The sequence below is a fragment of the Coffea arabica genome, chromosome 6e (genome assembly GCF_036785885.1).
Source record: "Coffea arabica cultivar ET-39 chromosome 6e, Coffea Arabica ET-39 HiFi, whole genome shotgun sequence".
Taxonomy (NCBI): domain Eukaryota; kingdom Viridiplantae; phylum Streptophyta; class Magnoliopsida; order Gentianales; family Rubiaceae; genus Coffea; species Coffea arabica.
In genome coordinates this window covers 60321409-60609766 of record NC_092321.1, presented here as the reverse complement: position 1 = coordinate 60609766, position 288358 = coordinate 60321409, and the positions used below count along the sequence as shown (strand labels likewise).

The following is a 288358-nucleotide window of genomic DNA, read 5'->3' as shown; positions in this document are numbered from 1 at the left end:
TCTCCTTCCAAGATTTGATTTCTTCACATTTTTTTCCTTTTCCTTGTTTTTTGGTTACATTTTTTAATTATCTAAAATTTTGTATATTTTTTTAGGAGAAAAGATATATCATGTGATACTTCCACCAAGATAAATCTCTAGGTACTCTTCTACCTTTGTTTTTCTCTGTTTCTTTCTCCCTCCCCCCTCCTCACGTTTTACAATTACTTTATAGTCTATTCAATTTAATTGAAGGATCCAATAAGATTTTGTATATATTTAAACTAATACTAATTTTTGTTTATTTTTTAATTACTCAAGTGTTGTAGTATCAATTGGGTTGGCATCATAATTGAGGCTTTCAGTCTAGAGTGTGACTTGACAAAAAATTGTTAGAAAATTCAATTTTGATTAGGAAGATGTTTTTGCAATAAAAAAATGGTTTAGTTCTAATTTGTATATGTAGATATGGAAATGTAGCAATTCATATTTTTATCTAACCTTACTATTTATATTCTGGAGCTTTAGAATAATGTTGTCACCTTTAGGCAGGATTTAAATAGATGAACTAGCTTCTTCTATCAAAAAGAAAGAAAAATGTGAAAGTTTATAGTAAGCTATATTGATGTTGAGAATTGTGTCATGTCTTAGTGGCTTTCTAAACTTTTTCTCATTATTAAAGTACTGGAAGCATTATGACTACTTTTGGTTTAGTTACAACTAAAACTATGCTACTATTAATACAGCAATGCACATAGAGTGTATTAATTCTCTTTCCTTTTTGGATATCATCATAATAGTGGTTCAAAAATCTTTATTCAAATCACAGTAAATAGGGGGGTTGACTTCATAGATGGAATTTCTCTTCACAACAAATTTTGAGGGAAATTTTATTTATACTCCATATTTTGTTAATTGTATTCCTACAATAAATAAAAGCTATATGATAAAAATAATAGTGGAAGTGTTATTAATAAAAGTGAGAGTTCAAATAACATTTGTCAATTTTAATTGTTTTTATACTCAATTTTGCTCCTATATTTCTATTCATTCATCATGTGCCAAAATAATTTGATGTTATGTGTTCGACTAAATTTCTAGGGGCCCAAGCTGTGACCTCTAGTTATGGTTTACAAGGTGACATATTTTTTCAAAATATTTGATGTAATGAAAATGAGACTTTTTTTGGTATTGGTGTGTGTGGGGGGGGGGGGGGGGGGGAGTGGAAGGGAGGTGTCTTATCTCCTGATTTCTACAAGATTATCTTGTAGCAGACAAAAAGAACGGTCAAAATTTTTCTTGGGGAGCCTTCAAAGCTTGAATCAGTAAAAAAAAAAAAAAAATTTTTTTTTGAAGAGGAAGAGAGACAAGGATTCGGGGCTAGAACAATTACCAATGAAATCGTCTAGAAGTGTTTTGTGCATTTGAACAAAATGTAAAAGCATTTGTTCATGATGCAAATCAATTTGAACATAATATAAATTTAGTTATTTTTTATGAATCTCACGCACGACATTAAAATCAATGCACAACTTGTAATTCGAGTCGTACAATTTTTTCTTGATTAATCAAGACCTTGAAATGTTCAGGAATAGTTGCTACTACAGCCGTTCCTGTTCCTGCTCCAAATTTGGGGTGGTTGTTGGGGGGGGGGAATGCCTTGAACCTTGTTCCCCCAAAAATTTATGAAATGAAATACTCCCCCCTCAAAAAATAAACGGGATGTACATGTTGGTTAACAGGATTTGAGAAGACATTAACAAGGTTGCATAACTAACTAAAACCCTAAATTAAAGCACTTATACATAGCAATTTGATGCATCAAGTTAGTTTAACGATTTTGGCATGGATATATATCATCACTTTCCTCGTACTGCTATCTGTCCTTCTTTTTTTTTTTTTTTCAATTCTTTTGTTTGGGAATCTTGGCAAGGCATCTCCAACCAACAGGCAAACCTCCAAAACCTTTTGTCTCAATTGACTAAACTATATCTCATCAATCACAAATGAAAACAAAATCATCCCATTCGGTATTGGCACGGAAAAGGACTAATAATTTCAGTTGGGTCTCTTCACACCTAGTTTACACTGAGAAAATCTGATCTGATTCCTCTGGACATAATTCTCGAATGAACTCTTTCCTCTTAATAGGTCCACTATACAGTGTTTCCTCAAGTGATCATCGACTTTATTGTTTGTTAATTGTTGGTGGTGTTGTTATTCGCTTATTTATTTTTGGCTGGATCAACATGGTGGAATCTTTTTAGGTTATATATATATATGTCACCTTATTGTATCTATTCTAAGAATGAAACCCGATAATCTTTTCAAATCCTAGAAGACACACAAAAGCTAAAACACCAACAATTTGTAGGACAAAAGCACCAAAAGAATCAATGAAACCTACAATGATAATGTAAGTGGGACTCTAATAATGTTGGGGAGAGGCTAAATCTACAGAGAAACCAAGAAAGAAACAATTCAAACCAATTTCAACTAGTTTTTCAACAGACAAAGAACTAGAAAAAAAATTAACCAAAATCCTCAACCGACTGAGGCAAGCAATCTGCCAAGAAAATCCCATGTGACACACTCACAGCTAACTTAATTTGGAATACCTATACCTAAACCTAAAGAGAAAACACTTCGACATACAAGCAAGATAAATTAATTGATTTTTTTTTTTTACTAACGCAGTGGGTATCCGAGCCTTCGGCCCGACTAATCCCACTGCGAACCTGCAGAGCCCGCCCAAGGATGCAGATCACGATAGACCCCGGGACTTAAAACCTGGTGGGCATGCATAAAGAGGAACAACCGCACCGCCCGAGCTACCTCGAGGGGCTGATAAATTAATTGATTAAGCTTAGTTTAATTTATCCCAACAGCAGTGCCCCTATCAATGAGTATTCCTAGTTTTGTTTGATATGTATTGTAGTACTTGGATTGTAATACTTATCTAACGTTTCTGGAAAAAAAAAAGATTGTAATGCGTTGGATTAATCTTTTGCACCAATTTGATGTTAAATATTTGTACAAATACATATAGAATATAAATGAATTTTGGCAAACAATGGATAATAAATTCGTATTGTAGTAGTTGGATTATAATACTTATCTAACATTTCTAGAAAAAAAAAGATTGTAATATGTTGGATTAATCTTTTGCACCAATTTGATGTTAAATATTTGTACAAATACAGATAGAATATAAATGAATTTTGGCAAACAATGCATAATAAATTCGGACATTTTTTTTTGATAATTCTTTTTAAGTTTTATCTTTTCACCAGGGAAGGGGTGAGATTTAAGAAGTGGGGAAAGAACGAGAGAATTTGAACTCAAGATTAATGATTGAATACTTTATTTGGAATTGACATTAGTCTTAATTAGTCAATTCAAAGCAAGTTGCTCTGAAGTTCCATTTTTTTTTAAAAATCTTTTCAAGTAGCGAAGAGGTTGGATTTAAAAAACGGAAGATTTGAACTCAAAATTTTTTAATTCTTGGAGTTTTAATCTTAGCCACTAGATCCTGAAGTTACACTTGTTTGACAATAATTTGGATGAATGATTTTTTTCACTTTTGAATCCCAACTTAAAGTAATTTTTTTCTAATTGCACACTATTTCTAAGTTTCATTATCTACCAAATGAAAGGCTTGTTCAGCAAAACCTTCTAATTCTCCCTCAATCATATTCCTAGATTACATCTAATATAGAAAAGAAAGAAACAGATCGCTACACGTACATTGAATGGACCCTATGATTACTTAGTCTCATTTTATGGCAGAAGGAAAGAAAAGCCTCAAGTAATTAACTATCTCACATCAGTTGTTTCTTTGTCAATCTTTTAAATAGAAAGAAAATTGTTTTCAATCATAGTCAGGAGCTAAAAGGACTTGTCGATAAACCACTTGTCTAAATATACTTTAACCCGGATTATTGTAAAATATACTTACTTTTGCTTTCAAAATGTCGTTATATATATATATATATAGATATGTCATTTCGAACATAACAACTCAAACATGCATGTCGAGGTCCAGAACATGTCTACCAATGAAAGCAAATGATAACTTAACTAAAATTCGTAATATTCATCTCATAACTACAGGTTAATTAAGCATCTTAATTTCTACATCTTCGACTATTTAATTATTGATATGTGTATTTATTTTTGGACAAGAGAAGGAAGAGGGGGACTCCATAGCAACTATATATTAGGAACATATAAGAGTTCATTTGGTTCTCATTGGGATTTCATGCAGGCATCCTATTCTGTAAGTCTCTCTGTCTCTCTTTCCCTTTCTTGTCTAGTAGTCTTCTTTTATTGCTAAGAGCATTGTTTCTTAGCCATAAAACAGTTTTTTGTACTTTAAATTATAGCCATACAAAGACATATATTTGGCCTGTGTGATTATATAGCAGGATGTAAATGATGGTAATTTGAGTTTATTTTTCTTGATTTTAGTCCACTAATAAAGCATAACTTTGACAATTTTAACCACGAAATTAAATTTCCATAATTTTCCCAAAATCCTTCTGGTGCCACATGATTTTGGGTTTCTGTCAAACTGAGGTAATTTCTATCGAAAAGTTGCATTTGACCCACATACATCTATACATATATATATATATATATATATATATGTATTCCTGATTTTTGCTAGTAATTAGTTTATAAGAAGGGTAATTATCTTTCTCTTTGCCACGCCATTTCTTCCTTTCCATCTTTAATATATCCATGCAAAATTTGGTAAAACCCCAGAGCTTATTATGACGTCTCAAGCTGACTACCACATATCACCTTAGTTGTGTGAGTGGGGAAAGAAAGAAAGAAATTTCAATTGAGCTACATGGATTACATATCCACCTTTTCTTGTCAATTAGATTTCGTATTCAGCAATTGAGAGTTCAAATCATGACTTAAGATAAATTCCAGAATGCAACATGGATCAATCTATGAATTTGTGAGGAGATTTTCAGTATCCAGGACTTCAAAAAGAAAAATCTGTAAATTAGCCAATGAGAAAATCTAATGTTGTCAAATGTAACGTTTTGCTGTGAAACTAAGCATTAGAAAACTAGCCGATCGAGAAAGTAAGGCGAAGGAAGGCAATGTGGAAGCTTAAATTGTCTGAAGCAGATGAAGATGATCCAATTTGGCTTACAAGCTCAAACAATCATGTCGGTAGAGAAATTTGGAAGTTCGATCCAAATCTTGGAACCCTTCAAGAACGAGCTGAAATTGAAAAGGTCAGAGAAGAATTTCGTAGGAAGCGTTTTGAGATCAAACACAGCTCTGATCTCCTAATGAGAATCCAGGTAAAAGAACCAGTCAATGATTTGTACTTTGTAACTTAACCAGCTGGAAGGTATTTTATTTCATGTACTCTTTCTTTTCGACTCTGGCTCTCAAAATCTTGAAGAAATTTTTCCTTGTGGAGTTCATTCACATAGAGCCAAAATCTTGAAGAGAATCTTCCATATAGGCTTCAAATTGTTTGCTGTTTTTAAAGTTCAGCAGATTCTTTTATAATTACACATACTTCAAAAAAAGCAACTATTTTGATATATAGGACAACGATACTTACACTCCTAGATCATGTTTACTTAGTATTTTCTTTCTTGTTAGCAAGAATTGATCTTGATGGTGTATGATACTTCCAATTACATTGATATTTCGAGTTAATCTTGAAGAGATTCTTTCATATAGAGTCCAAATAGAGCCAAAATCTTGAAGAGATTCTTTCATGTAGAGTTCAAATTGTTCGTTATTTTCGAAGTTTGATAGATTCTTTTATTATGCATACTTAAAAAAAAAGGAAAGAAACTATCTTAATACATATGACAAACGATGCTTACTTATACTCCTAGATCATGCTCATACTAATCAGCAATAAAAGAAATCGAATTTGTAATTCAAAGTACAATAATAAAATCTTAATTAAGAGACAGGAGGACATTACTGTAACTAGGTAAAATGGCAAATTACCAAAAATTATACTTCATAATTCAAGAGGAATGTCTGTTGTATATATGTTTGATAATCCCCAAGGAGTAAGATTACTGTTTTCTTAGCATACTACTATTTAAGAGTTTGTTTTGTAGTTTGCCAAGGAGAATCCGTGTGAAATGAATTTACCACAAGTAAAAATAGCAAGTGAAGAAGAAATTACCGAGGAAGCAGTGGTAACTACCTTGAGAAGGGCACTAAGGTTTTACTCAAATCTCCAGGCAGAGGATGGGCACTGGCCTGGTGATTATGGTGGTCCTCTATTTCTTTTGCCAGGCTTGGTGAGGCATTTTTTTTTATTTTCTTTTTTTTGAACCATAATTAAGAGCTAAATGAGCTAGTTATCGAGTTTTCCTATGAGCTAAATGATAATTATTGGTCAATGGTTCAAAATATTATTTGGGTTTCTTTTGGATTTTTGTATAAAGATGTATACGTCTGAATGCGTTAAGATCTAAACCTATTAAATTTAAGTGCTGAATTGGACTAATAAACATAACGTTAATGACCTTCGCATCGATGCACTTGTTATAATTATGTATTAGGCTTCTAACGAATCTATTATCGTCTTGTCCCTATAAAACAATTTTCCATCAATTATATGACCCAATTGCCTGAGAAAATCATCTTGATTTGCAGATTATAGGTTTGTACATCATGGGAGCCATAAATACAGTTTTATCAGAAGAACACCAAAAGGAAATACGTCGATATCTGTACAATCATCAGGTTGGCACAATACTCTTTTTATAACAATTAGTATTTTGTTTTCACTTAGGTTGGTGCAACATTTCTTCTCATCGATCCACATTTCGAGCTAGATTCTTAATTAATATACAAAAGGACAAAAAACTTGGAATATTGGATTATAAGGTATCTTATCTTTTTACGTGGGCACTAGACATGCAATCATTTGATTATTAAACTAAATAAAACAAGTCATCAAATAAAAAAAATACTACATTGATATAAGGGATAATTTCAGAAACCTCCCTTGAGATTTTTAACAATTTCATCTAGCTCCCTCGAGATTCTAAAAATTACACATACTTCCCTTGTCATTTAAAATAACAATACTACCCTTATATATTTTAATGAAATTCCCTTGTTTGGTATGTTTATATTTAGAATGAGTTTTAAACTTATTTTTTTAAATCTTTTTCTTTCTTATTCCTTTTTTTAATTTTTTGCCAATAAAATTGGAGAACTACCACTATTACCTCTAATTCCTATTGTAACCAAATATCGAATTAGTGATTTTTTTTTTGATGAATTAACTTTATGTGCAATTCCATATTTTTGTTGATCTTTATTTTCTATTTTTTGATATTAAAATTAATAATAAATCAAAAGGAAATGACCCAAAATCACTACTAAATTATGATAATTCCACTACTTGAAAAATTCATAAACGCTATGAATTATTTCAACAGTTTCTTTTCTATCTTATAAATTTAAATTCATATTAAAATACCATCAAAAGTATTCTATCATAGTGATAAAATTATTAAAATAGTAGGTATGGACTTGAAAAATTTGATACCTTTTCTTATAATTATACTAGATAATCTTATAATTGTATAGGAAAATAAGTTAAAACTCATTACACAATGGCATTTTTGGGTATTCATTTAAAAATTTGACCAAGTCAATATTATTATAAGGTTTTGCTACTAAAACTATCAAATCAAAAGAGGTAGGTGTAATTTTTCAAATCTCAAGGAAGTTCAGTGAAATTGTTAGAAACCTCAGGAGAGGTTTCTGAAATTATCCCTTGATATAGTAGTGCATGATTGGATGGATTAAAACTTCATTGAATAACAGAAAATGGACAAATGCTTTTGCCTCCTTTTTTTTCCCCTCTTTTGTGGGAATGGTAAAAAGAATTGAAAGAGAATGCCTTTCACAGAGTTTTATTGTAAACCTAAAAGTTTACACCGAAGAGCTCATTAGTCATTCTTCTAGCCTTAATGGATTGCATTCTCTTGTAGTATTCTTTTTTTTAAATTCATTTATTATCACATTCCTTGATAAACCTTTTTTTGGGTATAATATCTATAAAGCATCTTTAAACCTTATATTATTTCCTCAATTTTTTATTATCACATTCTTTAATAAATTTTTTTTTGTACAATTTAGTAAAGCCTCTTTATTTCTTGATTTATATTTTCTTTTTTTTTTTGAAAAGAAAGATAAGATAGACAAAATAAAGGTATCTTAGAATACCTCTTCACTGAGGTTTACCTGGGATTAAGGGTTAGTGATTTAATTCTGATTTCTTCTGTTGAAAGAAAAAGAAAGTATGGAGAAGTTTCTGAGTGTCATGGGGGTTAGTACACCTTTAGTAGCAGTGGCCTTACTGGCCTTTCCAAAAATCCCACATCGATCATTGGGGGGGTTTGTGGTTAGATTATTAGTTCCCTGGGTGGCCTCAAGAGTTGCCGGCTTTTGAGGTTTACCTGGGATTAAGGGTTAGTGATTTAATTCTGATTTCTTCTGTTGAAAGAATACCTCTTCACACATCATAAACACACAACATCACCACTGGCAGGTGGTGTACGAGGTAGAAAATAGCGTTTTTAAGCACTATAATTAATAATAGCATAATAATATTTACATGTCCTGAATGTTTTTTAGGCCAAATGACAAAGAAGGAAGAGAAAATAATTAAACTAAGCAAATTTTTAAAATAGTCCTTAAATCTTTATCTTAATCCTTAAACCTCCAAATAAAACCAATTTCTCAAAAAAAAAAAAAATTAGCATTTTAGTACCTAAGTATAAGTCTAATTTTTTTCAAATGCATATAACAACAATCAACTTGACTTAAGTTCAAGACCTGTACGAAGATGACTTTTTCCTCCAGAATGCGAGTAGAAATGGCATATTTATCATCAGACTGCTTATTACTGAAAAGAACCATTTGCAAAGAACATACTAAAGAGATGCTCAATCTCCACTTTACAGTAACTTTTTTTTTTTTGGTTCGAACTGATTGATTGATCAAGTATTTCACAACATTTGATCTTGGTTTGATTTTGTACCCTTGGTAATCAGTTTTGCTCCCTTGTGGATTCTCCCTGCAACCTCTTGCTCTGATTATCAGAGACACACTTATTTAATTAATTAAGTGGATGAAACAAAAACCAACAAAATAATTTGTTTTGATTGAAAAATATTTGAATATTTACTTTGAGTAAATATATATTATCATTGTTGAATGCATGAAATTTTGATTAGTTATCATGCATCAGGATGACGGTGCACATATTATTAATCATTTTTCTTTTAGATATTATTTATCGCATTATGTTTTTTGACGTGATATATGATATATGATATCAAAAGGTGGTTGAAAAAAGTAATTAATTTTTTTTCTATTTTGTAGTTTATTATGAACAAGTGTTCATCTGTATGTGCAGAAAGAAGATGGGGGGTGGGGTTTACATATAGAAGGTCATAGCACCATGTTTGCTACTGCCTTAAATTATGTCTCTTTGAGGCTGCTTGGACAAGCAGAAGATGGTGGAGATGGATCCATGGAGAAAGCAGGAAACTGGATTATCGATCATGGTGGAGTCACTTTCATCCCATCATGGGGAAAATTATGGCTTAGTGTAAGAATCCTTAACTGTTTTCCAAGTTTTCAACATTTACAAGTGTGAATGTTGCAATGCTATCACAAGTCACTAATAAGAAGTGTTTTAAGTGTGTTTGAATTGGAAATTTTTGGGGTTTTTTGTTTTTTTTGCGCATTTTGTACTCTTGCACTAGCACAGTTTTTGTGACACGATGTTTGTTTAAAAAGATAAAAAGTTTATTAAAATGTATTTTTTAGGAATCATATGAAAAAGAATTTCGAAGTAATCTCACCTTTTAGACAAAATTCACTAGAATTACTTATATGTTTTCACCAATTAGCTAATTGAACACGAGACAAGTATATTGAATTACTAAAAATAGTTAGTTGAAGTGTTTGGTGGTAAGGTGTTTTTATCTTTCTAATTTAGGTACTTGGGGCTTATGACTGGAGTGGCAACAATCCTTTACCCCCAGAACTGTGGCTTCTTCCTTACTTTCTTCCAATACATCCAGGTCTGCTTGCTGTTCTCCTCATGATCTTCTTGTTCTGTACGTGCATTTTCATTTAGTTAATATTTCAAACAAGCAAACAAGTCATGAAATTCTTTGGCAACCAAGTTTTTCTACAACTTCTACAGTGATCTACAGTAAAGTTTTATACAAACACCCAAAAAACTCACCTTCCAAACAGGCCCAATATTTCACAGTTTAAAACTCATTATCAGGAATGTTACATCCAAAGCTGAGATGAATTGCAATTATACCAGCTTCGTTCTTTAACATTTTTAGATATATTTGCGAATTGGTAATATATCAACTGGTAAATAATTTATATTAAAGATGGATGTATTGCCTTTTTTTTTCAGTCATTTTATATGCTTTCATCTGACGTTGTTCTTGCCTCTCCCACTCATTCTTAGTTATCAAAGTACTTTGTTTTCTTTGTGAAAATGAATATTTCAACCAATTATTGATTTAACATGTCTTTTGTTTAACTTTATCATTTTCTGATGAGTTCTAAATCCTAATAATCTTGATAAGATATGTTTTCCAAGAGAGGTCATTTGTGGAAAAGGCAGAATCCTGCCAATCAAGTATTTCAGCAGTTGGAATCCACAAGAAACCTGAATGTACTGCTCTTGCAGGTCGTATGTGGTGCCATTGTCGCATGGTGTACCTGCCTATGTCATATTTATATGGGAGGAGGTATGTTGGAAGGGTTGATGGCACTGTTCTATCACTCAGAAGAGAGCTCTATGCGCAACCTTACCATCAGATTGACTGGAATTTGGCCAGAAATCAATGTGCAAAGGTATGACATGATATCAATTTGATAGAACTTTTAAAAACCAAAGGAGAGGAATTGGATGTTGGCAATGATATAGTGTCCATATACATTCATCGAATGCTTGCCAACGAGCCCTTCTTGAACCTGATAACTGGATAAATCTTTAACTAGTTTCAGTATCAGATTTCACTCAGATAACTTAGATGCCATATGTTGGATAGCTATGTTATGGACCAGTGTGTCTAGTTTCCTGTTTCAGTTTGTTGCTGGCCAATCCCCATTAGCCCCTCATAGTCATAGTATAACTTTGTACTGAATCCTGAGTTCATTGTGAGAGTTTGAAAGTTAAGAGATCAGATGGTTGAATTTAAAGCATAAGAAACTAAGTTAATTGAGATGCGTGGGGATCATGAGGTATGAAATTATTGCAGCTCAAAACACGTGGGAGCATGGGACAAGAAGAGTGATACTGGTCCAAGTTATCACGCCGCAAAGCTACACTTTGCCCCATTGGCTAAGAAGGAATGATCTTGCTGTAGAAAAGAAAGGAAAAAGGGTTTCCCATAGAAAAGCAATCAGAAATGCCTTACCAACTCCTGTTAGGTTACATCCATTTCAAGAAGAAATCTATCCAAATGAACTCTTGAATCTTTTAAACAAAGAAGTCAGCTATCACATTTGTATGTGTGATCGAGTTGAGTCTTGCAATTATCCAGTTATCCTTACACTTCTATTGAACAAGAAGCTTATTTGGGTGAAGTCCAACCATCTTGATATCATACTAAATGAAAATTGCAGGAAGATCTGTACTACCCACATCCATTAATTCAGGACATTCTCTGGGGTGGTCTACACAAGGTTGCAGAACCTCTTCTGATGAATTGGCCTCTCTCTAAGCTGAGGCATAGAGCTTTAAGTATTGTAATGCAACATATTCATTATGAGGATGAAAACACTCACTATGTTTGCATTGGACCTGTTAACAAGGTATTTACTTCTGTTTAATCATCAATTTGCACTTCGAGTTCATTCAATCCATGGATTGTCTCATAAGTCAACTATCTAGTTACTGTAAATTAATTCAAATAGGAGACAAAGATCGTACTTGGCTTTCAATATATGACTATATAATCAGGCTTAGCTAAGAAAACAGCTTGAGCTAATTCCCAACATGGTTTTCATTAGCATCGACAACTTTAGGGAACTGCTGAGCATCGCTTACATTGCATATGCCAGAACTTGGCTTTGTTGGGCTGGTCATGTGCAAATGATACTTAGTTTGAACTAAATTCTTCTTGGCAGCAAGATATCATTATTGATAAGCTTCAAGATGTACTTATACAATGGGAAGGTCTTATATATCTCCTTTGAGTTTTAACAGGTGCTAAACATGGTCTGCTGTTGGGTAGAGGATCCAAACTCCAATGCAATCAAATCCCACCTTGCAAGAATAAAGGATTACCTCTGGGTGGCAGAAGATGGCATGAAAATGAAGGTTTTGACACATTATTTTTTTACTATTTGAATTTTCCAAGTTTTCTGTTCTTATTGCAGATAATCTGTATATAAAACTGCGACGGCTTTTCTTTCCAGAAAATTTTCAGGCATTTTGTTTCCAAGCATACTACCAGCTTTTAATGCTGTGCAAACAATTGAATGACAGGGATATAATGGATCTCAGTTGTGGGATGCAGCTTTGGCAGTTCATGCAATAATTGCAACCAACCTTCAGGACGAATATGGGTTAATGCTTAAAAAGGCGCACAAATTTATTAAAGCTTCTCAGGTACGTAACTTGGGTGAAAATATAAGACATCTATACGATTTCTTTGGCTATGTATTTGTTCACTAAATTAGTTTGGCCTCAAAATTTGTTCAAGATTGGGAAAGACAGTTCTGGAAATCCTGTTTCGTGGTACCGCCACATTTCAAAAGGTGCATGGCCCTTCTCCACTCCAGACAATGGCTGGCCGGTATCAGATACCACTGCAGAAGGCCTGAAGGTTAGATTCTGTTTATTCTCAGAATCCCATTTTTATCTTGCAAGATATTCTATTTGATTTCAACTGCAAAAGTAGGCATGCTTATTTGAGTGGTTCTACTTCCACTGACCTTACTTGCAGTAAGATCATTTAGTAATGACCGAACAACTGGGAATTATAACTCTTTCCTCTACATATGAGTTTCACCTGCAGCTGAAGCATGTCCATAACTAAAACGTTTTCTGCTTATTTTGATTCTATTGAAAGTTTGCTGTTATCAAAATACAAAACAAAATTGTAACCTTGGGCTTACCAAGTCTAGAATTTCAGAGGCTGGTTATCCAGTTTTTTAACACATTGAAAGAAGATGAAACTCAATACTGAGGGATGGAGAGCTAACATGCATGTTTGATATGTCATCTTTTCTCAAACTTATATACCTTTTGTTACAAGAGTATAATCTCCAACTCACATGCAGGCTGCTCTATTGCTGTCGCGTATGTCATATGATGTTGCTGGAGTAGCAATTGAACAAGAAAAGCTATATGACGCGGTTAATGTGCTTCTCTCCTACCAGGTATTATGTCTCTCTTCAGTCATCTATTACAGTCCATTGAGCTTTAATGCGCATTCTTTTTGTTTGATAGGAGGAAAACTCAAAAACACTTGGAACGTGAAATGGCCAGTTAATTCTGTGCTAGGTGTAAGATAGAATATGATTTTTGGAAATATACAAGCAAATCTAGATGTTATAACTGCAGGAGTGCGATAAGAGTGTACAAGTCTCAAGACAATTGTTCAAAAAGCTCTCTCACCTATTCATAGTCAGTGCACATATTGAAGTGCATTCTTAAAATGTACGAGGACTATGAATTCGATTCGAATGTGATTCAAACTCCATTTCCGTCATTTGCCCCTGAATATTAATTTTACAATCTCTTTCACGACTGCTATTCATCCTATTAAGAATGAAGCAAGATGATATAGTATTAGTTCTTACCTAGAAAAAATGTGACTAATCTGTCTCACAAACACTTCTGAATGGCAGAATACTAGTGGAGGTTTTGCTTCCTATGAGCTCACAAGATCCTATGCGTGGTTGGAGGTACTTAAGATGCAACTTGTAGTGCTTGTTACTTAATAATGGTTTTGCATTTGATTCAAGTGCTGCTTTTACCATGTTTGCCTTGTAGATGATCAACCCAGCAGAAACATTCGGAGATATCGTCATTGATTACCAGTAAGATTAGCCACATATACTTGGTATTCATGATCTTTCATGACATAACTTTTCTAAACTGAAGAAATTACTGTCTTGATGCGTCAAAGAGAACAAAATTAATGAAATCTGTGATAGAAGCAGATGCTTAAACAGGACCATGTTACAAACAAAGCATATTCATTTGTTATGAAGCAGAAACTTTTCTTCACTTCTGAGCTGAAAGTTTCTTGATATAGGTATGTAGAGTGCAGTTCAGCAGCAATTCAGGCTCTCAAGTTTTTCACGAAAATATATCCAGGATATCGTAGTAAAGAAATAGAAGCATGTATTCAGAAGGCAATGAATTTCATCGAAAGCATACAACTTTCTGATGGCTCATGGTAATTCTTTTCTTCCATTCAGATGTCGCAACTTCTTTGAAAGCTTGCAGTTCAATGCCTAGTAATATATGCAGCAAGCTCCAAGTAAAACTGTGAAAACCAGACGAGGGAAAATCAACATGCTGGCAATATGGATAATTGAACTCTGCTACTGCATGCAATTATTGTTAGCCTATGTTGAATCCGCAAAGCACATTGTTTAATTTTTAACATTCTTTAAGTGCATGACTCAAATTTAAATGCAGGTATGGATCTTGGGGAATCTGCTTCACCTACGGTACATGGTTTGGCATAACAGGCTTATTGGCAGGAGGAAGGACCTATGAGAATTCTGAGAGTATTAGAAAAGCTTGTGATTTTTTACTATCCAAGCAACTTCGCCTTGGTGGTTGGGGAGAGAGCTATCTTTCTAGTCAAAACAAGGTAAATGATTAACAGTAATTTTCACTTTAACATATCTATAAGTTTATTACAGTACAAGTGGTACAAAAGCAAAATTTGAAGGAATACCTCTATGTAAAAAGAATATATATCAGTGTCTTTGATTAGTGACAGAAGGTGCTAAAAAACTCACTACTTATTTTTACCTTCTACCGCAGCAATAGGGGTACCAGGAATCTAGGCTTTGGATTAAGCCATAGCTTTACACATTAAGAACATAACATGGGAGAAAAGGTTTTTGTATTTCTGCTAATACACCAGTTAATAGCTCGAAACAAGCATCGTTGTGAAGTTAGTAGGGATGTCATGGACGTGAGTTCGATTCATTTCTGCTAGATCTTTCTTCATCAAACCTTTGATGTTTCGAATATGTAGGAAGAATTGACAGAAAGGATCTTGTTATAATGTGTTTCATATCTCTGATTAGGTATATACAGAAATTGAAGGGAATAAATCACACATCGTAAGCACATCATGGGCAATGTTGGGTCTTATTGAAGCTGAGCAGGTACCTATCTCATTCATTTGTGAATCAAATTTTGAAGAATTTACAGTACATTGATTTCACAATCTAATTCTAAGTCACCGGTTTTTCTGTCATTAACATGCAATGGACTAGGCCAAAAGAGATCCAATACCTCTGCACCGTGCTGCAAAAGTGTTGATTAACTCACAATTGGAAACTGGAGACTTTCCACAACAGGTATAATGCATCAGAGTTTACATTTGCAAGGATAAAGGAAAGAACACACGCTCATTAGAGTGCTCCAAAGCACAATAATTTGACTACTATAAATCTACAGAAGTATAATTTGCTCATTTACGATTTTTGACAGGAAATTATAGGAGTGTTCAATAGAAACTGCATGATAAGCTACTCAGCCTACAGAAACATCTTTCCCATATGGGCACTAGGAATATACCTCAACAAAGTATTGCAACCTGGGAGGTGATCATGTTAACTCTAGATCTGAGCAACCAGAAGAGTCTCATTATGAAAGAAGAAAATGTACATTATAAATAAACTTGACAATGAGGTATCTTAGTTGTCAACGTGAAAATCCTATCAATGACATGGTGGAACTGAGCTGTAAATTTTATGCTGACACAGTTCTTTCTGCAAATAGATCTGTTTCATGATGGAAGAATAAGTGCTTAATGAAGAGTTGATTACATACTTCTTGTCATCTTTCTTTGCAAGGTCATAAATGAACTGATGTAAACAGCTCAAGTAATAGATAGGATTAAGCAAGAACTCTTTTCATTTTATCTCAAAGATTCAAGTATATGAAGTTTTAAGGACCCCAAAAAAAAAAAAAATGCTCCCAGTTGAGACACAGCATCCATAGAGCTTATAATATGCAGAAACCGGAATGAGCAAAGCTAACCAGCTTGAATAATGCGAGTTGGCCACCTGTCTGGTTGGGATTTATGTCCAATATTAGCTCGTGTAGTAGTGCACCTGTCTGGTTTAGAGGTGGATTTTTGCCCTCCACTCTCCAGTAACGCTTATGGTATTTAATTAGAGAGAGTAGATTAGTGCAACTGCTGTTTGACAAAATCATTATGAAAAAAAATAAATAAAGTGAGCTAAGCTTAATCAGTTCACTAGGAAGGGCAGGAAGCCATGAACTCACAAGAATCAAAGTTCCTGCAAATTCTTTCTAGAAAATAGCTTTTCGTTACTGCACCTTTCTAATTACAAGACAATCAATGAGAATGGGAAGAAAATTCCAAGGGGAATTTTTATTTTTTTCACAGATTCGCTAGATACAAAGAAACAGAGAACACAAATTCACAACCAACCAACCAAAGGAAACAAACATCTTTAGTCGGTTAGCCTGGAATTTCCCTGGCTTAGCGCATGTTGACATGCAAACAACTGTCCCAAGATCTCCTATTTTATGACTTATTCTGCTCAATTTGCTCCTGAATAAAATGATATTTGTTTCTTTAAATTGCAAAAAAACATATTTTCAAGCATCATTGGACAGAACGGTTAGATACAACAGCAATGAAGCTAGTTACATTCACAAATAGCAACAGAAGTTCAACAACTTTTGAAAAACTGTACGTCTCTTACAAGCTGAAAAATATAGGGAAGCAAAGAAGTAGGAGAAGAAAGAGAGGAGAAAACTTAAAGAGTTGTTGATATGCTTGTTCATCTTATGATTGCTAGACATATGTTTATGCCACACGCGTGGCAGTTGACAAAAGAAATTGTTCTTTCCTATGATCATTTGGTCCTTTTCATTTTAACGTTCCATGATTGTGGGAAAAATTGGCATTTGGAAAAAATATTAAAAACCCTTACTTTTGTCTTTTTTTTTTTTTTTTTTGTCGAAACATTAGTTTTATATTTCATCACAAAAGCTTTACAGTAATTGGACAAAGGTCCAAACAAAAGAGACAACTGTCCCATGATGATGCTTGATGCGTTAGCATCTAAGATTGCGATTGACCCATTCTTCATCAAACCAGCTATTAAGAGCATGCAAGCTCAGTTTAATACTATCTAATTTCCCTGTATTAGCTAATGAAAAGGAGCACAGATGAAACAGGCTGCTAATGGACTGAATATCCTCTATTAGTGTTGCCAACCGTCAGCTACTATGTCTTGAGTCCACAATGTATCCCTTCAGTTTGCTGTTGTCCAGCTCCACCTCTATGTTTCTCCAACCTTGATTGGCGGCATTCATTAGAGCTAGTTTAACAGCTTCCGCTTGATCTTGCAGTGAATCTCCTGACATTCTTTCTCTAAGTGCCCAAACTGCATGTAGTTGGCCTGAGTAGTCTGTAGCTGTAATTCCAATTCCCACTGTAGACTGACTTTTATCTATTTGGGTATGGATCTTTAGTAGCATTCTCATGCACCCAGCTTCGTGATTTTGTTCAGCCCGTTGTTGTACTCCTGTTTCCTACATGATCCTTCTCTCATTCCTCCCTCTGTTAGCCTCTTCAAATTCCATCCACTCCATAGAAGCCTTTTCAATTATCCCATGAGGTTCCTTATCCTTATGATTGAACTCCCTATCGTTTCTGCCTTTCCATATTTGCCAGAGAATGTTGACTATGAGATTGATATGCTCATCATTCCCTCTGATCATTTGAGCTTTTATCACAGCAGACCACCACTTTTGGAAGTTATCTGTTAGGTGCACTAAACCATCCCACTGATCTGGAGCCATCTCCCATATTTCCTTAGCTTTCGTACATTGAAGCAACATATGTTCTAAGGTTTCCACACTTTCTCCATAGCCTCCACACATGGGATTTCCTTTGTTTGTTCTACTGAATATTAGCTCTCTGACTGGGAGAGCATCATGGAGACATTTCCAGATGAATACCTTCAGTTTTTGCTTCACATTCTGTTTCCACAGTGCTTCCCAGACAATAGTGGAGGTACCTTTGTAGCTTGGACCAGCCTCCTCTCCTGCATTTCCATCTTCCTGTTCCCTTTCCTTCATCCATCTCTTGTATCCAGATTGTACCGTATACTAACCATTTTGAGCATGTATCCAATAGTAGCTATCTTCTCTTCTTGTCACACTTATTGGTATGCTCATAATACTTTCAGCATCTTGAAGGCAGAATGTCTTAAAGATGAGAACTCTATTCCACCTGCTATTGGTGATCAATTCTGAGACCTGTTTTAGTTGGCATTCTTGTGGCTTAGCAGTTGTTGGTTTTCCATCTGGCCTGTTTGGGATCCAATTATCTTCCCAGATTCTTGTTCCTCTGCCATTACAGCTGAAATACTTTTCCAGATCCAAGAGGCATTATTGGGGACCTTACAATTGAAAAGAGACTGCTTGGAATAGTATTTCTCATTCAACACCTTACTGACAAGCAAGTTTGGTTGAGTAATCAGCTTCCAAACTTGTTTTGCCAATAAGGCTTTATTGAACATTTGCAGGTCTTTGAATCCCAATCCCCCAGCCTCTTTATCCTTTGTCATCTTCTTCCACCCAATCCAGTGCATCTTTTCCTTTCCCTCTGCCTCCCCCCACCAATAATTAGCCATTTTGGAACTAATCTCTCTACATAGCTTGGAGTTCAGTCTAAAGCAAGACATGGTATATATAGGCATAGCCATTGCCACTGCTTTGAGCATTATTTCCTTTCCTGCCTGACTCAATAATTTGTTCTTTTACCCTTGCAGTTTCTTGTCAATAGAATTCCTGATAAATCCAAACACTTACTCTTTTGATCTGGTTATGATCATAGGCAGGCCTAGGTATTTACCCTGGCTAACTTGCTGCATTGATCCCATGACCTGACAGATTTCTTCCCTCACTGTTTGGCTCGTGTTCTTGCTAAAGAAGACTGCTGATTTGTTCATGTTAATGAGCTGTCCTGTTGCCTCTTCGTACACCTTTAGGATCTTTCTAAGTTTATCAGCTTCTTGAGTACATGCTCTGCAAAACACTAGAGAATTGTCTACAAAGAACAAGTGTGTAATTGCTGGAGCCCCTCTATTAATTTTTACCCCTGTCAGCTCCTTTCCCTGCTTTGCTTTTTGTAGGAGATTTGAGAATCCCTCTGAACACAATATGAATAGATAGGGAGAGAGGGGATCACCTTGCCTTATGCCTCTGGTAGGGGTAATGTACTCCTTGTGTTCACCATTGATGTTGAAAGAGTATGTAACAGAACTAATGTAAGATAATATCCAACCTATCCAAGTGGAGCAAAATCTCATTTTTTCCATTATGGCCTTCAAGAATTTCCATTCCACCCTGTCATACGCTTTAGACATATCCAGTTTCACAGCCATGAATCCAACTCTACCATGCCTTCTATTTTTGAGAAAATGCATTAACTCATGAGACAGGATGACATTATCTAGTATTTGCCTACCTGGAACAAATGCTGATTGATTTTTGTTGATACATTGACTGAGGAAAGGCTTTAACCTGTTGACGAGAATTTTGGCTATAGCTTTATAGACCACTTGGCATAGGTTAATAGGTCTATATTGCTTAATTTCAGTGGGACAATCAACTTTAAGGATCAAAGAAATGACTGTATGGTTAATGGCTTTGAGCATGACACTGTGATAGAGAAAAACACTTTGTCGCCTTATCTCTTTAAATCCTGATAGAATTTCAATTCTTTATTTTTCTCCAATCTCATTAATTGCCTTCTCAAGATTGACAAAAAGGGGAAAGCCTCTATTGCTACTTCACAAAAACTAGGCTCCTACCTGTTGAATTGGAGAAAACTTCTTTGCATGACACTATAAAAAAGTTAATTTGAAAATTATTTTTAAAAATCAACACGATTCATAATACGTTTTATCATTTGTGTTAGTTATACAAAAAATGTCGAATGAAATTTTGATTTATAATATGATTCATCATTTGTGTTATAGTTATACAAAAAATATCATATGAAATTAACCAACTTTTGTCATCTGAATTATCAAATTTATTATGATTTTGAGTCATTTTTCACTGTTCAAATATTTGTACAAATTGAATGCCAAAGAAATTAAAAAAAAAGTAGTGGCCTGATCAAATGAATTTTTAAATTATAATAATTTAGATATAAATAAATGAAAAGATCAATGGAGATCAATCCAATCGCAAAAATCCTAGCCTTCTTTTTCCGGTATACCTTCCATTCCACTGCACCCAAAGTTAGGCCTCAGATAATTGGACATAGTTTGCCATGAATATATGCCTCATATTTTGGATCAAGAAAACATCAGAGATGCTTAATTTCACCTGCACTCTCTAACCTTTCCATTAAAACTAGGCCACAGAAAAGTACAAAAATTGTCCTGATTCTTGTTAATAGGTTACCAGCAAAGTAGTATACAGGCTTCATATCTCGTCTCATTGATTCTTGTCTTGAACATGATTCTCCTTCTAGGTGTATATGTTCTTGCAAAGCTAGAGCCCTATTCGATCCAAAGATTTTGAGGAAACGGAAAGTAGTCTTGTATGCAATAGTAAATCCATACCCATTGTGAATTGCCCTTCACAGTACGTCAGAGAATTTTGAAGTACAAAAGCCAGATTCGACAGATCAAATTTTACACACAAGCTTTCATCTAAATGTGTTGCAATTTCCAAGCTCTCCACCTTCTTAACAGTACTAACATATTCTAAAGGGTAGGCATTATCGGCCAAGAATCACAAAAATTCTAGAGGCTTGAATGAATGTACCAATTATGGATGTGTTCTGAACATTATTGACCTTCGTCCATTGGCTCACTTTGATTATGCATTTGAGATCTCAGTTCACTGCCATCTCGCCTTGACTCCTCGCCTTCTGCTACTCTAGTAACAGAATCTTCAAGTGCCTCTAGGAAAGATGGAACAGTGAAGTTGTCTGCAACAAAGGGCAGTGAATAAGTTTCAAAAAGGCAGAGAGAGATGGCAAGAACTGCACATCAATAGGCCTGAGCATAATGCGGTTTAACTTCACACCACTAGACTTATCTAACATCAATACATAGTAACTTTATTACTGCTGGAATTCCAAAGCTACAAAGTTAGGATTTAAGTACAAAGACATGCCAAAAAGAAAAGGATAAAATACCAAAAAACTCCTTATAGTTTGCTAAATGTTCAATTTAACTCCCTCTGGTTTGAAAACCTACACTATAACTCCCTATGGTTTCAACTAAATTGAAAATTGGACGGAAAACATCCAATCTAACGGTTATATGTGATATGTCAATATTGCCCCTATATAAATGAACTCCCTATGATTTGTCGAATGTTCAATTTAACTCCCTCTGGTTTGAAAAATTACATTATGATTCCCTATGATTTTGACTAAATTGAAAATTGAATAGAAAGCATCTCACATATGGTAGGAGCAATATTGATATTTCATACATAACCGTTAGATTTGATGATTTCTGTCCAATTTTCAATTTAGTCGAAATCACAGGGAGTTATGGTGTAGATTTCCAAATCAAAGGGAATTAAATTGAACATTTGTCAAACCACAGGCAGTTTTTTGGTATTTTACCCGAAAGAAAATCCGTTAGGCAACAATACTCTTCACAGAATGGAAGCTTTCACGCTGCAAAAGCCGAAGCAGGAGCTGCAACTATATTAAGAAAATAAAAGCTGGTTCTTATGTCTGATAAGAGTAATGGAAAAAAAAACGCTGTCAAAATTTCTCACTAGTCAAGTCTTAATTTGCAAAACTTTTTTTGACATTTGACACGTGACATGACACTGCAAAGGAAACAATTTTCTAGAAGAGAATGTTAATTTAATCATCAAAAAGAATTCGTTATTTGAAATTCTGACCAGCAAAAATCAGAAAAGAGATTCCAACAAGTGGTGTACAACATAAGACACTTTCTCAGTGTTCGTATAGAATGCCTGTGCTTTCATTCAATAACTTCATCCTAATTGGCTAGTTCAGCTTTTGTCATTTAGAAAAATGTTAACAAGTGCTATTGATGAGAAATAACACAGATTGCTTACATTTAGTTGCATCAATGCCAAATTGAGAAAGGTCTACCTGGCCAGTTCGAAGAACCTACAGTGAGCAAGGGGAAGAATTAAAGTCCATCTAAATATCCAAAAAATATCGAAGGGAACAAATGGAGGCCCAAGCAAAGAAAATAAGTAAAAGAACAATTCCTCTTACATAAGTAAACGAATCTACTTGCTGGCGGAAAGGAGCGCTCTGAAGCAACTCCATTAAATCCTCTGCTGTCCAGGTGCCCTGCAAGGTCATAGTTAGTTTCATAGATAAACCATTGATTGGATTAAATATTGACAGCGGATGCCATATTGACAAACCTCAGGTAAATAAGATGCTAGTTGTTGTTCAAGTGGTAGGTCATTTATCAGCGGGAAAATGAATTCAGGCTTCAAAATATCTCCCAATCCCAAGCCTAGAAGAAAAATGAGTTAGAAGACAGGTTCATGGCAATCAAACAAATAAAAGGGATAAAAAACTCTAACTAGATTCATGATATTTAAAAGACCTTTTTAGAATTTTCTTATCTTTTTCTCTATAAAGCCCTGAAACTAAAATGAAATACAGTACAAAGCAAGAGTAAAAGACAACTATTCCCATTTGCCATAGATCCCAATCTACTAATAGAAATTACAGTCTTAAACTAATGATACAACTATTGCAATAGGCAGTTTTAAAAAAACTTGCTTTACATATGAGACTAAGGGTTTGTTTAATAACATTAAAAAGTGCTAAAACTGAACTTTTTCAGACATCCAGATGTTTTGAGGGTTTGATAAATAAAAATCCATCTGCTGAACTTGTTATGCAATGCTGAAGTTGTGTGTATTTTTTTCAGCACAATAATCCTAACTGAGTGCTTAATTTTGATAAGAATTAATAGAATTACTTCAACTATCTTATCTTATCTACCAAATCTACCCTTGTTTGGTAATTATGTTTAAAATTCTTATCTAATTAAACAACTCGCCATTCTCTATCCAAGGGTTTTCTATTTCTCTTTTCTCCCTTTTTAATGACTTTCACACCATCTACATACTTCTCATATAATATATTTCATCTTTCATATTAATTTGATTTAAAAATAAATATTGTCATTTTCATACCTAACAATTTTAAGCTAATTAAATCATAGGTTCTATTTCTTTTTTGGATGAAAAGATATAAGGGCAAAATTGTCAAATTAACTTATTAAGCATTCAGTTATAAATGTTTATGCAACAGTATAAATAGATTTAACATTAAAATTCAGACATTTATATATTTCTTTTTAGTGCTTAAAATTCAGCAAATTAATTGTTTCAATATTCAAATTTCAGAATTCAGACTTCAGAATTCAGATTCAGTTTTATCAAACGAAACCTAAGGGTGCATTTGATAAAACTGAAGTCTAAAATCTAAAATCTGAATCCATTAACTTATTGAATTGTTAAATATTAAATTTAATACATTTGATTGAATATCACATTCAGTGATAAGTGAATAGTTTTATCATTTAATTTTGGAAGCAAGTTTTGCTTAGAAAATTCAATGCCACTTAATTAATTCAAATGTTCAATTTTTGATTATCAAACGATTTGAATATGTTAAGATCTGAATCCATTAAGTTTAAGGATGTGTTTAATAAAATTGAAGTTTAAAATTTAAAATCTGAAATCTGAATTCATTAAGTTATTGAATTGTTAAACATTAAATCTAATACATTTGAGTGCATATCACATTCAGTGATAAGTAAATAGCTTATTACTTAATTTTGGGAACAAGTTTTATTTAGGAAATTCCGTGCCACTTAATTAATTCAGATACTCAATATTTGGTTATCAAACAGTCTGAATATATTAAGATCTGAATCCATTAAGATTAAGTTTAAATGCTGAATTGATTTATCAAACAAAGCCTAAGTACTGAACTGACTTATCAAACAGGGCATAAATCTCTTTAAAGCTAAAAGACCAAACAAAATGAAAATGAAAAAACAAGAAAACCCTTTTTTGCTCCAAAAAACTTTTTTGCTCAAAAAAACAAGAAACAGCAAAAGCACTTTTTTGCTCCAAAAATTTGAAATTTGAAAAAGCAAACTTTGAGAAATCTAACAGAAACAGCAAAATGATTTCAAACAACTCGTGTAGCATAAAAGCCCTTTTCCAAGACTCGGCAAAAATCCATGAACCAGACATGAATGCTTTACATGCTAACATTTCAATTACACATAACTTCAATGGAGCAAAACTTCCAAAATCTATTCCACCGTATCACAGTTACCAAGTGCATTATTGATCCTTTGGTCTTTTAACAGATCATTAACACATACAGATACATAATTAGCATAGGAAAAACAAACAAGTTCTTACCTGCATCTGGATCTCCAGCTTCACCTATGTATCAACCATCAGAGGAGCATTACACAAGAGTTAATACTAATAAAAAGCAGAAGTTCCATGCCAAAAGAACTGCACAAAAGCAGGAGAGTATCACCTGCAGACCCTATGTTACTCAATATTCTCTGTAAATCAGCCAACTTTACTGGTCCCGATGAGGTTACATCACCACTTGCTTCTGCGCCCATGCTTGGCCCAACCAAATTTCCAGCCCTACCAAGAATATCACAATAATCATGAGCCAATAGCAAATCCAAAATGCATATTGGAATGTGACAAAAAAATTATAGCTATCAAAATTAACATAAAAGTACATGGAAAGTACACATTAGATTGCAAGATGACAGGAAAAAGTAATGTTTCATCAGGTGTAATAACATTAGATTTCATGTATCCCAAGAAAAATTTTTAACATTGCTCCTTGTTAATTAATAACTTTACAAATAAATGCCAAAATAATAGTAGTACTAATAAAGGAGACCAAAAATTTCTAAGCAGACAAGAATTCTTCTTTGTAGATCATCATATCTTGGCCTCACAAGAATTACAAAATAGTCCATTTTGTGTAGGAAAATGGTAATTTTTCTGTGTACTCTTTACACAGGTGAGCATTTGTGCAGCGACAATGCAGCTTGATGAACCAAGACTCTTTTATGGATGTATATATTTAACACATCACTTCATAACAGGATCACTAACATACACAGAAGTGCAGAAATAAAGAATAAGGATACACTTGTTTTAGTGTTCACACAATTAGAACGAATTTCTGATTTCTACTCACTAAATTGATACAGATAATGAGGTTATAGTCAAAATGAAAAGCATTAGGTGTCTCAACAATCAATCCAATGAGTCCATGTTTTCTCACTCCTAGACTTTTCTCATGTTGCTTCAACTAACGAACTGCTTCAAAAAACAGACAGGGCATCAACCCCATGCTAACCTATAAGATGAACATTTTAGTGCTTGTAACAAAACAAGAACAGTAGAAATTCTCCTAGCAATCGAAATTCAAACAGATTTTTGTCATGTTCCTCAACTTCAAGAAGTTACTTGAAGAACACACTTCATCTTGATGCAAAGAAGAACTCAAAGTACTTTCTTCCAAAGCAATCTCTCAGCAACCAAAGCACTGATATAGACAAATAGTTGAATTAAACAACCACCCCAGGTGCCTTGACCTCCATCTGAACCGTTGCATGAAGTAAATCAGCAATCCTGCCTTTTGTCCTTTATGACTGGGGCTCCAGAAAGTGTAACAAGAAGAAATCTTCCTTAAATTAGCAGACTTATGACTACTCCAAACACCACCACATTCTACACTTTTCCATTTGGGTGGGGTTTTTTTTTTTGTTGGGGGGGGAGGGGGGGGGGGAACCCCTCAAAATCAAGTTTACAGGTAAAACACACAATGGTCCAATTTCTCTCATCTTTCTTGTTAGTATCAATATTCAAAGATACTAATCTTTTTTATACAAAAAGATATTTTATACACAAACCAAAACGTTAAATGGTCTTTTTTGATGCCAGCATTACCTAGATGAAATATCTTCCTCTTCAGCCATGTCTTCAGACGGTTGGGGAACTGAAGCATCAGGTTCCTCCTCACCAGGAAAATCTGAAGATATAAATTCAAATTTCCACCCAGGTCATGCTAGAAATGTAATAATAAACAGGCAACAACTACGGTCACCCAAGAGATGTCAAACAATTTAAAAAGCCAAACCAAAAGAAAAGGATGGAGGAGCACTTTGAATGGATTAAGGTTAATTAACATAGTTAAAATAACATAAGTGTAATGATAAAGTCTAATATTTCAAGCACCATTCAACCCTTCAAATTCCTCGTACAGTTGCTCAACAAGCCAGAAGTAACTAGAAGAGAAAATGTTCCCATTTGCTAACCTATCCTGGAGATATGCACTGCTCTACTGGTGTACTCTATGAGGAAAACAAGTGGATCAACAAAGAGCAGGCATGGCTCAAGAAGAAAAGGTAAGACATAAAAGGCGCTCACTGAGTAGAACCAAAGTGATAGCTCATGGAAAGAGAGCAAATAAGATCATAAGAGACTTTGTAATTGAGGTTATTTGTTCAAAGAACACAAATAGTAAGGAATTGACGCAACCAGAAGAGCAGAAAGGTATTGCAAAGGATTGAAACTGAAGTCATAACTGACGAGTCATTAAGAAGAACACATACGGTGCATGAAACAGAGAAGCTGGCCGGACATGTGCCAAAATATTGATTCTCATCATGGTAAGTGTCAAGGAGATTTCGAAACAATTTGCGTCCAGCATGGAATTTGCAGTAAAAATAAACAAATATAAAGAATTCAGTACCTAATGGTTGATTGAGGTACAGATTCACTTGGCTACATAGTTGTGCATCATTGTCAGCTTTTGGCTCCTGGAACCAACAGCAAGCAATAAAAAAGATCAGGATACAAAAATATATACCTGACAACATCCCCCAAAAGCACAAAAAACTAACCTGCATCCAGAAGAATAACTTCCTATCATCTGTCTGAAATTTCAAAATATAGACCCTTCCTGATGATTGACTGACCTAGGTAGTCCAACAAAGGGTGAAGTAATATAATCAGGATCTTATCTCACACAAATCTGTTTAGAAACAATAAAACATCTAAAAGATATACCTTTTCAAAAACAGCTTCATCCGGAAAGACAATCTGATCCTATAATTATGACTGTTAAAGAATAAAGCTCCAGCAAATCACAAGTGTGCAAGGCTAGAAAAGAGCATTCAAGGGTATTGAGTGTTCAAACTCGTCATCTAGTATACATACAAAGAGGCTTGTTCAAGTAATGCTTCACATTTGATAAAGAAGGTGGTACTAAAGGGACTCAACTTGGCAAAGTGCAGACATTATCTAAACTTTGTCAAGCTCCAGACTTTGCATCACAGCTGGTACCATAGTAGTTGAGTCTCACTAAACATACATGACTAACCTTCATCGCCAAAAACCAAGTTTTCTACACATGCGCTAAAAGGAGAAAGAGTTGCATACATTTCCCAATTATTTCCAAGTATAAGGAACCTAGTGTGCCATTGTCACACCATATCTTACAAACTATACCAAGCCAAAGCCTGCTATATTCCCTTTGCATTTCATTGAGTTAAAACAACATCAAACCAGTTTCAACATTAATGACCGAGACAAAGAAAGCCATGTAAGACAAAGAAAGCCATGTAAGATGGCCCCAACACTGTTTTTTATGACTTAGGTCATAGCAACCCTATCAATAAAGGAAATGAAAAGCACAACCGTGATCAAAGAAAAGTTGAGCCACAAGATCACCAACAACAGTATTCTTCACAGTACAAAAAATTACAAAGGATACATCTTCAACAACATTGCTTGATCGATCAACCCATTGAAAGTGAATAAGTCCCTCGTCACGCTAAAACAGGGACATAAGAACAGAATCAGAAGGAAATCCACAACTTGAAATATTAACAAGTGTAAAATCAGCTCAAATCATAGGCTCACAAAAATGCAGACTTCATGGATCAATGCTATAAAATTCAACCAGACAAAAGAAAAGAGCAAGAGTAGTTTTAAGTCAGTTCCTCGATTCATACCCTTCCTATGCAAACAAGACCTTTACGTGAATCCGGAACAACCTGTGTTCCCTCCATACGCATTTTGCCAGCTCGAAATTGCAACAGAACATCCTGTACAAGAAGAAGAAAAGATATTTAAGTGCCAGTCAAATAAAATTACCTAGCATTCCCTCACTTTAGATAAATTGACAAGTCAGACATCAAGATACAACGAGTCCACAGCAATGAATAATTCTTGAACACGACAAATATCTCTCTCAAATCAACTCTACGAGCATAAAGGAGGACAAAATCAAGGCTTTAACTTCCCTTTTCTACATAAATCAACTATGGTCCTCTATTTTGCCTCATCTTTAAATTTTAACTTTTCCCTTCTGATGTGGCACTGAACTACAATGAAAAAGCCAAGACCAGAGATCCATCATCATCTTTCCTCAACTTTCTCCTTTTGTCCTTTATTTAGTCTTATCCTCGTTTTTCCTAATGCTATTTTCATATGCATGATCTTGCAAAATTAATAATCATTGCTCTTGGGCTTTTATATACAACATCATACTCATTGTCACAGCTTCTCTTTAAAGATTACTAGTTTAGGAAGGCAAAGTCTCGTTGGACAAGCAATCAAGCAGATCCCTCATTTTGACAGAATGCAAGCCCCACACACACGTGTAGCACCCAGAAAAAAAAAAGCACTGTTGATCACCGCAATAATAAATACTATTACAACTGCTAACAAGTAATACTATTCATACTAATGACATTTGAAACCTTGTCATCAGGCATTTGTGGAAAATCTACCAAAAATGCTTCCATTATATTTAATATATTGTGAAGCATGTATCGCCACACATCGATTCCCCCATATAGGCTACTTCAGATTCTGTACTCTAGAAGCAAAGAGGAATAGTCTCAGCAGATATGCAATCTAGCAGATTGCCCATTCAACAGAGTAAGCATCTGCACACGCACAGGCAATCAAACAACCAAAATTGAAACTCCGACAATGAGGCCGACAAAAAAAAATCTCTAGATAAGTGCCTAATACTTGAGGAGGCAGAGATTTAAAACCGAGAGTATTAACTTTCTTTTTGAGGAAAACGGAGCTCTGACCGAGAATCATTCATCTTTACCAGATTGGACAAAAAGGAACAAAGTTCTAATTTTTCCCGATTGAAATAACAGCATTGTCACAGTAAAATAGCAAGAATTGTGTTCCTTCTTCAAACTCGAATCAAATCATTAAAAAAATTCCCGAGTTGCCCAACAACATTCAGGCAGAACAAAAACGCATTTACTAAAAAAAAAAATTTAACCATGCACATGAATTCGAGCTGACCTGGAGGTGAGGAAAAACCTCTGTAGCTGAAGAACCCATGAATCTGCTAACCTCACGAGATTCTTTTTCTTCTAATACCTATGCCCACAAGAAAAAAAAGGCTAAAAAAAAACCCACCAAAAGAATTAATCAAGTATCACAGGAATATCAAATACTAATACTCAATAGCAAAAAAAAAAAAAAAAATTCAGGAAGAGGGCTAGTTTTTAGTTGCCTACAGCCCTCTTTAGGCAAAGAGAAGAAATATTCCAACAAGGGGTCGTCTAGAATAGAAGATTCAAGAAAGGTTATTCGAGCTGCCATGGATACCTGAGAATAAAGAGCTTTGATTGAGACGCAGGGGTTTGGGGGGTTTGAGGAAAGACAGAAGAGCGAGAAGGAATACGGAAAGAAGACCCCAAAGCGATGAGAGGAACAATCTGGACCAAACCTTAATAGGGATTTAAAATAAATCCCATCTGCCTAATCAAGCTTTTAAGTATATACTAATTAATAATAAATCCCAATTTCTTGGCTAATAAAGACATTTTGACATATAAGTATATACTAATTAATAATAAAAGCCAAAGTGTTGGCTAATAAAACATTTGAAGTTTTGGTCGATATGCATAAACTTTAGGAGTTATTACATAATCTGTTTATATACAATAATAAAGACAAAGAGACGGTAGTTGGGTTAAATATTTTATGTCATTTTTTGAACTTTTAATTTTGCTTCTAAAAGAATTAATTTTTACTCAAACTACCTAATCACATTTGCTAATACAATCGCCCTGATTCTCCCATAACTTCAATTGTAATTACCAAATTAATTATAACTGTATTAAAGAAAAAAATTACCAATAAATTGCAATTTTTTTCTTGAAGAATTTATATAGAATTTCATTTTGTAAAAATCAAAATTAATATATTCAAAAAAATTAATAATTATTTCTAAACTGTACAAATATTGAGTGTGTTTTCAATACTAGTTAACTAGCATTGTGACCCGTGCGCTATGTACAGATTTATATATTTCAATTCAAAACAATACTTATATGGGATAACTTCAGAAATCTCCTTTAAGGTTTCTAACAATTTCACTGAGCTTTCCTAAAGTTTGAAAAATTACATCTACCTTCTTTGATGCGATAGTTTTAGTAACAAAACCTTAAAATAATATTGACTTGGTCAAATTTTTAAATGAATATCCAGAAATGCCCTTGTGTAATGAGTTTTAATTTACTTTTCTATACAAATATAAGATTATCCAGTATAATTATAAGAAAAAAGTGCCAAATTTTTCATGTCCATACCTATTATTTGATAAACAACTATAATAACAAATTTATCACTATAATAGGATATTTTTTATGGTATTTTATTATGAATTTAGATTTATAAGATAGAAAAGAAAATGTTGAAATAATTTATTTAGAGTTTATGAATTTTTTGAGTGGTGGGATTATCATAATTTAGTAGTGATTTTGGATCTTTTTTATTTATTTTTAATTTTAATACCAAAAAAATAGAAAACAAAGATTAGTAAAAACATTAGATTGCATATAAAGTTAACTCATAAAAAAATCAATAGTTCGACATTTGGTTACAATAGAAACTAGAGATAATAGTGGTAGTTCTATAGTTTTATTGGCCAAAAAAAAGGAAAAAATGAAAAAATAATTTTAAAAGTCATTCTGAGTATAAGTATACAAAACAAGAGAATTTTATTAAAATAGTTAAGGGCAGTATTGTCATTTCAAATGACAAGGGAGCTATGTGTAATTTTTAAAATCTCGAGGGAGCTGAATGAAATTGTTAAAAACCTCAAGGGAGGTTTCTGAAATTATCCCTACTTATATATTATAGTATAGGATAAAGTATATGAAAAAGACAGAAAAAATTCAAAGAAGTGTATGTTTAACATATTTAAAAAACGTTTATTTTGTAAATATAAAATGGACTTTTTTATTTTTAATATCTTAAAAAAGTTGAAACCAAATTTTGTTAACCTATTGTTTGTCAATATATGATAACAATTTGAATAAAATAATTTAATTTATAACAATTTACATGACAGAGCAATTGTAAACTTATTTATCAATATATCATGTTATACCCATATATCAAAATTTTTAACATTAAAAATATAAGGTATAACCAATTCATTTTCCTCAATTTTAGAAAATTATTTCTCCCATCTTGCAATTCTAAAATTGTTGAGTGCTTATAGAATAATGTTCTTTCGTCAACTTTAATATAGATTTAACACAATCTTTGTTAGATGTGTTTTTAAAATTTTGAAAATTGTTAAATACTATCACCCTTTTTCATTCTCTTTTACCAGCTAACTAGCTATCTGTTGCTTTTTATGACTTTTAGATTTCTTACCACGGTACCATCCTTCCTGTCATATCCCCACAATCTCATCCTTTCTTCTCCCCTCTCTTCATCCAATCTTGTAATAGTTGACCTTTCTTTTTCGACTTTTCTTACCACTCTTTTAACTCCTCGTTATTGTCTTTCTCTCACCTATAGTTAGCGTCTAGCTTTTCATTGTTGCCATCCAATTTTCTATTATTTTCCCTTCACCATTCTCCCAAACCCTTTAAATCCATAATTTATTTTTTTAGGCTAGTAGTATTTTGTTTTTTGTTCAGTGATTTCATAATTTAATATTCACAAATGGTACCATAATTGATATTTTAAATCCATGACCAACGAATATTATTTTCTTTTTATTTTCTACAAAATTTGGCCTTTCAGTTAGGATTACTAAGTTGAAAGATAAAATATTGTTATTTACTTTTAGTAGGGTTGGTGATTTTTCCTCTTCATTTTCCCTCACATTAATAGATTTCAAATCAAATTCATATAATAAGTGGGCCACTTCTTACTTTTAAATTCAAAACACATGAAAGGATATATAATAATTTAAACAATTCAAAATTCTATTAAACAAAAAAATGAAGAGTTATAAACATTCTGATTTAACCATCCTAAAAATCCTTCCCACAATACATATAGATATAGATATAGATAAGAAGGGCAAATTATCGGTTTTGCCGCTGAACCTTTAGTTTAGATAAAATTTAATCCTCCAACTATTAATAGTCAACTTTTAGTCCTCCAACTTGTAAAATAGGGAACCCATGGTCCTTTTGGCTAGTTTATCAGGTTTTGTAACTGGAAGGTCAAATAAGAGGAATGGCAATATGCTTTGTAGAGGGCATTTTTTTCCACACAAAAACAAGCCAAAACCATATGAAGTACATTATCTTCCCTTTTCCTAACCCAACTAAACTAAGCCCTTGAACTAACCCTTTTTCCTTGCCCCTCTTCATCTTCTCTTGAGGATCTTTGTTAATGGAGAAGAGCATGAGACGATCTACACTCTCGAGCTTCAGAATAGCTGGGTATCATCGACATTGAAGCAACAATGGAATGGCAAATCAGGCTGCAAAATGAATACTTCGATCCGGTCCTTCTTTATTTCTCTTACTTTTGCCTTCAACCTAGCAGCTTTTGCCTTGGATCTTGATGCTGCAGCTTCAAATTCCTCTCTTTGCTTTTCTGTTGCATTGATCCTCTTGGAAGGCCAGGTATCAACTCAATAGAGTGGCGGCACATCTCCTCGTCAATCCAATCCCAATATCCACAGCTACCAACTTCTTGTGAGCAAACAGTGTACTTTCTTCTTGGGTTTATATCAGTTCACGAAGCAATCATCTTTGTGATTTTACCGCAGGGACAAATATGAAAGGAAGGGATGCAATATTTACGCATTCTTACTTGCTCTCAACAAACACTTCTCTCCCTTCCCTCTGCAATTCGTGTGTTGAGATCTATTAGGGATTTGGGTTGATGGGGAACATGATATACTTCGTTCATTTTTGCTTGTTTCTGTGTAGACAAAAAGACACTTCTATAAAGCATACTGCCATTCGCGTGATTTGTCTTTCCGGTTGCAAAACCGGATAAATTAGTCAAAAGAGCCACAAGTTCCCTATTTTACAAGTTGGAAAGCTAAAAGTTGACTATTAATAGTTAGAGGGTTAAGTTTTATCTAAACTAAAAGTTCAAGGGCCAAACGGATAATTTGCATTAATAATAAATAAGAATTGCCAATCTGAAGAGATAATAGCAACTCATTTAAATCTTGACTTAAAAAATAATAAAGAGAAGATTAAGCACAATTGAAGTTAGGTAAAATTAATAACTTGAGCATTATATTATTCAACTCAAATTCATTAGGTAAGTTTTTATTTTATTTGAAATCGAAACAATATAAGAATTTTGACCAAATGGTAAGATATGGAACTAAGATATTTCGCTAGAGTGTGATTTTTTTTTTTCACCATGAAACCTTTAAAATGAGGATATAGTTGATGTCTAAAAGATATATTTCACTGAATCAAACTGAAATATTTCTGGTTTCTGAGTCATCTGATTGCTGTTTGCATTAACTGCCTAGACAACCAAGATATTAGTAGATGCAACAAAGATCCAGAGAAAAGAGCCTTTTATTAGTTTACTGGACGGTAAGTAGTTGAAATATGGTCAACTGCAATGTAGGGCCTAGTTTTAGCAGCATCCCCAATGACATGAAAAACTCCCTTTCACCTTTAATTTCACAGAACACTTGTTCAACGATTATCAGAATCCACCATACAAAATGTACAAGGCATACCATTTCATGCACAATACCGATCAATCGAGAAACCACATATAATCCAAAGTCTTCCATCCTCTTGCCTGGGTAAGTCTCATTGCACCACTTAAGCCTATGCCATTTGCTCCTTTTGCCATTTACTTTCAACGAGTAGCTTTTTCAAACTTTACCATATTGTCCTAAATGCAAAAGAGAATTATGTATGACAATTTACTAATAGTTTTCTTCATTCCGTAAGAGGGCCTTTACCTTAAATAACCAGTTCCATTTGAATTCTTTAAGCATTCTTAGATATTAAAGTTGCCCTATGAGTTTTCAGCAATCTTCTGGTAACATGTATAGTGCCCATTCAGGCGTCCAATAATATTCATTGAATGATTATTCTCCAGGATGGCAGTTTGCTCTAGATGAATTTTCTTCTTCCGCTGATGCAAATTAGGTCAACAGCAGGTAAGAGACGAAACCAAGAAATAACCATCTTAGCCAACAGGTACAAAAGATTAGCTCTAAAAAGGTCAACATTAAGGTTTACAAATATTAATATGCTTTTCCATTACGAATTTTATTTTATGAGTACCTGCTTAAGCTACAAAAGTTACATCAAGCAGCAAAACCCTTGGATTATCACCTACATGTACAGGTTTTATGGTAACAAAATATTTCGTGGAATGATGAAATAGACAAAAAGAAAAACTAGTGTACCTGACGCATTTTTGTCAGTGAAAAAGCAACAGGATTATCCCCGTGGCAACATTGTAGCAGGCTTCTAAGAGAAATCACTGACAATACAGAAAAAGGATAAGTAATGTCACTTATAAACTACATCTTCCCAAGAAACAAGTTTAAATCTCCATCAAGGAGCAATTATCCAATAGTAGCCAAAGATAAATCAAAAGGTGCTGAACATGTGTGTATATATGGTTTTCTGTGACAATTTAACTAGACACCATAGTTCAGTTTCATGAATGCTCTTTTTTGCATGTGATCCACGTCAACTGATAAGAAAGTTGTATGAAGTAAGCATCCACAAAATTAAAAAAGAAAAAGAGTTGAGGGACTGGAAAAGGATGGGGAAATTGGACGTTAGAAAACCTAACAAGGTAAACCAGCTCGAAGTTGTGAACTATTTGGTTTCTTAGCCGCTAACTTGAGTAGTTGTTTCAGAAAGCTAATGTGCAGTGCCACTCCACAGCCTAAATCTCTTTCCTTTTTCCCACTCCTTTCAACTAACAAATGGAAGTAAACCAGTTCAGACGATTCATGAATCGGAAGCATAAAATTAACTACAGAAGCCAGATTAAAAAACACTTTCAAGCAAATTAAGAATTCATTTGCTGCAATTCTTGTCATTAAATGGTGTCTAGGCCTAAACATCTTTAACCAAAATAGAAAAGACGCAAGGAAAACAACCATATAATTAAAAAAAAAAAGAGAAGGAAAACTAACTGACTTGTTTTTCTTTTTTTTTGGTGCTTGTAAATGGAACTCCTCTTCTGCTTCCAATCTGTCACTTGATTTGTTTCACTGACCAGTTGACCTCCACTTCATGGAAGTGTAAATAACAAAGAAAATGCAACTTTAGTAAATAATGTTACTGTCTAATTACAAGAAGGAATGAACTATTCAATACAAAAGACAGCATACAGACTTTTACCTGAGAGACACAATCTTGATCAAGATTTGTCTCAGAAAATGAATAGTGCTACACAAGATAACTTTGATCAAGAATCTTTTTCACATTATATGACAAAAGCCATAATGGCTATCCTTTCCAAGAGGCAATTGTCCCCAGTTTGAGATTAGTAAAAACCATTACCTGCAATTCATTTTTCCTAATAGACTGTTGTATTGCAAAAGAACTTTGTGAGAAACAGAGCTTCTTGGGAAGGTTTTTCTGCTGAACCGGTTATTCCACAACTCAAACTTGCATTTGCTTGCAAGATGGTCCTGACTTTCAGCAATGAAGACATCAATTCCAACAACTGTATAGCTAGCTTCCATAAGACAAGAAAATTTCTCCACTGCTGCTACATGTAGTCTTGTTAGTTACCATACCTGAGGAAGAATAACTTTTTTTTCCCTCCTTGGCTTTTCTTCACCAAGACGCCTCTGTTCAAGGTCCAAGCTTTTATAGCATCATCATTCACGTTTCACATTTCAGATTTCAATAGTTGCAATACCCCATAAATTTCTGTTGAGCCAATATGTGTTCCATCCTGGCAATAGAAAACATGAATATGATTTCTCTCCTCAATCCAACTACAGCCTCCGCCTTTGTATAATCCTTTCTCTATCATCAACTTTCTAGTGTTAAGAACATCAAACCATCTACCAGCTGAAGCATAAACGTTTGATAGCATGACATAAACTTCAGACTTCTCCTCCACCATTTTTGAGAACTTTTTTGCTGCCTTTTCTGCCACAATTTTATCCCTGTATATTCTAGAACCATTTAATAAAGCTACCCAGGCATTAACTTCATGTTCACATGACATGCCCGTGATAAATTTTTCAGCCTCTGATAGGCATCCTGACCGAGAAAGCATGTCAACTACACAGGTGTAGTGCCTACCAGTTGGTTTAATGCCGTAAATCTTCTCCATTGAATTGAAATAATGCAGTCCTTTATCAACCAGCCCACAATGAGAACAAGAAAACAGAACTGCCAAAAGAATGAGCTCATTAGGTGCAAAGGATGAAGAATGTTCAAATTCATCAAACAGGGCAAGTGACTCTTCAGCAAAACCATTTTCGGCAAATGCCTGAATCATAGCTGCCCAAGATACTTCATTTTTCCTTGGCATTCTACTAAAAACTTGCTTAGAGCATTCAATATCTCCAGATTTTGAGTACATACTAATGAGTGCGGTGCCGACATAAATATCATACTGGAAACCATGTTTAACAATTTTTCCATGTAGAACCTTGCCTCTTTCTAACGAGGCTAAGCTTGAACAAGCACGTAGAACACTTGAGAAAGTGGATTTGTTTGGTGTTTCTCCAGACAAAAGCATCTCATTGAACAAGTCAGTAACTTTATCAAATTGTTCATTTTCTAAGTAACCCACAATCAGGCAGTTCCAGGAGACATTATTTTTACAAGGTATCAGGTCAAACAGTTTCCTAGCTTCTTCAAGCTGGCAATTTAAACTATAACCAGCAACCATGGAATTCCAACAAGCAACATTTTTCACCTTTGTCAAGTCAAAAACTCTGCGTCCATCTCCAGTTTCTTTGCATTTGCAATACAAGTCCACTAGTGAGCTACTAATGAAAACATCCGTCTCAATTCCAATTTTGATAACATGTCCATGGATATTCCTGCCTGCTTGCAAAGCTTCCAGGCTGGCCAAAGCACTAATAGCACAAGAAAAGCAAGATTTGTTTGGCTTAAACCCACTCTGAACCATTTCATGGAACAAGTTTACTGCATCTTCAGCATAACCATTCTGACTATACCTAGCAATCATGGCACTCCAAGAAATTTCATTCCTTTCTGGCATCTCATCAAAGATTCTACGAGCCTCTTCCAAACTATCCATCTCAACATACGCGTCCAAAATCGCAGTCCACGAAACAACGTCCCTCTCTTTCATGCCATCAAAAATTCTTCTAGCCAAGTTAATTTCTCCCACCTTCAAACTGAATGTAATCAATGAATTACACACAGGCAAACTCTCATCAAAACCAACCTTCACAACCAAAGCCAACGCACTCATTCCCAACCCAAAGTCAGCCGAATCTGCACAAGCTTTAAAAAAAGTAGTAAACGTAACATTATTAGGCATAACTCCAGAATCAAGCATCCTCAAGAAAAGCTTCATACCCTGCAAACCCAGACCATTTTGCACCAATCCACTTATCATCGCAGTCCAAGAAAATACATCCCGAAAAGGGTTCCTCTCGAAATACCAAAGTGCTTCATCCACTCTTCCATATCTCAGCAAACCAGAAACCAAAGCAGTCCGAGTAACCTCACCTCTCTGTGGCATTTCTTCAAACAACCGGCGCGCTTCATTCAAATTTCCCCACTCAACATTTGCAGCAATCAAACAGTTATATACAACTAAATTGAACCCGTTAAACTCCTTCAACATCTGATTTATTTCACCATATTTCCTACACTTTAAGTACATAACAAGCAATTTTACAGCTACATACTTCTCTGATGAAATTCCCTTTTTAATTAAATGGCCATGAAGTGCAGTTCCTTGAGTGATTAATCTTTGGTTTGAGATTTCCTTCAAGAGGTTAAGGTTTCTCTGCATGTAAGCTTTGAAGCTTTTTCTCGAGTTTATGGCGAAGACAGATTTGAAGGCCGTCTTCATTGTAGAAAGAAGTCGTTAAGTTGGTGGGAAGAAGAGGAGAATTCCCGCCAGAAATTAGTACTCCTTTTTGTATTTTAGGTGGCAAAGAAGCGATATGCCAATTAAACTATTTGCATCATTTACTCTTTTTTTTTTAAACAAATCTTGGGATGTTAGACCCAAATTTTATTAATTTTATTTGCATCAAAATTTGCATCATTTATTCGTGGCTATTATTTTATTAAAATTTTTTTTACTCACCAATGAACATTTACAATAGGTTTTTTTTTCTTAGTGGGGGAAGAGCAATTTGATAGTTTAAAGGAAAGGAATGTAAGTGAAAAATTTCGAATTCAAGTACTTCCATTCACACTAATCAAAATAATACTTCCTTCGTCCCAATTTGCCTTTTTTGGAAGAATGTGCAATTTATGTATAGTGATATTATTATCTTTAGTGATAAACAATCTTTTATTTGAAAAACAAAATTAATTTATGATTAAAATTTCACGGAAAAAATTGGATTGGCTTGTCTAAGATGATAATTAATTTAGGACAAGAAAAAGTGACTAAATTATATATTTTCTACTCATCCAATTAAACTTAATTTGTATTTTATTCATCCGCTGTTCTAATATAATTCACTCTCCGAATATGTTGATGTGAAATTTCCTATAAGAAGATGACGGGAATTGAATATATGAGAATTCAAATTCTATTAGTTTAAAAATGCGAGGGAGTAAAAAGTTTTTCTTCTTAATTCAAGGCAATACTTGTACAAATTATCAAGCAAAAAATTAAAAAAAGAAAAAGAAAACTCATAACTAATAAACCAAAACAGTTAAGATTAATAATATCGGACATATTGAACTATTATTGATCTAGACACTATCCCCTAAAATTGACAATTTTGTCACCCTAATATTACTTCTTACTATCAATTTGTGTGACATTATTCAACCAGTTAAAATGCATATCAATTTATATAACATTGTTTAATTAGTTAAAAAAGAATAAAATTATTAACTATTTTTAGCTGAAAAAAAATTCTATTATCCCTAACCTATGTTCGTAAAATTATTCAATAAGGACTACTCAAATCTTTCTCATTCGAAACTTAATGGTTTGGGGAACAAAATACAAATAGGTAATAGTTTAGGGTGCAAATTGCTCTTAACCCAAAATTTTATCTCAACGTTCGTAAAAACCTCAAATCAAGTCCCCCCCTTAAGTTGGTTGATTTTCAAGCATATTGTTGAAAAAGTCTTCTTCTGCAGTAATTATCATCCTCAACAACAATTTCAATCTTGTTGGAGATTGCAGCTCCAATTGGTAAGCCCTCTCTTTCTCTCTCTATCTCGATCAATCAATCTCTTTCTATCTTGCTGTTCAGTTTTCTCGAATTTCTCAATTTATCTCTGTTTTTTTCGGCCTATCATTTTAAGTATTGATAACATTAGTTGGGGTTTTCAATTGCAAATATTTCAGTTCTGATTTTGGAATTGATTTTGCAATTGTTTCGATCATATAAACAAATTATGTAATGATACCTGAGGCGTCTGCAGCTTGTAGAACTACAAAAAAGAGCTAGATAAAGACAGAAATGGCTGTAGTTTGTGGTGCAAAAGCATCTACTTGGGAAGGAATTGAGCGTTCGGAAAGGTATAATTCTGTTTCATTTGTTTTTGGATTTGAAAAGGGGCATGCTGTTTACTACCCTTGTATGTTGCTTTCTTGAATAACTGTTTTTGTATGTCTTTGATCGAATTTTGCAGTTACTTGGTGAGTTGTATGTTCGAGGAAGCGGCTTCGTTGGCTTCCTTAATTATCAGGAACTTGATGCGTGAGAATCATCAAAATGGAAATGTTGACAATGACAGTAATGAGAATGAATTGCATGACATGTTGGAGTCATCTGGTATGGTGTTTGTTCAGTCCATGAAGGAACTTGCAAGGTGACGTGCGATGTGAATTCTGAAATTTCTCCTGGGTTGTTTGTCTTATTATTGATCTTAATGATTATGCCATTGATTTACTCTTTGATCTCACAAATTAAATCCTCTGAAAATGCAACTTCTGGATTCAATTTAGTTTACGAATGATCTTAGGATTTGCTTTGAGCTAGAGGACTAATTATGAAGCAACGTTTCCTTTCTCGTAGTTCTACCTGGCAAGAAACTTGATGCATTTGAATCTCAGGCTATGAGGTCATTCTGGGTGTTGCGATTGACCTCTCTGATAGATTTGAAAAGGGATGTTTTCTTGTGGAGTGACAACTAGTGACAGGACAAAGTTAGGGGTGAAGGGCAAATGTAAGCATGCCTATGATGATTCAATTGATTCATCATGGCAGCGAAGAAAATTGTCAAGGCACTTGAGCTTGTCCTGAAAAGGAAAAAAACATTTTTTTTGATTAGGATCTGAAATTGCCTAATTGCTTTATAGACAATAATGAGTTTGGTTGTTAAATTTAGTACTAGAATACAGAACGCGATTAGAATCTAAAGAAACAGGAGTATTAGATGATCTAGGCAATGCAAAATGCTTGAGATATGGGATGGAATAGTGGGTTACCTATTTGGTAAAAGTATTGAGAAAGAATTTGGGTTTCAGTCATATTATTACCAGAAGTGCAATTTCTATTGGAGCTATTGTCTTTATTATCAGAAGTTGATGACTTTTAAAAGGAGAATTAGATACTTTAGAATATAATCTGGGCTTGCACAGTGCAAGAATGATATTGGTGTTGTACATTTCAAGCTATGGTTAACACTCATAATCTTGACCAAAACATATTGGGGATTTTTTTTTGTGTGTGGTTTTTTTTTGGGGGGGGAGGGGGGAGGATATTGATGCTTGTTGCACCTAGATTTCTAGTATTCTTTGACTGTCTTGGTAATTGTCATAATAGTATTGATAATTGAACTTATACAAAAAACAAGGCACTAGCTATTTAACATCTGGAAGTAATTTAAACTCTCATAATTGTAGGATAATTTTTTTTTTAACTTTGCAAATTTAGAGCCATTATTGCTTATTCTGATGCATCAGTTTAGCTGCCTGAACACTGTTTATGGAGGTGCATGAGTTATTTGTCTATACATCTGTTTGTTTTTGCTTTAAGGCAGTTTCCCTTCTGCCTGAATGCTGCTTACAGAGGTGCATGACTTATTTGTCCATACATCCTTTTTTTTTGGGGCTTTAAGGCAGTTTCTCTTCTGCCTGAATGCTGTTTATGGAGGTGCATGACTTATTTGTCCATGCATCTGTTTGTTTTTGCTTTAAGGCAGTTTCCCTTTGCCTGCGTTAGGGGAAAAGAAAACAAGAAATAAAAAGGAAACACTCTAATGACCAAAGTGTTTAGTTCATGCTGTATTCAATAGGATTTGTATTCTCATTAATAAATACTGAGTGTGTTTTTGGAAATTTCATGTAATTTGCAGGACCTTCGAAATTCTGAAGGAGCTCAAACATCTATTTGGTTCAGTAGCTGCCATCCCTGTGCAAGTTTTGGTTACTGGGTAACCTTTCTGACCTTCAGATGTTAGTTCGTTGCAAATTAGAGTTTCTACACAAATTTTTGAAAAATGAATGGCATAACTAGTTCCATTGAGATGTTAGACATTCACCACTATAGTTAACAGCATTATGCTTGCAGAATTGTAGCTTTCCTCTATGTTCCATGCTGCAAAATTTGTGGATCGTAATGCTGGTTTGTCCTTATAAATGTTTTAAAATTTTTTAAGCAATGGATTGTCTATTCATTGCTCATGACTTGAAGTTGTAGAATTATCTGATTACAACATGCCCTGAGAGTTATCTCTTTTTCAGAATTCTTATTTGCCAACAGATAATTTAGAGTTTTTTCTTTCTAAGGATTTTGATTGTTTAGGCATTCTATTGGGAGGCAAATTGCATATTGTTACTCCTTAATGCGCAACCTCTTTTCAACACTTAACATGTAATCAATGATAGCCCTAATTAAGCCTTTACCATTTGTGCTATTTATTTTTGGGTTGAGTTTGTTGCGCGTTGTAATCTACTTATTCTGTCAATATCTCCGGAGGAAGAATTCCTTGAGTTCTAGTGCAGATGTCTTTTACTCGAATAAAAACAGGAGATACACTTTTTGAACTACCTTGTTGTTTCTCTCTTCCATAGTCTGCTTTGCCTGTTTAGTTGAATAATGCCAACTTAGCCACCTTGGATAAGAGATTGAAATGGTGAATTTCTTCTTTATTTGTCAATTTGACCAAGTCAGTCTTTGTCTTGTCTCTAAGTTTATTAATTAGCCCATATGAAAGATCCCTCCCTTCATCTTCTTTGAATTTTCATGTGGTGATGCACTCGTTTCAAGAAAGCTATTTTGGAAAACTGAGTTATATTCAAACTACATGTTGTTTTTAGTGTTTGTTTTCAGATATCAGAAGGCACATCTTCTGATGTTGAAGGATATCTTAAGGAGTTCCTCAGCAAATGGATTTACAAGGATGAAGGGTATTATTTTTCGGTAGAAGCTGATGGTGAAGAACCTGACAGACGATTTTCTCTTGGTGTTGATGAGTACCTGGAAGTTGTTGACCTCTATGTGATGACATGTCTTGGGATGGTTTTGAGAGACATCGACTCTGCAATATCTTGGGTTGAGAAGGCTTCTCTACCTGAGGATAAGCGACAGGTATAGAAGTCTTGATATCTAAAACTGCTACGAGGATTCTGGTGTTTGATGGTTTGTATATTGTGTTTTTGATGTGAAGGGCTTCTGACATGACCTTGATGAATAGTTCTTTTATTTGCAGTAACTCCCTCCATTATTATTGCCAAGTATAGAGAATATTGCTTCTTACCCATTTTGCTTTCTCCTAGTTGGTCCTGGTCATTTCTCTGAAAAATTGTGTTGTTAGATCATTTTTTTCTGCAAGATTTTTCTTTCTTTGATGATCTGTTTACCTCCGATTATAAATATCCATTCGATATGTGCTTCATTTGTTGGGATTGGAAGCAATTATTAATCTGGCTGCATGTTGTTTGTGACATGTTTTGTAGACGTGCACTCATTCATCCTTGCATTGCATAATGTTTCACTGTTTTTACAGGAACTTTTGAGGCGACTGAACTCTATGAATGCTTCGAAGGCAACCAGTTCATCACAGGCTCCTGTCTCATCTCTGCATGCAGATAAACATGGAGTTGAATCAAAGAACTCTTCGAAGAATTTGGAACCTGGACACGTAGCCAGCAAAGAGAACTCTGTAAAAGAAACAATTCTGAAATTGTCTGGGCGGGGAGCACCATGCTTCTGGTGGTTCCAAAATACCACTGTGAAGTTTGGAAATTTTAGGTTGAATCTATCAAATGGAAACATCTTGCTGGGCTGCATTTTGTTGTTCATGTGCTATTTTCTAAAGAGGAAACAAGCTTCTTTAAAGAGGTACGATGTTCTTCTTTTTATGAAAATTTGGTTATGTATCTGTTGATATGACAGGAAAGAAGACTAATTTCTGCTGTTACAGGGTTCTCAGGAAGCAAGCGTTGTCTGTTAAAAAGGGTTTGGTGGACTTATGGCAACTTGCATTCTCTTATCAGGTGAACCCTCTAGCAGCTGTTCAACCTCTTCCTGCTGCAACTCGTGGGAGCCTGTAATGGGACGTTAGTAGTGAATACTCATAGGACGAAACATTTTTTGTCAGGAGAAATGGTAATGAAGCTCTTGGCTCATTCATCTGTAGATGCAAATGTTGTATCCCAGTTGCTGAAACAATTTTCAAACAACTGGTTCATAACTTTTCCTGACAATGTAAGAGATCAGATTTGTAGGCATGTTTCATGGTAAATTCTAATGTAGGTACGTAATGGGCCGCCAAGTTTGCTTCCTTTTCAATTTTGGTAAATCGAGGTTCATCTCTTTTGTAGTACTTCGAAAAAAAATATGTTGCAAACAAACGCCATAAGCTCAAATAAATTAAATATATTCAGTGGTAAATTTAAAACATAGTAAATTCTTTTCACCATTATACAAAATGTTAAATCTGAACATTTAGGATTGATATTGGAAGGAAAAAAAAAAGTTCTAATCTTGAATATTTCTTTTCATGCATATATTAGTTTGAAATCTTCGTTTTTCAATTCAAAGCTAATACTCACTAATAACGCACCATATGATAGAAATGAGTCTGTTTGGATTGGTGGTTTGGTTTACTTAGTTTACTGCAGCAAAATAATTTTTGAAATTTTTATTTGGACACGTCAGAGTACTCTACTTGAAATTTAGTTCGTGGATTAAGAAGGACAACATTCGTTGAGGGAACCCACAAATGTTTTAAAATATGGTGTAATTCCTCCATCACGTGAAATGGTCAGAAAAGTGGTATTCCTATTGGGATACGGGGCAGGAGCGGTCGTCAGGCCAACCGCTCCTGAACGGTCTCCTCACAAGGTCCAACAAATAGACCACAATAAGCCACGTCAGGAAGGCTTCAGTTGAGGAGAAACGGAAAAAACAAAAAGAAAAAGAATTGACGGACTGTTTCATGAAGCGCTGGTCCGTTACCGCCCAAATGAATCCTCAAAACGAAAAGTTAAGTCACACTCCCTCCAAAATAATTGCCCATATTCATTAATGCAAAATTCTACAAAATAGAGCAAGAAAGAAAAGCAAAAGGAAAACAACATTGCAGAATTATACAAGGGATAGCAAGAAGTAGTAGAAATAGAGTGGCTGCGAAGGAAAATCACGGCGAGGAGAAGCAATAAGTAGTGGCAGAAGGAGAGAGTTTAAGATTGGCACTCAAATATCAAAAGACTTGAGAAGGTGAACGGGAATTGTGGAGTACAAGATTGGGAGATCCGAAGAAGAGATAAAGCAGAAGAAACAGAAGTAAGAAAACATCAATGGTATCAGATAAATTGTGGATCAATTTGACTTGTAGTTATCTTTTGCTGTATACATCATTGTGAACAAATTGGCTGATTATACTTGTTATAGTTTTGGTTAAAGTAATTGTTTAATACAATGGAAAATAGCTAATACACTGGAACCTTCGGTTGCACATAATAGATATTATAATTACCAACACGGGGAAAGAAAGGTATTGAAAATTTTGCACACCAAGTGCTTGCAAAATTGCGTGCATGGGTTAGGGATTGTTATGGTTATTGTGCATGAAGTTGGTGTAGGTTTTATTACATAACAGTGGCTGAGTGGAGATTAAATATGATATGGGCTTCTAAGATGGTACATACTGTTGAGGGAGACATACAAAGTGAAGTGATTGGGAGTGCAACCACCTTTCGAAGGCAAATGTCACAACCTGTCGAAGAAAGTCAATCTACGGTGCAACCATCTTTGATTGGGAGTGCATCGATGTCACAGCTGCATGACCCAGAAACACCACATAGATTGTTGTCATATGGTCGAAAGAGAAAAAGTTGGTACTGCTGTATTATTCATAAGGTTGTAATTCAAGTAACATGACTGTAAAAGGTAGACACATACGTTAATTGTGTTTATACCATAATGATGATACCTATATAGAATATAATTTCATTTCTTAGTCATGATAAAAAACTTGTAGGAAGGGATGTCATAACATATCAATTTGTTTGCTGCATAAAGTACAAACTAGACAAACTTCATTTAAATCGATAATAATCACATGTGATTTCATTTAAAACTGTTTGAATAATAGCAGTTACAGTGTGTATGAAGATAGTTCCAAATTAGTGCTCGTTTTTTTATAGTGTGTTTGAAGAGTGTTACATGATAGTTATTGGGAAGTTACAGTGTGTTTGAAGAGTGTTACAAAATAATTTATTGGAAAGTTATAGTGTTTGAAAATTAATACAAAACTATTTAAAGACTGTCAGTTGCAGTGTGTTTGAAATTATGTTACAAAATAGTTATTGAAAAGTTACACTGTATTTGAAGAGTGTTACAAAACTGTTTGAAAACTGTTAGTTATAGTGTGTTTGAAAAGTATTACAAAATAGTTATTGGAAAGTTACGATGTGTTTGAAGAGTGTTACAAAATAGTTATTGTAGTGTTACAGTGTTTGAAAATTAATACAAAACTATTATTATAACTGTTAGTTACAGTGTGTTTAAAAAGTGTTACAAAATAGTTATTGGTAAGTTACAGTGTATTTGAAGACTGTTACAAAATAGTTAATGGAATGTTAAAGTGTGTTTGAAAATTAATACAGTGGTATTTGAAGACTGTTAGTTACAATGTATTTGAAAACTGTTACAAATTGATTTACAATTTGTTACACAACGATAGATATGAAATCATATGAAATGCATGTTCTTCGCTTTTTAGGAGACTTTGACATTGAGATAAAGTAAGTCTACACATGCAACAAATAAGAGCACCGTTCCGCGATCAGCCGAGTACATTCTACCAGCACATGTGACAATAAGCCTGTATGATAAAAATGTAGCTGCATACGAGATTGTAACATCGGAGCCTTGTAACATAATCACCTTGCTACTTCCAAATATTATGTTTATTGAGTTTAACGAAATTGTATGGTTATCTTAATACACGAACTTCATATTTCATAGTAGAACAACAACAACTCACTATGATGGTCAACACCAAAGTGCATATCTAGTTACAATTCGTGCGTTCTTACTTATAGTTTTGTTCGTTCTTATTACAACAATGAAAATTAATTAAGTGTTTGAGACAACCCTAACTGCAAATTACTAGAGCATTTAATAAAGTATCTAAGAAATTTAATGTGACGGGAGGGGAAGGAATTATTATTTGTGCTAAGAGCAATTGCACAAACAAGAGAAGAGGAAAGGTTCATCGGACGTTAACTAATTATAGTATCACTCGTTGTAACATCATAGAATATCATTAGTTGTAAAATTACTAGTTGTAATATCACTAGTTTTAACTGGAGAAGACAAAAAGCTGCCGATTGCTAATTCATTAGTTGTAATGAATTGTAACATACACCTAATTCATTGTAACTCAATCTGTACATCTCGTTATAATTATTTGTTGTATTTTAAATATTAGTTACCCCACTTTCAAATTAGTTGTTCCAACGAAGTATCATGTTCTTTTATGAAACGGTTACTTGGCATGTGGTCGTGTGGAACCAATCCGAGACACCAATTATAACTTCATTTCCGTACTAAAGGAGTAATACCCATTGAAATGCCTGTAATACTATCTGTAATATGCATTGTTAATACAATTGTAAACCACATGTCTAAGTTTTAATATAGACGAACATAACAAGGTGCCTGTACAAGCACTCAATTGTTTGGAACAATCAATTATTTTGTATTCATAAAAATTATAGATACACATCATTCATCAACTTGCAACTGAAAGGAGTTGACGTCAACAGTTAGTCGCAATCCCTAGGTGTTATTTCTTTCCTATAATGCGTAACCATGGCAAATCAGCCAATACATTTAATGAAACATACGGTTAATGATATACGCTATTGAAGTATCCAATTAACAAAACACCATAAATATGTGGGGTAATGATAAAAGCTTGCCACCTGGGGTGATGGTGAAAATACATGATATGCATCATTATCACAGTGTTTTAAAATTGCTGCACGCTCCGCATATATTGTATAATATAACTATTCAATTGTCAACAACTCATTAGCAATGCCTATATTGCTCAGTTACAAAGCTAAATTGGACTAGACATTATAACAAAAATGATGTTTCAGACCATTAAGATATCTGTGACGGAGTTATGGTTAGAAAATATAGAAAATTTAGAGTGCATCCATTCTATAGAGATACTTCCATGAGGCTCCTGATTAGCCAATCTGTGGACCTTCGGATAATACAAAACAATATGTCATTAAACTATTATATGTTAACTACAAAATATGCATGCTTCGACAACGTTCGGGTGCCCACCATTACAATTAAAGAAAAAATAGCCCTACGCTACGAAAAAAGAATCAAATTTTACCTACTAAATATATATATACCGTTGAACTTTCCTTGATTTCGAGAGCAACAACGTTTGGAGGGTCATTCACTGACTGGGTCATTGAATGCTTCTACGAGTTTTGTATGGACCAAATAATTGTATAAAATAGACAAAAAGGATATATCAGGAGGGATGTCAGCTATAACAAAATCATCACACAATGTAACATCATCATAACTAATTGTGCTGTAAGAAACATCCAAATAAAAGTTAAAGTCATGCCCATTTTATACTAACCGAAACTGAGTCAGTTGATGAATGGCATCCCATAAACATGTGTTCATAAAATGAAACCGATGTCGGCTCCGATTTTGAGACCTGTATTATTGACACGACAATAATGTTATTTTATAGTGAATGGTACTTATGGATTAGTTAACTGTATAACGATAACATTGTTGTAGCATAAATATTTACCATCCCATGTATATCCCACATTACTTATCCAAAATCTGTCTCCTTTCCCATAAGCTCATGGCTCTGTTTCAATGAAAATCTAGCATCCTTGCTTATTTCAGGTTGGAATCCTTGAACCCCACTCACTTTTCTTTGTGATAGCATCATGTGCGAACATTGAGTAATGTGCAACTCATGGTTATATTCTAAGACAAGGTCATGCACACGGTACTTCATTGTCCCTCTAAGCAACACGATAATCATTTCAGCTCCACACCCTATTTTCGTCGGCGTTCGTGTCCTCTTTGGCATCGCATCACTTTCGTATTTGCGCTTCACACCTTTCTTGCAACAACTATATCTCCTAGACGTGATCACGCCATCTTTGTCTTTATTCAGATAGTTTTTGCGTACACTAAAACTCATTTCAAAGGCATATTTGTTGTAAAATTTGTACGCATCCTCTTCACTGTTGAACTCCATTCCTAACTCAGGGATCTTATCTTCTGTCAATTTGCTGCAATCCATTACTTCTGCTTCTATCAATTATGCATCAAACACCATAATTGGCAACATTTCATGAATTGTATATACATAAACGACAAGATGAATGTATATTACCATTCAGAATGTGTCATGAATCACATATTACTCATATACCAAATCCTATTATTATGCTTATCAATACGATTAATGAATCACATCACCTTACTTTTACTCTAAGACAACGACAGTATCTATGTACTAATAGAACTCCATGTACACTAAGTTATACGGATTGCAATGTATTGGTCACACGATATAAGTCTATTTTAACTGTATGTACATCTACTCTGCAGATTATATTTAGGTTCTAAATTCTTTAGTTCAATGGACCTTATGTCATTCATTAATGACAACCGCCTAAGCCAACTGCGCATTTTTTACTATTTCTACATTTTAAGGACCAAACAAGTATTTTCTACTCATTATAATATATTTCTTACATCATGTAATTAACTTACAACACCAGGTACATTCTTTTATTATTCACATATATGTCTTTTCCTCTACATCATGTAATGAGCATGGACCAACTACATATTACTCATTTAACATACTATATTCAGTCACGTTACCTTGGTCTTAACCATATGCTTTATGTTTCACCAAATTCGGAGAGTGCAGTTGCTTCTGCTATTAAATTGCACGACAAAATCTGGCTTCATGAGATGATGGATTTCCTCTGTTTGCTTCTACCTTGCCGCCTGCCTTGCACACAATCAAAAAGGATACAACACTCTCATACCCAGCTTCAAAATGCATACAACACTCTCACTGCACTGTTTGCTTTCTTCCTTATTCACTCAACATCATACCCCAGCTTTCTCCACCCACTTTTCTGTCAATTGCTACCTTCAGCAAGATGCCTCCTCTCTTCCCTCAGCTTTGTTTTGTGCGACTCTCTACTTTTCTATTTGTTTTCTTTTTTATTCACTCAACACCATACCCCGGCTCGCTCCACCCACTTTTCTGTCAATTTATTGCCTTCAACAGGATGCCTCATCTCTTTCCTTAGTTTTGTTTTGTGCGGCTCTCCACTTTTCTATTTACTTTCTTCCTTATTCACTCAACACCATACCCCAGCTCTCTCCACCCACTTTTCTGTCAATTGCTACTTTTAGCAGGATGCCTCCTCTCTTCCCTCAGTTTTGTTTTGTGCGGCTAATTCAAATTTTCAACTTGATTTTCAAAATTGAAACTCTTCCGTTTGGTCTGTCATGTTCTCGTTTTGGCTAGACATTTTTTTTTGGAACGGCGTCGTTTTTAGGGCTTGTTGAAGGCTTCCTGACGTGGAATATTTCTCGCCTCACATTTGGATCTTGTGAGGAGACCGTTCAGAAGCGGTCGGCCTGCCCCGTATCCTAATATCCCTTCAAGGGCCAGACACCCATGCTTTGTCTAGACATATCCTTCCGTTGGGGTTTCTGTATTGATATTAACAAAACGAAAACCCATTCCATCGTTTAATTTTTTTTTCCCCACAACCTCCTTATACCTCGTTCTCCTCCTGTAAAACATTCACCCCACAAACACCCGAACAGGCTGCTGCGAACGAGTAAATTGGCAACAACAGGCAAAGTGGGTTGGCGGTCAAAATGAGTTGATTAAGCGCTGATTTTGTCAATGTGGGTTTCGACGAAGAAGCTATCATCTGGGTTTGCTGTGCGCCGGGCTCGACGGAGACAGAGAGCGAACGCAGAAATAAGAATTCCTTATTTGCAGCTCAGTTAAGGCCAAATTCCTAGCTATTAATTGACTGTTGGCAGGTATTTATCTTGGTGTTATCATTTCCTATCCGAAAATGGAAAATAATTTTCGATTCAATTATAATTTGACTAGGATTCTTAACACGCCTATATCCCATTCTTTTGCCAATCATTTTAGCGGTTGCTCAAATCAATGGGGGAGATTAATTCGCGGCAAAACTAATTGGTCAACCGTACTTTGTAGATCCAACTCTAATGTTTTTGGCTTAGCTGTCTGATATGAAGCAATTCTTGCAAAATATAAGATTAATATAGTTGTAACGAGAAGTCTTTCTTCGTTTGACAGCTTTTGTTTCTTTACTTTAGATCAATTAAATTATAGGATATTGGTAGTGAAATTGTATGTATAATTGCTGAAGTTGTTGTCAAAAAGGTGCCCAAATATAATGCACCATAAATTGGATCTAATAATTAACTTTGCCATATTCTAATAATAATGGTCAAATTTCATATTTGTAAATTAATTCCCCATCTATTTCTGTCCCCAACCAGAATTCATCCTCATGTGATGAGAAGTTTAATTATGAGACGTGCTTGGTGATTATTTAGCATTAGTATGTTGCCTAAAAGATATTGGTGGTGCCATATTTCCCCATTATATATGGCTTAGTACTATTTCATTTCTTTAATTATGAAATTGGCTTTGTTTCAAGATTCTTATTTGTACAGAAAAGGGATTTGAACAAAATTAATAAACTGGATCTTAAACTCAATTAGATTGCGTTTCATGTTCCCTGATGGATCTTTACATGTAAAAGTAAAGAGAATCTAGAATCCAATTGTTGCATGTTATAATTGGCAGATTGTGTTTTATTTTGGTTGTGCATGCTTTTGTGTTTATTTATTCTTGGTATAGACGTGATTTTTAACAATTTAAATTTCTAATTTGTTTACATTTGTCAGTGTTGCACCAATAAACATCATTCACTACTACCAGACTACTTATTTTTTTAACCCTTGCTGCTAGTACAACTTTTATTATGTCGTTGTCATTCACCCTAGACTTCCCCAGTTGTTTTTTCTTTCATTTCCTTCTTTTTTATTTGATTTTATGATGAATTCAATAAAAAATAGTAAAGAGATGAGAATTTCAAGAAGTTATAGCTGCTGGAATCTTAATCTGCTATGCTTGTTGATTCCTTTGTTCCTGATGTAATCCATTTATCATGATTCCAAAACCAGAAGAATTCTCTTTGACAAAAATATGGTAGCAAAACTTGGACAAAGGTGGAGCTTCCTTGTATCCCTTATGAAACTTTTTCATCAAACCACTACGTAACTTCTAAGTAAAATCCAGGAACCTTCATGCAACAACTGAGGCTCCAGTTTAATTAGTATAATCAAAGAATTGCAAGATGCAATGCAAATTAATCTACTGCAAACTAAATTTTCTACATGAGATCATGCAATCTTAGCATTCAAAGAAGGCTGCCATGTAGCTAGTAAATAAATCCAGTTCGTTTAGGAAATCCAATTATTAATGTATCATTAATGCTACTGTAGATACCTTTATTACAGGTCATGGAATATACTCTGGTAGCTTTGCCGCCTTACTCATATCTTCTTAGGTCACTAGATTCACAGAATTTATGAACTGCCTTAGGAATCAAAGCCCTTCTATGTCATACAGCCAGCTAAATTACTGGATTTCACACTCAACCTCAAAACAAGATTTTTAGAGAACATGAATTCTATTGGCGGCCATATTAAGAATTCTACAAGGACAAAATAGGCTTGCTGCTTTGTAATATCCACTGTATGCATAATTTGTATTTGAAACACAGTAGTAGCAAATCCACAATTATGGCGTTTGACATTCTCAAATATTACCTGCAAACTGAAACAGGAAATTGGCTGGCCGCCACAAATCAAATTTGCTGCCGCAGGATCTGGTTTGAGGTCTAGCTCGGCATGACTTGCTGTCGATTGTAGAGCACCAGTAAATGCCCAACAAGCGGAGGAGATCACTGTCTGGCCCTACTACTCCGGCCCGTCTTTCTGAAGCTTCATCCGTCCACTCCGTCACAGACTCGAACGACTACATCCAGTCCCTTGTCAACTACTTCAGAGTAAGTTTGGACTGTATCCATAACAATGGCCGTTGTTATTTGTCAGTCCATGCATCTGTCTCAAATAAAAACATTCCTTAATGAGAAGTTAATTTCCTGAGTACTTATATTTGGGGTGTAGACCAAATTTGCATGTCAATGCTAGTATATCGATAACTAAGGAAATGTGGTGTCTTTGCCTGAACTCTATGGCAGTGACACTATACCTGATTTGAGAAGTAGTTAGCATACTCGTGACATATTTTTGAAGCCTTTGATTCTTATCACTTAGTCCCAATTAAAAAACATCAAAGTAGTTTGGTGTCCTTAATTTCAGGGGTGCAAACGCTTGATAAACCAGATTTTGTGATTGCTGGGCATATGAACGAGTTCAGATTTGCAATTTCTTGGCTGCAAATGCTTGATAAACCAGATTTTATCCGGTTCAAAGTTGCCTAAATGTTGTAATCTGATTTTTCTTCCGTCAACCAGATTGTTATTAATGCTGACCGCCCTTTTGGTTTCTCATATAGATGCCATGAGACCACACCATTGGAACGGCCCATTGGGATGAAAACATGGAGATGCATTTCTGTATGACATACGTTGAATGGAAAAAGAGTGGAGAGTGGAATCCAAACATTGCATCAAATGCCAATTGGATGAAACTTGTTGCGCACCTGAATTCGACCTAGGGGAAGCAGTATGGTTGGATTGTGTACCATTCTAAATACGCGCGCTTGAAGAAAATTTGGCGTGCCTTTGCCAAGTTAAAGGGTCTGTGACAAACTTCCAAAACTGGTATTGGTTGGGACGAGAATAGGAGATGCCTCTTGGCTGAAGAGTCTCAATGGAACAATTTGCAAATGGTAACCTCTCCATTAACTATAATTCAGTTCCAGCCATTTAACTTTGCCATATCTAATTTCGTCCAGTTACGTACTTCGGAATGACTTTTCCTGTTTCTTGAGACTGTATTGTATATGTAAGACTGCATATAAGATTAATTGTTTATTCATATAAAGGCTTAACATCTTTTATATCAAACATTAGTTATAGTAAGACCTGTCCATGAATCTTTGGCATATCCATGGTCACCTAATCTGCCAATTGTTATTAATTTCTGCTCCATTTACTATATGCTGCTGGTTACAGCAGATGTGCACATTCAGGGGCTGGAATTTTTAGGTACATTTTACATTTTGTCTTCTGGAGGAGGGAAGTGCATAAATATTAATCTATTGACCGTAAAACATCCCTTGCTGTCTCTTGTTTCGGTTTGTCCTTGCACAAACCCTTTAGATCAGATGTGAATACTCTCATGTTTCACCTTCCTTTTCGTGCCTTTCAAGCAGGAGAATCGGGATTATAGGAACTTCAGATATTGCCAATGCGTCGACAAATATGCTATCCTGTTCGAGGTCTTAGAAGGAGAAACTGTCACAGGGAGTCAAGCTCAAGCCTCTTCAGTACCGCCTTCAATTTACAATCCACGCAAGCGAGTAGGGCACAATCGTGGGCAAATTTTCTCTTCGCCTTTTGGTGATGAAATGTACAACACCGGCCAGGATGCCGACTTCAACGAAGAAGCTCCAAATGTAGGGGTTAAGCGAGATTCGAGCAGTCAGGGAGCCACGACCTCGCTCCCAACTGAATCCCGGAGAAGCAAGTCAAGTAGAAGTACGGATAATCCATTCGTCGAGTGTGCCAACTCGCTCTCCACCCTAGCAAATTCTAAACTACATATCAAGGGTCGCCGAGAATCTAAAAAAGAGAAATTTGATATGGATATGGTAGCTCAGGTTATGGAATCGTTCGAATCGCTGGACAAAGGGAGGAAACTCACTGCAATTTTTCAACTCCAAGACAACAAGTGGCGAAAGACTTTCCTAAGTGACAGTCGCAATTTTCAAGAGTATTGGTTGAACTCTTTGGAGATTGCCCCTCAGAGGGGACCCAATGGAAAGTAGTCGAGACTTTAGATTTTAATGGGAGCTTCAGAGCAACTACTTTGGGAATATAGATTGCTCGGCCTATACAGTTATTTGAGTGAAAGTCCCATGTAATTGGGATTTGAGTTGGGACTTTTAGTTCCTTGTATGTGATTTTAAATCTACTACCTTGAATAAACTTGTTTGGATAATTTGTCGATGTTGAGTTTCTTATTTTGCAAATGTTTGGCCAGCCCTGTACTTTTAAAACTTTGGCTTGTTAATTCACTTGTTTGGAGAAATTGATAATAATAGATATATATTATGCTTAAACTTGCAGGATATTGGTAGCATTCTTTTATTTGTAATTTTTTTTCTTGCTATACGGATGTCAGTTTTGATTTGCATTTTAAAGTGTTGTGGCCTTATTTTACATTATGCAGGTCTAATGAAGGACAGGACGGTCCAACCATGTTAAAATTAGGAAATTGAGTTTACAAAAGTCTGGATACAAATAATAAGAAATTGTTCCAATTAGTAGATTGATTGCATAGTAGAAATAGTAGAAAGTCCAATGATGGGTACTTGGATTAGGAAATAGTAGAAATAGTAGAAATTAGTAGAAAGTAATAAAGTAGCTTTCTACATACCCAGACTTTCTATTTATTATGCCAAGTAGCTTCTGTACAAAAGTAATAAAAAATCCAGTAGAAATTAGTAGATTGATTGTGGCAATTCATGCATTCCCTTACAAAAGTGCATTCCCTTAAAAAATGCTAGATATACAACTATAGTAGAGAGTAAAGCAGTAGCCTGCTGCTATATAGTATCCATCATCGACCGACACATGCACCCTATATTCGTAACCTTTCAAATTGTCAAAGTATTGGGTGCTCAGACAGGTACCACGTGATTTGAAAAAATATCTGGTTTCAGATTTCTTTTTATGAGATTTGACCTCTCATACAGCCTTCTCAATGGACGTTATCGTAAGCATACAAATAAAATGCTCACAGGGTTGCGCACATGGAAAGGCAAAAACTGCTTACAGGTCATTCGTAATGGAATTCAAAGATGACTCATGGAAGCTAGTAATAATGGTAAGAACTCCTGACTATTATTCATGTGAACACCTCCAAAGACCCCATGAAAAAGAAAAATTGTCTTGCGAAGAGTCATGCCTTTAAAAGGATGCAAAAAATTTTTAAGTGCATTTTACATTTTGTCTTCTGGAGGAGGGAAGTGCATAAATATTAATCTATTGACCGTAAAACATCCCTTGTTGTCTCTTGTTTCGGTTTGTCCTTGCACAAACCCTTTAGATCAGATGTGAATACTCTCATATTTCACCTTCCTTTTCGTGCCTTTCAAGCAGGAGAATCGGGATTATAGAAATTTCAGATATTTCCAATGCGTCGACAAATATGCTATCCTGTTCGAGATCTTAGAAGGAGAAACTGCCACAGAGAGTCAAGCTCAAGCCTCTTCAGTACCGCCTTCAATTTACAATCCACGCAAGCGAGTTGGGCACAGTCGTGGGCAAATTTTCTCTTCGCCTTTTGGTGATGAAATGTACAACACCGGCCAGGATGCCGACTTCAACGAAGAAACTCCAAATGTAGGGGTTAAGCGAGATTCGAGCAGTCAAGGAGCCACGACCTCGCTCCCAACTGGATCCCGGAGAAGCAAGTCAAGTAGAAGTACGAATAATCCATTCGTCGAGTGTGCCAACTCGCTCTCCACCCTAACAAATTCTAAACTACATATCAAGGGTCACCGAGAATCTAAAAAAGAGAAATTTGATATGGATATGGCAGCTCAGGTCATGGAATCGTTCGAATCGCTGGACAAAGGGAGGAAGCTCACTGCAACTTTTCAACTCCAAGACAACAAGTGGCGGAAGACTTTCCTAAGTGACAATCGTGATTTTCAAGAGTATTGGTTGAACTCTTTGGAGATTGCCCCTCAGAGGGGACCCAATGGAAAGTAGTCGAGACTTTAAATTTTAATAGGAGCTTCGGAGCAACTACTTTGGGACGATAGACTGCTCGGCCTATACAGTTATTTGAGTGGAAGTCCCACGTAGTTGGGATTTGAGTTGGGACTTTTAGTTCCTTGTATGTGATTTTAAATCTACTACCTTGAATAAACTTGTTTGGATAATTTGTCGATGTTGAGTTTCTTATTCTGCAAATGTTTGGCCAGCCCTGTACTTTTAAAACTTTGGCTTGTTAATTCACTGGTTTGGAGAAATTGATAATAATAGATATATATTATGCTTAAACTTGCAGGATATTGGTAGCATTCTTTTATTTGCAATTTTTTTTCCTGCCATACGGATGTCAGTTTTGATTTGCATTTTAAAGTGTTGTGGACTTATTTTACATGATACAGGTCTAATGAAGGACAGGACGGTCCAACCATGTTAAAATTAGGAAATTGAGTTTTACAAAAGTCTGGATACAAATAATACGAAATTGTTCCAATTAGTAGATTGATTGCATAGTAGAAATAGTAGAAAGTCCAGCGATGGATACTTGGATTAGGAAATAGTAGAAATAGTAGAAATTAGTAGAAAGTAATAAAGTAGCTTTCTACATACCCAGACTTTCTATTTATTATGCGAGAAAATGACCTGTTTCATCCCTCACATTTCATAAAAATATTCTTTTCGTCCCTCACATTTAAAACGAAGCAAATTGGTCCTTCACATTTAAAAACCCAAGCTTTTACATCCTAGAAATGAACTCTCAGTTGTGAATCAAACCATCTAATAACTCAATTACAAATTTTGGGGATAGAATTGATAGATCACTTGCAAAAGCATATTTCCAATAAATAAATTAAAACAATTAAAAATTCTTAATTAAAACCCATTTGTTTTTTCAAAAGAACGAAATATTGCTAAAGCTCTCAAGCACTATACCCTTAGACATCTTCCTCAGTTTTGTTGCACTAAGGGTTTAGTGCTTGAGAGCCTTAGCACTATTTCGTTCTTTTGAAGAAACAAATGGGTTTTAATTAAGTTTTTTAATTGTTTTAATTTATTTGTTGGAAATATGTTTTTGCAAGTGATCTATCAATTTTATCCCCAAAATTTGTAACCGGGCTGTTAGATGGTTTGATTCACCACTGAGAGTTTATTTTTAGGATGTAAAAGCTTGGATTTTTAAATGTGAAGGACCAATTTGCTTCGTTTTAAATGTGAGGGACGAAAAGAATATTTTTACTAAATGTGAGGGATGAAACATGTCATTTTCCCTTATTATGCCAAGTAGCTTCTGTACAAAAGTAATAAAAAATCCAGTAGAAATTAGTAGATTGATTACGGCAATTCATGCATTCCCTTACAAAAGTACATTCCCTTAAAAAATGCTAGATATACAATTATAGTAGACAGTAAAGCAGTAGCCTGATGCTATATAGTATCCATCACCGACCAACACATGCACCCTATATTTTCGTAACCTTTCAAATTGTCAGAGTATTGGCGTGCTCAGACAGGTACCACGTGATTTGAAAAAATATCTGGTTTCAGATTTCTTTTTATGAGATTTGACCTCTCATACAGCCTTCTCAATGGACGTTATCGTAAGCATACAAATAAAATGCTCACAGGGTTGCGCACATGGAGAGGCAAAAATTGCTTACAGGTCATTCGTAATGGAATCCAAAGATGACTCATGGAAGCTAGTAATAATGGTAACAACTCCTGACTATTATTCATGTGAACACCTCCAAGGACCCTATGAAAAAGAAAAATTGTCTTGCGAAGAGTCATGCCTTTAAAAGGATGCAAAAAATTTGTATCAAAACACGAACATACAGATAGCATAAAAGGAAAGAGAGCATGTGAGCGCATTTAACCATACAGCTTTCATTTAAGAAATCTAGTAGGAGAAACCATCATTATATCTTTGTTTTGGTGGAAAAAATCCAAATGAGTGCATTTGGTGATGTCCAGGGGACGAGCTCGTCTTCGAACAAAGATGATCTTCTATTTGCTGTTGGTGCTGCGCTATTATTTGGACCACATGCAGAACCATATGGAGGTCCAATCCAGAAGATACCATGTAGGACATCTGCATTAACAGGAAGACACTGGGTTGAAAAATTGATGTCAGGCCACCATACCCGAATTATGGATGCAACAAGATTAAATGTTGATTCTTTTATGAGATTGTGCCAGTTTTTGGTCAAATGTGGATTTGTTCTCCAAAATCATCAGAAACGGGTTACAATAGAGGAGGCACTCGCCATGACATTGGTCATGATGAGCCACAACATGAGAATACGCATGATTGCTGATCGATTTAACCATTCGACGGAGACAGTGCATCGTAATATTCACGAAGTCATTCAGGGCCTATGCACATTTGCGCAATTCATCATTACTCCAAGACGGCAGGACGAAATTCATTCGAAAATTCTGAACGACAGGAGGTTTTATCCTTGGTTTGAAGTACAGTTAAATCACAATTGCTTTCGAATAAAAATCTCTTTCTTTTCAAATTTCATCTAACACCAGTGAATGCAGGTGTCGTTCCGCCTTCCAATAAGATGACACTTCACCATAGGAATTCATAACAGGGACATTAAAAGTAGCAAAAAATGTTGTACATTGAAGTTTTAGTTGCCAATTTTTAGTTTTTCCTTGTTTGGCGTTAACATAAATTTAGTGGATTATTTTTAGGCCATATTAATAGTGTACTTAGATCACGTGTCATTCATTTACTGGTTTATACCTCATCCATTTAAGAATTTCTTTTTGATGGACTGCGTCGGGACTATTGATGGGACACTTATACCTGCTTCTGTCTCAAGCGGACAACAAGTGGCATACACTAATAGACACGGTGTGCAATCACAAAATGTTTTAACTGTATGCGATAAAGATATACGATTTGTATATGTGTATGCCGGTTGAGAGGAAAGTGCACATGATACCCGAGTTTTGGATGGGGTTTTGACCGGTCCAAATCACTTCCATGTGCCTCCTCCAGATATAATTTGTAATCCTTCCATGCATATATGCTCGGAATTTAATTGTATCTTTTTATCCCAATTTTTAGAAAATCTAATTATTTATCTTTTCACTAGTACTGTGAACAGTTAAAAATTTGATTTTGTCCCTTATATTATTTGTTTTGCCTTTTTCAATTGAAAACCCTGGGCCATAATCATCTTTTATGTTTATCAAATCGTACGGACCTTGAATAATTTGAAAAATAGTCAAAAATTACAAAATGCAACTAATTCGATCGTATCTTCTAATTGTCATAGGAAAATATTATTTGGTTGACTCCACATATCGAAACTTGCCCGGTTTCTTACCACTATATAGGGGACGCCAAGCAGATGTAAGTGGTCGCAGAAAGGGGAGATTTGCAAGTGCGAAATAACTTTTTAATTACCGACACTCTGCACTACGGAATGTCATAGAGCGAAGTTTCGGTGTCCTTAAAAGGAGATTTGCCATTTTAAGGGGAGTCGTACCGAACTACATGATGACAACACAGATAAATGTAGTTATTGCTTGTTGTGCCATGCATAACTTTATTAGGGATCAACAGCCGAAGGATATGTACTTTGCTAACCCGGATGACGGAGATCCAGATATTCATGGTGCAATTCCTCCATATCCCGAGATACAGCCATTGCATTCTCCACCTGAAGTTGTTGAGCAATGGATTATCATGAGAGATACAATAGTGACACATATGTTCAATACCTATAGAAATACACGAAACCGTGCATGAAGCAGTCAAAGTTTTGATTTGCTATTCGCTACAGTCTCGTAGAGTTATTTGTAGTACTGTCATATTTGTGATGCCCAAATATATTTCTCGTTCTTAGTAATATAGTTGTTGCCTTTCGTTGTAATCGGAACATTAATGTCGTGTAATATTTATACCATGAGTCTTGAGTTTTTAGTGCTAGTCGCTTGACAAGCTGGAATAACAAACTTGGGGTTTATTCTGTCCTAAGATTTAACAACAAAATTGGTTGCGTTTTTAAAAAAACCAAAACCAATAATTTGTTATTAGTCATGTGAAAAAAGTTGTTGACGCTCTCGAGTATGTTATATGGAAGGAATACCGATAACTAATTCGCTTCCCATACACCCCAATTTATCAAGTGCCAGAAAACGAGTGAATAAGAATCCTTTTGATCAAACTGTGGGACCCGCGCATGATTTAGCAAAGGAAGTGAAATGTACCACCTTCCTGACAAAAGTCACGTAATCATTCCTCTATCATTACACCAATCCGCCGGAATTCAAATTGCAAACATCCAGCACAAAACCCTATTCAAATAAGGTAAATCATGCAATTCAAAATTTCAATCCAAATCATCCAAACTCTTCCTATCCAAATAGATCCAATCTATCTTTCCATTACATCAAGTTACGAAATTACCCACCTAACCCATAATGCACGATAATGTCCCCAGAAAGCCGGGAGTTCAATTCTTTTTACAAAATTCTTTTTGTGATTTTCATATTCAATTCCTTTATTGTGATAGTTAGATCCAAAGATGCACAATAGTGTACCCTTTTAGTCTATGTTTTCAGACTCAGACCGGACCGGCCGGTCGAACCGGGAATCGGCCAGGCATCCGGTCCGAGTTAATTAAGAAACTCGGGTATTAAAAACTCGGTCAACCGGATAATTTGATCAACCCCGATTTTTTTTTTATACCTTTTTCAGCCTTATGTTTTCAGTCAAAAGTTTGACTGACCGACTAAAAAAATCAGACGAAATTAACAAAACTCTTGGGTCAGCTCCTCTGCTTCTCTTTCCGTCGTTTTCTTTCTTTCTTCTTCAGCTCCAATAACCCTAAATCTAAAAGCCTCCACCGTTGTCACTTGAGATTTACCATGTAATGGACATGTTTGTCTGTTAACTGGAAAGCGCCTATGAAGGACTTGAGTTTCGACGTAGATTCTTGAAGACCTGAAATTTATGTATTTTACTTCAGTCGCTACTCAGGGGCAGATTCCTGCGGAATGAAAGGCTTGTTAAGAAAGAGAGACCACCTTCAGTGGCAGCTAGTGAATTAGTTCAGTTGAGGCAAAGACACACAGTTTCTGGTTTGAGGTGGGTAGTCCTTGTTCATCGGCTGCACGACCCAGATTCCATTTTTTTTCTTTTTCACTTTTCATAAATCTATTTCCTTTTTTTTTGGTGTAAAACTTTGTTGTTAACCTTTTTATCCTCTGCATGTATTACTTCGTTACTTGATTGTGGTTATTTTGTGAAAATTGTTGAGCTTAATTTAAATATTTAATGCTTATTTGACAACTAAATTCAATGTTTGATTATTTACCCAGTATTCTAGCCATTCATGATATTTAGCTAAAACCTTTGTTTGAAGTAGCTTATTTGATTAGTATTGTTTTTTGGGTTATACTAGTGAATATAAATAATTATTTCTTTTTGATGTCTAGTGTATATGTGGTTACTCAGTCAATGGCTTTGTATTCCTATTAAATCAAAACTTTTCAGACACCTTAATAAACTTCTTGCTGCCATCAGGTATCGCTATTTATGGGGCCACTTACATGAATTTGTCTGAATTGCAGAACAATCATTTACATAGGACATTTTATGTTGTCCTGCTCGTTGCCATATTTCTCCTCCTCCCTCCCTCGCCGGGTCAATTTTTTTTGAAAACTTGATATTCCAATGTGTTTAAACTCTGTTGGGGAAGGTTTTATATAACTTATCATTTTAATTGGAAAATTGAATCGAAGTTGAATTGTGACAATGTTGAAGACCATGTACTGTATTATCTTTTGGAGCTGTAAAATTGTTATTCAGGCTTTTGAATCTGTTATTATAGGTGAATTTGGTGAATTGTTTGATAAATTGGATATAAATTTAGATGATTGGGTTGTTTGGTTATTTTTTATAAATTTGATTTGCAGGTATATATATATATGACGTATATATGACGTCATCCGGGTCGACCCCCTATCGATCACGGTCGAACCCATTGACCCCTGACCCCTGACCTCGACCGAGTCGAGTCCCAGTCCGAGTCTGAAAACATAGCCTTTAGTCAATTGGGGTGCCTTCCATGGCCTAGAACTTTGAAATATCTTTCACATAACAAAAGCTATTCAATGCATACGACCTATAAATTTTCTTAGCAAAAATCAGAATATGTCACATTAAATACATGCTACATTAGGCAACAACTCACACAATAAAGGAAGAAAATATGAAAATCACAAAAAGCAAATCTTTATTTTATTTAAATTTGTAGTAATCTTTTAAGAAATATAGAAATTTCTCAAAGCACATCCTAATACATCATGATTTCATCATAGGTAAAAATGACATATAGTGTTTTCATTATCTCTAATTTTCCATGTTCAACAGTTCAAGTATAGGAAATGTCACCTTGATAAGCAATAGGAATTGAAGTTTGAATGACTCCAAGGTCTCTCATGGACTTCTACATCAGCTACAAATATGAAATTAAATAGTTGTTAAATGATTTCGTCGCACATTAATTTGGACAAAAATTTCTCAAAATATGATTAGAAGAAAAACAATACTTAAACCTTATGTACTCATGTTTGAACTTCTCATACTTTACAACTATTAAGTCCCAAGTGTTTAAAAAGATCTGAGATGTTGTAGTAGACCCTCTAAACATTTAAAAATTGAGAAGTTGTTCCCGGATTATAAGTTTACAAATTAATTTCATTAGTTATTATTTATTAAAAGGTTAGGATTTGTTAGAAATGAGGCAATTGCATTGAAGCAGTTGCCCCACTAAGATTTTATCTAGTTGCTATTAGCTTCAAACCTAAAATAAATTATATGTATCATTACAGCCTGAACCCAAATGAAATCAAATGTTGTGATCTCAATTTGCTGCAAGACCCCAACAAGAAAGATACACTTTTGATTAATGAAATTTACATCTCGTGCAATTCTTACAAATTAAAATTCTTACAATTAAGAAAACAAAAACAAAAAAAAAAGAAAAAATTATCATTGTAAAAAGAAAAAAAATATAAATATGCAATCATATGAAAAACAAATGGATAAAGGATGTGATAACTTACCAAACCACATGACCAACACCAATTTGTAGGCAGAAGGAAGAGTTAAGTTATGAGAAAAGCGATGCTGAAAGTTAGACAAATATTTAGTTTTCCCACTGCAATAACAATAAACTAATATCTTAAAAAAATGGAAACTCATTTAGATGATCCAACAAACAACAGATTAAAAACATACTATCAGAGTTTAGAAAAAAGACCTTATTTTTTTGTTTCTTATTGGTCAAGTGAGAGAACGCTGAATTCCAAATGATAAAATTTTTTCCCTTTGATGGGTACATTTTGAAGTCCAAGAACAGAGATTCATACATGAAAAAAAATGAGTGATTGATAAAGTTGCCTATTTGCTCAACGACTAATCACCTGAAAAGTTGTCTATTTGCTCAACGACTAATCACCAGAAAAAAAAGGCAAGCAGTAATCGTTCTTGGTGCATTATTTATGAAAAAAGAAAAAAGAGAATAAGCGAGGAAAGTGGTATTGGTGAGAGAGGAAAGAGGCTTAGTGCCATTAGTTATGGAAAAAAAAAGGAGAAAAAAAGATAAAAGAAAGCAAAACACTAGTGGCAAGAGGAAAGAGGAGATGAAATGGGGTTTGTGTGTTGTGTTGTGTTTGTGAGAAAAAAAAGATGTTTTAGCCTTTAGGCCCAAATGGCCAAACGAAGGAAGAAAAGGGAAGAAAAAATCATCCAAAATGAAGAAAAAGTGCCGTGTGTTAAAAGAAGGGGAAGTCACGTGCCAACCATTGAAGCTGCTACAGTAACAATCACTCTCTTTTATTAAAGGGAAAATAATTCAAAACGTCCCTCATATTTTGTAAAATTACTTTTTTCGTTCCTCACTTTTAAAAATGTAATTTTATATCCTTTAAAAATTCACATTGATCAAATTTGATCCCTACCTAAGTTTTCGACTGATTTTTGGCCGGAATTCATCACGTGTCTTGCATATGATCATTTTATATGGGCAAAATTGTCAAATCAAAATTTACGTAATCTATCTATAGTCCCTTATAGTTTACAAAATGAATTGTTTCGTCAATCACATTTCACAAAATAAATTTTTTCATCTCTCATATTTCACAAAATGAATTTTTTCATCCCTCATTCATCATGTGTACAAATAATTTTTTTTTAAATCCATGTATATATCTATTTGATTTCACCTGAACAATACGAATAGCATGTAATATATTTCTATTTGATTTCATTTAAACAAACTAATTGTAGTTGTACATATGTTATTCAATAGATATATATATGGGTTTAAATCTAAAAATTTTGTTTTAAATTGATATATAATATATATCTATTTGATTTCACCATGAACATGAGTAAAAAACTAACAATTTTTTTAAAACCCTATATATATCTATTTTAATTTCACCTGAACAGTACGTTCAAACGAAATCAAATAGAGATATATTACATGCTATTCGTATTGTTCAGCTGAAATCAAATAGATATATACATGAGTTTAAAAAAAAGTTATTCGTACACATGATAAATGATAGATAAAAAAATTTATTTTGTAAAATATGAGAGATGAAAAAATTCAGTTTGTGAAATGTGAGGGACTATGGATCGGATTATGTAAATTTTGATTTGATAATTTACCCTTCAAAAATGATCATGTGCAAGACATGTGGTGGATTTAAATAAAAAATTAGTCGGAAACCAAGATAGGGATCAAATTTGACTAATGTGAATTTGTAAGGGACGTAAAAGTACATTTTTAGAAGTGAAGGATGAAAAAAGTCATTTTGCAAAAAATGAATGGCATTTTGAACGATTTTTCCTTTATTATACTTGAGGGATTACTACTATGTTTGTTAAGTGTTGGCAGATTTCCTAAGAATTGTTTAGGGGGAAGATTGCTCATAAAAGCTGATGATCTGAATTGTTTTGAAGGTCTTAGAGTGAATGGAATGGAAAATTAACAAGGAGCCACAAGTAAGAGTCATTGAAAGATCGGATGTTGGAGAATCCCCGACTCCCAGGAAAACGCTTTAAGCTCTTTATTATATCCATATTAGAGAACAAGAGTAAGAATAGCAAAGGAAGTTGATCAATAATCAATAGTGTACCCCAAGCCTTTTTTGCCTTAATTTTTTTTTGGTCATCTTTTATATTTTTCTATTTTATCATTGTAACAAAAGGTATATAAACCTTTCACACCAACAGGTTCACATAATGTCATATAACATGAAATCAAATTCAAAATTTAAATCATGTACATATGGCATATATCTATAGTTGTTAGTGTAAAAAAATTACTACACTAACAATATATAAAAAGTTAATACTTTCTTAAAAGTATAATCACATAAAAAAAAAAGAGGCAGTCACATTTACATGCCTAATAAAACCTTCAATATATATTTTCGGGATAATTTCAAACACCTGAAGGTTGCTAACTGTTTTACCAGTCTCCCTCTAGATTTCATAAATTTCACTAACCTCTCTTGAGGTTAATTATCTTATAACATGTCAACCCAACCAACAATCAAAAAAATCATATCAAGAGAGAGAAGATAATATAATTCCACACATATCCCTCATTTATTACATTAGCTAGTTAATCTAGTATGAAAAGTGAATAATTATTTTTTCAAACTAAAACTTGAAGAAGTATAAGTGCAATTCAATGAAATTGCAAGGCAGGAATCAAAAGTAAGCAACACTTTAAAGACTTTTACAACGCTCTTTGCAATAGTTATTTCCATGAGACTGCATATAACAGCAGGAACATAGAATTTTAAAGGGAATGTTATTGGTTAACATTTAACAATTGAGGTTTAGTGAATTAAGTAGTGCTAGAATTTGCAAGAATTAGTTCAAGATTTGGAAAGACAAACTATGGCCTCTTCAAGTTTTAGAGGTGAATCATGGAATTCACCAACTACTTTCAACATCAATAATAGATTTTGCAAATGTAAACGCAAGGAAACAATTAAAAAATATGAGAGTGAAAAGAATCCACACAAGTTGCACTTTTATTGTTCAAAGTGCAGATTTTTTGAATGGTATGAAGATCCTACTGATGAAGAGATGAATAGCCAACAAAGAGAGGAAAAACTACATACTAGTTAGTGTGTTTGGATTGCTGAATTATTTCATATAATATTTCGTTTGCATCATAAATATATTTTCCAATCCACCTTTTTATATTTCCAACTACTTTTTTATCTCACATACATCACATTACAAAAAGTGTTACAGTAATTATTCCAAATAATATTTTAAATAATATTCTATCCAAACACACTCACTGAGTAATTAAAGGTAAGAATAAGTATAGTTGCTTAACTGAATAATTTATTGTTTCATAATTATGATTTTAATTATGCTCAATTGCAGAACAAGTACAATTGTCCAATTGAATAGCTTATGATTAAATTCAGTTAATAACAGTTAAAAATGATTTAACTAATAAGCCCGCTTAATTGCATAATAGTATTTAAAAAGTTGTGAGGCTAGTAAAGTCATTTCACTGTGACTAATGCAAACATCGAACTCTAAAATTCTGATAGGGGAGGTCATTGAAATTTAGGAAACCTGAAAGGAGGTTTCTGAATTTATCCCTATACTTTTACCTCTCTTTTTTACGAGGGCAAAGCATACCGAGTTTGTAGTTTGGGTGGGGTTCAGACTCACTCAGAGCACCAGTGCGACTAGGGGTGACAATTTTCGACACGATCTGAAAATATGACACGAATCTAACACGAAATTCATGGGTTTGGGTTGAGGTTTCGAGGGTTCGAGTCTGAATCGAGTCGAACCCGATGAACCCGAAAAGAAAACAGGGTCGAATTCGGGTCAATCCGTGGTGACTCGATATTACCCGATAACCTGTTTACGAATTAAAAATAATTTAATAAACATAAAAATAATTTTATCTAACTAAACTAAGTTATTCTTTTTTTCCAAAGGCATTAATCACTTAATCCTAAATGAATTTATTTAACTTGTGTGAAGTTGAAATTATTATATTTGGACAAATAATGTATTATATTATTTTTTATTTTTATACTGCTTTAATTTAATTTATATTTAGTTTGGGATAAAACACTTTTATGGTGTTTTAATTTATTTTAGATTTGGTTTGGAATTATTTATTTAAATTTTTATTACTTGATTATGTAATTAGTCTTGTGCGAAATTGATTTTATTACAAATTACAGTGATAAATTAATAAATTAAAATTAAGATCCGAAATTTTCGGGTTCATGTCAAATATCCTTACCCCGTTTCGAATTGACGGGTCAAGTTCGAGTCAGCGGGTTTTTTGTTATATCCTCATATATCTCAACCCGATCCACCAATTCGATTTGGACCCGATTGCCACCCTGTGCGGCCCATATCCTAAATCTGCGGGCATAAATGCGTCATTTGTCGGCGATGACGTCAGAATAAGCCGGTGACTGGGGGATTATGTTAGCTTATGCTATGAGCAGTAGTACCAGGTTGGGACGTATATCAACAATCCTAAGGATGGAGACTACTGAGAAGAACCCGCGCAAAGACTATTTTCAGTATGCCCACAATGATTCCTGCAAATTCTCCCGATGGACTTCTAAGTAAGTCCCCCGAAGACCCTTTATTTTCCATTTGAAATTTTCACTTTGATTTTTTAGTAGTTAATGTGTTTGACAGCTTTAAACTGCCATTGGATTGATAATGGAGCTATATTAGTCCAGTTCAGTGGTTAAATTGAAGGGTCTTTTTGGTTTTTTATCATAAAACGAGGTCTTGTCCTGGTTTCTTCATTTGATTATAAGAGAGTTTTTCTTTTCTTTGGTTTTTCAGTTTTTTAGTTAAAGAATTGAATGAACTCATGTTTGCTTGTGTTAGGGAATGTTACCAGTATATGTCTGCTAGGCCGTGGCAAAAAGTGAATGATTTTTATGCAGAAATGGTGCAGGGACGCGTATCATTGTCAGATTTGTTCAGAAAAGAGGTGGGCTTTTAGCAACATTTTAGATTTATTTGGTAGCCTTCATGCAGAGGAGGATTATGTGTTTGTTTTGCAATTAATATTCTTTTGTTGGTTTTTTTTTATATTGTTTGGTTTGGACTGAAAATTATTCTTGTCATCTGTTTGAGTAAATCTACAAAACAAAATATTTGGCAAAAAAAATTTTGGTTAAACTGGATCTCGCATATGTACATTGAGCTCCAGTTATCGTTTCATATATAATGTTTATATAATAGTCTTTTTTCTTGCTACTTGTGCTAGAGTTATGGTAGATAACTTTGGTGACTCACCACATTGCAAGCATGGGAGTGCTATTTGTTTATGAATCTTAAGGGATGCCATGGAGCAGGAGTGGCAGGCTACTCCTGGTCCAGTCCTCTTGATCGTTTGGGCAGATTAGAATGGCTTTCATCAGGTTCATGGGGTTCTTCTTGTCTTGCAAGTAGGTTAAGCTAAAGATAAAAAGTATGGCTTGGGACTTGGCTTGCACTTTTGAGTTAGATTTATATTACAACTTATGTATTCAGCCTCCTTGGTGGACTCCACCAAAATTCCTCCAGAACATGTTGTATCAGAATTTGGGTTAATATTTTATATTTTTGAGCTACTTATTCATCATAATTTTTTTGGTGCTGGACCTTTGATCTGAGGTCTTTGTGTTAGTCGAGGAAGAGGTTAGCTTGCATTTATTGTCATATGTGGGGCATGAGGGGTACCATTGGTTCAGTATGCTGGTCTTTCGTTGAATAGGGAGATGATGTAGTGTTTGTAAAAAACCCAGAGTTGTCCCAATTGGCTTGAAAGAGCAAAATGGGGTACTTGATATATAGGTGCGACCAGGGCCTATTGGCTGAAGCTTTTTTTTGGAGTTGGGTTTTCACTCAGATATGGGGACTCAGCATTGGATTTCTCTAGACTTTATCCTTCATAACATTGTTGGACGCCTTGTTAATGGTATACTATGAATGCTTGAGATTACACAAAAATGGATTGCTTCTTTTTAATTTTTATTGTTTTGATATCGACTTGGTTTAGGTTTCTTAGCAGTTTTTGCATCCCTCATAAAATCTTGTTAAAGTATTTTATGGCTGTTAAAACTTTTAGGCAACTTATGTTATTTAACCTTCTCTTGAGGCCAATCATGTTCTTGGTGTAGCAGTTTTTGATTATTTTGGCACATTTACTTTTTGCTAGTTATGTCATTAGAGTGAAAAAGTCATGGGCTTAGTCCTGATGCCTTGAAGTAATTGTCTCACTCAACTATATCACCTTATTATCCTGGAGGGTTAGAATGAAAAAAGAGGGAAGACTAAATGACTACTTCTCCTCTGAAACAAGGTGGATGTCAGGAGAGCCAACATTTCCCAAACTAGACACCCCTGTCCTTAACCTATGGGAAAGGGTTAAATAAATTACAGAACTTCTATTCTTAACAAGACACCAATCCCATTTACACACTTGCCCGTTGATAGCGGGCATAACAACTGCAGTCAGCTATCTGATTTCTATTTAAGAGGTTATCAGGTTTTTTAGTTTCTAGATGATTGATTTAATTTTCAGAACTACAAGGTTTTTGGTAGGCTTTAGATATTATGGTGCCTTAAATGTTTGTCTACTTTACCCCTTGTATTGCTCTGTTGTACTTATTAAAACGAAATTCTTGTAGTTGCTGCAGACATGTGCTGTGCATGATGATACTGAAATCATAGAGGATATCCATGAAAATGACATTGATAGTGCTCCAGCAAAAGATAGGACTGGGAGGTGGGCAAGAGTAACTTTCAAGGTACTCCTTTCATACCATGGGGGTTCGTTTCAAGGCTGGCAGAAGCAACCTGGTTTGAATACTGTACAAGGGTATGTTTCTTGCAATGGCTTCTGATTTTTGTGTTACAATTCCACATTGCTGATTATACATCTGATACATGATTAGTGACTAGGTGGAAGTGCTCAATAGACATGGCAGATGTCCCTTCATTTGGCGACATTAAATTCTTACCTTTTGATATTATTGCTCGCTTTATAATGTGTAAGAGCTAGTTTGTGGACTGTTATGCATTCCAATGCTACGGCCTTTCTTTTGATGGCTGATGACATGGCTACTGAGTTCTAGTATGATACACCCCCTCAAAATGTGTCTAGCCAACATGGGTAGCTGATAAAACACAAGAAGAACACTGAAGGGAGTAGGAAATCTTCAAGCTCTGTCCAGCTAGGATAAGTAGAAACATAGACAAATAGTAACACACTTCTCTTGATCTACGTATCTGGTTGAAGACTTGAAGTTGCCAATGAATGTGGATGAACTAAATCCTTGTATTTGAGATCTCATAGTGGATAACCTCCCTCCCTCCCCCCCTCCCCCCCCCTCTCTCTCTCTCTCTCTCTCTCATGCAGAGAGACACATTTCTCGCCATCATCATCTTGTTTTACTGGTTACATACAAATGGTTTTTTTATTCAACATTTTATCTATTAATTATTCAGGGTGATATGTTGCTATTTTACATGTCTTGATCTCTGCTATTTTTATCTTTGTTGGTTTGGTAATTTCTGAGCTCTGCTATCTATAGTATAATTGAAAGATCTCTTGGTAAGTTTGTCGACGAGAAGAAAACTCAGCTGCTAAATGAAAAGAACTTACCAATTGAAGGCTGTGTTGTAGTAGCTGGGCGCACTGACAAGGGAGTTACAGCATTTCAACAAGTTTGTTCTTTCTGTATGTCCTCTTTCAGAACACAATTCCCTCTGTCCATGTTGTGGTATAATTTTTTCTTTGCACTTCTGTCAAATCTCGCTTATTTTTTCCCTGATAAATTTACTTCTGTTGAAGAGGCTTACCTTTTGACTTCCCTGTGTTTTTGATCAATTTTGCACTTTAGAGGAGTGACCTTGTTGACGTTGGCTTATTGATTGTTGTTTGAATAATTAAATGCATCTAGCAGGTGAGCCATATCAGGCATATTTGTGTTTCTCTAAACTTTGAGAACAAAAATAGTTTTTTCTCATGGTATATGGAGTGAAAGAACAGTCTGACCTTATTCAATAGTTCCAGCTAATTAGTTATTCCCTTGTATTTTAGTTTTGTTATGTTGTTTGTTGAGTCTTATAAGAGATAAATAAGTATAATTCTATATAGTGTATGGGAGCTAGATACCTGGATTTTGAATTCTCTACTTGTTGAGCTTGAGCCATTAGAGAGGTGAATCTTTTATTATTTAAACACTCTAACATAGCCCTTTAAATTTGGGATGGATTGTTTTGATTAGGTCCACGCGTGCATAGAATCTTTAGTATTGGTAGTGAGGATCAAAGCTTTTGGGAGACTTCCTGCTCACATATGATGTTGAATTACTAAAATAAAAAGCTTTCCATGTGGAGAGAAAAAACATTTGGAATCCAAGAATAGTGATCATGTTTGTTACATTGTTTTTGGATGTTATACCTCATTATACCTCTGTCACTTGGAACTTAAAACATTTCTCGGTGGAAAAATTCTGCCTAAAAGTTTTACATGGCAAAAAAAAAAAAAGAGTAATTAACAATATAATAAGACTTCCCTCTTTCCCTACCACTCCCAGATTGAAAGAGATAGAGAAGAGAGTAAGAATACAGGATACCACCTCTTCTATTTGAAAAAGAGAAGGAAGTTTTGTCTGCTACCATTTTTTTTTATGGTTTTGACATTGAAGAAAGACAAAACTGCGAAGAAATCACACGCTTGCTTCTAAAAATATTCAAAGAAGTCGCAATTCGTTGTCAAAGTTGATCAGTGATGTTAGGTTTTGGTGTTTCTTGCAGTATCAGAAAGCAGAGATGAGAGTTTGTGTATATAAAATATAATTCTTGAGAATGGTAATTTTAAAAAAATCTAGGGATAGTTATTAACTCTCTTTTTCCTTCTGTTAATTGTGTTGCATGAAAATTTTAAATCAATCCCTTATAGAGGAAAAAAGTTTTTGATGAAGTTAGATGCGATGTAGTGAATTAATCCTATCTATATGTTTGTTTGATAAGCAATCAAGCTTCTGAATGGCCTCTCTGTATGTGTATTCTTGGCTTGATTATTTGTGTCCAAGAGTCTATTTGGATCATACAGTAAGCTGGGTTTTTGTTTTTTCTACATGATTAAATTTCTGAAAGTAGAAAGTTTGGATTTGTTCATTTTGGTGGCTACAAGCTATATCCTTATGTTTCTCATTGTCTGCTTGTACATACACCCAAAGACGAACACAGACATCTGCATTTATACTTATATGCAAAATAAATATTAATTGTATCTCCCTTTAATTTTTTGCTTCTTACCTCAACGGCTAATGTATAGTAGAATATTAGGATCTCATTCTCTATGTTCTTCAATGTCCAGATACTTGGCGAAAGGATGTGAAACCTCAAGACATTAAAAGCACCATTAATGATGCAGCACCAGGGAAGATCAATGCTATTTCTGTTACTGAGGTAATGCCGTACTGGTCATTATATATCAGTGATGACTGGATTATCGGATAATTCAGAAAGTTAATTAACAGTGCTGAATCGTTAAAGATTGTTTAACAATTAACAGTTCTGAATAGTTAAAGGGATATTTTTAACAACTACATTTTAAGTTGCGAGATTAATTTTTTCAAACAGCCAATGATTGGGAAAAATAAATAGAATTTTCTTCATCATATTGTAAGAAAAAAAAGATACTGATGAGGAGCTACTTGTCAAAGGTATCACGTGAATTTCATCCAAATTTCTCAGCCAAATGGAGGCGCTACTTGTATGTCTTTCCCTTCAATGATGGAAAAGAAGCTGAGCTCAGCAGTCAGGTTGAGAAGGATTTGAATGAACATGATTATGCCTTTACATTAGATAATGGACTTCATGATGACAAGGATCAAATCGAAGCTGGAAATAAGCCTACAAGGTTTGAAGTCAGCAAGGTTAACCAACTCTTAAGTCAATTAGAAGGGAAGTTGCTGTCCTACAAGATGTTTGCGCGAGACACTAAAGCCTCAAGGAACGTGTAAGTCAGAACTGTAGTCCTCTGTTGTTTGGTTCATGAATTTTTTGTTAATCATTGCTGTATGCCAATTGGACTTGGTATATCATCTATGCTGCAAAGTCAAAGCGTAATTGGCTGAATCAGATTGGCAGTTGTTGTGTAGATGTTGCCATCTGAACTGAAGTATTCTGAAATAGTTGAATTTTCGTTCTTAGCTTGGTGCTCACTGCCAACACAGAAGTCCTGAGTGGCAGTTAGTTAATAAGAGATGCTGAGATTGGCTGATCCTCTTGCAGAGCTATGTTGGTTATTGCTGGCTTCATTTTTGCAACTTTAACGATATTCACATACTCACATAGAAGATACTGGGTATCAGTATAACTTGTTCAATTTTGGTTTTGGGCAAGCAGTGAGCTGTAATTCTGAATAGTCTTCCTGGGAGATGCATCTGTTGGTTCTTAAAAGGCCTATATTTTGGCTAGTTTAGGATGCAACATCATCTTACATCCTCATCCCCAACCCTCTCCCCCCCCCCCCCCCCCACCACAACCCAAAAAAATAAACAAAACAAAGAACCCCCCCGAAGAAAAGGAAAATAGGTATATGCCGAAAGTTACAATTGATCATCTCTCTTGTGTCATTTTGTCCCCATCAACTCCTTATAGATCCAAAAATTTCCCATTGGTTTGGTGCAATTATTTGTTCTTTAGATAGACTGTTTGAATCCCTGTCCCTAATTTTCAATTGCTGACACATAATTCTTTTGAAAATTGTGTGTTCATAATCATATTCTTTTTACATTTGAAGAACTACATCTACAAATGTGTTTGTGGGTTCAAATTTTGATTTGCATGATTGTGAAAATAACATTTTCGATTTGACAGGCCTCATAAGGTTCATAGTTTCTGGATATGATGTGATTCAAATTAGAAGTTGCTACTACAGGGATATAGAATGTCATTTTTCACCCAACAAGTTGTATGCCATCTGCTTTTTCATTCTTCTATTCTTTTGTTGCTAGCTGTTATCTAGGCAATGTGAAGCCAGTAAACTTTGCTCTTTCTTTGTCAATTTTTTTGGGTAATTAGATGTTTTGGTGGCTGTAGTATAAGTGATTAAGACCTAAGATCTTTACTTGTACATTTTTTAGAACTAATAAATTCCAGCTGATGCTTGATTTAGGTTGCTTTCATTCTGAGCATTGTTAGATGGAAAATTTACCCCCCCCCCCCCTGAAAGCATTTTATCATAGAGCTTTGGCTTGTGCTTATCTTTATGTATATACCCATTTATATCAAACAGTAATGTATCACCTGCATTCAAGTGGATTTTGATCTTTAGAGTAAGCAATAACAATTCAAATTTACTGTTACAGAGCTTCTCTCTACTAGGTTTTGAATCAAGATTCAAGGCAGTTATGAAGTTTATCCTTACTTTATGTGGGGGAACTAGTTTTTATGCAATCTGACATATGGTGTAGCAGCTTCTTAATCTCCCTTTGCCTGTCTTCTATTGACATTGCAGTGGTCCCCCAACTGAGTGTTTTGTCTTCCATGCCCGAGCGACGGAAGCGATCTTACCATGTACACAGGTCAGCAAATTAACCTCTGTTCACTTGTTCTATCATCATTCTAAACTCTCCATCACAATTTTTATTCCATTTAAGGTAATGAAGTCCATTTTTGTAAACTTGGTTGCATGTTATGTTTTTTGAGAAACCAATGAACGTATGTATGTTCAGGATAATTGAACAATCTATCAATCGATAGGTAGATACGTAAAACTCGTGATGAACTTGAGCAAGATGAATATGGGAGGTTCACAGTTGGTACATACTTGAGGTTGCATTCAGTGGTTCATTATTATAACCATTTGAATAGTCCAACGAATACCAATAAAGTGGTATTTAGAGTGTGGCATAAGGTGTTTATTGACTTCTGGGATGTTTTTCAAAACATGAAATATGCTCAAGGATGATGCCTAGTCAGCAGATGGAGAAGTTAAGACGGTAGGTCTTACAGTGCCTCATCTAAGTAAAACGTGAGGAAACTGATGGATTGACAATTATAAAACTGAGAAGTAATTTACCCACCTTTTATACTTTACAAAATGATATTCATTTCAACAAACCCTAGGACACCCTAATACGGCAATTTAGAGTGCAATCCCCTATTGTAGGTTTGCTGTTGTGCATTTTATTTTGAGAACTCCAGCTTCTGATTGTTCTGCATTCTTTACCCTGGTTAGGATGTATAGTTGTGTATTGCGTACCTTGTAGATGCTACCACATTTCTTTTCTACTACCCCTGTACACATGCCTATTCTATATATCTAGGTAAAGCTTTTTGGCAACATTCTAAACAACTGAGAGATAGTTCGAGCAACATGGAGACTAGTTAATTACAGTTGCTATTTTTCCTGATGGCTTATGATTGTGTGATTGAGCAATCTGAATCTATATGTTGCTGCTGAAGGATTTATGTACTGACTATGTAAAAGACACTGTGATGATTGGAATGTGAATCTTTATTAGTTATTCTTTTGGTCTTTACACCTACCATTGAGCATGCAATTGCGTGGCAAGTTGGCTTATAACTATTGAGATTTTAAGATATTCCATAAATTTTACACTATTGATTTAGTTTGTTTTGCTGCTGCTGCTTCTTCTTCTTCTTCTCCCTCTGTCTCTCCCCAAAACTCAAGGCTGGAAGTGAAACGAAGATCATGTGCATAGAGTTGGTTGCTAATCGCTTCTTGCGCAAGGTAGTTGCTTTTTTACTCCTATCTTTTCGAAATCTTGTCTGAGGAAGTACTCTCACTTGATACTGTTTTATGTATGTAATAAACTTTTGGTCTCCAAATGAGTTAAACTAATGTTGCTGTTTTAGAACCTTTTCTTGAAGATTTCACACTCCTTAATATCTAAGTAATTTCAAAATATTTGGATTACCTGCCTGCATGGTTTTTTGTAGGAAAAAAAAGCTATTAGTTGTGTATCCGAATATGGTTTTAGCTTTTCCTACAAGTGACAGTAAATTCTTCTTGATGGATATTATTGGTGATCGTATACTTTAGATATGAAGTTAAAGGATTTATATACACCATATCTTTTAGGAGAGAATTCACCAATCTTTAGTCCCATTGGCGCCAAGCTGCTCTGCGGTTTTCCATTCATGAGCTGATATATTCGTTGACTAGCAAAGCTAGTGTGAATCTTGGCCATCCTGGACACAAAGCTCTTATAGCTGGCCTATTTGAATTGTCTTTGGGGCTTTCAGTCTTTGTGAGATTCTTATAATTGATCAATGGTGGCCTTTGCATTGATTTGCAGATGGTGCGAGTTCTTGTTGCTACAGCGGTGAGAGAGGCTGCCGCTGGTGCTGAAGAGGATGCACTACTGAAACTGATGGATGCCACATGCAGGCGAGCAACTGCTCCACCATCGCCTCCAGATGGCCTTTGCCTTGTTGATGTTGGGTATACAGATTTTGATAAAAAGATTTGTTTCATATCTTAAGGTCTTGTTGTGACCATTACTACAAAGACTCCATTCTTCATCTCTTCATTTGTAAATTTGGGAGAAGAGGATATTTGGAAGGCTAATCATAGGAGAGGTGTAAAAGCAAGGAAGAGAAAAAGAGTGGACTGTGGAAGGTATCCTCTTCCAGCTAATTGGCAAATCAAGATGGTCAATCTTATGGTCCTCATTTCAACTTCAGCCAAAACTTTTTGTTCTCACAAATGGAGCTACCAACAAAAAGAAGCAACTGTAACCCAAGTTAGCCAAAACTTGCCCTATATATGAAAACACATTGATTTGAGGTTTGCATGAGTACAAATATGTTGTAATGAATAATGATTGTAACTATTTGCCTCAATTTTAATTATTTGTTTTTCACTTCTTTAGTGCTACGTACTTTAATTGAAAGCCTCTGTTATTGTGTGCTTACTCTGTTGCAGAAATGTATTATAATATCAGGAAAAAGCAACAAAAATAGTAGAATGGAGAGACATGGGCAAATGCAAACAGGTCATATGTAAATCTTAATATTATTCGTCTAGGCAGCAATTCAAAGTGTCTTTGCCAAGCCTGGCATCTCAAATACGTATGCCAAAGCCATCTTTCTTGTTCTCATTTGGAAGTATGAAGCATGCAATTCTTCATACGAAGCAATTTAGAAAGTACATTGAAGCAAACCATCAAGGAAAGAGACCAAAAGGTTCAATTTATGGCTGCTTCTTTCAAGTAACCCCTCTAATTTGGTGTTCTATAAGAGAAAAAAAAAAAAAAAAATTCTGATGCTCTCAATAAATTTTTTAAAAAAAATTATGTATTTTTTTTTGTAATAAAAGGGACTATATATTGAAAAAACTTTAATTATAGGTACAAAACGAGGGAAGCAAATTTCCAAACACTTTCATAGCATACAAAATTCGTATCTTACTAAGCACCTAGTTTCGCCAATCTATCAGCACACTGATTAGTTTCTCAGTAAGTATATCTAAGTGTGACTTTCGATAAAGCAAAGATCAGGAACCTTGAAAAAAATTATGTGTTACCTCACTCCTAGCTAACTTTTTTATTCTTATAGCCCTCTACTCAAACTCTTAAACCATTTAAGACTTACTAATTACATGATATTTGTATTACTATATGCATCTGATTTTTTTTTCTTTTTTAAGTTTTATGAGATAATTCAATTTGAAATAGTAGTTTGGTTGGAGAATAAAGGCATGTTAGTCTTTGAACTGCAGAAAATTATGTACAAATCTGTGAATCTGATCCCAACTAACATTGAAAAGGGGGAAGCGACGGGGAGAACAAAGTGAAGAATAAAATTTATTCATGAACAAAGCTCAAAGGCAAACCGCAAATTTCTCATGCAAAGCTCTCCCATGTCACCATGCATGCAAAGAGAGGACATAGTCAACATGAACAATAACAACAAACGCCCTCTTTCCATTTTTGTCCATTCATGCGTTTTCACGGCTCCTCACTGCCTTTCACTATTCTTGGCACCTATCTCTCCCTCCCCCTCCCTGCCTTCCAGTCCTATGCCCATACATTTTTGCATGTCAACCTTCATTCCATTCTCCAGCTCCTTCTGCACACAAAGAAGACAATCTTTTGCTCAGGAGCCCTCCCTAAGGGCGCGCACACCACAAGTGCGCGTCACGATACAATTTTGCTCGCGCCATGGCTAAGATTTGCAAGTCCTCATGGTGTCTTCTCATACTAGCCATTGTTCTACAGCTTGTTCATACGTGCATCTGTTTGTCAGAGCCTGATTTGCTTATACAGTTCAAGGATTCCCTGAAAAATACTGGTGCATTGTCCAATTGGGACGCGAAAGTACCCTCATGCAAGGGTGATCAGCCGAATTGGAGTGGTGTACTTTGCGATAAAGGGAATGTTTGGGGATTGAAGCTTGAAAATATGGGGTTGAAGGGTGATATCAATGAGGATGCCCTTAGCCAGCTGAAGAGTTTGAGGACTCTCAGCTTCATGAATAATGATTTCGAAGGACCTCTCCCGGATATGAAGAAACTTGGTGCCTTGAAATCGTTTTATTTGTCGAATAACAAATTTTCAGGGGAGATTCCAGCCGATGCTTTTGTAGGCATGCTGTCAATTAAGAAGATTCATTTGAGTAACAATCAGCTTTCAGGGCCAATACCATCCTCCTTGGGAACATTGCCAAAGCTTATGGAGTTGACGCTTGATGGCAATCAGTTTTCAGGTCAAATTCCCGATTTTACTCAAGAAAGATTGATTAATGTGAATTTCTCCCACAACCACCTAGGGGGTCAAATTCCTGCCAGCCTGAGCAACCTCAAAGCAGCTTCATTTTCTGGTGAGTCTCTTTCTCAAAAATTGTTTTATGTTTATTTAATAGCACAACTGTTTTTCAATGATTTCTTATGTCTTTAATATGGTACCATGATGTTATAATATGATAGTCACGCCTCCTATTTCAGAAGGATGTTCAAAACTTGACGATGGTGGTAGACAATACCATAATAAAGTCCCAAAACAGGATACAAACATTGTCACAGCTACAATGAAGAATTTAATCCTTAAGGTTTATGGCATTACTACAATTCGACCAAGTGGTTAGCTTTGTCCCATGATGGAACTATAAACGTATATTTAAATATCCAAGTGAAATAATACCAGCAGGGCAACTGATATTAAGCTTATAATTGGTTATTTATCTTGAAAATCTTTCCACACCATATAACTATGATGATCTATTTTTTTTTCCTCTTGATTTCTAGGTCTTTTACTTTTTTCTTCTGTCTCACATTAAGAAAAAAAAGCCTCTACAGATTAGCGCGAGATACCTAAGATGAAATCTATCCATCAGTAAGTGGTATTGTCAGATTAACTTACAAGAGATTAAATTCTACTGATGAACAGATAATTCAGACCTTTGTGGTGCACCATTGGAACCATGTCCTGGTCCCCCAGAGCGAAAGCTATCTGTTGTAACTATAGTACTTGTTGCAATAGCTGTTGTGGTAGCTTTGGGAGCAATTGTTGCTGTTATAATCATCCTCAGCCGGCGCAAGAAAGCACCTCAACTGGGAGATGCACCAGCAGCTGCAGCAGCTCCACAAGGTCACAACAAACCTCCCTCTGAAGATTTGGACAGATTGGAAAAAGGGATGTCACCAGATCGCGGTTCAGAAGGCAAGAAGAGTGATCAGAATATCAAGCTTTCATTCTTAAGGGATGATGTTGGAAAATTCGACATGTCTGATCTACTCAAAGCCTCTGCTGAGGTATTAGGGAGTGGAATGTTTGGATCTACCTATAAAGCTGCCCTTAATACAGGACCAGTGATGGTTGTGAAGAGGTATAGGCAAATGAACAATGTTGGCAAAGAAGAATTCCATGAGCACATGAGAAGGTTAGGCAGATTGAGTCATCCGAATGTGCTTCCACTTGTGGCCTTCTACTATAGGAAAGAGGAGAAACTTATAGTTTCTACCTATGTTGAAAATGTCAGCCTGGCTGTTCAACTTCATGGTAAGTATACATAATTCAAATTTACTATGCATGATGCAACTTTTATTAGTTCTGAGTATGAAGATTGCTTTTCTCTGCAGTTTTTAGCCATAGTTGATCACTTATTTCTCCCTATATTAGACTTCTTTGGTTGGATCTAAAATACTTTCCTGAGAAGTGGTTTTACCTTTTCTGTTCCATCAATGACCAAAAATATGCATAACAATTTTGCCTTCCTAACTTTGAATTCCTCAGTCGGCGAGGAGTAATAGATATTAATGCAAGTAATTTCTGAAGAACCAAAAGTTAAAAAAAGGAAATCAAGCCACTCGTGTGCTGAGGTCTAAACAGCAGAAACTTGTATTTCCAGGTAACAAATCTCGTGGCCTGTCAAGCCCTGATTGGCGTACCAGATTGAAGATTGTCAAAGGTGTATCTAAAGGCCTTCTGTATCTCTACAATTCGCTCCCGAGCCTGATCGCACCCCACGGTCACCTCAAATCCTCCAATGTTATTCTTAACGAAAACAATGAGCCATTGCTCACCGACTACGGACTACTTCCAGTAGTCAACTTGGAACAAGCACGGGACCAAATGATAGCATACAAGTCACCTGAATTCAAGCAAAATGGCCGCATCACCAAGAAAACTGATGTCTGGAGCTTGGGTGTATTGATACTTGAACTTCTCACAGGAAAATTTCCATCAAACTTCTTGCAACAAGGTAAGGGAAGTGACACCGATTTGCCGACTTGGGTGCATTCTGTTGTCAAGGATGAGTGGACCGTTGAGGTTTTTGACAAAGATATGCAAGGAACTAAGCACTGTGAAGGTGAAATGATGAAGCTATTGAAGATAGCACTGATTCTTTGTGAGCCTGAAATTGACAACAGATGGGACATTAAGGAGGCAGTCGACAGGATTGAAGAGATAAAGGAAAGAGATGATGTTGATGATTTCCACTCTTCATATACCAGTGAAACAGACATGCGCTCATCAAGGGGGTTATCTGAGGACTTCATTAATGTTCCAATGAATGGTTAAGTGGGAAAGCTTTTTCTGTCATACAAAGGAAGTCTTGGACACAAATCGGATGATTTTTCGAGGTACAGTGGGAATGGAAGATTTGGCTTCACAAGGCAATGATGTTAACAAGAAGAATATACATTGAGGTGAAGTTCAATTGGAAGGCCTTTTTCAGAATGGAAAAATGGGCAGGAAAGTGCATTAGTTCTTGTCATGATGTATATAGTCTAGTACCGTTTTCAATATACTGTAAGCTTCTTGATAAAATGGGATTTATCTTAGAGCAATCGTTAACAGATTAATGCATGCCAATGAACAAGATTTTGAAGGTTTGTATATTCTAGAGTTGCTAGCATTTCCAATCTAGCTCCAGTTCGTTGATAATCATAGAGTAATTTGTTAACAAGAAGCTGACATTCTTTTTGTTGGGTACACTTGTTGTATCATGACAAGTTATGCATATTTATCTTTCTAAAGTTTTGGCTTATTGCTGTATACAATTTTTGGCTAATTGAGCATGATTTTCTTGCATTGTCTTAATGTAGCCAATTTATTGCACGAAAAACCAAAAAAAAAAAAGATAAAGAAAGGAAAAGGTGCAGCATATGCATCAAATTTTCTGCTTTTCCCTTTTCAATAAGCTAAAGAAAAAAAAAAGTCTAAATCTAATCACATTCCATTTTCTAAAATAAAATGAGATTATACATTTTTCTCTATGTTGATCAAAGGACTGCCTATGTTTAAGAAGGAACCACTTTCTTAATCTATATTTTTTTTTAACCATGCCATAGTACTTAAAGTTTGCAGTAAGAAATTATCAAAAATGTGAAAATTGTAAAGGATGGGAATGACAGTTATATCAGATTTGTCTCATTGAACAAATCTATCTTGGCAACAAAGAAATGTTCTAGTACTTTTATCATTTGATATAATGCCAAAACGCAAATGAAAAGATCGAAGATGCATTAGTTCCTACAAACACCACAATAACACAAGCATATAATCAGAGGCAAACTATGAATATCCACTTATCAAGTAAATTACAAAGTAGTAGAGCTAACGTTTTGACAACGCTAAAAAGAATTTAAAAAAAAAAAGATCATGAAAAATTCTGACACATATGTATTTTCTAGTTTTGGCATTGATTAGTTTAGGTTTCCATACTCTTTTTTTTTTTTTGATGATGATGAGGTTTCCAAACTTGGATCATTTATTTTGATCCCTTGAAATAAATAAGTAGCTAATTGAGTTCATCCTCCTACCATGGTATTTTGCCTTTTCTGTGTGAAATGAACATCAAGCTTCCTTGAAGGGAAAGACAAAGCATGTTTGGACCTAGAGGGGGTCGTATAGCAAGAAAATTGGAGAAACAATTAGTTGTATTTCCTTTCTGAGATAAGTAAATTAGTTGGCTATTTTTTCTAGGACAAGGGTGAAACCTTTTTCCCTCTGAAAATAGGCAATTAGTTAGGCATCTTGCCTGTCTTGTGTCCTTCAGAAAATGTTGCAATCTTTGTCTGTCTTTTACAACGCTTGGCCTTGGACCAGGCAAAGAAAACTCTGCAGAACTGGTCTTTTCACTACTACTTGTCTTTCTTTTCTTTTCTTTTTTCTGAAATATGGGTTGGATCATCTACCATTCCCTGGTCAACCGCTTCAAGGGGGGATAGGAATGAGAAATTCCTGGAATGTAGGATGACTTTCAAATGTCTTTGCTGTCATCTCTCAAAAAGAAAAAAGAATACCAGAAGCAAAACTAAATACTTTGAATTATCTCTTTTCATCTAGGAGACTTTGGGAGTCAAAAAGGAGTCTAAGATTTCCAAATCACTTGGAGCCTCTCCAAGATATAAAAAGAGGTTTTTCAAATGGTTTAGCCTTCGGTAATGCAAGAAACAAGGAGAGGAAAGTCTAGAAACTCATTTGACAAAAGCATAAAAGCAAGAATTCTTATAAAACTCAAAGGGTTTGGGTGTGTTCGAATTGATCCTAGCTACAGAACCAAAATGCCAATTCCTAGAGGAAATGCTGAAATGGTATGCGTGGCCATAGATAAAGACAAAGGAAGCCAATATGCTTTGAAATGGGCTGTTGATAATCTTGTGGGAAAAGGCAAATATGTTACATTGATTCATGTCAAACAAAAACAACCTTCCTCTGCTTCATGTAATTCTCTCTTTTTATCTTCTACTCTTCATATTGTGTTCCATATTGGTGTTTGTAATTCAGCATTAATTAGACGCTTACAATCAAAGTCCTGATTTATGTGTCTAATAATTGTCAATGCATATTAGTCTTTCTATGATGAATGCCCTGATGCTGATTTTGTTTGCACAATAACATTTGAAACAATTATTCTGGTATCTGTATGTGCTTGAATTCTCAATGCATGGACTTATTCGAAATAGAATCTCTATACAAATACCTACCCATCAGTCCATCATTGTTTTGTTATGCCAGCTTTTCACGTCCATATGGTGAGAATGCATCATGTCGTAAGGCTGCAATCCTAACTGCATAAAAGTACAATACAGTATCAGTTTCAAACAAATTTGTGAAACTGCAGAGAAACAATGTAAGAATAAGGCAAATAGCTCGAGAAAGTTAAGCTTATGGTCAATACTCCAAAGAAAACAAGCAATTCTCAACATTTAATTCTGACTGATAATCATGCAGTCCAAACTATGCTGTTGGACACAATGCTTAAAACTCAAAGATACCTGCTCTGCATGTATTAATAATGTCTGCAGCATGGTAACAGTTTCTGCTCGGGGGTTTACAGATACTGGACGAATATGCAAGCATACGTTTCATGCTTGTATGTTGTAAGATTTTTCGATATTCATCTTGGAAAATCTCATTAGGAATTCCAAAATTTTTATCATTGTTGCAGTGGTGAGCCACATTGCTCTTGCTGATGCTAATGATAGCATTCAAAGATCATATAAAGATGCTGATGGCCAATCCAAGGAGTTGTTCCTTCCCTTCCGCTGCTTCTGCACTCGCAAGGATGTAAGATCTGCTATATATTTTGAAGTTCTGAATTATGCTGGTTACTTATTTCTTTTCTTGACTTGCTACAAGAAGTGAAAAGAAAGAAAGAATAGGATTTCATCATGTACTGCAAAAAAAGAAGTAAATCATAGAATACCTACATAAGTTTAGAAAAGACCTAGTAATTGAACCCAAAAAGTGTCCAAGAGAGAAAGTTAACCATTCATTCTCAAGAATCATCGATTAAAAAGATTATGAAAAACCCACATCTAAGTTCCCTGATTCAACATATGATATCTTTCAGTCCATTCTTTAAACCCAAAACCCCTCTTGGATGCCTTTACCTGATCAACATAAATTTCCTTTTTATGTTTAGGTAGCAAGCTTTTAGAATTTGACTAGTTATCTTGCAACAGATACGAGTTAATGAAGTCATGATTGAGGATTTGGACATAGCAAAAGGCATATGTGACTATGTCAGGGCAAACTTCGTTGAGAATTTGGTGCTTAGTGCTCCATCAAAGAGTGCATTTGTTCGGTAAATTACTTCTTTGCCCCATTTATCTACTTTCTTACTATCCAAATAATTAAATTCAGAGATACATACAGATGTGAACACCTGTTTCTGTTTAAGATCAGCTATGCTGGAAACTTTTAAGAGAAGTAACTTTCTGCAAGATACTTGATCCTTCTTCCTTTCTTTTATTAACAATCACTTCAATTTTGGTTAGAGAGCCTCAAAATGCAGGTCTATTCCTAGAATCAAACCTATATCAAGAACCATAGATGCCATGATGAGCTTTTTATAACCATAAACACTCACACAATGCACATGCATGCAGACACGCAAAGGCAATACTTTTCATTTGTCAGAAAAGCCAGTTGAAAGCATTAGAACCCATATAGTTCACTCTTACCTTGTATCTGGTGCCTACACCACACACTGCAGAAATGTTCAAAGAAGGTGACTTCAGGGTTGGTACCAAAAGAAATTAAAAAGTTCCATTAATTCAATCTCACTCTACTTGTATGGTCTAACTGAATCAACCATTCTTCAAAACAATATGAAGATAGTAGAAATATTATCATCTAGCAACTACTCGACTAGCAGCATTAGTGTTGCTATTTCCCTTTTCCCCTGATGAAGCATAAGTGTGATGCTATTTTTGTACCTCGTTACTAACAAATCTTTGGACGCAGCAGATTCAAGACTAATGACGTCGCTTCCACTGTTTCCAAGGTGGCACCAGATTTTTGCAATGTTTATACCATCTCAAAAGGAAAACTCTCATCAGTAAGGGCTGCCTCCTGTCCAGTTCCAAATCCACCGCCTCGCCAAGGGCAAAATCAAGGCACGACAAATCCTGTCCTTTCTGATGCACGTCTGATGCATGGCAGTGGAGTAAGAGGTCTGGTTCTGCAATTTTGCCATGTCTAAATTATGGTTTTAGTACAGGTAGAGGAACTAAATGCATCACTCAACTTGAACAGGTTTTTCTCATGATAAATCACCGATTGCCCCACGAACTCTGGCTGAAGATATGGACTCAATCAAGTGAGTTGTGCATATATCAAGAAATGACTGCTTTTCACTTTCTACATAAGGAACAAACAGAATGACGGTATTAGGCATCTCACATTCAAAATCATTAAGATGTTTGGTCCTGCATTAGAATTCTTAAATCTGCATGGGTAAAAGTTGTGTGGAACCCACATTTCAACCAATACCTGCAAAAGAAATGCGATGAAAGTGAATAAACAAATCATTTGATTGATTTCCAGCAAATGAAGGCTAAGACATACAGTAACCGTACCTTACTACCCTTGCTCAGGTCACCATTTACTAGAGGCAAAACTCAGAATAGGTCATCTGGAGACTTCTCATTGCCAGATAGCGACATATCATTTATCAGTTCGGGCAGGTCCAGCATGGATCACTTGTTCCCTTTACCTGACATTCAGGACATGGCATTTCCCCCTCGTCTTTCAAATGGCTCTGAAACAGAGAATACATCGAATTTTGGTTCATCATTCTCAGGGCCAAGGACACCTGATACAAGCGGTTCTGGTACATTTCCATCCAGAACACACGAAAATGGCAGCATATCATGGTCGTCATCATCCAGCCAGAGTCAGGTATGCGCATTGATACCCAATACTGTTAATTCATCAACCGAAAATAAAGTAGTCTTGCGAAACCAAGTTAGTAGTGAATACTGTCTTATCAATCTCCAACAAAAAAATAAAATTCAAAGGACAAAAAGAAATTTATTTGTGTTACATGCATATTCTCCACCATACAGAAGTAGCATTAGTGACCCAATGAGATTTACAGATGAAGTTTCTGAGCCAATCTTACAAACAATGTAGTACAGGAGTAGAATTCAAGTTTGTGAAAGACTTGGCAGACAACAAAAACCACTTCAAGCTTTAAGCATGATTTAAACTTGAAATGCTTTACTAATGGACAATAACTACTTAATTCACACTTTGTGTAACAAGTTCAAGGTAATAGCATAAGACATAGAAATTACTCAGGTAATCATCATACTATAAAGGCCGATCAGTGTTATTGGTCATATGAAGATCGCAAGACACCAAGACCAAAGATTGTTAGTCAGGCCTTTTAGGAAAGAGATTTTGTGTAATTAACACAATGCCTAACTTCCAACACAAAATATTCCCAACTAATTTCTTATATGGTAGTCGATTACTGAACATTGATATAGTGTGATATTGTAAGCCATTGAACATTCACTCCACTACGAGATTTAAACCCTCCAGACAGGAATAAGAACTAAGGTTTCTTCTCTACGTTAATTCACATTTACATCAGGTAATGTTCCAAACATACATCTTTCACTTGCTTTTTTCCTTGCCTTCGTTCTTGTGGTTTCTGCTTTTTATTTTCAGTGGTTTGATATGACCAAGAGAAAATTTTTACTTCTTCAAAGAAGGTAAGAAATCTTATCTGGGGTAAGGGGTATAGATGAAGGTTTTCAGGACCTTCAAAGTTACTAGAAGATGCACCACTAACAACATAGGCCTTTCCAAAGCAACGATGATAAATAGAGCATTTATTAAACAATGACTTAAGCTGCGTATCTTACGCACAGGAGGATGTAGAAGCTGAGATGAGAAGGCTCAAGCAAGAGCTCAAGCAGACAATGGAGATGTATAGCACAGCATGCAAAGAAGCACTCTTAGCAAAACAGAAGGTGAGCACTTTTGCAATTCAAAATTTTCAAACTCCTTGTGCAATAAGATCTCCATTCGTTGCACGAAATACACAAGAAGTCAAAGATATAAGAATTTTATCAGCCAAATTGGAAATGGCCAAAGTAAATTTAAAATATTTGCTCTAGGCATTAGAGCTTCAACGTTGGAAAATGGAGGAACAGCAGAAGCTAGAAGAGGCACGATTAGCTGAGGAAGCAGCACTAGCAATTGCAGAAAAAGAAAAGGCCAAGTGTAAGGTAGCCATTGAGGCAGCTGAAGCAGCTCAGAGGATTGCAGAACTGGAAGCACAAAAAAGAAAGAATGCAGAAATGAAGGCACTCAGAGAAGAAGAGGAGAGAAAAAGAGTACTGCATACGCTAGCACATGGTGATGTTAGATACCGGAGATACACCATAGATGAAATTGAAACAGCAACGGATCACTTCTCAGAGTCTCGAAAAATTGGTGAAGGTGGATATGGACCAGTCTACAAATGTAACCTAGATCATACACCTGTTGCAATAAAGGTACTACGTCCTGACGCATCTCAAGGAAGGGCACAGTTTCAGCAAGAGGTATGGGACTTAAATATACTTAGGCATGTTTGACTACCCTTAGAACATCAGTCATCCAACTACAGCTATGTAACAAAAATTAAAAGGACGAAACATGCATATACTGACCAATGAAATAATACGAACATGCTGAAAATATATAACAGATTCAAGCAAAATTTGATAAAGATGCACAACCTTCTGCAGCATCTGTACGTACATTTTAATGCATGAAATCGATAAATCTTCAGGCCCTAATGCCAGAATTAAGCACTAACATCCTCTGAAGGAATCAAATTACAACAAATAGTTTTACTGAAACACACTAGTGATGTCTTTCTCATATTCTTTTGTACTATGTTGATATAGGTTGAAGTTCTTAGTTGTATACGACATCCGAACATGGTTCTCCTACTAGGAGCATGCCCAGAGTATGGTTGCCTCGTGTATGAGTACATGCCAAATGGCAGCTTAGATGATCGTCTCTTCCGGCGAGGACAGACCCCAGTGCTTCCTTGGCAATTAAGGTTCCGAATAGCAGCAGAGATTGGCACTTGCCTCCTTTTCCTCCACCAGACAAAGCCAGAACCACTCGTTCACCGGGATCTAAAACCAGCCAACATTTTGCTTGATCGAAACTATGTAAGCAAGATCGGTGATGTTGGTTTAGCAAGGCTTGTCCCTCCTTCTGTAGCTGATACTGTAACACAATACCTTATGACATCCACAGCCGGAACATTCTGTTACATAGATCCCGAGTACCAGCAAACTGGTATGCTTGGAATAAAATCGGATATTTATTCATTAGGAGTCATGCTTCTTCAAATTATTACAGCAAAACCTCCCATGGGTTTGACTCACCATGTTCAGAGGGCCATTGAGAAGGGGAAATTCGCTGATATGCTTGACCCAGCTGTTCCAGACTGGCCAGTAGAGGAGGCCCTGAATTTTGCCAAGTTAGCTCTTAAATGCACAGAACTAAGGCGTAAAGATAGACCAGATCTTCGTACTGTGGTGTTACCTGAACTTGATAGGTTAAGGACTCTAGCAGAAGAACGAATGTCAGGCATCATTCCTAGTCCAGCAACCCTAGTGAGAGAAACCCCAAAATGTGCCTCTCAGGTAATTTTCAAAGTAAAAGGGCAAATAATTGCTGAATTCTAGATAAACCAAACAAAATGTCACTATTTCCAAAGAGTCCGGACAATATAACGTTGGAATTGTTTGAATATCTCTACCTATCTGAAAGCAGACGAGATCCTGTGTCCATTATATCTGTCTATTTTTTCCGTGGCACACTCTGCATGGCTGGCTTATAATTTAACTATTTCTAAAGACTGATCTTTTTGGATAATCAATCATGTGGTTTAATACTTTGCTGAAATCCTGTTGCAGGTGAGTTATGATCAGCCGCAACAATCTGGACGTGAAAGTCTAACAAATGGGTCAAGCGCTCCAACCTTTTCAGATAGAGATCAATGAGTAAGTTGATGAGCAGTATGTTTGAAGAGATTCAGAAAAAAGATTGTGAGATCACCTTAATGCTGAAGGCTACCAGAAAACCAATGTTTGATTTTATTTAGACTGCAAGATGATTTTTTATAAGGTTGTCTAGTGTTTCAAGGTTGCCTAATCTGATTATCTTTTCCAAGAATATTGGATAAGTAGTCTGTCATTTTGCCCAGGTTTCCCTTACGTCTCTTTTGTCTGGTAAAACCAAGAGGCATGTAATAAGACTGCATTTTTAGTTATTTAAATTCCAAGTCACTCTTCTTCACAAGTTTGAATTTCAACTTCCCGTTAACCTCTACATAGTATGCTCTAAAAGATTGAGAAGCAGCAACTTTTCTCACTTCCACTGTCTGTAAGTAATCTAGTCTTTCAATTCTCTGCATTTGAATGATTCCCAGTTTTTCACATTGCTGTGTGGCTAAATGTTCAATTAGTTAAACTAAATGACAAGTGAAAGAGTAAAACGATGAGGAGAGAGAGAGAGAGTGTTGGCACAAAAAAAAAAAAAACGCTCACGGCGGAAGCAATTTTAGCACATATAAAAATATATGGGAAGAGGAGGACAATTAACGCACAACAAAACTCAATAATTTATTAATCCAAAACTCAATAATAATAATATAAAGTCGTAGCCTTTCGCTCACGACAACTCACAAATCTTAACTATGAGATTTTATCTCAAACGTACTCTTACAACTTAACTCAACTCTTCTAGTAATAACCTACTAGACTGGTAGTATTTATAAATTCCAAAATTTCCTAAAATAAATACAATTGTAAATTGAAACTTACTTGGAAACTGATTTTAGATTTCTTAATCCAATATGGAAACTAAACAAACAAGACGCCAAAAAGAATTAAGAAACCAAATGCAATTTGGTTTAATTTCCTTTATTGCCTCCCTTAAACCAAACTCTTGATATTGTCATCTCTAATGCCATCACGAGTTTGAATCTCCATGAAAAATTCAGTCGCAATATGAACAACATTCAACACCAACTTGCAATAGATTTTCAATTTCATCTTTACACGTGCTAGTGGACAAAACTTATACTTGTTGAACAATTTAATTGTTTTGATCACTTCTATCCAAAAGTTCAAATATGTTCACCCATACTCCATCCAATGCTCCATAATTCAGTTCACTCATGTCACTAATACAATCTTGCAAAACTAGAAAATCATAATTTTTACCTCTGAGGTTTTCAACATCACCATACTTTTTCCTTTAGTTTTTCAACACTAATAGCTGCACCAACTTTAGTAGTACGACAACCTTCAATTAATTTATCCACCTCACAATTGATTTCAACCAAGTCCATCACTTTATTTGTCCACCTCACAATTAATTTGTCAATCAACATTTGGTATCAGAATTTTGGGTTCAAGAAATTGATCTTGGGGTGCCTATACACATTGACGACTTGACCCGATTACAAGGGTTAATTGTGGGTGTTTTTGGCTATCAAAATTAGAGTATAAAAATTGCTGCTGTTGGGTTTGGATTTTATCCCACCAACCGTTGGGTTCAAATCCAAGCCTAACAACTGCGAAGAAATTAGTTGATCCAGTTAGACCACAAGATTGGTAATGAAGTGTCTAGTTTGTGAGGATTGGACCATAAGATTGGTTCGAAAATTGTCAGATTGATTGCGGATGTTACGACAGAGATCGGAAAAAAATCTTATCAGTTGAATTGTAATTATGAAAAGGGATAATTGCAGAAACCTCCCCTGAGGTATCTGACATTTGCACTGACCTCCTCTGTGGTTTGAAAAATTACACTGACCTCCCCTGAGGTTACTAATCCTTTGCAAATTTAGTCCAAATGATTAAAATATTATTTTAGGGAGTGAAATTAGAATTTTGTACCAGATTTGCCCTTTGTGCTACATATCCAATGACTGACAAAGTATTATAAATCAATTAACAATTAATAAACTTTAAGGAGTATAATTTATGGGCAAACACGCATTACTCATTTAAAGTACCGACTCTTTACGGGTATTTTACTTTCAAACATTTAATTTATGATAAATATATCAATATTTGTAAGTAAAATTCAAAAAGTGTTACAGTAATATTCTTGCAAAAAGGAAATCTGTAGGTTATTTATTTAATATAAATTAAATATTTTTTTTAAAAAAAGAAATGGCCCATAAAGTATTAATTTTTTATGGTTTTAATCCATTACATGAGTAAAGTATTCGCTCTTTATGTGCATTTTATTCTGAATCATTTAGTTTATGTTAAATACATAAATGTTTGTAACTAAAATTGAAAAAGTGTTATATTAATATTTTTACGGAAGAGAGGTTGGTGGGTTTTGTATTTAACAAAAATTAAATATTTGAAAGTAAATGCAAATGTGTATTTGAGCGTAAATATTTGTATTAAATTAAATGTTTGAAAGTAAAATACTCGTAAAAAACCGGTACTTTAAATAGTTACCGGCTCTTTATGGGCAAACACGCATTACTCATTTAAAGTATCGACTTTTTATGGATATTTTACTTTCAAACATTTAATTTATGATAAATATATCAATGTTTGTAAATAAAATTCAAAAAGTGTTACAGTAATATTTGTGCAAAAATGAAATCGGTAGGTTATTTATTTAATATAAATTAAATATTTTTTTAAAAAAAGAAATGACCCATAAAGTATTAATTCTTTATGGCTTTCATCCATTAAATGAGTAAAGTATTGGCTCTTTATGGGCATTTTATTGTGAATCATATAATTTATATTAAATACATAAATGTTTGTAACTAAAATTGAAAAAGTGTTATATTAATATTTTTACGGAAGAGAGATTGGTAGTTTTTATATTAACAAAAATTAAATATTTGAAAGTAAATACAAATATGTATTTGAGCGTAAATATTTGTATTAAATTAAATGTTTAAAAGTAAAATACCCATAAAGAGCCGGTACTTTAAATAGGTAATGCGTATTTGCCTATAAACTATACTCCTTAAAGTTTATTAATTGTTAATTGATTTGTAGTATTTTGTCATTCGTTGGACATGTAGTACAAAGGACAAATTTGGTAAAAAATTCTAATTTCACTCCCTAAAACAATATTTTAATCGTTTGGACTGAATTTGCAAAAGATTAGTAACCTTAGGGGAGGTCTGATAGGGCAGTATTTGATAGTAATTTTATTATTAATTTCCCCTTTTATCCCTGCTATTTATTGTGTTAATTGGTGATATCTACTTCTATTTGGTATCTGGAGTTAATTTCAGGAATGAAACAGAAAACTACCAAAAAGGAGGGACTTTATAGAGAAAATGAAGACTTCTAAGGGCTTCAACCCTTGGGCCCTTGAATTGGTGGGGGACCACAAAGCTAGTGAAAGATATTTAGTCATTTGGGGCTCCTCAAAGAAAGCAACGTAGAGAGACTTGGAACAAGAAACAATTTGGAGACTTTGTCCACATGTGTGGGGACCACTTAGATAGCTTTTAGTCATCTCTCTTTTGGTTCTTTAAAAGGAGACAACATACAGAAGAAGGGGACGGCTTTTAGTTACAGCTTTTAGTTCAGTTTTTAGTTTTCTTTCTTTTCTCTCTGACTGGCCTCTGACACACGCCAGGTGTTTGACAATATTCCCCAACGGGAAAACATCTTTTATTCCTTGCTTTCTAGTAAAAAGGCAATGCCGTTGCAATCATTTAATTCGTGTGGTGATTTAATTATGCGGCGTGGCTAAGTCTTCAATCTAGTGAAGGGTCAACTCGACGGTGCAGTCCCGAAGTTCTGTGAGATCTAATTAGTTTTCACGTGTTCCTCAATTTATTAATATTTGCATGCTGTCAGCTTGAGTTCTCGTGGGATTTACTTATTAATTGGATGTCAGGGGCCCGATGTTCAATGTGATTTATTAATCTCGTGCCAATTTAGTCAATTAGATCCGTAATTGTTTGATTGATTAATATGAGTGGCAACTGGTGTGTTTACACATCAGGGGAGCATGCAATCTAGTTTAAATAACACTCGTAGCGTGTTATTGATTAGGGTTAGGTTTTTCTAGTTGTTAATGCAATTGGAAAATTAATTCTTATGGTCGTACCTAGGAGTATTTTCTGATTAGGGGTAATCAACGGTCGTACCTTGGTTATCAATAAATTAAGGAAAAATTGGTCGTCAGACTTCGTCAACGACTATAACTAGCCTATTAATACATTAAGTGAACCTCCCTTGCATCAATGATCGGATAATTGGACTGTGCCTGAGTAGTTGTATCCTTGGCTAGAATTTATATATTCTTGATTTAATTCCTTTTTATATTCGTACTAGTTAATTATTTGTTCCAGTGAATTATTTAATTGATTTTAGTTTAACTCCGATAAAATCCCCCTTATTCCAATTGGAATTTTAAAAGAAACAAATATCACTAGTCCCTGTGGATTCGACCCTGCTTATCACTGTCTACAGAAGTTATATTTTGCTTGAGCAGGTATTTATTATTGTACAGGTTCGGCACCTGTCAATTTTTGGCGTCGTTGCCGGGGACTGGCGTTATTATTTGTTTCTTTTTAAATTCATTTTTGTTCTAATTTTCTGGTATTTTTCTAGTGTATGCCTCGGTCTTCTCGTACAGGTGATTTGATTTTTGACCCTGAAATAGAGAAGACCGCGCGTAGAACGAGAAAGGAAACCAGACAGCTCAGAGAGGAGCACTCCAGTGCTATATCTCAGAGACCTGAGTCAGGAGTTGAACCAACAGATTCATTTGGTGACACTTCGAGTAACTCGGAGCAAGAAGAAATCCCCATGGCTAATGCACGAACATTAAGGGAGTTGGCTGCCCCTAATTTAAATCAGTAGCCTTTGTGCATTACTTTCCCGAGTTTGAGTGAAAACACTTCATTCGAGTTAAAATCTGGTCTGATTTCTCTTTTACCCTTTTTTCATGGTTTACCAGGTGAGGAGCCGTATAAGCATCTGCAGGAATTTGATGTCGTGTGCAATAGTATGAAGCCCCCGGGCATTATAGAAAAGCAGATAAAAATGAGGGCATTTCCCTTTTCCTTGAAGGACTCTGCAAAGGACTGGTTATACTACCTACCACCAGGTAGCATCACCACGTGGGACCAATTGAAGAAAAAATTTTTAGATAAATATTTTCCTGCATCCAGGGCTGCGAGTCTAAGGAAAGAAATTTGCGGGATCAAGCAGCACCCAGGGGAGTCACTCTATGAGTATTGGGAATGGTTCAAGAAGTTGTGCAGAATGTGCCCCCAACACCAAATAAGTGAGCAGTTGCTCATACAGTATTTTTATGAGGGGCTCCTTTTCAGAGACAGGAGCATAATTGATGCTGCAAGTGGAGGGGCACTGGTGAACAAAACCCCTCAGGAAGCACGGGAGTTAATAGAGGGGATGGCAGAGAATTCACAACAATTCAGTTCGAGAGAGGACGTCCCAATACGTAAAGTGAATGAGATAGAGATATCCTCTATGCAGCAGCAGCTAACTGAGTTGACCTCGTTTGTTAGGCAACTGGCTGTAGGGAATGCATCTCAGGCCAGGGTGTGCGGGATTTGCACTGGTATGGGTCACTCTGCAGACATGTGCCCAATGCTTCAGGAAGAAACTGCAGAACAGGTGAACATGACTGGCCACGCGCCCGCGCCAAGAAAGCAGTACAACCCTTACTCAAGTACCTACAACCCCGGGTGGAGAGATAATCCCAACCTCAGTTATGGAGGAAATAGGCAACCCAACTTTGCACCGAACAGGCAGTCTAACTTCGTGCCAAATAAGCAACCAGGGTACCAGCAACAATACCAACCTCGACCACCTCCGCCCCAGAGCTCTGGCCCATCTTTAGAAGAGATGATGAAACAAATGATGGCAACCATGACGCAAAATCAGCAAAGGACAGAGGCAACCATTATGCAAAATCAGCAAAGGACGGACTCCGAAATGCAGGACATAAGGAATCAGATAAGTCAAAGGGTCACAACAATTAACCGTTTGGATTCCCAGAACCAAGGTAAATTGCCGTCTCAGCCTGAATTAAATCCGAAGAACGTGAGCGCAATGACCCTAAGGAGCGGGAAGGAAATTCAGGGACCTGAACTTGTGATCCCTAAGGATAAGGACGAGGAAAAGATTGAAAATGAGCTTGAGAGGGAGGACAGCAATGGTGGAGATCCAAAGGTACTTCCAGACCCAATAATTACTGTTAAAACTAAACCACCTCCTTTCCCTAGCAGGTTGGAAAAATCGAAGAAGCAGGATAAGGAGAAGGAGATTTTGGAGGTGTTTCGCAAGGTAGAGATAAATATTTCCCTCTTAGACGCCATCAAACAAGTACCAAAATATGCCAAGTTCCTAAGGGACTTGTGTGTCAACCGAAGGCGATTGAGGGGAGATGAAAGGATCATTGTTGGGGAGAATGTGTCAGCGGTCCTGCAGAGGAAGCTTCCACCCAAGTGCGGGGACCCAGGTATGTTTACTATCCCCTGTAGGATAGGTAATACTGTGATTAGAAGGGCCATGTTGGATTTGGGAGCATCAATTAATGTCATGCCTAAATCTATCTATGCCTCTCTGAAATTAGGTCCATTAAAAGAAACTGGAATAATCATTCAATTAGCTGACCGAACTAATGCATATCCTGATGGGTTGGTTGAAGATGTGTTGGTGAAAGTTAATGATTTAGTGTTTCCAGCTGATTTTTATGTACTTGATATGGATGATGATCACTCCCCCGATCCCTCACCTTTGTTGTTAGGTAGACCCTTTATGAGTACAGTACAAACAAAAATTGATGTTAATAAGGGTACCTTATCCATGGAGTTTGATGGGGAAATTGTGTATTTTAATATCTTCGATACCATGAAATATCCCTCAAACTCCAACTTTAGCTCAGTTTTCTCTGTGAATACTATTGACCCTGTAGTGCAGGAAGTGTTTGAAACTGTTGGCAGGGATGAGTTGGAGGTGGCTTTAACCAAGCACCTCGAGTTGGAGACAACTCCTGAGGTGGAGTGGAGCGAGAATCTAAAATGCACAGTAGGTGCATTACACTCATTGCCGACCACCACAAAAAGGTATGAAGTCTTGCCTATTTTTATTCCCGAACCTCACCAGAGGGTATTGCCATCTGTGGTACAGGCACCTGTTTTAGAATTGAAACCCCTACCAGAGCACCTGAAGTATGCGTATTTGGGTGACAATGAGACACTCCCGATGATTATTTCGTCAGCATTGTCAAAAACCCAAGAGGAGAAACTGATTCGGGTCCTTAAAGAGCATAAAGAGGCGATAGGTTGGACAATCGCAGACATTAAGGGGATCAGCCCGGCCGTCTGTATGCACCGGATTAGACTGGAAGAGAATGCTAAACCTGTTCGGCAGGCTCAGAGGAGGCTCAACCCCCTCATGATGGAAGTTGTAAAGAAAGAGATTTTAAAATTGCTAGATGTGGGGATCATTTTTGCAATATCAGACAGCCCGTGGGTGAACCCGGTCCAGGTAGTCCCAAAGAAGGCAGGAGTGGCGGTAGAAGCTAACCAAACGGGTGAACTCGTGCCAGTGCGCAAGCCCACTGGATGGAGGCAATGTATAGACTACCGTAGGCTAAACACCGTCACCAAAAAGGACCATTTCCCTCTCCCTTTCATTGACCAAATGGTTGAACGTTTGTCTTGTAGGGCTTACTATTGTTTTTTGGATGGATTTTCAGGATACTTTCAGATAGCAATTGCCCCAGAGGATCAAGAGAAGACAACCTTCACGTGCCCGTTCGGGACCTTTGCCTATAGACGAATGCCATTTGGGTTGTGCAATGCGCCTGCAACGTTCCAGAGGTGTATGGTAAGTATTTTTTCAGAATATGTGGAGAAAATTATTAAAGTTTTTATGGATGATTTCAGTGTGTATGGTGATAGATTTGATACATGTCTAGATAACCTGAAATTGATCCTGATAAGGTGTATAGAGACTAATCTTGTGCTTAATTGGGAAAAATGTCATTTTATGGTTGACCACGGGATAGTCTTAGGTCATGTTGTATCGTCTAAGGGCATCGACGTTGACAAGGCTAAAATAGACATTATATCGGCATTACCTTATCCCGCAAATGTGCGGGAGGTGCGTTCTTTTCTTGGACATGCAAGTTTTTACCGAAGGTTCATCAAGGATTTTTCAAAAATTGGAGCCCCGTTGTTCCAACTTCTACAAAAGGATGTAGCTTTCGAGTTTGATGACAAGTGTGAGAGAGCCTTCGACAAGTTGAAGGAATTGTTGACCTCACCTCCAATCATCCAGCCCCCTAACTGGAATTTACCATTTGAGATCATGTGCGATGCTAGTGACCATGTTGTAGGGGCTGTATTGGGGCAGCGAGTAGGAAAGGCAGCTCACGTCATCTATTATGCATCCCGCGCCCTGAATGGAGCCCAGTTGAATTACTCCACCACTGAGAAGGAGCTTCTTGCAGTTATTTTTGCTTTAGAAAAATTCAGGTCATATTTGTTAGGTGCTAAAGTGATTGTATTTTCTGATCATGCAGCATTGAGATACCTGATGACCAAGAAAGATGCGAAACCGAGGCTCATACGGTGGATATTGCTCCTACAGGAATTTGACCTGGAGATAAGGGATAAAAGAGGGTCAGAGAATTTAGTAGCCGACCATTTGAGTCGTATCCCCGTTGGAGAGGATAGTGAACCATTGAAGGATGCATTCCCTGAAGAGCATTTATTTTCTTTAAATTCTCAATTGCCTTGGTATGCTGATCTGGTCAATTATTTGGTAACCGGTAATTTTCCTGCAGGTTGGCCAAAATCGAAGAGGGATAAATTGAAGAGCGACGCCAAGTATTTTATCTGGGATGACCCGTACCTGTGGAAGAGGTGTGCGGATCAGGTGATGAGGAGATGTGTAAGTGAAATGGAATTTCAATCGATTTTAGCTTTTTGTCATACTTTTGCCTGTGGAGGTCATTTTGGACCCAGGAGAACTGCTCATAAGGTTTTAGAAAGTGGATTTTATTGGCCTTCATTGTTTAAGGATGCCTATGTGTTTTGTAAGACGTGTGATAAATGTCAGAGGATAGGCAATTTATCCCGAAGGGATCAACTGCCACAGGTGCCCATGCTTTTCATTGAAATTTTTGATACTTGGGGTATAGATTTCATGGGTCCCTTCCCAAATTCTTGTGTATTTTTATACATTTTACTAGCAGTGGATTATGTCTCGAAGTGGGTGGAAGCAAAAGCCACCCGCACTAATGATTCTAAGGTGGTTGCAGATTTCATAAAATCTAACATTTTTGTGCGATTTGGAATGCCACGGGCAGTTGTGAGTGATAGGGGGACGCATTTTTGCAACATGACAATTGCTGCTTTGTTCAGGAGATATGGTGTACTTCATAAAGTTTCCACTTCCTACCATCCACAGACCAATGGCCAGGCTGAAGTCTCGAATAGGGAAATAAAGTCTATTTTGGAAAAGATGGTTCGCCCTGATAGGAAGGACTGGAGTTCAAGGTTTGAAGATGCTTTGTGGGCATACATGACCGCTTACAAGACACCTATAGGGATGTCTCCCTATAGGTTGGTATTTGGTAAGCCTTGCCATCTTCCAGTGGAATTCGAGCATAGAGCATTTTGGGCGGTAAAACAATGCAATATGGATATTGAGGAGGGCGGAATCCAAAGAAAGTTACAGTTACAGGAGTTGGAAGAGATTCGCAATGAAGCCTATGAGAATGCGGTAATCTATAAGGAGAGGAATAAGATTTTTCATGACCAACAGATCTCAAGGAAGACATTCGAGTGTGGGCAAAAAGTTCTACTGTACCACTCCAAATTGAAATTATTTCCAGGTAAATTACGCTCTCGTTGGATTGGCCATTTTGTTGTGACTAATGTCTTTCATTATGGTGCAATCGAGATCCAAAGTTTGAAAACTGAGAAGAAATTTGTAGTGAATGGTCACCGTCTCAAGCCATATTATGAAGGTGTTCCAATTGAGCGGGTGGAGATGATGCACTTAGAGGACTCGATTTGCTTAGTTTAAGCAAAGTTTTGGACAACGTCTAGCCAAAAACGTTAAAGAAAGGCGCTTTTGGGAGGCACCCCAATTGTTAATTTTGTTGTTTTAGTGCTTAATTATTTAATTAGGTCGTTTCTCACGTGGGTACTAGTCACTCTTGATGTTTTCTAACTTTGATCAGGATAGGTAATCTTGGCGTGCCCACGCGAGGAGGGCACGCGTTAAGCGTCTAAGTCCAAGTCCCATGGGCAGAGGATGTTTGTAAAACATGGCGTGCCCGCGCCGTGTTGGTAAATTCTCAACATCTCGCGACGCCGGCAGAAAGTAGAATCTTGGCGTGCCCACGCGAGGAGGGCACGCGTTAAAGTGCGAAAGGTGACCCTCGAAGGCAGTGGATGCTCTCTAATCTTGGCGTGCCCACGCCATGTTTGACGACTAAAAAAAAAAAAAAAATTTTAAGTAATTTCTAATCTGGACGATTTGCGTTGGAGTAATTAAAAAAAAAAAAAAACAAACATTTCCCTTTTCTCTTTTCTTCTTTTTTTTTCCTTCTTTTCTTTCTTTCTCTCTTTTCTTTCTTCCTTCTTCCCCGCTGCTTTCTTTTTCCCCTTTTCGTTTCTTCTTCAAACCGCCGCCGCCTAGCCACCACAGCAGCAGCACGCCGCAGCAGCCATCGCGCAGTCCTCGCGTGCGGCCCTCTCGATCTGCTCCACCTGCGAGCTCGCCCCCACTCCCCTGGCCGCGAACCTCCAGCCAGCTCTCCAACTCAGTCCGCAGCCGACAGCGCGCCGCCCAAGCCCAACGCTGCCGCGCCCTCGCGCGCAGCCTCCCCTACGCGACCTCCACCTCAGCTAAACCTCTACCAGCTCGCCATCGCTGCCGCCGTCTAGCCCCGAGCTTCTCCTCACGATCGCTCCCACCACTGCAGCAGCTCCAGCTACACCGCCGCCCTCCTTTTTCCGTCACTCTCCCTCTCGGCCACACGTTGCGCACAGCCGCAGCCAGACAGCCACACTGCTCACGAGCTCAGCCGCCTGCCTGCGCGCGCCACCAGCTCGCTCCCATTTCTCTACAACAGCCCCTATGCACCCACTCTCCACCCACGGTCACGCTCTCTCTCTCCTTCTCTCTATCACCACGGTGGAGGTATTGAAATTTCCCCCGCGTTTAGTATTTCCCTGAACCCTCATTTGCTGAAATTTGTGCCTTTTTAGTGGGTTTCTTATTGGATAAAAACAGGAAGTGGTTTGCTTGATTTTCCTCTTCCCGTTGAACTATTTAGGAGCTTCTGTTGCATTTGTTGGTATTTGATTTTTGAAGGCTCCTCTGACATTTCATTTATTTGGAGGTATTTGGAGTTGCTTTGAGAGTTGCTGGCCAATTATTTCCCATTTTAATCTCTAGTTCTGTTTAGTGATTGTTTGGGGGTGCATTAGACGTGAGTTGCCAATTGTTTCTCGTTTTGATTTTTGCTCATTTGTGGCACTGCTTGGTGAGTTAGCATTTATCTTGATTCATTGGGTTGGTTCTTTGATTTAATTCTTCCCTGTGCCTGCACCAGTGGTACTGGTTGGAGTGTTTTGAATATATTCGTTGATTTTATGTGGTTGCCTGTCTGATTGCGAGCTAAAAACCTTATCATTCGGTTGTTGTTCATATTTTGACCTGTGATTGCTGAACTTGCCAATTTTTGGGTCATTTGCTACTTTTCACAGGTTTGATTGGGAAATTGGCTGTCCCATTGGGGACAGGTGTTGAGATCTTAGTTGGAGTTGTGTCCAATTGTTGCGATTTGTTGTTTTGAGTAGACACTGACATCACTCTGGGTTTGTTTGAGTAGTTGTTTTGGTGCATTAGTAGGTTGGTGTCCAATTGTGGGTGAATTGCTGCGATTGCTGGTTCAATTTGGGGGCGCCCGTGACGCTTATATCTGCTTATTGGGGGCGCCTGTGACGCTTATCATTGCTACTAATTGGGTATACTGGACTTGCTTGGGGTCATTTTCTAGCTCTTGGATTCCTGTTTGTGCTTTCTATTGTTTTGGTTTGCCTGTTGGTCACAATGGTGCGGCCTCGATCTTCTTCTAAGTCTAGGACACCTAGGCAATCACAGCCTCCACCACCCCAACCCACTATTCCCGCCTCTGACTCCTCGCACGAACCTTCCTCCTCTGGGAGGAGAGCTTGCCTGGGGAGACAGAGGAACGTCCATATTTCTGACCCTGCACATTTTGGGGGAAATTTGCACTTCACTAGGGCCGCCGACAAGCAGCGATATGCCGTTTGTTGTGAGCGGCAAATCACTCCCTGCCGATATCTGGACGCCGCCACCTTGGGCCTTCTCAATATTAGCGACCACTTCGACCATTTGATCAATGGCATTGGGTGGCGCCCATATTCCCGTATTGTTGATCTCTCGACCTTTGTTGAGTTGGTTAGGGAGTTCTATGCCACTTTTGAGTTCACCATTACTACTGGTTATTCTGTGTCTGCCCCCGATGTCATTCACTTTCGATTGATGGGTCAGGAGTTCCACCAGTCGATTACTGATTTTAATTTTGCTTTTGGCTTCATTGATCCGGCCTATGCCGCCTCTCGGGAGTATGCCGAGAGTGCGTGCGACTACATAGAGCCTTTCTTCTCTCGTTATCGCAGTATGTGGGAGGCGTTATCCGTCGACCCTGCCCCTTATGATCCTCGTCAGTCCAAGAGCTCTTACATCAAGGACCCGGCTTCTCGCTACATCCAGCGCTTCCTAGCATATAGTTTCTCGGGTAGGCGAGACAGCTCGGGTATACTGTCCAAGCCAGAATTCTTTTTCATATGGTGCATGCATAATAATATTAAGGTTAATTTGGGGTGCTGGCTCGCTTCTCAATTTAAGTCTGTTTTGACAAAAAAGAAGCGCCCCTTGATTCTTGGGTCGTATATCACCCATTTGGCTGTTAACTTGCAGTTGCTTGATCTCTCTAACCATGATTTACATGTTGCTTGTCAAATGGAGGCTTTGGACATCCCGTGCTTGGAGCGAATGGGTTTGGTCCGGGAGGGTGACAACGGGTGGGAGATTGTTCCCCCGGGACCGATTAGACTTCCTCCTCGTTCACCCTTTGCCAGTGCATCCACGGCGGGCGGTGACCCCGGTCCTTCTTCTTCCGCTCCCCCCTCCGGCCCTACGGCCGAGGAATGGCACCAGCTCCGAAACACGGTTGAGCGGCTTGAGACGCGGCAGAAACACATGGACGTTAACATTCACAATATGGCGCAGAATCTCGCGGCATTTATGCAGCAAGCCAGGTTCCCTCCTCAGTTTCCGTCTAACCCTCCCATGTTCTGATGACTCTGGGGAAGTACCGTTGCCCTTCTCTTTACTTTTGTTGCTGGTTTATCACATTGAGGGCAATGTGTTCTTCAAGTGTGGGGGGGTCCCTGTTTGAGTGCTAGTAGTCCCTGATTGGTGTTTTTCCTTTGCTCTTAGTTTAATGGTTACCGCATTTTCGTTTATCTTCTCTTCCTTTCTCTAGTGGTCAGTTCTAATTTGGATACCAAGTCGGATGTTGGTTTTTGTCTCTAATTCTGATATTGTCGAAAAAAAAAAAGTATCAAGCTAAGGGGGTTAAGTCAGGAATATCTCTCTGGTGAATACCAACAAGTGCTTGACTTTTCTAATTTTTAGTTAACTTTTCTAGGCATATGGGATGACTGTTGGCATTTTTCATGTGATTTGGTCCGGCTATTAATTTTAGTTCTCCATGTTTGGAAGTTTGGGGCTGGCTACTGTTATTTTTTTTACGTTGTTTTAGTTATTGTGCTATATGGTTAGCATTGGCTGTGCCCCGCTAGTTATCGCCACCGAGTAACCGGGGATCTTCACCTAAAAGTGTTGATTCTCGCGTCAAAAGGTGGTGATGGCTATGAGCATTGAGTCACCTAGCAAGAGGAGTTGAGTAACCGGGCTCCTTCATCTGACAAATGTTGGAGTTCGCGTCAAAAGGCTCTAATGGCTAGAGACTAAGCCTTTGAATAAAAAAAAAAAAGGAAACAGGGAGAGAGAAAGAAATAAATAAAAAGTGTGTCGAATGTGAAAGGAGTCAGCTATCGATTCATGGGCTAATGTTGAGATTTTAGTTAATAATTGGACCAGTCGCTGATGAATGTGAGTAATCATCCTTTCTCCCTAGATTAGTTTGTTTTAAATTGGAAGAGTCGGTGGTTAGGAGGCTAACGGGGGCGATTTTTCAGTGATCTTGACCTGTGATGCTTGATATATATTTCTTTGAGTAATGTGGCAATACGGTAAGTGGAGAATAGCCATTGTCCAATTTTGGTGTCCAATACCGGTTCTCATGCTTGAGGGCAAGCATGATTCAGGTGTGGGGGGAATTGATAGGGCAGTATTTGATAGTAATTTTATTATTAATTTCCCCTTTTATCCCTGCTATTTATTTTGTTAATTGGTGATATCTACTTATATTTGGTATCTGGACTTAATTTCAGGAATGAAACAGAAAACTACCAAAAAGGAGGGACTTTATAGAGAAAATGAAGACTTCTAAGGGTTTCAACCCTTGGGCCCTTGAATTGGTGGGGGACCACAAAGCTAGTGAAAGATATTTAGTCATTTGGGGCTCCTCAAAGAAAGCAACGTAAAGAGACTTGGAACAAGAAACAATTTGGAGACTTTGTCCACATGTGTGGGGACCACCTAGATAGCTTTTAGTCATCTCTCTTTTGGTTCTTTAAAAGGAGACAACGTACAGAAGAAGGGGACGGCTTTTAGTTACAGCTTTTAGTTCAGTTTTTAGTTTTCTTTCTTTTCTCTCTGACTGGCCTCTGACACACGCCAGGTGTTTGACAATATTCCCCAACGGGAAAATATCTTTTATTCCTTGCTTTCTAGTAAAAAGGCAATGCCGTTGCAATCATTTAATTCGTGTGGTGATTTAATTATGCGGCGTGGCTAAGTCTTCAATCTAGTGAAGGGTCAACTCGACGGTGCAGTCCCGAAGTTCTGTGAGATCTAATTAGTTTTCACGTGTTCCTCAATTTATTAATATTTGCATGCTGTCAGCTTGAGTTCTCGTGGGATTTATTTATTAATTGGATGTCAGGGACCCGATATTCAATGTGATTTATTAATCTCGTGCCAATTTAGTCAATTAGATCCGTAATTGTTTGATTGATTAATATGAGTGGCAACTGGTGTGTTTACACATCAGGGGAGCATGCAATCTAGTTTAAATAACACTCGTAGCGTGTTATTGATTAGGGTTAGGTTTTTTTAGTTGTTAATGCAATTAGGAAATTAATTCTTATGGTCGTACCTAGGAGTATTTTCTGATTAAGGGTAATCAACGGTCGTACCTTGGTTATCAATAAATTAAGGAAAAATTGGTCGTCAGACTTCGTCAACGACTATAACTAGCCTATTAATACATTAAGTGAACCTCCCTTGCATCAATGATCGGATAATTGGACTGTGCCTGAGTAGTTGTATCCTTGGCTAGAATTTATATATTCTTGATTTAATTCCTTTTTATATTCGTACTAGTTAATTATTTGTTCCAGTGAATTATTTAATTGCTTTTAGTTTAACTCCGATAAAACCCCCCTTATTCCAATTGGAATTTTAAAAGAAACAAATATCACCAGTCCCTGTGGATTCGACCCTGCTTATCACTGTCTACAGAAGTTATATTTTGCTTGAGCAGGTATTTATTATTGCACAGGTTCGGCACCTGTCAAGGTCAGTGTAATTTTTCAAACCACAGGGGAGGTCAGTGCAAATGTCAGAAACCTCAGGGGAGGTTTCTGCAATTATCCCTTATGAAAATCACAAAGTGAATTGTCAATAAATTGACATCAAATTGGGCGATGAAAACGATGTATCTAGAAGCATGGATTATTTTTGCAAATGGAAAATAAGTTGAACAACAAGATAAATCTATCCAGGTACGTGGAATATTACAGCAGCCAAAAAAAAAAAAGCAAGAGAGATTATTGATTGTGATGGCAGTGAATCTGATCTCTCTGTGATGGTGGTGAACCTGATCTAAGAGAGAGCTTGATTTAAGGGAGGCAATGTTAGCATATTAAACCAAGACTCAAAATTAAAAATTTTCTACATTGTTATTTAGTAGTGTTTTAGTCAAATTACGGTTTTAGTAATTCTATTGGAGTCAAATTATGTTAATTTTATTGTCTAGGAATTAGTATCTTATTAGAAAATTTCTTGTGGTGTAAGACTTATTTATCAAGTCATCTAGTCTATAAATAGGGAGTCATTTTATTGTATTTAATTGAGAAGAGTGAAATTTGAGAGATTTGTTTTTATGATGTGATTAATAAATTATTATTGGTATTATTCCTCTTCTCCCACACATATTCTTCTCCCCATATACATTAATTTTGTCAAATATATCTCCTATATATTTTCGGTGAATTTTTTGGTTCTAGAGAGAGAGAACAGATATTAATTGAGGAAGAGAGCATCCCAAACGGCATTCTCTCAGCAGCATTTTGAATAGCTCAGTATAAAGAAAAAAGTACAGTGATTTGATCATTAAGAACAATAACGAGATAGCTCAAAACAAACATCCTTGAGTTCAAGCTCAAACTCCACAAGAACATACTGCAAATGTCAAAGTGAACTGCATGGAGAAATATTAATGTCGCTCATCTACTTGATCATACTCGATAACCAAGCAATTAAAACCAAAGATTCAAATTACGAAGTTAACGCATACTATGTTATGCTTGTCATGCAACTACAACAAGAGACGTGAATTTTGCATTTAGTTTTCGCTAAGAAAGGCGTTCAAGGAAAAGGGAACTTGAAAACTGAAATCCAATGCTCGAATTTGGTCCTGTGATTAGAAAATCTAGACTCATGCAGGAAGCAGTAGATTGAGATTTTACATAGTATTTGGTTGTTATAGAGGGTCTGAGTCTCTGACATTATCGAGTGATGAAAATGGCTCTCTGCAACATCAACAGACCTCTTAGTTCCCCTCAAATCGATCGGAGTGCAGATGAGGAAAAATTCAATGTTCCCAAGATCTTACTCCTATCATCTCAACATCTGAAATATCTGTTAGGAAATTGGCTTAATTTCTTTTAGATAGGTTTCTTGTTTTGTGTGGAAGCAACTAGTTTCCTAATTGATTTTAGTTACTTGAAGTAATAGTCAAAGAATATTCTATTTAGTTTAGAATTAGAAGTTATTTCCTATTATGTAAAAGTCTAGGAATTAGAATTGGTTTCCTATTATTATTTGAGTTTTAACCAAATAATGTTCCCTATAAATAGGTGAATTGGCATACTACACAAGAGACACACAAGGGGCACACAAGAGGCGGCATGTAGTCTTATACATAGGGTGAGATAGGATTTTTTGGAGATTAGAGATGGTATACAAAGGTTGGATTTGGGTTCAAATTATATTTTTGTATAGGATTTTCCTCTCATAATAAAGAATGGGTTTTCTCTCCGTGGACGTAGACTCAATGGTGGAGCCGAATCACGTTAAATATTGTGTGTCGTTTATCTTTCATACTTGTGGTTTGTTTCTCATCAAATTGTTATGCACTTGATGTCTCAATAGTTGTTTATTCCGCGCTTGAATTCTAACAAGTGGTATCAGAATTTCAGGTTGCGAGACTGGGCAATAGAGCAAAATTCGTGGTTGGATCCTAGTTAACTATTGAAATCAAGTAGATTGGTAGTTGTTACTAATTGAACAATTTAATAAGTGGTATTTTTGTTTCAATGGTGACAGGTCATCAGCCTGTGCAATAATAAATACCTGCTCAAACTAAAAATAATTTTTGGAGATAGTGGTGAGCAGGGTCGAATCCACAGGGACTGGGAGTAATTGTTTCTTTTCAAGTTCACAATGACAAGGGGGTGTTTTTGTGCAGAAAGTGACAATCAAATAAATTCAAATAAAATCTAAGAGACTACTAAAAATTAAATAACAAATTACTAAAATCAAATGAATGATAATTAAGAATCTAGCCAAGGAATAACTTCAGCAATGGTTCACCTAATTGATCATCGATAAGCAAAGGCAATTCCAATTATTTACTAATAAATAGGTTATAACTGCCAAACAAGCGATGGCAGTCAACCCCTCCTTACTGTGTCGGTGATCAAGGTACGCTCGTTAATCACTGCTCTAATTGAGAAATAATCCTAGGTACGCCCGTAGAATTTAATTCCCCAATTACCTTACGTATTAGAGGAGCCCTATTCTAACCAAATAACGCACTACCAGGGTTATTTTAGATTAGCCCGCGTATCCCCACTGACACGAATCTAATCGTGCCAGTTGTCACTATTTTGAGGTAATTAAACAATTACGGATTCAATACCCCAATTGACAATAGATTACCAAATCAATTAATTATCTGGATCCAAGACAATCAACTAATTAAATAACCATAAACATAGTAATCAGGGAATACACGAATACCAATAAATAAAAGGGAAAGATTAAATTAAATCGATCTCACAGTTTTCAGGTGACCCAAAGCATCCGTCGTTTCTTGACTAGAACGAGGGGATTAGCTCATATTGGATGAACTAAGCCCGCAGGAAATTTCAGCAGAAGTCACGGCCATTGTATGCATTTCAAGAGCCGCAATTCGTCAAACACTTAGTAAGCAAATGTAAGGCACAGGTAACAAATTGAAGCCCTTTATTGTTCCTAGCATCCGCAGAGCAAAATCAGTCACAAGGTGCAAGAAGGAAAAGTCAAAGAAAGCTGACAAAAAGCTTCCTCCTCACATTCGTACATGTCTTAAGCCAAAAAGTAAAGTACAAGGGAAAAGTCAACAATTTTCTTTGCTAAGCTAAAGACGAAAAGCTCAGAATTAAGCCAGCCCCCTTTTTGATCCTTTATCTTCCTTCTTATTGCGGCGGCTCACCAGGAGGGAGAAGCCCTCCGTCAGTCATTCCTTTGCGAAAATTACCAAAATGGGCGTGACATCTCGTGTTCCAAAAGTGCCCCTGGGACAGCTTTATCATCTGAATTCTTTTCCTGTCAATTTGGCACCTGTTATCATATTTTCGTTCTACTCCCTGAAATATACGTAAATTAAGGAAAATGAGTAGAATCCAGCAATTAATCCACATCAAGTCAGGTAATAGGGGAAAATAATAATAAAATAAATAGATAAATTTTAGCCTATCAATTCCCCCCACACCTAAACTTTGCTTGTCCTCAAGCATAAGACACCAAAATTTGATAATGGTCATTGCCCAATCTACCAAATTGCCAAGATATTCAAGAAAGAACCACATATCGGGCACTAGTAATTAAAATCCGAGAGGCATCCCCCCAGTTAGCCTCTAAACCACAAACTCCTTCAATTTCCAAATTAACTAATCTAAGGAAAAGGAATGGCACGCAACATTTATCAACTAATGGTCCAAATATTCACACAAGACCCCATATTAAGTCCATAAACCAGCAAGCTCTCCTATTATTTATTCTCCCCTTTTTTTTTGTTTTTTTATTTTTTATTTTCTTTCAAGCAATCATAATATTTGACACAAGAAGACTTAGTCTCTAGCCGCCGGAGCCTTTTGACGCGAACTCCAACATTTTTAGATGAAGGAGCTCGGTTACTCAGCTCCTACCGCTATACGACCACGTACTCATATAAAGCACCATCTTTTGACGCGAAAATCGACACTTTTAGGTGCCGATTCCCGGTTACTCAGTAGTGGTTAATAGCGGAGTACAGTCAAGTTTATTCACAGCCAAACAAAGCCAAAAACACGAAATACCAACACTAGCAACCAAGCATAGGGGCAGCTCGCCTCATTATTGCCAAACATGGAGAACTGGAGTCAATATTGGACCAGTTCACCTCAAAATGCCAACAGTCATTCCCAACGCCTAGAAAAGTTAACAAAGAAATCAAAAGAGCCAAGCAATACGATATTCACCAAGGAGATATCTTGGATCCAACCACATCAACCCGATACCTTTGTATTTAAAAACTTGGCAAAAGTAGACTTGGAGTCAATAAGTCCACATCTCAATTTTTGGCATTCACATGAAAGGTAAGCACCAAGACGAAAGAACGAAAACGAGCAACTAGAAATAAAACTAAGAAAAACTACTAAAAAGTAAAAACTTTTTTCTTTTCTTTTTTTTTTTTTTTTTTTACTAAAAACGGAAAACACTAGCACCCCCTTAGATCCCCCCACACCTATAGGACACATTGTCCTCAATGTGACAAATAACCAACAAAAGTGGGTGAGAGGACAGTAACACTTCCCTGAAATCCGGTCAAAGAGGTGGGCGAGGCGGAGCTGGAGGAGCAAAGCCCGTATGATGCAGAAATTGCGCCAAATTCTCACCATGTCTCTCAACAGTTAGCTCAAAGCTACAGAAGCTCCAACATGTATGGAAACCAGCAAATGCAACTAGCAAAGGAAACTCAAGCAGAACAAAGCAAGAATTTCCCAGTAATCACCCAATCAATAACAAAAAGAAGAATTCCAGCAATTAAAAATGCCCAGTCAAAGCCTTCCCACTTCAAAAGTTGAAGCTATCAGTCAGAGGGTCCCCCAACAATGAAATTGTGCAAGATGAACCCCACAAAGTAAGTCAAACGGCACAGGATCTCACTCAATATGCAATAGCAGAATTAACTCAAGCAAAGCCCCCATAAAACCTCAATGATTCCCCCAGCAATGCAAGCAAAATAGACCTCAGCAAGACAATCCAACAAGCAACGTTGGGTTCAAAGGCTCCTTCAAATCGAACAAATAATCATAGCATTGTAACACATTCAAAATCTCAATAAACGGCTCCAGTTGGCCAATTAATTGCACAATGTCACCCAACCCAAAAGAAATAGCAGTTCCAATCAACAATAGTCCGACCAGTACCACTGGCGAAAAATCACACAATTGGGGAAAAGACTTCCACACGGCCAAAATACCCACTGCTGACGAACCCAGATAGCACCATTCAATTTGTAGAAAATTGGGAGTAAGATTCAAATACCTCCACTGGTACCACTCCAGGTGACGGGCAGAGCAGCGGCGGCGCACGATGGCAACACCAATGGCGTCGGCTTGGGCTGGTGGAGCGCGCGGCAGGGGAGCAGAGCTCGCGCGAGGGCTTCGGGTACAGCCAAGAGAGAGACAGACGGGCAGCTGTGGAGTGATGCCGCGGCTGGCGCAGTTGTCGCCGCGCTCCAGAGAGAGAGGTGAGTGAGTGCAGGGGGCTGGAGCTGCTGACTGAAGGCGCGGCTGCCAAAGTGGATGGCGGAGGCTACGGGTGGCCGGCTGCCGCGCGAGCTGCGCCTGAGAAGCTGGCCCGCGCGCGAGGCTCTATGGGTCTCGGCCAAAAAGGGGCGGCGGCGCAAGCTGCGGTTGGTGGTTGGAGCCGCTGGTCGATGGCGAGGAAGAGCGGGAATGGGAGGCGGCTTGCGCAGAGGTGGGCGGCGCGAATTGAAAAGAGAAGAAGAAAGAAAGAAAAGAGAAAGAAAAGAAAGAAAAGAAAAGAAGAGAAAGAAAAAGAGAGAAATTGATGTTTTTTTTTTTTTTTTTTTGATGAGGCTCTTTGAGCCACGGAAATTTTTATTTTTTGTTTTTTTTTTGAACAATTTTTTTTTTTTTTTTTGAAATTTGGAAACTAAAGCTACGGTGATAAGAAATGTTTATTCTATATATATATATATTTTTTTTGAATCCTTACCTTTCCTGCGAACGTGACGCGGGCGCGTCATGAGGGCAAGAGAGCTCCCAGAAGTTTCAGAAGTTTCTGATCGTGAGCTCCCTGCACATCACCACGCGGGCACGTCATGAGGGCAAGAGAGCTCCCAGAAGTTTCAGAAGTTCCTGATCGTGAGCTTCCTGCACATCACCACGCGGGCGCGTCATGAGGGAAGGGCACCTATAAATCAGCAAAAACGAAAACTGAAACCCAAAATCAGTCGAATTCAAGGAGAGCACATCTAAACTACCACACGAAAATGAACAAACCATTAAAAGGAACAATTGGGTTGCCTCCCAAGGAGCGCCTTTCTTTAATGTCTTTGGCTAGACATTGAACACCACTCTTCAATCTGGGTGTAACTCAATTTTCCTGGAAATCGGTGGCCCTCCCCCAGGATCCAAATAGCCTTTGAGTGCAGCCTTCTTTCTTAATTTTCTACTCCTTTTCACCTCATACAGTGCTTTCATCCCCTTATACTTGTTCTCAGTAAGTTTGAATTTATCCCTACAAGCAAACTCAGAAAATTCTTGCACAGAAGGATTAATAGCATGAATAGCAAACACAGGGTGAGAGTTAACAGGATGTTTCATTGTATCGAAAATATTAAAGTGGACTAGTTCTCCATCAAATTCCATGGACAATGTACCCTTATTAACGTCAATTTTTGTCTGTGCTGTGCTCAAAAAGGGTCTACCTAGTAGCAAAGGTGAGGGGTCAGGGGAATGATCATCATCCATGTCAAGTACATAAAAGTCAGCCGGGAATATCAATTCATTAACTTTAACCAGCACATCCTCGACCAACCCATCAGGGTATGCATTTGTTCGGTCAGCTAATTGAATTATTATCTCGGTTTCTTTTAATGGACCGAGATTCAAAGAAGCATATATAGATTTTGGCATTACGTTGATCGATGCTCCTAAATCCAGCAAGGTATTTCTAATCAGAGTATTACCTATCTTGCATGGGACAGTAAACCTACCTGGATCCCCACACTTTGGTGGTAGCTTTCTTTGGAGAACTGCTGACACATTCTCCCCAACAATAACTCTTTCATCTCCCCTCAGCCTCCTTCGATTGACACATAGGTCCCTCAGAAATTTTGCATACTTCGGCACTTGCTTGATGGCGTCTAGTAGGGGGATATTGATCTCTACCTTGCGAAACACCTCCAGGATCTCTTTCTCCTTGTCCTGTTTCTTCGATTTTTCCAACCTGCAAGGAAATGGAGGGGGATTAGTTTTAACTGTAATTACTGGGTCTGGAAGTACCTTTAAATCTGCACCATTGCTGTCCTCCCTCTCAAGTTCATTTTCGATCTTTTCCTCATCCTTATTCTTAGGGATCATAGGTTCAGGCCCCTGAATTTCCTTCCCGCTCCTTAAAGTCATTGCGCTTACGTTCTTCAGGTTCAGTTCAGGTTGGGATGGCAATCTTCCATTTACTTGGGACTCCAAACGGTTGATTGTTGTGGCCATTTGACTTATCTGACTCCTTATATCCTGCATTTCGGAGTCCGTCCTTTGTTGATTTTGCGCCATGGTTGTCATCATTTGTTGATTTTGCGCCATGGTTGTCATCATTTGTTTCATCATCTCCTCCAAAGATGGACCAGAGCTTGGGGGCGGAGGTGGTCGGGATTGGTATTGCTGCTGGTACCCTGGTGGCTTATTTGGCACAAAGTTAGACTGCCTGTTCGGTGTAAAGTTGGGTTGCCTATTCCCTCCATAACTGAGGTTGGGATGATCTCTCCACCCGGGGTTGTAGGTGCTTGAGTAAGGGTCGTACTGCTTCCTTGGCGCGGGCGCGTGGTCAGCCATGTTCACCTGTTCTGCAGTTTCTTCCTGAATCATTGGGCACATATCTGCAGAGTGACCTATACCAGTGCAAATCCTGCATACCCTGGCTTGTGATGCATTTCTCACAGCCTGTTGCCTAACAAACGCGGTCAACTCAGTTAGCTGCTACTGCATGGAGGGTGTCTCTACCTCATTCACCCTGCGTATTGGACAATCCTCTCTCGTACCGAATTGTTGCGAATTCTCTGCCATCCTCTCAATCAACTCCCGTGCTTCTTGAGGGGTTTTGTTCACCAGTGCCCCTCCACTTGCAGCATCAATTATGCTCCTGTCCCTAAAAAGGAGTCCCTCATAAAAATACTGAATGAGCAACTGCTCACTTATCCGGTGCTGGGGACACTTGTGCAACAAGAAGTTGAACCGTTCCCAATACTCATAGAGCGACTCCCCTGGATGCTGCTTGATCCCACAAATTTCTTTTCTTAGACTTGCAGCCCTGGACGCAGGAAAATATTTATCCAAAAATTTTTTCTTCAATTGGTCCCACGTGGTGATGCTACCTGGTGACAGGTAGTATAGCCAGTCCTTTGCAGAATCCTTCAAGGAAAAAGGGAATGCCCTCATTTTTATCTGCTCTTCTGTAATCCCCGAGGGCTTCATACTGTTGCATACGACATCAAATTCCTGCAGATGCTTATACGGCTCTTCACCTGGTAAACCATGAAAAGAGGGTAAAAGAGCAATCAAACCAGATTTTAACTCAAATGAAATGTTTTCACTCAAACGCGGGAAAGTAATGCACAAAGGCTGCTGATTTAGATTAGGGGCAGCCAACTCCCTTAATGTTCGTGCATTAGCCATGGAAATTTCTTCTTGCTCCGAGTCACTCGAAGTGTCACCAAATGAATCTGTTGGTTCAAAACCTGACTCAGGTCTCTGAGATGTAGCACTGGAGTGCTCCTCTCTGAGCTGTCTGGTTTCCTTCCTCGTTCTACGCGCGGTCTTCTCTACTTCAGGGTCAAAAATCAAATCACCTGTACGAGAAGATCGAGGCATACACTAGAAGAAAACCAGAAAATTAGGACAAAAAAATGAATTTAAAAAGAAACAAATAATAACGCCAGTCCCCGGCAACGGCGCCAAAAATTGATAGGTCGTCAGCCTGTGCAATAATAAATACCTGCTCAAACTAAAAATAATTTCTGGAGATAGTGGTGAGTAGGGTCGAATCCACAGGGACTGGGAGTAATTGTTTCTTTTCAAGTTCACAGTGACAAGGGGGTGTTTTTGTGCAGAAAGTGACAATCAAATAAATTCAAATAAAATCTAAGAGACTACTAAAAATTAAATAACAAATTACTAAAATCAAATGAATGATAATTAAGAATCTAGCCAAGGAATAACTTCAGTAATGGTTCACCTAATTGATCATCGATAAGCAAAGGCAATTCCAATTATTTACTAATAAATAGGTTATAACTGCCAAACAAGCGATGGCAGTCAACCCCTCCTTACTGTGTCGGTGATCAAGGTACGCCCGTTAATCACTGCTCTAATTGAGAAATAATCCTAGGTACGCCCGTAGAATTTAATTCCCCAATTGCCTTACGTATTAGAGGAGCCCTATTCTAACCAAATAACGCACTACCAGGGTTATTTTAGATTAGCCCGCGTATCCCCACTGACACGAATCTAATCGTGCCAGTTGTCACTATTTTGAGGTAATTAAATAATTACGGATTCAATACCCCAATTGACAATAGATTACCAAATCAATTAATTATCTGGATCCAAGACAATCAACTAATTAAATAACCATAAGCATAGTAATCAGGGAATACACGAATACCAATAAATAAAAGGGAAAGATTAAATTAAATCGATCTCACAGTTTTCAGGTGACCCAAAGCATCCGTCGTTTCTTGACTAGAACGAGGGGATTAGCTCATATTGGATGAACTAAGCCCGCAGGAAATTTCAGCAGAAGTCACGGCCATTGTATGCATTTCAAGAGCCGCAATTCGTCAAACACTTAGTAAGCAAATGTAAGGCACATGTAACAAATTGAAGCCCTTTATTGTTCCTAGCATCCGCAGAGCAAAATCAGTCACAAGGTGCAAGAAGGAAAAGTCAAAGAAAGCTGACAAAAAGCTTCCTCCTCACATTCGTACATGTCTTAAGCCAAAAAGTAAAGTACAAGGGAAAAGTCAACAATTTTCTTTGCTAAGCTAAAGACGAAAAGCTCAGAATTAAGCCAGCCCCCTTTTTGATCCTTTATCTTCCTTCTTATTGCGGCGGCTCACCAGGAGGGAGAAGCCCTCCGTCAGTCATTCCTTTGCGAAAATTACCAAAATGGGCGTGACATCTCGTGTTCCAAAAGTGCCCCTGGGACAGCTTTATCATCTGAATTCTTTTCCTGTCAATTTGGCACATGTTATCATATTTTCGTTCTACTCCCTGAAACATACGTAAATTAAGGAAAATGAGTAGAATCCAGCAATTAATCCACATCAAGTCAGGTAATAGGGGAAAATAATAATAAAATAAATAGATAAATTTTAGCCTATCAAATGGCTTGATAAAAAGTGTTAATGGTAAAGGATGGAAAGTCGAAAAACATGGAGATGCTTGACGGTGAATCTAGACAGGTGATTCAAGAGTCAAGGAAAAGATGGAGTCTAATATTGATTTTGAACATGAATCGTTCGAGACTTTCTCACACCTCCAACAGTTAATACTTTATCCCGGTGGATTTTAGATTTTGGTTATGTTCTTTGGGTGGTGTGACACGTATCCTAAAGAAATAAAGAAATCTAATTTTCATGCGCCAGAAGACTCTGAAAGTTGCGTGTTTTTCGTTTTAGGTGGAGTCTTGGAAACCATATGTGGCGAGACAATCCCGAGGATGGGAAGAAGTACGGTGATTTTACCACTTGGTTGCCTCAATAGTTTAGGTTAGAGCTCATAGAAGGGGATCCCAGATTGCAAGTGGTGGTGAGAAGAAATCCTGCAAAAGGAGATGGTGAATTGAGGCACATTCTCGCTAGTCAACTGGATATTAGACTCCGAGTAACTACACATGTTCGTTTGCCGATTGAATCAATTTGGTGTCAGGACTGTATTAATTCTGGTGTGTAGTTCGGTACCATATTATTTGGTAGTTGAAAGCAAATAGTTGTTAAAAAAAATTTTCGCCAAGGTGGAGATTTGTTAGGAAATTAGTTTAATTTCTTTTAGATAGATTTCTTGTTTTGTGTGAAAGCAACTAGTTTCCTAATCGATTTTAGTTATTTGAAGTAATAGTCAAAGAATATTCTATTTAGTTTAGAATTAGAAGTTATTTCCTATTCTGTACAAGTCTAGAAATTAAAATTGGTTTCCTATTGTTATTTGAGTTTTAGCCAAATAATGTTCCCTATAAATAAATGGGTTGGCACACTACACAAGAGACACATAAGGGGCACACAAAAGGCGACATGTAGCCTTATACATAGGATGAGAGAGAGTTCTTGGAAAATGAAAAATGGTATACAAAGGTTGGATTTGAGTTCAAGTTGTATTATTGTATAGGATTTTCCTCACATAATAAAAAACGAGTTTTCTCTCCGTGGACGTAGGCTCAATGGTGGAGTCGAACCATGTTAAATATTGTGTGTCGTTTATCTTTCATGCTTGTGGCTTGTTTTTCATTAAATTGTTGTGCATTTGATGTCTCAATAATTGTTTATTCCGCGTTTGGGTCCTAACAATATCTCCTAGAGTAATTTCTAAGGGTCACAGAGCCTATATATCTTGGTTTGTGCTCTTCCTTGCAAACAAGCTTGGCATAAATAACAACATTACCCGACTAAACTTCTAAGAGTTCCTAACATTCTCAACTGAACTTAAAGCCAAGTTGACATATAACTCGGGGAGACCAACCATGGCCCAGCCAACCAGTGCAAATTTTGCTGAACTATCCAATTATGCAAAGAAGCATGCATGTACTTCCAGTTTCCCATTAAACAAAGAAAAAAAAACGGTCCAGTAGTGTAAAGACAATCTTTCCTGGAGTCTACTGGTTTTCCATTAACTAAGCTCTTTCTGGAAGTTCCAACAGAAACTCAACAATGAGTTATAGCAGCACCTGGAAACCAGAGAAAGTGGATCTAGTACTCTCAAGATTCTATCCAGAATTTGAGGGGATTGTGGAAGGGCTGAGAAAGGAATGAGTGAAAAAGACTATTTGATGAAGGAACAACAATCATTTGCACACTTCTCCCCCTTGTTTCTCTTTTTCCTCTTTCATAAATTTCATCCGATTTTTCATGGTTGCTAGTCGGCCATACCACAGCATGGTGCAAAGATCCCCTTGAGACTACAAGCATAGCCTACCACGCTATAACTGAAGTCATAAACTAAATTTATAGCAATTGTGCAGTAAGTTATTGGCATCTTAAGAAATTATCCAACAAACTCCAGCAACTCATTAAGATTTTGTACTCTAACAATATTTGAAAAAAAAAGGACACAAATTTACAAAGCCTAAGAATAGTCCAACAATGCTTAAGAAATTGGCCGTGCAATGTCAGATAAAGGAAGCTGAGGCAGCCATGTTGGTGATTTTAATCATTGGTTGGCTGGGATAGTTAAATTAAAAAGGTGATCTTAATGATTGGTTGCCTGATCTTCAGATTCTGCTTGGTGATTGGATGAGGTGATTACAGCTTTCGACAGTCATCTTCAGCCGCATTATCAGTATCTTTCTGTTCCTAAACCTGCAAATCCAAGTAGAAATGACACCGGGTGTAAGTGGCGATCCTAATGACGGATATCTTGAAGTTCATATATCATCAGACAATGGTTAATTACTTGTGCTTCATCCTCTTGATTCTTCATCTTTTTACATTCTTCATCAGTTTCAATTGAGAAACAAACTATTTACATCAAACAAAATGCAAGATGGCACTGAAATGATTGTGGCAAAACAAGAATGAAAAATATGGGTACTTATTCAATCCACTCTTTCGATTTGCTGTAAACCCATTTAGTTTATGTCTCGATCCAAAACATTTTTTAGTTTAAAAAAATAAAGAAATAAAAGGTTTCATATCTAAAACCGGAAGAAAAAAGCAGAGCCTACCAAATGACATGGCACCTACTACTTGTCCCCTTCATGCATTCAAACTTTGGTAAGTAGCTATGAACTAATGCTCACCAAACTTGTCCTTTTGCACATCCCAACTTCTGTGCTGACATCCTAAAGATGGAAAATACAAGCATATAAGGACTTTTTTCAGAAAAGATATATGAAAAAAAATACAGCCTTGGCATACCTATATACAACAACTCTTGGAGTAAACTGCATCTGCTCCCAATATTCTGTTCACCTGTAGCTGATGCTCTTTGTCCACCCAAAGAGTCCCACCAGGTTTTTTTGTCTCACTATTCAAGTGAGAGGCTGTCCTTTTGGCATAAGCTGCTTGTTGCATTGAAATCATATTCATCATAATGATTGAACATTTCATCAGTAGTTCCAAAACACTTGGTTACTCCGGAATTTTTTCTTTTGATATATTTTAATAAGTTGCTTATAGGTCCAATCCCTTTTATCTTTGAACTCCAAAAAGGCCTCCGCACTCAAGTGAAAATCCCCTTTTCCCATCGCATAAAAAACAATTCCATCTGTCAATATCGTAGCAGGAGTATCTGTGTCCAATCTGCTCAAAGCACATTCCAAATTCTTTCCCAGCCTTCTCTCCAAGTATGCATCAACTATACAACCATAAGTCACAAGATCGGGTACAACTCCTTCATGCTGCATATGTTCAATGCTCAGATGCAAGTCCCAAAACAATGACATCTTTGCAAAAGCCAGAGCTCGAATGTTAAAAGTAGTCAGATCAGGATGGAATCCACCTTCCACCATTCTCACAAAGGTCCTCTGCAAGCTTTTCATTTTGAAGTTGGCGGCAAAGGATAACAGGAGAAGGTTCCACAGAAGGTTTCCTACATTTCTCCTGCCAAGACCAACATCCTCTAGAAACTTCCCTAGACTATAGAATTTCCTTTCCCTGATATAAGCAGATGAAACTGCCCTGATTCCTTCTTCCTCTATGAGAATCCTTGAACTCTTAAGACGGGCATATGCAACTTCCATCTGAGCCACTGAACCAAAATTGCTGGAATAAATGACAAAAGCATTTTGTGTGACAGAATCTACCGAGAATCCCATAGCAATCATCTCTGTTAGCATAATTTCCATCAACTCAAGTTCTCCTTTCTTACCAAAACAAGAAATAGTCTGCGCATATATTGCAGGTAACATCATATGGTTTCTCAAGCGTACTTGATGCAGAATTCTGCTCACCAAATCAAAATGTCCACTGGTTGCATAGACATCAATTAGCTCTGAAATTATAGGAACACTGGGTAGAAAAGAACTGTTAAACATTTCATCCCAAATACACTGTGCTTGAGAGAACAAACCTTTGTTGGCATAGCACAGCATCAAAGTAGACAGAGTGGAGACATCAGGCAAAAAACCTTTGTATGGCATTTCAAGCAAAAGCTCCTCAGTAACATGAAGTAAACTTTTAGTGCATGTGTTTGAATTGAATGGACAATCCATGTAAGCATCATGACGATCAACATTGCCTTCTTGTTTCCCTTGCAAAAGTCTCTGTTATGAGCACAACCACAACACATAGTGAGGTTGTCATGCTAAAACTGCCACAATAATTTCTAATTGGACGACTTAAGCTTTTGCATTCCAGCCGAGCTGGGTATTTGTCAATTAAAAAGCTTTTGTCCAGTTTAGTATCTAATTGAGGATAGGAAGCTATACCACTCCAAGATACTCATATCTTAAGGTGTAGTAATAACCTACCAAAAACTGAACTTGGAAATGAAAGAAGGAAAGCTCTGTAAGAGAGTAATCTGATGCAACAACGATAGAAAAATCTGGATTTTACAATTTTTTCTTGTTTTCATGTAAAATGCTAATTTTTCCCATATACTGCTGCAGGCAACCAAATAGTTCCCCTTGCTTCAGCATTCAGCACAAACATTTATCTTAAAATCTTATATCACCCAAAATATCTCCACCCCTCCAACAATAGATTTCCTATCCACCCTACAGAATTTAATTCCCATACCAAATAAATCTCAAAACTTCTCTTTTTACTTTTTATTTTTAGCAGAAACTCAAACTTCCCTTTCAGTGCAACAAATTTGGAATCTTTGAAGATCAAATATTGCTATTGTTGAATCTACTTTAAGTAGTACGGGAAAACATACAATAACTAAAGGAATTCAAAACAGAAAACTGCTTTACATACAAAATTGCCTACTTAATTTTGATCCTAAACCCAAAAAAAAAAATCCCAATTCAAATATCCAGTTTCCAACAGATACAATAATATCAAGCAATTCCCATCAAAACCCAGAAAAAATAGCACTGAAAACAAATAAAAAGATTACAAAAAAAAAACCCAATAAAACTTGCAAAAGATGGAATATTTTAGCAGCAGTAAAAGTACGTAGTCATTACCTTTAGAGGCAAAAATTTATTTGCAGAGCCACTTCTCTGGAGAAATGAAGGAGAAACCATTGGATGGAGTGTGTTGATACGAAGAGTTGTGGAAAGAGGCAGCAGAGTTTCCATGGCTTCGCAGTTGAGCTTCAGAGAGGAAGATGGAAATATGGTAATGGTCTATTAGTAGTTAGGACTTTAGTTTCTGAGTGTACAATACATAGAGCTTAACGTACTAAATTTCAAGCTGTTTTTTTTTTCCTTTCTTTTCTTTAATTTCAAGCTGTTGGAGCATGAGAAAAATGGACTGTCAGAAATGGGTCACAAATCTCTGCATTTAATACTAGACAATCGAGAGATTGCTTTACCCCAAAAAAAAAATGTCACTTTCTTATCTTATCAAAGGACACCAAGTCGCGTGATTTTTGGACTGTTAATAGGGTCGAGTTAATCCGAACTTCACTCTATTGGCTAAAAAAAGTTAGAATCCGATCTTGTACATCATTAAATTAGGTTGAGTTTGGGTCTTAAAATAAGACTTTTGAGTCGAGTTTGGACTAAATTAAGCTCGGCTCAATTATAGTCCGATCGGAATAATTAAGGATATAAGTATATATTTGTATTCATAATGATGTATATTAATAATTATATACATTATTATGTCCAACCTGAATAATTAAATTTTAAGCCCCACCCTGCTTCTCATATATATAAAATTATGGATTAATTGTGACTTTGGGTTAATTCTGAATTATGCTTGAAACCCTAATATGTTTATGAGTAAAATACAAGTATTGCACATGAAACTCAAAGTCTAAAAGCTCTTTTTATATTGTGAATAGAAATTGAACTTCTCAAAATCTAACTCATAAAGCTTAACTGACATCCTACATAGTAGTATTTTGCATAGTAAATTATTATTCTTAAAATTTAATAGAGCATACAAAACATATGCCATAAGTGTTTACGTGTGAGTTTAAATGCAAGTCACTTATAAGTTGATGCACATATTTGAAAGGAGCTTGGATAAGTAGAGAAAGTGAACTGGTGATGTTTTCTGCAATTTGGAGTGTTATCGAGAGTCTAGAAATGAATGTTTAGAATTGTAAAATTGGTCTTTGTTAAAAAAAAAAAAAAATCGTAAAATTGGTGATTAATTTTGGGCTGATTATAATAATAATAAAGTACTTACGAGTGCTGATTAATTTTGATAATGTTGAATATAATATTATAATAAGACTGGCCAACTCATTTATGAAATAAGCTTATGAGTTTAATGCGTCATTTAGCATTGTAGTGGCTTATATGTGTTCAAGATGAACCATTAAAATCAGCTCAGTAATCAGGGGAATCTGTCACGATCAAGATTCGAATCCTATATCTGACAGTTGGAGGTAGAAGGATATGGAGAGAAGTGGGAGGGTTAAAAAGATATATATGTTCAAGATGGAATTCCGATGATGAGTTTATTTGAGATACCTGCAAGCTAGTTACATAGAGTGTATTTGGATTATCTCAATACTCGAATTTTGACTCGTGCTATGCATGAGTTAACATTTGAAATCAAAATAGTAAAAGTATTTTTATTAAAAAAAAAAGAGTCATTTGGAATGGAAAAGTTGAAAGTTCAAGATGGTGTCAATTTCTATCAAAATATATTATTTTGAATAAAAGCAAAGGAAGAAAATCCCCACTCATAAACTTGAAAAAGTTATGAATTTACCTAAAAATTGTGTTTCATTATCATATATTCTCATAATTACTTATAAAAATTTGTCCCATTTTAGAAAAATTCCTTTCTTTCAGTATATCGTACCTTGAGAATTTTAATGTAGTTTTTAAACTACGTATGATTCCATGAATAACAAATAATAAAAAATCTATTTCCAGTTGCATTAGTAGATAATATTTATTTTCAAATAATTACATCTTCAATAAAAAAAAGATTAAAAAAATTACCAAAATTAAATAGAAAAACACTCAAATAAGGTCCAAAAGACATACAAAACTCACATATCACTATCATCCTCCTCATTCCCCTATTTGCCATCTCTTCTACCCTACAATCCAATACCCTTCCTGCTAGTCTCCTCTTTCTTTATGCCACATTTGGCTAATCTTGCAGTCTCACCTTCTTTATGCCCTCTACCTGGTACTATCCCCTTTTATTTCCCTACCTCCGCAATCTTTTTCCTACCCTGCAAGGCATACATATCCTCCATCTCCTACCTATTCTTGTAATCTTATATATCACTTTGTCGACACTTTTCTTCCATTTTATAGATTCTCCTCCTCCTATCTCCCAACCCCACTTTTCCCCCTTCGCCACCCATTTAACATCTTTCAAATAGTTTTGGCCAAATTTAAGGTGCAATTTGATATCTATTAGAAAAATCAAAATGTGGGTATAAATCCACAAAATTTTGCCATCTTTGAAGTTTGTTTATAAATAGCCATTCAAATTTTTTTTTTAAAAGATTTCCTGAACCACTTTCAAAGCTAACCATTCAAATACATCCTCGTTTATTTAAGATATATATTTGTATCAATAAAATTTGTTCACCTTAAAATTTACACTCATTATAAGAGAATTATATTGGATATATTCTAAAAATGTTATTGTGAGCACCTAATAGAATTATAATGATGTCAGACATAAAAGCGAAAGAAAAAGAAAAAAAAAACCAAAAAGATATACTTATGAAAAGAAGATGCTAAACAATCATGAGAATAATTAGGATTGTATGGTTGCTTTAGAACTTGAGAACATGGAGTTAGCTTCTTTATTCCAATTAAGGATACTAGAGTAAAAAGAAAACTAATTGACAAAATGAATATTGAAAAATAAGTAAAGACTACCACGAGTAAAATCATGATAAAAAAAACTTGAGAATATATTTTTAGGCTATTGATAAATTGATTTTTTAAATAATAACATATTAGATCTAATTTTTGTGATTACCTTATGATTATTAGTACTTGATTTTGTAAAGCAAAATTATTTGACTTAAGAGTTTAACATAAAACATTTTCCTATATGCAATCTTAGAATTCAAAGAATAAAAGATTAAATCTTATAACAAAAGAAAAATAATAGCAAATGCATGGCCTATTATAGGATAAGAAACATATAAAATGCTTAATTTGATTATATAAATTAATAGATGTCAACATACACATAGTTGTTTGTGGTTCATTTTGAGAAATTATTAATAGATACCTTACATTACAATGAAGCCAATTTCTTAGTAAAATAATAGATTTTGATAGAAATAACAAAGAAATGAAAAAAATTTGGGTTTGTCATGATTTTTTCCCCTTAAAATTTTTGTGGTGTTCATATCATGAGAGGTGGGGAAATTTCTCTAATTTTTTTTTCAAATCCGTAATTATTTATAGTTTCCTTAATTTGATGTTCAAACCATTAGTATGCTCATAGTTATTTTCAGTACAATTAACTAATTACAAAGATGTTTCCTTAAATTCGTTTTATAGGTATTAAATGGCCAAACTTATTTTTGGTTAAGGTTAATAAAAGACTAAAGAAATTGGAGAAGATTTCCTTATTATTAGGTTCAAACATTTAATGTTCATTCTAATTTTGGTAAATTGGAATTAGATTGCAAGATCATAGGCATTCTTTCATATTTTTGGGTATACTATAGGTTTGAAAGAATCTAATTTTAGGGACTAAACTTAACTAATAATAGCATATTTTTGGACTCCATCCAAATACAAGGTACTAATGATATTTTAAACAATTAAATAAAAAAAAATTAGAAAGAATGGAAATTTGGAAGCACGATAGGTGGCATTGGATGAAAAGCTATATATGTATATATATATAGTCTTATACATACATATATATAGTCTTATATCATAAATACATTTTTTAATCCTTTCAATCAGATTTTAATCTCATGCAAATTATGTCACAAAATATGTTACAATAACATCTATATAAATTTTTTTCAAATAATTAGGTATCTATTGGCTCCCCGGGGCTAGAGCGGGTGGTTATAGCCTAGTTGGGTGAGAGCCTCCGCACGCGTTCGAATCCCGGGTAAACATTGGTCGGATGATGTTGGGCAGCCTCTCTCTCGATCCGCAGTGGGATTAGTTGGGGTCGTCAGGTATTACCAGTCCCAGGCCCCAGATACCCACTGTGAAGACAAAAAAAAAAAAAAAAATAGTTAGGCATCTATTGGCTCTTATCTTTGGAATGGCTCGAAACGAGTCAGTCAATTGAACTGGTCCGACTGTGTCTTTGGAAATTGGTGTAAGATTCCATGAGCCAAGAACCTCAAACGAAAAGATGAGGTAGATAATCTAACTATTACAATGTTGATGAAAATCATATTCATCATTACAAACTAACCTCTTATCACAAAATTCAAAACGCGAAAATTGGTAGTCCACATCAATTTAAGTTCTACTGATATAATTGGCAATTTAGTTGAGAAATAAGATTTATTTCCACATAAATTTTACTTGCTTTGCACAAATAAGTGTTTTAAGAAACCAAACGAGAAAATCATAATTTGAAAATAATAAAGCAATTTAATTAGACAAGTTTTTTTCTTGTTATTTGCTTTAATTCAACTCATATCGTAGAATGAAATTACTTTAAAGCCCATTTGGCAGGTGCTTATGTTAAAAAGCACTTTTGAGCGATGCAAGTACTTTTGAGGTATTTGATGAACATTATCTCATAAATTTAGAAGTAGAGTTTTTGGAGTTAAAAGCATTTTAGCAAAAAAAAAAAATTAAATTTGGTAGTTTTAAAATAACTTTTGGGGTTTGAAAAATAAAATATAACATATAATCATTTTATCCTATATTATGAGCTCAATAAAGAGATAAATATATTTTAAAAATATAAAATTACATATTACCCAACAGAATAAACACTTATCAAAGTACGCATCTAAATTATATATTTAAACATTTAATAAGTGCTTTTATTAAAAGAATTAAATTTTTATGCACTATCAGTGTAGATGATTTTTTATACTTATAGGTGTATTTGTATGTCTTGTATGTAATTTCAAATTTGAAATTAGATTAAGTGGTATGCATTTATGCCCGCTCGTATGCACACTAAACACTGCATAAAAGTTTTACCTTTATTAAAATCTCTATTAAAAAAAAGGCACTTAATATTAAGTGCCCAAAATTTGAACTCTACCTAGGGTTTAATTTTCAAAAGTGTAAATAGGAGGGTTCGAATTTAGAATCTCTCAATTACACTTCCTCTCAAATCACCCAACCAATCCCTTCCTCTTGAATTCCAATTCGACTGAATATTCATTAATCTTTACTAACTTAATCACATCCGGGCCATATATACCAGAACTCATTTTTAGGCCCAATTATCTGTTGCAATACGTTTGGAAAGTCTGGTGCCTAATCCAGCCCACTTTGCTGCCACAAGTTTTGCTTTTGCAATCGCTTTTGAAATGTCCAAGCCTGTGAGCATCAGAAATTCCCGGAGAAAGGAAAGGAAACAGTAGTATGTACTTTTCAATGTTTAAATCCATCATTACATAATAGCCAAGTTAATGGAGGGTTTTATTCCTCAGCATGAGTATTAAATTCTTAATGTTCCTCAAATTTTGACTAATACCAATTATTAGTTGGCAACCCTAGGTTAGTGTTTTCTATCGAATTCATTGAACCAAAAAAGAATAATCATAAAATAGCAAAAAATACATCTAATCCTGCAATAAAGACTAAATTTGATAAAGGAAGTGGTCCAACCCCACATGTACCTTCTTTTTTATCTTGCTTTAATTATTTTTTTTAACTTTTCAATGGGAAGAATACCATTATTTGAAAAAAAAATGTTTACATCACGAAGACGTTTTTTAAATACCTTTTTTATATTTCCGTCCACCTTTTTATTTCGCGTACATCATATTATAAAAGTTGCTACAGTATTATTTCAAATAAATTTTCCAAATGATCTCCTATCCAAACACACTTACATACTTCAATTCGTGATACTTTTTTGTTTCTTTGACAAAGTGAATAATGTTGCTCTTTTCTTTTTCCCTAAATTGCCTCAAAGAGAAAAGTGAAGTGGAGAGTAACCTCACATGCTACGACATGATAAAGGGCCCTAAAGTAGTGTTTGTTGGCCCTAAAGTAGTGATTGTTTCTTGCAATATTGACTTGTTCATTTGCCTAAAGACTATATAAAAGGTTAACAGGTATACAGATCAGACTACGTTAAGGAGGTGTTCTGTCATCTCATTTAGATTTTTTTTTTACTGTAAGTGGAATTCAAACCCTCGATCTACGGTTTAAAGAAGAATTTAATCCATTTTTGGTGACCAATGAACCAAAGCTCGGCGGTTGGCAGTCCAGTGTATAAAATTCAGTTCCTTTTTTCAATAATGGAGCAAGGCAACTGCGTCAAAAAGATTTGGGACTTTTTATTTCCACTCTAAATCATTTGGGAAAAGAATATGAAGAAAGCTAAGAGATATATGACAGGCATGGCTTGATTTATTTGTTTGTCATTTTCACCCCACTTGAATGGAATAAATGGGCCCTTCATGTTGTTCCAAAAATTGCAAACAAGTGTATAATTGGAGATATGAATTTTTTTTGGAGGTAACACATGTCTGCTTTTTTTTTTCTTTTTTTTTTGGAGGTAACACATGTCTCCTTTGTGAAAAGAGTATTAATGGCTACAATTTCATAATGATTTTGGACCACCTTACAAAGTGGCCATGCCCGCACTAGGGATACCAATGCTTATATCCTTGTCCTGTGCCCACTCACTCATTGTTTTCCTTACACTAAAGGTGTTATGGGCCCTCGAAAATTTCAGCTAATTAAAAGTGTTACATATCCATAAGAAAAAGAAATTCTTTTAATTCACAATATAATAAAAAGTGGCACAGGGTGTGAGACAGAAGATCCGTTGCGCTGCATTAACCCCATTATGATACCTTTGTTTCCATATATATATAGATACATACACACATTTACGTACCTCTCTCTTGCTAAAAAAAAATTAAATATATTTATTTATATGTGTGTGCATGCATGCGCGGCGCTCATCAAGGTGAACGATTAAAGTAGGAATTTCAAGAACAAAACTGAATTTGTATACGCAATCACAATATGCTCTTCTTTTACACACTTTTTTTTTGTTTTTGGTAAGGGCCAATTTTATGCCTTTAGTGAAATATAATCTAATCTCACAAAAATGGTTGGTCATGTATCAAAGATTCTATGGTTGTCGGCCAAAAGAAGATTGAAACTCAAAGATCAAAGTACAACCAAGAAAGAACCATGAAAACAAAAGATTTGATGAGAACCCAAACAATGGAGTGGGCATTTGCATTTTATTGAGCAGCATCATTCTGTTCGTTTCATTGGGACACTTTAGTCAGACACTATTCCATTACTAAAAGTGTTTATCAGTAATGAGGGGAGCATTAGAGCCCATCCATGTTTGATTAACCAATGAGATTCAATCATTAACATGTACTTATTAGTTTAATAGAGATCTAATATAAACAGTGGGTGGACCAGCATGGTTATTATCCTTTGTTATTTTAGGGTTAAACAAATTCAAAAAACAAACCTTTTGGTAAAGTGGATGGGATTGATAGTTTGATTTGGGCTAAAAAAATTCACAAGAATCTTTTGTTTGGTAGTGCATTATGGAAGCAAAAAGAACCAATCGGATTCTTTGTTCCTTAATTACTTGGAATTCCACTAAATATTAGCTAGTCCACACCTGTTATTCTAGTTTTGATATGAAACGAACTTTCTAATTTTCTCAAGGGAATATAATGAGAACAACCCTTTAGTGTATTCATGTTTGAGATATTTTGAATACCAATATTGCCTTTGCAGCAAGGGATAAAAATGTAGAAATCTCTCGTACAAAAATGTTGTATTCCCTGTAAAGTGCTAACTCCCACAATGTTCAAGCTAGTTACATGACTTTTTTATATAAATGACCTTTAATAAATTTATTTCCTAAAATTATCTACTGCAAAAGTAATATATTTCTTTACATAGAATTGTTCTAAGTCAAGCACATATACTGCTCAAAATCACTAGTTTCAATTAAGCTAATCTACTCCCTAATCCCTATTGCATTCAAATGGCACAAGCCTATATGAGCTTCATTTCTAAATCAAATGAGTAGGGCTGCAAACGAATCGATTCGAATCGAGTCTTGATTTAATCGAGTTGAGTCTCGACTCAATTTTATCAATTTTGACGAGTTTTCAACATAAAATTTGAACTCAAGTTTGATCTCAATTCAAACCTAGTCGGACTCAAACTTGAATCTACTCGAACTTAAAAAATAAAAAATAATTATTTTTATTTTTAAAAAATGAATAAAATATTCATTTTTCATTAATAAATAAACTTATATATATATAAATATATTATAGAGTTGGCGTGAGAATTAATAAGCTGAACTTCATAAACTTATATATATATATATATATATATATATATATATTATAGAGTTGGCGTGAGAGTTAATAAGCTGAACTTCTCCATGCTCGGATCGAGTTCAATATATCAACTTGGTCGACTTGAACTCGATGTGGACTAAGATCGAGTCGAATTTTGAACGAGTCAACTTTGAAAGTGCTCGTAAGTGACTTGATTCGTTTGCAACCATACGTGAATGATATATTGATTGATTCAAAGATAAAACAAATTCTATTTAAACCAAAATACTTGAAATTGAAATTTGAGCTCTTTAAACAAGAATACCGGTTTAACTTATCTTCTTAAAATAAAAATCCTCACTTCACAATTTTTTTCAAAGAATATAACAAAATTTTTACTGTGGTGCAATGTAAAGCATTTTTCTTTTTCTTTTTTTTTTTTAAGTAGAAGTGGAAGGTTTTGAATTCAAAACTTCTCACTTATACTCCCTTCTCGTACCTATCAAACCATCCCTTGCTTTTCCGTACCATTCAATCAATCCCTCCCCCAATGTAAAGCAGTTGAGTATAGCATTCTACAAATATCAGAACACATTGCTGCACATTCAACAATTTGTTGCACTGCCCATGATATTTGTACAAGACTAGAACGAAATAATGCATGAAAAGTTCTGAGTTTAAACATAAGTGGTCATGTATTCAACATCATTATATACGTGTCTCCAAATATCATTATAACTGTCTCCAATTTTATTTACTGATTCTATCCATTTATTATACGTATCTTGGAACTCAAAGTAATAAATTTATTGTGTTTTATATTCAAATAATCTCATTTATATATATATATGTATGTGTATATATATTTATACCATAAGTAGCTGGATGAAACTTCCTGTTAAATGACAAGTAATAGACTTAACAAAATAACAAGTAAGAATTACTTAATCACCAGAATTATATAAAGTTGATGGCTACAAACACAACCCCAATGCTTCAGGGAGTTTAATCTAGTTGTGAATTTTTCTACACACAAAAGCTTGTGCTCTCATGATTTATTGTGGTTTCTTGAAACTTATTTTGTGATACATTAAATAAACATTTTGCTATTTACTTTGCTATTTAAATCTTGTATTGGGATCATTCTATTATAGAACTTTTTTAAAAAAAGTTGATTCTATTTATAGAACTAAAACTACTTTCTCTTATATGTGCCTCGCTGAAAATTTTTCTAGATTCCTCACTATCTATAAAAGAATAAATAATAGTATGATTTTAAAGAATTTTAGGGTTTCAGGAACACCAAAAGACATATTTCTCCTTGGATTTCCTATCACTATAGTATACTCGATCAAGACTTCTTTTTTTTCCGAAAGGTGAGATTTTAGAAATAGAAAAGAAAGATAGGGATCTAAACCCAAAACCTTTAAATCCTAGATCTCAACCTTACTTTCCAAATTAAAATAGTCAAAATTGGTGATTTGAACAGGTTTGGGCGGGTCATAATTAGATAATAGGTATAATTGGATCAATCCATTTAAATTGGTATAAATGAGTATCCACTTATACCCATTCAATAAATACGTATGGATATACCTAATTATACATTTATGAGTCACTTAAAGTTTTACTTATTTTTTAAAAAAAAATTCGCATATTGTTTGACAAGAAATAATAGTTTTTTTATTATTATTAGATTGGTAAAAAAATTAAAATTTATTTGCTTAATACTCACTAAAATTTGAGTTTAAATGCGAAATTATTTTTAAATGGATACAAATGGATGAATCGAGTTAGTTGACTACCCACCAATTAACTGAATTTAATTGGATATCTATTTAGATCCATTTAAAATTAATGGACAAGTTATTGGTGAAGTGACATAATTGGATTGCGATTGACATTTATACTCCAAGTCAATGCCTCCACAGCAATTTCATATGTATTTATTATTTACTAAGTAGTAGAATTTATATGCACAAGATGTAATAGTATTATACTATATTATTATAAAGATTAATCTTTCTTATATTGTTAATATATATATATACTTGCAAGACTATTTTAATTTACATTTGAGGATCAAATATTACATATACAATGTGTATGTAAACCCACTAGTATATACACTCACCGCTAGGGCTGCAAACGAATCGAGCTGCTCGCGAGCGGCTCGAGTCAAGCTCGAGTCGAGCTCGAGCCGGCTCGAGTCAAACTCGAGCTCGAACTCGAGCTCAGAATATTAAGCTCGTTAGCTCGCGAGTCGGCTCGCGAGCTTGAGTATATATATATATTTTTTATTTTTATTTTTATTTAATAATAAAATTACGTATATTATATATATATATATATATATATTTTATTTTCATAGTAAAATTACGTATATATCCTTAATATTTTATTATTTATTAAGAAAAAAATATTATTTTATTTATTTTTTAAAAAATAAAATAATTATTTTTTATTTTTTTCGAGCTCGAGCTCGAGCTTGAAAATTGCCGGCTCGTCGAGCTCGAGCTCGAGCTCGAGCTTGGTAAAATTTAGTCGAGACTCGACTCGATTAGCTCAAAACTCGACTCGGTTCGGCTCGTTTGCAGCCCTACACCGCGCACAGAATGGTCACTTACTTGGAAACTCCTAAGACTTGCGTGCTGGCCGGGGAATAAATCAACGACTTATTCTCGTTCTCAGTCATCAGAGTTACTATTACTGCCAGACCCGACCCGAGGCTGAGGTGGAAAATTGCCACGTCGGCAGGCGCTTCGATACGGCACCGGCGAAATACAAGGAAGGAACAAAGAGATGACGTCATAGGGGGCACGTGTAGAGATGATATCTCCTTAAAAGTCACGTCATGATTGTGCGGTAAAGGAAGTGGACAGCTTTATAAAGTCACGCCGTGTGTGGGGCTCGCTTTGGACAAGGGGCACGGACGATTGCAGGTTTTAGTCATTTTCAACAGCGCGTAACTTTGATTACACATGGCGTAACATTATTTGTACAATGTGTAACTTTAGTACAAAATTTTACGAATTCCACACACAGTGTGAAAATCGATGCACAACTTATTATCTGGATCGCACAAAATTTTTTGATCAAATCATAGCCATTAACTGCTCAGGACGGTCATACTGCTCATGACCGTCCCTGACCCATTTCCGCTTTATAAGAGTTGCCAATTAAATCATTGTTATTGTGGTGGCCCGCCCATTCATTTTCTGACATGTGGGGTCTACGCCTTTTTTTTTTTTTGGTTAATTCCTAATCTTGCTTCTTTTCTTTAATCTATGATTAAGAAGTACATGCAAAATTAGTCCACTTTAAGCTTACTTTTTTCTTTCACTACGTAAATCTTGGTCACTTTATTTTAATCAAATGTCATCTAAATGCTTGGTTATTTGGAAGATGAGAAATACACTCTTTGGGATAATTTTTTTTTGAAAAAAATACTATAACATTTTTTGGTGTAATATATGTGAGATAAAAAGGTGATTAAAAATATATTTATGATGTAAGTAGATAAATTTGTATAAAAAATTTACTATCCAAACACATTTACTATTCTTTTTCTTCTTTACTTACTTTTGATAGTTTATTTAGTTAGTCCTTTATTTTTTGACCTTCCAGTAAGGAATAAGGAAAAAGGAGCTGTTATCTATGTTAGATTAGGGATGGCAGCGGGTTGGTAATCTCAAAAATCTTTCTTACCAAATCCTAACTTGTATATCTCAATTTTTTACCAAACCTTGTCAGGTAAGTCTACAGGTTTTAAATTTCCATTATCAAACCTTCTCACTCTCGAGTTTGGATTATTTATTGAGTACCATCTACTTAGTAATTTAAATAATTCAGAAAAAGGTAATTAACTATTCTCAAACTAAAATTAATACATAAATAATATTAAATCAACCCATTATGTTAAATTTTAAAGTTTGATAGAGTCATACAACCTATATGAGAGGAATTCAGCATTTTATGAAGGGTAAAATGTCTGTATTATGTACACACACATATGTATTTGTGTATGTATCTTGGGTTTCGAGTTTTTAGGGTTCTTTTATCAAACCCTATCGGATTATCCGTTAGTTACCCCTAATCAATACCAAACCCTAACGGATTACGCCTCAGTCGTCTAATCGTATTAACCATCGGGTTGAATACGGATATCGAATTTTACCCTATCCATTTCCATTCCTATCTTGGATCAATTATTAATGTGATTTAGTCTTTAGTTAGTGAAAGGTATACATGTCATTTTAGAAAATTTCTTCTGACACTAATATTCCAGCTATAACAATACAAAAGGTTTAAATTTTTACAAAGTGTTACTTTATTGTTATCAAATTAAGCTTGTCTCTAAATATTTTGATCTTTTTCTTGGCTAACAAGACAACTTTTTCTCAATCTTTTGAGCTATTGTGATTTCTTGAATTTACTAAAATTTTCTAGTTGAAAAAGTCAAATAAATTTTCATTTAATGCTATGCCACCATCAAATCTTTGCTTGATAATATGCTTCTTATAGTTTCTTTAGTTATGATTCTTTCTATTTTGTATCCTAAACTCCAAGATAAACACACCAAAAAAAGATGATGAAACCACTACAAATTTTGACATTCTTACTCAAGATTTGAGTTGCATTAACTTTAATGTGAAAATTTTAGATTTTTTTTTTTTTTTATAAAATGACATTCGAGCCACATTTTATTCTTCAATCTTAGTACACTGAATAAAAAAAATCCTTATTTCATCCTATTTTTGAAGGACTTGGAAAAGAATTGGACACATGTATAATTGATTCCAAATGCCAAAAAAGACATTTAATTTGGATTTGTATACATGTCTTTACATGTGCGTTTATTTGTTTTGAACGAAAATGAACAACATAAAAAGACAAATGTATGCGTATGAATAATTTTAACAGTGTATAATTTTGCAACAAAGCTGAAACTGTTTTCCTTGTTTCTTCTTTTAATTCCTTTTATATTTGAGTTGAAAGTGAATGAATAACTTTTATAATAGAAAACAAAAAATTGGGTTGATGATGATTTCTACAAACTTTTAATAGTACCACAATTATTTTTTTTAATATATAAGTGGGATCTCTTACTTACAATTTCTTTTCCCTCACCACACTTAGTTACTTGTTAAATCTTCAAATATTAATGCACTAAGGATTTCATCTAAATTTTAAAACCTTTTTAGTACAACATTCTAATAATATCGTCCCAATAATCTTGATAAGTCAACTTTCATACTTAAAAAAATCAACTTGTTTAAAATATTCACACAAACTAGCTGGTATGGAGACATATTTTACGGGACATAGAAACTAAAATGTTTTGTAATACCATGTACTAAACTTTTAAATTTGAAGGCAAAACCTTTTTTTTTTTTTTCAACTTTTTGCCTTTTTTTTTCAACTTTTCTTAAGGGAAAAAACGTGAGGTAGATGAAAAGCTCCACATATAATTAATTATCCATTGCAGAAATGAACTAATCAATGTGACAATGAAGTACATTTTTAAATGGTAAAACTTTTTATTTGTAATCATAAGGTTTTATGATTACAGATTCGAGTCATCAAGAGATATAGATGAAAACCACCATTGATGGTTAATAAAGAAGAAAATTTGAACATAATAAAGCAGCGAGCTCAATCAAAAGTACTAGAAATGCATCTAGGATGTCACTTTATCTTGTTTTGATATTTCTTCGTTGCTGGTCTGTACCTTCCTTTTCAATTGTGAAAATTGGGGAAGATAATCATGATGTGTATTATGTCCATTTGGTAGATGTGCATCGGTGGCAAACTATCCTTTTCAATAGTTTATTTTTCTTTCGACAACATAAACTGATGAAATATTCTCTTTACCATAATTATGTATGCCACTTAAACATGGGGCCATTTTATTGTACGTTCTTCAATTGAATCTTTTTGTTTGCAATCATTTTTTTTTTGATAAAACATATGTCAATATTATTAATAATATAGTTGGAAATCGTCTAGCACGATTTGCTTGACAAAGTAATCTGCACTAATGGCAAAAAACGCATTGACCATGTCACAGATATATTTGATCTGAAAAATTATAAGATTTAATTGAGTTACAAAATATAAAATATTATACTATGAACCACAAATCATCAAATCTGACCAATTGAACGAACCGCTCCATAGATATCTGTGCATGTCTATTCCCTCAGATCTGCGATCCAACTAGTTCAAGTTCAAAACTGATGTTGAGATCTGACGAGAAAATCCAAAAAATTTTAGATCTAACATATAGATTTGAAGAAATTCTTAAATCTGAGAAAATAAATAACAAAAAAATAAAAACTAAACGAAACCCTCACCATGATAATCTAGGAGAGAAAAAAACTCTCACTAAGATACCCTAAGAGAAAGTTTATTAAATAAAAGTAAGAACAAAGAAAAAGGGAGAATAAGGGAAGAGGAAGGGAGACCTTGGCTTAAGACCAAGATCTCTCTCCTATGGAGAAAGAACAGTAGGGAGAGGGGAGAGGTAGAAAAATTTTGGGCAAATTCCACTTTACCCCCCTGTGGTTTAGCGTTTTTTCACATAACCCCTCTATGGTTTCAAAAGCTATACATAACCCCCTTATGGTTTGGATTAAAGTGTCAAAGTAACGAAAATAGTCACTCGTAACGGCGTCATCTAAAATGTCAAAAATACCCTTATGTAAGGCTGAAATTTATGTATTAACCAAGGGGGGTTATGTGTATATTTTGAAAATCATAAGGGGGTTATATGGTAAAGTATTAAACCATAAGGGGGTTATATGGTAAAATATAAAAATCATAGGGGGTTAATGTGTCATGTATTTATAAGGGTAATTTCGACATTTTTAGAAGTTCCGTTACGATGGACTATTTCCGTTACTTTGACACTTTAATCCAAACCATGAGGGGGTTATGTATAGCTTTTGAAACCATAGGGGAGTTATGTAAAAAAAAGGGTAAACCACAGGGGGTAAAATATAATTTACCCAAAAATTTTAATCTTGTTATTGAAGGTTTTTTTTTTTTGGCAATTGTTAACGCCTACCATACTTTTACTCCACTCCCATTCTAACCTATTTAGAGGAGGATCCAATTGGATCAAGAGGAATTAAACGAGTGGTTCCCATCTCTAGACCAAATGAATACACTACTACGTATCCTTTGAACACTATTTCTTACTTGACTTTTATACATATTACTTTGAATATTTTAATTATTTGCCAAAACTATCTTAATCTCCCTTAACTAAGAGTGACAACTATTTTGTTTGTTTTCTCCAAATGTGCCTTTTACTTGTGGAAATTAATGTAACATTTCTTGGATAGAAACATTTACCAAATAATCATCAAGACTTTTTGGGACCATGCATTAAGTCAACATATAGTTTTATACACGTATATAGCTTCAATAAAGATGGATTTTAGTAAACATGTCAAAGACCAGGGATATTGAATTTTAAAAAAGTTAATCTTATATACACCAACAGTGTATACACTATCACATATGACACATATGCAAAATTTAAATTTCAAATTTAAATTCAAATTATGTGTCATGTATTTAATGATGAAATTGTGTACACTGTCAGTATATAGAAAATTAATTCATATTAAAATCCTAGCACATAGAAATAACAACTTGCCCATGTTTACAAATATAATTCAAAGAGACACAACAACATATACAAAAGCACACACATACAGAATAGTGTCTTTATTTTTTATTTTTCTTTTATTATTTATCATTTTGTGCTTTACCATACAATTATATCAATTGATTGGGGTCTTGTTGACACTTTTGACATTTGTAACTTTTCTAAGTTGCAATAAAAAAAGGCCATCTCCATTGATATCATATGACAAATGACCGAAAACCAAGACATAAAATTCTTGAAAGTAGAAAGTTTATGGCTAGTTTATAATTTATTTTACTTCTTATATTTGTGCTATGAATTCCCCATGGAGATTTCCAGTGGAGCACAATAGTCATAGTAAGTAGTAACATAATCCAACCTATAACTATTGCAATCATGATTTACCATTTTTGTTATGTAAATCTTATACAATTCGATTTGAATTAGTTTTGCATTCGGAAGTTTAATTTCTTATGAAGAAAGTACGATAAAACGTAAAAAAAATGATTTGATTGCTCCAATTATGTGGTAAAGCCTAGAAAACTATACTTTGAATTACACATTAAACATTGTGTCAATTCAATATCTTTATCTTTGGGGAGCTTTCGTAGTTTGAAGATGTATCAATTGATTAATGCCGAATCCGTTTTAGTTGGTATGATAAACTATTTGATTGCAACACTTTAAAAAAAGAATTCACAAAGCTTTGAAGCATACTCTTCCACCTGCTAAGATGTTCTAAGGTATATTAGCCATTTCAATATCAATATATGGGAGTGATGAAATAGATTTAGACATTTAGTTTCATAAATTGTTTGATGTGGATTCTTCATCTATTTTACAGATTAATCTCTTATCTATTGATAGGACACCCTTCTTTCCATGAACAAGCCTAGAAGCGTGGTAAATGAAAAATAAATAAATAAAGGGACTAATATTGTTACCAAAATTATATGGTAAGCATCTAAATTCATTTCTTTATACAAAAGAAATGAATATTATGTTGTAAATGTATAAAACATAATCTATATTTGGCTATAATATATATTAGATAAAAGTATTCCAGACAAGTGCACTGTTGCACTCTCTTGATTTGTTAAAAACAAGAAACTTCTTGTGTAATGTATTAGGGTAGGAACCCCCGACCTAGTATATGAAAGAGTTTTAAAGGGTCTCTCCCCAGCCATCGGATCTTGATTTCACACATTCCTCATGCTTTACTTTTATGATGCGTATTTTGTTTCACTTGTATGTTACATATATGTTTTTTAAATATTTTTTTATTTCACATACATCACGTTACAAAAAGCGTTATAGTTTTATTTGAAACAACTTTTCTAAAAAATCTTATTTCCAAACACATTATTGGTTTAAAATTTTGTCACATTTGCTATGTAGGAGACATCAATGTGCAGTTGTTTTATATGTTTCGTATTATTGTTTTCAAGTTCTCTAATTGATTTGACAATTCAAAATCTTTGTATCAATTATGCAGTTTCTTTTTAATTTTTTTTTAGTATGAGAATGGTGGAATTTAAAAAGTATGTAACGTAAGGAGGGGTTTAAATTCAGAACCTCTAAATTGAGTTTCAACTTTAATCATTAAACCAATTCTCCTGAAAAAATCCTTAAATTCTGTCTAGAGTAACTAATTCAAAAGATGAAGGATTGAAGGCACTAAAATGCTTTCAATGTGCAATATAATAAGCAATTTGATCTTAGTAAAACATTTAAGTAAAATGTTCCAATCTTGAATATTACTGAGTTAAATCCATAAACTATTGCTTGTACTTCATTTTATTCCCTTTTTTTTTTTTTTGAATGCTTATTGCTTGGTTTTTGGTGGGGTGTGGGTTGTGGGGACCTGAAAATCACAGGTTTTTACTTTTTAAAGAGACAGAGGAGGGAGTGAAGAAACCGGTGGTGGTCTTCTTCCATTAAAGCCCGTTGCCACTTTCTTCTCCTCCTCACTGCCCCTCCTCCCTTCCACTGCCACCACCCCTCCTCCATCCACCACCACCACCTCCCCTTCCTCCACCATCACCAGTACCATCATCTGTTCCTCAGCCCCTCACACTTTCCCACTTCCATTTGAACAAACAGCTTGGAAAATAAAAAATCCAATCGTGATTAGACCATTATCAGTCTCAGAAACAGATAAAAATTCTGGTTGTGTGACTCTGTGAGGGAGGGAGAAAGAGGGATTTATTCAACAAAACAGAAACACACAAAAAATCTCTCTCTCTCTCTCTCTGCTTGTGTGTGTGACCAAGAAAGTAGAGTGTACATAAATGGCTGACAACGTGAAGAATACCAAAACCAAGAAACTGTCCATCAATCTATCCCTTTTCACTTTTTCCAGTTCTGAAACCCCAACAACAAAATTACCAGTCAAATCTCCCAGGAACTTTGAAGAGCCAAACGGGGTTGTTGGCCTTGGTATTCTTGCAGCTTTGAAGGATGAGTATTGTTCTCAAGATCCCTTTTTTAAGAGGGCTGCAATTCTTGCAATCTCACCAAGATCGTTATCAAATCCAATCTCAATTCTCAGCAACAAAATGTTCACTTCTTTGTCATCAGCTAAAAGTAGTAGTGATAAAAGCACTACTATTAATACTGGCAGTGTTACTAAGAGGAGGCTAAGTATTGAAGAAATGGAGTTGTGTGAGGAGTATACTTGTGTGATATCTCATGTTGGGGATAATCAAATCAAGAAAAAAGAGTACTTTGATGATGGTGGTATCTTGGGTAATAGAAATAGTACTGATGCTGTCATTAGCAACGCTGAGAATATCAGTAATGCTAGTATCGGTCACTGGGTGAGTTCTGAGGTGGTTTCTGCTTCCTCTGCAGTTAGTCATGCTGGTGAAGTCCCAGTAGCAGCTTTTCCGTATGCTGAGTTTCTCAATTCTTGCTTTCTTTGCAAAAAACAGCTTCATGGGCTGGACATTTTCATGTACAGGTAGATACTGATCGGATTTTCTTGTTCTCTATCTTTATGTTTTATCTGCACGGTGGGATTGGTATATGCTATTTGTATGTTTTGCTCTTTCCTTCTGGTATGTGTTTGTTTTATGCGTGATTGATGATTTTGAATCTGGAAGCTTGTTTGAATATTAATGTTTTAGTCTGCTTTTGGATTCTTGATTGGTCTTTCATCCTACCTTTTTTTTTTTTTTTCGCTTGAAGTGCAAACTTGAATGTTTTTGTGCTTTTTATTGGTGATTTCTCTACATTTTTTGGAAGATCTTAAAAATAACCTAGTTTTTTAAGAAGATTTTCGAGTGTCTTTTATGTTTTTTTTTAATGTTTTTATCTACCATTACGAACTATACAATGGTAGATACGTCTTAATTATAAGCTTGAGGCACAATTTAGAAACAATCAACGGTAATGAATTTCCAATACGAAGTTCAGAGGTTTGCAGATAAAGATCTTGATCTGGATTTTTCAGTGTTAGTTTCAAATTTTAATTGTACTCAAGAACTTCACGAATAGAAGGTTATGATGGTTTAATGGAAATGCTTTGTGTAAGGCCAGTACTCTGAGTTTATTGATTGGTATGTGGAGCCTTGAGAATTATTGAGTTGATTGACCAAGTGATTCATGGGCCAGCTTTGATTGACCAAGTGATATCTTGCTAATAATACATTCACTTCAGAATAACAGGTTGGTTTTTCTCAGCATAAGTTGTCTGCAGTCTGACCCACTTTTAATCTGACCTCTTAGTTACTGAAACTGTTGTTCTGTATAATACCTGCTGTCAGTTGCATCTCTTGATTCATGTTTGCTTCTAATCCGATCTTAAAGTTGTGGCTGCGTGTTGGCTCGGTTAGTTGGTGATATGCATTTATGGGATTGCTCTGCTCAACATATATGGTTATATATTAATTAGTTGGTTGAACAATGAATACTTTCCTTTGTTCTCAAAAGGGTAGCTAAGTCAAAGAAGTGTATGTAAATCTTAAATCCGACTGCTACCTTGAATTGAATGAGTTATTTAATCCATAGGAAAAATGTCTAAAAATATACATTGCATTAATTGGAGATGAAAGTTGTTCAATTTAAATGTTATGTAGGATTCTTTTAGCAATCTGGCAGTTTACCTATATCTTCTTTTTTTTTTTTTTTCCCTTTGTTAATTGAAATTCTTCCATTGTTGTTTCCCAATTATAATTTTAACTTCCAGAGCACTTCTTGCATACTTGGTCAATGAGCTAGAAAAAAAGATTGGATTGTTTTTCCTGATTTTTATAAGTTTTTTGACTTGTATATTTTTTTTGCCAAATTTCTTTCTCATTTCTAAAGGTAATTGATTCTGCCTTTGTGAAAATTGTTAAGATTTGAGTTGTTTTGCTGTCTACAAAGCACAGAATAAATTCTTCTAAATACTAGGAGCCTATGAAGTGCTTGGGTGCTTGTTCTGCCATCTCCTTTCTTATCTTCTGGTGTGGAACTTAGTTCAGAAGAGTCTCAACTGCTGGCATGTTTTGTCCATTAGAAACAAGCAATGATCTTTGTGTTTTTTCAAGAAATGGTTTTCATTGTGCCTTGCTGTTCTTTACATCATCCTAAATTCGCAAGTCAACGCTAGGGTTAAAAAATTTCTTAAGCAAGGCATCAATTGTCATGAATATTTTGTGCAGCAGCTCACTTCATCTACACACCCTATGTTCCTCTAGCTGTCACTTGTTCAAAACTTACTCAAGTACATTGATGATGCCATTTCTTTTATCACTGCTAATCTTTTTAAGTTCTAAAAAGAAAGGTGAAGTAGTAGTTGGATTATCTCTGCTAAGAAGATTGGTGTTAAAGAGTGCCTGTTAATGAAAACTGTTGCAAGTAGGGTGAATGAAAGATTCTGAAGTGTATCTTACTTCACTTTAACTTTCTGCAAGTGTAAACCATGTTCTGTTGCTGTCAATTGATGGATAGCAGCAAGCTGCAATTTGCCTTTGCTAGTTGTTAGGTGTTTTCATGTCATTTTCAATGTTACTAATTTTCCCTTAGATTCTCACGTTAGATATTTCATAGGGCAATGGTTAAACATCTCCACGTTTTGGAAGCTGAGACTAAGTTGTCTTACACCCTCCTTCCACTTGTTCTTGGTGTGGCCTTTCCTGTTTTTGTCCTACTCAATTCTCCTTGTCAATTATATTGTCCTAACTCTTTTGTCTTTTCATATAATTCCATGACTTGTTGTCTGCATTCGAATCTAGCCCTGGTGGAAAGATCTCAGCTAGCTGATTCGAAGTATTTCGAGAATCATTAGCTGTTTTCTTCAAATATCAGCTTTTCAGTCAACTCTTGACAGGATTTTTATGGAGCACATTTCATGTTACATTTCTAAAGCAAAGCAAAAAAAAAAAAAAACACTTCTTTCTAGTGTCATATTTTGCATCTCGTTGCTGTGCAGAGGAGAGAAGGCATTTTGCAGCGCCGAGTGTCGATATCAGCAGATCTCCATCGACGAACACAAAGAAAAGTGTGTTTCTGGAACGGTGAAGCCCCTCGAGTACTCGGCCTCGCCATGCTCCGGTCCGATGCAGTTTTTTGCTGGTGTGGCTGCAGCTTAAGTAGTTCCATGGCACCTATACATATGATATAGATAAATGAACCTAATAGTGATGGTGCAGAAAACCAACTTGAAATAAACTTGTTTCTTTCTCATAAGAAGAAAAGAAACTCTTTGTTTTGGTGGGGATTGAAGAGGCATATGATAGATATATATATCTGCTTGTATGAACATAAAACCAATGAAGTATCTAAAAGTATAGATATTTTGTAAGGGTATATGTAAAGGGGGAGAGGATGTATAACCAACCTATAGGTGAAAGGACATTGGATATTTGAATCTTCTAAATATTATAGATGTGTTTAATGAGCAGTAGCAAATAGGAATGGATAGAATTATGATATGAGTTGCAGTAATTTAGCTGGATCATTGCACTGAAATGTTGAGAATGGGCTCATATTGTCTAAAAGCAGGCCACCATATGATTCTATTACAACAACAATTTCTTGTATTCTTTTGGTGCAATAATTTAACTGCTGATGATAAAAATGAACATGGTTTTCTCTGAAAATAGGATTTCATACCAAACTCTAGATTCTGCCCATCACCACAAAGAAACAACACTTGGGTCGCATTTGGGATTGCGGTGCGTTTATAAAGGAAAAAAAAAAAAAGCTTTCAAGCACTCAACAAGAATGTTCGGTAATTAATTTTCATAATTTTAGTAACCCAACCTTTAGTGATTTAAAAGCATTTTTGTTTAAAATATTTGTATAAGACGGTCAGGGAGGACTTGTATGTTTTTTTTTTTTCGACACTCGGTATTTGTCTATTCTACATCTACTCTTACTCCTACTCTATCCTATTCTAGGGAGGGATCCAACTGAATCTGTTGGGGGCCGACGGAAACTGAATCACTATCGGATTAGACGGGTGTGTAGCACTACACGTCCGTCTGAATTTAGAAAGTCACACTTGTGACAATTAATGGGAGATAAGATTTGAACCCTTCCCTCCCACCCCATCAAGCCAACTCCTCTACTGGGAGTTGGTTGGGAGGACTTGTATGTAGTAGGTATATTTTATTACCTTGATTTTTTATTATGACTAAGATGAGAAGTATAAAGACAGAAGAGTCTTTTCATTAACAAGACACCTACAAAATATGTCACTTTAGGACAACAGTGGACTAGAAAAGTAGGGAGAAGATCATGTGATATTTGTGAGAAGACACCAATAACTCTGTTGACTAAAAGTTATTCGTTATCTTTTATCATGCTCCATGAAGTTTTGAAACCTTGCTATATCTTGCAAAGAAATTGCATCTTTTAAATGAGGGTTAATATCGCCTTCAGGAAAAGTCATCCAATATTGCCAAACCACAAAATTCTTATCCTCTTGTTCTTAGTCCTCTGCTCCAAACAATTGTTTGGATAGAGTATTATTTGGAATAATTACTATAGCACCTTTTGTGATGTGATGTATGTGAGATAAAAAGGTGATTAAAAATATAAAAAGGTGAATTGAGAAATGTGTTTATGATGTAAGCGAAATATTATTTGAAAAAATTTAATATCATCATTGTCTTTTTAATACGAACAAAAAAGAAATAAAAAGCAGATCAAGAACAGAATTAAGTTTTAAAAATTTGGGAACAGAATATAAAAGAATAATACATTTCAAAACTCTTCCTTATTTCTGTTCAAAGATGTGAATTAGTCAAACCATAAATTCTTTGTTGTCATTGGCCTGCTATTGTATTGTAGCACATGAAAAATATGATAAAAAAAAAAAGGGTGCTGTGCACATTTTCCTTTTTACATTATCCACCATTTCACATTGGCTGGAAAGACAGAATCAATCTCAAAGAATAGGGCATGAAAAGTTTACAAAGCAAATTGCCATTTTGCAAGGTAGTATTTTGTTGTTCAATGCAACTAGTCACTCACGAGAAAGAAATTAAGATTTGAACGTATTCTCGACCCCATCTAATTTTTAAACACTCCCGTGAAAATGCATGAGTTTTTTTCAGTATTAAACCTTGTTGATGTAACTTTGAAGGTAGAGCGTTTGATGGTAATGGAGAAAAGGATATGATTATTGTCGTCTTTTTAAGAAGAAAACTAGAATTTTACCCGTGCCTTAGCACGGTCTTTTTTTTTTTATTTATTTATTGTGAATTTATACAAATATGAATAATTTAAATAAAAAATTAACAACACTTCTACATGTTCATCCATATTAATTTTAAAATATTAATTTATTTTAAATGTTCAATTATTTACTAATTTTTAAAATTTTATTTACATACTTTCACTATAGTATGATAGTATACATCAAATAATGTACACCATATCCAAAACTCGGTAGATATTCTTTTTTATAAATATTCTTTTAGATAATTTAATTTTTTATAATAACGATAAACCGAGAATTATATATTCATACTTAATTTAGTAGAAAAAGACCCATTAATCCATTTTTCTTCATCAATAAATATTCAATTTCCTATAATATTGGTAAATCTATCAGTGTAACAGTTAATTTTCTTTTTTACACTAAATTAATTCAAAATTAAGAAGAGATAATGAATAATTTGAATACTAATCAATGACATGGTGGTAAAAAAACGAAGTAATTTATGGGATATGTAAGATTTCAATAAGGGTAAACAACAAAAAAGCCCCCTGTGGTTAAGCAATCATACATAAAAACCCCCTGTGGTTTCATATCATACCAGTCGATACCCCGTGGTTTGAATTAACCTGAAAAGTGGACGGAAATCGTCAAATATTCGGCGTGTGTCTTAAATGAACTGCAAAGGCGCGTGCATATGCGATAAACAGATTTCCACCACAAACTTTCACCTGATATGCCTATTTTAGCCTTCACTCTTTAATAATAAGAGACCAGCTTCCGTTTCTTCTGAGTCTTCATTCAATCTGTTTCCAGATTATTCAGTAACTACTGTAGACACCAAATTTTTAGTGTATTTTTATTTATTGTTATTTTTATTTTTCATGCTAGTTTTTATTTACTTTTAGTCTTTTATTTTTGTTTTAAGTCATTTTAGCATAGAATTTATTTTAAAAAAAAAAAAAAAAAAAGGGGGAAACCCGCAAGCGGGTTTCAGGCTATTTAACAAATTACTTAAAAAAAAAAAAAAATTTTACATGCAAGCTGCGTTGAGTTGCACATGCCCATCGGAGGGCCCTAGGATGCCCAGCAAACCTCCCCTCTCATCCTCACCCTTCAGGTGAGGGTTTGAGAGTATGTGTTTGATATAAATAGAACAGAAACGCAGCTTTTAGTCATTTTACATAAGGGGGAAACCCGCAAGCGGGTTTCAGGCAGGCTATTTAACAAATTACTTAAAAAAAAAAAAAATTTACATGCAAGCTGCGTTCTTCAAAAGGGTATTTTCGTCTATTCACTCAGCTCCGTCTGTTTTGCCGATTTCCGTCCACTTTTCAGGTTAATTCAAACCACGGGGTATCGACTGGTATGATATGAAACCACAGGGGGCTTTTATGTATGATTGCTTAACCACAGGGGACTTTTTTGTTGTTTACCCTTTCAATAATTGTGATTTAAAAAGGTTTTACTATACTTCTATGCAATAATTTGGTAGAAAGCAGATATCATTAAGATAAGATTGGTTACTTTTTAAAGTTATTTTAAAATTAAAGATAATTTTTAAACATATAATATAGTAATCATTGTTATAATTTGATAGAAAGCAGATATCGTTAAAATAAAATTAGTTGTTTTTTAAAGTTATTTTAAAATTAGAGATAATTTTTAAACACATAATATAATCCAAATAGGATTTAGTTTGGGTAAAATCTAAGTGACTCATAACCAATTAATTCTCTTCAATTAGGCATGTCACGTAAGAGTGCGAAACACTGTGATTAAAATAGCTACTTTCATATATATATATATATATATATATATATATATATATATATATTCATCTGTTTGTTTGGACTGAAAACATTTTCTGGCTGAAATTTCCGTTGTTTGGCTGTCCGGAAAAATTTTTTCCAGTGTAAAACAATTTACGCCCACGGCTGTAAAATAACTTACGCATGGGATGTACTGAAGTTATTTTCCCGTAAACTCTTGAAGCTTCTCGCCGTCCCTACAACCATCAATGTCATGCACATAACAAAACTCTTGAAGCTTCTCGCCGTCCCCTCTTCCTCACCTTTCTTGACATTATTCCGATCCTTCCATACCAATATCTATAAGGGTTAATCATACCAATATATATATATATATATATATATATATATATATATATAAGGATTAATCACAATTAATGCCCTTAAAGTATACCTCATTTCTCACTTTACCCCTTAATCATTTTTTTGTCTCACTTTATCCCCCATTGGACAAAATTATCCCTCTATTATTCTAAACTCTTATTTTTCTCTTTTATTTTTTTCCTTTCCCCTTTTGTGCTCCTTCATTTTCTTTGTCTCTTTCTTCTTTCTTTAATTCTTTCTCTTTCCCACAAAAAATCTTCATCTTAATGATTAAAATTAAAAAAGAGGAATTGTAGAGATCTATTTTCTCCTTAAATGATTACAATATATTCAAATCACTTTCCTAAAATACAATTTTTTAGCCTTTCAATTCTTTTAATATTGGTTTTTCCTCTTTTCTTTCTAGTTTCTCATGTTATTCTCAAGAAAATATCATAAGATGAAATTGTGACATGATTAATAATCATCAATTGAAAATTGTGACACGTGGCAGCATACAAAAAATCAAAATTAATTTTTAATACTTTTTAAATCTTCACCCAGAAATGCAATTACAAATTCAAGATAAAAATTTCTATTGAGATGGAGTTTTCTATTGGGAAAGATGAAAGAGAGAAGAAAGAAGAAAGAGAAAAAGAAATAAAAGAGAAGAAAAAAGATAAATGAAAAGTCAAAATAATGGAAGGGTAATTTTATCCTGTAGGGGGTTAAGTGAGCAAAATTAAAGGTTAGGGGCTAAAGTAAAAAATGGAGTATACCTTAAGGGGATTAATTGTGATTAACCCTATATATAACTACACAGACATAATAGAGGAACCTATTGTTGTCTTGGGCTTTTGTTTTGTGGAACATTTTCGGGGAAAGTGCACCTAACACATGAAAATCAAGGGAAAAGAATTTTTTTTTTTTTTCAATGAAGTAATTTTCATTCAAAATCTTTTCTTTTCGTCAGGAATAAGTTTTACACTCAAACAAACGGATTCCTTTTTCTTGTGTTCATTCAACCATGTCATGCATAGTTTTTGCTGTGGTATAGGTGTAATACTCTCTTGCCAATGACTTGATATCAACAATATTCAATCCATATCCATCACACACTGAGAATTAGAGTTGGTATAAAATGTGATTCAAGCCCATGGAACAAAAGACCAACATATGATATGAGCATCTAATACATATCTGATTGTTGATCTCAGTTTCACAAGTACTTAAATTTATTTTCTCCAGCAAAGCCAAATTAAGGTAAAAACCGACAAGAAATTATCTAGTTCCTCGTGTGATTTCCACACAAATTGTAGAAAGGCAAGTTTGAATTGTTTCAAGACTTTGTACAAAGATGGATGGCCTTGGAGAGGCACTTCAACTACCAAACCTGCAAGTGCAACCACCAAATTTGACTTGAGAAAATGGTATTTCATTCTCCTAACCAGATTCATAAGCAAGCCCGTGGATTTTCCTAAAACCAGCGGATACCTACCTTCCAAACCCACTTACATTAGTCATATATAAACTCAATGTCCTTACCTTTCCTTCCTCGTACTGATCAGTTTCCTATCCCTCTTACAACATGGGCAAACTTCTCAAGAATTCCATTATTTGCACTGTCATTACAGTTGCACTTCTCACAGGCATCAATCAGTTCTGCACCCACTTTTCCATATCTTTGCCTCTTAAATCCCTTTTTCTTACCATCCCATTACTTGTTTTGGTCATTCACCTTCTACGCCCGAAAAAATCAATTGAACTCCCACCAGGGCCGCTTTCGATACCCATCTTTGGCAATTGGCTTCAAGTAGGCAATGACTTGAACCATCGTCTCCTAGCTGAGATGTCAAAAAAATATGGTCCTGTCTTCTTGCTCAAGCTTGGCTCAAAAAACTTAGTGGTAGTATCAAATCCTGAGCTAGCAAACCAAGTTCTACATGCACAAGGTGTAGAATTCGGTTCTCGCCCCAGAAACGTTGTGTTTGATATTTTCACAGGCAATGGCCAAGACATGGTGTTCACCATCTATGGTGAACATTGGCGAAAAATGCGACGAATAATGACTCTCCCATTTTTCACTAACAAAGTTGTTCATCAGTACAGTGACATGTGGGAAGATGAAATGGACTTGGTTGTTCATGACTTGAGAACTGATGAAAGAGTGAGCAGACAAGGGATTGTTATCAGGAAGCGTTTGCAGTTGATGCTGTATAATATCATGTACAGGATGATGTTTGATGCAAAATTTGATTCACAAACTGATCCTATGTTCATTCAAGCAACTCAGTTCAATTCAGAGAGAAGCCGTTTGGCTCAGAGTTTCGAGTATAATTATGGAGATTTTATTCCATTGCTCAGACCATTCTTAAGAGAGTACCTGAAGAGGTGCAGGGACTTGCAGAGGAGAAGACTTGCATTTTTCAACAATTATTACGTTGAGAAAAGAAGGTAATAAGTTATGCTTTTTCGTCTTTAAAAAGGTTCACTTCCTTTCAAATAACATTAGAAACTTCTCAACTTTTTTTCTGGTTTCTTCTTGATGCTAAAATCTCTAAATTAAAAAACATGGCTCTACAGTTAGCATTCGTGGTATGTTTATGTATCTGAAAGAAAAATATAGGAGGGTGAAATTCTTTTTTACGTTTTCTTGTGGTGTATGTGACTGCAACTTCTTGTTTAAAGAAATATAAACCATCATCTCTGACTTGACGCAGGAAATTAATGGCTGAAAATGGAGAAAAGCATAAGATAAGCTGTGCTATCGATCACATAATTGATGCTGAAATGAAAGGAGAAATCAGTAAAGAAAATGTGCTATACATTGTGGAGAACATCAATGTTGCAGCAATTGAAACAACTCTGTGGTCCATGGAATGGGCCATTGCTGAGTTAGTCAATCATCCACATGTTCAAGACAAGATCAGGGATGAAATCTCAGACATCCTCAAAGGAAGGCCAGTTGCAGAGTCTAACCTTCATGAATTACCATATCTACAAGCCACAGTCAATGAAACACTAAGATTGCACACGCCAATACCTTTACTTGTACCCCACATGAACCTTGAAGAAGCTAAACTACGAAATTACACCATACCAAAAGAATCAAAGGTCGTGGTGAATGCTTGGTGGCTAGCCAATAATCCTGCATGGTGGAAGAACCCTCACGAGTTTCGGCCGGAACGGTTTTTGCAGGAAGAAAATGGTACTGAAGCTGCAGTCGCTGGTGGAAAAGTTGATTTTAGGTATTTACCTTTCGGTATGGGTAGAAGAAGCTGCCCCGGGATCATTCTAGCGCTGCCAATTTTAGGGCTAATAATTGCTAAACTGGTAACAGAATTCGAAATCCAGGCTCCTCCTGGTGTGGAGAAGATTGATGTGAGGGAAAAAGGAGGGCAGTTCAGCTTGCACATTGCGGAACATTCCACTGTTGTATTTAAGCCAGTCAAGGCATGATATGCTTTTTTTTTTTTTTTTTACATAACAGCACATCTAGTCAAACCTAACCTACTCCTACTCCCACCGGAAGGAGGGAGCCTACTCTAAGAAGTGGCCCAACTGAATCGAAAGAATCTAATAAGAACTGAATCACTATCAAACCAGACGAATACTTCACGGAATAAGAACTGAACCACCATCAAACCAGACGAATACCCCACGTACTCATATGGATGCTTTATTTCAAGTGTGCTTTTTGTGTTGTGTCTGGGCAAGCTATTTGTGTCTGCCCCTTTGGCTGCTTTTACTGATTCGTTCTGTTCATAACTAGAGCTCATAAACTCTTCGCCCGAGTAAATTACTTCATGATGTTATGCTGCTCGTATTTTCAAGTCCTTGAAGATCTTGGTCACAGATGTGCCAGTTAAACTGTTTTCAGTCCCGTTTTGTTGAAACTTATTAGCGAATACACATTCTCTCACAGCGCCAAATGAACAAAAAAAAAAAAAAAGTAGTTTGATCAAAAATGCAAAACTTACTTTGTCATGTTACATATATTCAACATGTATACAATGTCAGAGGGAACTCTTTAGATCTCTGAAAATTCACTAAATTTTCCTTCCTTTTACGACCGCTAAAGTTACAACTCTGAATCTATACGACGTTGAGCTACACATGTAAAGGCGCTAACTGGTTAAGCGCTTCCAGAATGGGCGCTAATTTCTGATGCAAAAAAGTACTAAAGCTCTAAAATATACAGCATAGGACCACCGGTATACAAGTTTAGAGATAAAGAGAGTTTGCGAACATGATACCATGGCGGAGGCTTTCACTGGCTGCAGCAAACTTCTTCTCCAAATCAACTTCTCCCACAGCAAGCGCAGCTGCTTTCAACTGCAGGCACCGCAAAAAAATGATCATGATAATGTCAGAACATCTCAAGCTGTAATTCAAGCTGAAATCCATCGAGAACTATGCAAAACGTTGCAGCGGCTATTTCAATGAGAAAGAAATGCTTGAACGGCTGTAATCTGAATGGAATGTCATTCATTTTCAGGAATGCGAGGAGAATCAGATCCTAAATTCACGAGTTATCCACACAAACCACCACTCAATAATTTCAACTAACAAGGCAGAGAGGAGGAGCAGAAATGCATTGTGCAGGTACTAATATTCAACATCAGCCAATAACTGAGACTCAAAACACACTCCCATTTCAATACAGAACAAGATAGGATGTACTCCAACTCCAAAGACAACAGGAATATCACCACTCCTTGTCCCTCTGTCCTATCATCTGATTCTACTCACCACGATCTTACTTTCTGCTGATAAAACAAATGCAACATGTCCTGATATCTGACTGCCAGATTGTCAACCATTTCCTACTCAATGAATTAGAAAATAAGAGGTTGCTGTAAACCATGACCATATTTACCTGGTTTAAAAACTCATCAAGCCTTCTAGCTAGCCGTATAATGCTACCTTCAAAAATATCAGTCATTTGTATGACCTCAGCAAAAGATGCTCCCTGGAGCAAGGAAAAATGAAATTTTAATAAACCGCAAGTCACTCAACAGACAGATAACTGATTCTGTATCTTTTTTTTTTGGTAGGGGGGTTTTTGTTTTTTTTTTTTGGGGGGGGGGGGGGGGGTTGGAGAGAGAGAGAGTGTGTGTGTGAGAGCATGGAACAAATAAATTCTGAATGTGACCAACACCCAAAACAATATACAAAGTGATTTTGGAAACGAAATCTCCAAATAAATTAAATAAATATGAAGCGAAGGCAGCTGAATAAATTAATTAGACTGTTCTTGACAATACATAGATCATCATTTTTTAACAATTTAATATATTGTACCTTTAAGAGTAAATAGATGATAAGGCAAGCATGAATGCAGATGCTCAAATTTCCACATTTTCAACTGATTCTAAAACCAAAGGCAGAGAACTATAGAAGTTTCCAAACTTGATCATGATTATATTAAAGCTTTGTGGCTCCAACACACCACCACAACATAATGCATTCAAAAGAAAAATCTACACTTAAAAAACGAAAAAGTAAAGTCAGAGACAACTTCACAGAGTCATAAAAATACTAAAACATAACCACGGAGCGAAAACATGAACTGACACCATGAGGCTGCTAAAAATGGTTGCATTTCCACCACTTAATCATGACTATCAGCATTCCATACAGCACATTTCACTAACCTTTGACCAGCAATAAATTACATCCATCAAATACGGTCGTATGGATGCCTCCACATACTCATCCACATTTATCTCCAATTTGCATTCATGTTGTATCTGTAAAACAGAGGATACAACTGGCATTATGTATATGTGCCACTTGTAGAGATCAATTTTCTCCAAACTTCGCTATTAATTTCTAGATTGTGTCTGGTTGAATGGCAATATAAAACAACATCATTCCATTCATGATATATTAAATCTAGCATAAAAAGATGAAAATGTTTTAGAGCTGAAGTTCAAACTTCAAAGAAGACCAAGCAGTCAACCAGTTGGGTTAGGATATCACCTAAGAAAAACTTGGATTAGGATATCACTATCATACAAGGAAAGGCTGGACAAACAGGTACACCAATAATGCAATAATTAATGCAAGATTTTCAAAAGCATGTGAGGCATAACCATTGAACACAGCATATATCTATCAATAGATCAAAACAAAGGAGAATATTCATTGTAACAAAACTTTAATAAGTTATCAAGAGCCCACTGAAATCAATTGGAGTTAGTGAGAATTTGGAAACATGATTAAAGGACTGAGATTAAGATGAATCACACAAACCTCTGCTATTCTTCTTGCACTGTCCTGGAGCTGCTGTAATGGTCTAGCAAGTTCCATTCTCAAATGTATTTGCTCAGTTGATCTATCTCCCGGTATAAAGCAACTTGCCAGAGCTGCAATTTGGTGATGGTCCAGCTCATTGAATGTTCCTGCCGGCCAAAGAAAAAAAAAAGATTCAGAATATTAGTTAGAATAAATTCCTGAATGGTAATATAACTAATATTTACAGCAATCAACAGAAGGCAGTATTGACTACGATTTGAAGGGCGATAATCAGATGCTGCAGATTCAAAAATGCACAAATTATTACCATGGACACAGACTTCAACTAGATTATGGTTGCCAATATATGTTTGCACTATACAAATTAGTTTTTAAGCCAAAGTTGGGGGGCCACATATTTATCCCAACAAAAATTATGTAAAGAACCAAACAAAGTACAATAGAAGTTTTAAGAACCAGAAAGAGATTTACCATTGAACATTAATTCAGTAACAAGGAGTTCATCTCCTGTGTCTATTAAGCAGGCTGCCCGTCCTTTCAGCTGGACAACACCATCAGCATCAATATGGCCCAGCTTTTTCAATACACGAGAACGATTCTTGAGTTCATCGCGAAATTTTTGAAGCTGAAAACATGAGAAACAGGACAAATCAAGCTATTGGCTTATGAATTATGCCAAAATATAGATGCCCAATTTGCTAATCGTCAAGAGGTATGATGTAGCAAAATGATATCACCAAATCCATGAAGTAAACTTTAAAAACAATCAATTCTCTCACTTCAAACAAACGACTTAAACAATAATAAATAAACCAACTATAGTATGTCAGACACAAAAATGCAACAAAGTGGAAAAATAATACTGTCCAAATGAACCCCAGACTTCATTGATCATCAACTTCAAGATCTAAGTGCAAGAGGACCCAATGTGGAAGAAAAAGTACCTGAGAATCACGCATTTTTGTCTTTAACTGTTGAATTTCATGGTTTACTTCTGCCTTTCGCTGGAAACTTTTCAGTTGATGTTCATCTTGGGACTACAAAAGTTCATGCACCGCAATAAAGTAGGCCATCAAATGAGGGGTTCAAAAATAGGAAATTTCCATGACTTTCAGGACAGCTTACTGTAATCACCTTCTGGTGTAACATAGTCAAGTTAGAAGTACATGCAAATGGCAAAATGTTTGACAAACCTTGTTCATTGGGTGAGCAAATAATTTCTGTTCAAGTTGCTCAATTTGATTTACCAGCTCCACAATTTCAGGATCTTCTATGCCCATGTCCTGCCAAAGAATGTAGCTTAAAGTAAAAAAGAAACAGATGAAGAGATAAATTACCTAAATATTTTGCTAAAAATAACATCTTTTACATGCATCTTAGAATTAGATAAGAAGAAAAGATGTCTACTAGTAACACATATCTACCAAATTAAGTAAAGATTCTTCTGTCATGATCATTGAACTAGCAAGAGTATCTACAATATAACACAGAAACGAAGCATCATGAAAGGGACAAAAAAGGAGGAAGGGTGCGAGGATGCAACATTCACAGCCACATAGAAAGACAAAAGACATAAATCAATAACCCCCCCCAAACAAAAAAAAATCCATTTCCAAATGCAACCCATGCTTCATCTGGGCATGACTATAAACAAACACTTGAAGAAAATAGTATTCTAACGAAAAAGCATGAAGCAAGTCACAGAAGGGGCTCAAACAAACCGAATAAAAGTTAATAGCATGTTGGCCCTTTCCTACTCATTGGTTGCATAGAGCTTTAGAGTAATATTTTATGGTTATGTGTCCCTTTGTATGGATGGTGGACCTTCTTCTGAAAGAAAGGGAGCGATATCAATCACAAAAAAAAAGACAACTATGCCCCTAAACATCTTAAACATCCAAGACCCAATTCCAATTGCTGCCCAATGTTATTAGAATAACAACAAAATGCTACTGCAGGCAGAAAAAATTGCACCACAAAAAAATAGTGAAAATTCAGCAAAAAGTCAGAAGATTGATGGTGCTCCAACTGTCTTCATGAAATAGTAATATATGACTACAATTCTTCATAAAGGCATGTAAAATCGTTGATGGGATTCACCTTTTTCAGTGTCGCCATACCCATCCCAAATTAAATACACACAAGCTATTGAGGAACCAACCCAATTTCCACCCTCCCCAATCCGCCAGAGAAAAAAAAAAAACTCAATAACATGGAACACATAAATTGCATGGGACATCAAAATGTGTATGTCATGCTTGATAATATCTATACAAGCAAATATTGCACACCAAGAAAATTCATCAGAGTGCCCATGCCCATATACCTTCACAGGATTAAGCTTTGGCAAGCCTTGTGGAAAACGTTTCCCTAGCTCTTGTACTGCAAGCAGCGTACTTTGCCTAGCTTCAAGTGGCCGAAGATCTGAAGGAATTGATATTCTGATTTTGCTGATGGTGGAAACTAGGCCCAACTGAACAGGAACCTGAAGGATAAAAAGAACATGCCTTATCTGTGCACATATTGCATCTTAACTTCCAAAAATATATCGAACACTAATAATGGCATTCTCAAATTGGGGAATGTTAGCCCATCACTCAAAGATGCAAAAATCTTTCAATTGCATTAGTTATCTACCCACCACATGCATTTCTCCCTTTTCTCCAGGACGAGGGGGACATGGCTTGGGACGAGAACCATTTTCACTTGATCCAAGTGAGCAATGAAGCAAAGTATCCACAATGTAGCTATTACCACGAGCCGAAGCCAATGCAGCAGGCAAAGAACCCGATGCTGGTGGGGACTTTTTCACCACATTGACAACAACTCCCCATCCCCAATCTGTTCCCCCTTCGCGCACCTTCACCTGCAAGTCAAGAGAATAACATGAGCACGGCATAAAGAGTGGCAAATTGATCAAAACTGCTGGAGAAGAGGAGGACAAATACTCAATCAGTATGATTCTAAAAGGAAAAGGTCAGATGAAAGTACCTCATCCTCCCCCAACCAACAACCCCCCTCCCCCAACTCAAGAAAAAGAGGAAATGAACCTTGGAATAGAAGAAAGCAAAGGTGAGGAATAGATGTGCCAATAAATGCAATGCCATAACTCAAAAACCAGGATAAATACTATAACAACTTGATAAATGAAATTAAATAGTCAATGTGTTTAAGACACAGAACTAGCATCTCAAAGGTACATCAGAGAGGGTAATTCACAAGGCCTTCAACCTGCATGTGACTGATCTGCTGATACCCATTTGCAAAGCTGGAGCACCACAGAAGGAGACAAGTGAAGTCCAGAATATGGGATGGGGCTCCTTTGCATCTTTTGGACATTAACAAGAGAAAGAAAAACAAGGTTTTAAAAAGAAAGCACAGAAATCTAGATCAGCACTCCATTCCGTATAGGGCTGGCTTGAGAGTCAACACCGATCTCGAGCCGAGCATTAATATATATAAGTCGAACTTGAGCAGCCATTTGTTAGGCTCAATTGCTCAAAGAGCCGCTCGAAAAGCTTGAGTTAATGTGAAATTACAAAAATGCCCCTACATCAATTAAAATCGAGCTGACTTCGAGCTCCTCGCGAGCCAGAATGTTGAGCGAAACTCGAGCTGCTCGCAAGCCAGAATGAGTTGAGCTCGAACTTTCCTTTTCCTAAGTCGAGTTGAGCTCGAGCTTCATTTTTTTTGGCTCGATGAGCTTGAGATCGAACTCGAGCTCGCACATAGCAAGTCCAACTCGGCTCGATAAGTTCAAAACTCGACTCGACTCAGCTCATTTGCAGCCCTAATTCCGTAACAACCTCTACTTTGTGAATTCACGTTACTAAAGTGTCAGTTGCAAATTATTTTGTATTTTTGAGTTGCATCCACTTAATGCCTTGTAATATGGGTATTTCCAATTCTCAACAACAACAATTTAAGTATCTTCTCCAGCTTATTTCAAATTAACTTTAATATTGAGCTGGATTACTTAAGCTATAGGAGTCGAGCACGTTTTGGTCTTTCAGATAATAGAAAGGAAGCCATGGTAATTTTCAGAGAAAGACCTCCAAGTGTCTTCTATAAGAGTCATCAGTCCTCCTTTTGACGTAAAAGTCCAAGTATCTGTCACAATACAAATATTCTCTAGGTCACTTTTGCTATAGAAACTAACGTAAATCTTCTGCTGCAGTATAGATTGAGCAATTATCCTGAGATATTTCTTCAATTGCAGCTAAAGCATAAAAGTAATAACCCATGGAGATTTCTGAGATGTTATTATCGTAATCATGTGAATATTTCTCCCACCATCCTACATGAATGAGTCATTATCAAGTGTGGCAACTGTTATAGAGGGCTATAATAATTTTTTCGGATCGAACTTCAATCTGTGTCTTAAAAGGTAGTTAAACACGTTGCATTCAAAAATTTAACCAGGCACTCCATCGGTGGAACCCTGCCAAAACCTAAATTTTGCCTACTATGTACTCTTAGGAAAAGTCGCCCTTTGTCCTGCATCATAAAAAATTTTAGCATGAAAATTCATATATTTTTGCCAGGAAATAATTTGCTAATTTGCCCATGAGCTGTAAATGTATGTAGACTCTAACATAGAACTTGATTTAAGGAAAACTTTGACATAGAGCATTACAGCACAAATTGTCGAACAACTCTAGGTCTTGGTCCCACATCTACTTGATCAAGAAGACAACCTAAGCCCCTGCAGAAAAAACTGACCTATAGCTGATATCCTCTAAAGATAAAACAGAAGGTCTATTGGTAAGATAAAGACCACAGATCAGATCCACATGACCGGCTATCCATGAAATGCAGAGGAACTCACCTACAATACTTTCAGCTACCATGTCTTCATCTCAAACAATTGCACAGAGAGGTCCAACAGCGGCCAAGGGCACCTTGTTTATTGGCAAGAATGTTAATATGATGAAGAGTCTCACATTTAACTTCCACCAGCAGTGCACTTACTAAATGTTAAATTATCTGTTAATTCATAGTCCAATGTATTTCCGCTTTAAGATCCTATGATTGAAAGAAAAGATACCAAAAGAACAAAGATCTCCAATAATAGCTGTCAAGATTAAATTATTCGCCATAGTAAATGTTCTCAAACTCCAATAACTGGCTTGACCGTGAGGCTGCAGAAACTAACCCACAAGGTATGTAACTATGTTTCTGCCTCTCCTTATTTCTTGCCTTTCAAGACTAGCTTCAGACATGAATGAATGCAGGGGAATCTGATTCTCAGAATGAATCTAGAAAATAAGCAAAAGGTGCACGCAGCTTCTTGTATCTAGCAATACCATATCTACTACACATTGACATTCAAAAGTTGGTTACTTCAATGTGACATGAGGTGGTAGTAAACTAACATACAAAAGGAACTCAAAAAAAAAAAAAAAACTTACAAAAGGAACCTTAAATCGTTTTTTCCCCATTAGGCAACATGTAGCCACTAAGAAATGTGGCTTCATGTTCCTCCTCTGTATGGCAACTTTCTACCATGTTCATCACATGTGCATTTAATCATTTAAAAAAAAATCTAAAAATCAAAATGGTGAAAATGTGACGAACATTTTTCCCTATTTTATTCCCATGAAGAGAGCACTTTCTCAAAGTAACTTCTATAACAAAAGCTTCAAAACTCAAAAACACATGAAGCACACGTTTTGACAAAAGTTTGTGCACTTAGTCAGCAGCGTAGAGAAAATGTGGGTAATAGGTGAATGTGCACATTAAGTTTAATGATGAGCTTATTTCATATATTTAAAGGTATTCCTTTTGCAGCATTTGTCCTATGACATCCTCCATCCCATAGCCTGTTGGCAATCAACAAAATAGGGGAATGCTTTTATGCTTCTAAGTCATGCCACCTCATGCCTAGATAGATGCACATCAAACTCCTACAAGTGTCCATGCTTCCTAGCTTACTTAAGCTGTTCGAGAAAAATTAATCCTCGAGGAAATTCAGCTAAAATCAGAATAATTTAGAATTTCTCAACTCAATCTGTAATTAAGTTTCAGACTCAGCCCTTCCGCAATTCATGGTAACGTGTTAGAACAAAATTGAAGAAGTTCTAAAGAACATCCTTGAACACCTTCCAGGAAGTAACCTATACAACTCCATTTTCCAATAAAAGTAGCCCTTTTTCCCCAAAATCTGAAAGTAGAGTCGTAAATTTAATTGTTATTCTATTCAGAAACTGCATTATATCAGTCATAATCTATGTTCACTATTATAGAAAATCACAGGATACGTTGCAACTCCTTGACAGAGGGTTTTTCGACCACCACATATCCAGTTTTAGGATTATAAATTTCTAATGAAAATACAAAAATAAACACAACTTCAACCATGATATATGCAACCAGAGTACCTAGAACATTCTAACTGAAAATTGAAGATTAACATCAAGAAAACAAACTTCTATTGAAACCAATTTTGAACTGTTAAGAGTTCTTGATAAGAAGAACCTTTCACAACATACCAGCCTTCCAGGCTGCAGGAAATAAAGAATTCTTTCAGGTTGTGTTATTTCAGCCATCAATTTCTTTTCATGGTGCGCTATCTCCAGCTTTAGTTTATGATATTCAGCAACTTCAGCCTAAAAATAGATACAAAAACGATATCAGGAGCTAATGTGGATCAGAAAGAACATAAAATGATAGCACATTAGCAAAATTGTATACCTCCCCTGAGGCATCAAGCTTTGCAGCTTCCTCTTCCAACTTGGATACCTTTTTTCCTATATCAGGTAAAGCCTAGAAAGGGGGAAATAAGGTTTAGAAATTGTAAAGTGTGCTAAGTAAATTGTAAACAATATTCCCTCTTTCTGTTGGAAGTTAACAACTTATAATCAAGATGCAAACCTTTTCATACTGAAATTGGAGAAATGAATTCTTGATCACATGCTCAGCTGTAAATTGTCCCTCAGCCTGACTCATCAAGTTCAAGATAGAGTAGTAGCTAAGCCTGAAAGTGCTGACCAGTGGGGCTGGTTTGCCCAAAACCATGTCCTTAAGAGTATTCATCTCCATCTAGAATCCAGACCAAAACATGCACCAGTCACCACAAATATTTGAAGTTCTACATTTTGGAAACATTTATAAAAAGAATAAAGAATGATTCACTTCAATGCACACTTGACTGCTCTAATTAGTAAAGTAAGACTAATGGGAAATAACCAATAGCCAGCAAGAAAAGAAAAATGAAAGGAAAAGCTCGATCTTGAGGAAAGGCAATCCAGAGCCCATGAAATGCATACTATGAACTTGAATTAGCTCTCTTTGAAAATAACACACTATCATAAGTATAATCTAGTTAGTTAACCACCTGCTCGTCAATCATTATAATGCAGATTCCTCGATCATCTTTGCCACGTCGACCAGCTCTTCCACTCATCTGATGAAAACCCAATGAAATTTCTGAGATCAAATGCTGAAAGGAAACACAATGAATTTATGATAGAATGATATGGCACTTACTCACCTGGATATACTCACCAGAACCAATGAACCGATGACTATCACCATCCCATTTTTTGACACTCGTAAACACCACAGTTTTTGCCGGCATGTTTAATCCCATTGCAAACTATAAGATAGCAATCTAACAATTACTATTATCTTGTGACATGCTTCTGTATTCACTTAAATCAACTAATTGAAGCTCTATAAGGTATCTGTTTTTGCCGTTGTCTCATGCTTTTAGCTTGTTTTAAGCTACAGACTTTTGTAAAAAAAAGTGTTTACTGTCCAAAACTTCTAAGACAAAAACGCCATTTGAATTTTCAAAAGTTTTTCCAAATGAATATTTTTTCAAAGCAGCTTTTTTAACATCAAAATAATGAGATAAGATCCTCAGCTGAAGGGCTCTCACCTTCTACTTTTGGAAGTAAACAAGGTGAAATTGGGGATACATTAAATTAAAAAAAGCCAAATTACTTTTCAGTTACAATGTTACCGTCTCAGTGGCAAAGAGAGCCTTAACAAGTCCCTCTTGGAAGAGGAGTTCCACCAATTCTTTGATAATTGGGAGTAGGCCAGAATGGTGAACAGCAATTCCCCTTTGAAGCAGTGGTAACATCAGTTCAATTGCTGGTAAGCTTCTATCTTCCTCATTCAAGCAGAGCACCGCATTTCGGAAAACTTGCTCAACCACATCTTTCTCGTCCTGGGTGTTAAAATCAAGTTTGGACATGGACATTGCATGTTGTTCACATTCTCTTCTACTGAAGCTAAAAATTATTACTGGCTGAAATTTACGTTCCATAATCATCTGAAATATAATCAACATTTGGATTTCAGAGTTTTTAAAAAACATATCACCAATACAAGGAAGGAGAAAAAAGGAAGCCTACACACAGAATTTCAGATAAGAACTAACGGGGAAGGATAAGATAAAAATTAACAATTTAAGTTGCGATTAGCGATTTGATTGTACAGAAGTTAAAAGTAGCTACATAGTCAATAGAAGTTGTAGTTCAGAATTGAAACCCCAAGTGCAAAGTGGAATATTAGTAGAGAAACAGAATACAAAAGTAATTAATACAGTGCAATTGGACCTTGACAATCTTGTAAATATCAGTACCACCAGAAGCATTTCCAGCTTTTGCAATTCTGCCACTTCCTTTGGAATTCGCACTTTTGTTGCCATCTCCCAGCTTCTGCTTTGTAAATGTATCTTGCAACTTCACAAAATTATCCTCCCTGAATTGCTCATTCTCATCCACAACAAGATAAAGGCCAGATCCGCCCATAGGGAACACATAATGTTGCAAAGGTGTTGGTCGGAAATCTGTATAAACCACATGACAGGGTTGTTTGTGTATATTACATATCCACTCCGCAAACTCCGTAGCATTTGACATTGTAGCTGACAAGAAAACCATCTTGATAGCAGGAGGTAGAAATATTATACTTTCCTCCCAAACAACCCCTCTTTCACGGTCCTTCATGTAATGAATCTCATCAAATATAACCCAGGCAACTTCTTTTAAAACCTCAGAACCTCTGTAGAGCATGCCCCTCAGAATCTCGGTTGTCATCACCAGACAACTTGCATTCGGCGAGAGTGTTACATCACCTGTCATCAATCCAACATCTGAAAACTCCTGGTTCAACTCTCTATACTTCTGATTGCTCAGGGCTTTGAGAGGAGAAGTATAAATAACCCTCTGCTTATCCCTAAAAGCCATTGCAATTGCATACTCAGCAACAGCAGTTTTCCCAGCAGAAGTATGTGCCGACACCAAAACAGACTCATTCCGCTCCAAACACGCCACAGAAACTTCCTGAAAGGGATCAAGCTTAAATGGATATGTCTTAGCCATCTCCCCATTATAAAAAGGATTCGAAAGCGTCCCATGAATCGACTCATTTTTACTCAAACTATACCCACTCGGAACAGCCACCTCATGGACACATGTCCTAGACAAAGTACGCCTTTTTGACGCAGAATCCTGCTTCAAATTCTCGTCATTTTCTAAATCTTCTTCAGGCTGTTTACGTTTCCCATTATTCGGAGTCCCCTCCATTCCTAACTGCTACAGCTTCTAATAGAAACCCTTAATACACTCCGATACTCTGCACCCAAAACCAGGGAGAAAGAAAAAAGATAAAAAATCTTAAAACAAACTCTAACAAGCATTTCTGCTCCTTTCTTTCTCTCTCCCTACACATCAAAATATTAGCAACTAAAGCTAGGGTTTTTACTTCAACGTGGACAAAACAAATAAAAATGCTACGAAAAGTAAAACCTTCCCAATTTTAGGGCATTACCGCATAATACACATTCTTCAATTCAGTTTACAATCTCGTTTAACCACATAAAAGCCCTAACCACAACGAAACACAAAACACACACACACACATGTGTCAATATTCAATATATGCAACTTCCAAGCTGAAATTCCTATGTTTATTCGACTGAGAAATCGAAAAGAAGTAATGTTTAGTTCATTATTATGCTTTGTTCGCATGCATGTACAGATTTCAATGGCGGCAAAAGGAAACATTGTGCAGAATCAAAAGGTAAATGCAGCAAAAGATATAAGCAAGAGCAGAAAATAACGGGAAAAAGGGTAATTTCTTCAAATTTTCGGGAAATTAATCTTACCTTTGATAAATGGAGTCGAACAAGGCCGCCGGTGGCCGGAAACTTTTTGAAATTTGGTGGAGGGAGAAGGAGAGGTAGAGAGCTGTCCGGGCCGGAGCTCTTGCTGGTGGGAACGGGAAATCTGGCGTGGTAAGAAATTACCTCTCAGGTTTAAGAGTTAAGACCAGTGGTCCAAAGCTACACGCTTTAGGATTGGGCTGCTTGGGCTTGAGTTTGTACTTGGGCTTCAGTTATCTCGCCTCGTGTATGAGTATAGGCCCGGCTCATTTGTAGGCCCGTTAACTCTTTTTTTGGCTTTGAAAAAGCAAAATGACACTACTATGTATGCAGTGTCATGTTTCAAGCTTCTTGTAAAACTGTGCAGAAAGATGAGTGCATTGATGGCAAATTTCTAGTGGGGGGAAGAGAATGAAAAGGAAAAATTCATTGGTACTTTGAAAAAGGTTAACAATAGAGAAGTATAATGCAAGACTAGGATTTAGGGATTTTCAAAGATTCAATAAGGCATTGCTTGGTAAACAATATGAAGAGTACTAACACGCCCAAATCTGTTGGTGAGTAAAGTCATGAAAGTAAAGTACTATCCCAAAGATTCAATTCTAAACTGCAAAGAAAAGAATAATGCATCTTGGATATGGCAAAGTTTAATGGGAGCAAGAGAAGAGGTAAATAAGAGTGCCAAAAAAAATTTTGGAAATGGAAGAAGTACAAGAATCTGGGAAGATTGCAGGGGTGAAAAATTAAATTCACCTAACCCTCATGATTGCAAGCTAAACAAAGTGGAAGAACTAATTTCAGATGGAACATAACACTCATTTTCAGGATCTTTTGCTCAGAAGAAGCAGGAAAAATCCTTAAAATACCTATAAGCCTAGCAGGAAGGCCAAACAGCTACTTTTGGAGCCATAGCAGTGCAGGGTAGTATACAATTAGATCAGCATATGAAGCAATGACTAGTGAGAAAAAACAACAAGAAAGAAGGGCCAACAATGAGAGAGAGAGACAAGCTATGCAAGAGAGAAAGAAAGGGCATGGAAATAGTTATGAAAAATGAAAATCAAGCATAAGCAGAAACTGTTCATTTGGAAATGCCTAAATCAAGTCCTACCAGTTAGAAAAACTATTTTCACAAGAACCAGAAAAAGAGAACTGATTTGCAAGAATTGTGGTGAGGAGGCTAAGACACTGGAACATCTTTTCTTTCAATGTGGAAAAGCAAGAGTGATATGGAAAATGGGCCCCCTTCAATGGGATAGGTTATATGCACACATAGGTAACTTCAAGAGCTAGTGGACAAGACTAATGCAAGCAAAGAGAAGAAAGGACGGCATGGAGCACATTGCTTTGACAGTGGATATATTGTGGTAGATATGGAAGGTTAGAAATGATAGGGAGTTCAAAGATAAAGAGAGACACCCTATGGAAGTAATACAAAAAAGTAGTGAATGATTGGGAGGAATATAAACAAACATAATACACACCAACAAAGATGAGTATTTCAGAAATAGAAGTAGCTTCTAAACAAGAACAAAGGTTTGCAAAAGAAGAAAATACACTAAAAATATGTGTGGAAATAGGGCAACACAAGGAAGGTTAAAACGTGGGGATTGGAATTTTTGTTGAAAACAACCAAAACCAGTTGCAAGCGACATGGAAACTAAGGGAAAGAAGTACCGATTCCATGATTCTGGACTACTTATAGGCCATTAAATTGGCCTTTAGTAAGGTCAAGGATCAAGGATGGGAGAGTGTCAAAGTCCACACATCTTGCAACCAAATCCTAAGTCTAATCAGCAAACCATCCTCAAGCGACATTAGAATTTCTGCACACCTAGAGGACATCAAGGATTTTAGCTCAATGTTTAGGAAATGCTCATTTGATTGTCCAATTATTGAATAGAATAGACTACGTAAAAAATTGAGCAAAGTTGCTCAAAGCACAACTTTTGGTGAGGAATTCCTAAATCCTTAGTGTCTTAGGCCCTATTTGATAACCTAGTTCAGTATTTAAATATAATGGATTCAAATCTTAATATATTCAAACCGTTTGATAATCAAAAATTGAACATTTAAATTAATTAAGTGGCACTGAATTTTCTAGGCAAAACGTGCTTCCAAAATTAAATGATAAGCTATTCACTTATCACTGAATGTGATATGCACCCACATGTATTAGATTTAATACTTAACAATTCAATAATTTAATAGATTCAGATTTTGAATTTTAGATTTCAAACTTTAGTTTTCAGATTTCAGTTTTATCAAATGCACCATCAGTAAATTTTTGTATAGCTCACATTGAGCCCTTGTTCATTAAGTGTATTATAATTTTGTCATTAAGAAAATCTCCTATTGTTTTTGAAAAAGAAATATCATATCCTTATGGATTAGAGCTCTGTTTATATTAGTTATTTTTAGGGATATTTTTCAAAAATCTTACTATAATATAATATCTGAAAAACTTTCACTTTAAATGTATTATGATGTTTTTAAGGGTGCTTTTGGGATATATTTTGAGGTATTTTTATAATTTAAAACTTTTTTTGGATATTTTTAAAAATTCACACCACTCTCCAACATCACCCATTGCCACCCACCACTACCGTCTCGTCCCTCCTCCTCCTTCCTCATTCCTCTATTTCCCTCTTTTTCTCCCTTAATCTGCTTTGTTCTCCTCCTCCTCCCCTTCTTTCCTTTTTCCCCATCTCTTTCCATGACTAGTCATAATCGAATTCAAATCTAGTTGTGATCGACGGCGACTAGGCCCTCTAGTCACCATCGAAAATGGAGAGAGAAGAGGGAGGCTGCTGATACGGGGAAAAGGAATGAAAGGGAAGGGAGGGGGGAGGGGGGAGGAGGAAGGAGAAGAAGAAAGAGGATAGAGAGGAGAATAAGGAGAGAGAAAGGAATCGATAATGGCGATGACAGCGGTCGGTAGTGTTATGTGCTAGGTGGCAGTGTGTGGTGGAAGAAGAAAATGTGGTAGATTTTTTTTTTTTTTGTATGAATTGGTATTTTTGGAGTTGTTTTAGAGGGTGTTTTCAAAAATTTTAGATGGTTAGATATTTGTGAGAGTGTATCTAAGGGTATTTTTTGGAATGTATTATGAGGCATTTTTAGAATTTAAAATTTTAATAAGGTATCTTTTAAATTACAAGGAGGGAGGAAATGGATGGTGGTGTAGATGGAGGAGAAAAAAAAGGAGAGATAGTGATAATGGTGGTGGTGGTGGTAGGTGAAAGAAGAAAATGTTTTAAAATTTGATAATATCTTATTATTTTTTATTTTTATTTTTATAAGTTGTATTTAAAATCGTACGTGTATATTTGGAGTTGTTATTGTACTCCAAAAATAAAACAGTTATGGGAAAAAAATGCTAATCCATACGAACTCTCACAACCCGAACCCAATAGAAATAATAACCGGGCCTCGAGCGAGCCGGGCTCAAGCCAATGAGCCCAATTGGCAAGCCTACCCATCGCCCAAGCAACTTCTGCCCATACATAAAGCTGATGCTGGCGTCTTCTAAAATTTTGAAGTGAAGCTGAAGAAACCCCTCTTCCGCATTGACGATACCAGTAAAGCTCTAGAAATCCTCTTCTTCTTCCCCATCAACGATACCATGGACCTGAACTCAGGCGATCTCAATTCACCTCTTTCGACGGGGACCACCATAATCGGCGTTACCTACAACGGCGGCGTTGTCCTCGGCGCCGATTCTCGCACCAGCACCGGTAATCTTTCCCAAGTTTCCATCTTTGAGGCCCCAATTTTAGTTTCTAGCTGATTGAGTTCATAAAAGGATGCATTTTAAAATAATTTTGATTGATGTTGTTGGTTTGGCTGATTTTTGCTGGGAATTTTTTGGGTGTAGGAATGTATGTGGCAAATAGGGCTTCTGATAAGATCACTCAGTTGACTGATAATGTCTACTTGTGCCGCTCCGGATCGGTATTGAAATTCCCTCTCTATAACATTGTTATGTTTTGTATTTTAAGCAATATATGAATGTGGGTTTGGATTATTCTAGGGTTTTAACATTCTGAATTTAAGAATCATTACCTTTGAAATATGATACAAGCTATTATCATCTGAATTTATCGAAGTAAGCAGTTATGTTTATGTTTTCTTTGATTGGTTTTGTTCTTATGATTTAGTTCTTTTTAAGGTTTAGTGCCACTTGGCTGTCTAATTTCACTTAAATGTTCTTGTAATGGTGAAGGCAATATGTTTGAATTGCATCAATAATGTATTACTTCTCCCATTCTCATTTATATCTTTGGCTATTTGCTATTATACAAACTTGATGCACTATGTCTAATATTTTAGGCAGTGATGAGGGTTCAATCTTTTAAAACTGGTCTTTACCCATTGGGAAAAAATATCATTTTGATAACTCTGAATTGCCTTTTTTCATAGCATATTTTCTGATTTCAATTTGAGACGAACCTAAAAAACTGGAAGGCGGAATATCCTTGATGTCTATAATTCAACAAGACCACAGTGTTATTGGAAACAATGAGTTTCATAATGTCTTCTTTAATACATGTTTTGGTGTTTGTTTTAAGTTTATTTCATCCTCCTTTCTCAGGCTGCAGATACCCAAACTATCTCAGACTATGTTCGCTACTTTCTCCATCAACACACGTAAGCTTCTTTATCCTTTATTCTGGAGCTCTACTAATTATTGAACCAATGCTTTACATTTGCCAAAAACAGTTTGTGCCTTGAAAACTATAATATTATTATTATTATTATTTGTCTCTTTCTTTCTCTAGAAGTTTAAGGTTGGTATTTTTAGAATTCTGGAGGCAACTTCACCTCTTACCACTTTACAATCTTTAATGCATTCTCTGATTTTTATGCATTATTATTGATCCAGGATACAACTTGGGCAACCTACAACTGTTAAAGTTGCTGCAAACCTTGTCAGATTGCTAGCCTATAATAACAAGGTCCATTTAATTTTCTGAATTCGTACCATCTTTTGATGAATCAGTATATGAATTGGTTACAGTTTGATGAGTCATGATGATCTGACAAACCACAGTTAGTTTTGTTTGTATTTGAGCCATCTGATGTGACCTTCAAAAGATTTGACAAATGAAAGCAAGAAACATACTGAATCTGCTATGTTTCTACTCCATGAACTAGAATGGGTTCTTTTATTTATTTCAAGAATATTTGATTAGCTTGAAAAACTGGTCAGAATGAAGTTACAATGACAGTAGTGGGACCCCTTTCCCATGGTTTGTCTGGAGGCTGGTTTATTAGTTTTTCAGTTTTTTTTTTATCTGCTGTCAAGCTAAATATTTATTGGCTTTAGAAAAATCACCTTTACTCATATGTTGTGTATTGCGCACTATCTTGAAAAGGTATCAAAGTAGGATTTGGCGAATCTTGCTAAATATCAAAGACAACCTAGACTTAACTGTTTTCTGTGTGCTTACCTGCATCATTACCACCATCTATATTGTTTATCGAATTTTGTTGTATGTATGATTATGTCTGTCATATTGGATCTGCATATTCATTAAATTAAGAATTAACTTCTTCCCACGTGAGTTTTATTTCAATATCACGCTTGTTATGTGCTTTTCATTGTCGCCTGAAGTTTTTATAGATGGATACCTATTTTAGCTGATTAGTTCATCAGTTGCATTCTAAATTTTCAGAACATGCTACAAGCTGGCCTCATTGTGGGTGGATGGGACAAATATGAAGGAGGTAAAATATATGGAGTACCTCTTGGAGGTACAATTATTGAACAGCCTTTTGCTATTGGAGGTATGCCATTTTTCTTCTGCTAATGCTTCGATCAATATGTTAGAATAGCCTTTCATGCTGGCCTGCTGCATTATTTGCTGCCAGTTAACTGTTGGGATAGAAGTGCTGTGTTTTCCTCACTATCTCCTTAAATTTCAATTAACTAATACCATGAGCACTTTGTCCCATTTCTTAAACTATCATATTACCTTCAACGGTTCTTAAAAATTGCTGTGCATGGCCTAAGCAAGTCAATCAGTTTGGTGGAAAAAACTTATTTGAGAATACTTATATTTAGCATTTGATTTCAGGAATATGGTGAATTTGAATTCTAGTAACTTAGTTTTTAACTTGATAGTTGCTTACTTGTGTGTGCAGGATCGGGCTCTTCGTATTTGTATGGTTTTTTTGACCAAGCGTGGAAGGAAGGGATGACCCAAGAAGAAGCTGAGGTTTGTAATTGTTTCAAGTTCTTTGTCAAATCTATGTAGATGTTGATAACTTTGTCGTTAAAAGACTGAACTGGCAATAATCTAACATTAAGGCTTAATAAATTTGCGTCATCTTATGTATCTCTGAGATGACGTTGAATTTTAAGGTTGCCTATATGAAAATTGCGCATGGCCGAATATTTCTTTCCTAGGAATTCTTTTTTCTCTGATATTTTATGTTTCTTCTAAACTTTGTTTATTTGAAAATGCTTTTTTTTCCTTTTTTTTTTTGGGGACCATTGGAATCTTTATGAAGTGTAGCACAGTTTTCCAAGCACTGAGAATATTTTACTGGAAAATATGTGGATATGTGCTTCTTGTGTCGTATTAGCAGTGTAGCATATCATTTAACCTCTCTGCTGCTCCTCTGATTTTCTCATCCAGAGAAATAGAGTCAGAAATCCTAATTTTACCGGCTTGTACATATGTGCTTAAGTTTTCTTTCTCATGTTTGTGATTGTATGCAGCAATTGGTGGTCAAAGCTGTTTCTCTTGCCATTGCTCGAGATGGTGCCAGTGGTGGTGTAGTTCGGACTGTGACTGTGAGTTAATTCTCATCAACTTTACTTGTGTTTGTATTCAACGTACTTGGTCATCAATGGGCCTTCACATTTAGCCAATATTAAATTGCAGTGAGTATGTTTGGATTGAGATAATTTGAAAAAAAAATAATTTGCTTCACAAATCTCAATCACCTTTTTATCTCACATACATCACATCACAAAAAGTGCTATAATAATTATCTCAAATAAATCATCCAAATAAACTCTTATCCAAACAAACTCACTAGTGTAATCTTTTTTGACAAACATAATCATCTTTGTTTAAGAATACCCGGTTTGTAGTTTTTAATAATCATTTAAAAAAGGATATAGCCAAGTCTCTAGGATTTGGCATGTTATATGCGGAACAAGGAGGAGTTGGAGATGGAATTATGTGAGAGAATAATCTAATGGTGTTCTTGTGCTTTTGTTATTTCAGGCCCCTAATTTATGTTGTTTTAGTACTTTATTTCAGCTTGATATTGTTTTGTTTTCGTATTTTGTTTATGCTAAATTCATTTTGGTTTACACCTTTAGTGGTTTCAACTCCAACTCTTTGAGAAATTAAATTTGCTCTATTTGTTCTTTCTGTTCTCTGGAACCATAAGCAACTTGCTAAGTTTGATGAGAATGTATGGATCTTTGTCAATGGCTGATTTTGATGAGAATGTATGGATTCTAGTATGCTTTTTTTCAATGGCTGATTTTGACGAGAATAAATAGATCTTGAGCCTTAGTTTCCCTTTTGACACACTAAATGCATTGCTGATGACTTACCAAAACATTTGTTCTACACTTCTTTTCTGCAGATTAACTCCGAAGGAGTTGCTAGAAAGTTCTATCCTGGTGACTCGCTTCCCCTTTGGCATGAAGAATTAGAGCCCCACGAGTCACTGCTGGATATTCTGTCAACATCTAACCCTGAGCCAATGGTTAGTTGAAAGAAGGTTGTCTCGTGTACTTTCAACTGGCAATCCAGCAAATCTAGCCACTTTACTGGATGGATAAACCTCTTAATCATTTTGAGTTTCGCATGCAACTTTGAAGTCAATATCTTATTTCCTATTTAATATTAAAGCTTGAAGTCCTGTAGCTTGTTCAGAATCTAATTGCAGTCTTGTGTTCCCTCTTCGATGTGTGGATGGCTGATACATCTAGACCACCTTAGCATGTGGTTGTTCTTTGGAAATATTTTAGCATGTGGTCTAATTAAAAATGAAGGCTTTTGGGAAGATTACTGTACTGTGCATTTTTGGTTCTGACATTGTTGAATGACTTTGATGATTGAGTTTGGCCTTAGCATATATATATGGGTAAAATACCAAAAAATTCCCTGTGATTTGCTAAATGTTCAATTTAACTCCCTTTGATTCAGAAACTTACATTTTAACTCGTCGTGGTTTCGACTAAATCGAAAATTAGACAGAAAGCATCCAATCTAACGGTTGTGTGTGAAATGTCAATATTACCCTTACTATATGTGAGGTGCTATTCATTCAATTTTTAATTTAGTCGAAATCACAGGAAGTTATAGTGTAGTTTTTCAAATCAGAGGGAGTTAAATTGAACATTCGACAAACTATAGAGAGTTCATTTATATAGGGGCAATATTGGTATTTCATGTATAACTGTTAAATTGGATGCTTTCCGTCCAATTTTTAATTTAGTTGAAACCACAGAGAATTATAGTGTAAGTGTCTAAACTATAGGGAGTTAAATTGAATATTTAGCAAATCACAAGGAGTTTTTTGGTATTTTATCCTATATATATATATATATATATATGAAAACAAAAAAATGAAAAGGTCGTTTTATTCAAAACATCCAATTATGACACCCCTTCTCTCATATTTCACGCTTCATAACGCACCGTTTTAATAGAGATAAATGCGCTTGTCTAGCAGAAATTTCTCAATTTTCCACTAGCAAACATGAAATAAATTTCAAGATATTTCATGAATTGATCAGATTGTGGGTACTTATTCAGTACTTGATACACAACTAATTCCATAAGAGTGGGAAATGGAATTTATATGCATAGTACCATACAACCCAGCAGCATATTACACTTCCGAATTAATTCAAACTTTTATCTAAACATAGAGTCTCTATGTTGACCTCTATTGCCTACAGGGTCTAGCCACAACAATCCCACCATGCAAGCAAGCTTTGGAATGCAAAAATAATAGCACTAACATTTAGCTATCAACTTTGGCCAGACTACACAATAACTTCCTCCATAATATATATAGTTCCTCTAATGGTTAAATGTCAACATATGATTCTTCATATGAGTCAATGATCAACCATGTGAGTCCAGCAGTAAAGCTCCCTTATTCAATTCCTACTAACAGTACCAAAATAAATATTACTCTGCCCCCTAGATGTGATTTTTTTTTTTTTTTTTTTAAATTCTGAAGTGTGATAGAGTCAGAAGTGGACATGTGCCAAACTTAAAAAAAATTAGCCATGCCAACCTTAAGAAAACACTTTTTTTTTTTTTTTTGTTAAAAGAAGGATTAATAGTGGTTCTCACTTGTTCGCGTGATGACTTGAGTTCGAAAAATAGCCATTTTGAGAGTCTTCAACCTTCCTATTACTTACAGAAAAATACTAAATACATCATATAAAGTACGTATATGTTCAAATCGTGCATTATCTCTGATAACATATTATCAAGTGATTGTTATAAATAATACTTCATTTAGAGTAAATAGAGTATAATTCATCACAATTACTTAATTATCGATAATTGATAATGGTATACCACGTGACATATCATATCAGCAAGCAGTATCTTTTCTCGCAAGCACATAGTAACTTGCCATTAAATCAAAATCATTAAAATCAGGACACCTAATGTCTCCATACAATGTTAAAAAAACAAAAAAGAAAAAAAAAAGTCTTCATACATTTCTCCATGAAATTTGCTCAGATCCTGTTTATCTATTTTCAATTAAAAGAAAGATGGGCATCAACACCTATATAACAGCAAGACTAAGCTGCATTTTTCAGCTGCTGATCCACTACTACCAGTCCACTCACTCTCCAACCAAGCGGCGTCGTTTAGTCTATACACACTAACCGGAGGGAGAAACCCATGGGTGTAGAGGAGAAAGATGTAGACCATCTCCCAAAGAATGCAGCCAACTATACAGCTTTGACTCCACTTGGCTTCCTGGCGAGGGCAGCTTTAGTCCATCCCAGCCGTACATCCATCATCCACGGCTCTGATCATTACACGTGGCTCCAAACTTACCGGCGCTGCCGCAGTTTAGCATCCGCTCTCATTAAACGTTCCGTCACCTTCGGTAGCACTGTAATTCCATCCTTTCTGGTCTTTCCTTTTTAGTTTTGCTTTACTTTCTTAGTGTTTATATTTGAAAACCATTCGACTATTTTTTAGGTGCAATTTTTGTTAATTACATAATTTTGGATTAAGAGAACAATGAAAAAAAAAAATTAGCTGCATTGAACTTTCGGATTTGCATTTATCAATTATTGTTAATGAACTCATTAACTTAGTTTGAAATCTTTCTTGACAATGAATGTCTTGTAATTGGTAGGCCACTTAGACTATTTTAGCACGAGAGCTTGTGAAAAGAATAATGCTGACATTTGTATCATAACAAAGAGGATTTACTTTTTTTTTTTTTTTTTTTTTTGCAAGAGGATTTACATTATAGACGAATATGGGATGGAAAAATTATACTAACATGGTAGACTTTCAATTGCTAATGTTTTCAAGATAACGTGGAGTGGAGAACAAAAAGAAAAGCTATCATTCATGACAACGTTACACTTCTTGATGTTAATGTAACATGTAGTAAAGTGATACGTAAATGAGTAGACACGTTTCATCTTAATACATGATATAACGTAGCACCAAAATGTATTCGAGGATCCAATACCATATTTCATGCTTAAATGGCCTCAAATTCTTGAGAGTCAGGCATATATCCTTTGCCAAAATACTAGATTATAGTGCAAAGATGATGCTACTGGTACACTAAAGTTTCAAACTGAAAAGAATGAAGAATTATGGTTTTTCTTGCACCTGATTGATCAAAAGAATTGAATTCCAGCTGACTACGTAGAACTCAAAAGCAGGATCAATAGGGAATTGATTTGAGGAGTAGCAAATCGTGCAAAATCTGGAGTTGTTGTTGATTGAATTGTTGCTGTATCTTGCAGCTCAGTTGTGTGGAGTTAATGGTATCACTTCCACTGATTATATTACTCTTATTCATGAAACTAGGTTGCTGTAATTGCACCAAACGTACCGGCAATGTACGAAGCACATTTTGGAGTTCCAATGGCAGGAGCTGTTCTGAATGCTGTCAATATTCGTCTAAATGCAGAGACTGTTGCATTTCTTCTGGGGCATTCAGAAGCTGCTGTTATAATGGTTGACCAAGAATTTTTCTCCCTGGCAGAGGAAGCTTTAAAAATCTTGTCTGACAAGAGCAAAGGCAACTTCAGGCCTCCTCTTCTTGTTGTTATTGCTGATAAAACCTGTGATTCGAAGTCACTCCAACATGCTCTTTCAAAAGGCACAGTGGAATATGAGAGACTTCTGGAAACTGGTGACCCAAACTTTGCATGGAAACCACCACAAGATGAGTGGCATAGCATTGCTCTTGGTTATACTTCTGGCACGACAGCGAGTCCCAAGGGAGTCGTGCTCCACCATCGAGGGGCATATCTGATGGCTCTCAGTAATGCTCTTCTATGGGGAATGAAAGAAGGGGCAGTTTATCTATGGACTCTTCCCATGTTCCATTGCAATGGCTGGTGTTTCACTTGGGCACTGGCTGCTATGTGTGGAACAAGTGTATGCCTTAGACAGGTATCTCCCTGTGATAGTTAAATTTTCTTGTCTCTGCTGAGAATAAGGTAATGTTCCCTGTTGCTTAATTAGGCAGCCGTTGCCTGATTTATTTGACTAATCTTTTGTGATTTAATCTTGATAGGTGACGGCAAAGGCAATCTATTCAGCCATAGCCAATCTTGGCGTCACACATTTCTGTGCTGCTCCAGTGGTGCTCAATACAATTGTGAATGCTCGAAAAGGAGAGACCATCCGCCCTCTCCCTCGTATTGTACATGTAATGACGGCCGGCACTGCTCCACCCCCTTCTGTTCTCTCTGCAATGTCTCAAAGAGGCTTTCGCGTTACGCACACTTATGGCCTCTCAGAAACATATGGTCCTTCCACCATATGTGTGTGGAAACCAGAATGGGATTTGCTGCCACCTGAAAACCAAGCGCGATTGAATGCTCGACAAGGTGTGCAGTACGTAGCCTTGGAAGGCCTTGATGTTGTCGACACAAAAAGCATGACACCCGTTACTGCTGATGGAACCACAATGGGAGAAATTGTTTTCAGAGGTAATGCTGTGATGAAGGGATATTTGAAAAATCCCAAAGCCAATCAAGAGGCTTTTGCAAATGGATATTTTCATTCTGGTGATCTTGCTGTGAAGCATCCAGATGGTTACATAGAAATTAAGGACAGATCGAAGGACATCATTATATCTGGAGGTGAAAACATCAGTAGTCTTGAAGTAGAGAATATGCTGTATCAACATCCTGCAATATTGGAAGTTTCAGTGGTGGCAAGAGCGGACGAGCAATGGGGTGAGTCACCTTGTGCATTTGTCACGTTAAAGGGAGACTTGGAAAAATCTGATCAAAAGAGCTTCGCAGAAGATATAATGAAATTCAGTCGATCAAAGATGCCTGCATATTGGGTTCCAAAATCTGTGGTATTTGGACCATTGCCAAAGACTGCAACTGGAAAAATACAGAAGCATTTGTTGAGGGCCAAGGCAAAGGAGCTGGGACCAGTGAAGAAGAGTCGCTTATAATTTCTTAGGCCTAACTGCAGAAGTTGACTAACCTAAATGCTACACCTTTCTGCTGCTGTTTTTTCATTTCTTCTATGATGTTACCTCACTTGTCAACAATTATATAGACCATGTTTTTTCTCTGTCACTTTCTTTATTGGCTTGCTTCACCCTTAATAGATCAAGTACTCTTATGAAAAGTTACAAGTTACATCTTAAAAAAAAAATAGAGTAGGAAAAAAAAAACCAGGTAGTCAATGATCAAATTAATGCATATTCATTCTTCCTTCATCATATTTATATCCTAATTCTAGACTCAATAAGTAGGCAAACAAGTGGTAGACTCGGATTTTAAGCAAAAATTTGTGATAGTGTTTTGTTTTTACTTTGGTCATTTGTACCTATTACAAATAAGAATGAATTGCTATTAGAAATTGGATTAATATTTATTATATTTTAATTGTCATAATTTTTATACTAACAGATTTAAAGGAAAAATTGTTCAAAACGTCCCTCACATTTTACAAGATGACTTTTTCGTCCCTCACTTTTAAAAGTGTAATTTTACGTCCCTTACATATTCAGATTGACCAAATTTGGTCCCTACTTAGGTTTCCGATTAGTTTTTTTTATCGGAATTCACCACGTGCCTTGCACGTGATCATATTTCAAGGGCAAAATTGTCAAATCAAATTTTATATAATTCGATTCATAATCCCTTACATTTCATAAAATAAATTTTTTCGTCCCTTACATTTCACAAAATAAATTTTTTCATCCTTCACATTTTTCAAAATGAATTTTTTTATCTTTTATTGATCATTTGTGTGAATAATTTTTTTTAAATCCATGTATATATCTATTTGATTTCACTTGAACAGTACGAATAGTATGTGAAATCAAATAGAGGTATATTATATACTATTCGTACTGCTTAAGTGAAATCAAATAGATATATACATGGTTTAAAAAAATTGTTAGTTTTTCACTTATTTTAATTTTCTTTTACTCAAAATTTGAAAATAAAGAAGACATTTAATCCTAAATATTATCGAGTGTTTATATCGAATTAAATTTGGACAGAAAAAATAAACAAAAGAAAAGTATGACAAAAAGAAATTAGTGATTGGCATTTTCAAAATTTAAGACAATCACAAGACAAGTACTTCAACTGTTGGTCTTAAAAGTGTCAAGTAGAAATTTCGTATTTAAATTGAAATTTGTTAGTACAATTATAGAATTCGAGTTAGGACCCATTAATTAGATGAACTTATTAGACAATTCAATAAATAAATTATTATCAAAAGAGAAATATCACAAATATATATACATGGGTTTCAAACAAAATTATTTGTTTTAAACCCCTATATATATCTATTGAATAGCATGTGTACAACTACAATTAGCATGTTTAGATGAAATCCAATAGAGATAAATTACATGTTATTTGTAGTGTTCAGATAAAATCAAATATACATATACGTGGGTTTATAGAAAAAAAGCTATTCATACACATGATCAATGAGGGATGAAAAAATTCATTTTGAAAAATGTAAGGGATGGAAAAATTCATTTTTTGAAATGTGAGGAACGAAACAATTCATTTTGTAAAATGTTAGGGACCAAAAAATTCATTTTGTGAAATATGAGGGACTATGAATCGGATTATGTAAAAATTTAATTTGACAATTTTGCCCTTAAAAAATGATCACATGCAAGTCACGTGGTGGATTCCGGCCAAAAACTAGTCAGAAACCTAGGTAGGGACCAAATTTGGTCAATTTGAATTTGTAAGGGACGTAAAATTACACTTTTAAAAGTGAGGGACGAAAAAAGTCATCTTGTAAAATGTGAAGGACGTTTTGAACGATTTTCCCAGATTTAAAAGGACGATAATATCCTCTATGCAAATTAATTTTTTTTTCCAACAAGTGTCATGCTTCTACACTGACTAGTGTAAACACACAATCTACACTATAAACAGTTGATGTTTCCTAGTTCTAATTTAGAAGTTCTTGTTTTAATCAAATTTTAGTAGTTTACTTTTTAAGGTATACTGTAGTTGTTTTGTAATTTCTTGTCTTAGTAGTTTCTTAATTACCTAGTCTAGCATGCTATATATTGCTGTTATATTATTGTATTCAATTGAAAAAAGTGAGATAAAAACATTATAAAGAGTCTTTGGTTGTTGTAAAGGCAATTCTGTAAAGATTTTATGTGGTCTCAATATGAGAGTCGGATGTGATTAATAAACTCCTTTTTCCCCACACATATTTTTATGTGTCAAATATCTTCCACTGCATTTTTTATATGCTAACAAGCGATAGAGAACTCTAAATTCGAGAATTTGGTCTTTGGGGTGTATGTTGTCTCAAAACACAAAGAACTAGACCACTATGAGTCTTGCAATCGCCAGATCAGTCGCTCAAGTCTCAAAAAATTTTCAGATCTGACAACTAGATCTAAAATAAATTCAAATTTAAGAACAAAATAAAAACTAGATACCACATCACATTTCACATGTAAAGAATTAGAACATTTTCCTGCGGAAATTCATAGTCATAATAAGCTTTCAAAGTCAATAAGAATTCATGAGTTTTCTTTTCAAAACATTATATAGATGATAGATGATTCACCTATCTCGATAGACATGAGAAACTCCGAACTAAACTCAAGTAATCCGAATGATAATCTACCAAACTTGTTTGTGGTCAGTTGCATTAGGGATGATTATTTTTTAGGGAAAATGACATGTTTCATCTTCACATTTCGCAAAAATATTCTTTTCATCCCTCACTTTTATAATGAAGCAAATTCGTCCCTGGCATTTAAAAATTAAAGCTATTATATCCCTTAACCTAATTTTCAATCTGAATCAAACCATTCAATAACCCAATAATAAATTTCAGAAATAGAATTGATAGATCACTCGGTCAATTTCATCATATTCACATGACATTTATTAAACCAAAAAAATAAAAATTATAACATAAAAGGCCATTCTTTGTCTTGGAATAGTAGAGTTTTTTTTTTTGGATAAATCTTTTCATGCACCGATAGTATATCCGCTTGCGAATCTAGATGTGTATCATAAATATAAATTTTGATGTTTAAATTTAAATTGAAATGATATGGCGGTACATAAAACTATCAGTGTATACAATGATGATGTAGGAAAGATTAATCTTTCTTTTTTATGTTATAATTTTTTATTTTTTCTTTTTGGGTTCATTAAATTTTACATAAATATCAAGTTGAGGTAATCAAGTAATCTACCAATTACACTCCCAAAATTTGTAATCAGGTTAATTGGTGGTTTGATTTAAATTGAAATTTGGGTTCAGGGATGTAAGAACTTCAGTTTTTAAATGTGAAGGACGAAATTGCTACGTTTTAAAAGTGAGGGACGAAAAGAATATTTTTGTAAAATGTGAAGGATGAAACCGATCATTTTCCCTATTTTTTATTACATATGTAAAGGTTCTAAGTGAGCAACTTTTATTTGTTAACAATTATCTATTTCTTTTGTTCTTTTATTAGCTTATTTTTAGATCCATAAAAATATTGTAAATTTACCATTGATCATTGATACTGCCACATAAAATAAGAAAACCAAGTAGTATAAACATGACAGTGAAAAACTGAAAATTTTAGGAAAGAATTTCAAATCTCTCATCAAATTGACAGATCGAATTGAGAAATTTGATAAAGGATTTAAAATCCATCCAAATAGCTCTAATTGTTTTGAATTACTTAAAGAAGCATTTGGGTTTGTAAATCACCGATTATTAAAAAAAAAAAATTTAATACTAAGAGTGATTTATAAATTCAAATACCTTCTAACAGTAATCTAAACAATTACAGGAATCACTCGATCCAAACGCAAAATTCCTATCTTTTAGTTCTCCAAAAATTGTTCCAACTTTCCAAGCCTAATTAATTGATCCATGAACACTAGCCAAAATGCATTTCCATTTTAGCTACCTCTAATGCAAGCATGAGTTTCGACTTACAACACCAAATTATCAATACCCACTTGAAAATAAAGGTGTGTTGTTCTTTTTAACATTTACTTCAGTTTAATATTGGACAGATTGTCATTTGACTTCCGAATTGTTAGCTTTGTCATTCGTGAGGTTCTCTTTTGACTTTAGCAGATTATGCTCAACTACAAAAGATACAACGGGCCATGAGTTGGTAGAAGCCATTGTGAACCGACGGGCTGATGGATTGAATACTCTAAGATGTCACTGCTCTTCACAGAATTTCTGAAATTCTTACCAGTTTCTGTTAATGGGGGGGTTAAAGGAAAAATCTACACATCTATACACTCAAGAGACTAAACCATACAGATTTCAAGCTTTTACTCTCTACAATACAACTCTATGGGAGGATTTTTCAATATAGGAGACAGAAAAATTTGATGATAGATATCACAAGATTGAAAAGCTTCACTTTGCGCCAGAGTGGATTCTTATCTGAACTTCCACCATTGCATCTAAGCTTTCATACTTCCAAATTCTTGGATGTTCTTGCAAAAGGAGATCAAACTCAGCCACTTCATCTTCCAAGCTATTACTTTGCAGCCGGGTCCAAAGTTCAAGAAAAACAGGCTAAATCACTAAAGGCATGAATTCTTTCCTCTGAGCCTGATGTAGCTGTACTTAGACCGTGGCATAAGTAAGGTGAGAAGGAATACCCATGGCATCGAATTCTCCGGCACGTCCAAGAGAACAAACTTCTACTACTTAAACGGTAAGCTTCAACCAATGAAGAAGAATTGCTAAAGCTCTAGCTGGTTAATTTACACATTCCCACCATCTGAGCTGCTACAAGCTTGATTTGGGAGGACACTATTCCCAAAATCTCCATCCAAGCTCATCTGCTGAACTTCTTGAGGAGAAAGAATCTTAATGTAGCGGACACAGTTCACAAATTCCCTGAAGGCAAAGAAAGTATTTGTAAGGATATATATATATGAAAACCACATATCAACAATGGTGTCTGGAAATCAATTGATCAATCAGTTATGGTATTACAGGGCAGAAACACAGGAAAGAACAAGTCTCGGTAAGCTAATACTTGGGATTTGAATTTCAAACAGAAGTTGCAGATTAATTGTAAAGAGAAAGGATAAATTGATTAACCATGGACTTACTTCAACTAGTAAAAGCCTAGTCATGACTAACAACATACTGATTAACCACAGCAAAGACGAAGCAAAAGGTAATTAGTAGTGAATAACAGAAAATAACAACTTCAATAGTTCAAGTTTATAGACTTACTCCCAAGGGTCATCACCAACTAGCAGAACATCATTTTCATGATCCACGTACACAAGTTTCCAACCTATCCTCTGCCTGTCCTCCAGTTGCCCCTCTATGCCAAACCTTCGAGCTAGATCTTGTTTAAGCTCTTCATAGCCTGAGTAACGTGTAATATCTATTGATCTCCCAACAGCTCCACGTTTATAAACCTGCACAAGCACTTACTATTCAGCATAAGAAAGTTAAACACCCTGCGGAAGAAAGTATATGTCAGTGAAAACAGACCTTGGTATATGTCCGCATGCGAGGTAACTGCGTTGGAGCCCAGGGACCTCTATTCATGAAGTTACCGTCATTTATGGCTGAATCAATTGAATTAAATGTCATATCTGGTACTCCAAATGACTGAGAAACCATTGATGATGAAAGCTCAGGCTGAGTTTCCTTGGGATTCTCATAGCTGGAAATCATTCCACCTCCAGCGTCAAGATTACTTGAGAAGTCCTTACCAGATCCCAACATTCCCTTTGTAGATACAGAATCGGGCATCATTGCCATCCCAAATTGGTTGTCAATGTTAGCCCCGAAAGAAACATTATTTCTTGGATCAGCCTGAACTTCTTGACTCGTGTCTCTGAACAACACTGGCTGAGAATTGAAAGACATTTGATTGGTTCCATGTGGTAACTGGACATCATTTTGAGAAAGACAGACTGAAGTTGCCGAAGATTGAGTATCCAAATATTCCATTTGTGCTCCTGAAGCATTAAGGTAGGTTTGATGAGCAAAAAATCCTTGGTTCTGACTCTTGGAGACGTTCAATGAAGGCTTAACATCAGGTTTTTGCAGCAAATCTTTAACTAAGTTACCACTAGCAGACATGGTTTCTAGGCCACTAGAACTTAGCAGGGCTGCAGAAGGCTGGGCAATCTCATCCCCCGTTGCTGTACCACGGTGTGTCCTGCCATTCATGCTTGGCTGAACTCCATTTGGACAGTTATTTGTGGATGGAGAAGTTGAACAAGAAGGAATATCATCAGTGATCCCAGAAGGGCCTCCACCAGCAGTCCCTGTCAGTAAACTGCTGCCAGTGGCAGAGAGATGATTGGTTGTTGCAGTTAGTGAGTGTCCAACGTGCCCATGGACTTCAGGCACCACTCCAGATTGCTGCTGCTGAAGCTTTGGTTGCTGAGTCCGTTGATTGAAGCGGAGATTATTTTGGCTATTGGTTCTTGTTATCTGTTGTGGGATAACATGGGACTGTGGGATAGAGGTGGGGATTGGTTGGGATACATCCTGTATCTGACTGGACGTCAATGCCCTGGAAAAGCTCGGAGGTGCATCCAGGAGTGGCTTTTGTTGATCATGAAGTTGGGTGAGTTGAGAAGGCTGCTGCATTGCAGATTGCTGTGCCAACAAAGATTGCTGTTGCTGATGGAGCTTCTGTAGAAGTTGAAGTTGGATTGGGTTCTCAGAAAAATTCAACTTTTGGCTAATAGGGTCCTGGGACTGGGATGGCAATAAATTCTGCTGTGAATTCTGACACATAAGTTGCTGCTGTTGTTGTGGCTGCAAAGGCTGCAAGTTTTGAGAAAGGCTCCTTTGAAGCTGATGGCTCGACTGTTGCTGTTGTTGAAGGACATTTTGACTTTGTACAAGATTCTGTGCCTGGAGAAGTTGAGCTTGCACTTGACATGTAGGCAAAGATTGATTAATTAAAGGTTGTCTCGGCTGCTGAGATATATCAGGCAGCTGCTGTTGCGGTTGAATTATTGAGCCTAATGGATTCAATGTAGAAGCTGGAAGATTTTGCAGTTGATCAAGGTGCTGCGGTTGCTGGGTAGGTCTCTGTGCAAACTGCAGGGTGTTTTGCTGAGGAGCTTGAGGTGCTGGCAAACCTAATTGGCGTGAAAGATCTGCTCCAGCAATGTTTTGCATAACAGACCCAGGTAAAGAATGCAAGTAATTTGGCTGCGCTGTGTTAGCCAGTGACGGATTCTGTTGCATGTTCATCCACTGAACTAAGCTCATACCAGGGAGTGCTTGTGGATCCTTCATGCCAAAGTCTTCCCCAAGCCAAGGCATTGTCCTCTTGAATAGACTGTCTAGGTCAGACAAGTCATCATCTGGAGGAAACAACAGAAATGACAAAATCAGAAACTACCCAAACCTGAAGTCTACAACTTTGAATCATTTTTCAACTGGAAGTTTACCTTTCGGATACTCATTCAATGTTTCAGTCATTACCTAGAGCACTAGTATTCATTATTCAGAGACAACAATGAACATATTAACTTTAAAATTATATTAAGGAAAAAAAATAAAAAAAGAATGAACATATTTTTGCAGGTTAAAGGTGGACCAAGATAGGAAGAAAGCACCTATTCTCTAGCACCTTCATGTTGTTGACTCTTTTGCAAAAAGATAAGCGGAAAACCTGATGTCATCCCACTTCTCTTTGTTCAAGCAATATATCAACTTTCAGTGAGGATAACTTAAGCAGGCCCAGCTAAGTGGAAATGGACCATTATTAAGTTCTACATCCTAAGGAGAGTAAAAGAGGGCAGCACATCGTGCAAGTGTGACATAGTAAACAATTCCACCATTTAAACTTGATAGCAAATACTTCACTTTTACGGAAGACCAGAAACATAAACTTTAAAAATGGATGGAAAAGATGAGGGAAACAAAATTCAGATCACAAGCACTAGTATCATTTTACCTGGCATTCCAGGTTGCCTAGGACGCTTTGGTCTAAAGAATGAGGGAGTAGGACAGATGAAAAATGGGGCCGTTACAGGTTCAATCTCCCAAATTGATACCCGATTACGTCTCTCTCCTGCAGTCGACTCATCCCAACCAACCTAATCAGGGAGAATAAAAATCTTGAATATGGTACCTGAAAATAAACTAGGGATTATAAAGTACAAAGCTTTCTTTATTTTTACCTGCAAATTACGCCACTGTGAGTTCTTCCACCTTAAAGGATCCAGATCACTGATGCCTGTTATTGTACCCATGTATCTGCAAGGTAGAGATTATACTTATTTAAAACCATACTATGTGACGAAAAAAGGGTCAGAGGTAGGTTGGGCAAATCACAAGGGTGAACACTATGTCTTCCGGCACCCCCACCTCTGACATCTGTTACTCCAGGGCCAGAGAGCCCAGACCAACAAGAAACCATAACTTTATCACATGATCCAAGTCAAAGGGAGGACTTCTACCTTCTTGTTCCTGATTCTTCAGTTTCAAACATCATTCTGAACCGCATCCCAAGAGATATTTGATTACTGCAAACTGCTTTGTAGTACTTGGCCAAAGGGATTACAAATTCAGACGGACTAGCCCTGCTCATATCATGTAAATTCAGAAAGTTTCAAAAACTGCACTGTTACGTTTCTGGAAACTGAATACGCAAACCCAACAACTATTTCCAGTGTAGATGACAGGTAAACCAAGACACAAAAGATTTAATGCCAGCATATAAAGATAGACCTTGGATTATAAAAGACTACGAATGGGCTATTGTTAGCAGCTGCATGAGCTGCAGCAGCGAGGATCCCAATGTGCATGCTGTCACTTGACAGAACTGATGACGATAAGTTGGTAGGTTGCCTATTAGCTCGTCTAATGCCCAAGAGTAGTTGCTGCTTTTCATCCCTGTACACAAGCATATTGAAAATTAACAGTAAAAAAAGGATTATTAAGTCCACAACATATTAATGTATGTTAAAAAGTAAAAACTCTACTTTGCAGTTGCTATTATTTTGTGCTGATGCCCAAGTCTAGATCTAGTGAAGCTCAAAAGTGGGAGAAAAGAATATCACAAAAGACCAAAGCTAGAGAATCATTACATACTCGATCTCATTACCTAATAAACAAGACCGAGTCACCAGCAAAAAGCCTCTTCCCACTGACAAAAAGACTCCATCCAGTGGTAAGCAAGTGACGCTTTGGTTGCCCTACATTATAAGAGAAAAGAAGTTGGAGCAATAAGTTCAGGCGTCAGTAACTAGAATAGCTCTCCCTCTACTTAATAAGAATAAGAAGGAGAACCAACAAGTTTTGCGGTTGAAACTAATATTTCCAACTAATAAATCTAAGGTAGACACCAAATGGAACATACCGCGATAGATATGGCGAAAAGTCCATAGATTTTCATGCAGGTCCCTGGCCACAAGCTCTTGAGCAGGTGGTTGCAGTGTAAAATCCTAAGGAAACATGACAAATATGTTCCTTCCAGATCAGGTTTAAATTAAGAAACAATAATACAATATTAAGCAAAGAAAACAGACCAGGATTTCTTCCCCTTACCAGAGAGGGAAAAATCTTTTCTGCTGCACGGCGGGGAACAGAGAAACCTCCATGGGTGCTTGTATCACTGGCTGTCAAAGTCTTACAAAAGAATTCTGTTTGTGGCTTATTAACCTTTGTTGACAAATCTGACCTCAGCAATGCATCTTTATCAAACTGACAGTCAAATTGGGCAAAAAAAAAAATTAAACAGCCATATTCAATTAACAAATTTAATCTCTCATCTTCTAAAGTAATAACAAGCCAGGACTACTGCTATCGATTTGGAAGAAGCAGAAAAGCAGAGAAAAATATGGATTGATTTCAGATAAGGAATATCCTTACCTCAGGAACCGGTTGGAGTGTCATCTGGGCATATACTTCGTCTGTTTCTGGATCCGCCTGAGAATTGAATGAACAAAAATGTAATTTTTAAGCACACAGGACTTCCAAATTCAGTAAATCAAAACGGCACTTAAAATTAGCCCAGCCATACATGCAGTGTGACATTGTGAAGGAGGCATAATAGCTTTGAGGGAAGATTTGGGTAGTTTGGAATTTGAGCATCTACATCCTTTTTCATAGATGCCGCAACCTGAAAATGGAAGACCAAAGTGGTATCAGAAAAATTCAATTACAAAAAGATGGCAAAATGTTCAACAATAATGGACAGGCAACTGACAGGAAACCGGTTTTCTTAAAGATAGGAGTGAACATAAATTAAGTGAATTGATAGAAGAGAAGCTTCGTGACTGCCCATGGAAGATACAGTTCACATGTAGCCTAAACTATTCTCCACTCGTTTGCCTTAATTTATACTTGACTATATCCACTTGGTATCAGACAAAAAATCTCAAGGGCCAAAAGCTGCTAAGTCATTAACATGACCGTTATCCTATGCCACTGGCCTAAGTAAAATCATATACATGCCTCGTTCACTTTGTTACTTAAAACCCGTTGACATTTATAGCAGAATTTGAAGTTGATTGTCAGTGTGCTAGCACTGACACCAACAGTAACAACAACTTGAAGAATTAGAAAACATAATTCAATCAGAAACTTTCTGAGCAACCACAAAACCTATCCTCCATTGTGTCACAGCCAACGCTATCCAACCTAATGACCTAATGGTTATTGAATATGCTAAGCCAAAAATTTATGATTCATTTCCCCTATAAACTGAAAATCCCAGGCAAGGCTCATCCGACCTAAATTTTTCTCAGTAACAATGAACAAACCCAATGTCTTTAAACTCATGACTCTTCCACATAAGTCAATCAAAATCCAATACAAGAACACCAGAAAACTCTTGAGTGTAACCATTTCTTTCTTGGTACAGTAAATATCTCCTGTAAAAGGTTAAAATAGAATTACTTAAAAAATATGCTTTTAGAATAGAATCTCACGTTAATTTACTTTAAAAGTGCTGAACAACTTTAATTAACCTTTCCATGTTCTTATATCAGCATGTTTCCTAGGGGTTGCCTAAATTTCTGTACATATTACACAGATGGATAAAGTTGTTGAAGATGCACAAAGGTAGGGATACATTTTACCCTACTGAGATATGAACACAAACAACATGATGCATCACCCTATTTAGCTGACATGATGGTTAACGATAACTAGAACCATACCAACCCTCCTTATAGCCCATAGCCATTTCTCATTTGTATTGATGCAAAAGGCAAAATATGCATACACAAGCCAAAAAGGGAGAAAGAACAGCAAGCCTAAAGGTTGCAGACCTGTTCACTATGGCCTTGAGGGAAGTAGACAACATGGGTCCCAGCGGCCGGCAAATTTACCAGAGGACCAGCACAAGCTTGCCATAGCTCTGGGTTTATACTCTTCTTCTCACCTGTGATCGATAACATCCCCATTTTACCAATTCCCACGTGTCAGTACGATTTTCCTCCGACCAAAAATCACCAAAAGTCAACTAAAAAGAAGGGTACTTGAAATTTTTTCGAGGAAAATGAGATGAGTGCAAGATGTTTCTGATCAGAAGCTTTCTTGTTTTCATTAGAGATAAATCCAACTAAAAATAAAAAGGATAAAAATATATTTTTAAAAAGAGAAAAAGGCAGAACCGTCCATCCCACAGGAAATTACCCAAAGTGTCTTTGGAGATACATGAATCTCACTAATTTCTTGTTTATTTTTGTGATCCTCGATTATTACAAGGCCTAAAAAACTACAGAATTTTGGTATAATGACTTGACAGCTACAAAGAAAATGAGAGCAGAATAAGTAGAGAAAGAGAACAACCTTCAGAGGGATTGGCCAAGGCCGCAGCTGACGGAGCTCCGGCGCCGGTGGCCGGCGTCTTCATTGTACTTAATGTCTGGTGACCCTCTTGCTTATTCAGCTGAAAGAACAATATGGTTGTGGATATTTACCGGAGACCCATTTTTCCCGGAACTAATCAGAGCTCCGATGCCACCTCCGGCGACCCAAAAACCGAGAAAAAGCCCAAGTTGGAGCTAACTCAAAAGAGCTGTCTAGAAGACCCAAAAAGCTAAAAAATGGATAAAAACAGCTAGCTCAATGGATCAACTACAAACCAGCTTGTTCCTCTGCTTCTTAGCTAGGAAAAAAGAATGATATCTTTCCCAAAGCAAAATGATAAAAGCGGTGGACTTTTCCGGCCAAAGACGAATAAAGAAGAAAAGGGTCCAAGCTCAAGTCGTCAAAGAAGCTGCTTGCCGGCTCCGGTGGATATTCCGGCCGGTGCCGGAAAATGGGAGGAAAGAGAAACCCAAAAAAAAAGAAAAAGGAAATAAGTACTACTAAAAACGGATGAAACTTACTGAAAAAGGCGAAAGAAACAGAAGAAAGAGAAGGAGGAAGAAAGAAAGGAGGAGAGGGGGAGACAAGAGAAGCTTTGGAAAAGGAGGGGATGTTGAGGATTGCAGAGACCAAATTGCAAAATGCTGCTGCTGTTGTTCTTACTATACTTTTTAATTGCCCCCTATTCCACACTACACTCTCCCAGCACCCACACACACTACACACACTACAAATCCACACACAGACACACACTACTTTCTTCCTTCTTCCTGTTCTTCGTCAGAGCCAACAATTTTCCTTTTCCCTTCTTTGTTTATTTTTTTTTAATTTATAGGAGTATCTTTTGTTCTTTCTTTCTTTTCTCTTTCTTGCATCCCACCAAAAGTTTTCACTTTCTTTGCATTCTTCTCTCTCCTTTTTCCCTATTAGTAGCGCAACGAGGAGGTGAGAGAAGAAAGATAGGGAAGAATATGCAATTATTTTTTGTTTTTAACTCCTCTCCATTTTGTACTATTACGTATATATATATATATATATATAATTTGGCAATGAAAATTGATTGTTTATTGGTATTTGAGTGTGTCTTTCTGTCTCTCAGGTCGAGGATGATGGGACTGGTGACTATGGCCTCACAAAGTTGACCCGTATGAGGTTAAGGTGGAATGGAGAGGCCGAGCGGGGAAGGATTAATTAATAGTTTTATCTCATTTACATTAGACTAGTAGAAGTAATTATGGATATTGTCTCGTACTGTTCATTACGTCAACTTTTTTTCGCTTTCACTAAATTACCCTTTCTTTTTCTTTCTTCCTTTGCCATAGGCTTAGGTTGGGAGTTTAGGATTGAAAAGAAAAGAAGAGAAAACTTATTAGGTTACGAGAGAAGACGAGAGAAGAGAAGGAATTAATATGTTTGGGAGTTTTGAAAATTAGTTAAACGATTCTGGATATGAAAATTATTAAATATTTGTTCAAAACCTTTTTAAGGATAAAATAGATATTTTGAAAAAATTTGACAAGTTTCCTCAAAGTTTCCTTCCATTTCTGCCCAATTTGGGAGAAAAAGTTTTGATTATTGTAACGCTACATTGCATCTTCCTGAATCTTTCCATCTCCTTTTTTTCTTTCTTACTAAAAACTAACAAACAAAGGAAAACAAAACTTTCTCTCCTTTTCCTTTATTTTTTGTCCGGATCCTCAACTCCCAAACGAAGCCTTAGATTTAGCTGTAAATGAACCAAACCCTTTGACAAACAGTTCAGACTAAATGTGTTGAAGGCTCGAATCAAATTTCATTTTCAACGAACTCGAACTTGAATTCAAAGAGAATTTAGGATTCGATTATAATATGAAATCGAATTCAAACTTGTAGTTACTTGGTTCGATTTGATTCGAATAATTTTTAATACTTTTATTTAAAATATTTGTTAACATTTTATATAAAATTATATATTTATTATTTATTATGTAGATATTGTGTATGTATCAGTGATAATTAATATTAGAATTGAAGAATTAAATAACTTTTGAGCCCTCGAATTGACTTCAACCTTAGATTTTGAACTTGTATATGATTTGAGTTTGAGTCCAAAACTTCAAATCAAACTTGAATTGTAGAAAATTCGATTTGATTTGATTCGTTTACAACCCTACTCACAGGAGAGTATATGATTCATTTAGAATCGTTTGGATTGCTATTTTTCAAAGTTTTTGTAACAAAATGCATTGTAGTTGTTTAATGTATATAAGATAAAAATGTGATTACAAAATATGTTCATAGAAAACGGATAGAAATACATGTTTGTGCACTGTTTTTTTTTTGTTTCTTTTTATTCATTCTTTGTGAATTTTCGGTTGACTAAAGTTATCTTGTCATCAAAATAACCCTGAAAAACAAAGTGTTTGGATATCAATTTTTTTCAAATATTATTTTACTTATATTATGAATACATTGTTAATCATCTTTTTATTTTTAATTATTTTTATTTCACATACATTACATAACAAAAATTACTAAAATAATTATTTCAAAGAATATTTCAAATTATTTCCTATTCGATAATATTTCATTTATTCCTGATGACTCCTATCGGGTCACTATAGCTAAGTTGTGCTTTAAATTTTGGATCTAAGTGGCAAGTTTATAAGGAGAAAAAAGAAAAGGGAAACTTAAAGTGAGCATGCATGTAAACCACATTTTGTAGTTTTATCGGAAAAAAAAAAACAAAAGAAAGACTAGCTATTTTTCCCTCAACTGTCTTCAAATGTCATCGTCCCTCTAACACTTTCATGCCACCTGCAACGCAATAAACTCTTGTAAGAAAAGTAATTAATATATTCACTCTTCTAAAAGAAAAAAAAAGGGTAAATTTTTGGATATGGTTATTTCGAGAAATTATTTTTCTATTACATCCTAAATACATGTTTCGATTATATTTTTCTTACATCTACGGCCCCGTTTGGCAAGTGAGTTTTTTGGATGTTTATCTAAAACTTTACTGTAACTTACTGTAAAAGTTTTTAAAAAAAAGTTTGAAGTGTGTTTTTTTTTAACATTTTGAAGTGTATAGCTAAAGTTTTTAAAAAAACTTGTATCAGACAAACTTAGCAAAAAACTTGTCTTCCAAACAAGGCTGTATACATCACAATAAAAGTTATAAAAGCAACATAATTTTTTTCCTCAAAAGATACAGGAGTAATTATCCACGTTCTCTTTCTTCCTCTCTACGTCGTATCCTAAATATGTCTTTCAACATATATTTTTCTTACACACACACATATATATATATATAACATCACAAAAGAAACATAATATCTGTCAAATGATGCAGGAGTAATTATCCATATATTTTCTCCCTCTCTACGTCCTTCCAAGCATAACCAAACCACAACTTGGTAATGAAGTAGACATGGAAATGGAGTTGGCATGGCATTGACTATACCTTGACCCTCATTGTCACACTCTTTTTCCGACCTTATTGCCTTCATTACTCAAGACAATGACTACAGAGTTGGCCTAAATTTGAGGCCATTTTTCCTTCCATTATTTACTAGTATTTGCTCTCTCTCTCTCTCTCTCTCTCTCTTTTTACTGCCTCTTATGTTAGGTATTTTTTTTTTTTTTTTCATCACAGTGGGTATCTGGGGCCGAAGACTGATTACAGTACGCCCCAACTAATCCCACTGCGTGACCGCGAGAGGCTGCCCGACATCATCGATCAATGGTAACAACTGAGATTCGATCCTTGGTTGGTGGCTCTCACCCAACTGGGCTACAACCACCGGACCGAACCCAGACTGGGCTCTTATGTTAGGTAGATAGATGAATACTTGGAAAGTCCTATTCAAAGGGTGACGGTTGAAACAGTGGATATTGTCCACAGCCTACTCTCTTTAAAGCCTATCTAGGACTTGTGAATAATAGCATAATTGTATGTACCTTGCACAAACCTAGCTCACAAGAAGTACTTGATCCTACATTGGACTACAAATGTTACTGTTGGATATGGATAATGGGATTATATAATTGTCATTTCTTCAATTATTAGTCACCCCTAGCTTGTTTTTACAGTTGAAAGCATATATGGTTTATACATCTTCTGCAAGTTTTGATGTCATGCAATATTAATTGCTAAGCTGCAGTGCCATGCAATATCTGAATTTATGTTCCTGTTATAAGACTGCTACATATAATATAGCTAGAGTGGTCCTTTTTCTCTGCATAATTCAGAAAAGCTTAAGTTTGGCCATGAAAGGGGAACAATCGTCTGATCATTCATGTGATCCTAGAATCCTACATTCTTTCCGAATTTAACTTGTGTAGTTCAGAGGTTTATGTAAATGTATTTCATGTCCTACCAGATTTCTTTGCACTCCATTCCCCCACTCTAACTTTTTTCTTTCTTTAAGAATAAGAAAAGGGTATCAAATTTGGTCTATGTTTGTTTCCGGAAAAATGTATTGGACAAGTTGACAGACCCTTTTTTTTTTGTCGGGGGGGGGGGGGGGTGGTTGGCTATGGTAGAAGAAGAAAATAATTAATTAATTTTGTGTCTTAAGAAAAAATAACATCCTACATCGAAATAAAAATAATCATTTGATCACATGCCAATATTTTTCTTTTTGGGCAAATAGAAATTTGAAACTTAATGAAAAAAATGTCTTCCGTTGAAATTACATATGTCAGTCAAGTTTTGACACTATTTGTTTGGATAGGAGTTTATTTGAATGATTTATTTGAGATAATTACTGTAACACTTTTTGTGATGTGATGTATGTGAAATAAAAAGTTAATTGAGAAGATAAAAAGGTGATTGAAATTTGTGAAGCAAATTATTTTATTTCAAATCTTCTTAAGTCTGACTTTTCAAATATAGCTGGAAACTCTAAATAAATAAATATATATATATATATATATATATATATATCTTCACATTATGATGTAACAAAATGTGAAGTAAGTCATTCACTTAATTTTCCTTTACCTTCACCAAAGAATGTTAAGATATTTAAAAATTAAAAAAAAAACCTACTCAAATTTAGATTTGCCCATTACTCAAATTATCCGTCTCCTTCACTTCATATTAGTTCCATAAGCTGAAAGAATATCTCTTAAACATCCATAGTTTCAAAATTTTTATACTTAAGTAGACTTTAATTATTTTCAAAATATGGTAGGTATCATAACATCTTGACTTTAATCTTTTCCAAACCATCATTTAAAACCTTTAGAATCATCATTCTTGTATAGAAAGGAGCTTAGCAAATGATGATGAGTTGTCTAATTAGTAAGGTAAAAATGCCAATTTGTGTCCTTTTAAAAAAAATGGGAAATGCCAATTTATGTTAAACTCAATTGATTACAGAAGACTAATATCTTATTGGCCATGATGTTCATTTGAGCATGCCCGGATAATGCTATAAACTATTGTATGAGCTCACGAGTAATGATGGTGAAACTGACTACGAAGTTATGCTGCAATTGACCAATACATTAATCATTAATGAACCAATGAGTAAAGAGAGATAATTCAATAATGGTGAGTCCACTTAATTAGCATTTTTATCTTTTCTAATCATCTTTAAGTAGCACAACATCAAATAATACTTCATTGTGAAATAAAATATATTGCACTTCTAAATTATGCACGTTCTAAATTAGTCGAATTTAAAAGAGAAGTCATGTGGCCTCAATATAGAAGTAAAAATATTCAAAATTAAGTCCTTAGAAATATATTGGAGTTCCAAGATTCACGTCTAATTAATATAATACCTAATTCATTATTTGTGAGTTATTTTGCCACGTTATATGAGTTATCGTACTTGTAATTTCTTTGTTTTCGATACGAAAATAAAGATATTAAATTCATTATATCTTGTACAAGTTTTGATTCTAATGATACAAATCATCAATGCACTTAAAATGTAATTTTAGGATGGACGAGTATGAATTTAGCCCCGCCCGGAATTAGGAAAAGGAGAGAAAAAAAGAACGACACAAAAAAGAAAAGGAAAGAAAAGAAAATCTCATTAGGGCTAATCTTGTAATTACGGATAATCTGAGTGGATCTTTGAAGCTTCTTTTAGTGGAACTTTCCGATTGCCATGAATGGGGAAAAGCATGCAGGCTTTGCTTGGGACTCACAGCGCCAAGTACGGAGAACTTCTTTACGGATAGTAATGATGATTAAAGAACTGATTAAGTGGGGATTAGTACATTAATGTGTATTAGTACAGTAATCCCTTTTTTACTCTTTCTGACCCGGTTCTCATAGCTGCCGGCTGACGTGGCGTACCGTCAGGAGAGTATTTGGGGCCCCAATTTGCAAATGCGACGTTGACAGCTCTGATTCTTTTCTTCGGAAGGATTCCTTTTTATGACAAATTGCAGAATACCCCTAATTTCTCCATTTCCATTTCTGACAAATCAGACGTTCATGTGTTGATGAAACAAAGGCAATTCCGTTTGGAGGTCCAAAATTGTACAATTATAGTGCGAATTTCATCATTATCCGAATTTAGCGTGTTGTGCTTTTTGAAAATTTCAAAATGTTATTTAAAAAGAAAAAGTAATATTATCACATTTGTGTTCGAATTGGAGATTATTTAAAATAATTACTACATCATTTTTTATAATGTAATATGTTGGAAATAAAAATGTGATTGAAAAGACAAAAAATATTGATTGAAAAACCTGCTTGTAATGCAAATAAATAATTTCTTGTAAATAATACTTATCTAGACAGACGAATTTACTATAGATAATAGCACTTAAGTGCTAAATACTCTTTTTTTTTAAAAAAAAAAATGCTCTATTGTGCTACTTGTGTGAATAATGACGTGAAATCTCCAACCTAGAGAATATCAAACGATTGTCGGATTTTGCTGAAAATGTCTTGGGCCGATAATGTTTAAAAGGTATATTCGTCCAATATATTGTCCTATAGGTTTTTTTTTTTTTTTTTTTTGTAAGGGGAAATGATTCCATTGCCATCTGGCACATACAAGATTTTTTTCTTTATTTTTTGAAACCTTTGGATCGTAAGTACCAAGCATATTCCAATGTTTCATAATTCATTTGTATTTCTTGTCTAAGTAATGAATCAAGTACATAACAAGATCAAAGACAATTATTTAGATTGTTGGAATTTATTTCTAGAAACATGTCGAGTTGTACTGGTGTAAGTTGTTTTGCAAGGAAAAAATTGAATTGAATAATGAGGTAAGAAGAATTATAAGTAGAATATTTTAAATTCAAAATCCTTTATTTATCAAAAAAAAGTATGATAAATTTAAAAAATTATTTTTTAGAGTATTGACATTGAAGCCCAATTGTTATTGGCACTTCCAAACAGATAAAAATATCTCCACCAATAACTCTCAACGGTGGTTCCACTATCTAATTTTGTACTTTATTCAATGTTTTACCAACAAATAATCAACTAAAATTTTTTTAAAAAAAAGAAGGAATTTTTCTTGGTTGATATAAAATAAATTTTTGGGAGTGTCAACAACAATTTGTGAAGTGTCTATAATAGTTTTCTCATTTCATTTTGTGGTGCAAAATGATTTTTTTGGAAAAAAATAACTATGATTTTAAGTTCTTAAAAGAAAACGGATAGAACCGATTCACCAACCCTATAAAATGAATTCTAATTGTGATTCACCGTTTTGGCTCCAAGAGCAATAACCCCGACTGCAGCATATTGAAAGGCACTTTTGATACTTTTCAGCCTTCTATATGATTGTTTTTAATTCTTTTGAGATTTCAAAATACAATTAAAATATAAAGACTTCAATTAAATATAATTCGTTATATATCATAAAAGTAAAAGAACTAATTAGTTAAAATAATCAATCCAGAACAAGACTTACAAGATTTTTGAACTTGAGATTTTGTTTTGATTCAAAACTATTCAATAATGGAATCACTTTTGATTCCCTTTCCAAAAAAAAGAAAAAAAAAACCCCTAGCGAGCAACAACTAAAGTCCAACTTCTTCCTTCACACTAGGGGAAAGGGGTTACGGATGGAAATGGGGCAGGAACGGTTGTCAGTGACAACCGTTCCTGAAGGTTAACGGCCACGATGTGGTTTCAAAAATTTGTGCGGCTCAAATTACACCATGTAACTCGATTTTCACGTCATGTGTGGGACCCACAAAAAAGTGTTGTAAAATTACATCGTGTGCAAAGTAAGTTACATCGTGTACAATGAAAGTTACCCGCCGTGGAAAATGAATACAACCCGCACCCTTGTCCGTTACGGATTGTTTCGTGTCGTCTATATCAATATTATTTGAATGGGATTATTTGTAAAATTTTATTTATTTACAATATCAACATATTTTTAATGTGTGTTTGGATAGAGTAGTATCATTTGAAATATTATTTGGAATAATTACTGTAGCACTTTTTGTGATGTGATGTATGTGAGATAAAAAGTAATTGGGAATATAAAAAGATAAATTGGGAAATGTGTATATGATGCAAGGAAAATATTATTTGAGATAATTTGGCAGTCCAATTAGTAATTTTTTTATCTCATACGCATCATATAAAAAAAGTGATACAGTATTTTTTTCGAAAAATTATCCCAAATATTTTTGTAGTACATAGTGTTCTAAACTTAGAAGGGAACAAACTCGTATAACATAAAAGGACGTGGTGAAAAGTCATACTATATTTTCTCCTTTGTCCTTACCTCTCAATTCTACAGCTCCTTACGTGCAAATGAAAAAAGTAATTGTAATCTTTTGCAGCCTTTCCATGTTCACTTGAGCAAAATAATATTCTCTCTCCCCTTCTCATTGGTGAAACATTGTGGGACCCAGAGGCCGTGTTTCCTGGACAGGTGCGTGGTAGGGTCCACTGATCTTGACCCAAATGTGAGCCCAAAAATTCTCGGTTGATTGGACGTTTGTGGTTGACGTGGAATCATCAGTGGCCTTTAATCCGTGGTGGCTTTTTTTATAGTGGAGTCGAATCTTAGCCGTCAATTTCTGGACGGCGTGCCTCCATCTCGTGAACCGGCTCCTCTTTTTTTTTTTTTTTTTCTTCATTGGTTCGGTTTTCAAGTCAAAGGTAAGGTGAGCCGAGCCGGTGGAAGAAAATCAGGTGTGGCCCACGACAGATCCTTATGGTACGACTTGATCCCTCACGAGCCTCCAATCTGTGTCAACGGGAGAAAATTTTTTTGTTTTGTTGTTTCTCACTTTTTTCTCCTTTTCGGGTGAATTATTGGTCGGGTTTCTTTTCAAGCCAGAAACTTTTGACATTTTGTTGGAGACTCGGAGTTATTTTTCTAACTTAGCCTTGTTTGTCAAGTGAGGTTTTTAGGTAATTATCTAAAATTTTACTGTAATTTATTGTAGAAGTTTTTAAAAAAATTATTGAAGTGTGTTTTTTTTAAATATTTTGAAGTGTATAGTTTAAAAATTTTAAAATTTTTTTTAAGGTTACTGTAATTAAAGTTTTTAAATAACTTGAAGCAAATAAACTTGGCAAAAAACTTGTTTGACATAAAAAATCTCAACATGAATTAAGGCTTTGTTTGGATTACATTCTTCTGAATTTTTTTGTAGAAAAATTATTGTCTCGATTTGATAAATGTGAAGTAAAAACGTGATTAAAAAATGTATTTACGAAAAAAATAACAATTTTTTTTAAAAAAAATTACTTTCCAAACAAAGCTAATTGAGTCAGTTCTCTTGTACAAAATTATTTTAAATATTATTTTATTTATATCATAAATATATATTTTAATTTATTTTTTATATTTTATTTTATATACATCATATAGTAAAATGTATTTACAGTAATTATTTTAATCAATTTTTTTTTTAAAAAAAATTAGTGATATTCTAAGACTTCATACCATGAGCTATAAGCGTGATTACGTGTGTGCATGAATGCTTTAGATTGAGATTGTATGACATGTCTAATGTGAAAGTGAGTAAACGATTCCATTTTGTGCTAAAATCTCTACTTTGATGATGGTGACATTTTATTGTCTTAAAAAACAAAAAAAAACGTGTTCTTAGCCTTCGTGTCAAAAGCACTTAGCTCTGAAAACCATCGACAAAACCCAACAATGATAGAAGAGTTTTTTGGTCAAAAATGTTTTTCTTTTCAGTTTTCATTGAAGCGAGCTGTCACCAAAGTCATAAAAAAATTTGAGATTATTTGGAATAATTTTCATGATGTAATATATGTAAGACAAAAAAAAATTGAAAGATAAAGGATGTATTGAAAAATATATTTGTGATACAAACAAATAATTTTTTGATCAAATAATTGCTATCCAAACATATTATTCATTAATGTACGAAACGTTGTTTTTTTTTTTTTTTTTGCCGGTTTGACATCATTGCTTCAAGCGAGGCAAATTTGTGAAAATATGGGGGAACGAAAAAAATATTTTCACGAAAACTACTTTGGAACTTTGTTACTACTCCAAATGTTACATAAATTGTTTATGATGAATTCTTTTCTTATTTTCTAGTCACTACAAATTAGGATATTAAAAACACAATAAATGCGTTTATATGGCCACATTAGAAAGAAAATAATAATACAATATCTTATTAAAACAAAATGCTACTATATATTTCAAGGCAAAATAACTTGCTCCCACATTAGAATTTTACATCGCTGCTGTTATTGGATTTGCCTGGACAGGCTATTATTTGTCAAAAAAAAAAAGAATTTTATCATATTATAAATAAATACATTTTTAATTATATTATATTATTATATTTACATTTTCATCTCATATATATCACATCATAAAAAGTATTTGTTTGGATACCTCAATTATCCCAAATAAAATTTCGCTTGCATCATAGACACATTTTCCAACCTACCTTTTTATATTTCCAACCACCTTTTTATCTCACATACATCACATCACAAAAAGTGCTACAGTAATTATTCCAAATAATATTTCAAATAATACACTATCCAAACACTTATAATTTTGGATAGGCTTATGTTGCATATTTCACGTAATTGGCAGATTTCCAAGGCTCTAAAAATATTTTGTAGCATCTTAAACCAAAGTTGTTGGAGTTTTAATTTCAATCTTTTTTTTTAACAATTACTATTTGCTTTTGGTACATGATTTCTTTCGATCTTTTTCAAGAAGTCTTTCGGAGCATGAAGCGTAGGAAACCGGCCCGACAATCGAAGTACGACCTTGTCGTGGTACGAGACAAAACTTTTTCTTTCACCAGACATTATTTAATCCATAATTTAACAAGAACCAAAAACAGAAGTGAGGCTAGCTGTGGCTTTTTGCAGCCGAAATTCCGGCAGGTTTACCGGGTTTTAAATATTTTAACCCACGGTCAATTGTCATGACAAGTGACGAGAACAATAAAAAAAAATTAATCCCCAAATATCAATAAAAAAATTTAGAAAAGAGAGATGAAGAATTACTGTAGCACTTTTGTAAGATATTAGATACACTCCGTGCGAGGTAAAAATATAGTTGAAAAGCATATAGAAGGAAGATTCATGGAAAATGCAAAAATTTTCTCTAAAAAAAATAAACGAGTATTATTATGTACGCTAAGCCAAAGTAATTATAACATGCATCGCATTGTTTAGATATAGTATACTAATTTGAATTTAGATAGACAAATTAATACTTCTCTGTCCCACTTTCATAATCTTGTTTTGCTTTTTTATCCGTTCCAAATTATAATTCACTTTATAATTAAAATATATAGTTGATTTTTAACTTTTTTTTAAATACCCTTCTTTAATATATTTCATTATTAGTAAATATGGCCTACCTTATTTACTACAGTCAACTTTGTCACCAATAACTGCTTTGATATATATTTTGAATGGTGCAATATACTATCATTATTGTTGTTATAATTAATGTAAAAGTATAGTGATTAATGATACTTTTAATATTAATGTAAGGGCATTTTAGAAAAATATTAGGTTAAATTTACTTTCCCAACAAAGTTAACTAATTGTTGTTTAAATAGTTTGAAAAAAAATTAAAACTATCAAAATGGGACGGAGGGAGTAGCAAACAATAGGTGATTTGATTTATTTTGTTTTTGTATTTTATTCTTTTTATCTTTATGTTTGTTATTTTAACATAAACGTTATAATCTAATAGGCAGATAATTGTAGAAACTCTAAATATGTAGTCAATGTGATGGTTAGGGTTGTCAACAGGTCGGGTTTGGACCCGGACCCAGCCTCGATCTGAATATGAATCCAATAATTTTTTCGGATATGGGTTGAGAAATAATTTCGATACCTGGACTCAGACTCGAACATGCACCCGTTTACTCTAACAAAAAAAGCAGGTTGGATACAGAATATAGAATTTCGACCTGTATCTGATCTGGACCCGAATAATACATTAATAATTATAAAATATAAATATTTCTAAATACATTCTTTTGCTAAATTAACAAAAGTATTCTTTTACCAAATTAACTAAATTACCCGTATTCCAGATGAAGCATCCAAGAAATTAGAATTTGGAAGAGGCAAACTTGTTTGACCAAAAATGTATTCATCACAAGTTGCATATAAATGTTTTTTGCTAAATATCATGGGATCATGTTGGGTCTTTTTGCTAACATGAATAAAAGAAAATGAATGATACGTGTTGGGCATTTTCTTTCATTTTCTTTTTAGGTAGATCCAAACTCGACACGGGACCCGTCGGATCCGATTTCGAAATCTTAAGCACAAGACCCGTCGAATATACGGATTGGGTCTGGGTCTAGTACATTAAAACGGGTTCGAGTCTGAAATTTTCAATTCTCACTCGAACCCGACCCGTTGACAGGCCTAGTAATGGTTGTGTTAATAAGTAACTCATAAGAACTTTTGTAAGTGATTTGCGGCCCTGAAAACATACAATGTGGTAGTGAAAGGAGACAAAATCATCCAAACATTTTCGTACCATAAAAAAAAAAACTAAGGTCGCATTTGGATGGTAAGATTCTTTTAGAAAGTTATACTGTAACCATATAATGTATATAAGGTAAGACTGTGATTAAAAAATTGAGGTCCCATCCAAACACCCTCAAAATTGTGATTTAAATCCCTGCCTCATGTCTTAAAATTTTCTTCTCTCCTACTAAAAGAGAAAAAAAATAATAACTCTAAATCCTGAACTAACAAATGTTTTGAAAACCTAAGGAGATTTGAGAGCGACCCCACGTCACTTTTTCCTTCAATCACACATCAAAGTCTCGTAGGAATCGCTGGGCACGATTCTAGAGTAATTCTGTTGTTGTCTCTGCGCTTTCTGTAGATACTGTTCTGTTTCTTTTCTGATGCTACTCTGAGTGCTAGTAAAGCTTAGCTTTAGGAGCACGCCTTCCTTTTTGTCACGCATGTCCACTTGCACGAGTTACTCCTATGTTCGGGACGCCTCTCGGGATTAACGTTGCAGCTCCTCCTCCTCCTTTCTGGCTTTTTTTCCCTCTTTGTTTTGGCTCTAAGTTTTATCGTTCTTTCTGGCTTTTTCCTTCTTGTTGCTTTATGGTGTTGGTAACTGATATTTACCTTATTTTTTGATGTGATATATATAAAATAAAAAGTTGATTAAGAAGATAAAAAGATTGTTATAAAACGTGTAATAAAAAAGGATTCTGCAAATAAACCTCTATTCAAATACACACATTTAATATTGTATTGTTTGAGATAGCAATTTAAAAAGTCTTAACTGTTGGGGTTGAAAAACTGTTACTGCACTGCATGCACTTTATTCTTGTTAATCAATAAATATACACTATTAATGAGACTGACTAAAAACTCAAGATTAAACCCCTCATGTGGAAAACTCCCCACGTTTAAGGTTTCACAAGTTTCCATTATTTTGGGAGAAAAGATTGTGTGGGATTTTTCTTTCTTTAGCATGTCCGTTAAAACTACAAACATGTGTAAAACCTTGACCATGTAAAAAGCATTTCTTTTGTCAAGGTAGTGGGAGCTCACGATGATGGACTCTGTGTGCTTAATATTTCATATGGAATAGTTGTCCAAAAGATGAGAAGTCTTCATCAGAAACAAGGATAATTTTAGAAACCTCCTTTGAGGTTTCCATATAATCTCACTTAACACTCTTTCGCGTTTAAAAAATTACACCTACTTTCGTTGCTCATTTAAAACGACAATACTAGCGTTAACATTATAATGAAACTCATTTGTTTGCTACTTTGCTATGCTTATACAAAGGATGATTTTGTTCCCCTCTTTCCCCCAATTTCCCTTCTTATTCATTGCTTTTATATTTGGTTAGCAAAATCAATACTAGCCTCTATCGTGATCAAACGCCAAACTTTTGATAACTTTGAATATCATCTAATTCTCTTGCAGCTCTTATTTGTATATCTATTTTTTGATACCAAAATCAATAATAACTAAAAAAATAAATGGCCCAAAATCATTACTAAACCACGGTAGTTCCACCACTTGACTAACTCAAAAATTTTTAAAAAATTATGATGATACTTTCTTCTCCATCTTAAAAAGAATTTCTATCTCCAATAAAGAACTATTAAAAGTAGTCTATTTTAATGAGATTTATCATTGCAATTGATTGTTAAACAATAAATATGGACACAAAAAACTTGACATTCATTCCTTTGTAATTATACTGAAATTAAACAATTGTTTAGAAGAATAAATTAAACTATATTAGATGAGAGAATTTGAGGGTATTCATTAAGTTATTTTACCTTATTTCAAAGTTTGATTATTAAAAGTGTCAAATTAGGGAAAGCAAGTGTAATTTTTTAAAACCTCAAGGGAGGCTAGTGAAATTATTAGAAACCTCAGGGTACTGAAATTATCCCTAAGAAATATCAGCATTTTTTCTTTTTGGCCTATGGAACAATAAAATATGTAGGAACTAATAGTATACTCATTTGGTCTTTGCAGAAGCAAGTATCAATTGAATTGAGTGTGTGTTTGTAAATTGTACCTTTGTCATGACCATATATTAGTTAAATTATTTGAGCACTTCTACTGGTGTAGAGCAAACTTTACGCCAGCATGCAAGCTGCACAAATAAATGCAATACATTACTCCATTCTAAAGGGTTGAGATGGATACTAAAATAATAGTAATGAGAGTCGAATATTAGTATATGCTACACGAAAAAGAGTGATGTTAAGCACTCATGCCAACTATTGCATTGCTAATCATTGCCCCTTTTTGACATTTCACTCAAAATATAGAGGTGATCAACTCAAGTATACAATAAACTACAAGGGTAACCAATTTTCCTTTTTGTCTTTCGGTTTTGAAACATATTCTCTGAGTCCAAAAAGAAATTACTGGTGCAATTGGTCAATTAAAGTAGCCCTTTTATTTCTTGATTGCTGATAAAGGGCCAAATTGCATGTTTAACCATGAGGCTTCATCATTAAGGGCTGCATACTGTGCATGATTCGGATGTTGATTACTACTCAATTCCAATGATAATTGCTGTTTCACCAACTTGGCTTAGGTCCAAAATTAATCTTAAACATCCGATACACCTTGACACAAATTACTTTGACGAAGTTGAAGAAACAACTTCTGTTCGCTGATGATGATCAATTAAGAATTTCAATTTGACTTGTTAGAGTAACTCTTTTTAGTACATGCAATAGGGAATTTGCAGAGAGAAATAGAGAAGAACAAAAAATCTGCAGGGCATACCATACCCTAGTTCTGTTTTGACAACTTTATTATAATTTAATGCAATTTTTTTTTTAAAGAAAAGATAAAAAATGGTCTCCAATTTAGCCCAAAAAAGGGAGATCCTCCAATTTCCAAGAACTGTTTGATCCATGCTGTTATATATGACCCTACCATGTTGAGATCTTTTCTAATTAACTGAATTTAGCTGGCTTTAGAGTTTAAAAAAATAACCTATATGTCTATTTGTTGCTGCAGCAGCACCACCAGCCAAATTCCAGATTGAAAATTCCAAATAGTTATCGTGAAATATTGCATTAAGTATATTGGCATCATAACCCTCTACCAAATCCAATCAAACCATAGTGGTAGCTAACGTGTTGTTTGGAAAGCAATTTTTCAAAGAAAAATTGTTACATTTTCCGTGAACACATTTTTCAATCACCTTTTTACCTCACATATATTAGATCGCTACAGTAATTTTTCTATAAAAAATTCAGAAAAATGCAATCCAAACAAAAAGTTTTTAGTTCTTGTAAGCTTCTGCCTTAGTTCAGATTTTATCTATCATTAGTGCATGTTCCTCAAATAACATCGAAAGGCAATTTATTCTTTTTTTTTAACAATTATTGAGAATAAATTTTGCAAGGAAAAAAATTGTATTGATTTAATATACTCAACTATTCATTAATATTAGAGGGTAGGGGATGGGGGAAGAAGGGTTGGGTTGGGTGGTAAGATAGAAGGGATAATAAGTAAGAAGTCACGGGCTCAAAATTTCTCTCTTACAAAAAAAAAATTAGTCAATATTACATGCAAATAATATTTTGTTTGTTTGGATAGCAAATTATCTCAAACAATATTTCACTTGAATTATAAACACATTTTTCAATCTATTTTTTATATTTTTAACTACCTTTTTATTTCACATATATCACATCACAAAAAATATTACAGTAATTATTCCAAATAATATTTCAAATAATACACTATCCAAATAATTGCCTTTTTTGTTTTTTTTTTTTTTAAAAATTCATGCATCTTGGCCTTCATTTCGGAAGAATCTGCTGGTTCGTAGGGCCCTATGACAATTTAGTGCTCCACGCGATGCTCACATGCACACCGAGAATTCTTATGCAATTAAACACTAATTTAAGCAGAAGATATCTTTTTTTAATGACTCATTTATTGCCAGCAACATGGCTTAGGTACAAATAATTTATTTATTAAAAATATGCACGTATGCACATAAAAAAAAAAAAAAACCTTTCTTCCTCATCACCATAAATTGCCAACAACCAATTGAGGCCATGGATCTGAACTGGTTCTGAATAATAAAATAAAAATTGTTATTTCTTGATTCCCCTTTCATAAATAAATCTATCTTTCGGTTTCTCCATGTGCCTCTGAATCCAGAATAATTTTAAAAATTACCTAGTTGTTGCCTAGTTTGGGCAATTCCAATTTCTGCTAGGTTTTCTAAAGTTGCATAAACTAAGTAATTTTTCAATAAATTGATAATATATTCTGAGTTTAAAACTTTGAAAAAAAAAGCTTTATAGAGCACTAAATTATTACTTCTTGAATTTTCGCCGAACCTGTCCGTAATTATCTGGCCACCTTATTGACAATAACCAATAATATAATTGATTGTTATCCAACTTAGGGTTCTTCTTATGAGTTCAAAAGGATGAAGAAATAATTGGATGTTGGTCGGACTGCTTAGAAAAAGAATGAGTTAATAATTTTGGAACTTTTAGTACCAAACACAGGGTTAATTAAAGGGGAAAGAAAACCAATTGAATTAGAAATTTGCTTTACTAGTTGATTGGTAGAATGAAGAAATTGGAGTTCAAACATGAACCTTTTTTTGGACATATTTAGCGTGTTTGGATAAGAGATTACTTGGGATAATTTTTTTTAAAAAAACATACTGTAGTACTTTTTTACTGTGATGTATGTGAGATAAAAAGGTGATTGAAAAATGTGTTAACAATGCAAAACAAGTCAGTGTGTGTAAATAAGGTGAAACCAAACACACTCCTTCATTTTTTCAAAAAAAAAAAAAAAGAAAACTTATTGGAAACAGTAGTATGAACTAGAATGTTAAAGTCTAAATTACAAAGCTATAAAAGGATGAATTAAACGATGCCACTTCAAGATTTATTTCTTTCCAGATCAGATGATATACAAAATTAACTCAGAGAAAGAAAAAAAAAATAGGTATAACCAACGAATCACAACTGACAGTTGTGCGATATACCAGATCAATGGACTTTGAAGAGAAGAGGAGAATATAAATCTGCAAATACGGCCTTTCGTACTAGCTAGTTATCTTTGATTATTATGATTAAAAGTATGATATCCCATTATTCATTTAATCATCAGTCAAGACTAATTATATGAGAAATTCCCTGGAAAGGATATGATTGGACTTGCACGTTCTTAAAATTATTCTTAAACTTGCTGTTGTCTAAGTACGCCATATATTCTCATCTATATTTCGTTTAAAATTCCTCTTCATATTCTCATAATTCATGGTATATGAAAGGTGGCCAAAAGGCAGGTTAATATTCATCATGCACTAAACAATTGTCCATATGGTGAAAATTAGGACACTTACGTCAAACTAGTTCTTGATTGTTTACTTTCTTAGTGTTTTTGGGGGCAATGCATAAGTAGAAAGCTGTTACAAATTATAGTACATTTTCTAGAAGTTTGATCAATCAGAATCAGTGAATGCTGTTGTCGATTGATGTAACTTTTTTTAGAAATTTGATTAATCAGAATTAGGAAAAAATTGCTTTTAAATGAATTATAAATTTTATTTTGTTGCCTTTTAATTAAAAATCTAAAATTTTAATGTAAAAGCAAATGAGTACATAGAAAAAAAAATTAATTTTCAGAATCCATACATAAAATCAGGTGAAATAATCAAACTGGAACACCACTAAGTCTCTGATTACATGCAAATTATCTAAAGGTCGAGATTTCAGAAATTACAGGTTTTGAATTCAAATTTCTCTATTCTCTCTCCCTCTTCTTAAGTCCTACACCCCTCTTATTAGAAAATAATTTAAAAAGAAAGCAATAATTGTAAACACATACAACATAAACAAAAGAAAGAAAGAAAGAAAGATGGAAGCCATTTTTGATATCCCAACTGCAACACCTGTGGATGAGTACTTTCTTTTATATAATTAACCCTAAATAATTTATGTGTATGAGACTCAACCAAAAGGACTATATGTAAAGAATTGTGCACCAGCACAATAATTAAAGAAGATTAAGATTCTAACAGAATATTATGGGCATTATGGGACGACAATGCTATAATGCAGCCTAATAATGTGTTACAGAATCATTAAGTCATTGTGTTGCCTTGTCATGCTACAAGTGAAAGTTTGGTCGGTTAATGATTTTACAGCCTTGAAACATACGGCACAAATTTGCCTTTGCCGTTTTTCACAGCTTGGGGCCACTAAAACTATTTTATCTACTTCAAATAATACACTAGTAGAACGCATGAAGTACGTATTTTTCCTCCATGCACGTAGCAAAATGTTTAGGGAACAAACCTATCTGGGGTCAATTAATACAAGGCACAATATTGCAAGACTCCTCACTAAGGATGCTGATTTTTGTTTAAGTTTTCTCTTTACTTCCATGTTCCCTGTTTAGATGATGCAGACAAATCCACTTTGCAAAGATGAACGCTTGTCGGAAGAAGCAGAGGACACACATGTATAGTTTTCTTTTGAATACTTGTTTTTAAGTCGAACTTATGGACTTAAATGGGATGAAAATAATGCTTATATATATTGACTTCAACTTGATTACTTGGCCACCTTCTGACCGGATAGGAGAAGACTTAACAAAGTGGTTGGTTTCTTGACATAAATTTATGGGTTGATCTATTTGGTATCCCAAAGTTACACAATAAGAAATAGGTCGATTGTTATTCTTTCTATAAAAATAATGAATTCTTTCGTCAAAAGTGATAGCTAGAATTTAGAGGGTGGATAGTAAATTTTTTTAATTGTGATTCGACTTTTCTTCTTTTTTGGTGCTTATCGTCTGGCTTGAGTGCACCCACCATATAGAGAAAACCTATTATTAGTCAAAAGAACTAACTCAAAGTGACAAGTGATACTTTTGACACAAAAAAAAAAAAAAAAAAGTGACAAGTGATACTTGGAATTATTGAAATTTTTGGTTGTCCTTATCTTTCCTCCAAGTATCTATCTAGTCCTTATCCTCTTCTCTTTCGTTCTAGTTCATCTTATCTACATGTATATGACATATTTATCGTCCATGGATCTGCCAGTACCATTTCCAGATAAACTTTTGTATCTCCAGATAAACTTAGTTCATCTTATGTATTTCCAGATGCTCTATTATCCATCTCTCTTGATAAACTTGATGTCATGCAAAATTCTCTGTTTTTCAAAAGTGTATAAGTTGTTGAGAAATCAAAGAAACCTAATTCCTTTGGAAACCACGTAAGATTTAAATTCATGGCTGAAATCACTTTAAATTGGTTATTGAAGCATCTTCAAGGTTCAAATGAACAAAGCCCTAGACACGTAGAAGGCTAGAAGCCTGTTGAAAATTGAAGTTCAATTTTGTTTTGAAGAACGCATTTCCCAAAAATGGTCGAAAGAGAGGTTTATATTACTATCCTTTGCTTTGATTTCAAATTATATGAGCTTGAAAGTTGTGTGTTGTGATTAATTCGCCAAATTTCCCATCAAAATATACCTTGCGACAAAGGTAACAAGACTATAGAGTCTCCCTCTTTTGAAGAGGGGGGAAGAATGCAATTTCTCATTGGAAGTAAACAGGATGCGTAGATTGCAATTACAAATTCTGTTGCAATTAAATTTGCTCACTCTCAATTTATTCATGGAATTTTCGTCTCCACAGAAATGACATGTCAAAGATGAATGACATTTCTTTAACCTCGAGGATTAATTGACAGCTTTATTTCTCAAGGGAATATATGCCCCACCTTATCCCCACCTTATCGTGCTGATTGACACCATCCTAGCAACCCCCATGCAAAAACAAAAGGACAAAAATAGAAAAAAAAAAGAAAAGAAAAGAAAAGACAAAGGAGGAAGTAATGAATTATAGAGGAACTGGGAAGAGGCAAGTTATTGCTTGGAAGGGACAAGTTACAGGAAAAACGCAGATCCAAGAAGAGATATAGCATGAAAACTCCTGAAAATACCTCTTGTCGAGTTGTTCAAATCAGTTGACATTCCTCATGCAAGCTTGGAAACATTGCACTTGGTACATAGACAGACAAAGGGCCCTTAATAGGAACTCTTGGCAACATGGACTTGTCCTTGTGAGTTCCAAAAGTTTGTTATAAAGTCATAATTCATGCTATAATTCGTAAGCAAATTGCTTCTAATGGTGGAGCCTAATCACTTGGCTCTCATAATTGCAAGCATTTAAGGAAGTCGAGAACCACATAATCATATCCATATCCACGCTCAATTAAGGTGAAAATCATATATTGAAGTCTTATACAAGTTTAGTGGATGTTTCATTTAATTAGTCATATTTATATCAGAATATTCAACTAATTAGTTGGATTTTGAGGACAGTTTTTGGCCATTATCTTGGATCCTAACGCTTAAATCCGAAGAATCTGACCTTTTTCCTTTGATTAGCTCATTGATAATGAAGTGATTGCCAAATTGATTAGTTGTCCAATTGTATATAAATACATTTAAAAGATTCCAACCATTCTAATCCATTAATCTACATGTACCTTGGGACCATTTAAGCTCCGTAAATGTGAATCTAAAGAGTTTTAGGGATGGAAACACTGTGCTAGGATGTTTCCTTAGATGAAGCTTTGTACTAAGCGCCTTAAGGAAGAGCTAAATTCAGAGGGAGTTTGGCAATATTTAGGCATGAAAATCTAGTATTGCCAATGTAGTTGAACAAGGGAGAATATTGTTCTACCTTTGCAAATGTCTAAGTAGGAGCTGTAGGACCCTCATTATCCAACATGTCTTCTCCAGAGAGGGTCATTGTGTCCCCTCTGAGGTGGGAATGAAAGCATTGCTGGGTCAAAACCAATAGGAAAATGCCACATAAATGGAATTGATGCTTGTGGGGACCAATCTTGTCCCTAGCTTGATTGGAAGTTTGGAATTTGGAATGGAACTCCAAGAAGTTTTCCAAAAAATTCACGACTTTTGAATTGTGCAAAAGAAAATGTTGGTCTACATGTACTTGTATGGATTGGAACATTGCAAATCCGGACTTGAGATATTTCCCTTGTTGAATATTGACTGAAAAAAATTCATAGTAATATTTACTTGTTTAATTTGAATGAGACTGTATCTTGGTGACTCCATTCAAATAAGATTTGGGCATCTTTAATCACTTGTAAATCAATATCAAACTCGAACTTCATGAAGATCGAATTAAGCAAGACGATGTCTCATGGTTCTGGTCCACAGATGAGCATGCTTATTTTAAAAATGTTGGGTAAATTGTACTAGCCTCCCCTATAGTTTCTTCTAAAGTTAAGGACTTCCTCTCTTGATTTTTAAATAACATAGGCCTCCTTTGTTTATGTTTTTTTAATCCACCAACATATACAATAGTTTTTATTTTACATTTTTACACTTTTCCGTACAAGTTCATGTCATTTACATTAGACAAGTAAAAACAAAAAGTTTTGGTTTTCTTTGAAAAGGAAGAAAAATTAGAATAAGAAAGTTTATTCATGAAAGCCCTCCTATATTTGTAATTTTATTTTTAAAGTTTTTATTCTCACTTATCAGAATAAATAAATTTGCACGTGTAGTTGCTTCTAAAGTAGATTGGATTAAAATAAAATGGGGTGTCCGAGCAATACATTTATCAAAGCAACTCATATATGCCTTAATATTAGATAATGGAATCAAAACATCTAATTAATGTTGAAAATGAAAAAGATTGTGGATTTGCCTATGAAAATGTACACTTAATTTGAAAATAAAAGATAAAATTGATGGAGGGCCCATTTTTATAACTATACCTGCAATTAGGTGCTATTAGCCTTTTACAATTATAAAGTTTGAAGTAGGGATGGCAGCGGGTAGGATAAAACTCGATACTTGTGAATACTCGATCCAATGACTAATTCGATTAGACAATTGATGGGTAATCCATTAGGGTTTAGTATTGATAAGGCCTTACTGACGGATAACACGATAGAGTTTGATAAGAGAATTCTAAAAATCTAATACTCGATAATCAACATAGACACATCCACTCAATCCATCCTTTCCTCCCAACTGGTTTCAGTTTGATAAAAGCTAAATATATATTTTTTTGAATTATTCAGATTAGCGTGTAGAGGTATTTGATGGGTAATCTAGACCTGAAACGAGAAGGTTTTGTAATGAAAGTTAAAACTTGCAGGATAATTACCTGATAGAGTATAGTAAAAGATTTAGATATACGGATTAGGATTTGATAAGGGAGATTTTTGAGAGTATCCGATCCGCTACCATCCCTAGTTTGAAAAAAAAGAAAAAATTATAGCACCACCAACTTTGTTTTTAAACTTTTTTTGGGGAAAAAAATTACTCGTATCATTGCAAGGCCAGTGTGGGAACATTGAAGTGAGTTTATAATAAAAGTGGTTAATCTCTCTCACTTAATTAAGAGTAGGGGAAGTTTTTGTTTTTATCTAACAAACAAAAGGGGAGGGTCCTGTCATTCTAAAATCAAGAGGGGAGGTATCTGACTTTGACAACACCTAGGAGGAGCTTAATGTAATTTAACTAAGAATATTATAAGGGTCTGGCTAATGAGTGTCGCGATAAAATGGCCATGGAGTTTTTCTTTTTTAATGTCAATTATCCAGAAAACATGCAAAAATCTCAGCACGTTAGTTAGGAGGAATTAAGTCACCTGGTCAGGTAAATTTATTTGTTGCAATAGGTTGGATTTTGGAATGCATTAATAAACATAGGAGACTGTAATTCAGTCAATTATGAGAGATTCTTCTGATAAATCTTTTTCCTTTACGAAAAATTTGGTTAAGCCAAAATGATTTGCCTAGTTCTCTTTGCAATATTGATTCAGTCAATTATATATATGTGTCATCCTTTCTGGTCCAGTTTCTAAAACACCATATTGATAATCTTGTCTACTTTTATCTTGTTATATGTAAATTTTTTAGAAGGTAAATGATAGATGTAAAGAGACAAAACAACATACTCATAGAGGGATGCAGCTACCAAAATTATACTTCTTGTTTTTACTAGCATCATTTGTTTCTCTATGAAGATTTATTGGCCAAAAGATTTTAATTCTCCAAAATTGTAGTGGTATGAAAATAAAGGGTCTTTCTAATGAAAAAAAAATTGGAAATTAGGTTTATTAATCAGTCTGCACATTATATCCGCAGAAAAATTTTTTAAAATAGTTCTTGGCATGCAGACATGGTAAATTGAATGAATACTATTCTTCAGATTCTTTAAACCATCAACAACTTTCATTTTCATTTAGCAGAAAGTTGAGATGTAATTAATTAGATTTTAATTGACCAATTATCGTGAAGATTATTTTAATTAGTATATAGTGCGCTTTTATTGGAATATCTTGTAAAAAAGACAAGCGTTCATACTTGGCCGACATCACAATCTTTAAATGGCCCATGGAGATTCTTTACCTTTTTTTTTTTAATTGAGATATTGTTTTCAAAGTGGAGAGCTGAAAAAAGTTGAATAACTTTGTGTAAAGTCACATTCTTTTTGCTTTTTTGCTTATGATTTTATGCATGACTTTGTAATAGATGTAAAAGATTAAAAAATGAAAAGAAAAGTGATAAGAACATAAAGCCTTATCTTTCTTTTTGAGTTTCTAAGAAGCCTTTTAGTCTCCTTAGATTGAAATTAAATTTAAACTGTAGTATTTATGTGAGATATTTGGAATTATTATGTGATTGAAAATGTGTAGGGATTATTATTAGTAACACTTTTTGTAAATAATCGAATAAACATTTTACTTTTCCAAATGAAAAATAACTTTTTTTTTAACAATTTCTTTCCCTTTGTTACTTTATATCCCTTTCTATTTGTTCACTATTATCTTAATGTATCCAATGGTGTACAAGGTTAATTTGAAATCAGGGGAAGCAGAAAACAAATTCGCTTTCGTGGTCCAAATTCCAAAAAATTGTTCTTCCATTATTTTTCCGGGCAATGGAGTTGCAACAAACCGCGTCTAATCATTCTTTCTTTCTATTCTGAAGTCTTGTAACCGTCCAAAAAATGATCACTAAAATAGGGTAATTTAAGTTTATTACTTATATGGGTTTGGCCAACGGGTGAGGCATTCTCGTTAAAATAGGTTCAAGTGTTAATATTTGATAAGAGTGAAACCGTTCGAGAAAGTATTTAAATGGAGAGGAAGGCGTTAAATGTAAGTGCGTATTCACATGATATTTTAACAAGAGTAAATCTTATATACAGTGACAAGATATACACTATTATGGTCATGAATTCAATAATAAAAGTATTTACATTGTTGGTGTATAGAAAATTAATCCTTTTAACAATTGACTCCGAAACACCAGTTGTATAATATAAACATTTGGTATTCACGCTTCAAGAGAATTCATAATCTCAATTTAGGATATATAATCTGTCTTTCTTTAAACCAAAGACAAAAATGACACATATCCAAAATCACTTTAATAAATGTGTGCTTAACTCCAAAAATTAAAAGACTTGTTTCAAATTAGAGAGAGTAGACCTAGTCAATATAAAGTGAATTTGCAACTCGTAAATCAATTACGTGGACGAGCTTTCTGTCTAATGCGAAGGATTTCATGCGACATGTCATTTACGACTTAACGTTATTGGATAACTTCGGATTGCTCATATCATGTTAGTCGGAAAATTTTATGTTGATCCCGACTACTAAGGATATCTAATAGTTTCTCATTAGTCACATTTTACGAAGGGCCACCTAGAGTCACTTTTGTAGAGAAAAGCAATTTTCTGTGTTAACATTGTTTCATTTGGGTTGCTATTTTCTGGAGGTTTTGTAAACATATACTATAATGATTTGATATATTTGAGATACAAAATGATTGAAAAATATGTTTACAGAAAGAAAATGCAAAAATTTTTTTGGTATAAAACTACATTCTGTACACCACTACAGCCAGCATTCATTAGTTTGATTATTACTGCTTTGGTAATTTGATAAAAATGATAATGAGAATCAATACCAAACATTGGGTAAGTTTCGATATGAGATTATTTGAAATAATTATTATAATATTTTTTATAATGTGATGTATGTGAGACAAAAATGTAGTTGAAAAAAAATCGACTGAAAAGCGTTTTTGTGATGCATGGAAATAATTATTTATAAATAACTCCCAAATGCTATACAAAAGAATGATAAGGAAAAAGTTACAACATGTGTATTGTAATTCTGACTTTTACAATTAAGTGTACTTTATATACATATATTACTTTTATTGATATATGCTTATAATTGACCAATGGTTCTGTTTGGATTAATTGTTTTTGGAAGTGTTTTTCAAAAGCTTTATTGTAGCTGTGTATATGAAAAACTTTTACTATATGTTTTTTGGATTGTTTTTAGAAGTATTTTTAGGAATTTTTAAATATATTTTAGGGTATTTTTATAATTTACAACTTTTTTGGGGTTTTTTTTATAAAAAATTTACACCACCCTCCACCATCACCCCTTCCCTCCTGCTGCCCACTCTCTTTCTTTCCTCCTCCTCCCTCTTTCCTCTCCCTTCTCCCCCCTCCCCTCTTTCCCCCAACCCCAAACCCTTCTCCCACTCGCGAATGATGATTGCGACTCTAACCACCACTCTAGTCGCGACCTTTTTGGTCGTTACCAGAAAGGTAGCGAGTAGAAGCCATGAGTCATGGCTTTTTGCCGCGACTCTCTGGTTGCGATCGAGAAGGTTGCGGTTAGAGAGAGAGAGAGAGAGAGAGAGAGAGAGAGAGAGAGAGAGAGAGAGAGAGAGAGAGAGAGAGAGAGAGAGAGAGAGAGAGACGTGGACGGTAAGGTGGTGGAGAGTGATGGGTAGTGGTGTATTTTTTTTTATGCATTTGGAGTTGTTTTTGATATATTGTATGAATGTGGTGTTTTTGAAGTTGTTTTTGTTTGTGTATTATTGTAACATTGTATATTAAAAACTTGTTTTTAAAAAATTGAGGAATCTAAACTTAGTTTTGGATTTAATACAAACATATTTATACAATTTAAAGGCATTATAGTTGGCCTACAACTTGTGTGATAAATACTAGCACAAAATTAGACTAAACTCGAAAGTAGTGAAACTCAAACATTAATTTTTTTTAAGAATTCCAAAACTCAAAAGTAATGAAACTTAAACATTTTGTTTTTTGAATTCCAAATACATAATCGAGTCATTTTTCTACTTCATACCGTAATAAGTCATCTATAGAAGTACTACAGTAAATTTTTTTTTCTTTTGGTGAAACGCTTCTCAAAACTAACCAGCCAATTGAAGCCTTTCATACTAATAACAGTTCCAGATCCATCTAACTGAGAAAGAAAACGATTGTAAATGTAGGAAACAATACCTAATTGGTAGTAATTGGAAAAAAAATAAATTGATCCCTGCTAATACTTGCAAACCCCATCAAAAGGCTACAATCCTCTCTAGTGGATTCTGATATGTGCCACACATTCTCCTCTGACAAGACTGAAAGAAAGCCACACAAACATATAGACAGTAGAGGAATGCGTTTGGTTTGAAGTTGGAATTGCTATAAGCCAAGAACAGCATTTAATGCAAAATATTTGCCAACTCAAAATGTTTTTTCTTCATTGGATCCCACAAGCCAGCTAAACATAGATGCATGGCTCCAATAATGCATGTGGCACTGATCTAGACACCCTTTATAAGTAGGGTATACTCTGTTAATTAAGGGCGTTAAATGGTCAAGATCATCCTCAAGTTCAAGTGAAATGATTATCACGATAAACAGCTGTAAAATGGACGCTTTTATCTGGATAAGCTTAGCTGAAAAATGAATTAAGCTATATGATATTTGGATTGAGCTCGCTTTATTCTGAGCTTGTTGGGACTTCACCCGCTAACTAATCATGTTAAAGATAAATAATACTTGGCATTTGTAAAAGTTTTACAGTGATTCGACCAAGATTGATAACTTCATATACGCAAAATTCAAGTTACTCAATCAATTTCAAATGATTAAAAAGCTAATTTGAATTCATCTTGAACAAAGAAGATAAACTTCAGTGTAATTTTGAACTAAAATTTGATTCGATCAAACTTGTTTACATCCAATTTTTATCTTTCAACCAAGCACGCCTTTTTAGTAGGATTGACGCCAAAAAATTCAAGGGCCTTGAGAGGTCAGTTCATCCTTAAGATTGATAGGTCATTGGGACCATAACAAGATGTGAAAAGGACATTATTGTCTTTTCCCTAGACAGCCCATGATAAGTAGGGTACACCCAATGTCTTTTAGGGTATCGAATGGTCAAGTTTGTCCTTTAGACTGAAGTTTTATAAAGACCATGGCCAGATTTGAAAAGGACAACTCTGTCCTTTCGGTAAATAGCCCTTTCTAAGTAGGGTATACTATCCTAATGAAGGGCGGCGAGTAGTCTAATTCATCCTAAAAGATGAATAGTTTGATAAAGACTATTAGTAACCAACTACTCTTCACCAGAAAAAGGCTCTCTTTGAGTGCAGGTCAAATGATCGAATCTCTTGACTTGCGTTCATCTTCAAAATTTTCTGGAAATTTCACCAACGGGTGCAAAGGTATCTGTTTGGTCCGGTATTGGTTCAGTTCCTTTCGAGTTCTCCCTTGACCAATTTGGGCCCACCCCCTCCTCCTTAATATAGAGTTGGAACAGGAGTAGAATAAGAAAGCTATCGTGTCGACAGAAAAAAAAGATAAAGACCATTAGTAATTGTGAAAAGGACATTATTGTCTCTTCACTAAGCTGCCTTCAAACAAGGATTAGGGGACCCCTAATCGAGCATTTAGTGGCCTAAACATGGTGACTGATTCCAACACTCTGGCCAGTGCCTGCTCCAATAATTGTGAGTCTATTTAATGCTAAGTGTAATAATCATGTGGACTGTCATAATTGAGTCAACATCAGATATTGATACAGTAATGTGCAAAACTATCCAGATCAATTGAATCGGAATGATCATCATAGAAAATGACCATTTGCAGCCAATTTTAAGCGATTCTTTTGTTGGTCTTTACCTTTTCTGTGAAAAGCATTGTTCAGGGAGTTTATAGGAATTAGAAGGGAAGGGAATTAACTGAAGTCACACACTTTTCTGGCCAAGAAAGTTGTGTTTTATGGTAATAAGTTCCTAGGATTTGGAACCAATAATTGTGACGTGGTTCCCTTAAATTCAGCTGTTCGTACTTGGACCACTAGCTACAATTGTTGGACTTGTGGTCACTTTGGTCTCCAGACCAAATTCTTGTTGGCAACTGAAACTGTAACATAATTCATAGAACTTGTCTTGAAGCGGTAATGTAACAAGTTTGAAGACCAATTGTCTGGTATAACTTAAATCCAATCACTTGGGATGGTGTAAATTTTTTACTTTATTTACATTGTAACTTTAATTTGGCTTGAGAATCTGACAGAATATTTGGAATTCAAGAGTCAAAAGAGTCGAACTCTAATTTTGAATCCAAAAGAAACAAGCCAACCTAACAGTTTTGGTTCTTGAATTCTATTTCTTTAACCTTTGTCTGGAACAAGAGGAAAAAATTTGGGCTCTTTCGCAATGGAAGATGATACTTTGGTCTGGTTCTAGTCCGTTGGGAATGAATTGGATCTTGGATCTTGCTAAGGCCTACAATGTGCCTACAACCAAAACAGTTTGATAAAAGTTTACAACGCAACGCTTCTGCATTGCAGCTGATTTAGACGCTTTTTGGGGGCAAGAGTTGAGTTGTTAAACTGCTAGGCGAAAGCACTAATAATTCATTTTGCAGGATATGATTATTATTGAAATTAGCTGCAAATGTTGAATGCAATTTGGACCCTTTCTGTTGTTTAATTATTTGATGTTGTGCTTCATGTAAAGATGCAAGTATCTTACTGTATATAAAGCTGGAGGGAGGGGTTGATATAATCCTACTAGAATTGCTCTTGCTATAAATCCTCATGTAAAGATTTTGATGAGACATATTCCTTGGATATTTTCTCATTTCTCTAGTCATGTTGGAGGCCAGATAAGCTAGAGTCCAATGGAATTGTAGGAATAAATCCACATTCCTACACTAAAGTCTACTCTTTCTTTTTTAGTTGATTTGTTGGTAGACCTAGAGATTATCTTCAAGATCAAATGGATTGATGCAATTGAGGTTGGAATCACGTCACCTAGTAGACCTAAAGAATTAATGGATGCAATTTATTTGTAAAGTTTGACAAGATTGGTTATGCATATCTGCTTATCCCATCGAATTGATGCAAATGATTGCATCTTGGATAAGTTAGTCACACTTTGAACTGTAGCTTGAAACATGAGATGAAAGAGGCCAATTATGCTCGAGTGGAGAATATGAAGCTAGAAATTAGATAGAGAAGAAGATGATCACCTGAGTATATGAAAAAGAATTTCTGAGTTACTCAAGGGAATAAGCCAATCTTTTCCTTCTTTCCAACGTCTCCAAATCCTTTTCCAATTAGTTGAGGCCTTGCCACAATGAATCTTTATTGACATTACACAAAAAAAAGAAGAGAGAAACAAGGGCTTAGAGGAATATCTCAAAAACATCTTGTTAATTCCTTTTTGATGCTACTGTCAATACATGATTAAGCAAATAAATTTTGATGGCAACTATCCAAATACAAAAATGGATAAAGATGAAAAGCAGCAAAATATGTCTAAAGTTTAAATCACCAGTCTACCCACTGATTGAGAAACAGAATGGTTAGTAAAACAAGAAGAGTGTATATATAGGAAAAGAAAAACCCTGCATGCTTCACGAGAGCTGCTTCACTTAAATTTACTGAGGACTGTATACTTTTACCTAAGATATTTGTTGATCCACACTAAGTTTTATGTGTGGAAATGCATATAATTAGTGCATGAAATTAATGATAATAAATACCCTAATAGGGAAAGCATGTTCCTTGGATGAAGAAAAATCACATATAATCTTTCAAAACACAAAAGAAAACCAGACCAGACGAAGTTGATGAACAAAACAAATTACCATCCAAAGCCCAAAACCTGAACTTTGCAGTCTTGACAATGGATAAAGCATCCAAGGTTACCAAAAAATCCACAATAAACAAACAACAAGGTCACAGTTAATTAACCATAATGAAAACCAAACAAGTTTAACTGAATTCTGCAAATAAACAAGATAAAGATGATCGAGTATCTTGATCCACCATTTCAGGAGCTATTTCTTATGAATTTATGCAAGATCTTCTGGGCGGACAAATGTCACATTTATGCGAAGCCCTCCACCCTCTCTTTTCACAAACTCACAAACGCAAATGTCTTCTTCTCCAACCAGGTTCAGTCTGCAGAGGGATCGCCAGCCACCACAGTACCATACACGACCATCCGACCACCGGCGAAGTCTCGCACGCCACTCCCTCTCCTTGGGATCATGGAGGACAATCTCTGGTGGGAATTCAAGATTGTGGTCTTTAACAACATCAACTGGAACATACTGCATTCATCCAACAATGCTGTAAAGTTTTTACAAGTAACTAATATTCTAACACAGGTGATCTTAATCAATCAAGAGAAATGACTTTTTTTTTTCCCCTCAAAGCCAAATATGTAGCCATAGACATTTCTTGTATGTTAAGGTGGACTTGATTATTAGAAGTTGAAATATAATTGTGCGCAATAAATTCTCAAGTCTGTCGAAAATCAAGGATATCAAGTAAATATATGTGAACATATTTAAATCTGTAATGCGTATATATGAGAACCAAAAAACAAAAAAATGTTCAGAGCTGCAGACAAATTTAACTTACCAATTCATCTTGCCTCTTTGTCCTTACTTTTGTGACAAAATAAGGATTTTTTGGCTGGGGAATTTTTCCTGACTTGAAAAGATTAAAACCATAAGCATCTATTCGTTTTGCCTTCCACAAATTGCATTTGCTAGCTTCAGTTCCAGATTTGTGGCTGACTAGATCAGGTGGTCCTGTTAATCCGATTAGTTAAAAAAAAAGCCCAGGATTTTAGTAAATAATATCTAATGAAAAACCAAATAACTAGTAAAGAAAAACTAAAAAGAACATGCCATTGATGCTTTTCTTAATCTTTTTCAAACCCTTGCAAGAAGCCTTTGGTTTTGCAGCTCTTTGGTTAGACTTGGCTTTCTGTTGGACTCGCATTTCTTCTTCTTCTTCTTCCTCTTCCTCTGCATTGTATTCTTCGTTATGATCAGTTTCATCAACAGTATTATAATTGTTTTGCAAGTTTTCATTTTCACCCTTTTTATCTTCTTCTTTTTCATTTTCCTCCTCTTCCTTGACTTTAAACATACGACCTCCAACTCCTTTCTTATCACATGCAGTATGCCCCAGAAGTTTTACATTAAAAACACAATTGCCATCAAAATGAAAAACTAAGAAATCTCCAAGTTCCACAGAATTATCTTTAACAAATTTTGCCCTGCCCTCAAGAAAAAAACTTGCATTCTCAATTCTTGCCAGCTCCACTGGCCATATATTTCCATAGCGATCCCTTAAGGATGCCTTGTCAGGTAGGCTTCCTTGCATCATCTTTGTAAATGCAATAGGAATTTTCTGCCAAGAGACATAAAATCAGAAATTTTTTATGACATTAAAGTATCTAAAGCCAAGGGAATGGAGGGATGCAATTTTAGTAATGAAAGCCAAATCATTACATATTTTTTGAGGTTTTGGGCTCAATTTTGCTCTTATGATTAATCATTACAAAGCACCTACATTATATATATGATATATCCAATAGGCAATTAGGCATCATGCGCAAAACAAGCATTTTTTTTTTTGTAGGTAGCGAAAAATCAACTTATATATTTGTTAAAATATTTACAATACCGATTCCTTTCCCGATCAGACCTTCCCAAAAATACAAGAACGAAACTATTTAGGTAAAATAAATAAAAATTCTAAAAGAGAAAATAAATTTATGTTTACAAAAACAACAACCAGATTGATCATTTGCAAAAAAATCCTGAAGTAGTAAGGCCCAATTTACGGCCAGGGTTTCTTTGTTATGTAAGCTTCTAACATGACTGCTTTAATTGATAAAATTATCTAAGAAGCGAAGTTTCATGACAAGATCACTTTTTTTCTAATCTTACTTTTACAGAAAAATGTAGATCTGTAAGTGTTTATTAGGCAAGAATGTTATAATGCCTTTTCTTCTGTGCAAAATGTTACTCTATTGATGCTTTGGTTATCGTTTGTCATCTGTACTTGTACATTATTCATAATTATTTACTAGATTAAATTCATGACCAAAAAATCAATTTGCATTACTTGATGGTTGTGATACATCAAAATTCAGAATTTAATCTAGATTGCCCACAAAGTTTTCACGTGCATCACATGTTCACTAATACAAATTTTAGTAGAAATATTAGATATAGAAATTACATACCAAAAAATGTTTGTGTTCCTACATTTCTCTTACAGATCATGCCTAAATCTATCATTTCATTCTATTATATAGAATGAAAACCAAATTTTCTGTCTTTCAATTTACACTGCTTTCCACCCCCTTTCTTCCTCCCTCTTCACAAACACCTTATAAAGAAGGAAATCAGAATTATATTCAACCAACCTCATAAAATCTTAGATATATACTCCAAAAAGTATATAATAGGAACAAAATCTTGCAGGGAAACAACAAGAAGAACTTACCAATCTCTCTGTGCTGGTATTCGGGATGAAAACCTTGAAGAAGGCAGGAATTCTATTTGAATCATCTTTTCTTTTCCCTTTTACCATCTTCAATCCCTATTCCAAGTGAGAAAAAGATTCAGCAGAAAAATGACCAAAATCCAAAAGATCAAATGCTTAAAAAGTTGAATTTCTTATGGCTCAGTTCACACAAAACATTCTAGAGATACATATAGTAGTCAAAGAGAGAGTGCATGTATCTATCTGTATAATAACTTGGCTAGATCTGATATTTAATAAGTTGGTAAAACAGGTTAAATTAATCTTTCACTTTCTATGTATGGTCACGAGAGTTTTGGTATGTAGGCTCTTTATTTTATCAGTTTAGGTATGAAATCCACCTAGGATTTGACGAATAAAGTGGCCCTAATTTGTACCTTTTCTGGAAAAATTTTGGGATTCAGTGAAAAATGGTCCAACAAAATGAGTAACTGACACTTTCGGATTAATCTTCTATACCTGTGCAGATGAGGTGCAATTCGTTGATGAACAACTCGGGCCGAGACCTGTAACATAGCACGAAAATGAAGCGAGGCTATCCCCCGATGGAACTCTAATGCCTAAGTATGTAAAAGAGGCAGGAAGCCGAGATACCTAAGAAGGCTAGGAATAATAATGGTTACCTCCTCAGTGAGAAAGAATGGAGGGTATTTATACTAGTAGAGGACAGTAAGGATTATGGAAAACCGGGTCCATAGGCTGACATCATGGCTAAGAGTAGTTTGGCGATGTCAGTCGTAGACCTGCCACAGCAATGTATCAGGCGGCGCAAGTCACATTAGCCAAATCAATAGGATACTCTGACTCGAGGTCCATCTCCTAATCATGCAATCGGGGGGCTAGTTAACTTTAGGAGAATCACTTGGTGATGTTTGGCTGTGGGGGACTTTAGCTGCAGCAAAGGGTACTTAATCACTACATAGACGTGTCACCATAAATTTGAGGAAACTCATCACATATCCTTTCTTTCACTGTTGGTGCATTGTTCATGCGTTTTTTTCCCTGATTCAAGATTTCCTTTTTCAACTAATCATTGTACTCACCTCTTTGGTTTATTTAAATTCTGTTCAAAGATTTGTAGTTATGCAACCTTTTCTTCCTTTTTCTTGATGTCTTTAATTTATGTTTGAGGTTATCTAGACTCTTTTTCACATTTGCATAATCTTCCAAGCATTCATTTAAAAAAAATGTTCCTTTTCCCCCTCTAGTTTCCAGACTCATTTGTCAAGGAAATTTTTTAATGTTAAATTATATACCATAAGAAAATTTCTCAAGGAAATATTACTTGTTGAGTTTCCTATTTTATATATGTGCAAGTAAGGAATTCCATGAGAAGGTGAGGTCGGCAAACTCTCGAAATCCCTGCAAAATGAGAGAGAGGAAACGGGGCTTTCTCCCCATTTTACCTCTGATGCCTAAATTAGCTAGGAGTGTGGTAAACAATAAATGAGGAGTTTCAGATGGAATTCTACTGTTACCTCTATTTCTTGTTCATATGAAACTATTTATAACAATCAAGGAAAAGGGAGCCTCAAACTTTGAATTGCTTTTATAAAATAGAGTGTGGCTATAGGTCAACCATAGGTCCTGTACATTAACAGGATAGGTCCATTAAAGCCTATTTTTATGTCAGAAGTCACATCAATCATTCCTTGTCATCCCCATGCATGTCTCGTGAGACCTTCCGAATTTTAAGAATATGTCCTTGTATAGTGTAAAGATCTCGAGAAGGCATGGGATCTGAGGAGCCACACTCGGATCCCTCAACTGGGCCCCTAGCTCGGAAGGTCTTCTTAGACGATCTACTAGCACATAATCATGCCCATCATTATGGAAATAGGTGTTGACGGGACATTCGTCAGAGTCGATGAGTCAAGTCAATTATAGCAGGGCACGAATTACGAGTCAATTTTGAATTTCAAAATCTCAAGAAAATTCAATGAACAGACTTTTTGTTTGTAGCCTCCTATAAATAGGGGACTTAGTCTCCTTTTTGTCTTCTCCTTTCTTCTCACATATGTTTGGTTGACTTTTTGTTCTCGTAGTGATTCAATTTCTGCATGGCTTTCTTGTCAACTTTGGTAATATTTCTTAGAGTTACGTGTGGATATTCCTTTCTTTCGAAGTAAATCCAAGTAAGTAATTGAACATGGCATGAGGGGTACACCGCCGCCCACAAGCCTCAAGAATAGAAACAAGTTTGAGAGAGGATCCCAATGAACAAGTCGAATCAAGTGTCCCCTAAGGGGACATCGACGATATCGAGAGCTCTTAAGAAGGTACTTCAACCCATCCTACTAACCGCCCTATAATACACGAATTTTTTGAATCTCCTGATGTACCCAGGTTTCTAGAGAATCTGGCTAAATTTGACATCAAATTAGTATTTGAGTTTGAGAGTTTTGTGTCATGAAAGAACGTGCAAGACATACTGGACCACTATTCTTGGCCTCTGAATATGGGAGCCAAAGTCCTGAAGTAAGAAGAAAGGGCCTACTGGCCTTCTCGAGGTTACGTGGTGATCTACCATGAACAAGTGAAGGTGGGATTGTGATTTCACTTGACAAGTTTCCTCCGGATTAGTCTCTTTTATTAGGGGGTTTGATTCACCCAACTAGTGCTGAACGCAATCTGTACGCTTGTCGGCTTTGAGATGTGCAAACATCTTAAAGTGGAGGTCTCGGTAGATCTATTTAGGAGATTTTAAACAATCAAATGCAAAGGATAAGACAACGGGAGGTTCTATTTTGGGGCCTATTCCCGATTGAAGATGCAAATAAGGTTTCTTATGGTGGACGCCCCTTCCTTTATAAAGTATTAGAAACATAGGTTCTTCTTCATTCCCTCTAAGTTTTTTTCGAAGGGCCTTTGGTGGAGGTTGATAGGCGCAGATACTGACCCAGACCCCAGGAACGTAGAAGAGAACCCTTCAAAAAATTAAACAAATCCAATTTGATTATATTTGGTTACCTTTTTTTGAGACTGTGTTTGCCGACGGTGGTATTAGTTGTGTCTACATCAATCTGAAGAGCAAACCCTATTATAGCAAGAGGTTTAAAAAAAATTGTAAATCCTGTTCCTTCAATTTTTTCGAGCATCAAGTTCGATAACTGATGTATCTCTCATTTTTACAGTGAAAAACATCACCAACATGATCGCTTTTTTTGGTATTGAGATTGCGAAAAGAAAGAGGAAGTCGGGAAGAGATACCTTGAGAAAACCCACCGCAAAGATTGCCCGAAGTGACACCTCGGGATCCACGGCGACTGTTTCCATCTTGGCTCCTATCACGATCGTCGACAACACAGAGGTCACAATGGCACACAAGCGAACACCTACCACTCTCGAGAAGCTCTCGGGCCCTGGAAAGGGGAAAGGATTGATGATTATGCAAGAAATCTCCTTACTTTGGTCGCAACACTCTGTCCCTCCTGTGTCCATCCCTGAGGGAAATACCACTCACCCCCAAGCATTTCTACCCGAACTAGGAGGTTAATGTCAATGATCAGGCTTCCTTTCCCTAAGTGGCCTGAAATTTGTGCTTGGCTTTGATCTTGCCCCGTGGCTGAGCTTTCATCAAATAGAGAAGTCTAGTAGAACTTCTGGAGGACTACTTCGTCACTAAGGCCGGGGTATATGAGTGACCATTCATTTAATTTCCTTCTTGTATCATTTTATAATTTTCTAACTTCTTTTTTTGGCATAGAGCGATGCCTTCATTGCCAATATCATCTTTTAATATAGCAAGCTACTAGAAAAGTGCCCTAAGTTATTGGAGCAAGTCCAAGCAGTCGAAGCAAAGGTTCAGAAAGCCAAAGACTTCTAGACTGTGAATAAAGATTTGACAATCCGACTATAGTCTTTGAAAACTGCTCTAGAGGAGTGTGAGATTTGGTTGAAAAAACAAGTTAAGACCTACAAAATTGAGCTTCACCTGAGCACTCTTGAGGCCATGAGCATATATCAAGTCCAATGAATTTCATAAGGACTTAATGGACATGAATAAGCTCGTGTTTTCTTTTGGATGGATAGCTGCCATAGATGAAGTTTGAAAGCACTACCCTAAACTGGACTTAGAAGTCTTGAAAGCCAGCTAACACTACAATTTTGATGTTTTGAGTTTAGCTGATAGAATTCTTGCGAATGATCAAATCCCTAACGTCTAATCATTATTCTCTCACTCGGCTGTAGTAATATCGAGCCAATATATTTTTATAGTATGTGGTCCGGGCGTAGGATAACTGTTGTTTCTCTTCTAAGAGATCCAATTCAATTTGTCTCTCCTGATCATTAGCCTTGACTACATAGTTGAGCAAATATATACTCGAAACAAATGCTTTGACGGGGACCATTACTTCTGTACCGTAGATTATGAAAGCAGAATTTTTTGAGTCGTGAAGGAAATGGTCCTGTAAGTCAAGAGGACACTTGGTAACTCTTCCACTCAGGAGGTGTAGCTATGAGCTAAGAGAGTCTTAAGACCTTACAAGATGGTTCGATTGAGGTTTTCAGCTTGGCCATTCATTTGAAGGTAGTTTACCGAGATGAAGTGCTGCTGAATGTGTAATTTCTCACACTAAGCTGGGAAAGGGTTTTCACCAAATTATTTTTCATTGTTCGAGATGATTATCCTAAGTATGCCAAATTGGCAAATGATTTGCTTCCAAAAGAAGTTTTTAATAGTTCATTTGGTAATGGTAGTTAACGACTTGATTTCTATCTACTTTATAAAGTAGTTGATGGCGATCAACAAGAATCGGTAACCTCCTATCGCTTGGGGGAGTGGTTCTAGGATATCCGTTCCCCACTGTTTGAAAAGTCACGGTGAAGTGATTGGAATCAACTCTGAAGTTGGATGATGATGCTTTAGGGTGTGCACTTGACAAGTCTCGCAAGTGCGTATGAGGTCTTGAGAGTTGCGGATCATACTAGGTCAGACATATTCTAACATGAATGCTTTTCGGGCTAATATTTAAGGTCCATTGTATGTTCTATACAATCCCTCATGGATTTCCCTTAAGATACTATATCACTTTTCAGGAGTAATTCACTTTATCCATGGGCCAAGGTAAGATCTTCGATACAATTGCCCCTTATACAGTGCATACCTTGCCGCTTTTAACTATACTTGCTAGACTATTTATCGATTTTTGATAAGGTCCCCTCAGCAAGGTATGCTAAGATAGGGTCCGTCTACATAGGCCTCCCTGAACAAGATAAATCTACTGATTATCCAAGTTAGGCTGATTAAGGATCTCCATGAAGACTGCCTTCGTAAATGATGTGAAGAAAAATGATGCCATATTAGATAAAGTATTGGCCTTTTTATTTTGAGATTTAGGAATATGGTGGATGTTAACAGACTGAAAAGTCTTCAACATATCATGAACACGACTAAGATATCTGTTCAAGCTGTTCTCCCGAACTTCGTAGCCGTCTAAGATTTGTCAAACCATCAACTGGGAGTCACTATAAACTTCTAAATTTTGAATCCCCAGTTTTTGAGCTATATTTAGTTTGGTAATTAGGGTTTCATATTCGGCCTCGTTATTGGAGACATGAAAACTGAAACGAAGGGTATATGTGTACTCATATCCTTCAGAGATAATAAATAACATGCCGACCACTTTACCTTCTTTATTATAGGATCCATCCACGTACATAATCCAAGGGCGAGATGTTGCAGAGGTATCCGGGTTTACTTTTTTAGGGGTTAGTTCGGTAATAAAATCGGTAAGGGTTTGAGCTTTAATTGCTATTCTCGATTGATATGTGATATCAAACTCATCAAGTTCAATTACCCATTTCGTCAATTTTCCCGAGGCCTCAGGTTTTGTCAAGATTTGGCAAATAGGCTAATAGGTCATGACACAAATTGAATGGGTCTGAAAGTATGACTTAAGTCTCCGAGTCGCATATACCAAGCAAAGGACAAGTTTTTCCACAGGTGAGTACCGTTGTTGAAGACTTTGGAGGTTCGACTAACATAATAGACTGGTTTTTAAATTTTTCCCTTACTTTTGACAAGTGTTGGGCTTTTGCTTTATAAGTGGTCGACAAGTATAAATACATCATTTTTTCGAAAAGTGGAGATGCAAGGGTCGGCAAAGACTATATATATTGTTTAAGGTTATTAAAAGCTTTCTGACATTCTTCCGTCCATTCAAAGTTATCCCCCTTTTTTAAGATTTAAAGAATGGAAAACCCTAAACTGTTGAGTAAGAAAGAAATTGGTTAAGAGCCACCATCTGTCCTGTGAGACGTTGAACGTTTCAGACCATCTTCAGAGGCTTCATATCACGTATGGCTTGGACCTTGTCAGGATTAGGTTTGATTTCGCTCTTTGATACCATGAATCTAAGGAACTTTCCTGTGAAGACTCCAAAGATACACTTTTTAGAATTAAGTATCATCAGACTTTTCCGTAACATATCAAAGACTTCCCGTAAGTCCCCTACTAACCCGGCAAGGTTACAGCTCTTAATGAGGAGATCATCCGCGTAGGTCTCAACATTCCGGTCAATTTGCTGTCTGAACAATTTGTTGACCAATTTTTGGTATGCAATCTCGATGTTTTTCAAGTCAAAAGATATAATCGTGTAGTAAAAGACATCTTGATTAAGATGAAGGTTGTCTTGTTTTGGTCATCCACTTTTATCGCAATTTGATGGTACCCTTTGAAAGTATCTAAAAAATAAAAAATCTCATAGTCCATCATAGAATCCACCAAGGCATCAATACAGGACAAGGGATAACAGTCTTTTAGGTAAGTTTGATTAAGAGCCGTAAAATCTACATACATTTACCATTTTTCAGTATCTTTTTTGACTATTGCTGGGGTGGAGACCCAAATCGTATATTTGACCTCTTTAACTATCTTAGAGTGCAAGAGTTTGTCTACCTCGAATGAGATGGCAACTGAGGTCTGAAGTTCCTCTTTTTTGGCTTGAAGTGTCTTGTTCGGGGATCCACGTTTAGTTGGTGGATCATTAATTTCTTGAATATTCCTGGCATATTCTCAATAGACCAAGTAAAGACATTTCAAAATTCTCGAAGCAAGCTTATAATCTCTGCTTGAATTGACTCGGGGAGGTTAGACCCGATGCAAATAGTCTGGTCTGGCTGATCAAGGGAGAACAAAATGTCTTGAACTTCATCATTGGTCTCTAATCGAGGAGGCTTTCCGGTCTCTTATAACTTAAGAGTTTCAGAATTATCATCGATGGGTCACCCCTAGGTGAGGAATTTATGGCGTCTTTTGAATTAGCCATTCACAAAGTAGTGAGATAGCAATCTCTTATAGCCTTTAAATTATTGCGTATTTCGGTAATATCATGACTGATTGAAAACTTTACACTAAGATGGTAGGTAGAGCAAATTATCTTTAATGCATTCAGAGTTGAACGTCCCAATATCATGTTGTCAAACAGGACCACTTTGACCACGACAAGATTAATGGGCAAAGTTTGACACTGCGGAGCTTTCCTAATAGTCATTCATTCCCTCTGGATAGAGTACCTGCTCTTCGAACCTTATGAGAGGAGTTTGGATCAGGGCCAATTTATCATCTCTTAACCTTATTTGGTCATAAGTTCCATGGTATCAAATATCCACAGAATTTTCAGAAAAGATGTATACCTTTTTGATAAGGAAATTATTGAACATTACCTCAGTAACTATAACTTTATGATTTTGCAAAACTAATAGAACGGGATCCTCAGGACCAGATGACATTACATTAGTGAGATGGGAGTTCAGCTCCATAGAATCAAGAATAACTTATCAGTATGTATGCTTCCAAGAGCGATGACTGTTACCCCTACTAGGCTCCCGCTATTGATATTGATTACTCTGATTGTATATCACCCTGGATTAAGAGATTGATCCCGAGCGGACCTTTCATCTTTTTAGTTATTGGAAGGTCGATCGCATGAGCGGTCACCTTATTGGTTGTTTTGGAGATCTCACATCATTCCTCCTGACGATCCGCTTGTCGATCGTCTCAGCAGTCAATCTTCTTTCATTTTTCACAAACTACCTCAAGTATTCTTGCTTGAGTAAATTTTCTATTTTCTTCTTAAAGTCATTGCAATTGTCGGTCTCATGACCGATATTCTTATGGTAGGCACAATAAAGGTTTGAATTTCTCTTTTCCCTTTTTCTTAACATCCTTAGGGGAGGACATCTCAGGTTCTATTGTTTCATTACAGCTAGAATATAAGATTAGGTTGTGAGATCCTTGTTAAGAATAGGAGGCTTTCTTTTTGATATTCTATCAAAGACGTTTCGGCCCTCTCGGATTCGATCCAGTCGAAGTGTCGGTTGAGTTCTTACCTAAGAGGATTGCTCTCTTCTTTCCCTAGTTGATGTTAGGGCTTCAACTTTCTTTTTTAACCTGTTGGAGACTTCGCCCTGGATGAATTTGTCAGTTCATAACCAGAGCTAATCTAAAGTAGCAGAATAATTCCTGTGTAGTTCTATATTGAAAGCACTTGGTGAAATCTATATATAAAGGCCACCATCATAGCCTGGTCGATCGGTTCGGGAATCTGAAGGCTCTCTTCAGTAAAGCGAGCATGATAAGAATGGAATGTCTCATCTGGTTGTTGTTTGACATTCATAAGGTCGACCGAAATCTTAGTGATGGGTCGAGATGAGACAAAACGATGGACAAGCTAGTCTACCAACTGCTCGAGAGTGGAGATGCTCTCCAATTTTAATTTTTAAAACTATTTTCAAGCATTCCTCTGTAGAAAGTAGGGGAAGACACGACACATCACAGTGTTGGAGATTCCATAAAGTTGAAATGCTAATAAAAAACCATAAACGTGGTCCTTAGGGTCTCTCTTTCCATAGTAATAAGGAACATCGAGTAACTTGAAATTGGCTGGGAAGACCTCTTCGTTAATATCGAGAGTAAAAGAAGAGGCCCTCAAATAATCGTCATATATTGTAGGCCCATACCGGGAACCCTCTCTATTATCCCTTCTTCAGAATGGATTTTTGAGAGATGCCTTCGAGATCAATGCTGCTTTAGAGTGGACATTCTTTAATTTTGAGGGGTTCTCCCTCCTCCTACGATGATCGTCTTCCGATTCATCCTTCGAGAAGGATTGACTGGGGGTAGTCTCAGGCTTTTTCCAAGAAGATTCGGCATTCTTCTTCCTCTTCATATGTTTAACAATTTCCTAAAAAAACCCAGGATTGGATGCCACAAACTCTGCCACGCATGCAATGGCCTCTCCTCCAAACTGTGAAGTACCTTTAGGAATCACTTAATCGCCGGGGTTAATTGCTCGACCCTCGATTGTTTGAGGGTTCTGATTTCTTTGGTTAGAACGAATCAATACCATTGATAAATAGAGTACTTAGACTTTATCATTTTGGATTCACATTGATAAACAGTAGACGAGGAGTTTCAGATAGGATCCTGCTATTACCTCTATTTCTCGTTCATATGAAATTATTTATAGCAATCAAGGAAAAAGGGATACTCGGACTTTGAACTGTTTTTATGAAATAGAATATGGCCATAGGTTCTATACATTAATAGGGTGAATCCACTGAAGCTGCTTTTATGTAAGAACGTCACATCAATCATTCCTTGTCTTTCTCATGTATGTCTCGTGAGACCTTTCGAGTTTTAAGAATACGTCCTCGTATAGTGTAAAGAGCTTGGAAAACATGGGATTCGAGGAGCTGGTCTCGGATCCCTCAATCTACAAATAGTTGCTTTGTATTTTTTTCCTTTCTTTTTAATGGTTTCCTAATTTCATATGCCTTTGTAATTGCTTGTTTTATTTTTCATTTTGCAATGTCTACTTCTTTTTCCTTAATTAAGTTGTCAACTTACCCATTTTAATTGTATGCCTATACTTGACTAGTAATGGTTCCATTATTTTAGTATGCTGCTAGATTTTTTTTATGAGAGAATTTGAATCCAAGACCTTTTATTTACAACATCTTTCACCTTACCACTCAACCCAATTCTCCTCTTATGCTACTAAATTTTATTCACCTATCACCGTGAATTTTAAATTTACCAAGGTTTCATAAAAAAGAGGAGAGAGACAAAAAAAGGGCGTATTATCAAGTTCCTTCATACAGTACTAATACACCTAATTGATGAATAACCAAAAAAAAAAAATTAAATCACGGATTTAAAACAAAACAGTGAGATTTTTCTATGATAGTTAAAAAAAGAGTAAAATGTAAAGTATTAGATATTTTTCTTTTTAAGATTTCAAAACTATATGCATAAGAATTGCATTTCATAATTCTCTTTTTCATTTCTAATCAATTTCTAAAAACTATCCCAAGGAAAATTTTGGTTCGATTCATGGAGTAACTCCAAATAACCATTTTCAAATAACATTTACCCAAATTGGACTCCATTCCATGGAGATTCTACCATAAAAACTTCTAAAACATACAAAACAACAATTACAACTCATCGTTTTGCATTTATGTGTGCAAGTTGTTGTTCCTTGTCTAAACATATTTGTAGACAATGAAATTTTAATTAAATTCTGAAAATTATCATTGGTCTATAAATCATTTTTATGACTTATTTTTATCCAATTAGATATTGCCATATGTCATGTACACTTGGAAAATTGGTTCTTAAATAGCCAATTATATTTGACCATGTGTCAAGTTGAGATATTCCAATCAATTGAAATTGTTGGGATATCTACACCAACCAAATCATATCTACATGACTCGAAAATTTTTGGATAAATATCTAAATATTTATTTCTTATTAAAGAGATAATATTTAGAGTTGTTTAATCCATATATATCTCTTATATACTGCAATAGCTTATCCAATCAAATGGTGCCACGTCACGTGTTCCTGCAAGTTTGGCCAATCAAGGAATTACTTATTGGTATTATCTCTTTATTAGTAAATACAAAATGAAGAGATAATATTTAAATTGACACAATTCCAATATGACTGCATGTCTTGCAAGCAAGTAAAGTGGTATACAGATATTCAACTTCTACCTCATACCACAGCTATAAATAGAGGTCTCTCTACCAAATCAAGGGACACATTCAGAGGCATCTCATACGCTCAAGTATTGAAACTCCAAACTACAAAGGTCTGGGTCTTCAAACTCTTCGAGTTTTCCATATATCAAGACTTGAGCCTTCAAATATTTTCTAGTTCTTCAAATTTTTCATATCAAGATTTGAAGGAGTCGGTGGTTGATCCACGAACAAGCTGTGAAACCCTTGGATTGGCGTTCGAGGAGAAGAATCGAAGGAAACTCTCTATAAGTTCGAGAAAATTTCAGAGATTGTACCCACATATTTTTCCAAATTTATATATTACATATTTGTCGTGTATTTCTTTTTCTTGTCGTTTTGCAGACTTGAAATTTAATCGCGTACAAATTTTTGGCACGCCCAGTGGGACCATCTCTGCCTTCCATCTCTTCTCCTCGAGTATTCAACTACGTGTATCGTCAATGGCACCAAAAAATAACAAATTCATGACTGCTCGTTCCAAGACTATTAATGCCAAACCTATTTAGGAAGCTACACATATTGCCACCAATGCTCGCGCTATTGGTCCTGTGACAAGGAGTATGACGAGAACTTCCATCCAAAGTAGCATGGAAGCTCCATCAGTGTTAATTCCTGTCTTTGGTTCAACATCACCAATGAGCTATCCTTCTATGGTGGGGATCAAAGGCTTCCTGCCTCGATTGAGAAGGCTCTTGCCATGCTCGAATTTGGATCTGAATCCAAATTTTTTAAGCATGATGATGACTCATCAAGCACGGGATCAGCCTCTTCACATAAAACTCTTCAATCAAGATTTTCTATTGAAGATTCTGCTGCTTCTTCTACTGCAATGCCTGCTATGGTCACAAACACTTTAAGTCTCGAAGAACAAGTTTCGAACATGTCCAAGATGATGGAGATCATGATGAAATACATCAAGGACCAAGATTCACTTATCACCCAACTGCTCACCCAGAAAGATCACGCTCCTGAAGGAAGCCATGCGAACCCTAAGGAGTACCAAGAGTGTGAAATTTTCTCATCTAAAGGTAAGGACAAGGTGAAGGAAGTATATGTGACCGTCGATGGAACTATTCCCGTGGAACAACTGAAAGAACTTGTTAAAGACGTGATTAAAGACAAAAATAAGGGTGGTTCAAAGTCAAGTTTCACCTATTACAAGCCTTATACTGCTAGTATTGACAACCTAGCAATACCTGCTGGATATCAACCACCTAAGTTTCAACAGTTCGATGGAAAAGGTAGTCCAAAACAATATGTGGTCCATTTCATCGAGACTTACAATAATGCTGGAACTTATGGTGACTTGCTAGTCAAATAATTTGTTTGATCCTTGAAGGGCAATGCATTTGATTAGTACACTGATTTCATACCGGGGTCCATTGACAGTTGGGAACAGTTTGAGCAAGAGTTTTTGAATCGCTTCTACAACACTAGAAGAACCGTTAGTATGCTAGAATTGACTAACACTCGTCAATGGAAGAATGAACCCGTGGTAAACGACATCGATAGGTGGAGAAGTTTGAATCTTAACTGCAAAGGCAGACTATCCGAACCCTCTGCCATAGAAATGTGCATTCGAGAAATGCATTGGAGCTTAAGTTACATTCTACAAGGCATACGTCCAAACACATTTGAAGAATTAGCTACTCGTGCTCATGACATGGAATTAAGTATCACTGCCAACGCAACGGACGGGCTTCCTGTTCAAACTCCGTGAGTACAACCACCTCGTCAAGGCAATAAAAGACAAGAAAATAAAAAAGGGGGCAAACTTCCTTCAAGACTCGGTAGTAAGGAGTCCATGGCTATAAACACGGCTTCTATGAAAATTGCTACCAAAGTGAGTCGAAAGGTCACTGAGAGATTAGATTCCTCCCAAAATAGGTTAGTAAGAAGACCCACTCTAAAAGAAATGCAAGAAAAGGAATACCCCTTTCTTGAATCTGATTTACAGGGGATGTTTGATGATCTTTTCAAGGAGAAACTCCTTGAACTTTCCGACATGAAGGGCCCAGAAAAACCCGATCAAGTCAATGATCCAAATTATTGCTGTTATCATCGCTTGATTGGCCACCCTCTCACTAAATGCTTTGTCTTTAAAGATAAAATTATGGAATTGGCCCGTAAAAAAAAATCCTTCTTGAGGAGGATAAAGTATCGGTAAACCAAGCAACAATAATGTTTGGGTCTGTGTATTGTCCGATAGCAGTTTTATCTACATCAAGCAGTACTTTGTCTAAGGAGATTGAAAAATTCTCAATTGAAGACGTTATTGAAGATGACAACGAAGGATGGACTTTAGTCATTCGAAAGAGGACTTGCACGCCAAAAATAAAGAAGTACATCTTTTCGAAAAGCATTCATTCGACAAATCCTAAAGTGACAATGAAACAACGAAATGCAACAAAGAAACAAAAAGGAGTGGGCACAACACCAATTCCTTCAGATTTTTAGCTCCTTCAAGAGATTCGACAGCCTGTGACACTGAGATAATTTATATCTAAGGGGTATTTAAGTGGCGATGCTGATAATTTCACTTCTTGTAATGTTGTCAAAGCTGAAAATCCTCAAGTCACACAAATTGGCATTGAATTTGAGGAAAAACTCAAAATCGATGATAAACCACCAGTGGATTGTGCAATGACTATCATTTTTTATGATGACGATTTAACTGTTGAGTTCAAAACCCACAATCGATTTTTGTTTGTTAGTGTGTATGTCCGAGAACAGAAGATGAATCGGATACTCATTGATGGGGGATCTGCTGTCAATATCATGTCCGTACGTGCTATGAAAGAATTAGAAATTTCAAGCGATGAACTCTCCCAGATCCGCCTCATGATTCAAGGATGTAACCAAGGGGGGCAAAGAGCAATTGGCCTCATAAGGCTTGAATTGCTTATTGGCGAATTATTTTCAAGTGCATTATTTTATATTATTGATGCCAAAACCTCTTATAACATGCTCTTGGGAAGACCTTGAATTCATAAGAATGAAATTATACCGTCTACTTTGCATCAATGTTTCAAATATTATCGAGACGGTATAGTGAAGAAAGTTACTGCCGATGATAAACCTTTCACGGAGGCCGAGACTCACTTTGCCGACGTCAAATTTTATCTTCAAAGAGAAGCAAAAACAAAAGAGTCAGTAAGGGAAGAAAGTCAAGATCCCAAAATATCTATTTTGCATTATATCCCAAGATCAAAGAGAGAAGAAGGTCAGTCTTCTTTTATCAGAAATGATATATTAAATATTCCGCTCACTAAAATAAAACCTGTTAAAAATGAGAAAACGAGTTTGCAAGGGTTTGTCCTTTCCAAAGAAGAACCGGCAGTGGAACATTACTCACTACCAACTAATCGGATTCAAAAAAGTTTTGATCCAAATGTATATAGACTTCTTGCTAAGGCGGGTTATAACCCAAATGAGAAGAATACATTTGGCAAACTCCCTCCTGAAGTGACTGGCGAGAAGACTCACGGATTGACACCTACACAGAAAATATTGAAAGAAAGAAATTATAATGTTTAAAGTTCATCGATGGGTCTTGGTTATCAACCGCCCTTTCCTGTTCGTATAATGATCAAAAGGGCAAGTTGTAACTATGTGAACGAAGAAATGGAGGTCACAAGTCGAAAAAAGTCTGTTTTCCACAGATTGGGAAATAAGTCAAAACGTAATTCTGTGTTCGACAGACTCGGCCCGCAGCCAAAGAATTTGAAATTGCCCGTCTATGAGAGATTGGGCAGCAAAAAACAAGGGTACCAAGTCGTTAAGGAGAAAGATCTTACTCCAATAAAGAAGAATGGTTCGAGAAAACGAGTTTCCAACTTCTTTATGCATTATGAAAACTTGTTTAACGTAAGAATCGAAACCATCTTTGAAGAACAGGGCCAAGAAAGTATTATTTTTTGCCATCATATTACGATCAGTGATCTTGAAAAAGAAAAAGAAGATGCGGATGACACTCCTCCTGAACTTGAACAAGGAGTAAAAAATACCGTTGATATGCTAAAAGAGATTAACCTTGACACAAGTGACGACTCTCGTCCAATTTACATAAGTTCTTGTATGACTCCTGAAGAAGAGAAAGAGTATGTTGATTTGCTACTCGAGTTCAAGAATGTCTTTGCCTGAAATTATTCAGAAATGCCTGGTTTGGATCCAAGGATCGCTGTTCATAATTTGTCTGTCAAGCGAGGAACAAAACTTGTCATGCAAACTCAAAAACGCTTTCGGCCCTAATTGATTCAGCTGATAGAAAATGAGATAAATAGATTGATTGAGACTGGATTCATACGGGAAGTGAAATATCCAACATGAATTTCAAGCATTGTCCCTGTGAGGAAGAAGAATGGGCAAATCCGAATTTGTGTAGATTTTTGAGATTTAAATAAGGCTTCCCCCAAAAATGATTTTTCACTCCCCATCACAGAATTAACAGTAGATGTTACAACATGACATGAAGTATTATCGTTTCTCGATGGATCGTCTGACTACAATCAAATACGCATAGCAGCCGAAGACGAGGAACTCACTGCCTTTCGCATTTTCAAGGGAATTTATTGCTATAAAGTGATACCGTTTGGCTTGAAAAATATTGGAGCGACATATCAAATGGCAATGCAAATAATTTTTGATGATATGCTCCATAGAAATGTGAAGTACTACGTTAACGATCTTATGGTGAAATCAAAGAAGCGAAAAGATCATATTCAAGACCTTCGAAAAGTTTTTCAACGCCTTCGGAGATACCAACTGAAGATGAATCCTCTGAAGTGCGCATTCAGAGTCACTTCTGGCAAGTTTCTCGGTTTCATTGTTCATCCACGGGAAATAGAGGTCGATCGATCTAAAATTGATGCCATTGTAAACATGCCTGAACCGTGAAATATCCATGAATTGAAGAGCATTCAAGGAAAGTTGGCTTACATCCGGAGGTTTATCTCTAATTTGATTGGACAATGCCAACCTTTCAGTCGACTGATGAAAAAATGGATACCCTTCGAGTAGGATGAAACTTCTAGAAATGCTTTTACAAACATTAAAAAGTACTTTATGAATCCCCCTGTGTTAACTGCGCCAATTCCAGGAAAATTATTGATCCTCTATATTTTTGTTCAAGAACTGTCGGTTGGGGCCTTACTTGCTCAGAAAAATGATGAAGGTAAGGAGAATGCACTGAATTACTTGAGTCGGATGATGACATCTAATGAGTTGAACTTCACACCCATCGATAAGTTGTGTTTGACACTTATATTTGCCATTCAAAAGTTGAAACATTATTTTCAAGTACATACTGTCCGACTCATATCCAAGTCCAATCCCATTAAATATATAATGCCAAAACCTGTACTGTGTGACCGACTTGCGAGATAGTACCTTCAATTTCAACAGTTCGAAATTATTTACGTACCTGCGAAGGCTGTCAAAGGACAAGTATTGGCAGACTTTCTAGCCGATCATCCCATGCTTGTAGAGTGGGAGTTGACTAATGAACTCTCTAATGAAGAAGTGTTTGTGGTCGAATCTCCGTGGTCGATGTATTTCGATGGAACTGCTTACTGTGATGGAGCTGGTGCTGGAGTTGTCTTTTATACTTCTGAAACAGATATATTGCCGCACTCTTTTACTTTAACACGACGATGTTCAAACAATGTGGCCGAATATTAGGCATTAATTCTTGGTCTTGAAACGGCTGTAGACATGAAACAGTTGCATCTTAAAGTCTATAGTGATTCAAAATTAGTGATAAATCAACTTCTTGGCATTTATAATATCAAGAAACCTGAATTGATCCCATATTATAAGTATGCAAGACAACTCATGGGATATTTAGACAATGTCACTATAGAACATATCCCTAGAAATTTCAACCAACAAACTGACTCTTTGGTAAGGGTGGCGTCCATGATCACTCTACCTTCTTATCGAAATCAAATTTCTATATGTCAAAATTGGGTCATATCTTCGATGTTCGATGAAGAAGATAATGGTGGAGAAGAAAATGCTTATCATATTTTTGTCCATGAGGTTGAAAAGAAGGATTAACGTCATCTCATTATGGATTATCTTAATTATGAAAAGTTACCTGAAAATCCCAGGAAAAAGGTTGATATACGTTGTCGAGCACCACGTTTTATTTACTACAAATGGACGCTTTACCGAAGGTCATTTGATGAAGTGTTTCTACGATGTCTTAGAGAAGACGAGGCCATGCAAGCAATAGAGGATGTTTACTCTGAGATATGTGGTGCTCATCAATCTGGTTCGAAATTACACTTTCGCATTAAAAGAATAAGATACTACTGGCCAACGATGGTGAACGACTGCATCGACCTCTTGAACCATTGCACCCAACTGTGACTTTTTGGCCGTTTGATGCATGGGATTTGGATATAGTTAGATTACTTCCCAAATCTTCTGGTGGATATATCTTCATTTTGGTAGCTACAGATTATTTCTCAAAGTGGGTTGAAGCAGTTCCGCTAAGAGAGATTAAAAAAGAGAATATAGTGGATTTCATTCATTTGCACATCATTTATTGGTATGGAGTCCCACGTTATATCATCACCGATAATGGTAAACCTTTTTGCAATGTAGCAATGAATAAGTTTTGTGAAAAGTTTCATTTCAAACAATACAATTCTTCCATGTACTACGCTGCTGCAAATGGACTCCCTGAAACATTCAACAAGACCTTATGTAATCTGTTGAAGAAAATCATAGATAAATCGAAAAGGGATGGACATCTTCGAATTGGAGAAGCTCTTTGGGCATATAGAACTACTTTTCGAACTCCCACGCAAGCAACCCCATAAGCACTTGTTTACGGCGTTGAACCTGTTCTTTCACTTGAGTGTCAAATACTTTCGTTAAGAATTGCGATTCAAGAAGAACTCAGTGAAGAAAATAATGTTCGTTTTCGTCTTGAGGAGTTAGAAGCACTCGACAAAAAATGATTGAAAACTCAACAACGGATTGAGTGCTATTAAGCTCGCTTTTCAAAGGCATTCAATAAGCATGATCGACCTCGCTCTTTTCAAATTGGAGAGTTAGTGCTTGCCGTTCGGAGACCAATCTTTCTTACTCATGGCGGACAAATGAAATTTACTCCTAAATGGGATGGTCCATATGTTATTCGAGAAGTGTATACGAATGGTTCATATAAATTGATTGTTGATGATGAATTAAGGGTTGGCCCCCATCAACGGTAAATATCTAAAAAGGTATTATACATAATCGGAACAACATGTTACTCCTAATCTGCATGAGCTAAAACTGTGGATGGCAACTATCAATAGTGTCGTATGTAGTTAAACTGTTGAAACACTCTATCAAGTCTAAGGTGGTAAACAATAGATACTTCTAACCCGCATGAGGTTAAAATGTAAACGGCAGGAATTACATGTGACTTGATTCCTTTGTTGGGATACGTAGGCAGTTTGGAGGGCAACTTCTAAGTTCAGTTACACCTCCTAAATCAAACCCTTTTTCCTTGCAAAAAAAAGAGTCTCTTCTTTTTCTTTGAAGATAAAATGGTAAATTTAGAAGTTCTTTTCTCTTAAAAAAATAAAAATCAAAACAAGAGATAAGAAATGAAAAGCATTTTATTATTCATAAAAAAAAATTCATTAAAAGAAAAAAATTCAGGAAAAAGACATGGTAAAAAGTCTAAATGTCAAATTTGTAGTCCACTACAGCTATTTTACATGATTCCAGTGCAGACTTCATGTCTTCAAGTTACTTCACTGCGTCATCAGTTAAGATGCCGGTACTTTCAATAGAAGAGAGCTCATCATGTGCTCGGGTTATTTCAGTCCGGATCTCTTCAAAAGTTTCATATTTTTGATCGATAGTTGAGTTGGTTTCCAGGTCTTGTTTCTCCAAATTGATAAGTTTCTGTTGCAAAACTTTCTTCCTGTTTTCAATGGACTGCAACTTTTCTTCAAAACTTTGCAGATGACAAGTTAGATCTTCTTCCTTTGCCTTAACTCTTCCGAGTTTGGCTGTCACTTTGGAAAGGAGTTCTGCATGTGTTTCTTTACTCATTTTTTTCCATGACGAAGATGCCAAAACATCATATGCCTCCGCCTTGACAAACAATTTTATCAAATAGTCTTTTAAAGGGAGACCATTGGTAGGATCCGTTCTTGTGATTTTCGTAATAATTTCCTCTGCGCACTCTTTCAAAGAAGAGATCTGCTCAATAGGAGTGTCAATAATCTGCCCGCAAAAATCCATCCATAAATTTTGCAAGTATTTCTTTCGATGCGTTTGGATCAATTTTTATCCATGAAATTCTGAAACCAGTGCTGGTTTAGGTCTCTATCAGGTCTCGTGCGAACCAACTAACTCCGTCTTACGCATTGATGAGGTACCTCCACTGGGGACAAATTGTTTTGACATACTGATAACTACTTCGTCACTTTTGTTGTTTGAAATTATATCATCAGCTTTTAGTTCGGATGGTGAATTGTTACCAACATCTTCTTGACGGAATTTAAGAAACGGGGGCTGAAAAGGGAAAAAAAAAAGAGGAAAAAGTTACAAAAAAAAGGGAAAAAAAGGGAAAGAAAAAGGGTTACAAAAAGGGAAAAGAATGAAAAATGGAGAGATGATTACCTTAAGAGGCGACACTCTAACCAACGGTGGTGTGAAGGAAACCTCCTCCTAATCAGAAGATGTCCTCTTCTTCGATCGGTTCCAATGACGGTCTTGACTACTGTTTCCGCTCGCCAACGAATGGGTTCCTCTTTGGGTAGATCTGATGTCCTGAATTTGAATCCTTTCCTTTTCTATAGCCTCGATAGAATCACTATCGTCCACCGTTTCAATTTCGACATCTTCTTCTATGTGTGTCACGGATAAGGATTTTGAAACTTTGGGCGGCGTCTTCTTTGTTGGAATCATTGATTGCGCCTCTTTGATGGATTGTCGAGAGTCCTTGGAAGACTTATTTTTTGTGACAATATTTTTCGAAGGATTGCTAGTAATTTTGTTCTTCCACAAGATGGATGAGGTAAGACCTGTTACAATCTCTATAGCTCAATTATGATGCACTGACTCATTGGGGCAGGTAACCTTACCCTTCTTCGATGATTGTTGAGAGATCTTAACGGTGAATTTAAAGGAAGTTGAAGAGACATTATTTGACCAAGTTGACCACCAGGCGTCATAGTCTTTTGTGATCAATGGATGTTTCCTGTGCATGAGTATAGTTTTCCGAGATCGCGTCTGCGTGTGAATTGAGGAATCCCATAGTTGAATAGCCTCACCCAAAGTATAAGTGTGAGTGATCTCTTTCAAGTTGTTGGGAATGTCCTGACAGAAGCCGAATTGTCTGCTAAACGTGCAAGGATTATATTTTTCAATGATGAAAATATTGTCCTTACGTAGAGTTAAATAGCAAGAGCGTTGACTAATGAAGTAGCTCGTGAGTCTTGATGATAAGGATCCATCATCGATCAACATTTTTTCTTCATTCTCAGTCCAGCATAGTTTGGAAAGCATCAAAAGATTCACCTCTTTGAAGATTTCCTCAACTTCTAATTTACCATAAAATATTGCCATTTTCTCGCCACTAAATCTCGTCATGCGCGTGTGGTGGCTACTCACTTGGTTATTCTCATAATACACGTCAAAGTATTGGCCGATCCAAGTATAGGCATAATGGATGGGAAAAGTTACCCGGCATTCTCCAAGGTTAGAGGCGTAGACGATCTCCCTCAACCCATGATATCTGCTCGCAAGAACGGGGATTGCAAGGCAAAATCTTTTTCCTGTGGCCATTAAGCATGCAACCTTGAAGATACTTGGGCGAATACGATCGATCTTTTTGCTTGGCAAAAGGAATTTGCAAATCCAACACGCTATGATTGCCGCAATATAAGTTTCCTTTCGCAAAGACCCTGGGATGTTCAATGCATCAAAAGGGACGTCGAAATCTTTGGTATTGGCAAGATCATGAGGCTCTACGCTTCCAGAAGGGTTATAGGTCATCTTTGGTTTAGATGTGGTCTTTTTTCTATTCGCCCTGCTCGGAGGAGCCCTATACCTAGCCTCTTCTTTGAACCAGAAACGGATCCAATACTTTATCCACACTCCTTGGTCATTCGTCCAAAGGTGATAATAAGTCGAAAAGAGATGCCTGCAACTCTAAGGGAGAAGTGGCTTCCCTTCTTTGTCACGAGTTAGAAGCTCCTGCGCTGAAGGAACAATTTCATCAAAGAATGAGTCATCGATCGAAAGGCCACCAAGTCGATAAAGGTCCCAAAGTGTGATGGACAACTTCCCAACGGGCGTATGGAGTGTATTTATCAAGGGACACCAATATTTGAAGAAGACTCGCAAGATATTTTCACAGCGGTCGTAGGAGTATCGCGACGCGTAAACAGCTTCAAATACGCCAGCATGTGTGAGCACCTCTTTATACCTTCCAAGGATGTTCTCGACCCATTCCTAATAATGAGAAGTGAAGCACGCTTCGCCAAAGAAGGACGAAGGTATCTTCCATGTAATTTTTTCAATATTGAATCCCACGAATGGAAGTGTGAATTTAGCTATTTCTGGATCTCCATTGTGAAGTGACGAGTTTAATACGATCACTTCTTCTTTCCTCGACATAGTGGAGAAAGTCGATGGTGCCACCACTTCCTTAGTTCACTTGCTAGTCCAATTTTCAAGATGAAAGCATCTTTCAAGGGGTAAAAAGAGCTCAGCAAAGGTGTTGATTGCCGGTTTATGGACATATAGTGACAAACTTTTTTATTGAGGCCCTTCCCTCTCATCCGTCACTAAAATATGGGGTGACGGCGTGGTGTAGCCCTTGATTTGCATAGTTACCAAAATTTCGTAAAAGAAGATATAAGATGACGAAGGGAAATTTCTACAAAATTTTGGTAATTAAATTACCTAATTGGTTGTCCTTTTCTTAAGTCTCCGAAGTTTCTTGAAACTCCCCTTCAAGCGTGATTCTGGTTACCTACAAGGAGGCGAGTTAATAAAGTTGAAATATTGACATGAACTGGTGCGAAAATTAAGGCCAGAGTTTTAGCAAAAAAAAAAATTGCTCAAATGTCATACTTGGTATTATCCTAATAGGTGAACCAAATGGCCGGACTATCTTATGATATATGCTGATGCAAGTCTACAAGTTTAAAACACATTACAAGTAGACACACGAGTTGCAAATGCCAATCACATTTGAGACATCAAGGATGCATCAAAATAAACATGCCAAGTCTGTTGCCGATGTTTCTTTTAGCAATTAAGGGCTAAGAAGTGAAGCCTTAGGTACCTAATAAACAAAAAATGGTATCGGCAGGATGCAAACAGCGGGTGGCACCAATTTGATCGAAGCAACCATCAAATATTTCTACATGACCGTTCATCGTGCATCAAGTTTTCACCTTAAAGTACGATTGGCAGACATAATGTCCTAACCAATTCATGATGGGAAGTTTCATGTTAGACCAACAAAGACAACAATTCACATGATACTTAGCATCTTGCATGGGAAATAAATAATCGAGTCAGGTGTTCTTGCAACATTGACAAAGAAGATATTGTCCCCGAATCTATCTGTGCACAGACTACAAAAATCAGCAATTGTTCTATGCAAAGTAGTAGGAAAAAAACACAAGCAGGGTGGTAATGAGAGCGTCAAGTCATTCATCGGTTAATCCATATGAGTTCTACTGTAAACTCAAGAGGCATATTAGATCACTGCATGAAAGTTATTTTGGGTGGGACAATATGAGAGCAAGCGTGTCCATGGATAATTTGAAAGTCTGAGAGTTAGTTATATATATATATATATATATATATATATATATATATATAAAAGTTTTAAACTCTAGCAAAGAAGAAATTCACCCATAGCTTGGAAAAGTAGTGCATACCTTAAAACAATTCAAGAGCAGCTCGGCAAGAGTGATGACCGACTTTAAATTGATTCTATCAGTTGAAAAGGCAGCAAAGCCAAGCAAACTAGCAAATAATGAATGATGGCAACGACAAATAAAGAGTAGCAGCAGTCCGGTAACACTAGCGAAAAAAAAGAGAAACCAGGGAGAGTTTGCCGTTGGATTGTGGGTAAACTGATGCCTCAACCATCGAGTATTTATAACAGATATATATCCTATATTTAAGAAGGATACTGGTCAGAAGTGTTTCAATTTAAGATGCCGAAGGATTCATTATTCGAAGTACTTGCGGTTTAGTAGGCTAATTTGTCGAGCCGAGAAAGTTTACGCACAAAGGGAATCGGGTTCTTCCTGTTTTGTATGATGGGACGAAGAGAAGGAAAGAAATGCGAAGCTCTGACTCAAGGTGGTTTCGGAAAAGAATTGTTCTTGCAATTGGCTTCCTCTGCGAGTTGGGTTCTTAGCATTTGTGTCAGAGTATTCCTTGAGTGCCGAATATGATCAATGAAGAAATTAATTGTTTAGTTCATCAATGATGCAAATCCTAACTTCAAGAGCTTGAATACTACAAAGAATGGAGTTAGTCTGAAATAGGAAACATAAAGCTACTACGTAAGATGTTCAGTTCGAAAGTTGAGACCACTAACTTATGCATGAATTGGTGGTATTCCACGTAGCTATCCTATATGATACAAGTCATTGCTATGAAGTTTGTAAAGCTTGGAGTTTAGCGCATTTATGGGTTTTATTTGGAAACTAATATGTCAACGGTGTTCAAATTGAAGCGAAAAAATGTGTCAAAACTTGACTGTTCAAAATTTGCTTCGGTCTTCAGCATTTACACACAAGTTTCGAGGGGGCATTTGTAGACAATGAAATTTTAATTAAATTCTAAAAATTACCATTGGTCTATAAATCATTTTTATGGTTTATTTTTATCCAATTGGATATTGCCATATGTCATGTACACTTGGAAAATTGGTTCTTAAATAGCCAATTATATATGGCCATGTGTCAAGTTGAGGTATTCTAATCAATTGAAATTGCTGGGATATCTACACCAACCAAATCATATCTACATGACTCGGAAATTTTTGGATAAATATCTAAATATTTATTTCTTATTAAAGAGATAATATTTAGAGTTGTTTAATCCATATATATCTCTTATATACTGTAATAGCTTGTCCAATCAAATGGTGCCACGTCACGTGTCCCTGCAAGTTTGGCCAATTAAGGAATTACTTATTGGTATTATCTCTTTATTAGTAAATACAAAATGAAGAGATAATATTTAAGTTGACACAGTCCCAATATGACTGCATGTCATGCAAGACAAGTAAATTGGTATACAGGTCTTCAACCTCTACCTCATACCACAGCTATAAATAGGGGTCTCTCTACTAAATCAAGGGACACATTCAGAGGCATCTCATACGCTCAAGTATTGAAGCTCCAAACTACAAAGGTCTGGGTCTTCAAGCTCTTCGAATCTTCCATATATCAAGGTTTGAGTCTTCAAATATTTTCAAATTCTTCAAATCTTCCATATCAAGATTTGAAGGAGTCGGCGGTTGATCCACGAACAAGCTGTGAAGCCCTTGGATTGGCATTCGAGGAGAAGAATCGAAGGAAGCTCTCTATAAGTTCGAGAAAATTTCAGAGATTGTACCCACATATTTTTTCAAATTTATATATTACATATTTGTCGTGTATTTCTTTTTCTTATCGTTTTGCAGACTTGAAATTTAATTGCGTACAATATTATTGTGTATCTAAACTTGGTGACTAATAGAAAATTGTTTAGCGATATGATTAAATGTTCTCTTTAAAAGAACTTCTTCTTGTGAGACATAAAATGAGGCATTTGATTGTATTGGCTCACTATTTAATTTTTAGTTATGTAATATAAACTTCTAGGAGATATGATTTGTTTCAGTGACTTATTTATTGCCAGGTAAAAAATATTCTATTTGACTCTATTTATCATTATATATAGGAAAATAAATTATGATATATATCCCTATTTGGCTTTATGAATGTTGATAGGTAATGAAGTGCCCCCAATTGAGATTATTTTCCACAATTTGTACAATTTTCTTATTTTTATTAACATCTCTTATATAGACATCCTAAATTAGGAAAATTTTATGTAATGATTTGGGATTGACAGAAAAAGGAAATAGAGAGGAAAGAGTAAGAGAGAAAGAGTTAGAGAAGAATTCAGAGAGAGAAGAAGTAGAATTTTATTGAGGAAGAGTTGAGATTTTGCAAATGAACTTCCAGACTAGTTTCTCCTATACACAATCAATGTATTTATACAGAGAGTAAGAGAGAAAGAGTTAGAGAAGAATTCAAAGAGAGAAGAAGCAGAATTTTATTGAGAAAAAATTGAAATTTTGCAAATGTACTTCCAGACTAGTTTCTCCTATACATAATCAATGTATTTATACAATTGTCTGTTTATTCCTTCTAGTAACCGTCATGAACTATTGGTTATAACTAACAACATTCCAGCAACTAACCATTACTAACAACTTTCCTAACCGCTTTTGGTATAGTTGGCACATTTCTTCTCAATTATAGATTACTGCTACTTTGAACTGCTTGAATAATTCGGGCCATAACATTACTCCTCCTCAATTTAATCCTAGTCTCTAGGATCGAAGGATGTAAACTGAACTTTAATCATACAAGTATCCCCCCAGGTGGCATTTTCTTGTCTAGATTTTTCCACTGTATTAATACTTGCTTTACTTCCTGCTAGTTCTTGCAAATCATTCTTCTATCTAACACAGTAATAGGATTGATACTTATATCTCTTTCATCATTTAGCTGTGGTAATTCCTTGTTGACAGTGAATTCCTTAGTTGAAGGCTTTAGTAAAGAATCATGGAATACAGGATGTATAGTAGCTTCCCTTGGTAGCTTTAGTTTATAAGCCACAGGTCCAATTTTCTGCTCCACTTGATAGGGGCCATAATACTTAGTTGAAAGCTTAAGGTTCCTCCTTATAGCAACCGTGGATTGCTTGTAAGGCTATAAGTTAAAATACACCCAATCTTAGACTTCAAAACTCCTATTAGTCCTCTTTTTGTCAGTATTTTACTTCATACGATTTTGTACCTGCAATAGGTTGTCCTTGAGTAGTGCATTCCAATTTACCCTTTCTACTAGCTAGTCCTCCATACCAGCCACTTGTGTACTTTCAGGTTGTAGGTTCAACTAAGTTGGTTTATACCCATATAGAGCTTGAAATGGAGTCATTTGTAGATTGTTATGAAAATTGGTGTTATACCACCATTCTGCAGTAGACAAGCACTTTCTCCATCTACTAGGTTGCTGCAAGCACATCTTTCTTAAGTAAGATTCTAAACATCTGTTCACCATTTCTGCCTGGTCATCAGATTGATGATGATAGGATGAAGAGAATTAAAGGTTAGTTCCTACCATTTTGAACATTTCTTGCTAGAAAATGCTTGTGAAAACTTTGTCTCTGTCAGATACAGTAATTGTTATGTTTCCCTTTACACCTTTACAAATGTCACAAGATTGAACAAAATCTTTAACATCCTTCTTCACTCTTGGCTAGGAAAAAAATAAGTTTTCAATCTCTAATAAGTTCTTTGATCTCCAGAATGCCCTTCGATGACTGATTCATGCATATAAGAGATCAGTTGTTACCTGAGATTAGTAGCAGAATCAATAAGCATTCTACCACCTGATCACTCCTTGGCTATATATATAGTCCTGTACTATAGAACCACGTAGCTAATGCTGGTAAAAGATCCTTAACTCTCCTCATTGTAACTTTTTGTGACCTTGGTTAGCCACAAAGGTTTGACAACTAAAATACTATGAAGTTGAGCCATCCTTTCTTTAGAATATTTTTCTGGATCACCTGAATCACCAAATCTCCTTGATAAGGCATCTACCACCAAATTCTGCTTCCATTTCTTATAATGAATTTCATAATATAATCCTGTAAGCATGGCCAACCACTTCTGTTGCAATGGTATGGTTATGTTTCATTCCAACAGATACTTCAAGCTTTCATGATTAGTTTTGATAATGAAATGAGAACCTAACAGATAATGTCTCCACCTGCTAACTGCTACAATTAATGCCAATAGCTCCTTCTCATAGATGGACAATGACTGATTTTTTTGACATAAAGTTTGGCTCACATAAGCCAAAGATCTACCCTGTTGCATCAAGACTGCACTAATAGATCATTTACTTGCATCAGTTCCTAATAAAAATGGTTTGGAAAAATCCGGTAATGCTAACATAGGGGTCTTACTAATAGCTTTCTTCAGCTGTTGGAATGTTGAGTTTGCAGTTTCACTCCATTCAAATTTATTTTTCTTCAAAAAGTTAGTGAGGGGTCTAGTAATACTTCCATACCCCTTTACAAATTACCTATAATATTTAGTGAGGCCTAAGAAACCCCTCAGAGCTTTAGTACTAGTAGGGATGGGCCAAGACAGCATTGCCTCAACATTTGTAGGGTCAACAAAAACACCCTCACTTGTAATTATATGTCCCAAATATTCTACTTGATATGGACCAAATGAGCATTTAGATTTTTTAGCAAATAAGAGTGAGCTCTTAAGGTATCCAATACAGGGGATAGATGAATAAGGTGAATTTCCAGATCAGGGCTATAAACTAAAATATCATCAAAAAAGACAAGCGCAAATTTTTTGAGAAAGGGTTCAAAAACTGAATTCATCAGTGCTTGAAAAGTGGTTGGAGCATTAGTGAGTCCAAAAGGCATCATCAGGAACGCATAGAGACGAGTATAGGTTCTAAAAGCTGTTTTCATAGTATTAATAGGGTTTATTCGTATTTGATGGTAGCGTGATCTCAGATCAATTTTTGAGAATATTTTTGCATTATGTAGCTCATCTAAGAGATCATCAATTATAGGGATAAGAAATTTATCTTTGATAGTAAGGATATTCAATTGTCTATAGTCAATGCATAGCCTCCAGCTTCCATCTTTCTTTTTAACTAGAAGAACTGGAGAAGCAGAAGGGCTATGACTGGGTATAATGATTCCTGTAGTAAACATTTTTATAACTTGCCTTTCAATTTCAGTTTTCTGGGTGTGTGGATACCTGTATGGGCTAATTTTGAAAGGTTTAGCATCAGTTTTGAGTGGTATTTGGTGGTCAAACTATCTGGAGGGTGGTAGGTATTTAGGCTCAGCAAATATATCATCATATTGGCGAAGCAATTTCAAGAGTGAATTTGGGATAGAAGTTACCTGTGAATCTCGTACCTTGACCATGCATGAGTGCTGCAAAACTGATCTAACCTTCTTTCTCATATACTTATTTGCAGTATGACCCTGCTTCATTTTCACCTGAGATGTTTGAGAATCATTTCTCAGCAGTACATTTTCCCCTTCATTTTCAAAGGACAAAGTTAACTCCTTGAAATCAAAGGTCATAGGGCTATAAGACTTCATCCAATCCACACCCAAGATTAAATCATAGGGCTCTAAATCTAGAACATAGACATTATATAAAAATTGATATCCTTGCATACTCCATTTCATTGCAGGAATCCACTGATTGTAGGCCAATTCTTTGCCATTAGCTATTCTTACCCTGAATAGCTTATGAGACTTGATAGACTTAGATTGAGTTTTTGCAATGGTTGGCTTGACAAAACAGTGGGTGCTGCTTCCATCCAGCAAAATGGTCATCTCCTAATCACCAAAAGTTCCTATCATTTTGATAGAACTGGATGATAAATGTCCATCCATTGGATGCAACGATATTTCCACATCCTTGCTTTTCTTGATACCCAAATGTTCAATGATTTCTTCTGCATCATCATTGTCAATTATAGGATCTTGTTGATCAAACTCCCCCATCAAGATCATGAACCTTCTTATTTCTGTAATGATGACCTAGGCTAAACCTCTCTCCATATTTGAAACACAAGTTATGATCCTTCCTATATTGAAACTCTAATGGTGTAATTTTCTTGAAAACTTAGACAGTAGGTTTTTGATTTCCCCCATCTATGAACTGATTGGTTGATTTTTTACTATCATGATCATGGGAAGAGGATACAGACATCAAATTCCCCACATGAGATGAAGGAGATGGCAGTATATTCCTAACAATGGTTCTAGACAGCTTGGAGGTAATTTCCAAATATTGCTCTTGCCACCTAGCCATCTCAAAGATAGTCTGCAAGGTAGATGGCTTGTGGATCTTTTCTGCTAACTTGATCTCTTCTTTTAACCCACTCAAGAAGTTGGATATATAATAAGACTCTGTACATTACTCTTGCTCTCAACTTTTCAAATCTTTCTTGATAGGCGATAACAATGGCAATTTGTTGCAAATTGTTGAATTTTTCGACCATATCATCTTCAGCCAACTCACCAAATCTCCTATAGAGTTCTTGCCCAAATTCTTGCAAAGAAATCAAGCCTTTATCCTTCCTGAAATTCTGGTACCATAAATCCACCTTTCCCTCCTAATGCAACTCAGCGAAATCCATATGTTGTGACTCATGAATTTTGTAGAGATGAAAGAATTTCTTGCACTTTCTCAACCATTCGCTAGGATTACTTCCACTAAAACAAGGGAAATCCAACTTTGGTTACCCAATAGCAAAATGGTGATATCTTCATTGCAGTTCTGATGCGTCATATCTGAACCCTCATGGACCAAATAAGATGATGATCAATCACTAGTAGGAGGAGAATTGCCTAGAATACACTTATCCCCTTGCATTTTCTTCATGTAAGCATTGAATTGGCAATTAATCGTGGTCATAAAAGCCTTCATTTCTGAACTATTGGCCTTGACCAGAACCTTCATTTTGCCATAGTTGGTTGTCATCTTTTCTTCTAATTCCTGTCTATCAATAGCAATAGATTCAAGAATTCCTTGAATCCTTGCATCTTGCTTATGTAATTGCTCTTCGAAATTTTTCATACTGGTTCCTTTTGCCATTGTTGATAATCTGAGCTAATAGTCCAAGGACCACCAGCTCTGATACCATCTGTAATGATTCGAGATTGATAGAAAAAGGGAATACAGAGGAAAACGTTAGATAGAAAGACTGAGAGAAGAATTCAGAAAGAGAAGAAGCAGAATTTATTGAGGAAGAATTGAGATTTTGCAAATGAATTTCTAGACTAGCTTCTCTTGTATACAATCAATGTATTTATACAATTGTCTACTTATTTCTTCTAGTAACTGCCATGAACTACTAGCTACAACTAACAATATTCCAGTAGTTAACTATCACTAACAACTTCCCTAATCGCCTTTGGTACAGCAGACGTGCGCGGGATATATATATACAATTAGCTCATTCACAATCAAGTCTTATATTTATAAACTCCTAAATACCCCACACGCGATTTATGGCAAGTATACGAATCGTAAGCGAGTATAGGGTATTAAGGGTCGATCCCACAGGGAAGATTGCAATTACCGGTGATTTTCGAACTCCTTTATTATCTAGACTACCATAAATATAAAAGTAATAAAAATTAACACTAAAAAGCTTCTAGAGATATGGAATTCCTCACTACTCTTGCAAATGAGATTACCGGTTAAGTGAATGCTATTATCTTGACTAGTTATGGCGTAATTTCCTAATGTATGTGAAACCTACTCTTGTAGTGAATCAACTATACTTGTAATTAAGCCATACCTACTCTCATGGTTATGAAATTAACCACAAGTTCATTTCTTCTATGAAAATACATGAAACAGGTCACTTAACCACATAGGTGCACCTTTACTTTTGTGAGTGAACTCCCTATGTTTATCACTTCCTTGAACTAGTGTTAAATTCCAATTCTCATTGCAAATTTAACACCTTAGATAATCACAATTAATGGCCAGTTAATTATGATCAGAATATCAAAAGTGATAAATAACTTGCTCAAAATAATATCACTAACAAAATATAGAAAGTTCATCCATACTCTAGGCATTAACTTTAGAAATACATAATAAACATAAAATCCAAAACTTGTATATTAACCATACTTAAGAATCCAATACAAAAGATAAAGAGTTGGAGAAGAGATAACCCATGTCACTTGAGTTTCAACTCCTCCTTCTTCATCTCCATCTTCATCCTAATATAGCTAATATACAAGAAGGATTCACTAACTAGCTAAACTATCCTACACTAAGGAAATGGAAGAACTACATTTTTGTGGTAATTCTTGCACTTTCCAAGCTCCTGCAAAAATTGCTAGCTCCAGAGAATATGACCAGCCTCAGTTTTTATCCTAAAATTCTGATATCCTCCATTCACCTACCGTATTTTTCTTCTCCCCTTTGATTCTCTAAATCTGGTGTTAACCAAGTCAACAAAACAAAGTTCTAGTCTCTTGATTCTACTGTATATTTTTGACTTGACAATAAGCTATTTTTCTTCCTTTGTACATCAGAAACATGTGCAGCATCCGGTTTTCTCTCCAACTCTAGCTGGAAAGTAGTGTGAAGATGAAAAAAATGACTGAGCAAATTGCAGAAATTTGGTTGCCATACGCGTTTTCACTTTTGACCTTATTTCAACTGCAATTTTCTCTATAATAGCCACCGAACTGGCTGTTATGCAAAACACAAAAGTTGTAGCCCTTTGAATTAGCATTCCAATGCTTCAAGAATCATCTAATTTGAAGATCGGTAGACGGAGATATGGTCGAAATACCATAGACTGGTCAATTCTGGGCTTCAGCTTTCGACCATCCAGATAAGTTTCTGTGTTTCGACTTTTTGACCAAGAAAACGGCTGAATTGGACTTTGATATCTTTATACCAAATGTAGATATATCTCTTAACTTCAAAATGGTACCAAGATCACCTCGATCCGATCATTGTAGCTCGAGATATAGCCGAAATACCAAGATATGTCGAAACTGTCTTTACTTGAATTCCCTCAATTGAATGTTTTGTACTTCATGCCTTCTTTAAACCACTTCAATCCATCAATTATCATCCAATTTTCTTCTCAATTCACTCCAACTGATGATTGAGTCCTTAAACCTACAAAAACATGAAGTTCTTTCCGTTAAAATCTATATAAATGCAATTTTTGCCAATTAAACAGCAACATAGATATCTTGACCAAAACCCTAGTTAATTAACTATAAAGCTAGATAAAACACACTAAAACTAACTAATAAAACATACTAAAAATACGTAAAATATCCACTTATCAACAGCTAGCACATTTCTTCTCAATTGCAAATTACTGCCACCTTAAGCTACTTGAATAATCTGGGCCATAACAATTTACCATTCCGTCTCTCTTCTAAGTTATAGAAATTGATTATAAAAAAATATTCAATTAGATAACAAATCCTTGGTCATCCTCCGAAAGATTGTATACCAATATCCAAGTAACATGAACTGTGTTCCAATTCAACTATAATAATAATTAGATATTCAAAAGGAAAATAGGTTGGAATCCAATTGTTTTAATTTGATGATTCAGTTCCTGCATCTTCACTTCTTTCAAACTCAATTTGTTTTTGGTTTCTTATTTGTGTTCTTTTTGTTTCTATGGATTAAAATTAGAGTAATTTCAATCCAAATCTAATTCTATATCATAAGGAAATTTAATGCAACTAATATTACATAATGACCCTTAATCATGTTAAAAAGGGCATTTAGATTTGTATGCATTGCATAGTTTATGATAAGAATATTAATGGAAAGAAAAAGTAATCACTAAATCATCAAATTATATTGATTACTAGGGAAGAGTCCCATGCAATGCATGGGAGTTTATACATGTGTTGTGAATGAGTAATTGGAGCAGCAATCAACAAATTTGTAATATTCAACTGAAAAGAACATGGAACAAAGTAAAAGAGAATCGTCAATGTATAATACTCTAAATGTATGGAACTCATCATTCATAACAAGTAAGTGCTTTAATAAGTAAATTCACTATGAAATAAAGTATGATTTTGTATAGAATAAAAAACATTGTTTTCTTAAAAGTGAGGGAACTTAATGCTGAAAAAAAAAGAGGAGATCAAGGCTATTAAATAGATGATATCACATTGGTATTATAATAACAATACCAAACAAAGCCCTTGCATCAAATTATTTTGGAATGAGATGAAACTTTTGAAACAGTTGTATTGACACTCTCACAAGGTGAATAATAATAAATTGAGTTCTCAAATGTACAGATTACCTATAGGTAGTTGCATACCATACCTGGAACAATATCATTAGCCAAACCAATGATTATAATAAGAAATTTAGGATGAAAACGCGTGGCTTAAATACTGTGGCCTTCAAGCATTCGGAGACAATTTTTGGCTTGATCATCCTACAGCTGATTGGAGTAAGACATGAAAAGGAGATCAAAATTGTATATAAATTTAAACTGTTTAACAGATCATAAGTATATAAGGATATGAAAAGCAAACCTTAATAGTGGGATCATCAGGATCCAATGATTAGTTAAACCTGCTTCCATCAAGACAGGAACAATTAAACAAAAGCAGATTTCAAAAACAAAAAAAAAAGGATGCAACCCATTGATATCTTATCATACATATATAACAATGCTAATATGGAAAAAGGAACATCAGATTTTTGAATCAAAGAACTTAAATAACAAAAGTCAAATTTTAACAAATCTAATCAAGGAACATAAGAGGGAGGAGGGTAGCAAAATAAGCATACCTTCATGAAGGGTTGAAATGGAAACCACAAGGAAAGAAAAGGGAAAGAAGAACAACCTATGGTATGAACCATAACCAGCTGAACCAATGATGTTTTGTATTAACAACCCCCATTATTGGACCTACCTCAAAAATCTGCTCAACAAATGTTACAGAAAGGGAAAAGTTTTACAGTTACACTTCAAAGATGCTTTCCAAGAGATTCCTCGTCTCTCATGCATTACTACTGTCTTAAATATGCCATAATTGCTCATTCTAATCATCCTACTCTTTGTATGAGTTCAATTGCACATGCAGAAGTTTAGGAGAGGACAACGTCTCCAGTTACACCTCTACCATGGAACAGTCAATTAATCATCATCTTGATGCATTCATATATACTTAATGATGCTTCAGTTACTGAATTTAATTAGTCCCACTCTTTGTGCAAGTTCAATTGATTGACTTAGCGTTTGCAATAGTTCAAAGTTCACCCAACTATCTCTCTGTCTTAACTATAGATATAACGGATGGTTAAAAGGGTAAAACTGTCACTACCGCCACATAAGTAGAATTTGAGAATGTAATCATCATCCCACCAAGGGTACGCTTGTCAGCAATGAGCATAGCATGCTTGCACTCGAAACTGGATCAGTTGTATTTTGCCGAAATGTAACCTAAATTGCCGCTAAAAAGGTCAGATGAAAAACAATCAACGGTCAAACACCAACTCCTTTATATATATATACTAGGGGGGGAGTGTCCGCGCATCGCGCGGGTGTTTGGTCCTTGTGGGGAAGGAGGTTTTTTTGTTGAACAAACAATAGTACATTGTGAGAAGAAATAAAACTTAGTATGAAAAGATAAACGATATAATCAATCAATTCACACAGCGTTGCAATAAAACTGTGTCAAATTGAAGGTCGTTGATAATGCAGAAAGGTAGAACAACACAGAAAGCTAACCTTATTCCAGAATCTCCACCGAGAGCTCTTACTTGCTATTGCTGCAAACCTATAAGATTATAACCAACCCAGACCAATTGGGGTTAGGCAACGCGATAAGAGTCGCTAATTGTAGGTACTAAGAACACACTGACAAAATTAAGGGAGGAACTGAAAAATTGGGGGGTGAAATCTAACCTCATGCTGAACCACCAGGAGCAGCTGGGACTGAAGAGCATTATGAGCTGATTAATATGAAATCAGGTAGAATTATCCCAATTATGAGCTGATTAATATGAAGTCAGGTAGAATTGTCACCCCTAGTGTCCGCGCATCGCGCAGGTGTTTGGTGCCTGTAGTTAGAGAGAATTTTTCATTGGACAAATAATAGTACATTCCAAAAAGAAATAGTTATTAAATATGACAAAACTAATAATAGTACATTCTAATTGCAACACACACTTGTATATTTTGTTTTATCAATACTTTTATAATTTTATCATTTCCAAAAGACCCTTACAGATGTCAGTTAAAAATCGCTCAAGAGCAGACATAAGTTATTTCAGACAAAAGAATATCTTCCAATGGTTAGTTATAGCAACATGTTAATTGTACAACATGTTAATATATTTTTGTGTTAATTGCACAGCAAAAGCCATACTTCAATTAAATGTGTCTATAACACTATTTCAGTAATTATACCAACACATAAGTTTATGTGAGTTGTACTCGATACAAAAACGGTTGCAAAATAATTTCTTATTTCAGAAATACCCAGATGTCTCCATAAATCAAAACTTTAAATGTATCAAAATGAGAACATCTCGGTAAATATACCTATATATATGTTGTTTACAATTGTACCCAAAGTTTTAAAAAAATTACGCAATATTTTACATTTTCAAAAAGTCCCTATATATCCATGTGGTTGAAATTCAAATTCTCTTTGACCACAATTTATTCTTATATAGTATAAGGATATAGGATAATGGTGCTTTTAATATAGTATAGATATAGATAGATAGATAGTGTACAACAAAAAAAAAAAAAAAAAATCTTTCTTCCATTATGTGTGTTGTGAAAGGTTTGGTTACATCTTAAAAAAAAAAAAAGGTTTGCTTACACAGCTCAGCTCGCATAGGAACTTGTTAGGCATGAATCCAAAGTCGATTCTAACCTATACTTTTCGACCTAATTCATTTCACCTGATCAACAACAAAAATCACGCCATTCTTGTCTACAAATCCGCAACGGATCCTCTGTACCACAACCCTGTCTCACACCCTATCCCACCCCTCATAAACTTGCCAAGTGTCCTTTTATTAACCCAATCCTGAAACAACCCAACTCGAACCATGTTTAATTATTTAACCGATTAATCGGGGTGAGAAACTTAATCACACAAAACCAAAATCCATTAAACTAAAAACCCAAAAAACAAAATTAAAGATTAAACAAGGCACAAAAAAAAACCCCACAAGGCCACGATTCTGGTTTCCCATCAGATTTCACTCCTCCTCAAAAGCTTCCGTCACAAAATTCACTCATCAGCTCATCAGAGATCACTCACAATTCAAATGCCTGGTGGCATGATTTCGGCTAATGATCATATGCTATGTCCTTCGTCACGAAGTCGAAGGAAATCTGATGGTGGAATCGTGCGCCGTGTGAAAGCACAAAAATCGCCGTTCTTGACCGAGACTCAGGTTGTGCTCCATCTCGGAACCTTGTGGGGTTAGGAGTAAAGCATCCCAAGGTTAGCGCATCTCTAATAGCGTGGAGAAACATTGGGAACCCCAATTTCGTGGTCATTCTCCGGAGCCCTTTCTTCAGGTTATGAGTGATCAATGGGCAATTGGACGAAGCTCCCCACCTGTTCGATCAAATGCCTAGGCGTCATGAATCATTTTTTTCGTAGGTTTTTCTTGCCTTTGTTTTCCCGCAGTTTTCTTTGCCCATTATTCTGTCATTCGGATTTATTGTGACTCCTTTCTGAAATCTGTTCTCAAATTATAGCTGTCATAGCCTTTAACTCTGATGGTTGGTTGATATTCACTTATATAATGATGTGCAGCAGATTAGTGAATTGAGTTGAATGATGAAGTTGATGATGTGGTCTACTTAGCTGATCTCTGTGTTGTTTCTATAATTCTTACATGTAGTTAAGTGCGATCTGCTATGCCAAAGAGGTTTTAGAGGAAAACGGGACATGATTGTTATGGTGAGGACATGCTTTAGCCAAGGGAAACTGATATACCAGCTTTGTTTCTGGTCTTTGTTGTGCTTCCCCTGGTTACATATATCTTGCTAGGAAAATGGAGCGAGTCAACGAAAAAAAAAGAGAGGGTTAGTTTGCTTACTCAACAGGCAGCTGAAGAAAGTTAAGGTCTGAATTATAGGAGCAATTCTATTATCATTTAAACAGATAGAGCAAAAATATTAAATAGGAGTAATGCATCTGTTTGAAACATTTCAGCAAAGATTTTGTTTGCCAGTTCTTAAGCTGCTTGATTGATGAATCTAAATGGTGTATTCTGGGCCTAGTCATTCATGAAAGTTTATGGATAAATTTTTTTCTTTTATTTTACAGATGCTATTTCGGTATGAAGATTTTGTGAAGTCCTTTCACTATGAAGTTTTCAACATGTCTCCAAGAGGTCTTATAAATTGTGGAAACAGGTATTTCTTCAAAATTTTTCCTGCTTTTCTTGTGCTTTTACATATCAATAGCTCTAGAAAAATTTTATAGATATAGGAAATGTACAGACTCTTAATGCAATAATGTACTGAAACAAATTTCATAGGATTTTTTATTATTTGTCAAGTATATTCAAGATTTCTTTCATTTTACAGTGCAGTTGTTATGCCAATGCTGTATTGCAGTGTCTGACCACAAAGCCTCTCCTTCTGTTTCTGCTTCAGAGATTGCATTCTAGAGCTTGTTACGATTGGTTTGATTTACAATGTCTTGCTTTTGCATTCTAGAGACTTCCGAAGTAAATTCTGCTTCAGAGATTGCATTCTAGGGGTTCATGTTATTTCGATCCACTACTATTACTGAATAAGGGGTTGGCATGCTTCCCTTCAATGTTCGCGTGTTTTAAGCATATATTGTTGCAGTATCTTTGAGAGAGACTAGAGCTATGCAGACTCAAGTTAATTGTGTGTGAGATCGTTAGCCTTTTGCTTTGATTGTAAGATGATAAGTGAAATCCCAAATATCTGGGAAGGTGTTGTGGATATTCCCCTTGTCTGATTAAGTGCAGCTAAGATGTTATTTCGTGTCAAAGTTGAAAATTATTGGCTTTGGTCTCCATGGATTGCTTTTGTGGCTTTAAAACATAACGTTGTGGTTTGATTCCGCAATTCTAGTTCATTATGTCCTGCACGTCAATATAAATTTTGTATAGCAATTTTTTCATTCTAGTTCATTTTCTCTACGACTTTTAGCATTATTTGAATTTTGGCAGCATAATCATCAATTTCATTGTGCTCAAACCTCAGAAAGAGGAAAACAAAAAATGGAATGTGTATAAAAATCTATGATCCCTCTTCTACAAGGGAACAGAAAGAAAAGAGTGGATAGATTCCGAGGTGTATAAATGTATAACTTCACACCATCCAAGATTTTTGCCCTGATCATTCATGTTTAGCAACTTGTTGATCACTATCATCATTATTTCCCAGTTCTTGTGCCTACAAAAAACAAATGCTAAGTTAGCAAATGTATTGAATTATAAGTGTAACTTATCAAACTAATATATGCAGAAAACTCTTCACAGTGCATACAGTGCATTATTCCTGATCCCATATACATATACCAACCCTAAATACATCAAATTTGGATGATCTGATTATGAAAAGCAGGAAAAGGTTATTGTCAGCTGTGATTAAAATATCACTATCATTGAGTTCACTATCACAAAAAAATTCATCCTTCATTGAGCTTCAACGTGCAAAAAGTGCATTATTCCTGATCCCATATAGATATACCGTATGCACAGAAAAAGGTTATTGTCAACAGTTTTTTCGTTCGGTAGATCAACTTGCACCAGATTATCAAAGTCATCTTTTACAGAATTGTTCACTCCACTTGACTTTTCTACATGTAAAATATAAAAACACCCCTACATTTCATTTTAATCATAGTTTGATAGCAAGGGAGTGATAGTGAACTCAATGAAGGATGAATATTTTTGTCTAGCTCAAATAATTAAAAATGTCAACGGAAGTGCCAATAATAACTCCTAATTTCATATCCAGAATAATAACTCCTGATTATGAATGATGAATATAAGATTAAGTAATTAATCAAGATTTTTTCTTACTTGGACAAAACTCATTGACGCCGCTGGTGTGCTATTGAACTTGAAGACATCAAGTCATAGCCTTGGTAGAAGTTAGGGTCCAACGTCTGCCCAAAAAATAAGAAATAGAAGACCACCCTTCATTATAAAAATAGCTATATACTTGTAAAAGTATAATACTATAAAAAATTAATATAAATAAGAAACAACACAAATTAAAAGCATAATATTTGCTTACTTGCAATAATTGTGTCATGTTTTTAGGATTTCGCCTATTGTAAATGTCTTCTATTGGAATTCCAAATTCCTGATATAATTAAAGAGAGACGACCACAAATTAAAAATTTCATTGAAAAAATATATCGTTAATGTAGTTTAGTCATCTAAAGAATAAATTATTCAAATAAAAATTTAAAATAAATTACATATCTACTATGCTATACAAGACAAAAATGACGAATAACTATACCTGCTGGGGTGGTAATTCTCGAACAAAACCTTGAATTGTAGCAGAATCCATACTTGAATGAACAACATTATTTCCAAATTCCTACAATCATTTTTATCCAAATTATAAATAAAGATCCTAATACTATTTCTATACTCATCATTCATCAGACAACTAAGGAACCCAAAAAAAAAGTAATAGTCAAACAATCAAAAACCATTATTCACATAAACTAAATAAATTGTCTAACCTGTAATTTTTTCGATGAAGACTTCTCTTTCACCTTGTACTTGCGTTTCTTAGTAGTCATTTCCAGTGCACTTCTTGGCCTCTTGCTCGACTTGTAGGTGACTTTTTCTTTCACTTTGATGCCTTTTATTTTATTATAGGCAACTTCAGATGGATTAGTGTCAACATCTTGATACGCACTACAATTTTCTTCAATACGCACTTCTTTCATTTTCTTTTTCCCTTGACAACATGCATCCATTTGTTCTGACATTTTCCAAAATCCATCTTTAGCAATTTGATAAGCTTCATCACATTCAGAAGCTTTTGTCATCAGCTGCATATATAGATAGGATAACTCTTTGTAACGAAAACTTAATTTTGCCTTTAACCCCATTTCTGGGCTACTTTCACTGGAAACATGCACATTTCCTGTTTTGGCTGCTTTTGTCCATCTCTTCAATATATATGCATCCGGAATTGTTACAATATTCAGAGTCATCAATATTTTTAGTGCATGTGAACACAAAAATCCAGCAAATTCAAATTTCTTACAACTACAACAAATTGAATTCGTGGATGAATCATAAGTTACAAGATGGTGGGAAGTCTTACCATGTGGTGTAACTCTGTAAATCATTTGATTTCCTAATTCACCATCAACTTCCCACTTACAATCAATCCCTTTGCATAGCTCCTCCTTAAATTTTTCATACACTTCATGTGTATATACACTTGCTGCATGCTGTAAAATCCTACAAGGAAATGTCATTGCCGGTGTACTTTGATTGCCTTTAAAATCTGCTACGGATTCATCATAGCGACGATCATCTAACAGCCTTTGGAAGTGTTCAAAAAATTCAAGTAAGCCATGTTTATAACTTACATACTTCTTTATCACACTGTTCATGGACTCACTTCGTTGGGTTGTGGTCATATCAGCACAGAAGGTTTCTCTCCCATACACTAAAGCCCATTTCTCTTTTATATCAAACATTTTCTTCAACCACTTGTTGTCTTCCAGACCATACGTTTTTAGCATTTCACTCCATCCCTCAAAAAAATCATCCTCATTTTCATAGTCATATATGCAGTGACTAAAATCTGCCGCAAAATTTTGAAAATCTTTAAAGACATCAGCTAGATGCGTTGCTGCATTTTGATAGATATGCCATATACATAAGCGGTGATACGTTGTTGGCCATTGAGAAGCCAAAGCCGTTGCCATTCTTCCGTCCTGGTCTGTAAGAATAGTTCTTGGTATTTTTTCCATCATAGCCTTAGCAAATGTGTCAAACAGCCATTCAAATGTCAGAATTGTCTCATCATATAATAAAGCAGCCCCAAAAACAGTAGTTTGTTTATGATGATTTACACCAACGAATAAAGCAATTGGCCTCCCATCTTTGTGCTTTCTATAAGTTGTATCAAAACAAACCACATCACCAAAATGAGCAAAATCCGTTCTCATCTTTGCATCAGCCCAAAATATGTTAGTTATCAAGTCATCTTCATCTACTTGAATGGCGTAAAAAAAATTTGGATCCTCTAATTGCATGCCTTGTAAGTACTCTAAGACTCCTCCTGTGTCACCTTGCATCATTGGTATGGATCTTTTGGATCGTAAGTAATTTTTTAAATCATCTCGAATGAACCCAAGATTTTCTCGTCCACCAACTTGTTTCGACATCAGTTCAATCGATTGTTTTGGTGTAATTCCGCAACTTCGGGCCATATCTATTTCAGCTTCGTGTGCCATTGTCAAATGTCTATGAGATCTGAATAAATGAGTTTTGCTTGGAGTTGATAGCTCATGATTATGTTCAGCAACAAATTGCACAACACGGTATTTTCCACCTTTTCTACAGCTAATTTTCATCCTTGCACTGCAATCACATCTTGTTTCTGGACGAGGACACTTAACAATCATATTGCGTTTGTCTTTTGGCTTTTTTCCTTCACGGGAGCAGCAAAAAACCCTGTCCAACATCAAATCACTATTTTTGTCTTTATGTCCCTTACTCAATCGAGTTCCAAAACCAGATGCTTTAGCATATTTTTGGTAAAAATTTTTGGCTGCTACTTCAGTATCGAATTCCATGTCAAGTTTCGGGATCAAGTCATCAGGTATAGCCAAAGGAAGAAAAATTTGATTTCCTTGATTGCCATCAGTAATACAAAGAGGTAAGGCATTATCATTTATCTCCTGCAAGTCAACATCTTCAAAGTCCAATTTACGACATGATTGGACTTCATGAGTTGGCAAATCATTCTCCATATTCCCCCAAAACCCAACAAATGACCTGTATCAAATTACCGAATACAAATACATTATTTATTACCCTTTTTGGTGAAAAGCAACATGGTAGGGAAAATCATGCACCTATTAAACCACAGAAAAGAATGACTCAGCAAATAGCACAGAGGAAAATATGTGAAAAATGAGTATGCATTCAAGCTATTCATACACAAGAGAAGAGGCCCAAAACTAATGCATCAAAGTATTCACAAAGAAATGGCACAATTTGCAAAGTCACCAGGAGAAATATCACACACACAACAGAATTTCACTAGAATAAAATAACCCATGCAAAAGTACTCGACCCATGAATGAAAAGTAGATATCCTCATAGGGAATGATCAAACAAAGAGCAGATAACTTACTGTATAAACACCCAAACTAGACTATTAAAAAATAAATAATAAACAGAAAAAATGAAATTCGTTATTAAGTTCTCATTTTCCCTCTCAACAGGAAAGACTACTATGGCCATGTAATTAGTATGTGAAGACTTTGTTTAATATTATGTCTTCGTCAATGAAAAATTATAGGTTTATAAGCTGGAGTAGAAATTCTTAGGGAAGCAAATCGCTAGCACTAGAAATTCTTAAATATTATTACGGCACATTGCCCTTAGGAAACCTTTGACATTGTCAAGTCATACTAAATTAGGATCCCTGTCGAATCCTGACCACCAAAAAGATTTAAAAAAAAAGAAAAAGAAAAAGTCATACTTAATCAATACTAGGCCAGACGCTGGCGTTTCTTGGGGAATGATTTGCCGAATATAACTTTCGCCGAATCAATACCATGTTGCTTTTCATACCACTTTGGTGATTCTATATTTACTATTCTTCTTATTAACCAAACTCTTAATTGTTTTTGTAATAGTTAAAAGCCTGGATAGAAGCGGCACATAAATAACGCAATTCGTTGCATATGAAGAGTACTTATTTGAAGGAAAATTCACCTACGTACCTTGCTCCGTTGAAGACTAGCTTTAGTTTAGGAGAAAAGGCTTCAGTTTAGGAAAATTCACCTACGTCCCTTGCTCCGTGAATATTTCGTCAAAGCTGAATGGTGAAGATGATGAACTCGGACAGCCCTGCTGCGTTGCGATGAAGGTTTTGAGAAGGATACCAATCTGATGGGAAACCAGAATCGTGGCCTGCTGCGTTGAATTGCACTTTGTTGTCCTGCCCGAATTTTGTGACGGAAGCTTTTGAGGAGGAGTGAAATCTGATGGGAAACCAGAATCGTGGCCTTGTGGGGTTTTTTTTTGTGCCTTGTTTAATCTTTAATTTTGTTTTTTGGGTTTTTAGTTTAATGGATTTTGGTTTTGTGTGATTAAGTTTCTCACCCCGATTAATCGGTTAAATAATTAAACATGGTTCGAGTTGGGTTGTTTCAGGATTGGGTTAATAAAAGGACACTTGGCAAGTTTATGAGGGGTGGGATAGGGTGTGAGACAGGGTTGTGGTACAGAGGATCCGTTGCGCTACACGCATAACACTTTAGTTTCCTGTTATCTTTCTCTACACGAGAAATTAAACTTAAATTATTTAGCCATCCCTCTCAAATAAATTTGACCCCAATAAAAATGAAATTCATCTAAACACACGGGAGGATAGATAATTAACATCAATCAGGTCAATTTAGGAGATCATAATCAAAAGAAGTAAATCCATGAAATCGATTAGGGAGGGGGCGGTTATATATATATATATATATATATATATATATATATATATATAATGGTTTTCGTTCAATTGTGAAAGGTTTTGGTAAGAGTCTTAATTAAAATTCTTTTGGCAAGTTCTGTGTCAGGAAGCTAAATGCATTGAACATTCAAGAAGGCAGCCCGGCCTAAGCTTGAAAATGTCAAGTCTAACATAAACTTGTGAACCATTCTCATTCCAAGCCCAGCTTGAACTAGACCAAAACTAAAGCAAATCAAAAGTTGCCTAATCCAGGATTAAATTGTTATTACAAATAAACTACTGCACTTTGGCAGAAATTAAGTTTTTGGCATAAGTTAATCCAACATCTAAATCCATCAGAAGTGGACTGCAGTCGGCTTAGAACATAACTCAGCTCTGGTATCCTCCCTCCGGTATTAGCTAAACATTAATTAGTGAAATAAAAAGTCATGGAACAACTCAGAACTGAATCCATCAACTAGAAACTTAATTGCATAATGCCTAACAGGATCACTTGTTGCTTCAAATTCTGACCATTATATATCTTGTGGGCGAAGAATTTGGACTTCAATGTAAAGGCCTCCACCAACTTTTCTCTTAAATTCACAGATGCAAATGTCATCAAATCCAACAATGTTGACCCTGCAGAGACTGCTCCATCCACCATGGTACCAAAATCTGCCATCCTTCCAATGGTTACGAGTTGAAGTCCACTCCCTGCCTTGTTGGTCGACAAGGATGATCTCTTGTGGCAGCTTAAGATTGTGATCTCTCAGAATATCATGAGGAACATACTGCATTTGATGGTCAGCAGAGTTTGTTCAAATTGATAAATAATACTAGGAATTCTTTTGATGTGCTTGAAATGAAGTAGGTCAATGATTGGACAGAATGGATAAATACAGACATACCAATGCATCTTGTCTTCTTGCCCTTTTTTGTGTAACAAAATAAGGATTCTTCGGCTGGGAAATGCATCCAGACTTGAAAAGATCGTAGCCATAAGGGTCAATAAGCCATCTTCTACGACGTTTATGACCTTTGACAGCTTTAGATTCTGCATTATTAATTAAACCAATTGTCCAGCAAATGTGAAGTAGGTCAACAGGATGAATATCTGAAACTTAGTATAGTGTTAGTTTCACAACCTAGTAGGATTTAATGATCTCTTGATTGAGTTATGAAACTGATATTACTCACTCAGTGCTTATTGTATAATCTCTGAAGGATTCTGGGAAGATCAAAACCTTAGACACCTACCATGCTTGCCTCCTCTGATCTTTTTTTTGCCTTTGCTGGAAGACTTTGAGTCTACAGTAGCAACCTTAGAGTGAGTTTTAGCTGCTGGTTCCTCTTCCACATTACCTTCTTCTTCTTTCTGAGTACTATCATCTTCCGCTTCCATCATATAATCAGAATTAGCTTCCGTTTCAATTGTATTTGAATAACACTTCCCCATCTCCTTTTCTTGTTTATCTTCATTAATTTCTCCCTCTCCTTCCTTTTTCTGTTCAATCTCGTCAGCATCCTGCTCTTTCTCTCCCTCCGTTTCAACCTCGTTAACTTCCAAGGAATTGTTGCCTGAATTCGAAAGATCAATCTCGGGTCAACATGCCTTCTGCTACAATTTTCACCTGACAGCTTTATCTTTTGCATGATCAACTAAACCAAAGTTTTAACCAATTTGAAGAAGGTAAACAAGCTTTAAGAAATGAAACATAAAACTTAGAAAAAAGATCAATTTGACAAACCTGTAGTTTTTAATACAGTAGTCTCATGCTTACATTCCTTGCTTAGATAATTGAATAAATGTCACATTCACATTACTCTGTGCTTATTCAATAATCACTGAAGAATTCAGGGCAGTCCAAAGCCTTGGAAACTTACCTTGCTTGCCTCCTTTGATCTTTCTTAAGCCTTTGTAAGTAGACTTTGAGGTTCCAGGGGTAGCTGTTATGTCAGCTTTGGATGGTTGTTCCTCTTCCATATCCTTATTTTCTTCTTCTTCTTCTTCTTCTTCAGTAAAATCTTCTTCCTCTTCCATTATATAATCTTGATCAGTGTCAATTTCAGTTGCATTGGAGTAACTCTCCTCCATTTCTCCTTGTTTATCTTCATTGGTTTCTTCCTCCCCTTCTTCTTCCTCTTTTTCCCAGTTATCTTCTTCCTGTTCTTCTTTTTTAACCTCATTAGCTTCATCAGCTTCATCAGCTTCCTCTTCTTCCTCTCCCTCTACTTCTTTCACCTCACAAGCTTCTTCCATCTGCTCCTCCTCCTCGTGCTTAAGCACTTTAAGAGCTCCAACTCCTTTCTTTTCGCAAGCACTATGGCCAAGCAATTTTACATCATAAAGACTATGGCCATCATACTGGAAAACTAAAAAATCTCCCAGCTCCACAGAATTTTCCTCAACAAATTCAGCCCAACCATCAAGGAAAAAGAAGTCATCTCCAATTCTTCCCACTCTGACAGGCCACTTATTTCCAAATCGATCCCTTAGGTATGCCCTTGGAGATAGCTTAGCTTTCAGATATGATGTAAATGCTGAGGGAATTTTCTGCCAAGTTAAAAAGGCTCAATATACTTGCAAGAATGTAACATGCTTATAGTCCAGGAGAATGCATATATGCAACGATCATGCATCATTAGTACAGTTGCAAACGGTATAAATTTTTTTGTAGAACTAGTTTCTACTTAAGATGATCTTGAAACTACTTAAGAAGAAACAAAATAATTAGATCATCAGAAGATATAAAAAATCAAACTCTTAAGAACGAAGCAGATTGTTAGCTTTAAGAACAAGTGATTGAACAATGGATCTGATGATTTACAACTATTCTTTGATCTAGAGAATCAATAACAGTCTCATATCAACTTATCAAACATCTACCACTACCATTTATTCGATTTCTTTACCTGCCCGACCCCCGTGCCAATCCCCAAAAATTCTCTACTTCCCTTGTCTTTGGTAAAAGGAGGCACTGCGCAAATTTGGACTTTGTTTGTGGTAAAATCATCAGGAAATAAGGAGCCTATTTTAGGCAAATTTCAAATGCACAAAGCCTTAAATTCTAGTGCTCTTGGAACATAAACCATCAAATTGACCCAAAAAAAAAAAAAAAATTCTAGTGGTCTTTTTATCAAGAACTTCATTCTGGGCTGGGTGGATTTTAGGAATTGAAGACTGCCAACAAAAAAAAAAGCCGCCCTACCAAATAAGAACAAATTGGGCTGAATCAAATTTGTTAGATCTCCAGTTTTACAGAAATATAAATCAGAAACTCAAAATCAAAAAAGAGATGGGGGGGGGGTGGCTGGTGAGGAGAATCAAAGAGCTCCAGTAAGTAACTACGGAAACACTCGAGAATAGTTTTACATTTGGCTTCTTCTTAAAATGATGTTGGAAATATAAGAAGAAATCATTACCAGATCATAATCAAATTCCTAAGAACGAAAAAGTTGATGACAAAATCCTACAGATTAGGTTATCAAGAATCTATAAAAATCTCAATCTCAACACGTCAACCATATATGAGAACTAGTTATAATGATTTCCACCACCATACCCCTACTATAAATTGCTGCAGTTCACTAAGAAAATCGAAACAGAATGCAAAAAAAAAAAAAAAAAAAATACCATTCTTTCTTTGGAGCTATCAGGGATGAAAAATTTGAAAAAGGCCCTAAGTCTTTGATTATCATGCATCCTACTGCTCTCCATCTCTGGTTCTGCTAAAGTGAATGGAGAAACCAGTGAACAAAAATGCTAGATAACTCGGTTGTTGTGTTGTTGGAAACCATTTGGTTAGCTGAACATAGTTTTAAAGATGCTCAATTGTTGACGTCTTTTGGTCCCAAGAAAGGAAATTGATGTCCATGCTTCATTGTCTTGGCTATTACTATCAATGTAAGTTTGCAAGTGAGAATGGCAGGTGGAATTTATTCTGATTGCCGTTTTCAGCTAATGTACCAAGTCAATCTAGGACTGATCAAAGAATGGTCCCCTATAGATTTCGCACTATTTCTGGAAATCCTTACGTGGGTGTTCGTGGGGATTTTTAGTGGTCCTGGATACCATTTCTTAAGAAAGAAATTCAGGGCAAAACTTGAAATTTGAGAGGATGAATTCCTCAAATTTCAACTGATTTTTCAATCCTTTTTTGAACAAAAACATGCAATACTTAGCTAGTGATCACTAACTGATACAGAGAATGGCATGGAGTGGCTTGATTTTGTAAGTTGTATTTTCACTGTATGAATATAGATTGTCAGTATTCATACATGCAAAATCTTCCCACAAGCATAAATGCTATTGTACTTAAAAAATGATTTTTCTGGTAACTATATATTACGCTTTTAAATTTTACAGAGCAATTGGTGAATTATGGGATTTTGATTCGTATAGGCGTTATGGAGTATAAATTTTTTAGCAGAGGAAATTTTAAGAAAAAAAATTGTCAAAATTGATGTTTGTTGGAGATTGATTTAGCGGTTATTGTGCTGTGAAAAGGTTAACGGATTCCTTAAAGAAGGCATGGAGTTTTGAAACTTAAAAAAAAAAAGGGAAAATCGTTCAAAACGTCCCTCACATTCTGTAAAATGACTTTTTTCGTCCCTCACTTTTAAAAGTGTATTTTTACGTCCCTTACAAATTCATATTGGTCAAATTTGGTCCCTATCTAGGTTTCCGAATAATTTTTGGTTGGAATTCATCATGTGCCTTGCATGTGAGTATTTTTTAGGGATAAAATTGTCAAATCAAAATTTACATAATCCATTTATAGTCCCTTACATTTTACAAAATGAATTGTTTCGTCCCTCACATTCACAAAATAAATTTTTTCATCCCTCACGTTTCACAAAATGAATTTTTTCATCTCTCATTGACCATGTACACAAATAATTTTTTTTTAATTCATGCATATATCTATTTGATTTCACATGAACTGTACGAATAGTATGTAATATATCTCTATTTGATTTCACCTAAACAGACTAATTGTAGTTGTACATATACTATTCAATATATATATGGGTTTAAATCTAATAATTTTGTTTTAAACCCATATATATTTATATTTGATTTCACCATGTAAATTTATTGAATATTTGTAACATTTTCTATTTTGGTAATAATTCATGGGAAAATCGTTCAAAACATCCCTCACATTTTATAAAATGACTTTTTGCATCCCTCACTTTTAAAAGTGTACTTTTACGTCCCTTACAAATTCACATTGGTTAAATTTGGTACCTATCTAGGTTTCTGACTAGTTTTTGGTCGGAATCCACCACGTGCCTTGCTTGTAATCATTTTTGAAGGGTAAAATTGTCAAATCAAAGTTTACATAATCAGATCCATAGTCTCTCATATTTTACAAAATGAATTATTTCGTCCCTCACATTTCACAAAATAATTTTTTTTCATTCCTCATATTTTACAAAATAAAATTTTCATCCCTCATTGATCATGTGTACGAATAAATTTTTTTTTTAAAATTAATATATATTTATTTGATTTCACCTGAACAATATGAATAGCATGTCATATATCTCTATTTGATTTCACATGAACGTACTGTTCAAGTGAAATTAAAATAGATATATATAGGGGTTTAAAAAAAATTGTTAGTTTTTTACTCATATTCATTCCTTTTACTCGAAAATTGAAAACAAAGAAGATACTTAATTCTAAACATTATTAAGCATTTATATTGAATTAAATTTGGACAGAACAAATAAACAAATGAAAAGTATGACAAAATGAAGTAAGTGATTGAAACTTTTAAATTTTAAAATAATCATAAGGTAAAAAATTCAACTGTTGATCTTAAAGATAGCGAATAAAAATTTCAGATTTAAATTGTAATTTGTTAGCATGACTATAAAATTCGAATTAACACTCATTAATTAGATGGTCTTATTACATAACTTAATAAATGAATTATTACCAAAATAGAAAATGTTACAAATATTAAATAAATTTACATGGTGAAATCAAATATAAATATATATGGGTTTAAAACAAAATTATTAGATTTAAACCCATATATATATTGAATAGTATATGTACAGCTACAATTAGTCTGTTTAGGTGAAATCAAATAGATATATATTACATACTATTCGTACTGTTCATGTGAAATCAAATAGATATATGCATGAATTAAAAAAAATTATTTGTGTACATGGTCAATGAGAGATGAAAAAATTCATTTTGTGAAACGTGAGGGATGAAAAAATTTATTTTGTGAATGTGAGGGACGAAACAATTCATTTTGTAAAATGTAAGGGACTATAGATGGATTATGTAAATTTTGATTTGACAATTTTACCCCTAAAAAATACTCACATGCAAGGCACGTGATGAATTCCAACCAAAAATTAGTCGGAAACCTAGATAGGGACCAAATTTGACCAATATGAATTTGTAAGGGACGTAAAAATACACTTTTAAAAGTGAGGGACGAAAAAAGTCATTTTACAGAATGTGAGGGATGTTTTGAATGATTTTTTCAAAAAAAAAAAAAATACTTTTTCTTGTATTTTGTGTTGAAATGAGAATGAGAATTATTTGATAGTTTTCATTTAAATATATCTGATGCAAAAAATTTTGATAATTGAATTAAATAAAAGGAAATTATTTGATTGTTTGCTAAGATTGTCATTGCTTATGATGTGGCTAACAAAAAAAAAAAAATTACTTTGTCCTATTATGAATAAGAAAATTTGATAGTTAACTTTTTTATTACTATTACATTCCTAAATTGGTGGCATCATTACTGATAGACTCTTCATGTCACCTATTATCATGGGGGAAATGCCTATTATATTGATGTAGGATGGCCCTTGCTTCAACAAATCTATTTATCCTGATCGAATAATAATCTTTGGAATATTTGCATGGTATTATCCGCTGAATTCTTCCAATATATAGTGATTTTCTAATATCCCGTTATTGCGCAAGATGTTATTTAAACCTTCTATTTGACAGACAATTCTTTTTTTTTTTTTTTGTTCTTTGGGATGAAAATGGCATTGCTTTTCATCTTTTCTAACGAATCTTAACTCTTTTGTGACCTTCACCATTTACTGAAAGGAAAAAAGGAAAAAAGGGTCCAGAACCATTTAAAGGATTCACCAGTTTTGGCTAGGACCACTTCACCATTATACTCCACTGCAATTATTTTCTGCACTATGTGCAAAATGAAGAGGACAATTTCTTGATATCAATTTTTTTTTTCTTTTGGTGGGTAAGGTTGATTTCAATTTCCACTTGAAAGAATACGACATGAATATGGCTGGAGGATAAGGGCGAAATCCATCTGTAGAAATTCTTGGGACTAAGCAATTAAACCCCACAACTCACATCACAGAGTACTACATGATTATTGAGCCAAAATTTGTTGCAGTGGGAAGACCAAATTATGGTTTGATCTTTTTATGTTTATGTTTTAATATTATCATGCTTTTAAGAAAATATTTTTGTTATTTAATTTAATTTTATTACTTTTTATTTTTCATTTTTATTTTATTTTTTGTTATGTCGTGGGTTGAATCTGCACTTAGCTTTCGTAAAAGTCGTGCATTGCACATCCATAGTACATGGGAATTTCGTAGTAGGAAATCAACTTGAATGCATGTTGTGAAAGTATAGGAAATTTGAATTATTTATTCAAAACAAATTAAAAAAGAATAGGTGCGTGAATTATACTAAAACCAAGAGGATGGTGACGGTTTATAGGATTATGTACACAATCTATTGAATACTAGTATAGGGTTATTTGTTTTCTTTTTTCCTTTCAAGTATGAGTAAGGTTTTTTTTTTTTTTTTTTTTTGCAGAGATTTCTGAGTTTTTGTTTTGTGAAAATGCCATTCTTTATCATCTGATCTAATGAATTATAACAATTTTATAGTCCAACTTCTTCTTATTTTGGTTGGAAGTAAGAGGAATTATACTATATCTACATGGATTTGTTAATCAGGTCTTTTTTGGTTGAACTTTTAATAAATCTACAAAAATAAAGGGGCCTAACGGAACAGATGGTTGAATACACTCAAGTTTCTGTATTCAATCTAAATCTTTTGTAAACTTCGAAGGAAAGAATCACGAAAACCATTTAAATGATTTAACAGTTTTCCTTGGGACCACATTCTTGATTAAACTGCAAGCAATTATTTTCTAGACCAAATGTAATTTAGAGGAAATTTCTTGGTCAGCCCTGATCTAAATTTTTTCATCTGGTTAACTGTATATGGTTGGAAGACCATGTTATGGTCAAATTATTTTCTGTTTTTTTGGAGACGCTAGTTTTAAAGAGATATCTTAAATATTTTTTATACATATTTTATGGATTAAAATTTTTTACATTGATAATGTATATAGTAACAGGTTTAGATTTATAATAATAAATTAAAATTAAATTAAAATTATAACTTTTCCAAGATTAGCATGCATCTTTTCTGACTAGTGTACACCATAAGTGAAAGAAGGATTAATTCGGCGAGGGGGAGGATTGGGTTGGGTGGTACGGGTGAAGGGAGTGTAAGCAAGAGATCTCGAGTTCGAATCCTCCCGCTTACACTAAAAAAAAAGGATTAATTCTATATTATTAGTTACGTGATGGGTTGAACTTTCACTTACCTCTAGTAAAAATATCGCATTTGCAATAATGTGTATTGGACAGAAGGTATCATGTCCTTTGTCATTTTGTTTCCACAATTGTCTGGCACTTTCTAACAGGTTTATCCATGCCTCCTTGGCACTTTCTATTGAAAATCACTAATTCGATAGATCAAATGCAACTGGACCAAATAATAGTCGAGTTGGACCACTGAAAATGGCAGCCAAAAAAAAATGTTGGGGAGTGGGAGCATCCTATGGCAAGCTGGAAAGTGATGTATAACTCATGACCAACCCATGGAGAAATTGCATATTAAAATCTTGATTCTTGCCAATAATTAATAAAAGGGAAAATGGCCATTTTGATCCCTTATAATTGGAGTTTTGACTACTTTAGTCTCTTATCTATCACCACAATCATTTTAATCCCTTCTTTACCATAATGAGTCAATCTAGTTCTTCTAATGGAAAATTGAAAATTTCTAACGAAGTTACTCTCATGCAGAGTATACGCACGAATAAAAATGACCATTTTACTCCATTATTATCAGAGTTATGCCCAATTTTTTTCCTTATATGTCATCACAAACCTATTAGTGCATGTGTGTGTGTGTGTGTGTGTGTTTTTTTTTTCTTTTCAAGTGTGCTCTTTATTTTTTAATTTCAAAGCTAGACTTACGGTACACAGTATCGGCTCCATTAGGGTTTTCTAAGTTCCTTTTAAAAGTCCTATATTGATTTTGTTTTATGAGAATTTGTTGAAAGGATTAAATTAGACACAACTTTGAAGATAATGGGCCAAAACAATTATTTTTAATAGTGCACGTGCATTGCATATGACTAGCTCTATTAGAAATTTTTAGTTTTCTGTTAGGGGTCGTAGATTGGCTTGTTTGTGTAAAGATAAGAGACTAAAATAGTCACAGTAATAGATAAGGGACTAAATTAGCTAAGAATCCAAAGATGAGGGACTAAAATGTCCATTTTTCTTAGCAAAAGTCAAAATCTGTCTAGAAAATGACATCCAATTTTGATAATGTGAAGTAAAAATATGTTGATATAGATCATAGGTAGATTTAGTTGACCCATTAAGAATTTGGTAGGAGGTCACCGTCTTAGCTTTAATAAGTATCTCCCTAAAAAAAAAAAACTTTAATAAGTATCATAACTCCCATCTTCCATGAGATCATAGCTGTAGATGCATTATGCGGATGACTTGAGGTTTATTCTGGATTACTTGTTTATCCTAAGGTATCAAAATCAATCTAAGACAAAACATTGAATGCTCTCTCTAAGTTCTCAAACTTTAGGTGACTTGAGTTAGTATTCACAGCCAATTACTGCTGAAGAGGTTCATAAATATACTTGAGAAAAATTAAAATTTCATTAAAAGAGTCATTCTTTATTGTCACACCTAGATCAAAGAAAATAATTCAAATTAAATTTTAATTAATGTCATTGGATCCTTCTAGCTAGTGGTCAAGAATTTTAAAATTAAAGAATGTGTTGGAATTAGAGAAATCCATGAATAAGAAAAGGGGGCATGGTTGGATGGTAAGTAGAGATAGCAAAATGGGCGGGATGGACGGGATCTACTTGGATTTGAAATAGGACCGAGTAATATGAGTTTAGACCCAATTTTACCCATATCTATTTTGGGACTAATTTGGGTGAGATCACTTCGGAATGAGTTTAAATTGATCCCGTCTAATACTCAAATCTATTTTCTGTATTCTTTTTTTTCTTTAATTCTTTTTTATATTTTATATAATTTTAATATTTTTGATTTATTAAATTTCTTTTGGTCTTATTGCGAATTTATATATTCCTGAATTGTCTTTTTTCTCAAATTTTCTTTTATTTATTTTCTATGTAAGGTTACTAAATTTTAGTTGAGGAAAAAATAAGACTTATAAAACTTAAAAAGAATTTTATTTATGATTATAAAGAAATGCCATTTATGGACTTGTGTTTATACTACTAGAGTCTGTGAAAAAGCATGACTAGCGAAATTAGTTGTAGCTCAACAACAAGGTGCAAGGATGAAAGTTTAGTTGCATTAAAAATTTTCACATATGCATCAGAGGCACATGAACATGAATGGTTCAGACCAATGTTTTAATAGGTGAAGGCATCAGATAGGACGTTTAGTGTTGGGACGAAAGCCCTGAGGCATGAGGGGTAAGCCTTGTGAACTTTTTTAATATATATATATATATATATATGATATATATTATAAAAAAGTCATTTGAAGATATAAATAAATATAATAAAATTAGATAAAATTAAGAAAATTTATACAGATAAAGAATTATTATTGTATAACTATAACTAATAATTTAAGAAACATAATATTAAAATTAGCTGCACAAAAAAGCAAAATAATTAACATTACAAAAAATTCAATCTTAGAAACAAACTAGATACAACTTAGAAGTCATCACATTATCAAGCACTTAAATTACAAACACATAAATTCAAGTAGACACAAACTTCAAAGTTTAATTGTTTCAATAAACAGACTTAACTACTATCAAAAACTATTTTAGCAACCATATTGCTTATAATACATAACAAGGACTAGCACCGATAATTAGAAACAAACTGACAAATAAGATGATACTATTCATCAAAGTAAATATCATCCGTCATCATCTTCATCTAGTGTATAGACACTAGGTAATTTTCTTTCAATAGTTGATGGTGGTTCCGAAATTTCTATCACATCACAGAATCCAATCTGCAGGTAACAATATCTTTTTCTTTACCTTTCTTGTTTAACCATATATTATATTTCAAATAAATTCATATCAAATTCACTCAATGTCTCAATATAATAGATAGTAAATTAGTAATAAAGTTGAATATTAAAAAGTTATAAACTTAATTGATGAAGTTAATTTTTTTTCTTTTTTTAAGATAATTTGTGGGGCGTACGCTTTCAACGCTCCACTTCAGAGACGTGCCCAAATGCTTGGACTTACGCCCTGATCTCTTGGGCGTATGCCTCAGAACACTTTCGCCTTATGCAATTGTCCAGGGGCAGTATTGGAACGCCCCGCCCTGGGACAAGGTTCGCCTTACGAACGCCTTTTAAAAGATAGGTTGAGTGAACAAGTAAAAAATAACACTGTTTCCTATATTTTATTTCACTTAACGGCCAACAATTTTTCAAAATCATTTTGCCTAGGTAACTAGATGATCTAATTTAAAACTCAATCAGGAATTATTATCTGAACTTTTCCTTGCAATATAGAAGAGAAAGGAGAGCAGGATTTGAGGGTACATGAATTTCTAACTGCATGACCCTGCTTTATTCCCCATGTCTTCAGTGACAACAACAATATTTTTCCATTTCCTTCTAGCATGGAGGTTTATTGACAATTTATATTTTCTAGTACGCTAATCTTACCATCAACGGCACTCAACCACAATGAAACAGATCAAGAATTCAAGGAAGGGTCTCATACTTTAGACTTTTAGGCTGAATAGTGAACCTCAATATTGATTGGATAACCACGTGAAAAATCCTAGATTTTGGTGAGATGTTTGAACCCCAATGGATATCCAGGTATCTCTAGAGAATTCCCATCAATTGATGGGTATAAATAGAATTAGTCCCATTTCAAGTGTAACCTCAAAATTAGAATACCCATCCCTCCTAAAATTCTTTTAGACATGGGTAACCCATGTACACTTAGGACAAATTGCCATCTCTAGTGGTAGGGGGGAGAGAGTGTAAGTGAGAAGTTATGGGTTCAAGACTTTCCATTTACACTAAAAAAAGAAAGAGAAATCAGTGAATAAGTCACTCAATCATCCTGCTCAAAAAAAAAAAAAAAAAAAAGTCACTCAATCTGTCAAATAAATAAAACAAATAGTTGAATATCACGAAAACTTGCTGGCCCATTGTGAAGTTTGCTCAAAAGACTTGCACTCAATTGTCAAATAAATAAAACAAATAGTTTAATATCAAGAAAACTTGCTGGCCCATTGTGAAGTTTGCACAAAAGACACGCATTGACTTGCAAGCGATTAAGTGGCGTCTTGTCCAATAGATAAAAATTTTGCAGGACCCTATAATTCCCTGTGGTGTCTTGTCCAATTAAGTAGCTCTGTGTTCTGCATGCAAAGTTGGGAATGATAAATTCTTTGACTAGGAGGAAAAATTCTATTTTGCTTTTGGTCAGCTTAGTGAGTTATGAAATTATGCATCAAAATTATATCTAGCAAATTCAATATATATAATTTTCTAGAGTAAATTTTAAAGGAATGGAAGCAAATGTGGAAGGCTGCTTTGGATACATGGTTAAGAATCTTCATTTGTTGTTGAATGGTTAGGCTTAGAATTTCTCTTGAACCTAAAAATGTGTCTTTATGTGTAGAAACAATTACTCTTTATCTCTTATAAAATTTTCCAGTCTGCATTTGTTTTTTTCTGGTAGGACCCATTTTCGACTAATTTTCTACCAAAATTGACAACTGAATCTTAGATATTTTAATTAACTGTGGGAAAGGATTCGTCCATTATTTCCCCTCTAATCCTAAAAGGGTTGGATGTAGGCATGTCAATGGATAGAATTTGGGTTGAATCCCCTTGATCCAGATTTAGATCCATTAAATTTAATTAGATTCAGACATAGACCCAAACCTTTATAGGTCTGAAAAAGCAAATTCAGATTCAAACCCTCATGGATCTGAGTATGCAATATGTATTCATTGTATTTTTCTAAATATACTAAAGTAAAAATATATTAAAAATATATAAAGTTCAAAAATAATATAAGTGCCATCTAATTTTTACTTTCGAATAATAAAATTAATATTCAAGAAGTTGAATGCAATATTGTGAACTTAAAAAAATTGTAATGGACTATTTCTATTTATTTTCAAAATTTTGTATTTATATCCAAACTTTCATTTGTTTGCCCTTATTTTTCTCTTTTACTTTTCTCCTTTTCCTAAAAAGTTTGTACTAATTACAATGACAACTAGAATTAGTTTGGAAAATAAAACAATAATGAAGTCTTACTGTATTCGATTTAATGGCCATAGAATATTAAATTATTTTGTAAATTTAGTAATATGTATGTATGTATGTATGTACACACACATATATAGATATAATTTAATTATACATATATGGATTTGGATATGGATCATGAGAAACCAGATCCTACCCAAACCCACGACTTTCTTATAAGATTTGGGTTAAATTAAATCCATATCTTATCCAAGTGTATTAGATTTAGATTGAATCTACGTAAGATTCAACCCATTGACATGTCTAGTTGAAGGCTACATATCTCTCTTCGATATTTGGTTCTTTTGGTTTAGAATATCTAGGTATGATTTAGCTGTTTCCTTTTTATCCCCGCGGCAAACAGGACATAATTTATCTGAATTTTCTTTTTCCTACAACAAAAGAAATTAAAGACACTCTATTTTTGGTACAATAAATTGTTCTTGTCATTTTATAAGTTCTATTCATATTAATTTGTTCAAGTAGCATTTCTCGTGTAGTGCCCTACATGCAACTTTTCGCCCCTAAACTATACTATTGTCACAAACTGCACTAAAAATTTTATTTTAAAATTCACATTATTATATTTTTTTCTAGCATCCAACTCAGCAACAACTCAATTTTTGTGATTTTTTGATAGAAAAAAAAATGCACGTGAGCGTCAAATGCTACCTATAGCAATCATATATTTTTGTAGGAAGAAATTAAAGCTGACTGGTTATGCAATGGAAACTAGTCATTCCATTTGAAAATTCCCCATAAAATATTGCAATGCAGCAAAAAGAATTTCTTCAGGGAATAGCTGTTACCAATAGAAAGAACATTGAACAAATTTATCAAAAATTATATAGAAAGATTTTTCATATGACACTCCCCATGGTTTGTTGCATATGGAGAGCTTAGATGCATCTGTTTTGTCCAAAATCTACAAAGACACTGGGTTTTGGTCTAAATTAGAGAGCTAAAAAAAACTTCAAGGTGCAAATTGTACACAAAATGTTAGTTTCTTGTGCAATATATGACTCGAGTAGTTCGTTATAGGTAAAAATGACATTGAGGGCTGTGTGATTTTCTCATTAATACCATAAGCCAAGAATTAGTTTTATACCAGAAAATTCCAAATTCTTGAAATAAGAAAAAAAGGAAAAATCGAAATTCTCATGATTAGTATATGATGCAGAAAAATAGATGCGAGTGTGAATTTACTATTCCTACCCTTTTATGTTGAATGCTTTCCTTTGGTTTTGAGCATTTCCAAACTGTCATAATTAGTCTGTCAAAATTTAGAAAAAAGGAAGCCAACTTGGTGGTATTATATGTATTTATTTTCATTTAAAAAGGATACCCACTCAGATCTAATTCCATCCGTGAAACATTTTTGTTTTCATTTAACGTGTCAAACTTGAAATCTAATTAAGCTAATAAAAACAAGGAGACAATGACATATAACTTTAAAATTACTTTTTCGATTTGTTTTTTGGTGCAATAATTAGTTCTTTGTGTTCAAATTTGTTGCATAGTTGCGATATTTCACGGTCGAAAGAGTAAAAAATGGACTATTCCAGGATTCGAATCTCCATAAAAGCCAAGACAGTGGAAAATTGGCTTTCATTTCCAACCATGTTGCTAATGTTCTGACTTTGTGATTGGTCCATTATGTTCCTAAGCATCCTTGGATTTGCTTTCCCAATGAATTTGTTGTTATCCTATCCTCAGCATTATTCTCCAATCACATGGCAGGAAAAAAAAAAGAGAAAAATATTAGTTCTCAGAGAATTATTGGTTAACAATTGTTCATAGCATTCAAAATTACGTGAGAGGGTCAGTGCGGCTCGGGTCTAGTACGGTTTGGTTCGATTATTATATTTTATTATTATTTAGTGTATAATTACATTACATTATTATATTCGGGTTAGTGATGTATATGAATAAAATATTTGAGATATATCTAGTGCAAAATTATAATGTATTTGTATATAAAAAATTTAAACATATACAATAACTGGATAAATCACACGAAATACAATTATATTGAGTCCTTGTCACAAAATTACAATATTTGTCACCTATTTTCTTAATATTTCTTATTAGATGCCTTTGCAAATGTATGACATGGACCAAAATATATCCATGGGAATTCATATTGACATGCAAAATGTCCGAACAAGATAAAAATTAAGATGATCACAGCAATTATTTTATTTTTAAATTCCTCTACCTTGCTCTCCCAGTGTTAAATACAAGCATGCAACTCCCTTCTCAATTGTGACAAGCCAAAAAGCCTAGTAAACTATCTACCTTACAAGAAATGGGAGAGATTCAACCCAAACCACATGCCCTCCTGTTGCCTTATCCTCTCCAAGGCCATGTCATACCTTTCATTCACCTAGCCACAAAACTTGCATCAAATGGCTTCATCATCACCTTTGTTATTACAGAATCGATACACCACCAAATAACGAGATCCAAAAACCAAACCAACCACTACAAAGAAGGCGGCATCAACATCTTCGCCGAAGCACGAAAATCAGGGCTGGACATAAGATATGCAACTGTGAGTGATGGATTTCCACTTGGATTTGATAGATCACTCAACCATGATCAGTTCTTTGAAGGAATTGTTCATGTTTTCTCAGCTCATGTCGATGAAATTGTGGGGAAGTTGGTTCAGTCTGACCCTCCAGTTAATTGTCTGGTTATTGATACTTTTTACGTATTTGCATCACCAATTGCCAGGAAGTATAACCTTGTGAACATTTCTTTCTGGACTGAACCAGCTCTAGTTTTCACTCTCTATTATCACATGGACCTATTGAGGATAAATGGTCACTACGATAACTATGGTATTTCCTCTATCTCTCTCTGGTTGCATGCATCTTAAATAATTCTTACCTAGTAGAACTATATATTATATATTCTGCTAGTATTGTAAGGGATAAGCATATGCATAGGACAACAAGACTATATCAACCACAGAATGAAGTATATATACCACTCATTCATATGGACATATTAATTCAGGTTTCTTATAGCAAAAAGAATCTTTTTCTGCAGTTTCTGCGTTAGCCTTGCCTCCCTGTTATCATCTTTTTGGACTAGACTGCTGTACACCCTTTAAAATTTGGTGTTTATTTCATAGATAAATGTGAGGAAACTTATTCTTTTTTTCTTTTTGAAAGTTATTTCGAAAGAACTTGGTACATACAACAGGTCATGAAGAAAAAGAGTGGAGGTGGGTAGCTTCAAAAACTACTAGGAATATCTATTTTTGGAATAGTAAGAGGTGATGTGAGAAAGTGACACAAAGGAATCCTCTCTTGCTTGATAACGTAGTAAACGAATATGGTATACTCAAGTCAATAGATATATAATGAACTTTTAAGTTAAAAAATTCCAATTACATAGAAGTTAATTTTATGGAGATATAAGTTCATTGTAGATTAATATCAAGAAATATGTAAAAACCGACAAAACTTTTACTATAAAAAGAGTATTTCTAATTATAGGAAAAACCTCAAAGTAGTTAAACTTATCTAAAGCCCGATATATATCGAATTCTAAGTGCTCATGGTGTATTCTCTTGTTCCTTAACTAGATAAACGAGAGGACATCATCACATACATACCAGGGGTGGAGTCAATAAAGCCAACCGATCTGACATCTTATCTTCAAACTGATCCAACCACAGTGGTGCACCGGTTAATCACCAAAGCATTTGTGGATATTCGAAATTCGGACTTTGTAATATCCAACACTATAGATGAACTCGAACCACAAATAATCTCGGTTCTACGAGAAAATCAACCTTTCTATTCAATCGGACCAATTTTACCCACCGGTTTGACCAAAAGTTCGGTTCCGGTGAGCATGTGGTCCGAGTCGGACTGTGGCCCGTGGCTCGATACAAAGCCTAAGGGCTCGGTTTTGTATATTTCCTTTGGCAGCTATGCTCATACTAGTAAACATAACATTGTGGAGATAGCTCATGGTTTGCTTTTAAGTGAGGTAAATTTTGTTTGGGTTCTTCGGCCTGATATTATAAGCTCAGAGGAAACCGATTATCTTCCAACCGGATATGACCGATTGATAGAATATAGTGGCATGATCGTGCCATGGTGCTCGCAAGTTGATGTGCTTTCTCATCCAGCAGTCGGAGGGTTTTTAACGCATTGTGGATGGAACTCTATATTGGAGAGTATATGGTCTGGTGTTCCAATGATTTGTTATCCATTATTGACCGATCAATTCACAAATCGCAAATTAGTGGTGGATGACTGGAAAATTGGGGTTAATTTACACGATAAAAGGTCGGTTACACGCGAAGAGATTGCTGAGAATATTAGATGTGTGATGAGTGGGAAATCTTCAGATCGATTTAAGCAAGAGATCAAGAAAGTTAAGAAGACATTGGAAAATGCATTAGCAAGGGGTGGTTCGTCACAGAAAAATCTGAACCAGTTTACTATGGATGTGAAAAAGAAAATTCGAAAGAATCAATAGTGGTTTGCTATCAAGTTTGAAGATCAATCTTGATTTGTTTAGCATAGGAATAAGGAGTCAAAATTCGCCACTCCGACTTCCCATTTAGTTTCTTGAACGGGTATCCTTTGTATTGAGTTTGTCAGGTCACTATTTCAAATTAGTAGTTTATTTGGCGCAAACATTTTTTTTTACTTTATGTTCTTCCAACTTTACCTTCATAAAATTCACTTATTACTTTACTATCTAAACACAAATTATTAAAATAACTACCTGTAACTATTTTTAATCATAACTCATATAAATACATCTTGACAAAATGACTAACTCTAGGCATTATAACTATTAAAGTAACCATTATTTGATGAGAAAAAAGGTTAAAATACCACCATTTACTTTAGTAATTAAAGTTTTATATAAAATTAATTCATAAAAAATTATTTCTGAATTGCACATATATACCAACTTAATAATCCTGATACCAAATTAGTAAGATATTATTAACTAATTCTTAATAATCCTCATACCAAATTAGTTGTCGCAGTGTGACAAACAAGCTCCGAATACTCCAGGATTGGAATGTTTCGGTTAGTTTCGTGACATTTGGAATTCAAAATTAGTCTCATACGTGTTTTGGTTACTTGAAATGTAAAGGGATCCAAAAGTTTTGCCTCAAATTACCAGAGGACATCTGCAAAAAATTACTAGGGGACATGTTTGTGAAAGACTTTTGCAAGTTAATTAAAATCATAAATCACATCGACTGGACATTTTATGGTATGATGATGATTTGCTAATGTGATTCATTATTCTTCTGATCAGTTTTGTCCTTTTCCAAAGATTAAAAGAGGAGGTCCTTGTCAATTTGTCATGTCCTGTACTCCAGTTCGTGGATGCTGATTGATTTATGTGTATTCGTCGGGGTTCATGCAGGAGTTAATAATTGTGTTAGGATGATTGTAGGTGTTAGTATAGAAAGCTGTCTAAGCATAATTTGCTTAGCAGCATAATTATAGGAGATTTGTTTAGTATAATAGTCTTTTATTATAGGAGATTTGTTTTTTTTTTTTTTTTTTTTTTTTAAAGGATACCATCCCTTAATATATTAAAAACCGAGAAAAAAAAAATACATCAAATTAGAGGGGGGCCAAACCTGACCTCTGTTAAAGAAAAAGAAACATGTAATGATGGAAAATAAACACACATATAAAGGAATTGTAAAGACATAACAGATCAATCCAAAGAAATCATCCACACGAGGGTGCTCCACATTTGTGTGACTGCGAGTGAGCATTGGAATTTGGTTTGAGATCTTGACGTGTTTGCATTGTTTTACCTTTTTTTGAAAGCTGTTTCTTCGCTTTCTTTGAAATCACTTGGGTAAATTGCTGTTGTACTAGATTCTGGTCTTGATCTTTGTGTTTGTCGTGTTGTGAATCGTCTTCTTCTTCTTCTTTTTTGTCGTTATTGCATGTTATACTTGAACGAATAAAACTAATTTGATGTGGTCGGGGAAGTGTACCATGTAATTTTTCCCATTTAACCTCTTCGAACACATCTTTGAAAGCTGGCACTGGATTTTGAGGCACCGTGGTTTTCGTTTCTGTTCTTGTACTTGTACTTGGAACCACAAGGAGTGGTAAGGCAATGTCGGGGTCAGTGGTGTCGACCTTTTGATGATTATCGTCTCCCAAATTCTGCTTCTCAAAAGCTTGGGACCCATCACTTTTATTCCAATTAGAATTTTCAGCATTTTGATTTCTAATTGAAGTATTGTCGGCCATTTGCTGCTGACCATCTCCCAATATTTGCTCCACTAGAATATGGGACTCCTCACAATCATTTCCAGCAATGTGATCGCATGGTCCCTCCCTTTGGTCAACAACAACGAACTTTGCTTTTCCATGCTTGACAGCTTTTTCGTTGCAGTTTTGCCCTAGCACAGCAGCCCCCTCTATGGGCTCCATCATGCCTGGGCCTGCTACCACGTTCAGCTCCACCAGCGCCAATTCTCCCGTATTAGCAGTCCCTTCCAGCTCTTCCTCTGGTTCGCCAATCACGCGGTCAGCCATAGCGTGAAGAATGGCATCAGCAGCAGCCTCTATCCCCTTCTCCACAAGCACAACTGATAAGAGTATATTTTACGTATTTTTAGTGTGCTTTATTAATTAGTTTTGGTGTGTTTTATTTAGTTTTATAAATAATTAACTAAGGTTTTGGTAAAAATCTACATTTTATGTTAAAGTGGCTAACATTGCATTTTTATGGATTTTTATGGTAAAAACTTCATATTTTGTAGGTTTAATGATTCAATCATCAAATGAAGTGCATTGAGAAGATATTTGGATGATTGATGATGAATTAAAGTGGTGAAAATAAAATATGAAGTGTAAAAAGGAAAAATGCAATTTGAATCAAGAAAAGTCAGGTTTTGACAACTCTGACACGTTTTGGTATTTTGACTATATCTGGAGCTACACTGATCGGATCAAGGTGATCTTGGTACCATTTTGAAGCTAAGAGATATATCTACATTTGGTATGAAGACATCAAAGTCCAATTCATCCGTTTTCATAGTCCAAAAGTTGAAATACCGAAATTCAACTCAGCTGTCCAAAGTGGAAAACAGAGTTCCGACCAGTGTTTAGTATTTTGATCATATCTCAGTCTACAAAGCTCCGATTTGGATGATTCTTGAAGCATTGGAAAGCTAACTCAAAGATATACAACTTTGGTGTTTTGCACAAAATCCAGTTCGGCCTGCATCATGGAGAAAATTGCAGTTGAAGTAAGGACAAAGTGAAAACGCGAGTGCACAAAACGCGAGTTGTAGACGCGTTTTGTAAAGGCGCGTTTTCTGGCCGAAATTCTGCAATTTGCTCAGTCAATTCTCTTGTGTTCATACCACTTTCCAGCTATAAGTTGCAAGAGAATTCGGTGCACATGCTTCAGAAGACAAAAGGGCAGACAAGGTGGCTTATTTTCAAGTCAAAAACATTTGTTATTGACTATCCTAACAAAGTTGAGATTTGGGAATCAAAATGTGGAAATTGACTTGGAAAAATGGAGCTCTTAAGCAGTTTATATGCAGAGACATTTTGGGTGGTCTGAGATAGGAGGATACGGGAGAAGCTTGAAGAGTGCAGAAATGTAGTTCTTCCATTTCCTTTGTGTAGGATAGTTTAGCTAGTGTAGTTCATCCATTCTTGTATATTATCTAGATTAGGATGAAAATGGAGGATGAAGAAGGCAAGGAAGAAAGCTCATGTGACAAGGGTTGTATTCCTTCCAAACTCTTTATCTTTTGTATTTGATTCCAAGTTTAGTTAATATACAAGTTCTGGATTTTATATTTAATATGTGTTTTTAAAGTTTATACCTTGGGTTTGGTTGAACTTCCTATGATTGTTAGTGTTTATTATTTGGCTATTTGATTGCTAGTATTTGAGCAAGTTATTTAGCACTTTAGCTCTTTAAATCATGATTAATCTGGTACCATTAATTGTGATTATCTAAGGTGTTATTTCTGCAATGAAAATTGAGATTTAACATTAGTTCAAGAAGTGCTAAACATAGGGAGTACACTCACGAGAGTAGAGGTGCACCTATGTGGTTTTTAGTGATTCATTTCATGTAATTTCACTGAAGAAATGAACTTGTAGCTAATTTCATAACCATGAGAATAGGTATGGATTAGTTATAAGTATAATTGATTCACTACGAAAGTAGGATTCAAATGCATTAGGAAATTACACCATAATTAGCCTAGATGTAGTACTCAATGATCCAAATATAACACTTGCATGAGTAGTTAGGGATACCACAACCTAAGGAGCTTTTATTTGTTAATTTCTTGTATAAGTGCAGTAGGTTAAATTTCTTATTATTCATTGATAGTCTAAATAATAGAGAAGCTTTAGTAATACCGGTAATTGTTCACTCTTCCCTGTGGGATCGACCCGATATATACCCTAAACTACTAGTTGATCTGTATACTTGCAGTGAACGGGTGTAATTCGGTATTTTTTAGCTTGCACGTATGTAAAATACCCGTCAAGTTTTTGGCGCCGTTGCCGGGGAAGATTTGGCAATATCGGTGTGAAGAGTAACTTTATTAGTTTAGACATTTTATTAGTTATTGTGTGAATGTTATTTTCTGTCATTTTAGTATTTTCTGTGTGTATGCATTTTATCACCTATTCTTCTTACTAATTTTGCTCTTAAGTTGTTTAAAAGCAATTTTAGGTGATGAGGAGGATAGATCAATTTGAAGGACAAAGCTTGAGAAATGAAAGATTGGCAATGGATGGTTACCTAGTGCAAAGCTCCTTCAACAGAGGTAACCAAGAAATTACTGAAGGTATGTCTTTTGAAGATGGTTTAAGGTGCTTAAAGGCAAAATTTGATGTTATGATGGACACAATTATGCATGAAATTGAGCAAGCGAGGAATGTTAATACTTTTAATTCTTATCATGTGATTTGTGACTTGTGTGGAGGTTATCATGCTACTAATACATGTATGCAAGCACAAAATGTGGATTATTATTATGAATTAGAGCATTACAATCCCTGTTTTGATCAATATAGTGCTAATTGGATCAATT

At 35.3% G+C, this 288358-nt stretch overlaps 22 protein-coding genes and 2 long non-coding RNA genes across 43 annotated transcripts; 13 read left to right on the top strand and 11 right to left on the bottom strand.

The window, feature by feature from the left end:
• Positions 1–4124: 4124 nt before the first annotated feature.
• Positions 4125–16075, top strand: LOC113695055 (cycloartenol synthase 2-like). 2 transcript variants are annotated; one of them, XM_027214011.2, is made up of 19 exons: positions 4125–4258; positions 5053–5303; positions 6090–6275; positions 6634–6723; positions 9416–9610; positions 10004–10088; positions 10721–10887; positions 11662–11850; positions 12245–12358; positions 12527–12649; positions 12744–12866; positions 13324–13422; positions 13894–13950; positions 14039–14085; positions 14304–14447; positions 14693–14870; positions 15316–15396; positions 15508–15591; positions 15725–16075. In XM_027214011.2, the coding sequence occupies exons 2-19, from the start codon at positions 5097–5099 to the stop codon at positions 15839–15841; spliced, it is 2286 nt and encodes a 761-aa protein (XP_027069812.1). In that variant the 5' UTR covers positions 4125–4258; positions 5053–5096; the 3' UTR covers positions 15842–16075. The 2 variants fall into 2 exon arrangements, with proteins under 2 accessions (XP_027069812.1, XP_071912026.1); XM_072055925.1 differs by having other exon boundaries at positions 4235–4258; positions 5059–5303.
• Positions 16076–17806: 1731 nt separating this feature from the next.
• LOC140009988 (uncharacterized) lies at positions 17807–18355 on the bottom strand. Its single transcript, XM_072056346.1, has one exon. The coding sequence runs from the start codon at positions 18353–18355 to the stop codon at positions 17807–17809; it is 549 nt and encodes a 182-aa protein (XP_071912447.1).
• Positions 18356–20832: 2477 nt separating this feature from the next.
• Positions 20833–30089, bottom strand: LOC113696259 (26S proteasome regulatory subunit RPN13). 6 transcript variants are annotated; one of them, XM_072055924.1, is made up of 15 exons: positions 29957–30089; positions 29648–29748; positions 28330–28422; positions 28089–28148; positions 27383–27421; positions 27217–27291; positions 27066–27132; positions 26261–26342; positions 24819–24934; positions 24695–24718; positions 22664–22758; positions 22509–22586; positions 22343–22397; positions 21876–21956; positions 20833–21227 (listed from the first exon to the last, which is right to left on the bottom strand). In XM_072055924.1, the coding sequence occupies exons 2-14, from the start codon at positions 29684–29686 to the stop codon at positions 21925–21927; spliced, it is 855 nt and encodes a 284-aa protein (XP_071912025.1). In that variant the 5' UTR covers positions 29687–29748; positions 29957–30089; the 3' UTR covers positions 20833–21227; positions 21876–21924. The 6 variants fall into 6 exon arrangements, with proteins under 6 accessions (XP_071912025.1, XP_027071483.1, XP_027071484.1 ...); XM_072055923.1 differs by having other exon boundaries at positions 21123–21227; positions 29648–29725; positions 29957–30077; XM_027215682.2 differs by lacking the exon at positions 21876–21956.
• A 4137-nt stretch (positions 30090–34226) lies between these two features.
• On the bottom strand, positions 34227–38732 carry LOC113696258 (pentatricopeptide repeat-containing protein At2g13600-like). 4 transcript variants are annotated; one of them, XM_072055918.1, is made up of 3 exons: positions 35749–38732; positions 35001–35077; positions 34227–34723 (listed from the first exon to the last, which is right to left on the bottom strand). In XM_072055918.1, exon 1 carries the CDS (start codon positions 38624–38626, stop codon positions 36449–36451), a length of 2178 nt encoding a protein of 725 aa, XP_071912019.1. In that variant the 5' UTR covers positions 38627–38732; the 3' UTR covers positions 34227–34723; positions 35001–35077; positions 35749–36448. The 4 variants fall into 4 exon arrangements, with proteins under 4 accessions (XP_071912019.1, XP_071912020.1, XP_071912021.1 ...); XM_072055919.1 differs by having other exon boundaries at positions 34227–35077; positions 35749–35840; positions 35953–38732; XM_072055920.1 differs by having other exon boundaries at positions 34227–35077; positions 35749–35840; positions 36115–38732.
• Positions 38733–39801: 1069 nt separating this feature from the next.
• Positions 39802–44486, top strand: LOC113695276 (protein APEM9-like). 3 transcript variants are annotated; one of them, XM_027214306.2, is made up of 7 exons: positions 39802–39937; positions 40171–40267; positions 40381–40560; positions 42049–42126; positions 43013–43283; positions 43702–44036; positions 44128–44486. In XM_027214306.2, the coding sequence occupies exons 2-7, from the start codon at positions 40209–40211 to the stop codon at positions 44246–44248; spliced, it is 1044 nt and encodes a 347-aa protein (XP_027070107.1). In that variant the 5' UTR covers positions 39802–39937; positions 40171–40208; the 3' UTR covers positions 44249–44486. The 3 variants fall into 3 exon arrangements, with proteins under 3 accessions (XP_027070107.1, XP_027070106.1, XP_071912016.1); XM_027214305.2 differs by having other exon boundaries at positions 44119–44486; XM_072055915.1 differs by having other exon boundaries at positions 39836–39937; positions 40094–40267; positions 44119–44486.
• A 4537-nt stretch (positions 44487–49023) lies between these two features.
• Positions 49024–49506, bottom strand: LOC113696939 (protein FAR1-RELATED SEQUENCE 5-like). The gene has a single exon (XM_027216319.2). The coding sequence runs from the start codon at positions 49504–49506 to the stop codon at positions 49024–49026; it is 483 nt and encodes a 160-aa protein (XP_027072120.2).
• A 1322-nt stretch (positions 49507–50828) lies between these two features.
• LOC140009696 (uncharacterized) lies at positions 50829–55608 on the top strand. Its single transcript, XR_011817213.1, has 4 exons — positions 50829–51287; positions 53134–53356; positions 53869–54204; positions 54691–55608. It is a non-coding gene; the product is annotated as an uncharacterized lncRNA (long non-coding RNA).
• Positions 55609–68664: 13056 nt separating this feature from the next.
• Positions 68665–78208, top strand: LOC113697102 (uncharacterized). Of its 4 annotated transcripts, none has more exons than XM_027216567.2 (9): positions 68665–68923; positions 69198–69303; positions 70997–71178; positions 71894–72039; positions 73687–73778; positions 74036–74331; positions 75835–75901; positions 77014–77073; positions 77642–78208. In XM_027216567.2, the coding sequence occupies exons 1-9, from the start codon at positions 68778–68780 to the stop codon at positions 77825–77827; spliced, it is 1281 nt and encodes a 426-aa protein (XP_027072368.2). In that variant the 5' UTR covers positions 68665–68777; the 3' UTR covers positions 77828–78208. The 4 variants fall into 4 exon arrangements, with proteins under 4 accessions (XP_027072368.2, XP_071912015.1, XP_027072369.2 ...); XM_072055914.1 differs by having other exon boundaries at positions 68666–68923; positions 69211–69303; XM_027216568.2 differs by having other exon boundaries at positions 68666–68923; positions 69211–69303; positions 70988–71178.
• Positions 78209–79507: 1299 nt separating this feature from the next.
• LOC113696938 (pollen receptor-like kinase 4) lies at positions 79508–82662 on the top strand. The gene is made up of 3 exons (XM_027216318.2): positions 79508–80165; positions 80732–81343; positions 81693–82662. The coding sequence occupies exons 1-3, from the start codon at positions 79508–79510 to the stop codon at positions 82364–82366; spliced, it is 1944 nt and encodes a 647-aa protein (XP_027072119.1). The 3' UTR covers positions 82367–82662.
• Positions 82663–84381: 1719 nt separating this feature from the next.
• LOC140009987 (U-box domain-containing protein 35-like) lies at positions 84382–90597 on the top strand. The gene is made up of 10 exons (XM_072056345.1): positions 84382–84514; positions 85242–85360; positions 85759–85880; positions 86543–86751; positions 86834–86897; positions 87175–87478; positions 88459–88560; positions 88708–89136; positions 89485–90237; positions 90511–90597. Exons 1-10 carry the CDS (start codon positions 84382–84384, stop codon positions 90595–90597), a joined length of 2322 nt encoding a protein of 773 aa, XP_071912446.1.
• LOC140009986 (uncharacterized) lies at positions 90594–100671 on the top strand. The gene is made up of 3 exons (XM_072056344.1): positions 90594–90642; positions 95561–98209; positions 98645–100671. The coding sequence occupies exons 1-3, from the start codon at positions 90594–90596 to the stop codon at positions 100669–100671; spliced, it is 4725 nt and encodes a 1574-aa protein (XP_071912445.1).
• A 12059-nt stretch (positions 100672–112730) lies between these two features.
• On the bottom strand, positions 112731–114248 carry LOC113696937 (uncharacterized). Its single transcript, XM_027216317.1, has one exon. The coding sequence runs from the start codon at positions 114246–114248 to the stop codon at positions 112731–112733; it is 1518 nt and encodes a 505-aa protein (XP_027072118.1).
• Positions 114249–118570: 4322 nt separating this feature from the next.
• On the bottom strand, positions 118571–122010 carry LOC113695110 (pentatricopeptide repeat-containing protein At3g42630-like). 4 transcript variants are annotated; one of them, XM_027214086.2, is made up of 5 exons: positions 121717–122009; positions 120654–120846; positions 119501–120575; positions 119308–119424; positions 118571–118942 (listed from the first exon to the last, which is right to left on the bottom strand). In XM_027214086.2, the coding sequence occupies exons 1-3, from the start codon at positions 121828–121830 to the stop codon at positions 119692–119694; spliced, it is 1191 nt and encodes a 396-aa protein (XP_027069887.1). In that variant the 5' UTR covers positions 121831–122009; the 3' UTR covers positions 118571–118942; positions 119308–119424; positions 119501–119691. The 4 variants fall into 4 exon arrangements, with proteins under 4 accessions (XP_027069887.1, XP_027069884.1, XP_027069885.1 ...); XM_027214083.2 differs by having other exon boundaries at positions 119501–120846; positions 121717–122010; XM_027214084.2 differs by having other exon boundaries at positions 119383–119424; positions 119501–120846; positions 121717–122010.
• A 17657-nt stretch (positions 122011–139667) lies between these two features.
• Positions 139668–143682, top strand: LOC113695843 (uncharacterized). Its single transcript, XM_027215016.2, has 2 exons — positions 139668–140749; positions 143204–143682. Exons 1-2 carry the CDS (start codon positions 140079–140081, stop codon positions 143361–143363), a joined length of 831 nt encoding a protein of 276 aa, XP_027070817.1. The 5' UTR covers positions 139668–140078; the 3' UTR covers positions 143364–143682.
• Positions 143683–148866: 5184 nt separating this feature from the next.
• LOC113695842 (cytochrome P450 CYP73A100) lies at positions 148867–151431 on the top strand. Its single transcript, XM_027215015.2, has 2 exons — positions 148867–150006; positions 150273–151431. Exons 1-2 carry the CDS (start codon positions 149141–149143, stop codon positions 151009–151011), a joined length of 1605 nt encoding a protein of 534 aa, XP_027070816.1. The 5' UTR covers positions 148867–149140; the 3' UTR covers positions 151012–151431.
• An 89-nt stretch (positions 151432–151520) lies between these two features.
• LOC113695841 (DExH-box ATP-dependent RNA helicase DExH10) lies at positions 151521–164093 on the bottom strand. 2 transcript variants are annotated; one of them, XM_027215014.2, is made up of 17 exons: positions 163934–164093; positions 162381–163401; positions 161780–162094; positions 161306–161410; positions 161150–161218; positions 160687–160854; positions 160507–160578; positions 160305–160421; positions 156455–156679; positions 156140–156298; positions 155007–155096; positions 154758–154850; positions 154285–154438; positions 153811–153959; positions 153210–153305; positions 152432–152524; positions 151521–151887 (listed from the first exon to the last, which is right to left on the bottom strand). In XM_027215014.2, exons 2-17 carry the CDS (start codon positions 163350–163352, stop codon positions 151777–151779), a joined length of 2988 nt encoding a protein of 995 aa, XP_027070815.2. In that variant the 5' UTR covers positions 163353–163401; positions 163934–164093; the 3' UTR covers positions 151521–151776. The 2 variants fall into 2 exon arrangements, with proteins under 2 accessions (XP_027070815.2, XP_071912014.1); XM_072055913.1 differs by having other exon boundaries at positions 162381–163109; positions 163934–164084.
• A 3357-nt stretch (positions 164094–167450) lies between these two features.
• LOC113697272 (proteasome subunit beta type-6) lies at positions 167451–171964 on the top strand. Its single transcript, XM_027216824.2, has 8 exons — positions 167451–167667; positions 167808–167884; positions 168525–168580; positions 168816–168888; positions 169609–169720; positions 170078–170151; positions 170658–170732; positions 171542–171964. Exons 1-8 carry the CDS (start codon positions 167556–167558, stop codon positions 171671–171673), a joined length of 711 nt encoding a protein of 236 aa, XP_027072625.1. The 5' UTR covers positions 167451–167555; the 3' UTR covers positions 171674–171964.
• A 1738-nt stretch (positions 171965–173702) lies between these two features.
• On the top strand, positions 173703–176729 carry LOC113695336 (acetate--CoA ligase CCL3-like). Its single transcript, XM_027214385.2, has 3 exons — positions 173703–174051; positions 174991–175581; positions 175706–176729. The coding sequence occupies exons 1-3, from the start codon at positions 173833–173835 to the stop codon at positions 176600–176602; spliced, it is 1707 nt and encodes a 568-aa protein (XP_027070186.1). The 5' UTR covers positions 173703–173832; the 3' UTR covers positions 176603–176729.
• A 4046-nt stretch (positions 176730–180775) lies between these two features.
• Positions 180776–189444, bottom strand: LOC113696993 (auxin response factor 19-like). Of its 2 annotated transcripts, XM_027216385.2 has the most exons (15): positions 188416–189439; positions 187893–188005; positions 186641–186739; positions 186490–186546; positions 186166–186321; positions 185978–186062; positions 185723–185813; positions 185347–185511; positions 185076–185198; positions 184797–184872; positions 184571–184712; positions 182718–183974; positions 182134–182606; positions 181867–182057; positions 180776–181521 (listed from the first exon to the last, which is right to left on the bottom strand). In XM_027216385.2, the coding sequence occupies exons 1-15, from the start codon at positions 188477–188479 to the stop codon at positions 181386–181388; spliced, it is 3228 nt and encodes a 1075-aa protein (XP_027072186.1). In that variant the 5' UTR covers positions 188480–189439; the 3' UTR covers positions 180776–181385. The 2 variants fall into 2 exon arrangements, with proteins under 2 accessions (XP_027072186.1, XP_027072185.1); XM_027216384.2 differs by having other exon boundaries at positions 182134–183974; positions 188416–189444.
• Positions 189445–219348: 29904 nt separating this feature from the next.
• LOC113695389 (B3 domain-containing protein At5g60130) lies at positions 219349–222850 on the bottom strand. The gene is made up of 5 exons (XM_072055911.1): positions 222533–222850; positions 222035–222130; positions 220423–220930; positions 220151–220323; positions 219349–219837 (listed from the first exon to the last, which is right to left on the bottom strand). The coding sequence occupies exons 2-5, from the start codon at positions 222119–222121 to the stop codon at positions 219577–219579; spliced, it is 1029 nt and encodes a 342-aa protein (XP_071912012.1). The 5' UTR covers positions 222122–222130; positions 222533–222850; the 3' UTR covers positions 219349–219576.
• A 35432-nt stretch (positions 222851–258282) lies between these two features.
• On the top strand, positions 258283–259978 carry LOC140009219 (uncharacterized). Its single transcript, XR_011816574.1, has 3 exons — positions 258283–258576; positions 259253–259341; positions 259521–259978. It is a non-coding gene; the product is annotated as an uncharacterized lncRNA (long non-coding RNA).
• Positions 259979–260301: 323 nt separating this feature from the next.
• Positions 260302–263923, bottom strand: LOC113696936 (protein FAR-RED IMPAIRED RESPONSE 1-like). The gene is made up of 3 exons (XM_027216316.1): positions 261668–263923; positions 261439–261519; positions 260302–260358 (listed from the first exon to the last, which is right to left on the bottom strand). Exons 1-3 carry the CDS (start codon positions 263921–263923, stop codon positions 260302–260304), a joined length of 2394 nt encoding a protein of 797 aa, XP_027072117.1.
• Positions 263924–265814: 1891 nt separating this feature from the next.
• On the bottom strand, positions 265815–269594 carry LOC113695341 (uncharacterized). The gene is made up of 5 exons (XM_027214391.2): positions 269264–269594; positions 267514–268183; positions 266887–267207; positions 266538–266683; positions 265815–266420 (listed from the first exon to the last, which is right to left on the bottom strand). The coding sequence occupies exons 1-5, from the start codon at positions 269345–269347 to the stop codon at positions 266163–266165; spliced, it is 1479 nt and encodes a 492-aa protein (XP_027070192.1). The 5' UTR covers positions 269348–269594; the 3' UTR covers positions 265815–266162.
• Positions 269595–281285: 11691 nt separating this feature from the next.
• On the top strand, positions 281286–283934 carry LOC113696174 (UDP-glycosyltransferase 86A1-like). Its single transcript, XM_027215548.2, has 2 exons — positions 281286–282116; positions 282869–283934. The coding sequence occupies exons 1-2, from the start codon at positions 281582–281584 to the stop codon at positions 283771–283773; spliced, it is 1440 nt and encodes a 479-aa protein (XP_027071349.1). The 5' UTR covers positions 281286–281581; the 3' UTR covers positions 283774–283934.
• The last annotated feature ends 4424 nt before the right edge of the window (positions 283935–288358 follow it).

Bases quoted from the DNA above. Each gene is read 5' to 3' on its own strand.
- LOC113696937 (XM_027216317.1), bottom strand. From the start codon at position 114,248: ATGTGCCCAATGATTCAGGAAGAAACTGCAGAACAGGTGAACATGGCT.
- LOC113695276 (XM_027214305.2), top strand. From the start codon at position 40,209: ATGGCTGTAGTTTGTGGTGCAAAAGCATCTACTTGGGAAGGAATTGAG. The intron at 40,268-40,380 runs GTATAATTCTGT...CGAATTTTGCAG, and splicing joins GGAATTGAGCGTTCGGAAAG to TTACTTGGTGAGTTGTATGT. The intron at 40,561-42,048 runs GTGACGTGCGAT...TGTAATTTGCAG, and splicing joins TCCATGAAGGAACTTGCAAG to GACCTTCGAAATTCTGAAGG.
- LOC140009986 (XM_072056344.1), top strand. From the start codon at position 90,594: ATGAGTAAGTTGATGAGCAGTATGTTTGAAGAGATTCAGAAAAAAGAT. The intron at 90,643-95,560 runs GTGAGATCACCT...ATGGTTTACCAG, and splicing joins AGAGATTCAGAAAAAAGATT to GTGAGGAGCCGTATAAGCAT. The intron at 98,210-98,644 runs GTATAGACTACC...ACCACGGGATAG, and splicing joins GCCCACTGGATGGAGGCAAT to TCTTAGGTCATGTTGTATCG.
- LOC113695389 (XM_072055911.1), bottom strand. From the start codon at position 222,121: ATGGTAAAAGGGAAAAGAAAAGATGATTCAAATAGAATTCCTGCCTTC. The intron at 220,931-222,034 runs GTAAGTTCTTCT...GTCTCTTGGCAG, and splicing joins ATACCAGCACAGAGAGATTG to AAAATTCCTATTGCATTTAC. The intron at 220,324-220,422 runs GCATGTTCTTTT...TCGGATTAACAG, and splicing joins GATTAAGAAAAGCATCAATG to GACCACCTGATCTAGTCAGC.
- LOC113696938 (XM_027216318.2), top strand. From the start codon at position 79,508: ATGGCTAAGATTTGCAAGTCCTCATGGTGTCTTCTCATACTAGCCATT. The intron at 80,166-80,731 runs GTGAGTCTCTTT...ACTGATGAACAG, and splicing joins CAAAGCAGCTTCATTTTCTG to ATAATTCAGACCTTTGTGGT. The intron at 81,344-81,692 runs GTAAGTATACAT...TTGTATTTCCAG, and splicing joins CCTGGCTGTTCAACTTCATG to GTAACAAATCTCGTGGCCTG.
- LOC113695336 (XM_027214385.2), top strand. From the start codon at position 173,833: ATGGGTGTAGAGGAGAAAGATGTAGACCATCTCCCAAAGAATGCAGCC. The intron at 174,052-174,990 runs GTAATTCCATCC...TCATGAAACTAG, and splicing joins CCGTCACCTTCGGTAGCACT to GTTGCTGTAATTGCACCAAA. The intron at 175,582-175,705 runs GTATCTCCCTGT...TAATCTTGATAG, and splicing joins CAAGTGTATGCCTTAGACAG to GTGACGGCAAAGGCAATCTA.
- LOC113697102 (XM_027216566.2), top strand. From the start codon at position 68,778: ATGTTAGCTTATGCTATGAGCAGTAGTACCAGGTTGGGACGTATATCA. The intron at 72,040-73,686 runs GTATGTCCTCTT...TTCAATGTCCAG, and splicing joins TCAACAAGTTTGTTCTTTCT to ATACTTGGCGAAAGGATGTG. The intron at 75,902-77,013 runs GTCAGCAAATTA...CCAAAACTCAAG, and splicing joins CGATCTTACCATGTACACAG to GCTGGAAGTGAAACGAAGAT.
- LOC113695341 (XM_027214391.2), bottom strand. From the start codon at position 269,347: ATGGAGAGCAGTAGGATGCATGATAATCAAAGACTTAGGGCCTTTTTC. The intron at 266,684-266,886 runs GTAGGTGTCTAA...TTAATAATGCAG, and splicing joins GATCAGAGGAGGCAAGCATG to AATCTAAAGCTGTCAAAGGT. The intron at 266,421-266,537 runs GTATGTCTGTAT...CATCAAATGCAG, and splicing joins CAAGAAGACAAGATGCATTG to TATGTTCCTCATGATATTCT.
- LOC113697272 (XM_027216824.2), top strand. From the start codon at position 167,556: ATGGACCTGAACTCAGGCGATCTCAATTCACCTCTTTCGACGGGGACC. The intron at 167,885-168,524 runs GTATTGAAATTC...CTCCTTTCTCAG, and splicing joins ACTTGTGCCGCTCCGGATCG to GCTGCAGATACCCAAACTAT. The intron at 168,889-169,608 runs GTCCATTTAATT...CTAAATTTTCAG, and splicing joins TGCTAGCCTATAATAACAAG to AACATGCTACAAGCTGGCCT.
- LOC113696939 (XM_027216319.2), bottom strand. From the start codon at position 49,506: ATGGATTGCAGCAAATTGACAGAAGATAAGATCCCTGAGTTAGGAATG.
- LOC113696174 (XM_027215548.2), top strand. From the start codon at position 281,582: ATGGGAGAGATTCAACCCAAACCACATGCCCTCCTGTTGCCTTATCCT. The intron at 282,117-282,868 runs GTATTTCCTCTA...TTCCTTAACTAG, and splicing joins TGGTCACTACGATAACTATG to ATAAACGAGAGGACATCATC.
- LOC140009988 (XM_072056346.1), bottom strand. From the start codon at position 18,355: ATGAAGGAAAGGGAACAGGAAGATGGAAATGCAGGAGAGGAGGCTGGT.
- LOC113696936 (XM_027216316.1), bottom strand. From the start codon at position 263,923: ATGGAGAATGATTTGCCAACTCATGAAGTCCAATCATGTCGTAAATTG. The intron at 261,520-261,667 runs GTTAGACAATTT...AAATGATTGTAG, and splicing joins CTTCATCGAAAAAATTACAG to GAATTTGGAAATAATGTTGT. The intron at 260,359-261,438 runs GTATAGTTATTC...TGTTTTTTGTAG, and splicing joins GAGAATTACCACCCCAGCAG to GCACAAGAACTGGGAAATAA.
- LOC113696258 (XM_072055916.1), bottom strand. From the start codon at position 38,626: ATGAAGACGGCCTTCAAATCTGTCTTCGCCATAAACTCGAGAAAAAGC.
- LOC113695110 (XM_027214083.2), bottom strand. From the start codon at position 121,830: ATGGAAACTCTGCTGCCTCTTTCCACAACTCTTCGTATCAACACACTC. The intron at 120,847-121,716 runs GTAATGACTACG...TGCTCATAACAG, and splicing joins ATAAATTTTTGCCTCTAAAG to AGACTTTTGCAAGGGAAACA.
- LOC113695843 (XM_027215016.2), top strand. From the start codon at position 140,079: ATGGCTGACAACGTGAAGAATACCAAAACCAAGAAACTGTCCATCAAT. The intron at 140,750-143,203 runs GTAGATACTGAT...GTTGCTGTGCAG, and splicing joins CTGGACATTTTCATGTACAG to AGGAGAGAAGGCATTTTGCA.
- LOC113696993 (XM_027216384.2), bottom strand. From the start codon at position 188,479: ATGAAGACGCCGGCCACCGGCGCCGGAGCTCCGTCAGCTGCGGCCTTG. The intron at 185,814-185,977 runs GTATGTTCCATT...CTTATAATGTAG, and splicing joins TTTTCGCCATATCTATCGCG to GGCAACCAAAGCGTCACTTG. The intron at 185,512-185,722 runs GTAATGAGATCG...GCTTGTGTACAG, and splicing joins GACTCGGTCTTGTTTATTAG to GGATGAAAAGCAGCAACTAC.
- LOC113695055 (XM_027214011.2), top strand. From the start codon at position 5,097: ATGTGGAAGCTTAAATTGTCTGAAGCAGATGAAGATGATCCAATTTGG. The intron at 10,888-11,661 runs GTATGACATGAT...TGAAAATTGCAG, and splicing joins CCAGAAATCAATGTGCAAAG to GAAGATCTGTACTACCCACA. The intron at 11,851-12,244 runs GTATTTACTTCT...GAGTTTTAACAG, and splicing joins GCATTGGACCTGTTAACAAG to GTGCTAAACATGGTCTGCTG.
- LOC113696259 (XM_027215682.2), bottom strand. From the start codon at position 29,686: ATGGGTTCTTCAGCTACAGAGGTTTTTCCTCACCTCCAG. The intron at 27,292-27,382 runs GTATATCTTTTA...TGGACTACCTAG, and splicing joins ATGAAGCTGTTTTTGAAAAG to GTCAGTCAATCATCAGGAAG. The intron at 22,398-22,508 runs GTAAGAGGAATT...TGCTCACTGTAG, and splicing joins AAGTAGATTCGTTTACTTAT to GTTCTTCGAACTGGCCAGGT.
- LOC113695841 (XM_027215014.2), bottom strand. From the start codon at position 163,352: ATGGAGGGGACTCCGAATAATGGGAAACGTAAACAGCCTGAAGAAGAT. The intron at 161,411-161,779 runs GTAACATTGTAA...GCTATCTTATAG, and splicing joins CTCTCTTTGCCACTGAGACG to TTTGCAATGGGATTAAACAT. The intron at 153,306-153,810 runs GTTTGTGTGATT...TCTGTTTTACAG, and splicing joins GTGCAAGAAGAATAGCAGAG to ATACAACATGAATGCAAATT.
- LOC113695842 (XM_027215015.2), top strand. From the start codon at position 149,141: ATGGGCAAACTTCTCAAGAATTCCATTATTTGCACTGTCATTACAGTT. The intron at 150,007-150,272 runs GTAATAAGTTAT...GACTTGACGCAG, and splicing joins TATTACGTTGAGAAAAGAAG to GAAATTAATGGCTGAAAATG.
- LOC140009987 (XM_072056345.1), top strand. From the start codon at position 84,382: ATGGTATGCGTGGCCATAGATAAAGACAAAGGAAGCCAATATGCTTTG. The intron at 85,881-86,542 runs GTAAATTACTTC...CTTTGGACGCAG, and splicing joins TCAAAGAGTGCATTTGTTCG to CAGATTCAAGACTAATGACG. The intron at 90,238-90,510 runs GTAATTTTCAAA...ATCCTGTTGCAG, and splicing joins CCCCAAAATGTGCCTCTCAG to GTGAGTTATGATCAGCCGCA.